A 288358-nucleotide genomic window follows, 5' to 3' on the forward strand; every position below is an offset into this window, starting at 1 on the left:
CCTATTGATGAGGAACCGAGAATGTACTGTGGCAACAGCTACAGATCCACCTCTCATGTTTTGGGACCCAACGTCAGGACAGGCAGCACAATTTTCTTATAACAGCAGAAACAAAGAAATCTCTCTCCCACCCTAAATGATGTCAATGGAATGACAGGACGGGCATACCCAAAATCGGATTTTCTCTCTTTTTTGATAGACCAACTGTGAGTTGCATACAATTCTAGTTCTTGGTTCTAGATTTCTTTCATTCCATGCCTGTGGCTCTCCTTTTAGTGGTTTTGAGGGTTTAGGCATAACCCCTACCATAATGAAAAACAACAAACCAAAGCAACCCCCCAAATGATGAGTGGTTGAAGTTTCTGGCTGAAGAGCCAGACGTTGGGAGTTCGATTCCCCCACTGGGCCTCCTCAACAGGGGCTGGACTGGATGATCCATAGGGTCCCTTCCAGCTCTGTAGTTCTAAGATGACTATGCTATTGGTTTCAAATATTTTAATCCTCTCTCCTGACTTGCATAAAAGAATGAAATCAGAAATGGGCAAAACGAGTATGGAAGCAGGCGGGGGAGATGACTTACATGGAACAACAATATTTTGGAAAAAAAAATTCCAAACTTTTTTTTTGGGGGGGGGGGAGGAAATAACTTGAACTTTTCTTTCCTCTTATGTCCTTTTTCTTTCTGCAGGAGGATGTAGAAAAGAACATTCTTAGCCAGGGATGTTCTAGTCAAATATCTCCACGCAGTCTCTTCATGGATCTTGGCTTTCTACTTTTCAATGCTATGTTTTTAGAAATATAAAGACCTTTTTTTATCTTTTTTTAAAATTTTCTTCCTTTTTTTTTAAAGAAAAGAATACTTTTGGTACATTGTGTTCAATTGCCTTCGACGCCCTAAAACATGAATGTCATCACTATGCCCAGTCTATCCTGTTGCCTCTTTCATTCCTTTGGTTCATTTGACTTAGACGTAGGACCATCCCATGGAGGGGGGGGGGGTGAGGAAGGAAGACTGACCTACCCCCTGGACAGCTTGAACAAATGGCTCCTCCATACTGAGGAGAAAAAGAAAAAGAAAACCCACCTTCTTTGTCAATCTGTTCCAATCCCTCCCTGACACACAAATATCGACTTCCTTTTGGAGGTCCCAACACAACTGAAGGCATCAAGGTGTGGCTGCTCGGTGGTAAAACCAAGAACCCAAGCTACGCTTTGTCTTTCAGCTTCTCCATGTAGTTTCTGATCTCTTTGGACTCCCCGAGGTCCATATCTTGGCAAACCCACTTAATGTCATCCTCCTGGCAGTTGAGGATCGAGTTGACGGTGGGGCAACCGTCATCGGGAGGAATGGTCGTGAACGTCGTAAACTTCACCCTCTTCCGCTTGGAAGTGGGCGAATGGGACGGGGCCTCGGGCTTTGGCTCTTTCCCCGGTTTGCTTCCCGAGTCCGCCGACCGGTGGATTTGGCTCTGGATGCTTTTCAGGGCGCTGCCGTTGAGAAGCTGGTGGCTTTCCTCCGTGCCGACCCCACGATCCACGTTCGTGGTGCGCTCCTCCTGCTGCGGGGAGAGGTCCGCGTGGTTTTCCAGGAGCTCCGTTTCGTTCCCGAGCCACACCCAGTCATGGGAGTGGCTCATGGAAGCTTGACCTTCCGCCGGGACTTGTTTGTGCCGGTATTTTAAGGTGAAGGTAGCGCAGTTGATCAGGAAGACGAGAATGGCGAGGCAGAAGACCCCGAGCAGGGCGTACATCCCAATCTCTAAGTCGCTGAGCCCCCTAGGTGCCTGCAGGAGGTCGTTCTCCTCCAGACCACCGTTGCTTTTGGGGAGATCGATTTGAGCCGGGAAGTTTGTGAAGTCAATCGGAATGTTTTGGAGTTGGCCATCGTCTGAGAGCTTTTCCCCATCCAGGCTGCTTCTGAAGACCTTGCTTTTGATCATCGACTTGGCCGTGGTGCCCGCCTTCCTTCCGGCACCTTCCTCTCTTTCTGCGGAAGCGCTCCCGTAATACCGTCCCTCTTGGCCGTACCGTTCTTGGTCCAGCGCCTTCTGCCTCCGGTCACTCGCGTGATTCTCGATCTCGTCCGCATCGTAGTCCCCAGCGCCGTGGGAGTCTGCGTCGTTCTGGCCGAATTTCACCTTAATGCTGCCGTTGCCGACCACCAGGATGCTCTTCCGCTTAGACTTCTGGCAGGCTTCAGAGATCATCATGTCCACCTTGACCAAAGCTCCTTGACCTTCACCTTCCGCGGCAACCACAGGCCATCTCAAAGCAGAGCTTTGGCGAGCCGAAACGATGGACTCGTCCAGAGAAGAAGCCGAGAGGGCAAAGTCTTTAGCATCATAAATGTCCAGTGGCGTCACAGAGCCATCACTGAACTGGATCCAGGAGCTGACCACAGCTTCCTAAACAAACAAACAAACAAAATAAGGACAAGATTCTACACAAAACTCCTAATCTTCCTCCCACACATTTCTATATTGCACTATATGTATATAAAAAAGGAAGTGCAGCCAGGAAGGAATACATTGCTCACTAGAGGTGGGATTTTCAGATATCCTGGACTACAAATCTCATAATTCCCCATGCTGGGAGTTCTACCTGTCTTACACACACCTAAATGTGGCTCGCCTGGGAGAAAAGGCCTAGTCTGGAAGGCTCTGATGCTTAGCTAGGCCTAGCTCCTCCCACCTCCCAGTGCTTTCTGGGAGCTTCCTTTCTGGACAGGAAGCTAGAGGGAGCTAGGCCTAGCCTCAGAGCCTTCCAGGTGAGGCCTTTCTCCCAGGCGAGCTACATTTATGTGTATGTAAGGCATCTGTCTGTCAGGTAAGACTTCCAGAATGGGGAATTATGGGATCTGTAGTCCAAAAAAATCAGAAAATCGCATTCGTATTGCTCACAAGGCCATATAAATCAGAAAGGGAGACTACTCAGGCCTGCCCTTTCCTCAGATGCTTTTGATGGCCCTCTTCCTTGGCCCCCTCTGTGCCTCTTTAAGAGTCTTTGCTCTCCAGCCTGTCCCTTCCTCCCTTCTCCTCCTCCCCCCCAGTTCTGCTGCTCTTTGTAAACAAACTGCAAGTTCAGCTGATTGCTGCCAACCTTCCTGAAAATAGAGGATGATTTATTTGATGGCAGCAATCATGCGAAGCCAGTCAGATCCGGCATGGTGCGTCATTTAAATGACAGCATTGCCTGTGGATGAAGGGAATAAAAAAAATTGTGATGTTCCTGTTTCAGCTGTTCATTTCTCATGCTCTTCCTCCTCTTCCCTCCGTCTTTTACTCCGATGGAACAAATTCTTTGGTGACCCGTGCAAACTTACGAGCCGGCTAGAATGTTCAGGGCAAATGGCTAAGAAGACCCAAATCCTGCCTATTGATATTTGGAACAAGGTTGCCTCTGGATTCATACAGGTTTAGCAAAGCACAAAACATTCAATTCTGAAAAGAATTCTTTCTGTTAATACATCTCAGCAGCCAGGTTGTCCTTATCATTATCCTCACTCTTGATTGCAGAGGTAAGTCATCCTATGCATTATTAGCAGATTACAGTGTCATTGACAACAAGCTGGAAAAAATTAGGAAATATGATTCAGTTCCCCCTAGTGGCCAACTCTGATATTTCACCTAAGAAACATGTATAAAAATTTAAAAAAATCTATAAATATTCCCACCCACCCCATGCCAGTTATGGATGGATCCAAAGAATGACATAAAACTTGACACACCCTGGTAAAATTTCTTCTAAAAAAGCTTAAAACATCCTTTAGGCCAGAGCTTCCCACCCTTGTCTCTGCAGATGACCTTGGACAACAACTTCCACTGTAGCTAGTGGGGAAAACTTCTGGGAGTTGTAGTCCAAGAACATCTGGAGATCCAAAGTTGGGAACTATTGATTTATATGTAACATTTGTGACAGGATGCATCTGTTTTGAAAATAAAACATTATTTTTTAACTAGGAGTTGCACTCTTTGTTAGCCAACAGTATCTAAGGTACCTACATTACTTATAACTAGTTACTCCTTAGCTTTTCAGCTATGGTGTTTAACACATTCCTTCATTCCTTCTATCTACTACAGTGGACCCTTGACTTACAGACGGCTTGACTTACAAACTTTTTGAGTTACAGACTTCTCTGGCCGCAAAATTTATGTAGGTTTGACTTGCAGACTGAGATTTGAGTTACAGACCAGAAAAAAACCAAAATGAAACAAAAACGGCCTGTTATGGGATTAATCGGTTTTCAATGCACTGTAGGTCAATGGAGACTTGACTTACAGACTTTTTGACTTGAGAACTGCCTTCCAATATGGATTAAGTTCTCAAGTCAAGACCCCACTGTATCAGTTCCTTCCTTCCTCCCTCCCTCCCTCCCTCTCTCCCCCCTTCCTTCCTTCCTTCCTATCCCTCCCTCTTATCCATAATCAGCTCCTTCGTTCCTTCCTTCCTTATCCATAATCAGCTCCTTCGTTCCTTCCTTCCTTCCTTCCTTCCTCTTACCCATAATCAGCTCCTTCCTTCCTTCCTTCCTTCCTTCCTTCCTTCCTTCCTTCCTTCCTTCCTTCCTTCCTTCCTTCCTTCCTTCCTTCCTTCCTTCCTTCCTTCCTTCCTTCCTTCCCGTTTCAGAACAGAAAAAGAGAAGACATGTCATGGAAAAAACAGGGAGGAGGGGAAGTAGAGAGAGAGAGAGCTAAAGATAATAAGGTAAGAAATACCTTGCAGACTGAGCAAAGCATGAAGAACAGGCAAGAGTTATTAAACTTGAGGACATTCCTGAATGCTTCCCCATTAGAAGCTCAAGATAAAAAGAACCGAGTATAAGCAGCCCTTAACATTCCCCTGCCTTCCTCCTTGCAGAACTGGTTTCTAGCTCATTGGGCACCCAGATGAAAAGGAGAGGGAGAGTTGGAAGGCATGGAGGAACCAAAGTACTTTGCAGCATTTGTTGTGTGTGTGTGAGGGAGAGAGAGAGAGAGAGAGAGAAGGGGGAGAGATATCGCAGTTTTCAGACTCACAGTTCTACATCTGTAAACTGCTGCTTCCTTCTAGATCTCGACTCATAGATTACAAGAGAGCAAGCCATGTTTCTAGGAGCATCCTAATTTCCGAACAGGTGTATTGCTCTACCCTCCCCTTCTCTCTAAGGCAGTGGTCCCCAACCTTAGGGCTCCAGATGTTCTTGGACTTCAACTCCCAGAAATTCTGGCCAGCAGAGGTGGTGGCGAAGGCATCTGAAAGTTGTAGTCCAAGAACATCTGGAGACCCATGGTTGGGGACCACTGCTCTAAGGCATTGTCACAGAGAGGAAAAGTGAGCAGGAGGGAGAGATTCCTTCAAGGATGTCCTGAAATAATCTCCACATTCCACTCTAATATAAATTAGAGATCTGGGTTGTGCTCTATGGCAGTGGTTCCCAACTCCCAGAAATCCTGGCCAGCAGAGATAGCGGTGAAGGCTTCTGGGAGTTATAGTCCAAGAACATCTGGGGAACCAAGGTTGGGAACCAGTTATCTATGCTCTCGTTTCCCAAGCATTGACTAAAACGTATTTATTTGATTGAGCCCTCGAGGAATAAACAACTTTCCATGTATCTTCTAGGGTTGTATTCTCTCTATCATGTTTTGTCAAAGCACTACCAGTCATTTCGGGTTGTTCTTTGTCATTTTTGTTGGGTTTTTATGCAAAACTGCTGGCCTACCTCAACTTCTATGAGAAATTCTAAACCAGATCAAACGAAGAAGCAATAATCACGAACAGGAGACTTAAAAGCCAGGTCAACCTCAACCTTCCTCTATGGCGGATGAAGTTTCAAGGTGTTAGCTTAATCCTTTGCTTCTGGTTGTGTTGAACAAAATGATGGACAGTCAACTGCGTTTCAGATCTATTCTACATTTGCTTGACAATGAAGCGGTACAGTCCTGCACTAGCAGAGCAGACTGTACCACTTCGCTGTTGGATGCATCTGTTTTGTAAACAAAAATATCCCATTGTGCTAATAATTTGGGGCCGGTAGGTAAAGAACAGGGCTGAGATCTCTATCCGCCATGTGCTTATACACCACCCCATAGCACTTTTCAGTTTGCAGGTACTATGGGGTGGTGTATAAGCACATGGCGGATAGAGATCTCAGCCCTGTTCTTTACCCCGGATGCAGGGATTTGCTTATTTTTAAACATGGAGCCTCATGGCACGGTGGTTCAACTGCAGTACTGCAGCCCAAACCCTGCTCACAACCTGGGTTCAATCCCAGTTAGCCGGCTCAAGGTTCACTCAGCCTTCCGTCCTTCTGAGGTTGGTAAATTGAGCACCGAACTTGTAAACCGCCCAGGGAGTGCTTGAAGTGCTATGGGATGGTGTATAAGCAGTCTACAAAGCCTGTGGCCATTCAGAAGTGGTATCTTATTCACCTTGAATCAGAAATTGTGCAGTCCAATCTACTCTCTTACTCTGATGTGCATTTTAACCCAAGCCAAGTATTCTTGGCAAGTGAGGGGAACGGATGGCTGGGCTGAGATTTCCTTCATCACCAGCCTCATTTGGCCTTCTAATCCAATTAACTTTGTCACAGAGACTTCTATACCGTCTTCGTCTCCATAGGAGCTGTGACCTCAACCAGGCTGCCTTGGCTAAGCTGGAGCCTTATAGCCTGTGAATTAAGTAGGATCAACCTATCAGTGCCCTAATGAGCCCTGGAGCAAACTTGCCTTGTCAGCCAATTCTACGAATAATAGGATGCTGAATATGAGTTACTTTGCCCTCCAATTGGGAGAAATGACTGGATTGTCATGTTCATAGGTTCCCTCTTTCTCCTTGATCATGAATGATGGGAAAGGGGGCTTTGACAACTTGAACTCCTTTTCCAAAAAGCATTTACTTCAATACAAGGAACACCCCCACCCCAGGGGTGTAGTGGAGCCAGGGCTCACCGGGTCTACACTCCACAATCAGTTTCAGGGACGATGTGTGTGTGGTTTTTTTTTTTTAAAAAATATTTTTATCCTGCTTTTCTCTGCTATCAGCCAAGATCCCTCCAAACCTAACTCCAATCCTCACCCTAGCTGGGAACGATTGTTTTTCCCCTGGAAGCATTGTCTGGTTGCAAGCTCTTCCTGCTGAACGTTCTCTGGTTTTGAACAGACAACCAAAAGGCCTGATCTTTACAAAAGAATGGCTCCTCGTTTGTTCATGGGGATCAATCCAGTTGCCTGTATTCTCTTTATGGGCTGGTTGGGCATCATGAGCAATCGAGCATCTAAACTTACTTCTGCACAACTGTCCATGTTGCTTAAGAACTGGATACTGGATTGTGGTTTCACGTGCCTCGAACTATGCTCACATCCACCACCGATAACACACCCTCTCTCCCTCTCTCCTCTCTCTGTTGGAAGAGAAGAGACCAGAGACCACCCATCTTCTCTGCTGGTTTGGTACTGGACTCAGTTGAGTTGAGTCTTGGACACTGATTCCTTTTTGCACAACTGTGTTATATCATGAGTCATGGAACTCCAATCAGGACAATGGACCAGAAACGGATGATTCCCACAAGATTCCTTATACTGTACCTGTTTGGGGGTGTGGAGTAACTCTTGGGCGACGGTGGTAACCACAACAGCTTGGTGACTCGCTGGACTGGGTTGTAGAAAAAGCGACAGTCCTGCAACCAGCTGCACCCCCATGTCTGTGATGGTCACCTTGTCGTCCAACACCGTCACAGTCTTCTCTGCCAGGATAGAGTCTGACAATGGAGACAGGACCTTGGAGAGAAGCCATCAAAAGACTCATTGAAGGAGGGATTACAAGAGGGGCAGGAGGGATTACAAGAGGGGCAGATTCTCCCTTTCTCAAACTCTTATGATGTTGGGGATGGTCTTACCCGGTATGTCAAGGTCAACCAGGTGTCACCTAAATATCAAGAGTAGCCAGGTGGGTGGCAGCTTCATGAAATTTTCAAGGATTGGTTGATCATTGCCAACTCCCAATGAGTTTCCGTGACCAAGGGAGGATTTAAACCAAGATCTCTTGAGGTTTAGCCCAACACTCTATGAATGACACCATTCACCAAGGGAATGTTGCAATTCAGCTTCTTGAACAGGGAAAGCATGGAATTAGAGGGTGTGGGACATTCTCATCCTTAGGGGTAACTATGGAAGCTGAGGAAGGTGGCCTAACATGGTGGACTGACCTGGATCATGGTCATGCCAACTTCTCGCCCAACCAGAATTTTGCCTCTCTGCAACTGGGCCACGTGGGGTTCCTCCAGCTTCATGAAGTCCGCTACCAAGTCTGTGATGTCAAACTGCCACTCGGAGCCCAGCAGGTAGGTGAGCTGGCCCCACGGGGTGGCGTCCTCAGCCACGAACTGGGTGAGAACGCGCACCATGGCGTGTTGGTACTGGAGGGTGCAACCTCTTCCTTTCCGCTCCTCGTCATCCTCGTCGTCACTGTCCCGGGTGGGTCTGAAAAGAGGATTATTATTATTTTTTGGTCATGAAATTCAATCTCAACAACATGGGTCTCCAGTAGGCAAGTTCCAAAGTCTGATTCCATGCAGAAGTCCCATTGACCATTCACAAAGGGAGCCTTCCTTGGAGGTACAAGATGGAAGTTCAGGAGATGTTAGCTAGGTGAGACAGAACTTCAGCCACCTCCTCCCTCCCAGCTTGCTTGGCTATCAAGAAGCAGAAGTCTTCTTCAAGATACTTAGGAAGCAGAGGCAGATTGGTTACAAGCAACTCTGCAGGGTCCAGGAGCCAATTTTTCTCTCCTGGACCCCCCCCCCCCCATGGACTGCACCAGCCCCACAATTTCAAAAACCTCAATAAAGAGCAAACTTTCAAAAATGTTGTTAAGTCTAGTAGCTAAGAACCTGTGGCTAAGAGTTCAGTGCAAACTGGCCATCTCTGGAGGTTTCCAGAAATAGGAAATGATTTTCCTCCTGAATTTTTAAATGGGGATATTAGAGCCCTCAAACAGCCTTGACATATGCTCTGACACCCCCTCTATAAAAAACGGCCTGGACTTTGAGAACATCAGAAGCAAAGGAACCCACCTCTTGTTGCCAACAATGGGAACTCGCCAGCCCTTTATCTGGCTGAGCTCCGTGTCCGAAACATCAATTTGAAGAGGCAGCCGGGGCACCCACACCGTAACCTGCAGAGGTGCACTCAGATACTGATAGGTGAAGTTTACTAGCGCATTCACTTTTCCTTTCATTTCCTTGCCATTGACAAAAACGTAGTCACACCTGTCTGAAACCTAGGAGAGAAATGAAACAAAGGGGAGGCATCTGAGGGCGACGCTGACGTGTGTTTGTTGTGGAATGGTTACGCTATCAAGTGATATCTCATTCACGTGACCACCCCCCCCCAACAACACACAGATCACTGCAGATCAAGAGGAGAGTCCTGGCTTTCTGCACTCCTCTGTACTAGACAATAGACCAAATGCAACACAAAATAGGGTCTTCTCTGTGGTGGCACCCTCCGTGGGCAGTAAGAATGGCAGTTCCAAGTATACCATATGTTCCATAAGCTGTAATCCGTACATCAACCAGGGGAAGCTGGTTATCCCAAAATTGGGAAGCGGCGAATCCACTCCAGTTCTTACCCTGAACTTTACAAGAGCTATCCGAGGTACCAAATCCAATCCCCCAACAGGTTCAGCACCTTGGTCAGCTCCTGTAAAGTCCAGGGTTTCTGAAAGTTTAGACTTTCTCCCAAAGTGGCTTTATTGTCCATGAGAAACCGAGACCCCAGCTTCCAATGGACAACGACCCTGTCAGGTCAGCCAGCACCATCATTTCCCCATTGTGCTGGAGGAATTGAGGTGGAGAGAGGTAAGAATCAGATGGGTCAACTTCCTGATTCATTCCTCTCATCCTTTAGCAAGAGAAGCGACACCAGTTCTCCTCATCCTTTGGAGACTAGACAACCACATGAAAAATAATTCCTTCCACAACAAACTATTATCTGTTTATATGACTTTACAATTCATTTAAAGCAATCAAGCTGTTTCCCCTCCCCTGCCCCTTTTCATCCCCTCCCCCAATGCTACGGTGGGTTTATCATTAGCATGTAAATACTGTCCTGAAATACAAGCACATATTAGCATAGTCAATTTAAGAGTTATATCAGTAATCACTCTTGTAATCAATGTTGTAATTTACAGACCATTGAGTTTTCTCATTTATTACCGTACTGAGTACAAGTGGGAGTTTGAAAAAAAAAAAGACAGAGCGATCTTCTCCCGAAGATATAAATCATTAAGAAAGATGTGGCTAGGATGAAGTGGCTCGGAGTGATAAAGTCGTTGTCATAGCGATTCCTAAAGGTATCATAAACATCATCAGAGGGCAATCGTGCAATGAGTTAATCATGTCTAAAGTGGCTTGGAATGTGGGAGAAGCTTCTCTGTCGCTGAGGACCAACGATGACCAAACAACTGGGGAAGTCCACAGGGAAACACAAACGGCAGCCCCCGGTTCCATTTTGTTTTGGTGGAATCCTGTCTAAAAAGGGTGCCAGCTTTAGCTGCTAGAAGGACATTCTTCTAATGAAGTGATTCTCATCCTTGGGCCCCCTAGTGGCCAATTTTGATAATGCACCTTGGAAATGTGTATAAAAATGCAAAAAAAAAGAAAAAAGAAAAAGAAAAAGAAAAGAAAAGAAAACAAATAACTAGAAATACCCTCCATGCCAGTTACTATGGTTGGATTCAAAGAATGCGATAAACCATGCAGAATGATGCATTGAATCAACGGGGAACAATATAAAATAAAGACAGAAGACAAAGAATTTGAAGACAAAAATATATAAGAAGGCAAAGACAAAAATGAAGAAGACAGATTCAATGAAGGTGATCATGGGAAGAGAGGAAAACCAAAAGAAGTTGAAGAAGACAAAGATGATGGAGGAAGAAAAGAAAGAAGAACGAAGCACAGATCAGACACAGAAGTGAGAAACAGGATTTTTGAAAATGTAGATTTAGGCTTCTATCAGTGTTTGAAATGATTATGTGAATTTGGTCCTACAGTTCCCCACCACCATAAATCAGTCTCTTTCCGGCTCTTTATTAGGAATAAATAGGTGTCATAACGCCACATGTAATCAAATTGGCCCTTCTTCACTCCTCAGCCAGCTTTGGCTGATTCATCTGCGAAAGGATGCTGACGCAACCAGCAACCTGAAACCATGAAAGAATTTGCATCTCGCCGGCGCCCAACGATCTAGCGCTATTAAGCACTTGGAAGTGATTCACCGTTCCAGGTTGGCAGCACTCAAGAAACAGCTGAACACGTCTTTTACAAATTATAGCCCTTCAAGATTCCCCCACCCACCCCCTTTCTTTCTTCCTGGTTGGGTCTTGAGATGCAGCCTCGTTAAAAAGCTGGCTCACGCTAAACGAAGGGATCACATCCCTCAACCTTATAGTACAACAATTATTTGCTGATCTGCTTAGAGACATTCTTCTCTGTCAGCTTTCTTTTTCTGCTTCTGAGTTAGAAGGGAGAGGATGCTTGCTCCACTTTAATTTGAACAGACAGACAAATAAATAGAGCTCATTTAGCTATGGAGAAAAAAATGTTTATTTCAGGCTTGGGCAATTTGTTCTGGGTCCTGAGAGGGAATTTCTTTTTAAAAGTTTCTCAGCGCCGGCCTGGGATTGATTGAGCGGCTGATTTCATGCATTTATTTTTAAAGTGCAGCAATTGTCGTACGACTGAGAGTTTTTTGTTGCTACGTGCCGCCTAAGTCCTCTCTGACTTATGGCAACTCTCGATTTCTAAAATGCCCCATCCTCAGCCACGCTGCTTAGCCCTTGCAGACTCAAGCCTGTGGTTTCCTTTAAGGAGTCTGTCTATCTTGTAGTTCATTCTCCTCTTCTCCTGCTGCCTACAGCTTTTAGGCTAAGATAGAGCAGCAACCGCTAGAGGACAGAACCCAACTGTGTTTTATTTTTGTATGTGTAAGATTTTTGGAACCTACTGCAACTCATTGGAGCTAATGGATGAGGTGCAGGAATGCGCCTGGCTTTCACAGTTGAGCGTATGAGCAAGACATGCCCCGGACCTTCATCAACGAGCCATAATAAGCCAGCAAGGTACACGAGCACAGATCAGCAGGCTTCTGCCCAGTAAAATCCAAAGCCAAAACAATTGGCTAAAAACTGTGAAGGCTAAGTCAGGAATCACAGGGATGTCTTGAAAAAGAAAACAATGAAACCTATTGTTAGATTTGTTGAAGTCCATGGGACTCAGGCAGGTGGTGACTAAGCTATTTGAAGGATCGTATCGCCCCACATGTGAATTATGGTGCTGGAGGAGGCTCTTGAGAGTCCCCTGGACTGCAAAGAGAACAAACCTATCCATTTTGAAGGAAATCAACCCTGAGTGCTCACTGGAAGGACAGATCCTGAAGCTGAGGCTCGAATACTTTGGCCATCTCATGAAAAGACTCCCTGGAAAAGACCCTAATGTTGGGAAAGTGTGAAAGCAAGAGGAGAAGGGGGACGACAGAGGACAAGATGGTTGGACAAGGTCATTGAAGCAACCAACATGAAATTGACCCAACTCTGGGAGGCAGTGGAAGACAGGAGGGCCTGGTGTGCTCTGGTCCATGGGGTCATGAAGAGTCAGACACAACTAAATGACTAAGCAACAACATCACCCCACATGAGTCTTCTTGGCTTTCAAGATCTTCTGGGGAGGCCCGTCTCTTGGTTCCACCACCTTCCCAAGCTCGTTAGGTGACGGCGTGGGAGAGGGCCTTCTCAGTGGCTGCCCCCCAGGCTTAGGAACAACACTGCCCCCCAAAAACTAGGTTGGTCCCTTCTCTCTTGCCCTTCCATCATCAACCAAAGACCTTCCTCTTCAGTCAGGCTTTTAAGCAGTAAGTTATCTCAGGAATGTTGGTTTGCAACTTACATATTTTAAACTTTACAATTATTTTTATATTTTTAATTTAAAGAAATCTTAGTGTATAATGAATAGTGATGGGGGTATTCGTCTACGTAGGTAGCCTCTACCTGGAAACCCCTGAAAACGGTCACCCTAAGTTGGAATCGACTTGACAGCACATGATTCTTATTGAAACCTGGCATGTCCTTTGTCGATTTCTAGGAAGTAGAGAGACTTCTAAAGCCAGGAACAAGTCAACCCATTATTCATAGATGGGGAGGGGGGCAAGCACTCCTCTTGGTGAAACCGAGCTTAGCCAGCGAGATTTGGACGTTAGTCATGTTTTAGTGCCACGGTAAATATATTTTGGTCCACTTTTAAAAGGTTAGAACCATCATTCGGAAGCCTAGCACTTTTTATAGCTCATGAAGACGAGTGTAAATCCAGGCGCAAAGGAGCAATGGGGCTGTCAAAAAAGAATGTGGATGGGAAGGGGGGCAGAGCAGGCAGAAGGAGGAGGAACATCAGTTACATGCTGAACTGCATAACTTATATCACCGGGGAAAACTGTTGCCCACCTATTGATCAAATACATACTTTATGCATCTCGCTTTGCTAGGACAGCCATTTTGGAGCAGGTCTACCTTTCCCATCCCGCTTTTCTTACTGCCCAAGTCAGTTGGCCAACCTGGTTGACGGTTGGGTATGGATCCTTCAAGTACCGTTGATTCGCATTATTAGTGATACAATTTTCTAAGAGCGATGTTATATGGATGAGTTTGTTTTAACAAAGAGTGAGCTGGTCCCAGCTTGGATGAGCCATGCCGGTCAAGTGGTATTCGTCCTTGCTTACCTTGACGACATCTTCGGCCGAAGACTTGCACTCCACGGACTCGGAGATGTCCGTCACGGCGCTGTTCTCCTCGATGGACACCACCTTGACGGGAATGGCGACGGTCTTCCCCGTTAGGATCGCCGTGTTGAGAATCTCGGTGTCCTGCAGGCCAATGGAAAGCAAAAGGGCAGTGAGGAACAGGATCGAACCATCTGAAAATAGCCCAGTTGAGAGGATGAGCAGTTCTGTAGCGGAAAGTGCTTTAGACAATTTCTATAGAACAAGGGCAGCGTTGTACAGTGGTTAGATTGGGGGAATTGGATGTCACAGGATATAGGTTCGAGCCCCCAATGAGATTTTGGCTCTAATATCTCTCCCGGGGGTGGATTTGTTTTCAAGGATTTAATTTATCTTAAATTTCTAGTCTTCCATTTTGCCGAGAAATGGCAATTACAATGCCTAAAGACAACAGACTTCAAACAAACATTGTTAAAACCAGGTTAAAAAGAAATAGAAACAACATGGTTTGTTGTTGTTGTTTAGTCATCAAGTTGTGCCCGACTCTTCGTGACCCCATGGACCAGACTGCCTCCCGGAGTTGGGTCAGATTCATGTCGGTCGCTTTGATCACCCTGTCCAACCATCTCGTCCTCTGTCGTCCCCTTCTCCTCTTGCCCTCACACTTTCCCAACATCTACCTCAATTAAAATCCAAAGTTATGGAAGAGGACAAGCAACACATGATAGACAGTATATATAGACAGAGTTTTCCAGATGGTGAAATCCCAGTGTCCCAGTGATGCAATACTTGGAGAACTTTGTGATTCAGCAACCATACGTGAATGAAAATGAAGCCCATGCTTACCTCTTGCCAACCAATGGCAATGCGAAGGAAATTAATTTGCAAGCTATGGGAGGTGTGCAAAGCTCCTGTTTTGACTGTAGGATGTTTTCAGCCTTAAGGAATTTTCTTTGGTGACTGCTGGATAGCTCAGTGGTTTAAGCATCTGGATGTGGAGCCAGAGTTTGGGAGTTCACTTCCTGACTGTACTCCTTGGTAGAGGCTAGACTCAATGGTCCTTGGTAGGGGCTAGACTCAATGATGCCTTCCAGCTCTGCAGGTCTAAGATTATTATTATTGTTGTTGTTAACCTACTATGTGTATTGTGTTAGGTGGTCTGTTACAGCTTGGATCGTTGTAAAGCTCATAGGATTAAGGTACTTCTTATCATGGGCAAACTGATTCAAGTACAAGCGAGAAAGGGGTGTCTCAAAAAGAGGACACGGTGGAAGAGAGGCCTCAGTAACAAACGCTTGCAGTGATCTTCCTTAGAAACCAGAAATACTAGTCTTAGCATCTTTCAACATAGCTCTGATCTAAATGAAGAGCAGAGAACTTAGTTCTGCTGTGTTTCTCCCACCCGCCCAACGTACTGGTTCGTTTTCTCCCTGAACTTCAAAGTTTTCTGGAAGTATCTTTCAACTGATGAAAAATGAGGAGAACGTTCAGTGAAAGCACCTATGGAGGTCAAAGCGAGGTGCGCTCTCATTTTTTTCCTGTGTGCTTGTGGTCGTGGACTTCAAGAGGAATCAAAGGATGTCTGATGGTTTCCGTTGCTTCTTTACCAATTGTTTGAAAGTCATGCTTCTCCCCCTCCCACCCCACCCACATCTGTGACCCCAGATCTTAAGATGGTTTGCTTTCATCCCCCCCTACTGGGAAACAAAAGGAAGAAGAATAGGTTATTTGGGGAAATCGTGTCTCTATTGAAGTACGTGGGCCCCTCATTGAGTGAAGGCTAGAACATTTTAAATGGAAAGCCATTTTAGATTCTGAAGTTTCAACAAAACTCTTATGCTCTTTTCTTCTAGCACAATGGTTCCCAAACCTTGGGTTCCCCAGATGTTTTTGGTCTACTGCTCCCAGAAATCCTGTCCAGACCAATTCACTGTGAAGGATTGTGGGAATTTGAGTTCAGGAGCATCTGGTGACCCAAGGTTGGGGACCATTGTTCTAGAACAGTGGTTCCCAACCTTAGGTCTCCAGATGTTCTTGGGCTAAAACTCCCAGAAAATTGGGCCAGCACAGCTAGTGGTGAAGGATTCTGGGAGTTGTAGTCCAATAACATCTGGGGACCCAAGGTTGGGAGTAGAGACGGGGGTATTCGTATACAAATACGAATATTGCCGCACAGGTGGTGTTAATGAAGGTCCACTCAGTGATCTGACATGGACAGCGTGAGTCTACCAATGGCTCCGCAGTGTATGATCTGCTCACCACTCCTGGCAGGAGGCAGGAGGACAATGCCCGCTGCAAGGTCGAAGAGTGGCGAGCAGATTGCATGCTGCAAAGCCATTGGTAGAATCGGACTGTCCATATCTGTGGCTGATGGGTGAGTGGACCGTCTGGCCCCATGGGGCTGGAGCCTCATTAATGCCACCTGTGTGGGGATATTCATATGAATACCCCCATCTCTAGTTGGGAGCCATTGCTCTGGCATTTCTGTATGTGTGTACAAGATCCATGTTTTGGTACTCTAGATTTTGATGTTGATGGTTGGGATAGAATGATTTCTACTAATTTTCACAACCCATGTGAAAATCTCAAGTAAATTCAGTAGGCAGAAGTCCAGCATTACAGGTATCGCTATCAACCCATGGGAATGATGCAACATCTATAACGTCATTGGGTTGGTTTTTCACTAGGGAAAGTAAAACTGGAAAAGTTATGAGCTAACTTGTAGGCGATGCTTTTCCTACTACAAGGATGTGCTTTTCCCAAGAGAGATGGAGGGAGGAGGGAAAGAGAGAGAGTTGACTTGTCTTTTATCGTATCTGTAATTAAGATGTTCCAATTCCTCTGCCTCTTGGCTAATACTTGCGTTAGAGGAACTTGCAAATGGATGGATTTATTTTGATTAATTACATTGGGAGGAAGGGGATCAAAAGCATGGTTTGTTGTGTTAATGGGTTGCTGGATTTTCAGAATTTTTTCTCCCCCAAAATGTTTCCCTTCCACATGAAAAACAAAAAACAAATGACATTGAAAACTTCAAAAGGAGCTGGTATTGGGAGGTTTCATTAGAATGGGTACCATTAGCATCATTAGAGTTGATTGACATCTGTTAGGGCTGGGCAACTATTATGAAGGTTTTGCCAGAATACAATGGGAAGCTAATACTTCAGTGCTGTCACAATCAATTGAAATTCATTAGCCTAGGACCTGTCCGAGCACATAAAGCACAGAAATGTGATTTCGGGATTCAGAGGAACATGCTTCTCCTTGCCCTGTTTTGGCTGACAAAGCCGACTTCATGAGGGCAGTGAATCCGCTCCAGGAAGCTGCTCCTCTTCAGTCCAAACATTACAGGTACTGCCCATGGTGCTGAACACAAAATATGTTCAGTATCTTGAATGGCTACTGTAAAGTTCAGACAAAAAATCAAATATAGACAGTGGAGAATTGAACTCCCAACTTCTGGCTCCGCGGCTAGGTACTTAAATCACTGAGCTATCCAGCAGTTTGTTCTGAGTCTTGACTGAGCCCAATATTCTACACTACAAACGGGCTAAACTTCCTTCCTTCATCACCTCCTTCCATCCATCATCAGTTCCTTCCTTCCTTCCTTCCTTCCTTCCTTCCTTCCTTCCTTCCTTCCTTCCTTCCTTCCTTCCTTCCTTCCTTCCTTCCTTCCATCCATCCATCCATCCATCCATCCATCCATCCATCCATCCATCCATCCATTATCACCTCCTTCCTTCCTTCATCAGTTCCTTCCATCCATCCATCCATCCATCCATCCATCCATCCATCCATCCATCCATCCATCCATCCATCCATCCATCCATCCATCCATCCATCCATCCTTCCTTCCTTCCTTCCATCCATCCATCCATCCATCCATCCATCCATCCATCCATCCATCCATCCATCCATCCATCCTTCCTTCCTTCCTTCCTTCCTTCCTTCCTTCCTTCCTTCCTTCCTTCCTTCCTTCCTTCCTTCCTTCCTTCCTTCCTTCCTTCCTTCCTTCCTTCCTTCCTTCCTCCCTCCCTCCCTCCCTAGTGAAGAAATCACTAGGTCCAAAGGCCAGCTTGAGTGTTCCACTCACAAACCTCCTCACACAGGTAAGAAACTTTCCTTCCGTGCTGCCAGCAGACATAAGTTAATGAATTCCCCAATACTCCCAATGTACAAAGGGGAGCATAATTATTTTCGTGTAAATAGATAATTAACAGCCCAAAACACGAGGAAACATTTGCTTGCTCGCTTCCCTAATGGCTTCACGGGCTCGGTCTATTTACAGGAATAAGCGAGGGGGAGAAAACCAACCCACTTCCTTCAATTTATTCCTACACATAAGAGAGAAAAAACTTTTAAAAGTGATGGATGAGTTGAGTTTCCAACTGCATTCCCTCAAGACCCACCCGTTTCCCTGCAGATCCTAGCACAGTTAACAACCTCTATCTACCTCCAAAACAAATGAGTCATTAATATGCAATTCCTGATGAAAGACCTCGGCTGCTGGATAGCCCTAAACTTAGTTTCCCAGCGGGTGTTAGCTTTCAAATGGCTAAGACTTGTGGCATAGCCTTCTGCTTCAGCCAGATCATCTTCTCCTGCCTATATGCAGTAAAGTGACTGTATAAACAAATTACTATCATCTTTACTCCTCTGCTTAAGAAGGTGAAGAGGTTTGACTGTGCCAGAGAACTGCCTGAAAGATGAACAAGTGTGTCCAAGATTAAGTCAAGACTGAACTTCCTCTGGAAGCAAAAAATGATGAAACTGAGGCTGTCCTACTTTGGGCACAGCAAGACAAGACTTTCTGGAGAAGACAATAATGCTAGGAGAAGTTGAAGGCAGCAGGAAAGGAGGAAGCCCATACATGAGACAGACTGACTCCCTAAAGGACCCCACTGGCTTGAGTTTGCAAGAACTGAGCAGAACTGTTGAGGACAGCGCATTTTGGAGGTCACTCATTCATGCGGTCACCATAGGTCAGAGACGACACGGTGGCACATAAAAAAACATAAGCTATACTGCTCAAGCTTGTAGTCCCCATGGTGATGAGATGGCAGTGATGGTTTCTCCTAGCTGCCATTGCTAATGTCTCCTGCCATGCCAGACAGGGGCAGATCCCGTATTTCAATAGGATATGCAATCCAAAGTGGATCATGTGAAATGCGCACAGAGACACCCAACCCCCTGTGTTATCTCAGTCAACCGATCGCGTTGGAGAACAAGTCATTTCTGAATCCCCAGGTCTCTCAAAGAGCGATATTGTGGCTAAAGCATGACTAATGCCAGCATTCGTGGAACATGAAAGTGCAGCACAGCCGTGAAGCAAAATTGACGACTTTTTAATTAAACTCCAAATCCGATTAGAAGGCATCTCTCAGAGCCCCGAGGTCATGAGAACGGGCAGCTTGGCCTTGCTCCCCCACACTGCTTTTGTGACGTATAGACTACAAATGGGAAGATTTGAATGCTCTCCAATCATCATCATCCTCAAACACTTGATCCTTGCATTCACCCCTTTCCCCAGCGACCCTGTGGAAGAAGTATATTTGTCAATCAACATAAAGGTAAAGATTCCCCTTGACAATTTTTTGTCCAGTCGTGTCCGACTCTAGGGGGCGGCGCTCATCCCGCTCTTCAAGCCATAGAGCCAGCGTTTGTCCGAAGACAATCTTTCCGTGGTCACATGGCCAGTGTGATTTAGACACAGAACGCTGTTTACCTTCCCACCGAGATGGTACCTATTTATCTACTCGCATTTGCATGCTTTCGAACCGCTAGGTTGGCGGGAGCTGGGACAAGCGACGGGCGCTCACTCCGTCGCGTGGATTCGATCTTACAACTGCTTGGTCTTCTGACCCTGCAGCACAGGATGATGCTTACCAATTTAAAACACATGCCAATAGCTGCTGATGCCATTCCTGATTTTTTTTAAAAAAACGTGATATTGCAAACATCATCTCACCTCCAAATTTTGAGGACCTGGCTCCTCACTTTTTTAAAGCTTGGCCCTTCGCTCTGCTCCCATGCGCCAGCAGTGCTGAGAAATCGTAATAGAATGGGAACGCTATTTTGTTTGCTACCCAAATTTACTGTGATTAACATCTCAATTGTAAGACGTGGTCATGGGCTGTCTTTTTTCAGAGTGTTCCCGGGAAGAGTGTGCGGGAGAAACCCTCTCCTCCCGGGAGGATGATTCTAAATCTGTCTACAGTTCAGAAGTAGCCCCCATGGAGTCCAACAAGACTTACTTTCAGGAAAATGCACCCCGAATTGTAGTCTTAGTGCCACAACTATAGCTGATGTCAAACTCTTTGTGAATAAGGAGCACAAAATCAGAGAAAGTTGAAATTCTAAAGACAGGAAAGGTGGGATTCTTAGTAAGCTGAGTGGGGCGGACAAAACTATATCATGAAAGTTATTGCAGGGGGGAAAGCAAAGAAATCCAGAAGGACCACACCAGGCAAACGGTCCTGGGTGCAAGAGCATGCGGCATGCAGAATTAAACCTCCAGAAAGACACTGTCGGGAGGAAACCATCCAGCAAATGAATGAAGTGGACCTCATTGCATATTCGGAAAGGGTGCTGCTCCATTACAAGTTGGCCTGATGCAGTGGTCACAGATTAAGAGTTATTATCCACGGCGGTGATTAGCAAACAGGCGCTGCTAGGCAGTGGACTTTGTTGGTCAACATAAGCCAGCGATTAAAATTAAATGAGAATGGCTCTTTGGACAAGTTGACTCACAAACGCCCCCATGAACGGGCTCAGGACTTGGGTCAAAGGAGAGGAGAGATAATGCTAGCCCATGAGGTACTGGGGGAGGATCTTGACAGAGCGCTGAACTGTGAGTTACATGTTTTCTAGAGAGGTGTTCTTGCCACATAGCCCAGGGTTTTAGGTCTCTGGCTGCAGAGCCAGAGGTTGGGAGTTCAATTCCCCATTGTGTCTTCTTAGCAGAAGTTGGACTTGATGATCTACAGGCTCCCTTCTAACTCTGCCCTTCTAAGATTATGTGAACTGCTCGATGGCTCAGGTAGCTAGTTGGGAGTTCGATTCTCCACTGTGCCTCCTTGATGGGGGCTGGACTCAATGATCCAGAAGGTCCCTTCCCGCTCAGGAGCCCGAAGACAAGTCAGCAGGGTAAACTTAAGAAGCAGAAAACTGCGGGCAGGGGCTGATGGGCACCGGAGTACAGATGCATGGATGGAACTCAAAACTTTTCTTCTTGGACAAAAATGATTTCTCAGCACATCACAATACTGTGTCAGAAAGAAGGGGTAAACTTTGCGAGATGTTGTTTATGATCCGTGCGCGCATCTCCCAGCCCACACACCCTGCTTTCCCATAAACTGCAAGTCCGTTAAGATTTCTTGATGAACCTGACAAACTGAAATCTCCTAGACAGTGGGAGTGGGTGGGAGGTATGCTTTCTGCTTCCTGTTTCAGATGCCTCCGAGCAATCTTTAAAATCCTCATTGACTCTTGTGTGGTGCCTTTGAAGTGAAGTCACCCTGTTAACATACAGACACGTGCAAAAAGGTGGGGGGGAAATGTTCGACAGGCAGCTGCTTTTGATGTGCGACGGGAAGGCCGCCATCGCTAAAATTCAATTACGCGAGGCATCGTAAGTTTCTCCTCTTAAGCCTCCACCGTGGAGAGCGACAAGCAGCTCTTGCAAGCGAGCTGAAACTAAATTTTGGGGATGTAACGGAATAGATTCAGTTTGAGGTTTTAAGCCGAACCAGACTTGTGGGGGATCCCCCCCCTTTGGCTGTGCAGCATATCATTTCAGGGCGGCTTAGAATCCAGAAGAAACACAACATTTTTCTTACTCGAAAATGCTTGGGGCTGGCTGGATAGCTCAGTGGTTTACGTCTCTAGCTGCGGAGGCAGAATTTCGGAGTTTAATTCCCCCACTGGGCCTCCTGGGAGCAGAGCCAGCCTGTGTAGCCTTGGGCAAGCTGCACCGAGTCCCAGGGCTCCCCCTAGAGGAAGGGGATGGGAAGCCACTTCTGAGTATTCCCTAATCTGAAAAACCTGAAAAGGGCAGCTTTTAAGTCAGAATTGATTTGACGGCACAAAATTATTAGCTGGCTGGATAGTTCAGTGGTTTATGTCTTTGGCTGTGCAGCCAGAGGTTGGGTGTTCGATTCCCCACTGTGCCTCCCGGGAGAAGAGCCAGCCTGGGTAGCCTTGGGCAAGCTGCAGAGTCTCAGAGCTCCTCTAGAAGAATACTAAACCACCTCTAAGTATTCTCTTCCTACAGAACCCTGAAAAGAGTCATCATGAACCAGAATGGACTGGAGAGCACATGGTTACTATTGTTAAAATGCTTGGGGGTTTCAACGTGTTTCATAACAACTTCCCATGTGATGACCAATAGAGTTTTCTAAAAAATTCATCACACAACAAAGGTAAAAAGGACCTCTATCTGGTCATGACTGTACCAAGGTCAATGTGCTTGAAAAAGGAAAGTCTAGACTCCAAAGGATTAGAACACTTTTCTGAATTTGGAGACTGACTGCATACATTTGAAGGAAATCATGGCTGAAATCTAACTTCTACTGAGAAATGAGACCCATTGACTCACTTGTGAGATGGTGACTCAAGGAAATCCTACTAATTCAATGGGTGCTCCCTGGCTGAGACTAGCAACTGGATTTAGAATCAGGTGTCCTTCTACATCAGTGTTTTCCAACCTTGGGTCTCCAGATGTTCTCCCAGAAGCCTTCACCCCTACCTGTGCTGGCCTGGATTTCTGGGAGTTGTAGGCGAAGAACATTTGGGGACCTAAGGTTGGGAGCCACTGTGCTACGTGATGAGAAAGCAAGAGATGGTGGCTACCATATTAAGACCAATAATCTGTACAAATGATTGCTTCTCAAGAATGCACTGATTCGAAATCAGTGACAAACAGTCTCAAAACAGGACCAGTTTGTCTTCCGAGACCCCATTTCATCTCCCTGTTCCCAACCTCTCACAGAGAGATAAATCCTCACTTCTATCATCCTTACAGACTAAGGCGAGGGGCCACAAGGCTGCGAAGCTCGCATTCCCAAAGACCCATATTCTATTAAATGGCATTTCCTGATTCAACTGTTCTGACTCGGCAATTCTTATTTTCAGAAAACAGCTCACAGGATGCTGAAGCAGGCGTTTCTGCCTCTCAGATCCGATTGCCTGTATCACTGAAGTTGCCCTGAGCCGGAACTAGCATTTGCTAAAGAGAGATTAGATGTGTGGGAGTTTATTGTAAAAAAGAACACCAAAAAGCTTTCAGCTGGGCCATGCATCCGGACATGGCGTATTTCTGGAACCATATTATGAAAGTAGACGATACCTACAAAAATAGTTTCCCAGCTGAGCGAAAGCTCAAAAGCTGGAGGGTGGAAAAAAATACATCCGTAGCTGCCTTATGCCATGTCAGTTTATATGTTCATTCTGTCCCAGCTCCATCTCCTGCTATGTGCAGTGGTTCTCCAGAACCTCCAGAGGAGAACAAGGCTGTAAATCCTCTTGTGCAGTGGTCCCAAACCGTGGGCCTCCAGATGTTCTTGGACTACAACTCCCAGAAGCCTTCACCACCACTTCTGCTGGCTAGGATTTCTGGGAGTTGAAATCCAAGAACATCTGGAGGCCCAAGGTTGGGGACCACTGCTCTTGTGGACACAGGACTGCAAAATGTTTCTCCCCAGGGAGGCTGCAAAACAATAATCGTAATTCTGTCACAGTGTCCACAGAGGTTGTGAGAATGAGGGGCTGAACAAAATCTGTGCAAAACTGCTTGTTCTTTGTACAAAAAAAGGAGTCAAGCCATTTGCACAATTGCACACATTGTCCCAAACCGGCATGGCTGCTGCTTTAGAAACAGAATGAGAAGCACTGGATGGGTTAATTGTTTCTCTCTTAACTATCAGATAGCCCTTTTGTACTCGCTACGTGCATGAGACGCTTCTCAAAGGGAAAGAAGCATTTTGTGCAAATTACAGAGATCTTGGTGAAAAGATTGGGAGAAGAATTGCTCAATAGCTCAGTGGTTTAGGGATCGGTTGGGAGTTTGATTCCCCGCTATGCTTCCTCGACAGGGACTAGACTCAATGATTCTGCATTTCTAAGATTAAGCTTACATTCGTGATGTAACTTAGTTATGTATGCCTTCGTTACCCAGGAAAAGGAATTAATTGCAAGCAATTTTACTTCCACACACTATCCTGATGCAGTAAATCCTACTTTTGCCTTTTGAAACAGCCCCGGAAGGGAAAGCTCCATTGTCTTCAAAAACTCTAAAACTTCTTAATTTTTTTTTCAAAAGGGATGATGCTTCCCGTCTTATTATTATTCATCTCCCATCCCGTTGGTGGGCCAAAATTAAAAATGCAGCGCGACGTCTTTGGCCTGATGGCTACAATAACTTATTTATTTGGCAATTTACTTAGCGGAGGCGGAATAATAGCTGGGATCAGCGGAGAGCCACTGAGTAGCAACACCATGAATATTTAATCTAGAAATATACATTTCCAGAAATGGTTCAGGGTAAAGGGGCGGGGAGACGGTGCAGCAATAATAATCAACACATCTCAAACAATGCAGGAAGGGAAGTTTTGTACCAGAACGGGAGCCCTTTCCAAAGATCAGTAACTCCCAATCCCAGCCATCATCATTTAGAGTGTGGTTTAGGTCTATGTCTGCAGAGCCAGAGTTTGGGAGTTCGATTCCCCCACTGAGCCTCCCTTACATGGGCTGGACTTGATGATCTATAGGATCCCTTCTATGTCTGCCATTCTAATATGATGATGAATTTCTGTTCCAAAAGGTTGATTGTGATAACAATGAGATGTATTTTGCACCCTTTCTTCTACAAACAGATATAGACAGAGCTATTAAAATTGTTTGATAGTATAGCTTCAGATTAAGATGGGGGAGGGGTTGATTACATAGACATATAGAAAGCTGCCCTTTACTGTGATAGGCTGTTAATCTATTTGACTCAGTATTCCCAGTTCAGACTGGCAGCATTAGTTCTCCAGCATTTTAGGGAGGATACTGTCCCTCACCCTACATGATGTTGTTGGTCTCTGGCAGCCTCCACTCTAAAGCTTAACCAGGTTTAGTTAAACCAAGTTTGGCTAAAGTTCAGTCAACTTGCTTAGCTTCCAAAGGGGGCGGAAGCCCAACTCATTATGTTCAAACTGGTTAAGTAATAACTCGGAATTGGGAGTCAGGAATCATAACAAAAAATTTTTGGTGCCCAAAGCTTTTCGAGTCCTTGTGGGTCGGAATTGGCTGGAGTGCTCTGTGAGTTAGATTCCTAAGGGTGGAGCTGGCACTTGGGAGTTTGGATTCCCTATTGAGTTAAGGAGCCAGCCTGTGTAGCCTTGGGCAAGCTGCACAGTCCCAGGGCATTCGGCGCGGAGGGAATTGTAAACCAGTTCTGAGAAAGAGGTTTTAGTAAATCGTATTAATTAATTAATTAATTAATTAATTAATTAATTAATTAATTAATTAATTAATTAATTAATTAATTAATTAATTAATTAATAAATAAATTTATTTATTTATTTATTTATTTATTTATTTATTTATTTATTTATTTATTTATTTATTTATTTATTTATTGGACTTATGTACCGCCCCATAGCGCTACAAGCACTCTCCGGGCGGTTTACAATTTTAATTATGCAGGCTACCCATTGCCCCCCCAGCGAGCTGGGTACTCATTTTACCGACCTCGGAAGGATGGAAGGCTGAGTCAACCTTGAGCCGGCTACCTGGGATTTGAACCCCAGGTTGTGAGCACAGTATGGGTCACTGAGCCCAGCCCCCATCAAGGAGGCACAGAGGGGAATTGAACTCCCAACCCAGGCTCCATAGCCAAAGGCTCAAACCACTCAGCTATCCCGCATTTCTATTTCACTCCTTCTGCTTCCCCCCCTTTTTTTGGTACTGTTTTTTTTCTAGGTGCCATTTATGGACTCCCAACTCCCAAGCAAGAGTGTTGTTAAATAAATATTTTAAGCCGAAGCTGCCCCACAGATACGTTATTTTTCATGACTGCCTCTGAAGTTTTCAGGCTGGGTTTTCTTGGGCAGATACACAGAACATTTTATTTATTATATATTATTAACCACATGTCTTCTCTTAACGGATGTAATCCGTCGTCCGGAGGTTTTCTAGGGCTCTTCAATTTTTTTTTCTTAAGCCATGGTAGGAAATACCCTTTGGGCATTCGGGCCTCTATTTAGGGAATTTATTTCCAGAAATCCCATCTCAAAAGAGGGCGGAAGGAAAAGGAAGTGGTGTAAAAGCTCTATTGCCTCACTTTTTGCCCCAAAACAAACCCAAATAAGAGCTGTTTAATCCAGTACATTTTGCAGCTCTTTGTGGAGAACTTACTGTTGGGTCCAAAAAATAAATAAATAAATTGATGATTTTTTAAAATTTTATTTGGGAGATCTGTCTTTAATTTTTGATAGGCGCAAGTATTGACCCAGGCTCAGAGTGAAGGGAAAGATGATGACAAAGCAGTCTGAAAAATGTCTCATGGATGTTTTATGGATTAAGCTGCATAGGATATTTCCTGTCCAGAACACCCTAGTGTGTGGTCCACAGCAGCGGCTTTCTAAGAACCTCCCAAGTTCACAACAGACTTCTAAATAAGCAAGCAGGTGCCCACGGAAAAACTTCAAGGTTTTGTAGTGATGCGCATGGCCCAGTTTTGGCTGTATTGAACAAAGGTGCCCTGTGGTTCATCCTCATAGATCACAGAAGTTAGGGGCAGGCAAAGCATGATCTCTGAACCTTCCGGGTGGCCTCACACCCCCTCCACAACCCTTTTTTCAAGTTAAAAAGTGCCCCAGAAACTCAAAGCTATGTGTGCTGGGTACATTAGGTCAACAGCACAGCAGGACATCTGTAAGACACCTTTGCCTGGTGATGTCATGGGGGTTGGGACAGTGCTGAGTTTTAATCCAAACTGTACAGAAGCTATCCACCCCTCCAATGTGTTCATCACCTTGGACAGATCCTATGACTTTATTACTTATTTGAAATATTTCTATACTGCCTTTAAAAGGACCCAAATGGCCCCTATCAGATTTGAATCAAACCAATTACATCTTTCCCTCCCACTGTCTCACTCAGTAGTGGCCAACAAGTTTGCACCATAGCAGAGAAGTGTCTGGGAGAACACAATACCCCTGTGATTGATTAAGAAAAGGCACCCCAATGAGTATTCTCACTCTCATTCTACACACGTAACAGAGATTTGACCCCTACCTTTTCTCCCATTTACCCCAGTGGTCACTTTTGAGCATTCTTTATTCTAGTTTTCTTGAAAATGCCCTTCAAATAGACATATCGCAGGAAAAGGCATAGATGGGGACTCTTTCCTTGAGGAGCTAGTTTTCCATCTGCAAGGATTTTTTTAAAGAAGGGTGATCTTTCAAACAAGCTTCTGTCTGTTCTTCCAACCACTGCATTTTGCTCCATATCGAGATCCCAGCTTCACTGATTGGAGGAGGTTTGTTTGCCTGCACCCAGCGATGCCATGACACAGAATGCGACCCTGCTTTGTTACAATTAGGAAAACTGAGAGTATCTTTAAAAATGGCAATATGGACATTCGGTATTCCATAGATGTCAGCGCGTATAAACTGCAGTGTAACCATTTTTTCACTAATAGGGGATTTCAGGAAACTTACAAGTATAATAAATTGCAATGTAAGAGCATTTATTATTGTTTGGGGAGGCCACAAATCCTGCCGAAGGACAATCAACGGTGATCAAGCAGGGAAGGAAAAGAGGAGGGAAGCCAGCCTTGGCGCGCTCAGATTAAAATTAATGCTGCCAATCCATTCATTTCCGCAAGTTGCAGTGCTCCCCAGCGTACCATTACAGGCGCTGACAGTCGGAGCATGACAGCACTCACAATAGGCAGCCTGCTTTATTTTCCAAGGCACTCTGCAACACACACCCAACATAAAGTGGTGCCCCGCTAGACGATGACCCCACAAAACAATGAATCCGCATGACAATGAGTTTTTGCGATCGCCATTGCGCTTCACAAAACAGTGTTTCCTATGGGTGATTTTCAGTTCGTGCTTCGTAAGACGGGTTTTTCCCCCCGGGCCCGATGCTTTGCAAGATGATGATTTTTACGGCTGATCGGCGGCTTTGCAAAATGGGTTCCCTATGGGCGATCTTCGCAAAACAGGTGTTTTCGGGACCAATGCTTCGCAAGACAGCAATTTTTACAGCTGATTGGCGCTTCACAAAATGGGTTCCATATGGGTGATCTTCGCAAAACGACAACTATTTTCCCCATTGGAACGCATTAAACGGATTTCAATGCATTCCAATGGGGAAACACTTTTCTCAAGACAATGTTTTCGCTAAACAGCGATTTCAATGGAACGGATTAACATCGTCTTGCGGGGTACCACTGTAATCCCATCTGGGTGACCATAGGCTTTAAAAGTCCAGGAGAGGCTGAAGAAGTTGACATGGGCAGAGCAGGGGGTCTGTTTCAGTTCAAACTGTATCATAACTATCCAAGGTGCTGAAGCAGTTTGAAGGTTAGTTTCAGGACCTTGGACAGAGACAGTAAGGTTTGGGGGCTTAACACCAAAAGTCATGACTCCTAGGACAGGTTCCTAAACCTGGGTCCCCAGGAATGATCCGCACAAGACTGGACGGTTGAGAGGTCCCTTCAGTTTTTGCCAGGGCGTTATTAATGAGATTCTAAGGTGTTTAAGGAATAAAACAGAAAAGTCAACCCCATAAAGGCCCCAACTCGCTAATGAGGAAAACACTTTCTCATGATGGAAAACAACAAGTGACGAGGGTGAGGGAATGATAAATGTACTAAGATTTCTAAGCGCCTTCATGAGGTAATCAATTACCTCTGAGGATTAACCAACGTATATGGAGATGCACTTTTTGAAAAAGTAAAATAAGCTTTTCACTTTCAATTTTTCATCTGACATTTGTTGTGCCTTGTTCGGTCTGCGATTCGTTCATCAGACTAATGCTGAAGATACTTGTCTGACATCATGTCATTATTAAAATTCACTCACTGCGTTCAGCATCAGGAAGGACCAAGGGATGAAAGATGTTTGTAGTTGACACAGAACGGGGAGATAGGATAAAAAGGGAAAGGGAAAAATAGCCCTACCAGATGGCCATTTTTCTACCATTGGCAATGATGCTAAAAGCCTGGAGCTTTCAGGTCAATATTTCTCCCTGATGTTTTGTGGCTTGTTTTTTTAATTGCACGGACAAGTCCTGCTGGAAGAAGCGTTCACAAAGCTTGGTGTGGCACTGTTCACTATAGTAGTGTAGGATGCTAGTTAGGCTAAACAAGCCAATATTAGTACACTCATCTGGGTTTTGGGCAGAAATCCCCAGGAGAGATCCAGCCCCCAAACAGGTTCAGCAAACACCTTGGTCAGGGTTTGGAATGGGTCACTGGGGAGGTGAACACAGACCTCCTTTTTAAGTCTGATTACTTGGTCATGGAGCTTTGAAAGAATGGCGTGCCTGAAGGGAAAGTGTTATGCATCATGGGGAAATAGGCATTTCCTGGAATGTGTGATTTGACCTTCATTCTACGACGGTTGTAAACTAGGCTGGCCAGAGCATTTTCCGGTGGGTCAGAGCAGCTGAAGATGTTTTATGAAAAGGCGTTCTTGATGCAAAGTATGGGCCCCTAGTTTTCATGTATCACTGGCAGTGCTTAACCTCCCTGAATGTGAGGAATAATTCCGATAATTCTGAGGTTTTAGCAGATGACACCGCCAATATTTTCCCTAGGATTCTCATTCTTTCTCTCTCTTTCAATCTCTGTGATTTTGAACAAGCAAATTGCCAAGTAATCAACTCCTCGGGAGATTAACGTTCAAATGAAGGAGGCCGGAGAGTTTAAAAGGGAACCTGGCTAGATCGCAGGACGAGCAGAGAAAAGGCATTCGATGTTTCTCTTTATCGTGTCCTGCTAGCAAAGCATCACTTGTCTCTCTCTCTCCCAATTTGGCATCGTCTTCGCTTTTATTATTAGCGGGATGCATCCTGCTCTGTGCCAAGTCCTACCACTCAGCACAGCAGGGGCAAAGACATACTCAGCAGTAAGGAGACACTTCAAAGCGTATTTTTAGGTGTCCTGGAAACAGGGTGAGTCTGGTTTTATTTTTAATGCCTCGGCCAAGTATTTCAAAACGTGTTGACTTTCAACAGCTGAAGGTCCCTGGGCTTACAATTAGTACTAAATAGATGGTAGAGTTTTCATTCATTAATTTGTTCATTTATCCTTATTAGGGCTGTTCCAAAATTAATTGTTTGTTTGCAAATATTCTTTGGCTATGAAGCAAACCGGCTTCTGGCTTCCCCCAATGGTTTTCTCCCCCCCCCGATCTCTGCCCCCCCTATTTGTCCCCATTTGCCTTCACTTGCCCTCACTCTCAACTGGCTTCTCCTGTACCTTTCCATAGAAGACATCTTTTAAAAGAGGAGTGTCCCCCGGCAGCTCTTTGAGTAAAGGACTGTCCCTTGCAGAAGAAGATAATGTGGCAGCCCTAATTTATCTCTTGAGTTCCTTTAAGGTTTAGAGAAATGCAAAAGAAAGAAAGAAAGAAAGAAAGAAAGAAAGAAAGAAAGAAAGAAAGAAAGAAAGAAAGAAAGAAAGAAAGGAAGGAAGGAAGGAAGGAAGGAAGGAAGGAAGGAAGGAAGGAAGGAAGGAAGGAAGGAAGGAAGGAAGGACCTTCTGCTTATTTTTCTACATTGCCATCACTTGCTGTCACTCGGACTTGGCTTTTCCTGTACATTCTGAGTGAGGGCACTTTCCAGATAGATCAATCAGCAGAAAGGGTGACACCAAAGAAAATTGTCAATACAATATAGAAAAAACTGAAGACAGGATTAAAAGCCCACTGAGAATATCAGTGTTAACTGTCTTACCATTGCCAACGGAACGATGCCCACCAGGTCCTTCTGACAGATGAAGATTTCAGAGAGGGCCGTGTCCGTTGTCCTTTTCCGGGGATACTCCACCTGCCACGTGATGGGCTGTGTCCCCGAAAGGCTGCTGAAGCTGGCGATTTCAAAGTTCAGCCTCACCACCTCACTGAACATGTTGTTATTACTTCTGGATGGAAAACAGGGGGAAGGAAGGAGAAAATAAGAAAGAATCAGACTCGGACAGACTAGCCAACAAGACATCCTAAGTCAGGCTGTGCTGGGAGTTCCAGAATGTTGAATCTAGAGCTCACGTTAACTTTGGGGGGGGGGGGTCGAACATAGGTTGTTTCAACGAAGGAGTGGATGTAGTAAAATGACCTTGAAAATTCCATGGTGTTTAATATGGGAGGAAGGTTTCGCTTTGCTTGCTTATTTCAAGGGTTGCCAACCTTGAGTCCCCCAGATGTTCTGGGACTACAACTCCCAGAAATCCTGGCCAGCACAGCTGGCATTGAAGGCTTCTGGGAGTTTTACTCCAAAAATACCTGGAGACCCCAGGTTGGGGAACCACTGGGTTTCTTGTTTGCTAATCTTAGGGGTCCTGAAGGTATTTGGAGGAGCTGGGGCTCATCAGCAGCACAGAACACTTTGCTTCTTTCCTGCTTGCTGACCTACGATCTGTATTTTTCACAGTACAGTGGTGCCTTGCTAGACGATGATAATCCGTTCCACTGAAATCGCTGTTTAGCGAAATCATTGTCTAGCGAAAAGCATTTCCCCATTGGAATGCATTGAAACCTGTTTAATGCGTTCCAATGGGGAAGAATCGTTGTTGTCTAGCGAAGATCGGCCATAAGAAAGCCGCTTTGCGAACTGCTGATCAGCTGTTTAAATCGCTGTCTTGCGAAGCTTAGGTCCCAAAAACACCTGTTTGTGAGCGCGGAGGGAGCTGTCAAAATTGTCGTCTAGCGAAAATTCGTTTGCGAAGCAGGGACCAAACATTATCCAGCAAAATTCCCCCATAGGAATCACTGTTTTGCGAATCGTGTCGGTTTCTTTAAAAAAAGAACTAAGTCCCTCAAACCACACAACGAAGGTCTCTGACCATCTCTATGTGTCTTTGGGAACTCCATGTGATGTTCAGTATTCAGCAAAGAGGGAATTTCCTTTCCAAAAGACCCCCAACGTAAAAAGGAGTGTTGCCTCCTCCACCACTGACAGCCAACGGTTTTAAGAACTGAGATGTTTCTGAAGGAGGCCACCATTAATCATCCTCATCATGCAGAACTGGAAAGGACTCTATATCATTGAGTCCGTCCCTTGTCAAGGAGGCATAGTGGGGAATCGAACTTCCAACCTCTGGCTCAAACATCAGGCCCTTTGCCCAATCATCTTCAGCATATGGAAACTCGGCAATGTTCTCCCTTTTTATTAGTGGTCAAAGCTCTTCAATGTTTTAGTAGCCCATCTGCATTTCTTGCTGATCTTGCTTTCCGCCAGCTGCTGTTTACGTCTTACTGTTTTAAACTGACTCGATTCCCAAAAAGGATGATCTCCTTGGAGAAATTATCTCTGAGGGATGCCTTTTCCTGCAAACCGGGATCTGTCTTGGGCAGGGGGGATTCTGGAGGGAACTGTAATAATGCTAGGCCTGAACTGACTTTTTGGAGAGAAAAAAATAGCAATAGCCTGGAAAGCCTGCCGAGAGGAAATCAGCAGAACGGCAACGAGGTGTCAATGGAGATGAAACAGAAGGTCAATGATACTGTTTTGTTCCCATTGAGTTTTTAAAGCTGAAGGGGGATTTGAAGCCAAGCTTTCTGAGTCCATGTCCACCTCTCTCACTACCTCAACCGACTGGTTTCTAGTCATGTTATTTTGTTGGCCAAAGCCAAAAGCCTTCCAGAACACCAACAATAGTTCTAACAATGGAAAAAAGTAACACGTTGTAAGACAACAGACAGTTTTCTGTCATTTTCATCACAGACAAAATCCAATGCCTTAAGCAGCTTGCCTTCATCTATCCAACGGTCGGGCCGGTCCTGTCCACCCAAATCCATCAAGAGACTTCACCGTTTACTGCCGGTAAAACTGGACTAAACTAAGCAGCGATGAAATATATAACCTGCACAAGGAGCTCGGCCCATTTCAAAGCACTCAATAGGCCCGCAGGGAGGGAGAGAAGCCGTTCCTGCAAATTTCATTTCTCAAGCAGAGAAAATAACATTACTAAGCCGGGATATTTTAAGAAGAAAGCACTAGGGCAAAAAAAAATAAGAAGACGAAGGAACACCTTATTGCCAAACCAGTTTTTCCTCTGAAAAGCAATTTCCGTGTCGCTCTCATCTGCCCTTGGAAATACCATTTTTAAACTCAAAAGCTGTTGAAGAGAAACAGATGTACCTCAATCTGCACATTCCAGGAAAATAAGGTACAATTGAGTTAGAACTCTATAATCTAGTCCCCATTGACATCGCCCCCTCGATGCACCCTGAACTGGGAAGGCAATATTCAAAGCATAATGTGTCTTGAGGCAGCCTTCTTCTTGAAATTCAAAAAGAAAAAGGAAGATAAATCAAATGTTTTCCAGTTGCCAAACAATTACATTGGTGTATCTATATATTGGCTGATCCTTAAAGGTCAGGTCGGTAACGGGTGCTCTCAAATGTCAGCCGGGATGTGCACGCCTTTTTAAAATGTCTGATCTACTTTCCAGAACGTTCTTCTGTAAAAAGAGGTTATATTGAGTACCGCTGGAGCTTTTCAAAGGAAGACGCCCCGCCATGTTCGCAGTTAGCAAATATGCTGACACTTTATCACTCGTGTACATGATTGGACAGTTGAACTTGTCAATAGAAAGGGAAGGGCTAATCAGAAGTTGATTTGTTTGTTTTTCCCTGCTCAGAAGTAGAACTTTCAGAGGAAGTTGTATCACTTTTTAAAAAATTCTCAAATACATATATTTACTCAGAAGATCCCAAAGTGAGGGCAAGTCACTGTGCCATCACTCTGTGTTGGCTTCTCAAGGAGACAATGTAGCCAATGAGATTTGGCTGTCAAAGGACATCAGAAGCTAAAGAAGAGTGAGGGCAATACTTGCCACTTTCTCGCTGGCTGTTTGTCTTGCTAAAACACAAAGCTGAATAAACACTGAGGGCCCAGAAGAAACAAGGTGTACTAAAACGACTATCGAACTGCTCGTGGAAGCTGGGAAGCCCCACCTTCTTATCACTTGCCAACAGGGTGGCAAAACAACTGGAGCCGAACTAGAAATAGAAAAAGAGGGGAAAAGATTAGTGAACTGCTAGGAAGCAACCTAAATTAGCTGGATAGCTCAGTGGTTTAGGCTGGAACTTTTATGTGCCTCCTGCAAGTAGAGCCAGCCTGGGTAGCCTTGGGCAAGCTGCACAGTCCCTGGATGTCCTCCAGAAGAAGGGAAGGGAAAAACGACTTCCGAGTACTCTGTACTGCAAAAGCTCAGAAAAAGGTCAGTCAGAATTGACTTGGCACATGATGACGACGACGACGAAGAAGACGAAGAAGACGAAGAAGACGAAGAAGACGACGAAGACGAAGACGAAGACGAAGAAGAAGAAGAAGAAGAAGACGAAGACGAAGACGAAGAAGAAGAAGAAGAAGAAGAAGAAGAAGAAGAAGAAGAAGAAGAAGAAGAAGAAGAAGAAGAAGAAGAAGAAGAAGAAGAAGAAGAAGAAGAAGAAGAAGAAGAAGAAGAAGAAGAAGAAGAAGCTAATTGCTTCACCTATGGCTTCAGGAATGCCTACGCTGTGCTACGGAAAATTAAACACGCCAATTTCATTTTTCTCCAAATCGGAACAAGGCCAGAAGGAAAGACACAAGAGCTTGCAGAAGGCTGAAAACATTGAAAACTCAGCAGTCAGTCCCTGGATTAACAACCTCTTTTATTATCTCTCTCTCTCTCTCTCTCTCTCTCTCTCTCTCTCGTATTCTCTGTTTCTCACTCATCTTTCATCCTGACTTGGAGGGGCGTGGGGGTAGCAGCCGTCTCAAACTTCTGCAATTATTGATGGAGTCTACTGAGAAGTGCAAAGATATTTGTGACAAGCCAAAGAACTGAGAATATCGGAGGTGCAAATGGAACGGCCTTTTTCTATAAGGTCGGCCAAAAACAGGAATCAGAAGATACGCTGATAATATGCTGGAAAAGATAGGGTGTTTAGGTAAATTTACTTCCATCTTTCTCCTTTCAGTCCTCATCTATTACATATATCTCTTTAGGAACTCCTTCATATAGTTCAGACATCTGGCTGTGGAGCCAGAGGCTGGGAGTTTGATTCTCCACTGTGCTTCCTTGATGGGGAGAGGACTTGATGATCTATAAGGTCCCTTCTAGCTGTGCAATCCTACAATCAAAGATTATTATAAATGCACCACAAAGCCTGGTGAGCACTATGGGAACTTTGGATGACAACAACCCAAATCCCCTGGTCATTGGCCAAGCTGGTTGATGGATCCTGAATCTTGTAGTCCAAAAATGTTAGTTTCCCAGACTCTGATCTTGCATACAGGTCTTGTTTCCATGCTTCACTTTGAGCGTGAAGCATTTGATGATGACAATTAGGGAAGACTCGGCTGGTCTCCAACCACTTCTCCCAGGATCCAGCCTCGAATTTGGATACTTTAAGGCAGGGTTTGGGAGGAATTTCTTGACTCAGGGGCCAGATTCTAATTCTAAGGCTCTTAAAGGTCACCTTCCATCTGTGGTCCAAGCAAGGGCATGAGATGGGGCGGATGAAGTTCTTAGCAAGTTGACCATTTCCCCAGCGTACATACAAAGGGCAGCAGAATCCTATGCAGGTCTACTCAGCAGTAATCCAAAATGTGACAGCTTCCAGAGCTGCAAACCCAAATTCAGTCCTAATTGGGCAGTGTCTGGAGCTGCAAACCAGAGTTCAATTCCAATTCCCGGGCTCCAAACCCAGACTTCAGATGCCTGCAAATGAATCCTGGAACAGCCATCTAAAAGTCAGTGGAATTGAACAGCAAAGTAGAATTCAGTTTGACTGAACATCTTTGTGGACTGTAAACAAGAATTCAGTCTGATGGAACAACGTCCTGGTCTCCAAGCCAGAGTTCAGTCTCACCCTACTGGTTTCGAGGTTGCAAACCAGGATTTGCTCCCATGTTCAAGCTTCTGGAGCTGCAAACCAGGACTCCGTTTGACTGAACCTCTTCTTGGACTGCAAACTAGGATTTGGTCTGATGGAACAACTTCCTGGCCTCAAGGACAGAGTACAGCCTCACCCCACGGCTTCCTGGGCTGCAAACCAGAATTTGGTTCCGTGCTAACATTTCCTGAGCTGCAAATCAGGCTTCGGTGTAATGGAACAGCAAATGAGAATTGAGTTTGACTGAAAAACGTCCTGCTCTGCAAAAAGCAGAATTCCAACTGATGGAACAGCTTCCTGGGTTGCAAACCAGGGTTCATCCTGCCTGAATTGCTTCCTGATCTGCAAACCAGAGTTTGGATCCATGCCGCTAGTTCACAGTCTACAAATCAGAATTCAATTCAAAGCCCTTTTTAAAGAAATATTTGAAATAGTTGTTCCCATCTTTCCCCCATCAAGTGTCAAAGCTGGTGCACAGAGAGAAATCGGCGGGGTTGTTGGATACACAGGGAGAGTAGGAATGGAAATAGTTTGAAAGATTGGATCTCTCTCTCTCTCTCTCTCTTTTTAAAAATTGCGACTCCATGCTGATGTCTATCAATGCGCTCCTTGATGTGCTGCACCCAAGCACTGCATTGAGAAGTTCCTTGACATTTATGTCAAAACCAAATTCCATAGAAGGTCAGCAAAAGGGCTTAAGGAGGATAGTTGTACAAACAAAAACAGGAACAACATGAACCGACACACTCCCTGCTACCAATACAAATTGAACCGAAAGACGGATGAACTTTGCCTGCCAAAAGGCAAGTCATCTCCTCGTCTATGAAGTGTACAGAGAGTCTCCTTCTTTCCTTTCCTTAGCCCCTTCATTGTGGGGATGGTGGAGGGGCTAAGGAAAGAAAATGAGATGGCTTTGACTACAACTCCCATCATCCAACGCATTCAAGAGGGTCGACGATACCTCCCATGCTAGCAGAACCATACTTTTCTCTACTGTATCTGAGACAGCACGCTAGCTTGGTGCCATTCCAAGACAAGTGAAGGATTTGCCAGCTTCGTGATGTCTCAACAAGGGGTGCCTGAATGTAGAATCATAGACTAATGGAGTTGGAAGGCGCCTACAAGGCCATCGAGTCCAACCCCCTGTTCAAGGCAGGAATCCAAATCAAATTATATCTGACAGATGATTGTCCATTTTTCTCTGGAGTGCCTACAGTGTTTCTATGTTTCCTGTAGGCTAGTTTAGAACATACGTTTTTTTTCAGTGTATAATCCAAAAATAAGAAAAATAAGTAGGGCTTTGCAAGTCTAGGGGGAAAGGGATCAAAGTGCTGCAGGATCGCTTTGATCCCTTCTTTCCTCTCCATTTGTTTTTGTACTCGCCTCAGCTTACTTCCGTGTATATGACAAGCCTCAATTTTTAGCCTAAAGATTTTAGACAAAAGTATAGTCTTATACATGGAAAATACGGTATATCATGTGCAGCACATCTTTCTTTGTTTTTGAACACCGAGGAACGCCTGAAGGCTCAGGAGGAACAACTTCCCTCCAACGTTTCCTGCTGGAGGTGGTTTCCTCAATTTATCAACTGGCAGAGCCGGCTCAGAGCACAGCAGTGTCTGAACAGATAAATCCTGTCCCCAATCACTCCATGGTTCTTGGTAGACTTTCATAACTCATGGAAAGCTCCAGATAACATCTGGATTTGATCACCTTGCTCTCCAACTTGCTGACATGCATACATACAAAACCACGCATTGTGTTCTGTGTCTACTTCTGAACACATCTCCAGATCTCGATGTGCGGCAGGCTTATTATTTGCCACACGACAAATCCTGGAGAGTTTGGGGACCCAACGGCGTGCGCATGGAGGGGAATTTATGGTCTCCAGACGTCGCAATATGGAGATGTGCTTAATAACCACTTCTCCATCCAACTTTTACAACCTGGCAGGGGATGAGGAACAGGGAAGGTTCTACGCACGGCAGCTGTGTAAGCCGTTTGTGTTTCATGGGAGGACAATGAAAAATTAATCTCCACCGAATGTAACTAAGTTTTTCAGAGAAAGCAGCAAAACTACTCAGATATTATCGTCGGCGACAGATGTTGGCTGACGGCCTTCGTTTGCAAAATTACCTGTCATGTTCTTGCTGCTTCCTCCAGCAAATACACAACCAAAACAAAGATAAAAATAAAGAACACATTCAAAAAAAAAAAAAAAAGAATCGGATACCAAAAAAAGCTAGCAAGCCCAGATGTCTGCCAAAAGTAGTAAAATGTTCCCCATATAAATGGGATATTAAAAGAGTTTTCAACATGCGGCTATAACAGTTATCAGGAATGATTGAAGAACGATAGATGAGAGATACTATCCCTCCTCTCAATAGGAATTCGGAACACTTAAGTACAGAGAGGAGGTTCATAAGAGTCATGAGATGTCAAAAGACTTTTATTTTCTTCTTCTGTGTCTTTTTTTCACCCCTTCTGAACATCTGTTCCTGTTATGGGAGGAAGTGAGGTGGCATTTGTTATGTCTGAAAAGTCATTTTCCTAAGGGAAAGGAAGGGAAGGGACGAGAAGAGAAGGGAAAGGAAGGGAGGACAGGAGAAGGATCAGAAAATATCTTTAAAAGCTGGTGGCACATGGGTAGTTGAATAGGAACAAGCAGCCACAACCAGTACTGAGAAAGTTGGCCGGACTTCAGAGGTTCCGCGCTTACTCTCAAGAGAATTTGCTTCAAGCCAGGAATGTTAAGATGAGATTGAAGGATAATAAATCAGCTTTCCTCACTTCCATTCTGTTTTTGCCGCTGCATTCCAACACCTCTTCCATTTTCGTTCTGTTTCAGTTCCAGAACGCTGGAAAAAAGATTTTGCTCATATAAAAAAAAAATAAGAAAAGTTTGCACCATTGCATAACGGTGACATTCGAGGCCCCATAAAATGCTTTCGCAATTCAAATAGCCATTTCCAGTCTCCTTGCGTGTTTATTAAACACAGCTGCTACATGGAGGCAGGGCAAGATCATAGGGTGGTAATCGCCAGAATTCCTTATCTAGTCTAGCAGGATGTAGCAACCTGATGACATCATGGAGCTCCAGAGACAGTCAGGTTTGGCGATTTGATAGTGGCATTGTGGGCAAATCAAGTCAGTTACGAGTGAGGGCATTAAAAATGCCCTTGATTCCGTTGCTTATTTTGAAACTTCTATCAGCCATGGCTCTTCGCCATGTCCAGCTCTCAACTGCTATGAAGCCATGGCTCTTCATCATGTTCAGCTCTAAACTTCGGTGTAACGACAGCCCTTCACCATGGTCAGCTCTAAACTTTCTTTCATAAGAAAAAGAATTCAAGGTTTAGTTTGGGAAACCCTTGTCAGGATGGTGCAGCTGATTCATGCCAAAGGATTAAGCCCCGTGTAAGAATAGTAACTTTTTATTCTGACCGTCTTTCATAATGCAGAGAACCTTCATGCTATGCCCACCATCGGTTTGTGTATGTGTTTCATTAGGTGTCCTACACTCAAAACACACACACACACACACACACACACACACACACACACACACGGCATTCCAATTTCAGTGCATGGTGCAGGGACATCAAGATGGCCTCCTGAAACCGGTGTTGAGACAACGAGATAGACTACTCCTTTCCTCCTTGTCTAGAAATTAAAGTTTTGATGGATGGGCTGCCTATGCCGTTTCCTTGCCCTGGGTTTGTAATCCAGCAGCGCAAACAATATTGAGCTTGGGCTGAAATTTCTCCAAAGCACACAGAAGATCGCCGGGAAGCGTCGCTGTCGCATGGTGGAGAACACCCTGATTATGAAATTGCACCAGTGATGGATGGAGGCTTGCAGTGAAACTGATGTGTCGGCTTGCTTTCCGTTGCCTACCTCCACCCCGTAAAGCCTGGAGAGAGGGAACGCCTCTCACAAGCTTATTTACAGTTATGAGAATGTGAATTTCTCAGGTTCATTGCAAAACCTTACAGCTGGGCTAGATTTCCTCCTCCCACCACATAAAGTAGCTCCATGCAGTTTCCAACAATTATATTTTACAAGTTATGCTGTTCTCTTTCATCAGTTACTGTGGGAGAACAAGAGTTACATTGCCAAAATGAAAGAAGAAGCAAAGATCAAGTTTCTTTAATGCTTTCTGGTGAAGCTGACTGGATAGCTCAGTGGTTTAGGTACCTGGTTATGGAGCCAGAGGTTGGATGTTCGATTCCCCCACTGGGCCTCCTGGGAGAAGAGCCAGCCTAGAGGAAGGGAAGGGCAAACCGTTTCTGAGTGTTCTCTATCTGGGAAAATTTGAAAAGGTGCTGCCATAAGACAGAACTGACTTGATCCCACATTTATTATTATTATTATTATTATTATTATTATTATTATTATTATTATTATTATTATTATTATTATTATTATTATTATTATTATTATTATTATTATTATTATTATTATTATTATTATTATTAATCATAATCGTCATCGTCGTGGTCCTCGTGGTCCTCGTCGTCCTCATCGTCCTCGTCGCCGTCGTCGTCGTCGTCATCGTCATCATCATCATCATCATCATCATCATCATCATCATCATCATCATCATCATCATCATCTTATATTTGGTCTTCCTCTTCTCCTGCTGCCTTCCGCCTTTATCCAGTCTTATCTCAATAATGGCAGGAAAGAGTCAATTCAGAGAAAATAAATGTTTGATGCAATGCCCATAAGATACTCTAGAGGGCACCCTAACAACCTCCAACTGCTTGAAACCGACTGAGTGGATGGATTACGAATCAAATCCATTTCCTCCCAGAAAATTAATTTGGAAAACAAGGAGTAAATTGAGCGTCATTGGGATTGATAAATCAGAAGATCCAGCTGACAAACCACTGCTTTTAACGTGCATTGCACAAGACAGGACTATATGATCGGAGGCTTGGCCAATGATTGGGTTAAGAAAGAGAAGACAGAGATTTTTGAGAATTAGGCATGGAAGCCAAAGCTCAGGGTGAAGGCAAGGGGCGTGGCAGACGGCTTCTCCTACGCTTGTGCATGCAAAAAAAAAGTGTGCAACCCACCCTTTCACTAGTCTTTTGCAACTCTCACTTAGCATCCTGGGAAAAAGTGAGAAAACAAACAAGTCTCCAAAAATGGTCATCCCCAACTTTTCTCCTCTTCCTCTTATTGGGCAGGTCCGGCCCTACCGTTGGCCAGAGTGAGGCAGCTGTCCCAGGCAGAAGGTCCTGAATGCTATGAAACAGCAAGGAGCAGCCAACCCTTTCCACCAGTACTGTTGTGGTGGTAGCTTTACTGCCAGGCCAGGAGGAGTCTGTGTTTTTTTGGAGCGAATTTCGACCTCGTCTGCTAAAAAAGGAGAAGGCTCTGGATCTGGGCCTGCTGCACTGGAATTGGTGGAAAGCAGATCCCATTTTCTCTTCAACCTCAGGCACCAAAATACAGTGGTGCCTCACTTAACGAGTGCCTCGCTTAACGATGAATTTGCATAACGATGGCCTTTGCTGGAAATTTTGCCGCCTCACCTAACGATGTTTCCTATGGGGTATTTTCGCATAATGATGTTTGGGACCTTGCTTCACTTAACGATGACAGTTTTAGGTCCCCTGTTTTGCTTAACGTTTTTTTTGACAGCCCTGTTTTCACTATTTTAAAAATATTCTAAAATGTTTAAAAATGTTTTAAATGCTTGGAATCATTAGTGCACCTAATAAAACCTTCGTTAAAGTAATTTGGCTTCGTTCTGAGCCTTTTTGAATTTTTGGTAATTTTTTTTCACTATTGAAATGTATTGAATAGGCTCCTATTGGTACGGATTAACCGGTTTTCAATGCATTCCTATGGGAAATGGTGTTTCGCTTAACGATGTTTTCACATAATGATGTTTTTAATGGAACCAATTAATATCGTTATGCGAGGCACCACTGTACCTTGAGCTTGTGGGCTTGGGACAGTGGTTACTGAAAAGTCTCAGAAGTGGTTAGACCTCCATTCCTAGAATTCCCAACCTAAAAGACCAAGGCTCGGGTATTTATGGTTCAGCAACCTCCGAGCACCCAAGACGGGTGTTTATTACAAGTATTGGTTTAGAACAGTGGCTCCCCATCTTGAGTCCTCAGATGTCCACTATGTTCCTAAGGCTTGCTGCGTCACACCAAATGAATCTGGGGCAGGTATGTACGTAGGTGTAAATCATCCTTGAAATTGATGCCGGGGGGGTGGTGGAATAACTTTGACGATTCTCATCGACTTCAAAACAGAAACATTTGTGGGTTGGGCACCAACCACAGAGGGAGGTCTAGTGTCAAGATAGACTTCTTCTGCCATCTTGAAGCTCCAGTAGGTCACTGGAACGAAGTTGGTGGAGAGGTTTCACTAAGGATTGACAACGATGGAGGGTTTGATCAGCAACATCTTGGGAACGGCTGCTTTGAGAGCGCTGACAGGGATTTTATTGGCTTTGCTTTTAAGATGGCGGTCTGCGATTTTTCTCTTTCTCTGTCCTCTTTCCCTGAACCCACACTCTTTTCATGCTTTATTGCCCAGTTGATTTATCTCTCCTCACCCAACCTGGGAAGCCAGATTGGTTACGAGTGTGATGTTCAACTGCTGATCTCAGCTGTTTATGAGCTCCAACAGATGTTCATGTTTCTAAGATCCTTGGGTTGTTAGTAGGAGGGAGGGAGGGAGGAAAGACGCCTACTTTGTCTTGGCTATGCATCATTTTTCCCTTCCATATCTCTTAACTCCGAAGGTGAACGTTTCACCTTGGAAGCTGGTTGGCGATGCCAACGGAGATGGAGGAAAGGGGAGAAAAGCCGATCTTTTTGAGTCCCCCCCCCCAAAAAATATTAAAGCTTATGTTGCTAAGGTTTGAAAAGCACCAAGCCCTGACAAGGTGAGTTTCCATCTGAAAAATCCTTTCTCTCCAGGATGGTCTGAATGGATAACCTAGTTACTCCTGGCAGCTCATTAAAGGGAAAGGTTGGGGAACGAACATCGTGCCAAGGAGAGTAACAAATTGGCCTTGAAGCCAAGAAGCGGTGCCAAGCTCCTGTGGCTGTTGATCAAGGCATGCTGGAATCAAGGACGTCACCATGGGCTTTGTCAGGAACGGTTTCTTGATACACCTCTCCCTTCAACAACACTGGGGGTAGGGGGCGCCAGTCCCCTGTGTAGTTCAAAATCAGTGCCTAACTCTTACGCTGTCCCCCAATGTAAGTAGAAAGCACAATCAGTTGATTCACACACACACACACACACACACACACACACACACATACAGGCCTCCCTCGACCATCATCAGCCTCCTGACATTGCCCAGCACCTTCGCCGGGCACCATATGGAGTCGCCAACTTCCCAAAACCTAAGTATCTGTTAAATAGTGTTGTTGTGGTTGTAATTAAAATAAAAGACACAAGTTTTGATTGTTAGTCTATAACAGATACAGGTTTTAACTACCACCATCACCCTTCTCCCCACTGTTGTTGTCTGGAACAAATTACATTGCTCCCCTCTTCTGGGGGAGAAAGATGGTGCTGTGACAGAAAGACACAGAGATCCCATTAAGAGATGGCCGTCCATTGCCAAATCACATTAGTTTAATCAAACACCCCTGTTCTGCAGAGGCAGCGCCACAAGCAACACACCAGAATGTCCTGAAGGCTTGCCAGGTGGGACATTTCTCAAAGAGAATGGGAGCCACAAAAGGATACCCTGGAGCGGATCCAGAAAAGGCTGACCAGAACAGTGAAAGGACATGGCCAAGTCCTCCAAGGAAGAGTTTGTTGGGCACGTAACACCATGAATCGCACGCGTTCTGGGGGATCTCAGCCGGCCCCTCTACCAGGAAGCACCGTGAGGATTCAAACTCCCTCTCTCCTGGCTTTGCAGTCAGTTGCACCAACCCACTGAGCCCTAGCAGCTCAACGACTTCCTTAGACCGGGGCCAGGCAAAACACAGACATAGGTGACCTCCTGGAACATCTCCCTAGCCTCCAACGGATGGCTTCACGGGCACAGAAATGCCCCCGGGAAGAGACACAAGCTTCATTTTCACAACTGACAGCCTTACAGAGAAAGAAGAGCCTTCACCGATCGCATCACTGTCTTCCTCTAGCTGATGGGGCCAACAAGACCCAAACAGAGATGGCAGTTTTGAGGAGTCAGAACAGGTTAACGTTCAGGAGCAAGGCAGCTTTGCCCGTCTCAGCCCCATACTTCCCAAACCCTGATATGGTCCCATCAAAGATATGTCTGCTCCATGCTTCATGCACCATTGATGAGGCTGTTCGCACAATCCCCACGCAAAGAGCATCATGCGCAGCAGGTCAGGTGCACCAACGGCCCTGATGCACAGCTGACAAGGCAGCATAACTCCAAATGACATACAGATTCCACCCTGAACCTTGCCATTTGGGAGGGTGGGGGAAGGAAGCTGTTTCCCGGAACACTTTTGCTAGTCATGGAGAAGAGGTGCAAGGTGGCTTTCCAGTCTTCGGAACCACCAGGTCTAGAAACTTGGAAAAGCAAACTTTCAGTGCAAGTGGAATTCCACGTGCCTGAAGAAGAGACCAAGGCCTCTTACCAAACAAAAAGGATGAGGAGACCCCAAAGATTTGTTTATTTCTTAAATGTATATACCAGCCCAGTAGTATGACGCACTGCTCTGGGTGGTTTACCATTGGCTAAAAACCCAGTGAAAATAAAGCAAGCAAAAAACAGCATAAATTGAAAATACAGCAATACCAAGAAGCAGAAAATGTGGCACGGGGCATGTGCTGTGAACAAGCATAGCAACAGAGGAGCACATTAAACAGGGCTGCCAAAAGCGGCCTCACTATAAAGCTGTGTTTTCAAGCATCTTTTGAATGTCTGGTGGGAGGGCGCCAGGCGCAGCTTCACCAGCAGCTAATTGCATGGAGTTGGTGCCACAGCAAAGAAGGCCCTGCTTCTAGTGGATGGTTTCCTGGCCTCCCATGGAGTAGCATCCCGGAGGATCATGGCCTGGGAGGACCTCATGGAGGAAGCAAAGGACCTTGGGAAAAGACAGAATGGTAGATCTGCGGTATGTACAGATTTCATCAGGGGTGGTTGGGGAGTGGAAACAGCTTGGCAGCTTAGCAAATTCTACTTGATTACACAATTAAAGTGATATAGGTGTACACTGATGTTCATTGTGCAACCCCTAGCTTCCTATTCAAGAATGTTGCTCCTCATTTTTATTTGCAGCTGCTGCTGCTCTTGAAAGAGCCACGGCTTCTTTCCTCTTTTTACATTGCAAGCTTTCCGCTGCCAATTCCACTGTTCAGAACGCTGCCGGTTACAGATGGATTTAAAACTCTAAGCCGCTGGTGGATGACAGATGTTCTCTCTGCTTCAGAAACACGGGGCGGTCGTCTCCACCCACGCTCCCCCTCCTTAACCGGACACAAGATCAGGAGAAGTGGATTATTCCAATTTTCCAGGGGTGACGGTTAGCGAATCCGCTGCAGGTCCGGGGTGGAACTTCACATGAGCTATCCGAGGTGCTGAACCAACAGGAGGCACAGCATCTAGCGCTCTGGATAGCTCTCGTAAAGTTCGGATTCACTGCTCCTGCAAAATTAGAAGCATGGACCTATTTGGGGCCATAATGTGTCGAGAAGGAGACAGAACCAATGACACACCCTTCCAATATTGTCAACTATAAAGGACAGGTGTCACTGTGGAACAGAAAATCTGTCCGCTACAGAGACTTCTCGGGTGGGGTGATACTATGTCTTGCTCTGTGGGCAGAGACTTATTGTATCTTCCCTTGGACTGATGTTGTCAATGTGCCAAGGAAAAGAAGGAGGACGAAGAAGAAGAGGATGAAGAAGAGTAGGGGAAGGAAGAGGGCCCACCATTATAGAATAAAGTCAAGGGTCCTAAAGCATTCTAAACACTTTTCGGAAGGTATCAGAACATATGCTAGATCAGACCAAATTCCCAATTAGTCTGGCATTTTGGTTCTTGTTGTAGTGATGCTATGACCAAATGCTATCAAGAAGGGCCCCACAGCTACTTTTGAGTTCACACAGTTTTGAGTTCCTACCAAAAAGGCCACAAAGGTCCTGTGAGATCAAAACATAGATCCATGTTGTGAGAACTCAGCTTCTCCAAGCAACTGGTCGGACGGGTGTTAGAAGTTCCCCACGCCAACCCTTTCAAAGCTTTTGCTACGACTTGGTAGACTCCGCATCAAAGCCATTCCGCACATGGCCACTGTCATCACAGAAGAGGCCCTGCCAAAACCACCTTTTCCGACCCACTCACCTGCTCCTTGGACTCTGGCTTATTCTCTGGCACATCACAGTGGTTGTTGAATGTTTCCCGCCATTGCCAATTTCTTGGGTCACGTCCCACTGTCTTGGGTTGCTCGCCTTTGCGCTGAGGATATTGACCCCTTTCTTCACTTTTGCTCTGTTGGAAAGGAGAGCGACAGGACAGGACATTACACTGTTGTCCTTGCTGGACTTCTGTCTACCTTCTCTTCATGCAGGAAAAGCCCAGCTTTGCCCGATCAAAGAATCTAAAACAACTGTGGATCCAAAGCCATGCAATATGAAAACAAAAAACCTTTTCTAAGCAGGCTAGAAAATGTTTTTCCCCACTGGAGGAGAAGGAAAGAAGAAGAAGAAGAAGAAGAAGAAGAAGAAGAAGAAGAAGAAGAAGAAGAAGAAGAAGAAGAAGAAGAAGAAGAAGAAGAAGAAGAAGAAGAAGAAGAAGAAGAAGAAGAAGAAGAAGAAGAAGAAGAGGAGGAGGAGGAGGAGGAGGAGGAGGAGGAAGAAGAAGAGGAAGAAGAAGAAGAAGAAGAAGAAGAAGAAGAAGAAGAAGAAGAAGAAGAAGAAGAAGAAGAAGAAGAGGAAGAAGAAGAAGAGGAAGAACTAGTGAAATGACACCACCACCACCACCACCACCACCAACAACAACAACAACAACAACAACAATGCAATAAGGTAGCCATCCTGAATGTATCATCTCCATTCAGTGGTTCCCAACCTTGGATCTCCAGATGTTCTTGGACTCCAACTCCCAGAAATCCTGGCCAGCACAGCCAGTGGGGATGGGTTCTGGGAGTTTTAGTCCAAGAACTCCTTGGAAGCTTGAGATCCACTGCTCTAGATGCTCTAGAACACAATACGAAAATGTGCATTTTTTTGCAAACCATGTTTGAGCTGAGAATTGGGGTGCAAATACAGCAAAGCCAAGAAACTGAGAGGCATGTGTTAGATTAGTTCATTGAAGATATGTGGCTTCCCTCCTTCCCAGCTTTTGAGAGGAAATAATAGACTTATCTCTTATTCTCTTCCCATTCAATGCAATCTGTAGTTTTACTCAGGATTAGATATAAGGGACAAGCTGTGGCTTGTGTTGGATCAGCTTGGCCAAATGACGATTTCCCAAATGACGAATCTTTTCCCAAATATTTTGGATGATGTGCAATTGTTCTTTTTCTAAACCAAATCCAACCCAATGTCTCCAGGAGAGGGTTTGACTCTGTTATTTCATATATTGTTATTTCTTTTATTGCATTTCTCTCTCACCTCTCCATCAAGCATTAAAAACAAGCTCAAAACAAGTTTCGAAACAAAGTAGACAACAAAACCATTAACATCACCAGAGTCCTCTTGGAAATCACCAGAACAGCCACCATGCATTTCACATCCGATGGGCTCTCTGTTGCTCATTCAAGTGGGGAGCTGATTCCAGACAAGGATATGAGTAAGGGCGAGATGGACAGCCCACGAAACAATACACACTGGTTGTGTGATGGGCCCTTCCTTACGCAATGATTCCAACAGGATTCTGGCCCAAGAAAAACAGCTCAACGTTGGTGGATCTACCTTAGTGGCCCATCACATAGATTGAAATCTCTATTCGGTTTCAAAGTCTACTGAAAATGATTCTTTCTGCAGGTGTCCCCAAGCCAATAACAATCCCTCTGTTTTGTCTGTTATTGCCAGAGGGTTTTTTAAGTACTTATGAAAACACGAGTACTTATGATTTAGGCAATTGGCTGCAAAGTCAGAGGTTGGGAATTCGAATCACCACTAGCCCTTCTTGACCGGGGCAGGACTGGATGATCCGTAAGGGTCCCTTCCAGCTTTGCAGTTCTAAGATAATTATTGTCAACAGCTTAGAAAAGCTGTTCTTCTGACCTAGCAAGGTACTTCCTTAATTTCTTCGATGAGTTGGGCAATTTTAAGAGGGGAGGAAGGAAGACATTCCAAAGGAACTGAAGGCTAAAAAGGCCAGAGAGAAAAGAACTCTGCTTGAATCTTTCTCTGCCATCCGAAATCGCTCAATATTTTTGGCCCAGTGATGCCCCTGTGCTTTGCCTGGGAGAGGTTCATTGTCACTTATGATCAGGTTCATGACAACCGGCGCTAGATGGTGGGTTGCATTTTCCTCCCAAACTGGAGATTGTTCTCTGCACCATGAAACACACTACCGAGGCGAGCCAGTTTCTGGTTTATTAGGGATGACATTTTCTCTGGACAGGATTAGGAGCACAATCCGGGACCAGAGGACGGTGGGTGGGTTGGTGGGTCAGTGGGGGGTGGAATCAAAGGGAGAAAGGGGGGGAAAGCCCCATAACTCTAGTGATTGAGCCGTTTTTGCTAATTAGTCCACAGCATTGAATATTAGAACAGATATACATCCAAAGAACGCATAATGCAATGGTGAGTTAAAGGAAGGGAGGACTAAGTGGGTAACCCATTAGGAAGGAAATCAATGCCATGATGCCACTTAGTGCTGGAATGGGCTGTTCAATGGCCCCCAACGTGGGCTCTGAAACACATATGGAAAGCTTAATTTGACATATCTCCTCCCAACTCTCCCTCCCCCCCTCTGCTGTATATAATGAGGTCAACATATGAGGTAGAATTAGGTCGTGAAGGGGGAGAGATTAATGTATCTGTGTTTGTTTGTTTGTTAAATAAGCCCCTACATTAACCTTTACATCATCAAGAGGACCCCTTTGCAATTAGCATGATTCCGTTATTGATGACGGTATTGACTTCGATTGGTCGAACGTCATGCTATTAGGAGGCTTTCCCTGTTCGACTGGTTTGTTGTTCTTCCCGTTATGCACCATCAAGTCAGCACGGGCTTGTAGCAACCCTCATAGGCTTGTCAAGGTATACTGTAGGCATCCTTCAGTCTCAAGAGACTATGGTAACATGCTCTGAATAGCATGTTAACGTCAAGGTAAGGGAGGCATTTAGGGAGCGGTTTTACCACTTCCACAACCTGACAGAGCCAGGGGGTCAAACCCAGCTTTTTAAAAACAGCTAGCCACAGAAAAGGGGACAATTGTTTTGAAAAAGACACAAATAACCCATACAGTGCTTCCAGTTCGTAAGTACCCACACACCAATATGTGAATGACTGAATTCGGAGTAATTTGCACATAATGCACTTGTAATTTGTGCAAAACGCATACGTTTTATCTGTATCTCAGAAAAGATCTTGCCTCCTGCCAGGTGAGGAGAAAACTTTTCCAATTCCTCCCCAAAATGACAGGAGCGAGGATTTACATACCTCAAGGAATGGGAGGGTTATTACAGTGGTGCCTCACCTTACGTATGTCCCTACTTACAACCATTTTGAGTTACGACCAGCTCCGGCCACAAAATTTTGCTTCGACTTGTGGCTGGAGCTTCCAGTTACGAACAGAAAAAGGCAGGGGGAAAAGGCAGGGAATTCAAATTTCTAACTATAGGTGGCGACGAGGCTGCTTCTTTGTAGCTCTTTCGCCCCCAGTGTGCGTCATAGTCAGAGGAGGCTTGGGACTGCCTCGCTTCTGCTTAGGGTTTTTTTAATTTTTTTTTGTTTGCTTGTTTCCCCCAATTCTGATGGGTCTTGGGGGGTTTGGTTGCCTTTTGGAGTGTTTTTCCCCATTTCTAACGGGTCTTGGGGGGGTTGTTTGTTTTTTGGTCCCCCCCCCATTTCTGATGGGTCTTGGGGGATTTGGTTGCTTTTTTGTTTTTTTCCCCATTTCCGATGGGTCTTGCATGCTTTCCTTGGTTTTTCTTTGGTTCTCTGTGCATTTCCGAACTGCTCCCTTTGTTCTCTGTGCATTTCTGAACTGCTCCATTTGTTTTCTGTGCATTTCTGAACTGCTCCATTTGTTCTCTGTGCATTTCCGATGGGTCTTGCATGCTTGATTGCTTTTCTCCCTACCCTCTTCGGCCGGAAGGGATTAATCATGCTTCCAGTGAATCTTGCAGTGATTTTTTTCTGATTTTTTTCTTCGGCCAGAACGGATTATTTGCATTTCAATGGGAAATAGTGCTTCGACTTACGACCATTTCAACTTACACCCATCTTCCCAATCCAATTAAGTTCATAAGTCGAGGCACCACTGTACTATGATCTCCACCTACACAACCTTTAACGTATTCTTCTTTTCATTCCCCAACACATCCTGACTCAATATCTATATTGTGGGTCTTTTTGAGGGTAGCAGCATAACTCTCAAATTGGTTTAAGGCAGACAAAAAGGCAGGCAGACAAAAGACCAAGTCAGCCGAAGCATTCGACTCTTTGTAAGACTCTACACAAGAAATCGCACACATCCTGTTGAATAATTTTGTCTTCAACTTATGAAACAGTGCCCCCTCTTGGCTCGTCTTTGCCAGTGCATCTATGTGTTTTAATCCCCGCTCCCACTTCCTTCTCTTGCCTGTATACTTTCAAGGCTTCAAGGTCCTGTCTCAGCTTCAGAAGATCAATTAACACTAACTTCCTGCCTTTGAAAGGTCGCACAGAGGAAAATGAATTTGGCTGGAGTCCGGCCAGCCTCCACCGTGCTCGGTTTTCACTCCGTTCTCCTGATACTGCGCCAAGAATTTCAATTATATGGCTCACCATTCTCTTCCCATTTTTTAAAAAAGAAAGTTTTGGCAGGGCTAGAAAAAAAACATATAAATTGCCTCCCACTTTCCAAAGATTTTTCAGCATGTCGAAAATAAAAAAGTTCACTTCTGCATTGAGTCCTCACTTGCTCTCATGGACCACACAGCCCAACCCGATTGGCTCCCGAGCCTTGTGACACCATCCTTGCTCACTGCGTAAGGACCAAGGTAGGAAGACGACTCACACGCCCAACCCAGGAAAGGAGAGACGGATGACAGCTGAGGGCAAGAAAAGCAATGGGAAAGACAACGTTCAAACCATCTGTTCGATTTCAGTGAGAGCAGATGCTGCCTGAAAGAGCTGGGCATGTTTAGACTTGAGACAAGTGGTGAGGGCGAATCCCCCCTGGGTTCAGTCTAAGCCATTTGGAGCTATCCAAGGTCCTGAAACAGAGGTCCAGCACTTTGGTTCACTCCTTTAGAGCAGTGGTCCCCAACCTTGGGCCTCCAGATGTTCTTGGACTACAACTCCCAGAAGCTTTCATCACCAACTCTGTTGGCCAGGATTTCTGGGAGTTGAAGTCCAAGAACATCTGGAGGCCCAAGGTTGGGGACCACTGCTTTAGAGATTAAAACCCAGAGTGGAGTCACTGATCCTCAGGATGTATCCTTAGTACCTTTGGTCTGTCACTGTAAGTCCTTACAGCTGCGGGATAGCTCAGTGGCTGAGGTCTCTGGCTGTGAAGCCACATGCTGGGGGTCAGATTCCCCACTGTGCCTCTTTGAGAGGGGCTGGACTCAATGATCCATAGAGTCCTTCCCTGCTCTACAGTTCAAAGTTGTCTTTCTCTAATGTCGGATGAACCACGCAACCCTTCGTCCCCTACCGATGCAGATTCTCACGGCTGTACCCCACTTGCTTTCAGTTGGAGCATCTGTTTTGCCCAAAGACCCTCCTAGGCTCAGCTCTGACATCTGAGGTTCTGAGTTCCACTGGGAAAGTGTCTTTCCAGACCTTTAAACCTTATTCCCTTTTTGAGAATAACAAAAACAGCAATACAAGCTTTGGGGAAAATATGACTGGGGTTTCAGAGATCCAAAACTGCATCAAGAAAGAATGTCAGGCCAATCACTGGCACCACGAACAAGCAATTAAAGATCTCTAGAGTTCTGCTATCCAATGGCATGTATGTACTTAAAATGGAAAAAGAAGACGAGATGTACCGACTCCCAATTTTCGTGTAGCGGACATGCCATCAGGAACTCTCCTCGTACTCCTGCATTAGCTGTCTCTCCCTATTAGATCTTGTGTCTCCTCTATGAGGTTTGTGCTGTTCCTTAAATACTCTTACGAGAGCGGATGAACAGGAGAGGAAACCCACATTCCAGAGTAGAAACTAGAAAGCCAGAATTTGCAGCATCTTTTGAAAGTTCCTGAGCTCCATGAGGGTTCTCCAGACTTATGGTGCAACACATTTTCTTTCTGAATTAGAGTCAAATCCACATTTTGGCGTAACATCCCCGAAGACACATACATATATTTATTTTCCACTGGAGTCTAGATCAATAAAAGCCATCACTATGTTCGGACGACTGCCATTATCAATAACTTTTGTTCAGTGAACCTTGACTTGTAGACATACAGAGCTACCTGGAGTGACACCGTGGTCCGTGTTGACCGGGCAGCTCTTAGCGCAACTGTCCCCAAGCAGCAGCCAAAAAATCCAAGCAGATGTGTAGATCCAGATTAGGCGTCCACACTGTCTTAAGCTAAATGGGCAAGAATGGGCTTGTATCAGGGGGATTTGTGCCATCCCGGGGCGACTATAGGGCAGAGCAAGGGGCTCCTCTTACCTCTGGGTTAAAGCAATGCCAGAATGAATCTTTCCATCAGTATTTGTGGGATCAAAAAAAAGGCGGTCAGCAATTGGAATGGAAGATAGGAGAAATGGAAAGGAAAATGGTGGATTGAGTTGGCAGCTCTGAAGAAGAAGGAACATCGTTGCTAAACCACCCAATAAAGCCCAAGATCTCCCTTGGAATAGGGGCCTGCTAAGAACGACTCAGATGGAGATGAATGTGTAGTATATATATATATATCTCCAAAACTCGTAACACTCTTTAGACAGTTTTTTTGCATCCTGTAATAGTTCTTTTTCTTTCTTCCCTCTGCGCATCTTGAGGCAAATCTCCTCCTTTCTGCATTTGGTGATGCGAGACGCGTCTGTCATTTTAGCAACAGACGGGAGAAAGCAGAATAAGTGTCTCCTGTTGAAACACACGGACAACCCTGAACATTCAGCCTCTGAAAGGACCTGCAAGATTACCAGGGGACAGCTGGTTTAGGTCTATGGTTGTAGAGCCAGAGGTTGGGGGTTCGATTCCCCCATTGAGGCTCCTTGACAGGGGCTGGACTTGATGACCCATAGGGTCCCTTTCAGCTCGGCAGTTCTAACATGATGATGATGATGATGACTTGGCTCTTATGCTTCCCACCACACACACTTTATGTTTACCCTTTTGCTGTTACTAACAGCCCTCAGCGATGGACCTCCTACCGCTGTTTGACTACATTTCCCATACTCTTTATCTTTGGACCACTAGTCAGGGATGATGGATGATGTAGTCTAACATCTGCACGCTCCACTAAGACAGAGGGACGCTCTGCCTTTCTAAAAGAGAGAGGAAAAGAGAGAAATTGATTTTTTAAAAGAAAGTTAAGTATCTTTTTGTTAACTTTCCCTTTGCTTGAAAAATGATTTTCGATTCCTCCAAGATCAGATCAGCTTTCTTCACTGCAGGGATAGAAACCATTTCACTTCTGGGCGATGTCACAAAAAAATGAAATAGCATGTGGCAGGATCTCGGCATAAACGAGCACCTGGCTTCCAGATCCACAGGCTGTTACCACCGGAAGAGAATTTTTGCTTTGGAAGAAAAATCCAAGAAACGAACGACAAGACTTTGGAAATGGAGATGAATGTGTTTCAGTGCGCCACACGCCACTCCATGCTCTAGGGGAGACGAGAGCATGATGTGCAGGGACGGTGGAGCAATCCGAGCCCTACATTTGGCCATCAGAAGAAATTATGCAAATTCCAAGCTTCTATGCAAAATGACATCGTCTATTTTTAGCCCCGAATGTGAGTTTTCTTGGCCTGGATTTTCCTTTTCGTACGGAGCGATGTACACGCCCGATCTTGGGCTGGACGCGCATGGTTTCAAATTGAGCTTTGAAGATGGAGATAATGGGTTGCATTTCTACATTCCCCCCCCCCCCACAAAAAAAGCTTGGGGCATTGTATTTAGTTCCTTCGCAGGAACCAACAGAAGCCCTAAGCACCTGAAGGAGGCTAGGATGAAAGAAAGAGAGGAAAGTTAGAGAAGAAGGAAGTGGTCCGAAGGCATCTACTGAACTTCACAGCTGAGCATGAATGTCAGTCTAGATCTACCTAGTTCTTATCTCTAGCATGAGGAATTCCACTGGTCATGAGAGGGGGGAAAATCTGAAAAATAATCAGATTGTATGTAACTCTACTGGCAAGGGGACTGGCTGTTTCTTCTCTCTGATGTAGTAGTCACTAGGTACATCATCATATTAGCTAAGGAAGCTGAACTGGTATAGCTCAGTCAGTTGGAGTGCCTGATTGTCTCCTGGTCATGCCGATGTGTGACCAAACGTTGAGAACTTTCCATATCATTGGTCTTCTTCAGAGAAGTTAAAGTCCGTAGCCCAGTTGATCATCCTGGCATCTCATACATTTGTGTGTGCCTTCAAGGACCGTGCCATAAAGCCCATGACAATCTTAACGGCTCGCAAACCAGACAGTCCAAAAACCCGTCATGGTGCGCTGATGAGCCAGAAGGCTGGAATTGCTGGATAGCTCAGTGGTTTAGATCTCTGGCTGCTGAGCTAGAAGTTGGGAGTTTGATTCCCCCACTGGGCCTCTTTGACAGGGGCTGGACTGGATAATCCATAGGGGTCCCTTCCACCTCTGCAGTTCTCAGCGGATGATGATGAAGCCGCACAGCTTGACAGCCCCCAAATCAGCTCTCCTGCTCCTTGCAATGGTCTTTGATCACACCTACCTGGAATTATAGGGCCGCCTAGCAGGGACGGAGATATAGCAATGACAAGCTTGAAAAAGGAAGACATGAATAATATAGGGGGGAGGCCATTATTTACCGGGCTACAGGAAAACGTTTCTCCTCCTTAGAAAAGAAGGAATTTATCTTTCTTTGATCAGAGGCACAAAGCTGGAATACTAATGCGATCAAATGAAACCGAGCTGGGGAAATAGGAAAAACACCTGGTATTTGGGTAGATCATCCATTGTCCAGGGAAGGGATTGTATTGAGCTTTGGACACTTTCGGTTGCCTCCTCTCGAAGGGAGGGGAGAGAGGATTAAGGGAGAAAAGAAAAGTTTGGGCTGCCGGCTTACAGTGAATGGGCCAATTACCAGGCCACTAAATGGAAGTCAAGGGCTTGACAAGAGAATATTAATGTTCCTCTCTCCCCTGTCTTTGAAAAGTGACGTTCTTGAGCGGTTGGGGAGGGCAGAGAGGGTTTGTAATTTTGGACAGGGAAGGCTGAGCACCTGCTAACTCAAGGGATGTCAGGGGCTAAGCAACAGAATTCTGACTTTTCTTTTCTTTCTTTCTTTCTTTCTTTCTTTCCTTCTTTCTTTCTTTCTTTTTCTTTCTTTTCTTCTTCTTCTTTTTTTTTTTGGAGGAAATGGCTCTCGCCAGCCATTGGAAAGTTCCTTGCACTCACAGAAGCTGTACAGGCAACAGTGGGCACAAAAATATGCTCAGAGCATTGGTGATCTGCCCATCTCTCCTACCGAGCAAAACCAGCAAGACTGGTCTCCCAGTTGGTCCCATCCTGGCCTCCTCTGTGGAGGCCTTTCCATGTTCAGGAAGTCATGAAGATGCATCTGTGACACATAGTTAATGCATGAAATAAATTGCAGGGTTCTGAAATTTTTGGTTCGATTCCTCTAGCTGAGCAGCAGAAGTGTAGGGATCCACAGAGTAGCTTCAAGTTCCCCAGAACAGTCCACCTCTTTTTCTCATCAACTGGCACTCACAGTCTCAGTAACTCACTGTGACACTTTGGTGGGAGAAAGGAGAAAAGGTTTCATTACTCACCATTGGAGAGATTAAACAGCAACACTGCAAACGTGGCTGCTTTCAACAACAGGCTAAAGAGAATGGGAAAGCCCTGGTCGGAGAGGCAGGGCTCTCTTTGAATTCAGAGGCAGGAGGGAATGATCCATTGATAGAGAGACTGACAGTCACAACATGCGAGAAAGGTCCCTCCCAGCCAAACCGACGAAAGGAAGCCTGCGAGGTTGCGAACAGTCCAACAAAATAACCCTGAAAAGCAAAGGCTTTCGCAAGGGCCCACAACCCTCTGGATCTCATCTGTCAACGATGGGAAGGAGGTAGCCCGCCAACCCCCCATCATCCCAACAACTAAGCTCTGTTCGAGGGCCTCGCCTTCCTCTCCTTTTCTCCAGGGTTGGATTAAGACAAATGAACGCCTTGAGTTATATCTTGATTGGGTGTCTCTAGGGCAGTGGTCCCCAACCTTGGGCCTCCAGATGTTCTTGGACTTCAACTCCCAGAAATCCTGGCCAGCAGAGGTGGTAGTGAAGGCTTCTGGGAGTTGTAGTCCAAGACCATCTGGAGGCCCAAGATTGGGGACCACTGCTCTAGGGCATCCGTATCCATATAAACAAGGCAAGGGGGGGTGTCCAATTGTGCTTTAGAACTACCAAAAATGGAGAATTCTGGAAGTGATCCTATCAGATCTCCAATATAAATTTATGAGGTTTCCTGGAACCATATATGCCCATATGGGTTGATGCGCTGAACCTTTAATAATCCGAGACCCTAAACTGTAGCTGACTTAGAGTAAGACGGCCACCAACCTGTGTGGCAGTGAAAGAGGCTAGACAGACTCCCTATCCCCGTTAAATCCAGACTCCCAATGAGCCAGCCTAATAAAAGATATTGTATTTTTGCTATCAACAACAGAAATCTTTTAACAGCCTCATAAGAGCCCTCGGATCACTTACCGGAGGAGCGATTACATTGGCCGGACATAAATTCTGCCCAATTGTTTTTTATGGCCACTCTAAACGGAGGAAAAGGAGCATATACTTCCAAGTTCCTCGGGGTCTCTCGCCCTCTCTAGCTTGACGTCACCTGGGATCACTAATGGGAGATAGGCAGGTTTATGAGACAAGAACCAGGCCTCCTTGCCTTCAGCATTCCAGATCTGACTCTCAAGACAGAGGGTCACAGATCCTGAGAGCAAGACAGAAGCCAGTTGGGCAGCAAGACTTAGCCTTCCCCATTGTCTGAACCTACGTTCCTTTGTTCGTTAGTTCCTTCCTTCCTCTTATCCATCATCAGCTCCTTCCTTCCTTTTATCCATCATCAGCTCCTTCCTTCCTTCCTTCCTTCCTTCCTTCCTTCCTTCCTCCCTCCCTTCCTCCCTCCCTCCCTCCCTCCCTTCCTTCCTTCCTTCCTTCCTTCCTTCCTTCCTTCCTTCCTTCCTTCCTTCCTTCCTTCCTTCCTTCCTTCCTTCCTTCCTTCCTTCCTTCCTCTTATCCATCATCAGCTCCTTCCTCCCTTCCTTCCCTCCATTCCCCCTTACTTCCTCTTATCCATCATCAGCTCATTCCTTCCTTACTTCCTCTTATCCATCATCAGCTCCTTCCTTCCTTCCTCTTATCCATCATCAGCTCCTTCCTCCCTTCCTTCTCTCCATCCCTCCCTCCTTCCTTCCTCTTATCCATCATCAGCTCCTTCCTCCCTTCCTTTCCTCCATCCCTCCCTCCTTCCTTCCTTCCTCTTATCCATCATCAGCTCCTTCCTCCCTTCCTTCCCTCCATCCCTCCTTCCTTCCTTCTTTCCTCTTATCCATCATCAGCTCCCTCCTTCCTTAGCACTTTCCCTGTGGTCCTCCACACATCACCACACTGCCTTGCCATGATCTTTGCTTGACCAATCTACCGCCCAACCAAGTGGGTGGCCCGGAGCACAGAAGACAGGCCACAATAAGGTGGGAAATGTGCACACAACCAAACAAACATCCTGGGTTACCTCCCCCAACAGGATCTCAACTACACGTGATTACGTGTGCAGTCACAGCCACCAAAGTCGGTTCCGCTAATGGACCCACAGCCTGCCACGCAGCAAATCCACGCCCACCGAGGTAGCACATCCACTTCCACAGTGGCTATTGGACAGGCTGACAAAATCCTGGTATATAACAGATTTTATTTTGCCTAAACCTTCATAGATCGCATCAGAAGAGTGGCCTCTGACTCATGGCAACCCTATAAATGAGGAATCTCCAAAATGCCCTTCTTAGCTCTTGCAAAGGCAAGCCTGTGGCTTCTTTTAGGGAATCAAACCATCTCATATGTGATCTTCCTCTTCTCCTGCTGCCCTTCCGCCTTTCCCAGCTTAATGGTCTTTTCCAGAGCATCCTGCCTTCTTATGATGTGCCCAAATTGTGACAGCCTCAATGTCATCATCATGTTTGCCTTCAGAGAGAGTTCAGGCTTGATTTGATCTAGGAGCCACACGTTTGTCTTTCTGGAAGTACAGGGTATCTGCAAAGCTTAAGGAACAGTTGCTGAAAGAAGACGAAACCAAAAGATCGCCTTTATTTCCCCTGGGTTAATTTCTCAATCATGTTATTTTTCTAAAAGCATTCAGGGTAGTAAGTGTATTAGAGGAGGGCATTTCCCCCCCCCCCTTCAATAGCACCATCCTTTTCAGTATTTAATATCTTCTCCATCCTCTTGATTTTGCCCATTTAATCCTATTTCGCACAATCGCCCATTTCACTTCCGACAAATATCGCCTCGTCTCTCCAGCCCGTTCGCAATAACGGCCATGCCATTACCCGATTCCTGCACACGCTGTTGAAAACGTGAAGTATAAAATTGGATTCATTACGCAGGTTCTCAGAGATTTGGGGGGGGCACCTTAAGCCGACGAGATCGCATTACGAGTTCAAGTCTCATTTCTTGTCGGCTCCTTGTTCTAATTAGTTGATTATATCTGTGCCTATGTCAGACACCAAACGAAGTCTTTGTATCTGCAGCTTCTGTCATGTTAGACGGGATTTTACGCAAAAGGAACACACTTCTTTTGAGCCCAAGATTTTTAGCAGGTGGAAATCTTACAAATCTGATCTTCTCTCTCCCTTCGCTATTCCTGAATGAACAAGCCAAAGTTAGGGGTGGCTTGAAGACCAGAGCAGGGGGGCCTCACCCCCAAAACCTTAGTTACAGCCACACCCTCTTAATCCCAATCAAGACCTACTCTCATCTAGTTCCAAATAACCACGGTAATTCATGTTGCGGTGAGTTCCAAAGGTGCTGGCTCATCTTTAGCCCTATTTCAAATCAGAATGTTTATTTGTTTTCGTACATATTTGTCCTGAACTAAGTGGAACAAGGTCCAACTCATTGTAAGGCAGACGTCTGTAGACTTCATCCAGTTATTTATGCCAACCATGACAGACCTCAGGAATCAACGTCTTGTTGGTATGTTCTATCAAGTTGCTGTTGACTTACGGTGATCCTACAAATGAGTGACCTTCAAAATGCCCTGTCTTGAACAGCCCCTATTAGCTCTTATAAACTCAAAGACATGGCTTCTGTTAGGGTGTCAGCCCATCTCATATTCAGTCTTCCTCTTTTCCTGCTTCCATCAACTCTTCCCCGCATTATAGTCTTTTCCATCAAGTCTTGTATTCTCAAAAAGGACAGCCCCAGCCGATCAACTACTGAACGTAAAGTCTTCTACACATCCCATGGATTCGATGGGTCTCCTCTAAAAGAAGTAGAGTCTCCAAATCATGTGACAAATTAATCCCTCTCTATTCTGCACTCGTTAGGCCTCACCTACTGCGGCCAGTTGTGGACACCACATTTTAAGAAGGATGCTGCTGAACTGGACAAGTTCAGAGGAGGGTAACAAGGATGATCAGGGGATTGGAAACCAAGCCCTAGGAGGAAAGACAGAAAGAACTGGGCATGTTTAGTCTTGAGAAAAGAAGATGGAGGGGAGATAGGACAGCACTTTTCAAAGACTTCATCCTACAGAGGAGGGGCAGGATCTGTTCTCAATCATCCCAGAGACCAGGACACGCAATAATGGTCTCAAGCTCCAGGAAGCCAGATTTCCGCTGAATGTCAGGAAAATTTTCTTGACTGTTAGAGCAGTACGACGATGGAACCAATGATGAGCACTCCAACACATTCAAGAGAAAATCAGACAACCCTCTGCCAGATCTGCCTTGATTTGGATTCCTGCCTCGAGCAGGCGGTCAGACTCGATGCCCCCTTCCACCTCCATGATTCTATGACGTGATGATAACTGGGACCAGCAACGACAGTCAGGTCCGGCCTCCCAAACACCTCACCTTAACTACAGCATCAGCTTTGCTGCCCCCAAGCCGTTCTCTTCTTAGCAAGTTGTTTACCCAGTGCAGGATCCCTTGCATATGTTATTCGTTGACTTCATCTGTTCTGTATTACTGCCCTGCAGTTGCACATTTGGGAAATGTACTCAAGTTAATTTTTTCCCCTTTTCCTTTTTCACCATTTGGGAGCTTAAAAAAATTAGAGAGCGAGAGGGAGAGAGGAGAGGGAGGAAGGGCTGCCTCGGAGTTCTGTTGATCTCTTAAGGAGGAACCAACTCTGCAGGCCGGAGGAGATAGGCTGGGATTCGTAATGCGGCTCTAAGTGGTTTTCTATTACACTAGACTTCTCGTTACAGGGCTCTCTTGCTCTTGAACGTCGTAGGGAGTCCCAAACCTCTCCATACTTAGTTTTTCAATCAGTGACTCGGAGACCGGGAAGCGGAGAAATTGCAGCCTGCTCTCACGGATCCCAGCCACGTCGCCATGTCCAAATCGGAAACAAGGCCAGTGAAAACTGGACTGTCCAGACGTGCTTGTCTTCAGCAGCTGGACACATGGGTGATGAGATGGAAGGAGAAACATCTGTGCCCTCCTGGACATCATTCTGTTTCCCACCTCTGAATCAGGCTGACTCTTTAGATACTGAACCAAAGTTTTCCGCATCCTCCTTATTCTTGATGGGAGATGCAGGCCACCAAGAACTAAAAGCTAAACTTTGCCCACTCTTCCTTTAAATCTATAGGTCTGTTTATATAGAGCCTATGAAGGGTCATCAAAGATGAGCAGACTGAGATTTGACTAATGTATTCTTCTCCTAGTCCCGTGTCCCATTCTCAATAAAATTTGTCACTACTCTTTCATCAATTAGAATTTTTGTTAACATTCTATTTAGGTACTATTTAGGAAACTGCTGGATAGTTCAGTGGTTTAGGCATCTGGCCGCAGAGCCTGAAGCTGGGGGTTTGATTCCCCTCTTTGCCTCTTTGACAAAGTTGTGGATGGGCCATACGGTCTCATCCAGCTCTGCACGTTTAAGATGATGAGGCTGGCTTTCACTTCTCGCTCTTCTGGGGAGGCCGGCTCACACTCCAGCATTGGAGAGGTGATGGCAAAGAAGCACGACGAGTTAGAAAACATCACACACACATGGCCGATGAGGGCCGGCAGCTTGAAAAATGAAAGATCGTACAAAGCGTGTCATGTCGATAGGGGGATATGAGAAATGGGGGGGGGGATCAAACTCCTTTAACCGATGAAGAGCCAAGAGACACACAGTTTGACAATTGTAAGGACGTTTGCAAAACTCCGCTGTGAGGTCAAGACATTGTCTGGATGAATCATTCTTTTGTCTGTTTCTGAAACGAAATCAAGCCATCAGCCATCTTTCAAATGAGAACCTATTTGTGCATCCTGATAAAAGCCTTCTTTTCTTTTTTCACGCAGCCAGCCTTCTCCTGATCAAACCCCTAAAAGCGCCTGGAAAGCAATACACAGGCACACACAGACACACACACACACACACAGAGAGAGAGAGAGAGAGAGCATGTCCTTTGATATGTTTTATGGACTGAGCAAATCAGCCCCTCCGGGTTTGGTGGGATTTGGACTACAAGCCCCATCAGCCCCCAGCCAAATTGGGCAACAATATTGTGAATGAAGTCAAACCAAGAAAAGGAGTGTGATCAGCCTTCACAGAGATGAATCCCATTTAAAATGCCTTTACGTTGAATAGGCCTGCCTAAAAATACATGATCCCAAATGGTTTTAAGACTGAAAGATTTAAAAAGGAGAGATCATTCTTCATTATAACAAAACAACAGGTGAAATGAAAGAGAGTTCTACTTAACTGTGTTGCATTGTAGCGCTCAATCCTCTGATCTCCATCATCCAGATACAAAGTACTGTATATTTCTGTGTATAAGACGCCCCCATGTATAAGACGCCCCCCACTTTTCTAACTCAAAATTAAGAAACCTAAGTGGGGCTTAGCAAGTGGAGGGGAAAGCAGGGATCAAAGCCCTCCAGGATCACTTTGATCCCTGCTTTCCCCTCCACTTATTTTTGTTCTCTCCTCAGCTTACATCCCTATATAAGACGACCCTCCATTTTTAGTCTAAAGATTTTAGAAAAAAGTATAGTCTTATACACAGAAAAATGTGGTAATTCTCTCAAGTTCTAGTCCACTTTTCTATCCAGCCGCCCTCCTCAAGATCCCATTTAACTTTCTCTCTCCTCTGCAGGCTCTTCTGGATTGGTTCTCCTCCTGCATTCTTCCAGCCAATCGCCTTACTGCTGTTGCTCGGTAAACCTGGTGAGGGTTCTATCACAGGGAGCAGGCAGCGAAAGAATGAGATGATGCAGTCCCCCATCAACTCATTCCTTTAGCAGCTATAGTTATCTTTTCAAAGAAGCTCCTTGGCAGACGTTCTCATCCCTTTACAGATATGGAGGCCCCTCCAAATCCAGGCCCTGGAGAGGAAATCTGAGCAGGCCCTGAAAGGTTGACATCGAATTCCAAACATTGCTTTGATCAAGCTCTCCAACAGGGGAGAACACAGGTGCTGCTAAGTCTTTGGAGGAGCAAGCCATCATCTCCAGTTTTAATGATAATGGCCAGTTCATAGCAGTGTAGGTCTCAGTTGATTTGGAAAAACATTAGATTACATTTGAAGAAGCTGGCTAATCAGCCCTTGATTGTCAAGAGCTGGAAAGCTGGTGTCATGTAGCCTTCAACAACCTTATCATTAGGGAGATAAGTGTGGATGTCTTTCTTGCTACATTAGATCATTGTGGGGTTTCCATTGTTCTAGGTGAGGAGGGAAGTGTCAAAGTATTTTGAGGAGTAGAGATCAGAGCACTTTTCTGTGGGTGGAGAAGGGGATCATAACAGAAGCGCCATTCCTATTCGTTGAAAGTACTCTCGGTGTGTGTGTGTGTGTGTGTGTGTGTGTGTGTGTGTGTCTTCAATAGACAACAACCTCATCTTAAAATGCAGGCAGGGGGATAGTGGGATGCTTTCTTCTCTTCATATACAGTGGTGCCTCGCTAGACGATGTTAATTTGTTCCACGAAAATCGCTGTCTTGTGAAAACATTGTTTAGCAAAGCACGATTCCCAACTGGAATGCACTGAAATTTATTTAATGCGTTCCAATGGGGGAAAAATCATCGTCTAGCGAAAATCGTCCATAGGAAAACTGTTTTGCGAAGCACAGACCTAGCTGTCAAAATCGTCGTCTAGCAAAAAACCATCCCAAAAAAACTGTCTTGCGAAGCACGGACCAAAATGTTGTCTAGCGAAAATCGCCCACAGGGAAAATCATTTTGCGAAGCACTATAGCGTTTGCAAAAACCCATCGTTTTGCAGATTAAACTATTTGCAAGGTAATTGTCTAGCGAGGCACCGGTGCCTTGCTAGACGATTTTGTAAGGCTCAACCCATTTTTGTGAGGCTCAACTACATTTTGTGAGGCTCAACCCATTTTTGTGAGGCTCAGCTTTGTGGGGACCAGCGCAAGGGAAAGAATTCCCCATAGGATGGTCATGAACCCCCTATAGATGCCAACAGCACAGTCCTGCCTCGAAAAACCCTCCCCTTGTCATGGCCTGCTATAGGCCCTGTGGGATAAGCAGCATAGCAAGAATGATAGCAAGCATGGCAACAACTGGGTGAACTTCACCATACGGATGGTGACTGATTGGTTTCATAGACATATACAGTGGTGCCTCACACAACGAGGTTAATCCGTTCCGGATTAACCCTCGCTGTGTGAAACATCGCTGAGCGGGACGGGAAAGCCCATTGGAACGCATTAAACATCGTTTAATGCGTTCCAAATCGGCTGAAAACTCACCGTTCAGCGATGCTTCTGGGGTCCGGCAGCCATTTTCGCGCCCTCCCCTCGCTGAACGAGGGCACGAAAATGGCTGCGATCAGCTGTTCCGTGGCTTCAAAATGGCCGCCGGAACAGCCGAAAGGGCGGGGCGCAGCGTTTTCGCGCCCTTGGTAAGCAAGGGGAGAGCACGAAAACGCTGCGCGCAGCCATTTCGGCTGTTCCGGCAGCGTTTTCGCGCCCTCCCCTTGCTTACCAAGGGCACGAAAATGCTGCACCCGGCCCTTTCGGCTGTTCCGGCGGCCATTTTGAAGCTGCGGAACAGCTGATCGGCGGGTCGCAAAGCGAAGGTTGGTAAGCGAACCGCTTACCGACCTTCGCTCTGCGATTTTCACCCATTGGGGCCATCGCTTTTGCGATCGCAGTAGCGATCGCAAAAGCATCCTCGTAGAGCGAATTCCTCGTAGAGCGAGGCACCACTGTACTGCTGACAGTGAATGCAGTAGTCAAAGCAGTTTACAACATAATTATGAAGCACTGCCTTACACCCAATAAATCTTCTTAGTCTTTAAGGCAGTGGTTCCTAACCTTGGGTCCCCAGATGTTCTTGGACTTCAACTCCTAGAAATCCTGGCCAGCACAGCTACTGGTGAAGGCTTCTGGGAGTTTTACTCAGTGTTGGGAACCACTGTTTTAATGAATGGGATGATGATGATGGCCTGCCAGTCCTGCCATTTGTGCCTCTGTGCGGGCAAACAGGATAGGTGAAGAAACTCTTCACTTCCCAGTGTTTCCATACAAAGGTTTTCTGTCCCACACGGACAGCCGTCCTGAGAAATCTTACACACGTTTCCAGCCTTGACAAAGCATGCTAACCTTTTCAGGCGGAAATAATCAAGCCATCGTAGGGGCGGGCAATTAAAAACGCCAATAAAAAGTAACACGTATAAAACCTAGGTCAAGTTTATTCATTAGACAAGGAAGAGCGCCAGCGCAAAAGCAGTGACAGCACCGACAACAGCAAAACACACACATACACACAGAGAGAGACAAACCAACCTTGACTAGGTTTTATCAGGTGTTGATTAAATCATTGCCACTCATTTGATTTCACCCCGGGCTGTAATGAAGCGACGCCGCTTAATGAGAAGGAATTTTGCCTTGATTAAACAGAATGATGGCGGACGGTTTGATGGCAATGAAATGTACAATGTTTGTGTGTGTGTGTGTTGCGTTCTTTTCTGCCTGCCAAATCAACTGCCCCCACTATCTTATCAGTCGCTGTTTCAGCACATCCTGACCTTTGTAAGATAGGAACCGCATTATGTTAGTAAAATACAGTTTTCTTTCAAAGCCGAGATCTTTATTCAGGTGATGCCTCCACAGACAGATTCACTTGGGATGGAAATTTTGGATTGCCTGGATGACCAATCCCATAATTCTCCATTCTGAGAGCTCTGACTGACATACGCCTGCATGTGGCTCACCTCGAAGAAAGGCCTCAACAGGAAGGCGTTGAGGCTTAGCTAGGCCTAGCATCCCTTTCCTGCCCCAGTGCTACCTGGGAGCTTTAACAGGAAGCTAAGCAGAGCTAGGCCTAGCTCAGCCACAAAGCCTTCCAAATTGAGGCCTTTCTCTCACCGAGCCACATTCAGCTGTCTATAAGGTGCCTCCCTGTCAAGTGGAACTCCAGAATGGAGAATTATGGCATTTGTAGTCCAAGAAACCTGGAAATCTCATCCCTAGGACCCGCCCTGCCTGTGATCACCTTCAACATACAGTGGTGCCTCGCTTGACGAGGATAATCCGTGCCATTGAAAACATTGTTTAGTGAAAAATTGGTTCCCGAAGCAGGGAACCGATCATCGCTAAGCAGAAAAAAAAATTCAAACATCGTTTTGCGATCGCTTTTGCAATTGCAAAAACATCATCGTGAAGCGGATTCATCATTAAATGGGGTAATTGTCAAGCAGGGCACGACTGTAATTGGTGCATCTGGAGAGGAGACGATCTGGTTGTCCATAAGCCAACTGCACACATCTCCTATGTAGGGAACTGCTGTACAGCTCAGTGGTTAAGTCTGGTTGAGAGTTCGATTCCCCACTGGGCCTCCTTGATAGGGGCTGGACTCAATGATCCATAGGGGCCCTTTCAGCTCTGCAGGTCTAAGCCAATGATGAAGACAATGATGATGTATTTCTACTTTATTTGCAAACACAGATGTAGCTGCATAATACATAGCCCCTTCACCCTTTTCTTCCATCTTTTGTACACCTTGTTTTCTTTTCCATCTGGAGCCCATTTTGTGACTCTACGTAAGATGATCCCTTTGCACATGTGGGTTCCGCCGTGCGCATACCATTTCTTCAACGGGCATGAAGGCTGTAAAATTCCTCGTAAAAGAAAGAATGCAAATACAATGAGGGGGAGCTCAGTGTTGTGAGCTCTGGAGGTGATGAGGTGTTCATTCCAGCGTTTGAGTGGTTCATGAGAGCCCTCCTTGAGGCCAATACTCTAAGTAGTTCCTCGAGCTTCCTTCGACCCTCAACCCCTGGAGATGCTTGGCCATCGTTGGTCGCTTCCATGCACTGAGGTCTTTTAGGCAGCCTTGACCTCAATCCAATTGGGCTCCACAATTTGGGTTTCTTGACCCAAGAGGACCATGGCACAACACCACCATGATCCCTGCCTCGTCCTTTGGCTGCCTGCTTATCACTTTGGACTCCAACCAGAAGATAAGAACTTTAGATGTTGATCAGTATGCACCACCCACCTCCGGGTTCTCCTGACAAGCTTATTTTTTTTTCCCCCACAAGAACATTGCTTCATGTTCTTTGCTGAGCACTCAGCGAAGCTAACTTTTTAAAAAGTGCAGTAAAAGCTTTTGGCTGGCCTCACCTGACACGTTGGAGAAGGGGGTGATGGATAGCAGAGGGAAGACACATAAAAGCAAGCCTGCTCTTTTTTTCCTTCCCCCTTCTCCCTTCACATTGGTCGGCGTCAGACCCCTGAAAACCATCTGTTTCTAATCTGCCCAGACGTACTTGGCAGAGCGCATTTTTATGAAGGCTCATTTTGAGGTCTCCGAAGACCCCATAAATATTTCCCTTACACAAGGAAGGTCTTGCTGCATTAATGGTAATAGGATCGCCGTCGCGGAGGCAAACGGGAAGCCTGCCAAGCTTGAACATTGTGGCATGTCTCCCTTTAATATTCCTTGTCATCCTCTTCCACACACGTAAGAGTTAGGCAGGAGCAGAAGAACCTGGATCCAGATCAGAAACGCTCTTTGTGGATTGTCAAGGCGTCCGGAGGCTGCGGCACTTAGACAATCAGGAGTTATGAAGTTGAACTTCACCTCCGTCAAGTGGTCCCCTGGGTGTGGGGAGGGAACCTGGGGGGCCTTTACAGGTGGGCCCCCAAAAACCTCTGTCCAGGTTTAGAAAGAGGACAATATTGAGCCGGTGGTTCCTCGAACACATGCTGAAGACACAAGCCTCCTCTTTAGAGATGTCCAGGCATCTCTCAAACGGGGGCTCGGTTCACCTCCCGATTGTCTCGGCTTTCAACAATCCGAGCCGTTGAATAAATCTCTCTTCCCAGAACAAACACTAGCCAAGAAAAAAAAAAGATGCCACACAAAGGGGGTGATTACAATTTTTATAAAGCCGAGCTCTTCCCTGTAATCGTTCCTCGGCTTCGTTGCTAACCGCGAACGGCAGTGCACTGTTGACCTCTTCGTCAAAAAACGAGGCCTCGGAGTCTTGCCACAGCCTGCGAGCCCGTAACCCGAGGGGGAAAAATGCTCCTTTTAATCACCCTGTCCTAGTTTTACATCCAGAAAACGAGTTCTAATCAGCATCGCAATCCCTCGCATGCATCCTCCCCCCCCCCCGGTCACCTTTACCAGTGCTGGCTTAAATCGAAGAAAGAGACAAGAAAACAATCGCGAGAAGAGGAACTCAACATGGCCCGTGTGCCGTTTGCAACGCTATTTTTATGACCCGATGGAGGCTCCTGTTTACCTCCAAACGGCAAGAGTTCCATCTGCTAAGTTCCCTGGGACATCTTTAAAAGGATCAAAAGCAAATGTTGGGTTTTAAAATAAAGCTGACCTACATATTAGGATGAGTCACACACTCACGCACGTGTATGCACAACACTTTGACCCGTACATTTCTCTTCTAAAGCCTCGGACCGTTTTTTTGATGAAGCTTCCGCGGACGGCAAAAACTTTAATTCCCCCGTCCGGCCATTCTCAACCATCCAAATCCCCTACGGTTCAGAATGGACGGCTCTCCGTGGTTCCGTTCGATCCATGCATGCACATTTTCCAAACTAATTTCTCTTCCATTCCTGTAGCAGAGATGGTGAGGGACACTCCAGAAATGCTCCATTACACAGAAGTCGTCATTAAGGGGGCAAAGATTTTTTTACAACCCCATCATCTGCATGTTTCAAAAGTCATAAATTTTCATCTTCTCATGCTTCCGGAAATCATCCTTCAAACTCATTTACTGCTTCCTCCTTACATCTTTTCTCGGAATCAGCTTTAATGCTCTTGAATACCAGCTCTAACGTCTTATGATTTGATGAACCATGTTTGGGCCTTGATTCACGGATTCGGGGCCCATGGGTGAAAAGTTCATCTCGCCTTCAAGACACTCTGAGACGAGTTACGAGGATATGTTTGACCAGCCGACTCGTCCCTGTCATTCTTGCAGCAACAGGCTACTTTTTTTAAAAAATGGATGTATTGCAAAAGAAAGTATCCTTTCTTTTTCCCAGGAGTAATCTTGTTCAGGAGGTATGCCCTCCTCTAGGAAACTCCATATCACAATCCTGCCTCTTCTCTTTTCAATTTGATATCTGTCCTGTCACTGGCTGGATAGCTCAGAGGTTTCGGCATCTGGCTGTGGAGTCAGAGGGTTGGGAGTTCGATTCCTCATTGTGCCTCTTTGACATGGGCTGGACTTGACGATCGACAGGGTCACCTCCATCTTTGCAGGTCTGAGGGTTCAATTCCCCGTGGGGCCTCCTTGACAAGGGCTAGACTTGATGATCTACAGGGTCCCTTCCAGCTCTGCAGGTCTAGGATGATAATAACTGCTGCAAACTGAATGGAAGCTTTTCTACATTAACATGAAGTGGTTTGGGTCTCTCGCTGTGGAGCCAGAAGTTGGGGGTTCGATTCTCCCTCTGTGCCTCCTTGACAGGGGCTAGACTTGATGATCTACAGGGTCCCTTCCAGCTCTGCAGGTCTAAGATGATAATAACTGCTGCAAACTGAATGGAAGCTTTTCTACATTAACATGAAGTGGTTTGGGTCTCTCGCTGTGGAGCCAGAGATTGGGGGTTCGATTCCCTACAGAGCCTCCTTGACGGGGCTGGACTTGATGATCTATGGGATCCCTTCCAGCTCTGCAGGTCTAAGATGATTATTCCACTTCTCTCCTAGATGAAGCAAACACGTGACCCTGAACTGGCAGCCTTTTGACAAAAAAATTCCTGCGCTTGGAGGGGTTTCAAATTCCAGATCCAACCGGTAGGCTCATAGGCTGTCTGTTTGCGGCAAACCTGCCTTCCAACAAGTTGTCAGAGAATCACAGTGTCCTTTCCCAGAGGGAAACTCCTTTAATGCATCAGAGCACAGAATGTATTTTGCATTTAAAAAAAAAACCTGAGAGCAAAATGGTCCAAAGATAACATTCCTCGCAATGAACATTTTCCAAGGCTGCTCTTAACGAGCAATAGGCCTAGACAGAAGTGGTTCAGGGTGATTTCTGCCCATCACCACAATGGCTTAATTAGTCTAGCAAACTGGGGCACTTAATTAACACCACTTGCCAGAACTTTGGATGTGACAAAAAGACCCTGGAGTCTATTTTCTCGTGTTTCCTTTGGGCAGGCCTGGCGTGCGAGTATTATCTTGGTTGGAGGAAAGATCAGAAAGAGCAGACGCTAACAAGGAGGGGGCGGGATGTCCCTTAAAGCCATGCTTTCGCCTGCTCACCAGAGGTGAGAGGGGAAACCAGGGGTCTCCAATGTTCACTGAATGCATGTTAGAAAGCTTCCTTCATGGAAATCTGGAGGAACGGGAAAAAGGCAGAGTTGTTCAAGCTTTGATTCCATCCAAGCTAGGCAACTGTAATACACTTTGCATGGGGCTGCCCATGGAGACTGTTCAGGAACATATCTATGACGACCAAAGCTGCCACCAGACATTTGTTATTCTAGGGTTTATTACTAGGCCCATGCTCTCTGCCTAGTTCTGGATCCGGAGGGATCGGCGTGAGATCCTGATCGAAGCAGAGTGACCGGATTCATCCCCGGAGTGAAATGAAATGATTTTGGAATCCAGTGACTTCCCGATTCCTTATTTATTTATGTCATTTGAGGCCCCCTTTCTCCTGAGAGAGGGGACACCGTTTATGCCTGGAGCAATAAATTAGGTTGGATAAGGCATGGATTGTGTTGTTGCTGTTGTTATGATGCTATCAAGTCGCCTCTAGCTTTTGGCAACAACATTCTGAGCAAGCGAGCACCAAAATCTATCCTCAACTGCCTTGTGCAGCTCTTGTAAACTCAAGCCCATGGCTTCCTTTAGGGTGTGTGTCTATCTCATATTTGGTCTTCCTCTCTTCCTGCATCCTTCCACCTTTCCCAAAATGATGGTCTTTTCCTGAGAATCCTGCCTTCTCAGGATGTGCCCAAAGGATGACGGCCTCATGGCGGCTCATGTTAGCCTAGTATTTTTGGCTTCATGAAGCGTGGCTCCTTTCGTCCGTTGTGTAGCTTCAGGTATTATAGGAAAATGTGCATCTGTGCTTCTGTTTACTGTGTCTTGATTCACACTGTCCCTCTTCTGGTTTCATTTATTCCCCACGCAGAGCTTTGAAAACACAATGGAAAGTGATGTAAAACCATAAGCACAGATCTGCAGGGACACCTCCTGAAATTTCCAGCTGCGCTAAGAAGACTCTAAGAAGAAGGGGAAGAGTTTACTCACCCGGTTGGGTTGTGTGCAGAGCACTGTAAATGCAGAGTAAACTTGATTTTTTTAAAGCGTATTAGGAAAGCTTTTTTGTCTGTAACAGGCAAAACTGGGGAACAGATTATTTTTAAAGTCAAGATCTTTTCCTCCCTTTCCCCTTGCTGAAAATGGAACATAAAATAATAAGAACATGGTGGTCCAGAGGCGGCTGCAGCTGACTTTGATTTCCTGAACGCCGCGCACAAACGGTTGGGTATTTTGATATCTCCTAACAATAGTTTGACCGACTTTGAACTCAGGCGCTCTTCAGAGCTGCTCCGGGGGAGGAAAAAAATGGGGGGGGGGGAAGATTCAATGCCATTCACATCTGAAGACCCATGTGTACACAAGGACGGTCGGCGGGAAATCGATGACAGACGCCCAACCCTAGGCTTGCGAGGACTCTGCGGGAGACGTTGCATTTGAAGTTTGGGGCACCGAGATTAAAAAAAATGCAGCGAATGGAAGTAACTTGGCCAACTTTGGCCCACAACGACGGCAGGTTTGGGTTCGTGCATTTCCCCCTCCCCAGTTTTGGTGATAGAAACTTAATCCCTTTCTAAGCAGTATCGCATTTCCAAGTACACCGTTTCAAACCCAAGACTCCTGAATATATTAAATCAGTCTGTTTGAACTGAGCAGCTCTTCCAATATGAGGAAATTTGAGCTCCAGGAGAGTCAGGATGGCATTTTTTTCTTTCCTGGACTACAAAAACCATCATTCCCCAAATCCCAAGAACAGCTGGGGACCTCAGTGGTCCCCAACCTTGGGCCTCCGGACATTCCTGGACTTCAACTCCCAGAAATCCTGGCCAGCAGAGGTGGTGGTGAAGGCTTCTGGGAGTTGTAGTCCAAGAACATCTGGAGGCTCAAGGTTGGGGCCACTGGTCTACACTGTCATTGAGCTGTCTTCAGTGGCTGGTTGAATACTTGGGAAGTCTTGTTCTTCCAGCATTTATAAACGGCTCTATAGAAGGGGCGCCTTCCTGTGAATGATTTTGGGAGTTCCTTCTGCTTTACAGGCGCCTTACAACCACCTTAATCTGATGCGCTGTGGGTAAAGGCCTAGATCGGACGGCTTTGAAGCTTAGCTCGGCCTAACTCGGCCGAGCTTCCTCTTCCTGCCCCAGTGCTAGCTGGGAGTTTTCTTTCTGAGCAGGAAGTTCAAAAGGTTGGACTCTATGGCCAACTGAATGATTCTGTGATGGCATGATTCTCATACAGCCACGGCTCCATCAATGCTCATTAGGATCCCTCCATTCCAAGCTGCCTCAGCTGATCTGTCTAATCTCTTTCCATGCTACATTTAACCTCTCTCTCTCTCTTTCTCTCTCTCTGTGCAATGTGATGGTTTATCATCCTTGCTAATTAGTCATTGCCTCACAGTCAACTTGTCAGCTAACAATGGGCAGTTCAAGAACCCTCTCTTTTGAACCTGAACATTTCGGGATCCTCACTCCGCGGGGAGAAAGAGACAAAACTCCATGGTGACAGAGAATAATCCCAGTTTCCTCATCAGGGAAGAGCGCATAACGGTTGGACTCTTCCTGCTTATCCTTCTCAGTGCCACCTGCAATCTGGTCCTTCAACTCCCGTCTGCATCAGGTTGACAGCTTTTAATGGCTCAGTCACGCCATCCTGACACTCTCGGCGTTCAGCGTCTTGGCTTGTTCTTTGCAATCCCGCGCCAGATCCGAGGCAGCAGGCTGCCCGGTGAGGAACGCTAGAGGCGTGCGATCATGGGACGGAAAACCACCGGTCTTTGGGACTAGAGTCAAACAGTTGAGTGTCTTCCAACAGAGAACTGCCAATAGTTAACAGGTGGCCCCTTCTATTCCGTGTCATGCAATATATCATGCAACTGGCATGCAATGATGGCAACTCATATCATTGCGTAACTTCTCTAGGCTGATGCCCTTGCACTTCATGTCACAATCGCCACTCACGGATGTAAAAGCCGGACCGTTGAGAAAATTGTCAGAAAAATATTGATCCATCGGAAAGATGGAGGAGAACTTTGTGGGCTGCCAGAAAGACAAACAAGAGCGTCCTATTGCATCTCAAGCCTGAATGATTAAAAAAAATATGAAGTTGAGGCTGTCCTACTTTGGGTCCATCATGAGAAGGCAGGATGCTCCGGAAAAAGACAGTAATGTTGGGAAAGGTTGAAAGAAGCAGGAAAAGAGGAAAACCCAACACAAGATGGACTGACTCCCTCAAGGAAGCCACAAGTCTTAAGTTTGCAAAAGCCAAGCAAGGCTGTTGAGGACAGGAGATTTTGGAGGTGGCTCATTCGTAGGGTCGCTGTGAGTCGGAGGTGACTTGACAGCACATAAGAAGAAGTTAACACCAGGGTAAGTGACCTTATAGGATTCTGGCCATTGACTCTTCCTCCATGGTCCACTCTTCTTTTCTCTTCCTTTCAAAAGAGTGGCAACTCGACAGATTATTATTTTTTCACATCCACATCTAATAAGATAAATACATTAGCCCTTCTGCCTTCGGAATTCAGATCTTCGCCGCAGACATTTGCATATTTAAATTGAAATATTCGGAGTGGTTGCTTTCTCGAGAGGCGTTTTTACCGTCAAGCCTGAACTTGTGCCTCGGCTGGAACATTCCATGAAATATTTTTTCCACCCCATGTGTTGTTGTTTTTTCCTCCAAAAAGAGAGAGAAAGGTTTGAATAATGAAGACGTCGCTGAATGCAGGAAGATTTCCATCCGTTCTTCTCCGGCTTGGGTAATCACACCCCAGATATATGAGATTCCTGGGTAATAAATGACCGTAAGGGCATTACATAAATCTCCTTGTGTTTGAAAAGGATAAATGTAAAGCAAACATCCCATAACTTAGACCTATCATTAGCTATAAGCAAGAAGAGAGAGAGAGATTGAGCATGCAGGATGCTGGTTTCCTCGACCTTTACAAAACAGAGCAAAGCGAAACAGGATCTGTGGCTTTTCAACCATGGGCCAAGCAAGCTCTTGGTAAAATTCAGGTCCTCGTGTCAGCTTCGACTGAGCTGCTTCAAAGAGTCTGGACCCATCAGGATTCGAATTGGGTGCCTCTGCATCTTTGTAATAGTTGTGCATCTCTCAAGAGTCATGGGTCAAGCATGGTCTTGAATGAGCAATTAAGAGCTGTAAGCTTTCCAGAAGACCTGCTCCTGGCACAGAGGAAAAGTCCTCCTATGGGTTCGTTGACATGACTTTTAAGAATGGAAAGCATACTTTCTGAGCTCCTGAATCACAGAATCATGGACCTATGAGGCCATCAAGTCCAACCCCCTGTTCGAGGCAGGAACCCAAATCAAAGCAGATCTGACAGGGGATTGTCCAATTTTCTCTTGAACTCCTCCAGTGCAGGAGAGTTCATCACCTCCCACTGTCATTGGTTCTGTTGTCATACTGCTTTAACAGTTAAGAAGTTTTTTCCCAATATTCATCCTAAATCTGGCTTCCTGGAGCTTGAGCCCATTCTTATGTGCCCTGTACTCTGGAATGACTGAGACCAGATTCTGCCCCTTCTCTGTATACATTTCAGATATATTCCCATCTTTTGAGACTACTTCAATATGACAAAACTCCTCCAAGCCTTCCAAAATCCATGTGAGATCCCACACTTCCATCCAAAAAAAGTAAAAGGGAGAGCAGTCCCTTGTGCCACCATCTCTCTATAATTTCCACAACACATTTTTGGAGTCCTTTCCTTTGGAAGAGGAAAGCAACCATACACAGCAAGCACAGAAGCCCTGGCCAATTGTTCACAAAGAAACAAATAACCCATCCGGTGCTTCAAAATGGCAATTGGTGCCAATTATGCAACAGTGCCAATTGTGCGTTTTTAAACAAAATTCAGCTCTTTTCCCAGAAATCTTCCATCTTACTAGTGAGGATCCGGCCAGTGAGGAGAAAATTGGAACAAGTCCCGGTCCTCACTCACAAGAATAGTGATTGAAGTCTTCTAATACGGACTAATTCCCAGTGTGGTGTAGTGATGGATTATGGCTCTGGAGATCAGGGTTCGAATTCCCGCTCAGCCATGGAGACTGACTGGGGGAGCGGAAGTGGTACAACCACTCCTTAAATATCTCAATTACCTTGAAAACCCTATAAAGGTCACTATAGGTGGGGTCCAACTTGACAGCACAGAACACACACAACACTCCTGCTTGCATTTTCCGATTCCACTTGGGGGCCTCAGGAGGAAAATGGTCATTATCGGATTCCTGCATTCAAAAAGTTACTTTTCTATCCCTTTCAAGATGACGCTTGAAAGAACTGCGCAGACTTTATAGAGCGCAGCCCGTGCAGTTCTGAGCATATCTACTCAGAAAAACTCCCCATTAAGTTCAAAAGAAGAAGCAACCACTTTCCGTCTAAATGAGCCCTACCTCCCATCGTACATCGCCAACGGCTGTACGACACCTGGCTATATATCACAGCAATTTCCTCCGTAATATGTCCCCCTGTGACTGATTTCAAAGCCTAAAAAGAGTGTTTGATCTTTTGGTTCAATGATAAGCTGAGGAAGCAAGACCCATCCCGCCATCTTTCATGGTTGGGGATTCTTAGGACGAGCCCGTCTCAATTTGGTCCCGCCCTGAACCACTAGATAGCAGCGTTCTCCATCCCCAGCCAGCGTTTGTTCCATCTGATGGGCGTTGCTCTTGAGCACTATGCTGGGTTAGCAGGAACTGTTGTGTTTCCTTTGGTCCATAGATAGAAGGAATCACAGAATGATTAACTTGGAAGGAGCCTATTTTTTAAAAAACCAACCAGGTTGGCCTATTTTTAGTGCAAGCCAGCTTTTTGACGAAATACTGAATCGTGGTCAACCCTTCCTGTTCATGGCAGCTACATGAATGTACGACGTTAATTTGTTCCAGCGAAATCACTGTAGAGAAAAAATGTTGTAAAGCGAAATTTAAAAACCTGCTGAAATGCATTAAAACCAGGTTAATGTGTTCCAATGGGCTAAAAACTCACCGTCCACTGAAGATCCTCCATACGGCGGCCATTTTCGGTGCCTGTATAGCGAGGAATCCATCCCTAAGCACAGCGGGGAGCCATTTTGAGCACCCGGTGGCCATTTTGAAAACCCGACGATCAGCTATTTTGATCGTCGTAATGCGAAGAATCGGTTCCCAAGGCAGGGAACCGATCATCGCAAAGCAAAAAAATCCCATTTAGACCATCTTTTTGCGATCGCAATTGTGATCACAAAAACATCGTTGTGAAGCGGATTCGTAGTAATGCGGGGTAATCATTAAGCGGGTCATGACTGTATGTTGGAAACAGGATGGAATTTGTTCTGTGGAATGGATAAACAGATGGAAGGTGTTTTGAAGAACACCGGGTATGGGATCAACAGCATTTTAGAGTAGTGCTTCCCAACCTGGATCCCCAGAAATTCTTGGACTACAAATTCCAGAAATCCTGGCCAGCACAGCAAGTTCTGAAGGCTTCTGGGAGTTTAAGAATATCTGGGGACCCAAGGTTGGGAAACCACTGTTTGAAAGCATCACTGGCTTTCTGTTTTCATCAAGACTCAAGAAACAGAAGCTCCCTCTGGTCCCACATGGTCCATAAACCTCCCAATAAACAGAAGCTAAGAGTTTGGAATCAGCTTCTAAGACCACCATAGATGAAATGGAAGAGTGTTATCTACACACCATTGTTGAAGGGGACTGATCCCACCTTAACTATCACAAATCCATCCCATGGAGCCCTGGAAGTTAAAGTTTTTGGAGGTACTAAAGATTCTTTGCTAGGGGGCGTCAGTGCTTTCCCTTGAATTACAGTAGAGACATCTAAGGAATTATCCAAACTAGAAGTCCCAGAATTCCACAAGGTAGAACAATTGCACTTAAATGTGGCATCAACGAGCTATAATTATAGCGTAGACCAGTGGTTCCCAACCTTGGGTCCCCAGATGTTCTGGGACTAAAACTCCCAGAAGCCTTCTCCACTAGCTGTGCTGGCCAGGATTTCTGGGAGTTGTAGTTAACAAACATAGTAAATATTGCTGTGTCAAGCAGATTTCCTGTGCTGAATGCTCAACAGCACAACTGCATCATGTAGAAAGGTTTCAGCAGCCATGATTACGACTAGCCGCTCCACAAACAGGTGCCACGCAGATTATCTCATCAACTAATCCAAAGCTGCTTCTAGGATGATTGCTTTTGTTCTCCTTTCTATCCCACATAATTTCGAGCGGCTGGAGAGAAACCATAGCACTGTTCCCTAGTGCTGGACATGATACGACAGGAATCTCACTGAGCAGGATTAAGGACATCCTCCCCTTTCATGGGGCAACCATCTTGGCAAGGCTCCCCAAGTACATGAGCAAACATCTCTTTTCTCTTTGAACACCCATGACAGTGGGGCAAAGAAATCTGTGTATAGTGGTGCCTCGCTAGACAGTTACCCTGCATGATAGTTTTTTCGCTAGACATTGACTTTTTGCGATCGCTATAGCGATTCGCAAAACAGTGATTCCTATGGGGGAATTTCGCTGGACAATGTTGGGTCCCTGCTTCACAAACTGATTTTCGCTAGACGACAATTTGCTTTTCGCTAGACAATGATTTCGCTAGACAGCGATTTCAGTGGAACGGATTATCATCGTCTAGCAAGGCACCACTGTATATCAGAAACTGCCTGTGAACACGCTGGGTTCAGGGTTATTGCAGATCTTGACAAAGAGTTCCTTGACCTATGCCTTTCTACCCTGATGGGCTATGTAGTTCACCCTTGATCATACCATAAATAGCCCCTAGCTATTAAAAAAAAAAACTAGGAATGCGAGAAAAGTGACTATGTCTAGTATGTTTTTCAACATAAACTCTGAGCTGCGGGGTAGAGAATTTGATTTCCCCCCAATATACGACAGCCATCACAAAAGTAGTTTAGGTAAACCATCCACTGGTGGATGTTGATGATTCCTATTTTGTGAGCTCAAAGCATACTTCCGTCTGGGTTTTAGACTGAACTTTACAGAGCAATGCATGGTGATGGAGCAGTTTTCAGTTCAGCCCCCACCCCCCCGGGTAGTTTCTGTAAAGTTCTGACTACAACCTGGAGCAAATTCACGAAAATGAAGACGGCTTGATCTGCATGAATCATCAGCCAGTTATGTTGCTCAACACTCCACCACCAAGGACAAGAGAGAAAAAAAACATGCAAAATAATTGTACCTTAGGATGAACTGATCCACTGTGACGTTGTTAGTGACTGTCACTGAAGCGGTCACCACGTCTCCTTGTTTGACGGGCTTCGACGGCAGCCAGATGACCACGTTGCTGTCCAACCATAACTCTGTAAGTTGAGAGGTCTCTGGGGTCCGGTGGAGACTAATGGAACCGATCCTTTGTAAGGGGGACATGGTTTCCCCCGCCCCTTCTTTCCCAGGACGAATGGCATTCCCCTTCCGTATATCTTCAGTGCTACACTCCCCTTTCTCATCTCCAGCCTGGATGGTGTAGTAAAGTTCTACAGAACTTCCTTCGGATTGATTGGCGGCTTTCTTACGGCCGGTGACCACGGATGGTGGGTTGAACCAGGTCGGTTGAAGGTCCAAGTCAGCCACGCACAACCCAAGATCGCCCTTCAGTCTACAGCTGCCCCGAACCTCACGCGTTTCCCGAAAAGCAAAAACCCTCATGCACGGCAACTGTTCCGTTGTGCTGTAGTCATCCCAGTCTCTTCCCACGATGTAAAAAAGGACCTGGACTTTGGGTCGTGTCAAGTAGACTTTCTCGCTCATGATGTAGGCTTTCAACTTCCAGTTGAATGTAAACTTACTGGTCGGGCCAAAGATGTTTGAGGTCAAGAGGTGGTCCTGGGGCACAGTTTGTTCCACCGAGAAGGGCCCATAGCTAGCGTTGATGATAGGTGCCTTCCTGGCTTTGTAGGTAAAGAAGGTCTCTATCCGAGACTGCAAACTCGAGTTCCTCATGAATTCCTGGTTGGCTTCTTTGAGGAAAAAGGAAGTCTCGGCGCTGGAGATCTGATACCTTACAGGTAGATATGTCGGCAGAGACGAAAACTTGGGTAGGTTCTCCAGAGCGCCACGGCCCATGGTCCCTGTTAGCAAGGGAGAAGAAGAGGCAAAATTTAAAAAGGTGGACCAGGACAGCAATAATGTCTGGTGAGCAATCATCAATACAGTGGTGCCCCGCATAGCGACAATAAACCGTTCCGGATAAATCGTCACTATTCGGAATCATCGCTATACGGGGCAAAAAAAATGCAATGCGGATTCGTCGTTAAATGGGCCGCTCGTTATGCGAGGCACCACTGTATCATCATAGAACTGCAGAGTTGGAAGGGACCCTATGGGTCATCCAGTCCAGCCCCAGTCAAGAAGGCCCAGCCGGGAATCAAACTCCCAACCTTTAGCTCCACGGTCAGAGACCTAAACTACTGAGCTATTACAGTCCAAAAAATCAGTTTTCATAGCTACAAAGCTACGTTTCTAGCTGTGATGCTCAACCCCAAGATGGAGGCAGATTATTATTTTGTAAAAATGAAGGTTTAGATGCCTCAACCACTCAGCTATCCGGCAGTTTGCAATTCCACTTTATCGCTTCTTTGTTTTAAAGTCAATCCGTGTCATCGACTTTGTGTATATTGAAGCATCGCACATTTTCAGAAATTAACGAAAAGCACCTGTTTTTTTTAGCTCGAGGGTAAAAGACTATTTTATTCTGTAAAATAAAGCGCCACCATTTTGATTGACTGTTTTTCTCATGATTCATAGCACGGAAGATGACTAACCTAGCGGAGTGTTCTTTATTTATTTTAAATATTTATGCATCACCTTAAAGAGCTCTCAAGCTCTTCCACAACAGCCCGCGCTTTTACAATTCACTCTAAAAACCCACAAATAGATAAGCATTAAAATAAGACAAAATTATAACAAACCATTCCAAAATGCTGTCATCGAAACGAACAATAAGATAATAACCACAGAAATGATATTCAGTTTGGATTATTTTTCCCCCCAGATCCGTTGTAAAAAGCCTGAATCAATTTCAAATTGATCAGAAGTAGATATAAACAAGCAAATCGCTGCTCAGGGACGCCTTACAGATTTCAAAAACCCTACTAGAAATGTCTTAAATTGGAAGCCAATTTCATAATTCACAACTCTCTCTCGCTCTCTCTCGCTCTCTCACACACACACACACAAACACACACACACACTTTTTATTTTCTTCCTGTCCCAACGTCTTCCTGTTTGAGGGAACCCAATGTGGCTTACAAAATAATTGGAGGGACTACAAATTTGTCAATTAAAACTTTTCCAGTCCTACAAAACGTATAGCATTAAAAGACCATTCCGCTGAAACGAATCTAAAAATCGAAACACCGAGAAGAAAAGACGCTCATATTTTATTGAAAAAACAACAAAAGCCAGTATCTATGCATTTAAAAAAAACTCGGCATGCCAATTTGGTCATCTAACTAGCTGTGATCCACAGTCTGGTTGCAGCATTTTGAACCAGAGGAATGAGCCAAACAGTCTTCAAGGGTAGCTCCATGTAGAATATGTTGCAGTAGTCTAAACAGACTTTAACTGAGGCATCATAGACAGATCAAACATCTCATCAAATAGGTACAGCTGGTGCATTTAGATTTAACCACGCAAACACCCTCCTGGTTAATACCAAATCCTGGGCAGTAGGTTCAGGGATGAAGCTGGGAAAACACGCAAGGAAATGTGAGATTTTAGGGGAGTGTGTTTGTAGCTTAATGGGGTACCCAGTGAGGTGTAGTGGATAAAGACTACAGCTCAGGAAACCTGGGTTCGATTCCCTGGCTCTGCCATGCAAATGTTCTGGGGTTTGGAGACTGGGAAAACCACTCCTTAAATATCTCACGTCTTGAAAGCCCTATTAAGGTTGTTATCAGTCAATGCGGATTTGATGACAGTCAACGACAGCATTTCTAGTCTGACCCTTAGCTTTTCTTAGGCATCCTTCAGTCTCGAAAGACCATAGTAACGCGCTCTGTATGAGTGTCCTCTCCAGAGCATGATGCCTGGGTAGAATAATATGGAGGATAGGCTGTTACCCAAGCAACAAATCCCCCCTCTCCACATCACTGAAATAGTCCAATGGAAAGGCAAGAGCCTATACAACTGATTCCAGATAACGTAAAATGTCTCCTGGTCACTGGGGTTCAAACTTGGACCAGCTGTTCACTCCTGGGAGGTGCAGGTTTGAGAAACTGAAAGGAACAGCAGCTCAGTGGTTGAGGCTTCTAAGCCAGAGGTTGTGAGTTCGATTCCCCACTGCGTCTCCTTGATAGGGGCAGAATTGGATGAGCGATAGCTTCCCTCCCAGCTCTGCGGTTCTAAGGGGATCTGGTCAACCGTACGTACAAGGTTGGCAGATCAGAAGGATTTAACACCTCCAGTGACACAACCGCTATCAACAAAACGTTGGTGCCATCCAACGACCCACCAGCTGCCTTTCTGGGAGCAGGGGACCGGCTGGGATCCTTGCATGCGGAAAGCAATAAAGAGGGAGCTCTCCTCCTCCTTCCCCCCCCCCTTTCCTGATGATGCATGTCGGTGGGAAGGAAAGCGCAACCAGAACCGCAGCATCGGAACAGTAAATTAAGATGATGCACCTTCATATTTAATTCAGATACGAGCGTCGGAGGGCGGAATTGGCTTCCTCCCGAATGAGCAAAACTGCCATTAAAAGCGAGCTAATGTAAGGGAGAGAAAAGCCATAATAACATAAAAAGAAAAGAAAACACACAGAGTGCAAGTAGCCGGCAATAAAAATCCTATTGAGAATTAAATGATCGGGATGTGTTCTTTTCTTCACTGCAACCCCTAGCTTCGCCATCCCGGGCTCAGATCAGCCAGCGCTGTGCTCTGAACAGAACGCTGGTTTAGGATTTGAGATACGGAGCCGACACAGCTCGACTGCAGAACGAGTATCTTTCATGCTGGAAATTCTGGTTTCGGGAGTAGAACAGGCAGCTTGGGGGAGCTTGCTGAAATTTTTCAGCAAGTTGCGTGGCCCACGGAGAATGACCCCAAACCCATCTCAATCCCCTAAATCTCAAGGACCTGCTCAGTTGTTAAGATCCTCAGGAGAGGCCTTTCTCTCAGTCCCACCACTTCCACAGGTGGAGACATAGGTCAGAGCCTTCTCTGTGGCTGCTCCTTTAGACTCTGGAACTCCCTCCCACTGGAGGCCAGCCTGGCCTCATCTTTGCTGTCCTTCCACAAGCAAGCAAAGACCTTCCTCTTGGAGCTAACAGCCTGCCAGAGGAGGTGAGGCTGGCAACCCCCAAACGCCAAGAAACAAAGGGGCAGGAACCACTGCTTTGGAGGTCCATGTTCATCTCTACTCACTGTTATTAAATGGGCAATATTTAATATTGTCTTTTAAGGATGCAAGCCACCTTAGGTCATTTATAGGAGAAAGGCGGGATAAGATAATTTAAATAAATGAGTAAACTTTGCTGTTTAGTGTCTGGATCTCCAGTCTGGACAGAGAGATCCTGAAGAGCCATCGCCAACCAGGGGCCATATTTCTTTGGCCTCCTGGAAAAAACAAACAAACAAAAAACACTTATGACTTTTTAAACAGTTTGCAGGATGAATTCTGTGAGCCAAAAATGTTTTTGCAAAAAGGTGTAAAAACACAAAGGAAGGAAGGAAGGGAGGGAGGGAGGGAGGGGGAGGGAGGGAGGGGAGGGATGAGGAGAAGGAAGGAGGGAGGAAGGAAGGAAGGAGGGAGGAAGGAAGGAAGGGAGGGAGGGGGGGAGGGAGGGAGGGAGGGGAGGGATGAGGAGAAGGAAAGAAGGGGAGGGATGAGGAGAAGGAAGGGAGGGAGGGAGGGAGGGAGGAAGGAAGGAAGGGGAGGGATGAGGAGAAGGAAGGAAGGAAGGGGAGGGATGAGGAGAAGGAAGGGAGGGAGGGAGGGAGGGAGGGAGGGAGGGAGGAAGGGCACTGCTAAGCACGAAAATAACAAGCCAGGAGGAAACGACTTTGGAAATGTTTCTACCTCACCTGCAGCAACAGAAATATGACCGAGTAGATGCTGTCTAGGGGGGCAGGGTATAAATAGAATGAATAAAAATAAATAAATAAATAAAATAAGTGAAAGAATTTCATCCTTGCCGAAAGCCAGCCAGGATCCATCGGATCCTTGGAATAGCCTCGGCTGCCCCAGGGGACACTCCAAAACCACCGGGCAGCTTCATTGAGAGTCCCAAATCCCGATATTGGTCGTGGCAGCTAATCCGACCCGTTTCACCAAAGGGCTTGGGCACGGACCCTCCAGAGGTCAGAGAGGAGGCATCAAAGGAGAGGCCGGCCAGAGTCGGGAAGTCTGGGCTTCCCGGAGACCTTTTCTTTTTCTAATGAAAAACCCTCCTGGACCAGAAGTCTTGCAACCGACTTGACCGCTCGGCCCCTGTGGAGTGAAAGTGACAACTCGAGTCAGAAGAGGGCCCATCCCATTCATCTCAGGGGTCCCTTCTCCTCGGCAGGGAAGCGCTTCCATTCATAGCCGAAACAATGAGAAGAGGGATCGGCGGTCACCGATCTGAAGATGCTTTAGCGCCAAGCCGTGGGTGTTCTTTTTGCTAGAAGAGACGGGAAAACTCTACCCCGAGGAAGCACGAATCAACAATCGAAACGCATCAGGGCTGGGTAGGAAATGGGGTCCTCTTAAAGAAGCTGAGAAAAAGATCCAGAAAAGGCCAAGTGGTCCTTAAAGTTACACAAATGCAAGAGCAGGAGATACTTTTATTAATAATAATCGTGTGCCATTCAAGTCTGGCTCGGACTTAGAGTGATGGGTGACCCTTTGCAGGGTTTTCCAGGTATAGAATATTCAGACCTGGTTTTCCCACTCCCTTCCTCTAGGGGGCACCCTGGGACTGTGCAGCTGGCCCAAGGCTACACAGGCTGGCTCGACTTATAGAAGGCCCGGTGGGGAATCGAACTTCCAATCTCTGACTTTGCAGCCCAAATATCTAAGCCATTCAGACCACTAAAAAATCAAACACAGAGCAAGCTTTTGTGGGTCCGGTCCACTTCTTCAGGCTATGCTCAAATATTTGGTGGGTAGTGCAGAAAAACTATAAAGGAGAGTCCCAAAAATTCATGGCAGGTGTTGGTGGCAGGTCTGGTTCTGTGAGGCGAGTTCAAATGCTGGCTGGAACTGGCTTTTGAAGAGTGTGGTTTCATGCTTCGCCTCTGATAGCATTTGGTTGGAATTTTCCACCCATGTCTTAAAAAAAAGAGATTGATAATTAATGTGCATGTGTAACTCCGGGGTGATCCCAAACTTCAGAGTTTCATGCTTCAGAGATTGAGCCCGAACCCACACCCCTCAAAGTGTAGGTTCCCAATGTCTACCCTTCCAAGAAAGCAGAAGGTAGACGGAAACATATCCACCAGAGATCCTGGAAAGCTGATTAACCTCAGATTAGGCTAATGATGGCAGAAGGTAAATTTGAATCTACTGCAGAGGTAGGAAACCTAGGGTCAGATCTGGGCCTCCAGAGTTCCCAATATGGCCCTCCAGCCTTCCCCAGGTGGCCACATCCTCTTGGTCTCAACGCCATCCTTTGGTGGATTCCCAATTGTTCATACCCCTTTCAATGAATCAATGAATGAAAGTTTTTGCTCTGTCCTAGCAAAGACAGAATTATTTTAAGTGAAGACAGATGTCGGATGTTTTTTGGGGGGGCTTTATCCAAAGGGGGGGGTCTAAACTAAACATTATATATATCCATTTTTAGAGAGTCATCACACTTCAGAAGAAGGCATACGAGGGGAGAATACTTGCTAAAATTTTCATTCCCCTTGACTTGCAGTTGTCTCAATATGAGAGATCTGGAATGCGTTAGAATGAAACAGGTAGGGTCGTTTTTCTCACTTAATTTTTTTTTTACAATGTTTCTTCTCAAAAAGTCATCATCGTTCTCCATGTCTTGATACAGGGAAGGAAAATAATTTTGTAATTGCTCGTCCATGCCTATGCAGAAGACAGCTGAGGATCTAGATTCCTGCTTTGGATTCATTTCAATGCCTCTGGTACTTCCCAGGTAGTCAAGAAGCAAAGCAACGTTGTGTTCCGGTTGCTGGTTTTTATGTTTAAATATAGCCTTTACTGACCTTTGCCAGCCATCCTCCATGAGGAGGTTGCCTCCGTGAAGCCATCGACCACTGCAAGAAAACAGTTTGCAGGTTTAAGTCATGAGCCTCACGCAACGGTCTTCAGCAAAGCCTGTACATCGTTGAGAGAGTTAGCTGGGAGGCGAACAGAAAGACAGGCTCATAAGACAAAAGGGCACAGCGAACATTTCCCAGAGTTTAAACAAAGGCCAGGGAAAATCAGAAAAAGGCCACGTGCTCGTGGAAACAATACAGGCGGAGGAGAGGTGATACCTTTAATCAACCCTTAAGAATATAAAACATTAAACCAAAAAGCAAACAGCCAGAAGAGGCTCATGGGAACACATAAATCAGTGCAAGCAGAAGGACATTAAATCAATCCGTGGCACTTACTTTTTCTAAGACTGAGTCCAGTTCCTCCTCTTTCTCCCTTACACCTTGTCTTAGACCTTAAAACCATTCAGGAAGAACGAGGAACAGCAGGGAACAGCCCTGCGTTCCTAAAACACACCTCCCTATTTCCATCATCACAACAGCCTCAACTGTTGGGTGGTTGAAAGTTGACTTGTGATGGGGTCTCGACACAAGAGAACATGCCCATCAACAGGGACTAGCCTGGTCCTCATCTATTAGGACCGGTATCAGAGGCAATGTTGCTCTGAATGTCCAGCACTAGAGAGCATGAGCTGGAAAATGTGGTTGGATCGTGTCCTTCTTGTGGGCTCCTCAGAGGTAGTGATGGATGAGCCTTGATGGGACCAGAAATGGTCTATGTAGACCTTTGGTTCGAACCAATGTTTTTCTTCTTAAGATCTTGTTCGCTTGAATCATAACGTCCTGTTCAGTGGAGGAATTACTGCCAACCACAGCAGGAATCGAAAGGAGAGTAGCAGAGTACATGATATATACATAGAGAATCCTGTGTTCAGTCTTAAAAGTTTCCTGGTAACCAAAGTAGTATCATTAGTTCATCCAGCCCAGTATTCTTCAAGGTACTCAGCACAGATTCTTCTCTACTCTTTCCCAGCAACCCGAGATCTGTCTAACTTGAGATGTGGGACCAAGTTCAGGGGTTCTTGACTCATCTGCCCATTTGGTCTAGTATTGTCTACTCAGTTGGAAGCAGTCCTTCAGGGAACCCCCATCTTTCCCATCAGGGTTCTGTCAGTGTTCTGTTAGATATATAATCAGTTGGTAATAAAGCCAATTAAGCAGTTAGGATCAGTGATGTAACCAATCAACTTTTTTACATAATACGTTTAGGGTTTTTTTTATCTATGAAGAACTGTGAGTAAACAGAACCATTTTATTCTTTCTCATTACCAGAGTCTCTGAGTGAATGACTGAGACAATAAGTGCCAGCTGAAGCAAAGTAACAAATAAGGAGTGGTCTACTGAGGGAAACTTGAAGCCAATCTGCTCTGTAGGTCCCCCTGCCTGAAGCATTTTGACCTGCTGCATAATTGGGGGAAGTTTAATTTTAAAGCCACGCAAGAATTCCTCACACCCTCTGCCTTAATAAGTGTCACTCCAAAGGAAGTGTTAAAATGTTCCTCTCAGCATCCAGTTTGCATATCTGAGATAAAGATAATTGTCATTAAGAAACCCAGCTGTTGCTAGGCATGGAAGGTCATGGAAGTTTCTTTGGAATTACATGCAAACTGATGGTTGCTTCTTTCTCCTGCCACTTTCTACACTCCAACAAGGGAACTCTGATAAAATAGGTCAGGCTTTTTCAGTAGAAGGGGAAAAAAATTAAAGTGTGTGCTTTCTAGCTAGATCTGCTGTTGTTCTGCTGTTTCTGTTGTCAGATTGCTCATTTAATGCATTCTTTCCTTGTATTAGGCTGGCTAATTAAAGAGCAAGAGCCACAAAAGAGCATTCTGGCGCTGGATTTGCTCCCCAGACTTCCTCTTTTTCCTTAATGGCAAAGCATGTTTTCCCCCCTCCCCCCTTTCAATTAGGGACCCAGCCATTAATAGATTACTCAGCCGAATTAATAGCTCAAAGTCAGCTTAAAAATAGAACTTGTTTTAATCAGAAGCAGGGACGGCGACCCTGTCTTTGCCGTCACAGAAACACTCTTGAAGGTGGCTCTAATGAAGCTGTCGGCGTTCTCTATGGAGCCTAGTAGATCAGACCTTTGGGCCTCATTTTCCCTGCCCTTCCGGCATTCTGCCACTAGAGGGAGCCACGATCTACTCCGGGGTGGTGGGGACCTCATGCTGATGAAGAACCCACTCTAGATTCAGAGAATTTTTCAGGGACCACCTCGAAGGGGTGGGTGGGACCAAACCTCTTCCCATAATCTAGTCTGACATTCTTTCTGTACATAAGCGAGGTCTCCTGGAGATGTAGTCAAACTTTTTGGGCAGGGGAGAAGCTTCCGCAAAACCTGGGAAGCCACCCAACAGTGGTATCATGAAGGAAAAGTCATCTGGGAAACCCTGGAGAATCAGATTGGGAAGCGAAAAGGACCAGCTTTGACTCCCGGCTAAGAGTCTAAGAAGCTCTTGCTTGAAAAGTATGTCTACATCTACCCTGTTCCCCCCCAAAATAAGACCTAACCTGAAAATAAGCCCTAGTAGGATTTTTCAGGATGCTCGTCATATAAGCCCTACTCCAAAAATAAGCCCTAGTTAAGCGAAACCCCACCCTCCACCATTGTGCAGCAACTAGAAGATGTAAAGGTAAAAGGTTCCCCTTGACAATTTTTGTCCAATCGTGTCCGACCCTAGGGAGCGGCGCTCATCCCGCTCTTCAAGCCATAGAGCCAGCGTTTTGTCCGAAGACAATCTTTCTGTGGTCACATGGCCAGTGTGATTTAGACACGGAACGCTGTTTACCTTCCCACCGAGATGGTACCTATTTATCTACTCGCATTTGCATGCTTTCGAACCGCTAGGTTGGCGGGAGCTGGGACAAGCAACGGGCGCTCACTCCATCGCGTGGATTCGATCTTACGACGGCTTGGTCTTCTGATCCTGCAGCACAGGCTTCTGCGGTTTAGCCCACAGCGCCACCACATCCCTAGAAGATGACATGACTGTAAAATAAAGTATCCCCTGAAAATAAGCCCTAATGCATTTTTGGAGCAAAAATTAATACAAGACCCTGTCTTATTTTCGGGGAAACACAGTATAGCTATGTAGGGTCATCCGGTTACAATCCCCTCCAACTTGACCATTGGTCCATCAAGGTCCTTATTGTCTACAAAGGTGGTAATCTTTCATAGCTCTTCTCTCTGAGGTCATTCAACTCGTCTTCACTGTTCTGCCCTTAAAGCACAGGATCGTACCACCGAGATACCATGATGCATCGTTCCCCAAGTTGGAAGTTCATGTTGGGTTATTAATTCAAGGTCCTACAGGAAGACCAAGTGCCAGAACTAAACCACTGGGGGCTGGAGGTTGACCACCATGAAACTATTTCCGCAGGAGTTGCCAGAACTCAAGACGCTATTCACGTGGAAATCGGTGTACCAAAACACTCTCGAGACATGCCATATTTCAGGCAAGGAGCTTTCTTGGAACAACTCATGTGCAATCATGTTCCAATGGATGGACATGGCAACAGGTGGCAAGGGTGGCAGAAGAAGTCATATTTAGACTCCATCAGAACAGCATATGCGCCCAACTAACCCATAGACAGTTTCCTCCCACGGGCATTGCCTTCGTGGCAGAACTTCAAAGCTACAAGTCAAACAAACTTTAACTGTTGGGGCCAAGAATTTTTGGGATGCTGTTCAAAGGCCAGTTCTTCCCAAAGGTGGTGATCGCTGCCAACTCTTCCTTTAATCCTTTTATTTACTGGCCAATCTGTCACTTTCTTCGGGGCAGATTTATTTATTTATTTGGAGGTCCTGCTCTACAGGAGAAGCCCCACCAAGGCCGCACAACGGAACGGATCCTAACGAGAAACAATTAGCAGGCTCCTCGCCCTGCCTTCACCCACTGCTCCCCAAGTTCTACTCTGAACAGCCCGCCTCGGCAACATGATCCCGACAGGGCCTGAACTCCGACCTCCCGTTTGGCAAGGAACCCAACTAAATCCACATCTTCGGGCTGGTTTCCATTACCGGCTCCTTATTAACATACAGAAAAAGTCAGGGTCCCCCCCCTCCTCCCCACAAGCGTCCAGCCGCACGGCAGAACTTCAGAAGATGGGGGGCCCCCTCCCTCCATTGAAGTCTGCCTTTGGAACTGAGCTCATAAAAAAAGGGGAGACTAATTAGAACCAGGTTATCAAGTGGGGAGGGACGGCGGGGGATGCCTCTGACTTCGACCGCCCTCTTCCCATGCCGCTAAAACGGCACTCTAATGCAGTATGAGAAAAGGAAGGATTTCTGAGTCCTCTGCATTAAACCAAATTGTCTATCAGTCGAGAAAACGAGGAAAGCTAAGGTTCAATTCCTGAACATATGTCACTTTTCCTTGTTGCTGTTATGTGCCTTCAAGCCGCCTCCGACTTACGGCGACCCCACGAAAGAGCGATCTCCAACTTGTCCCATCCTTACAACAGCCATGCTCACCTCCTGTAGACTCAAGCCTGTGGCTTCCTTTAGGAAGCCAGTCCATCTCATATTTGCTCTTCCTCTTCTCCTGCTGCCTTCAACCTTTGCTAGCATTATTGTCTTTTCCAGAGAATCCTGCCTTCTCATATTGTGCCAAGGTAGATGACTTCATTTCCCCCCCCCCCCAGCATGTAATAATACACTGCTGATTCTTCAGGGGTAGTGTGGGTGATAATTTTGCTTATAAGAATGTCCAAAAACTGAACTGTTTCTTTTTATTCAGGATGAAAGGAATGTTAGAACAACAGTTTTTAAAATTACGTAACTGGGTGTTTGGAATGAGGAAGGATGGGTTAGTCACTTTTTATCAACCTCTAGACATTGTCACTAGAATCTCTTTACTGACCCAACCAAACCAAGCAGGTTCTGATCTACTAAGCAATTAAAACCTTGGCCCTTCCCACTGAGCTGATGGTGACACAGATGTTCACTTCCTTTAGAGACAGGGCGTGGGGTCAAATTACAAGAAAGAGGTCATGAACATGTGGGGTCAAATTACAAGAAAGAGGACGTGAACATGTGGGGTCAAATTACAAGAAAGAGGACGTGAACATGTGGGGTCAAGTTACAAGAAAGAGGATCAGGAAGAACTTCTCAGGTATTGGACAGGCTGCCTTGTTGGGCAACAGTTTCCAGAATTCCCCAGAAAATACAGATCTTGTTGGATGAGGTATTCTAGGTATTCTAGAGACATCTAATGAAGACATGGTGGATCCCCTTTTCATGAGATGTTTCAAAGCAGAGTTTGGACAGTGATACAGCAGATGATCCATTGCTTTCACAGACGATGGGGTGGGTGAGGTTGGAGAACCTTCCAACAGAGCAGTTTTCCTGTTTGTCACATTGTGGAGCCCTCCAAAGTCATCGCATAGGGGACCAACACCCTAGCAGGAGGCTGGCTGGGAGTCTCAAAAAAGATCGGATGCAGATGAAAATCTAGCCCTGATTTCAATGCAACGAGACAGTGAACAACGCATGATCTGGAAACACTTTACATTCTTGTCTGCTTGGAACTCATCAAACAAAAGGAGGGGGGAAAAACGAGAGATGGAGGTTTAGGGGTTATCCCCTTTCTTTAATTTGCAGAACAGAAGGTAGTCATTTACGTTGTGTTTCCAAATGTGTCATGCTTTATAGAACTATTCCCCTCCACGCAGCCATCTCCTCCCCTCCCGCTGGTGATCTCATTTCATAGCTAGCCCGCTCAGATTGAATTAAAAGCAGAGACGCTCGGAGCCAAAAAGCGGCTGTTCCCATTTTACTGCAGCTGCGACGGTGCAGGTAGGGGGAAATGGCGTTGTAAGCATACATTCCGTTTACTGTTTTAACCTCCGGTGATTCCACTAAGAGGCATGGCCACCCACACAGCTAGCCAGGTAGCCTGATGGCCTACGAAAGTTCTTTGATGATTTTTTGTGAGATAACTCTCAGAACATTTCTTTCCCCAAAAGGGAAGAAGTCTATTTCAGTACAGAACATTTACTTTACATACAGAAAGTCCCAGATTCAATACCCATCGTCTCTAGGTAAGGATGGATGAACTCCTGCCCGAAATCCCAGAGAACTATTGCTAGGATAAAGATTTGGTATAGCTTTGGCATTAGTTGGCTGGATAGCTTAGTGGTTTAGGTGGAGGTTGGGAGTTCGATTCCCCCACTGTGCCTCCAGGGAGGAGAGCCAGCCTGGGTAGCCTTGGGCCAGTTGCACCGTCCCAAGGCTGCCCCCTAGAGGAAGGGAGTGGCAAACCACTCCTTAATATTCAGTACCTGAGAAACCCTGAAAAGGTCACACCATAAGGTCACACCATAAGTCAGAATTTAGTTAATGGTAGATGATGATTATTTAGAGTTAGGGTCAAGGTTAGAGTTAACAATGCTGTTGTTGTTTAGTTGTTAAGTCGGGTCCAACTCTTCATGACCCCATGGACCAGAGCACGCCAGGCCCTCCTGTCTTCCACTGCCTCCCGGAGTTGGGTTAAATTCATGTTGGTCGCTTCGGTGACCCTGTCCAGCCATCTCGTCCTCTGTCGTCCCCTTCTCCTCTTGCCTTCACACTTTCCCAACATCAGGGTCTTTTCCAGGGAGTCTTCTCTTCTCATGAGATGGCCAAAGTCTTGGAGCCTCAGCTTCAGGATCTGTCCTTCCAGGGAGCACTCAGGGTTAACAATACCCAGCTAGATAGACCGATGGCTGGAGCTTCATATGTTTCTATCAGCTCACCAATGGATAGAAAATGTCCTCTGGTTGTGTGGATGGATCTATTAAGATCTCAAAGTACTGGCAGAAAGGGGTGGAGCTTAATCTGCTTTGATTTGGATTCCTCCAATGAGGAGGGGGTGAGATTTGATGGCCTTGTAGGTCCCTTCCAACGCCATGATTCTACGATTCATGGTGGAGCATACAATGTACAGGTTAAAATCTTGGCATCTCCAGGTAGGGATGGGAAGAGTCCACAGCTAAGTGGGTTTCCTTTTAGTTAGGACCTTTAAGACATAGAAAATAGTCTAGGTCAAGTCCCGCATGAGAGACTATTTCTAGCTTCTTGGCAAGACACCTTAAAGAAAGCCCACCTCCCCTTTCTTCCTAAAACCTCTTCAAATCTTTGAAACAAAGGACCCTATAGTTGAATTCCCAGCCATTTCAGACGGCTCCGACGCAAGCATCTTGAAACACTTAAACGCACACACACAAATAACCCCCTCCTAATCAATATAAAGATTAAACCAATATACCTCCAAGTTTCGTTTAAGATCTGGCAAGGGCTTTGCGTAATTAAGAAGAGAATGAAACGATTTTACCCACATGTGTGGAGCAGAAAAGGGGAAGAAAGAGATGAAAGTTCAAAGAGGAGAAGCAAAAAAAAAAGGAAAAGTAGAAGTTTTATTTTCAATCACATATGGAAGGAAATCATCAGAAGAGGAATTACGGAGAAGGCCACCTTTAAAATGTGTGTGGCAGTTCTTTGATTTATTAATTTATTAAATCCCACCCACCAGGGGAAAAAATATGGCTTGGTCAAGGGTCGGAAGGCCAAAGGCCTTCTTATAAGAACAGGGAAAAGTTACTTTTTTTGGAGCACGACTGCCCCAATCCACCAATCAGCGTGGTGGATTTTGAGAAGCATTTTGATGAAGATATTTCACAGTCAACAACACTGATCGGGAAACAATGAGCATTTTTAACTCCTGAAGACAGTCATTCAGGGAGAGAAACTTTGCTTTTCCTTGGTAACGGAAGGTCAAGAAAGAAAAGGTGGAAATGTCCCAGCTAGAAAACATCTGAAACAGATAAACTACACTCGAGCAGAAATGTTATCAACAATCCCGCTCGCTAATGAAGAAAGCAAAACCAAACCAGAACAAAGGAAAACCTTATGGTTTCCAAACATGCTTTTAATGTATTCTTCTCCCATAGGATCATATTCGAGAAGAAGGAAACTGAATTTCCCTATTACTTCCCTCCTTTGAGTTGTTGGGATCTGAAACTAAACCTACAGTGATTGTTCCTGGCAGCTAAGCATGGTGTCATGGCTCCTACACCATTCCTTCCTAGTTCTCACTCAAATTTGGCTCCTGACCCAACTGTCCCCGTCACTGAATTTTTGAGTTGGAAGGGGCCTGTAAGACCATCAAGTCCAACCCCCTGATCAATGAAGGAATCCAAATCAAAGAAGATCCAACAGATGGTTGTCCCCTTTTCTCTTGAATGTCTCTAGCCTCTAGCATTGGAGTGCTCACTACCGTTGTCATACTGCTCTAACAGTTAAGATGTTTTTTTCCTGATATTCAGCCTAAATCCGGCTTCCTGTACACTTCCTGTACAGAGACCTGGCAACCACTGCAAGTTGGTGACTCCAGTTTGACCAATGTGGTGGATCCTATCTGGGGTTTAGTCTCAGTGATTCAACAGGATGAACTTATTTTGGAGACGGGCTGAATGGTACAGGAGCTGTCCAAGGTGTTGAAGCTTGTCTCCAAAATAGATTCAGCACTTTGACTCACTTCTTTCAAGTTCCAACGAAACTCCGGAACGGATCCACCATACCTGTGAAATTGGAGTCCATTGGGTTGCTGACCTCCTTCATCTGCATTCTGAGAGAGATTCTCCCCATTTGGGAGATGATTTTACTTGTAAAGAAATAGATCATGGAATTATAGAACCACAGAATTGGAAGGAGCCCTATAAGGCCATCGTGTCCAACCCCCTGCTCAAGGCAGGCATCCAAATCAAAGCAGGTCTGACAGATGCTTGTCCAATTTTCTATTGAATGCCTCCAGCGCTGGAGCGCTCACCACCTCCCAAACTCATGGGTTCCATCATCGTACTGCTCTAACAGCTACGAGGCTTTTATTGATCTTCAGCCGAAAGCTGGCTTCCCATAGCTTGAGCCCATTATTACATGCCCTCCACTCTGGAATGACCAAGAACAGATCCTGCCCCTCCTCTATATGATATCTTATCTCCGTCTTCTTTTCTCCATGCTCAACGCGCCCAGTTCTTTCAATCTTTCCTCATAGGGCTTGGTTTCCAGTCCCATTGATCATCATTCTTGCCCTCTAGATGCTTAAGGGAGAGGGGGAGGGAAGGGAAGGGAAAGGTGGCTCCTTGCAGTGAACTTCTGAAGCAAGCTCAATGGTGTACCAAGGAACCAGAGATCATTCACTCCAGATTGAAAGAAGAAAAACAGTCTGCTCAATACCAGACAAGGGTCAGCACGTACAGAGAAATAATTAGAGGAAGCTACTGTTGTAGCTCTCCAGGTATATTTCCGTCGAGAAGTCTCTGAATAATGATCCCAAATACTTCACTAGCAATTACAATTCCCCAATGATTAATCAGTCACCTTTCTCATGCCTCATTGCACCCTTCCTTTCTATCTTTTTCTTTCTTTCTCCCCCAAAAAATGTCTGCTTGTTTCTTAAACCATTGAGTTATCCCATTATCTTAGAACTGCCAATCTGGAAAGGACCCTACAGAGATCATCAAGTCGAGCCCCTGCCAAGGAAGCATGATGGGGTCATGAACTCCCAGCCGTTGGCTCCACAGCCAGAGATCTAAACTACATAACCTTAGAACTGCAGAGCTGGAAGGGACCCTATGGATCATCATGTCCAGCCCCTGTTAAGGTAGCCCAGTGGGAAATCGAACTCCCAACCTGTAGCCAGAAATTTAAACCACTGAGCTGTCCCTCCTCCTTCTCCTAGTTAGAATGTATAATTGTGCAACCCAGCATGGGTATGTATGACATATAAGTATGATTGAGATGTGATATTTTCATAACAGAACATTTTAACCAATCAGATTCTCTGGTGTTTGCCAATGGCTGTTTAAAGGGGTTTAACTACCCAATAGAAGCAGACGTGACAATCGGGTGGAGGCTTATACTGCTTGTTGTGTTTGTGTGTTAGTCCAAGTCTTTTCTGTTGAGAAGTAGTGCTTTTCAGTTACGCTGTCTGCTATTAAGGTAAAGGTTCCCCTTGACATTTAGTCCAGTCGTGTCCAACTCTAGGGTGCGGTGCTCATCCTCGTCTCCAAGACATAGAGCCAGCATTTGTCCATAGACAATTTCTGTGGTCACATGGCCAGCGCGACTAGACATGGAACACCGTTACCTTCCCACCGAGGTGGTACCTATTTATCTACTCGCATTTTTACATGCTTTCGAATGGCTAGGTTGGCAGGAGCTGGGACAAGCGACGGGAGCTCAATCCGTCGCCTGGATTCGATCTTACGATGGCTGGTCTTCTGACCTTGCAGCACAGAGGCTTCTGTAGTTTAACCCGCTTCACCACCACGTCCTCACTTGTCTGCTATTAACATGTTATTAAAGAAGATATTATGACATAGTCATAAGTCCATCAAGGACAAATCTCTACCAAGTAAAACGTCCAAGTACGGTTAGTTTACGCATGTTATGCGGTAAACATTCTGGAAGGGTCTCCATGACTAAATAAATATGGTTTCAACTGCTGACACACACCAGTTCATACAATATATGTACACCAAGGGAGAATCTATTCATGATCTCTGTGTTTTTATATACTCATGCTTGGTCCACTGGGTGCTTAAACTCTCCAAAATTGCAACATTCCCACCCCTGGCCCATACTATATGTGTGGAATATATAGTATGAGAAATTGAGAGGGCCCATATGTTGCTGGCGACACAGTTAAGTACTCCAGCTCCTTCCCACGCACTAATTCTCCCCTGTAAACACTTCCTCCACCCCCACCAGCTCCAAGTTCGGCCACAAACAAGGGGTTTGCTCCACATTTCCTAAGCCCTTGTAAATAACCCTCACGAAAACAAAGCCGCCCCAGCTGTTCTAAATGGCCACAGTAAATACGGCCCCGGTGAGGAATTAGCGTTGCCATGATGTTCACCCAGGCTTCCGGCTAATGCCTTGATGAGACAACAGAACCCCGGATTTTCTGCACATTTGTAAACCGGCTTTACTGGTTAGATTGCTGAGTGCAGTAATAGCTAGATTCTTTCTCTCTCTCTCTATCCCCCTCCACCCACCCATCCGCTGATGCTGTCCCAAATTCCTTTCCATCTGGGGAGGGTTATGATGACAACAATAAAGGGACTACCAGGGTCATCCATGAAAACCAGGGGTGGCTGGAGAACTAGAAGGGAAAACGACGTACTCTAAAAATTAAAAAAAAATTAGAAACAAATAACACAATGGCAAGTGGAGGTGGGGGCAAGGAAGAGGGTTAACTTTCCAAAAACAGGAAAAGAAATAAAGCCATATTTGCGGATGTTCACAAAAAATACCCAACAACTCAACAACAACTCTCTGTCACACACACAATTGTGCAATGCCCAGTTCAGCAGCTTAACGGAAGCCTTAGCCCACTAGATCATGGCCGGAGCCCACTCCTTCTGGGGCTAAACGGTCTCAAAGTGGAGGTTGTTGTTGTAATAACGGATGAGTGTGTTCATTCGCCATTTCACACAAGGTGGGGTATTTGTGACAGGCCTGGGGAGGAACGACACCAACACCAAAGCCCGACACCGTCACCAAAGCCCGACGCCAATGCCGACACGTTTCCTAGTCTAGCAAAAAAGCTCGTCTCACCAAAAGGAGGTGACTAATTTGGAAGAATGACAGAACCTTTTTGTGTCCATGCTGAAAGGGATGGGAAACTGGCATTTTCCCGTCATACACACAGACAGACGCACAAAACCATCTACTATTTATCCAGTTTTGTGAATCATGGGGGGGGGCTTGCAACTCCAACTTTCTATTTCCCTATATAAGCTGGTCATTTAACTTGAACCGAGTCAAGCGAAGGGAAATTAGAAGGGTCAGCTTTGCCCCTCACCACCACCACCTACGTTGCTCTACTGGACGTCAATGGGAACCAAGAGGGCTTGCTGACATTCAGTTAAGTTCACCCTTCACAGAAAATGAACTGATGCTCATCCTCTTGTTACGAAAACTCCCAGAAGCCTTCACCACTGGCTGTGCGGGCCAGGATTTCTGGGAGTTGCAGTCCAAGAACATCTGGGGGAACAAGGTTGGGAACCACTGGTTTCGATCATAGTTGTGAGGTGTCCATGTGCTAGCAGGAGAGGAGGAGGAGGAAGGGAATAGATAAAGAGGAGAGGGAAAGGAGGGAGAAGAAGAAACTCCGATCCAGATGTTTCAGATTTACTAATTCAGGGAACCAGAATTCTAAACATCTAGGTGGCCATCTATTCTCCAAACCACTGGTTCTTAACCTTGGGTTACTCAGGAGTTTTGGACTGCAACTCCCAGAAGCCTTCACCGCCAGCTGTCCTGACTGGGGTTTCTGGGAGTTGCAGTTCAAAAGCATCCGAATAACAAAGGTTAAGAATCACTGCTCCAAACCCTGGAATGGAGAAATGGAGGGACCTTTGTCCAAAGCTGGAAAACCAACATTATCCTTGACTGCAAAGATCTTTTAATAATAATAATAATAATATTAGAACTACAGAGCTGGAAGGGACCCTAGGGGTCATCAATGCCGGCCCCTGTCAAAGAGACCCAGAGGGGAATCGAACTCACAGCTTCTGGTGCCACAGTTAGGGACCTACACTGCTGAGCTATTACAGTCCAAGAATCCGTTTTCAGGGCTACAAAGCTAAGCTTCTAGCTGTGATGCTCACCAATTCCCAACAGCCCCAAGGAGGGGAGACAGCCAGAGACTTCAACCCATGAGCTATCCAGTTTTTGCATCGTTTAATAACTGGAATCCTTCAGGGCCCCCACCTCCAGCAAAGCCTTCCTCGTCCCTCTGTGCCACCAAGGATGGTGTGTGTGTGTGTGTGTGTGTGTGTAACACACACATGGGTTTCAAAGGATGGATTCAGAAGCATGATCTTGGCAACAAAGAGCGCAATGTGCCCCCATCTCTCGGGCTGGAGGCTCCGGGGGACTTTATGACGGTGGGTGGCTTTCTAGGCTCCTATTTGATCAGAGCGGATAACAGTCCCCCTTTCAAGCCGGTGACAAGGGAGCTGATATAAATCATAGCCCCCCCAGCGGGAGGGCTGCCCTAGACAATCTACCAAACCTGACAGTGCCCATTGTTTGAACAAAATATATAGAAGGGCAGAAGGAGGAGGAAGAAATTTGTTGTGGGAGTAGGAAGGACAGGGAAGAGAAAACACAGTCTAGGGTGGAGGAAATCTGGTCTTTTCCTTCAGCACCTTAAAACAAAACAAGAAACAAGCCGTTGAGAGTTTAATCGCAGCCATGAGGCAAGTGCGGGAGGAGAAATGATGAGGTCATTCCCATGTCAGCAGACAATTGCCATTTTATTTTAATAATAATGGCTTGAATGCATTTTAGACTTGAGGAACCCCAAGCTATGAGCGCTCATTAAGAGTATTTTGGTTTAAACATCCAGTTAGCCCTGTTCATGTCCATGGAACCGAGACAGTTAGCCATTTATTTAATGCATTTACACCTTGCATTTCCTCCGAAGAGGTTAAGGTGGCATACGGGACTCCCCACCTTCCCTTGATTCTCTCCCCCCCCCATTAATAACCCTATGAGGTAGGCCATGGAAAAAGAGGGAGCGACAATGCAAGGTCATCCAGGGAGCTTCACGGATCCGCGTCAGATTTAGAATCTGGATCTCCCGTGTCCTGTTCTAACACCTTCTCTATTGCACCGTTCTGGATCTCAATACCAGCTTGGGGTTTCCACCATCGCTACTAGCATTTCGCCTGCCACAAAGATTGTCTTGCTCAAGTTGCTTCCTTCACAAAAATCCCCAGCCATCCCCTTCCCCCAAAAAGCCAAAAGCCAAACCACCCGATAAAACCAAAGATATTTTCCAAACTCTGTTTAATCCAGATTAAACTTTATCACTTCTTTGTTAGCACTTCCTTAGATGCCACCACGGCTTCATGTGATAGGATTCTGAGATCTGGAGTTCGTTGGGGTCTTTAGACTTCCATGCCAGAGACCTCTGGAAGGATCATCTGAATTGCAAGGCTGGGGGTGTCAAAGGAAGACTGGTTATTGTCTTCACCAGGTTGCAATCCAGCTCCTTTTGAAGAACACCAATGGGGAAGGAATGACAACCTTCAAACTTCTAGATCAGTGATTCCCAACCCTGGGTTTCCAGATGTTCTTGGACCAAAACTCCCACAAACCTTCACCAGTACCTGTCATGGCCATGATTTCTGGACTTTGGGTAGCCCAACAACATCTGGGCACCGCTCTTCGAGATCAATGGTTCTCCAGCCAAAACATTACGGTCAAATTGTGTTGGAGCACTCACCACCTCCCAAGATCACTAGTTCCATTATCATACTGCTCTAACAGTTAACGTGTTTTCCTGATATTCAGCCTAAATCTGGTTTCCTGTAGCTTCAGCCCATTCTTACATGTCCTGAACTCGAGGATGATGGAGAACAGATCGTGCCTCTTTTCTGCAGGACTACCTTTCAAGTCTTTGGAGAGTGCTATCCTATCTTCCCTCAGTCTTCTTTTCTCAAGGCTGTGTAGTTTAAGTAAACTGCATACAACAAAGTGTACTGTAAGAATTTGGAACCTTTGGCCTTCCAGATGTTTTGAATCTAATGCCCACAATCCTGTACCATTATTTATAACTGCTGAGAATATTCTCCATCCTTGTTCTGCCAGATGGTTCGTGATAAATGCAGTCAGGAAATTCAATAATATCCACCGTGTATTCCTGCTGTTGAATCCCGTGTATTCCTGCTGTTGAAACCGAGACAAGGCAAAGCAAGGAAATGTGGGGATGAACGCCTGCTCCTCGCACATGAAAAGCGTGCCTACTGAGGTGTGCATGGAGAGGCACTTAAGAGCTTCCCCCTCGGGGTATCTGTGTCCCTGATCAAAAGGTCAAGAATGGATGCAATGCTGGTCGTTGATCAGGCCCACACACATAAAGAGGAAAGCCCAGAGCTGCAGATCCCTTTAGAAGGAGAGCAACAATGGGCATGCTTCCTGTGCGTGAGAGAGAGGGGGAGAGAGACAGAGTGCGCGATGGAAGCTTTGTGCCTTTTCTTTTGTTCAACAGATAACCGAGAGCTGGAACGAAGGCGCCGCTAGATGAATGGGTGTTTTCAGAATGGATTCGTCCTTAAAAAAAAAAAATGGCCTCCCACCATGGATGGACCACACCATCAGTTCATGTTAGTGCACTTGCTCTACATCTTATAGCACTTGTGTTCTGTATCCTCAGCATCTCCAGGGTTTGTTGGATGGATGGTTTTCTAGGAACAGGGAACAATAAATCACGGCATGCTGACAAGTTGATTCTGGACTCTGCTGAGAGTTGTCTAGGTATAAAAGTACTCAGAAGTCCCTTCCTGGTCCTTTCTTCTGAAGGTGCTTTGGGACCAGGTAGCATACATCCTAGCTGTTCTCCCAGGAAGCACAGTGAGGAATCAAATTCTCAGGATCTGGCTCTATAGGATATGCAAGCTATAGCTCAGTAAACTATGCAGCCAATCAGGAAAAGAAAATAAGTCATATAGGTGATGTTCCTGTAGCTTGAGCCCATCATGTGTCCTGGAGTCTGGAATGATTGAGACCTGATCCTGATCCTCCTCTATAGGACTACCTTTCAAGTATTTGAAAAGTGCTATCAAGACTGAGGGGAGATATGATAGCCCCTTTCAAATACTTGAATGGTATTGGGGGGCAGGATCTGGTCTCAATCCTTGCAGAATGCAGGACTCATAAGAATGGGCTCAAGCGACAGGAAGCCAGATTTAGGCTGGATATCAAGAAAAACGTCTCAACTGTTAGAGTGGCATGACAACGGAACCCATGACCTCAAGATGTGATGAACGCGGGAGGCGATCGAGAGAAAATGGTACACCCCTGTGTCAGATCTGCTTTGATTTGGATTCCTGCATTGACTAGGGGGTTGGACTCAGTGGCCATAGAGGCACCTTCCAGCTCAAATATTCTTTGATTCTATAAAAAAACCCATCTCTTTCCAAGATCTTAGGGTTGGTTTCTCCAACTCGGTGCCTTCCAAGATGTTTTGGACCAGAAGTGCCATCACCTTTAACCAACAGATGATGGTGATGACCACCATCATCCAAAACATGAATGATATCAGCCTGGAATTCATTTGCTCCATGGACATTAGACACTAGAAGCTTTAGAGGGGATGTCGTCATCATTTTTAATTGCCATTGCAAAAAGAGAACCTTGCCATCTTTCAGATACATCGCCAACCAATGTATCTGTTTTTCCAGAGGTCCTTGAATTGCAGCTGCTCATTCAGACACGCATGTCACCACTTCATCTTGCAGGTGGGAAAAGTCCTCAATGGAAGTCAGATTTCCACCAAAGGAATTGAAGCATCAGGTGGCACTTAGGTCTCAATCCGTCAGGGTTAGAGTAGACCCATCGGCAAGTGTGTTACGGCTTGTCTCTCAATTGGCCCATTGAAACCACAACTGAATGGTGCCAACATTCACACAATCCCACTGATTCAGTGGGTCTGGTCTAGTTTATTTAATGATTTAATTGTATTTATTTAAAATATTTTACCCTGCCTTTCTCCTTAAAACAACCCAAAGTGGCTGGCTGACACCATTAACAGACAATATTAAAGCCAACAACGGCCAGTATAGAAATACTAAAAGGGGTCAAACAAGTGCCATACGAAAAAACATAAGCAACACCAAAACACATTCAAAGCAGTATGGTGAAACCATCCATTTAAAACCCCCACTTCAGCACCCAGTCACTCAAAGAAAGCTTGCATGATGAGAAAGGTCTTTGCCTGCTTGGCAAATATGGGGCAGCAAAGATGGGACCAACCTGGCTTCCTGTGGGAGGGAGTTCCAAAGTCTGGGAGCAACCACAGAGAAGGCCCTCTCCTGTGTCCACATCAGACGCACCCGCGAGGGTGGTGGGACTGAGAGAAAGGCCTCTCCTGATGATCTGAACACTTAAGCAGGCTGATAATGGGAGATATACCATAGCTTCGACCCAAGCTATTGGGTGAGCGCTCCAACACTGGAGGCTTTCAAGAGAAACCTAGATCATCACCTGGCAGAGATGCTCTGATGGTCTTCCTGCCTTGAGCAGGGGGTTGGACTTGATGGCCTTGGAGGCCCCTTCCAACTTCACTTTTCAATGATTCTATTGAACCCAACTGAGATTTCCAGTTGGATTCAGGCCACAGCCTTTACAACCCGTTGAAAAACAAGAGCAACAACCCATCACACAGACACACCCCTCTTTCCTCTCCTCCTCCTTTGTTGTCTTTGTCATCGTCTTCTTTGGGTCTCCCCCTCCCTCCTTCCCCCCCGCCTCCCTCCCCTCCAACAGCAAGTAAATCTCTCTCTGAGATGAGTGTCATAGTCCCGAGGACATTGTCTCCCCTTTGGGAAGCACTGACCCATAGCTATGCCCCAAATGCTTTGACAAGCTCCGGAGCGGCCTTGGCAGGAGAGGGAGTCGGGTGAAAAGCCGAAGTTGTGAAACCCTTTTCATCCGGGGAGCTCAGCTCCTTCTCCAAGTAATTAATTCTTTGACTGCTGTGGTGGGGGAGAACCCGCTGAATGAAAACATACTCAGAGGAGTAACACTTATGCTAATGAGCCCAGAGTGGAGCGGGCAAAGAATACGGGCGCCCCGACGGGAACAGGTTGGCGTCGTGATGCGTGCATACAAGCAGGCAGGGGTTCGCCTGCTGACTTGCCAAGTAGAGGAGCAACGTTGTGGGCGAGGGGTTGCCCCGAGCCATTGGCCTTCATTGAGGCATCGCCATCATTTTAGAACTGCAGAGCTAGAAGGGAGCCTAAAGATCATCCGGTCCAAACCCTGTTAAGGAAGTCCAGTGGGGAACCAAACTCCCAATCTTGACCTAAACCACTGAGCCATCCAGAAGTTCCTCCTGAACCTTAATGTTCCCGTAGAGGTTACCCTTGGAGCATGATGAGATGAATTCCATGCCTTGGTAGAGCTCGGTGACATATGCTCGTTGAAGGATCCAGATTCTGTTTCCATCATCCCACTAGAAACGCAAGCAGCTCTTGTGGGAAGATGAAGGAGATGGAGCCAGACCTTTCTCGGATTTCAGACCAAAAATCTTCTCTAAAGGTATTCCCCCTATGGGGGAATTTCACTGGACAATGTTTGGTCCCTGCTTCGCAAACCGATTTTTGCTAGACAACGATTCTGACAGCTCCCTCCGCGCTCGCAAAACGGGTGTTTTCAGGATCTAAGCTTCGCAAGACAACGATTTAAACAGCTGATTGGCGGTTCGCAAAACGGCTTTCCTATGGCCGATCTTCGCTAGACAACAACGATTCTTCCCCATTGGAATGCATTAAACAGGTTTCAATGCATTCCAATGGGGAAATGCTTTTCGCTAGACAATTATTTCGCTAAACAGCGATTTCAGTGGAACGGATTATCATCATCTAGTGAGGCACCACTGTACTATAGGATGGTATATAAACAGACAACTTGAAAAAAAAGATTTAGGATGTTGAACTGAGGAACCTGAAGCTGAAACATTTGTATTTGTTAACCACCCTCCATATTTTTCTGTCTGAGTAGCAACCAAAATATGAGGAAGAAGCTTTTGAGAGTAACCATTTTGAGAGTAACCCCAGATAAAAGGAAGAAGCAAAAAACGTAGATAAGGAATTATCCATCTATGGTGACTTCATGTGGAGAAATGCATGTAAAGATGTAAAAGAGATATAATATTGGTGATAAAAGCTCATTTATTGCTCCTCGCAGGTGCTGGTGTCATATTAAACTGCTTTCTCCCTTTCAAGACAGCAGTAATATCTTCCATTCCAAAAGATGCATTAAAATATGTCTAATTAGTCACACTTAGTGTAAAATCAAATTCTAATTAATTGAGGGAAGACTGGAAATGGGGAAAGAGCTAGACAGAAGCTGTGGGACTAAAGCGGAAGTATGAGAGATAACACCACTATAGTGAGTGGAGACTTCTAATTCTTTGCCGCAGAGGTCAAGTGGAGTGGAGAGCTTCAGAGCTTCTGAAGAGTTTTGTCTTCATATCTCAAGGCATTTCTTTCATGCCATTTTTAGTGGATAGGATTAAGGTACAGGTATAAGAATGCTTAACTTCAGAACAAAAGTCTATCTCTTTAAGACGCATCATTCCTCAGAAGCAGGTGGAGACAAGGATGGTTAACCAAGAGCTAAGCAATACATAAGGGCTAACTAAGTTAAACTGTAGAAGTACTGTAGGCCATTACTTACTTGGAGCTGTCCCGGGTACTGAAATTCTGAATACCAACCTGGCTATTCACCCCTTAGAACATCCTTCATGCCCTATGGGCAACTTTTCATGATCATGTGGGTATATCAAGGATAGAATCAGAGGGTGGGACTGTAAACAAGGATGGTGCAACCATAACAAACAGAACTGGAACAAGCTTTAACATCATACTTCTCAGTAGATCTGAAACAATCCTGAATCCTTACGGTGTCCCATTGACGCCACTAGAATAAGGGCCAATATCCCAAACATGGATCCCCAGATTTCCTTGGACTACAACTCCCAAAAGCCTTCCCCACGATAACTGTGCTGGCCAGGATTTCTGGGAGTCGTAGTCCAAGAACATCTGAGGACCCAAAGTTGGGAAGCACCAATCAAGAAGGTTGAAAGCCATGGTTATTTCCTCATTGGTGGTCTTAAGAAGGAACGGTGAACCACCGGTCCAATCCATCTAGCTTCTACAGTATGTATGATGTAAAGCAGAAGTCAACATAAATTGTTTGCTTTCCCACCGTTGATCCTATGTAACTCCTAATTCTTGGCCTCAAAGGTCAAGAAATAAGGCATGGTTTCCATACAGCTGAGCCTTTTCCCCCCAATAAAAATACACAGTTTGCAGTACAGTTTTAGAATATCCTTTGTCACATTCATGCAAATATGGTCGTTTAGACAGACCATGAACCTTTGTGATTCTAAGCCATCCATTGCCAGAGTTTCCTCATCTCTTTTGCATCCATGTTTTGAGATTTTTTTAAAATGATGATAATAATAATAATAAAAAGAAATACAGCAACATGTGACTATCATTTCGGTATTTTTCATGCAATGATAACTTGCTCATGATATTTTATGAGCAGGATCTATCTCTTTGCCACCCCATAAGCCACGACTGTTATGGTGAGTTACTGCAGCGAATCAGACAGTGCCGTGTGATCAATCATGGAAGATTTCCTATCGTTGCCGTTTAATGGCTAATTCTTCAAAGTGACTTTTAAAAAAACGTGAGCTCATGCAATTAGTCTCTTTCTAAATGAAAGCAATGAAACAGCAGTGGAAGTAGGGCACCCCAGTGGTGCAATTAAAAGGAAGACACAGAGAGATCTTTATATCATCGGAATGAAAGCTGAGCTGGAATTTCATCATCCACAGTTCTCTGCCATTGTGTGGAGAGGAGGGTGGGAACTCCCATCAATTTTCCATTCAAAATAGCTTACAGTAAAACAGTGGAATAGCAAGCTTCCCTGATGGTATCTAATCCCTCAAAATTTCAGGATCAAACCCTCAGATCAAGAGGAGGGACATTGTGATGGCACAGGGGAAGATCCTATGATGTCATAGGGTGGATCCTTGTGATGTCACTGAAATTGGAAGCGTTTATGGGTATAATAGCAAGAAAACATAAACAAATAGGTCTAAACCAGATTAGCTGGAAGTCACAAGGCTCCATGAAATGAGTAGTTTCAATGTCCATGAGGTTCTTTAGTGGTCCCCAACCGTAGGCCTTCAGATGTTTGTGGACTACAACTCCCAGAAGCCTTCACCACCACCTCTGCTGGCCAGGATTTCTGGGAGCTGAAGTCGAAGAACATCTGGAGGCCCAAGGTTGGCAATCACTGCTTTAGAGTAGTGGTCTCCAACCTTGGGCCTCCAGATGTTCTTGGACTTCAACTCCCAGAAATCCTGGCCAGCAGAGGTGGTGGTGAAGACTTCTGGGAGTTGTAGTCCAAGAACATCTGGAGGCCCAAGGTTGGAGACCACTGCTTTAGAGGACACCCCCTGTAGAACTACCCATCCAGTGAAAGGTAGTTTCAACTCCCAGGTAGCTTTATGACTCCCAAAGAGCACCAGGGCAGCTTCCTCATTTTTCGAACAAGAAGACGAAGGATGGGAGCAACCATGTCACCTCTTGGTGTTAGGCTCCATCCCTTAGGATTCTGCCCGAGGCATTCTGGATGAATTCTAGAACTGGGAATCCAGAAAATAATAATCTGATATTCTCATTCCTATGGCCTAATTTCATCTTCCTTTTCTATGAAAACAGCTGGCTTATTTCATAAATGGAAGCTGCACGGCCACAGAGCTTCCCTCTACCATATGTACCCCTTCCCAGCTGGCTCAGCCTGAGAGTTGTCTTACTCTCCGGAGACACAAAGGCAATGAATCGTTCTCTGACAAGTCAACCCCAGCTCCAGCACCACCTTCCTCACCCCTTCATTTCCCTCCCTGACAGGATCAGGGCTGCTAATAATTATTAACAGCAATGATGAGGATGATAATGCTTCCAATGACATCACATGGAAACAGGAGATGTTCTAGCTGTTATCTAGCCACTCCAACAAGTGTTCAGATTAAAAAGATATTAATCCAGAATGCTGCTCTTCATTTGCTTACTTCAAATGGCCAACAGGCACTTCTTCTTACAACACTGAAGATGGGGCAGAGACAGCTTGGGTCCACACCCTTGGATTCCTCCTTATGTGCCATCCAGTGCTCTTCAAGTCCTAAACAAATGCCTCTCAAGATCAATGAACTGACTAACTCGGATCAGGACACCAGCCAAGTGCTATTCTAACAAGCGCTATTCTCATTATCATTCTTTGTAAAGAAATGCCGAAGTAGCGCTGTTCCGCTAGAGCAAATGGCAGGATGGGATTTTGATTTTGACAAGTTCATTGCTAATGAACGGAGAAGAAGAAAATGAGAGAAATCCTTATGGGATCTAGTCTTTGCAACAGGGCCAGAACTAGTAATTGTCGGCTTTGTTGACGCTGCTGAAGTCTAGTCATGGGAGACTGACCTACAGTTGGAAAGAATATAGGGATGGGAACGAGCACCTGGATTTGAAAGCACAAAGTTCAATGACTTCCGTGATGAGTCCATCTGCTCTGTTTCCTTCTCTCCAGAGAGAACTGACTAGACGTTCTACACACACTCAAGATGGGTGGCCTCCTGGCCATCCAACAGGAAATAGGGTTGGGTTTGTGCCCTAATAGGAGCAAATCTGGGGGGAGGTCCTTTTTCAGCACCCGAGTGCCTGGCTTATGGCCCTGCTTTGGGTGAACCTCCTTCCGATGAACCTCAGGAGAGGACAGGACAACCCACCATGTCTACTACCAAAGATGCAGTGAGTTCCCTCTGCGAAGTGGCACCGCAGGATACTCAGTACTGTGAACCATATATAAAGAGTTAGACTCAATATATGGCATTGCCTTATCATATGTCAACATTCTGGGAAATTTATTTGGATAGGGGAGTGGGTGAGGTCTGATCCAGATCAATGGATTCTCTGGGCCAATATCATTTTGCTGAAAGCGTAACTTTCCAGAGTCTCAAGCTGAACCTTATATTTAAGGGAAGTATTTTTTTTTCTGGGGAGAGGATTACAACTATGAGAATGCCTCTGGAAATAAACAAGTTGATTAGAGGATTCTGGGATATGTAGTCCAAACAAGGCCTCCTGCCCAAGCTCTGAGGTAGATCAATGATTTATCCAGCCCTGTATCATCATCTCAAAAAGAGAGAGGAAATTTCTAGAGCCTCATTTTCAGCTGTTCCCACCATCAGCTGCTACCTAAACTAAGTCATGATGTCAAGACTTGAACCCGATACTGTCCTGGATACAGATGGCATGTCTACTCCTGAACTGTGCCCTCAAAGTAAGCCAACCCCATTTGCAAGAAAAGAGAGGGCTTCTGTTCCTTTAAGAGGCCCACAGGGCAAATTAAGGCAGGTTCCTGTTTCCCTGGGTTGCTACGACAACCCCAGGGATGCCCACAGAATGTTGCCCTGCTTTGGAGCTCTTAAAGGGGCAAACACCCCCTGCCCATTTCTTTTGAAATGCAGCCAACCTAGATGGTACTTGGTGAAAACAAGGTCATTGTAGATTAAAACCACCGCTCATCTTCGGCTCAGAATGGCCGACGGTCTTCCAGAAAAGAGAAATAGCGCTGAGCTTTGCAGGACTTAATTTAGCGAAACTTCAATCTGGAGGGAGCTTACTCAGAAGGGTTCCTACCACATCCGGCGTAATTCACACCCCTCGAATGCTTGCAACATAAAAGCGCTCACATGCCTGAGGCCGTTGCACATTCTTTGGCCTTCCCCATTTACCAAGCCACCCCGATTTGATAAGAGGACGAAGCCAGGGTTGGTCAGAAAGGTGGCCGAAACAAAAAATCCATCCGTCGGAGGCCTTTTGAACGTGACCTTCCCCAACCTTGGAGATGGGAGCATCCTGTGGAACGAGGGAGAGGAAGTCAAGAATTTATCTCTTGAGCGATCAAACGCAACAGCGTTAAGGTGGCGGCAACCGATAATGCTTCCCCGGCTCAGCCAGGCCAGACAGAATGTACCAACTGTGTTATCCAGTCATGCTCTCCGAATGACAAGGCAGCTTGACTAATACCTTCATGCGGTGGAGTCCTCCTGCCCCCCACGGCAGGAAAACGGTATTTAGAAGTGTATCAAAGCACCACCCCCATGAAGCCTGAGTTTCCATCACAGGAGGGGGAAAGTTGCCGAGAGGGAATAAGTCGGCTTGGCTCAGCACATCCACCTGAGAGCGATGAAAAGTGACATTTGCCAGAGATACCCTTGGGAGGGAGAAGAAGAAACGAATAGGTCACCGGAGATTCAGATCTGCTCAAGTTCAGTAGTTAACACCAAGCGGAGCCAGGAATAAGTACCTGTCAGAGACATTGAGCTTGATGCTTGCCACAGTTGAGTGAACTAGAGCGGAAGATCTTCAAAGTTCACCACTGTAAACCCGCAGAAGTCATTTTTTGAGAAGGAACCAAAAAAAAGAGGAAGTCAACACTGCGATAAGAAATGAGAAGGCTTGAAATCTACCGCAATGGCTAGATAACTCAGGGAGCCAGAGTATGGGAGTTCAGTCTCCCCACTGGGTCTCCTGTGAGTAGAGCCAGCCTGTGTAGCCTTGGGCAAACTGCACAGTCCCACGATGCCCCCAGAAAAAGGGTAAACCTCTTCTGAATATGGTCTACCTAGAAAGCCCTGAAAAAGAGGGTCACCGTAAGTCGGAGTTGATTTGACAGCACATGATTATTATATCTTAGTCCTGGAAAACTTCTGTCTACATCTAACGGTGGGTTGTCTTCTACAGCTCTGCTACGAAAGGTGACCCCACAAACCGGCTGGGGAACATACTCACGTCTGTTGCCAGATCCACCATAGTAGCAGAAGTTGACACTTCTCTTCCCATAGAAACAAAAATAGGCACTATGTTTCTAGTGAAATCATTACTTCTGGAAGTGTCTTGTTTTCACGGATGGAAACTACAACTTAGGGACTTCTAGGAATGCTAGGTTTCCACTGAAACAAGTTTCCAGTGAAAACAGAGCTTCCAGGAGTACTTTGTTTGTGCCACACAAAAAAAGAGAGAGAATTTCCAGACAACTTCCAGGAATGCCTTGTTTCCAGTTAAACTAGCACTTCTGGGAGATGTCCAAGAGTACCTTTTTTTCCTGTGAAATGAGCACCTCTGGGAGTCACTTGCTACCAGTTAAAAAGTAGTTCTAGAAGGCATCTAGGAGTGCTTTCACCATTGGTGAAAGTGAATCCAGTGAATCCTATTTTCAAGGGGGATCAAAAGACACACATACCCCTATACAGTGCTGCCTCGCTTGACAGTTACCTCGCATGACAGTTTTTTCACTAGACATTGATTTTTTGCAATCGCTATAGCAATTCACAAAACAGTGATTCCTATGGGGGAATTTCGCTGGACAATGCTTGGTCCCTGCTTCGCAAATGAATTTTCGCTAGATGACGATTTTGACAGCTCCCTCCGTGCTCGCAAAATGGGTGTTTTCGGGACCTAAGCTTTGTAAGACAGCTGTTTAAACAGCTGACTGGCGGTTCGCAAAGCGGCTTTCCTATGGCCGATCTTTGCTAGACAACAACGATTCTTCCCCATTGGAAGGTTTCAATGCATTCCAATGGGGAAATGCTTTTCGCTAGACGATGATTTCGCTAAACAGCGATTTCAGTGGAACGGATTATCATCGTCTAGCAAGGCACCACTGTACTGTATATCAATGCCTGTGTGGTAATTTCAACTGCAGGGGTAGCTGTGACCTAGGGAAGGGTCCCAAAAAAAAGTATCAGGAGAATCTGAACATTCCCCACCCATGATTAGCAGTTACACGTGTCCAATTTAAACAAAAATGAAGCAAATTCAGAAAACCTTTGGCCAGCCTAGTCTTGTCCATTGTGACTAATATTTGCTTCCCAAAATCTCAGGATCAAACGAGACCATACAGTTCACACATCATTAGTAGCAGGACTCCTTGAAAAGGGAAAAGACATTCTAGCATCAGCTTTCCTCACCTCCACATGTTGTAAATGTACTTGCTGCTGTTGTGTGATTGGCTTTGAGGATGTCGACTGGGGCTTCATTTGCAAGTCGGATTACTCACACATGCAGTCTTGAAAGAATGACATCCCTGGAAGGAAAAAGTCATCTCATCTGGTTTCCCTCAGCTATGAGATCCCAGCCAAACTACATGTTACACTTGATTTGGAGTGTGTGTTTTCTGGAATTTTCTTGACGTGATTACAAGTGTGAGGATGATGGTAAGGAGAAGGAAGGCCTTTGAATCTTTTATGTTCATGATATTATCCCGCTGTGTTTTTAATTAGCCTTAAACGTGATGTTTTTAGGTAGCTTTTGGCAGCCTCTTTCAGCCTTTGCTGCTGTCCATTGATTGTGGCTTTTAATTGATTGTTTTATTAGGACACAGTTACTTTTATGTAGATTTGGGATCGTGTTTTGCACGCCACTTTGAGAGGTATAATCTACAGGACAACCAATCCATTTTGGAAATGATTTTGAGGGGGGTGCAGTCCGTGTTTTCAGCTCATGTGGAGGTACGCTGAAGGAATGAGGGGACAGAGAGAGAGAGAGAAAACGGAAGAACAAACAAATAATGGAAGAAAATGAACGAACTAACGAATGAACGAACAAAAAGCAAGCAAGAAAGAAAGAGAAAAATCATGATTTAATGGGTGAACTTGTTCCCAACTTTTCCAGGAACTAACATTGAACACTGGATGTCCCCTTGACTTGAAGCGCCTTTTGTTCAACACATCCCTAAATCTTACTCCACACCCAGTCTGATTCTTGGGGTCTTTTCCCACCCTTCCTGAATAAATCACCCTTTCCCCTCCCCTTCCAAATACCTGGCAAGTTTCCACAGACACACACACACACACCATCCCGGCTTAATCCTGCCCAGCGCCAAAGAGGGAAAATTCCAAGTCGGTGTGATCTGAAAGGGCCCCGGGTGGGAGACAACTGAAGAGAGAGAGAGATAAAGCTCAGACAAAGATAGAAATCGCTTCTTGTGAAAAAGCCAGCCCTAAAGTAAGAAGCTTGGAAAGGGGGAGAGAAGGGCAGAGGGGTGTCCTCCCCTTAAATACTGAAGTTCTCTAATGCTCTGAAGCTAATCATTTAAGCCGACTCCAAATCTTATTTTATTTTGGGCAGAAAAATTCATATGAATTAAGAGAGAGTCCTTTCTCCGTCCTCCCCCATTCCCACCCACCTCAGATCTAAGACTACAATCTCCTTTCCATGCTCACCTCCTTCCCCCCTCCTCTTGCCAGCCCGTCTCATGGAAAGCGACTCAGGGAGCACTTAATAAATCTTAAGCCCTTGTGATGGTTTTCATCTTCCACAGAGGGAGGGAGGCGCACGGGGTGGTGGTGGGGGCGATGGGGAGAGAGACACAGAGAGAGAGAGAGCCAGGAAAGAGAAAAGGCAGACAGACGGAGAAGAGGGGAGGGAGGAGGGAATGTCAGAGGCGGCTATTCACTCGTCAGAGCACAGAATTTGGCTGCCAAGAAGCAGCTGGGCAAAGGATTCTGGGCCCATCGCTCACGGACCGGCGCTGAACTTTTATCACTGCACATACACAAAGCCGCTTCCTGTATGTTCAAAGTTCTAGTTTCCCTCTCAGAAGCAGCTGGGTTTCCCAGAGCTTCGTCTGGGCTCCTGTAAACTTTGCCCCCATCCCATGCTGGAGGACCCACCTCATTGGTCATCTTCAAGCTGATCTTCCAAAGGGTCTCTCCCATCCATCCATCCATCCATCCATCCATCCATCCATCCATCCATCCATCCATCCATCCATCCATCCATCCATCCATCCATCCATCCATCCATCCATCCATTCAACCATCCATCCATCCATCCATCCATCCATCCATCCATCCATCCATCCATCCATCCATCCATCCATCCATCCATCCATCCATCCATCCATCCATCCATCCATCCATCCAACCCTCCCCCCCTCCATCCATCCACTGTGTCTTGTTTTAATTATCAAGGAGTAAATGCAGGTGTATTAGGAGCAATAGGGTACCAACAACATTTCAGGAATTTGCTGTGCTTATCTGGGTCTCCAACAAGGAGGCAAATCTCAAGGACAGAGGCTCTGGAGAAAGGAGACGTGTGCATCAAATATGTTTAAGGAGAGTGAATGAAGTTCTCCAGATGCTTTCCAGATGGTCCCATCAGCTCTAACCAGCAGTATCAATCCTGAGTAATGCAAGGGTTAGCAGTTCACCATCTTCTGGAGGATAGCTTTTTACCAACCCACCCACCCACCTCCCAGTTTCGAAGGACTGAGCACCGATGGCCACATATTGTCAGCTGGTGTGTTCCAATTCCTTCCATCCTCATCTTTGCCTGTCCTGCCTCCGTGACAGCACAAGAATACCACTCCAGCTCTCAGAACTGGTGTTGACATCTTGGAGACCATGCATGTGTGAAGTCCCTTGATCCCAGACCATGAATCCTGGTGGCTAAGGTTTGATGGGAGCTAACATCTAGCATCTAGAAGGACAGATCCTGAAGCTGAGGCTCCAAGACTTTGGCCAACTCATGAGAAGACTCCCTAGAAAAGACCCTGATGTTGGGAAAGAGTGAAGGCAAGAGGAGAAGGAGACGACAGAGGACGAGGTGGTTGGACAGTGTCATCAAAGCAACCAACATGAATTTGACCCAACTCCGGGAGGCAGTGGAAGACAGGAGGCCTGGCATGCTCTGGTCCATGGGGGTCACGAAGGGTTGGACATGACTTAACGACTAAACAACAACAACAACAAAATGTCTAGCAGCCTCTGAAGTCCACCCATGGTCTTGAGATACACCCAGGAGTTGGCCAACGCTTAAATCAGGACTGTGCAACCACAGAAGATCTTGGGCTGATATCCCAACCCATTTTTGACCTGGAAGATCAGTGCAACCCCAAACTCAGACATTTTCACCAGAACAGAAGGCAACCAGTACATCGAATTTTACTACTTGGCCATTTTGAGATCCACACGAGCCACAAATACATTATCTCAAATCCTAGATTCCCTTGAAGGCGTGAATCTCCAGCAACAACAAATACAGGGAAAGGGTTCCATGCACAGCAACACCCCTAAGGCCGCATGGAACCCACAGACTGCCAAATTTCCAAGCCAGCTTGAGAAGGATGGATAGAAAAGAGTGAAGGACCGTCGGAACCAGCCTTGAAGTCTTCTCCTGCCAGACTGAAGACCCTGAACCATCTGCCTCCTACTTTCCCACCAGAACCCAGCCGGATTCTTTTGGAAAAAACTCACTTGTAGCTCTCCAAACAAATGGACGACTGGAGGTCAAAAATGTTCCCACTGCTTTCTCAGGGGGATGAAACAGGGCCGGTTCAAATCATGGGGATTTCTCTCTCTTTTTCCCCCCTATCCTGTTTGCATCAGGCTTATTGTCAGGAGGGGGTTAAACCGCTAAGAAGTTCACTGTGGGGCCGCAAGCTTGGCACTGAATACAGATGAAGCAATCACATTATTAAAAAGGGCTCCATTCCACCCTCCTCTCCTCTCCTCCCCTCCCCCTTCATAATAAATTTAGGCTCAAGCCCTAAGAACACTCACATGAATCGGTTTAGGGAAACCGAGGAGACAAATCTGGCATTTACAGCTGGGGAAAGGCTCATAAACCATGCTAAGTGTGGGGGGCAGGGAAAGCTCTCCTTCTCTCTCCAACACACACACACACAGAGAGAGAGAGAGAGAGAGAGAGAGAGAGAGAGAGAGAGAGAGAGAGAGAGAGAGACTACGTTCTACATGGGGAAATCTCATATGCTTAAGATGTAGTCTTTTGATGGCTACTTGATGACCCCCAGAAGAGGACCCTAGAAGAAAAAGGACAAGAAGTGCCTCTAACATGGGAACATCTGAAGACACCCCACTTCAGAAATCATGAGCTGACGGACAAGCTTGCCCAACTCCTGTGGAAAGACAGCTCAGCGGCAAAAAAAAAACAGTCCAGCAGAGGCTTCCATCTACTAATTCTTTTCAGCCCATTTTGCTCTTTCTGGCGTTTGTCTAACAGTCTTTGTGTTTTGCTTGGCCAAGGCGGGGGTCGTGGCGAGACCTCTGGACGAAGAGGACCTAGGGCGACCGTGTTCAAATTCCTATGAACGGGAAGGTCACAGGGCGATTAGACCCAGGGATATTGGCGAGTCCTTAGGTCTGAGTCCAAGTCTGTGGTCCCAAGTCCCAAGTCTGAGCCTTTAGAACCAAGTCCCAAGTCCCAAATTCAAGTCCCTATTAAAAACAAGCTCTTTCCCCAGAAAAAAAGAGAAGGTGGTTGGGTGAGTTCTGAGTCATTAGTCGAGTCCAAGTTGAGTCACTGGTACCCTTAAGTCCAACTTGACAGTGAGTCCCACAACTTGAGTTCCCAACTGTGTTCAGACCCGTTTCCTTACTCTCTCACATGTACAGTCTCACTACCTCGCAGGGTTGTTGCGAAGTGAAAGAGAGGAGGAGGAAAACTGAGACTGTCACGTTGAGCTCATCGGAGGAAAGACGAGGTCAAAGTGGAGGAATTGAATAAATATCGGGGCGATGGATCGGCGCAATGACACAGCAATCCAGGACGGAAACAGTGCTCCTGACCCATCTTTACAGGATGGTCAAGAATTAGCTTTTACAAAAAAAAATACAACGTCCGTTTACCTGCGAGCACGGACTTCATTTGCTGAAGGCAAATACACCAGGAAGAAATCCCCACACATATCTATTTGGGAAACAAAAAAATAAACTCTGGGAAACAGATGCAAAGCAAAGGGGTGTGAGGAAAGCCAATGGAATTCAGGGAAAGAGCACAGGACCTCAAAATGGAGAGTGTTTCCCGCCTCTTTGCCTTTCAGCCGCACAAAATGGAGGGGCGACGCGGGCTTCGGCTGCTCTTTGGTGAGAGTGCTCTCCAAAAAAGGACGGAACCAGGATACAAGAAGAGCCTTATTTCCGTCAGTGAAATATTGGACGGTGCGCCATGTCCGACATTCATTTTGTCTGTGCGGAGCCGTGAAAGAACAGAGGCTTAGAAAACCCCGGCTAAGGGTGGACAGCTGCTGAGAGGGACAATGTAGGGTTTGTGACGCATCTGCCTCTTCGCAGGCCCGGCACCGCCAGGCAGAAGTTCTCTTCGTTGTGCTTCGTGCAGGCCTTCCTTGGCTCATCGGCGCCCGCACGCTAGAGCTTACAAGAGCTGAACAGGACCACTGAGGACAGGGCCGTTTGGAGATCACTCAACTTACGGGGTTGCCGTAAGTCAACGTTGACTTGACAGCCCAGAATCATAGTCCCGTTTCAATACCAACTGGCCTACATTCAAACAGGGTTGTATGTGAGGAGGGCAGAGAAGTTCATACTAAAACCCACAGCGGATTCAAGAACCAGAAAATGCGAAAACATATTGACTAAGCTGGTTTAGGTCTCTGGCTGTGGAGCCAGAGGTTGGGAGTTCGATTCCCTGCTACACCTCTTGTCAGGGGCTGGACTTGATGATCTATGAGGTCCCTTCCAGCACTGCAGTTCTAAGGTTAATATTATTAAGCAGTCAAAGCACTCTTAGATCACCTGCTTAAAGTGAGTTCACTTACAGCCCACAAAGGCACCCGGCCGGAGAGCCAAAAAGATGTAAAGGGGAGGGAATGCAATAAAGAACAGCCCCCCCCAATCACTCCCCCCACAATGGTTTCTTTATTTATTTTCTCAATGTATGCATTTAAGAAACACAGTTCTCAGGACCTTTATGTAATGACATCTCTGGGGAGCAGCTGATCCTGAAGAAGGAAAGGAAAGAAATATAATTCTGGAGCAAAACGTTATTATGGAATGGAGGGAGTCTGTTGGCGTTTAGCGGCTGCATGTCAAAAGCACAAAGCTGCCCCCCCCTCCAAAAAAAGCAGCCAGAGAGAACTAGTCGGGAAGAGGGCTGGAATGCAAAAAGCATCCAGGCAGGAAGGGATTGGCGGGCCAAAGCCGAGGCGGCTGCTTCTTTCATCTCCATTCTGACCCTCGGGTTCCCCCCTCTGTGCTTTTGTCCACTCGGGGGTCTTAACCGTGAAGGATTTCTCCACCACCTGCACTCGGCCCGCGTTTGTTGGAGGCAAGAGAGCAAAAACTCACAACCCTCGGCTTAGGGGATCCGGGGGCGGGGGAGGCGGCGGGATTCAACCTCCGACACATTATTATTTCCCCTGTGCCGGTTTGATTTCTAGAAATCTAGAAATCTCGTCCTCTGGCCAAGCAGGGTCTCTGCAAACTAAAGATGGACGTGTTGTTTTATGGAAGGGCTGGGTCATCCATGATCAGCGTGAGAGATGGCAAAGGGCCAGCATCTTCACGAAAACCATCTTCTTTAGAAAGGGGGAAAAAAGAGAAAGCATTACCGTATTTTTCGCACCATAAGACGCACTTTTTCCCCATAAAACAGGGGGGTGGAAAGTCTGTGCGTCTTATGGAGCAAAGAAAACAGATTATATTTTCCTGTTTTCTTCTCCTATAAAATTGGTGCGTCTTATGGAAAGGTGCGTCTTATGGAGCGAAAAATACGGTAGGTGTTGCCTGCTTGCTTGCTTGGGTAAGTTGGGATTGGTCATGGCTTCCCAAGTCCCGTGTATCTTTCCCAAAGCTTCAAATATCTGGGCTTCTTCATTTTTAAAAAAATATTGTTGCTCTTAAATGCCCTCAAGTCACCTTCGACATATGGCAGCCCCATATGTGACCTCCAGAATGTCCTTGTCCTCAATGGCTTTGCTCGCCTCTTGCAAACCCACGTTTATTTATGACTTCTTTTAGCAAGTCACTCCATCTCATCTTGAGTCGTCCTCTTTTCCTGTTTGCCTTCAACCTTTCTTAATATTCTTGTCTTTCCCAGAGCATCCTGCCTTCTCAGGATGGGTCCCAAATAGGACAGCCTCCGTCGCAACCATTTGCCTTTAAAGATAGTTCCGGCTTAGAAATGGGCCTGAACCACCAAAGAGGAGAGAGGGCCAGGAAGCACCAGACACCTGTTCTGCTGAAAAATCGAAGCCATCTTCAAAATCTTAAATCCCAGGGGCATAACAGCAAAATCAAAAAAAAGTTACGGGCATGTTGATGTCCTAAGACAAGTCGGTGGGACGCTGGCAATCCAAATTTAAATCCCGATTTTGATCCAGAGTGTAAATCAAAGTGGAACGAGATATCCATTCTTCCTGACTCAATTGAAACAACTTTCTGATGTCCTCAGATGGCCTCTGAATAGGACTCGAGGAAACCATCCCCAGGCTTTACCTAAATGCTCTTTCCCCCCTTTCTACAGAAGATGATTTTTCTACCACATGAAGCGCAATCTTTTTGAAGGTATCTCCTCACCTTTCTTGTCCATGGGCCAGGTGGGCTGAGGCTGGTGGAACCTGTTGGATTCCAGCCAACAGCCAGAGAGCCAAAAATCCCCTGCGTCTCGATGGATAGCATCAACTCTGGAAGCATTTGCCCGTGTGTGTGTGTGTATTTGTGCATGCATGCACCACCTACCTTCCGCACTGCCTCAGCCCAACATTACCTTTGGAAAGCCTTAATTACTCTGCAAAACACAATCCATTTCCCGGTGATTATTTCAGGATCCTCAGCCCGCCAGCTTAGCCCCTAATTATATTTCTCTTGTCAATTAATTTAAACCACCCCGACTAAAATATTAGGGTGTGTGCGCATATGTGTGTGTCTTCTTCTGTGTTTTTTAAAACAAAACTTCATTACTTAAAGTTTAGCCAGAAAGTGAAGAGAAAATACATTGTGGGCTACGATCAGATGTTAGCAGACGGTCGGTCTCCGCAGGGTTTCAATTACCCTTTCCATAATAGATTCCTAATTCAATGCAGAGCTGTAATTAAGAATATAATTAAACTTCCCAAGTTCTGCTGATGTCATCATGCCAAAGGACTACCTGGCGTGATATATTAATATAAAAGCAGAGTTCATACCTAGACTCTTGTCTGTTGATTGAGCGGGGGGAAAGTCTAAATCTTATCATCCAGGAATCTGATCATTCAGGATTCTTTTGGGTTTAGAAGTGAAATCACAGAAATGGGGGGTGGACCGGTCATGTGGCCCCCATGGACACACTGGGGCACCTGGAGGGATACCCACTAGAAGTTTCCCATTCAAGTTTTTTTTTCCAGATTTCAAATCCCTGATTTTCCCCAGAATTCTCCCAGAAATGCTCTCTATAGCAATGGTCCCCAACTTTGGGCTTCCAGATGTTCTTGAACTACAACTCCCAGAAGCCTTCACTGCTGCCTCTGCTGGCCAGGATTTCTGGGAGTTGAAGGCCAAGAACATCTGGAAGCCCAAGGTTGGGACCACTGCTCTATAGCAGAGGTCCACAACCTTGGGCCTCCAGATGTTCTTGGACTACAACTCCCAGAAGCCTACACCACCACCTCCTCTGGCCAGGATTTCTGGGAGTTGAAGTCCAAGAACATCTGGAGGCCCAAGGTTGAAGACCACTGCTCTATAGAGTTAAAGACCAACAAGGCTACTGGAAGCACTGAGGAGGCTTCCTCTCCAGATATATTGCAGCAAGAAACAAAGGCTTAGCTGGCTGGCTCAATCAGTCATGGAAGCATCTGGCTGTGGAGCCAGAGGTTGGGAGTTCGATTCCCCACTGTGCCTCCAGGGAGAAAAGCCAGCCTGGGTAGCCTTGGGCCAGCTGCACAGTCCCAGGATGCCCCCTAGAGGAAGGGAATGTGAAAGTACTTCTGTGTATTCTCTACCTGGAAAACTCTGAAAGAGAGTCAACATAGCAGAAGCGGTTTGTGGGAGAGGAGCTTCTAAATCAATGACATGCAATAGATCCATAAGCCTTGCAAACGCATTTTCCTGCCTCAAAAATTCAGCAGAAGCTCTTCCCACTCTCTCTGTAAGTAATTTCAGGCCTTGACTTAATCAAAAGGAACCTTTCTCCCTTCTAATCTTCTCCTAAGGGTTGCGCAACAGCCGTCAGATTCCTTTATTCTAAACAGAACTGATTGAATGAAGCCACTTCCCTTCAGCAATCACATCAGGTAAGGGAGAGGGGCCTTTTGCGAACCTGAAATCTCTCTGCACTGTTGCCCAGCAGTGAGCATCTTTGAAATTGGGAGAGTTGAGCCCTTCCCCAAGCAACAAAACCTTAACTTACGGTGGCTTGCCCTCTCTCCACCGAGAAGAACTACAGCAAGCCCTTGAAATCGGCCCTCAAAAGGATGTCACCATTGAGAAGGCCAAAGGTTCAATAAGCTGGGATGGTACATCGCCAGACAGAGACCCACTAGTGATATGGTCATGGATAGCAAACCTTAAAGCCAACTGCGTTTCTCTAGGCCTTATGACTCTATCTTTAATTATGGGGCCCTACTGTGTTTATCCCGCCATGACGTTGCCCCATGAGACCTACTTCATTTCATGCAACCAGAATGACAGAGAACTAGAACTGGTAGGGGAGTTATTCGTTCTTCCTTCCTCTGTCTGTTCAGAACTGGGCCTCTTGAACTCGGCCTCAATGCACACAAGACACTAGTCTTCTTTTAAAAAAGGGAGGGGACTATGAATACTTTTGTGACATTCTCAATAGCGCTACAGTGGAGATGTGCAATAGGATATATAAATCCTGTCCTGTCTCAGTCCGGCTTGTGAAGGTGACGAACGGCACAAATTTCACCACGCCTGTGAGAGGGTCTTGTCTCAAGAGATCTTGGGTTTTCAAGCACCGTTTTTGTTCCGAACTGTGATCATCGCAATCTCCCTGCAAAATCTTTTTAAAATGAGAAGCAGGGAGCTGTGTTTCTGCTCCTTTTTCAACATACGGATACTCCACCCACGTTGGCTGTGGGCCTTGGTTCACAAAGAAAAAGGATGCAAAAATTTGTGCATACTGCTCGAGACTCATTTTGCACAAAATGCAGAAAAGCTGGGGGGTTGGGGAGGACCCTTTCCCTTAATCTTGCCTTAAAATCAGGAAGTCTTGAGTTTAGACATTCCTCACTGAGGTCTCTTGATCTGTTCACAGCTGCAAATAATGAAACTTTTTTATTCTTTCTCCCACGAATGTCTCAGAGTGAGTTCTTGAGACCAGAGTGAGTTCTTCAGACCTGAATGAGAAAGGGGTGGATTGTCTGGGGGACTTGAAGCTGTTCTCTTCTGTGAGTCTCTATACTTCTATTGTGTTGCAAAAAAAAAAGAGTTTAACCACAAAATTCAAAACTTTGCAGCACCATGCAACTGTCTGCTGTGGGATTCAGGACTTCTCAAGACAACAGATTTTAGAAAACAATTTTAAGTCGTGAGGTTCAGCAACCCTCAATGATCATCTCATCAACAACAACCAAGGAGACCAATCTTGACCTCCACCCTGAAACAACAGCCAAGCAAAAGAGGGGAGAAAATAATTAAAGACAAGTTACTCTTCTGATAGGACTTTTCCATAATTGTGATGTTCCTGCGTGGATAATCCCTAAGGGTGTGGATCTTTCCTCTTAGCTGAGGACTGTGGCATTATCACTTAGGACGACCACATTTAAATGTCAGGCGAGCCTTCTTATTAGAGCGTTGTGGTTTCATCACTACGGCTGATTTGATTGTAAATGAATTTCCAAGCACTGACCTCAAGAAAGTTCAACGGGAGCCTACAGCTCGGAGGCTTCACGAGGAGCCTTGAAATAGATGGACGTTGGGATTTCACCCACCAAAATCGCCATTACTCTGCAGTTTCCAGAGAGTAGACCAGTCTGTGATGCACCGTAGTCCAGATGGAAGGGAGGCTGTAAGTCACTCTTGGTGGTAAGAGGTTCTCAAAAGTAAGGGTTAGATCAAAGCATTACAAAAAGTGATTTAAAGTCATCATCATCATCTGAGAACTGCTGAGCTGGAAGGGACCCTCTGGATCATCAAATCCAGCCCCTTTCAGGAATGGCACAGATGTTCAGCACCTTGGAGAGTGCCTTTAAATTTCAGGCTAAGATTCATTGGCCCTGCGTGATCAGAGCCCGGAGCAGAGAAGGCAAAGAATACTACAGCCACTCCAACAGGAACCATTGGCATCGTGATGCATGCAAACAGGCAGGGGTAGCAGAGTTGCCAGACAAGGAAGCAATGTTGTGGGTGAGGTGTTGCCCCAAGCCATTGCTTTTTCTGCATCATCATCATCATTAAATTATGGAGCTGGAAATGGAGCTGGAAAGGACCCTTCAGATGATCAAGTCTAGCTCCTGTCAAGAAGGCACAGTGGAGAATTGAACTCCTAATCTTTGATCTACAAGCCAGAGACTTAAGCCACTGATCTAAGCCCCTCTTAAACAACCAATCACTAAGGGAAAGTCCACCTGAAGAGAAAGGTCTTTGCCTGCTTAGGAAGGACAGAAGAGATGGAGCCAGTCTGACCTCCAGTGGGAGGGAGTTCCAAAGACTGGGAACAGCCACAGAGAAGGCCCTCTCCTGGGTCCCTACCAAATGCACCTGTGGGTGGGACCAAAAGATGATGATCTTCACACTCGAGCAGGCTCATGGAGATGCAGTCTTTGAGATAGCTTGGACTCAAGCTGTTTAGGGCTTTATAGGTTATAACCAGCCCAGTGATGGGTCGAATATGGGACTGTTTTGAAGCTGCATGCAAACTATATGCCATAATCCTGAATTTCCTTAAATGTAGGGGACTATCTTAAAACAAGTCAAATTGCTTCTCCCATCTCACTTCCTGATGCTAATGCAATCAATACATTTTGCTCAGGTCTCAGACAGAAATCTTCTCCGTTACTGGCTGTGCAGAACTAGCCGCCAGCAAGTCCTAAGCCCTCTGAATGGAAAATATGTGTTCCAGGGTGGAGCTATGGTTGCCCTCCCTGTTGCTACCGAAAAAGATACCTGAAGGAGGATCAGAAAAAGGATTAAATCCTGCTGTACACCATAATTCCTTGTTCCTACCCTGGTATTACCATCACTGAAGAAAACAACCATTTGAGAAACATCTGTTTGCAAAATGCTTAAGTGGTCCAGCGCTAAAGCACAACGTAAATGCCAAACATTACCCCATGATTACCCGTACCAAGTGATTGGGTTGTTTCTTAGCAGCAACCGCTGAAAGCTTTTATGCATTCATGTGTGCCCACTTCTGAAAATATCTATTATTTCAGTGTTTAGGAAAGAGGGTTTTCCTTGGAGGATGTAGAAATATCAACAAATTAAGCTTCACCGCTCTCCTGGGAGTTGTGGGGGAAAGCATTACTATGATACTAATTATATCTACACACACAGATGGAAGCATGGGCATGAAGATTTTTCAGTATTCAGTAGCAAACCAGCAGTGGAATGACTAGTGGTCTTAGGTGTGAAACACTGCTCTAACCAATGGTGAGGATGGCCCATAGCATTAAGTAGGCTGCATGTAGATGCCTTCAGTGGGAGAGGTAGCAACTGACTCCCAATCCGGTGGGGCGATGAATCCACTCCAGGTTTTAGTCCACCTGTTCAGCACCTTGGAGAGTACCTTTAAAGTTCATGCTGATATCCACTGGCCCTGCCTGCTCGGAGTCTCCTGCCACCACTGTGGGAGGCAGAAGGAAGGCTCTGGAGATGAGAACTGAGCACCACATGGTCCTTCCATGTGCCCCCAAGCTCTTCCATGGTCCACTGTGGCCATGGGTCAATTCACCATCAGAATCTGGGTGACAATCTTTTAGGCGTTGCTTTTCAAAAGCCCAGAAGAGGCCCTCAATGACTAAAAATTCTTTTCACATATAGGATTGAAAATATGTATTGGAAACACCCTGAAGCTACAGCATTTGTCCAAGCATATTGGCTAGCTTGGATAAAGAGAGTGTCGCTTTACCTTGCTTCTGGAGATCTTTTTTTGCTGTGGGCGCCATCTTGAATTTTTTTTTTTACATTGGTGGTCTTTTTTTTTTTAATGTTCAAGTTCTTTATGTATATTTCTGAGATGGGGTGGAATTTGGGTTTCCGTTGTGGTTATTTTGGTGGTGGCAAAGTCACTACGTAGATAATGCCACAGACAGACAGACAGACAGACAGACAGACAGACAGACAGACAGACAGACAGACAAAATAAATAAATAAATAAATAAATAAATAAATAAATAAACAAGCAAGCAAGCAAGCAAGCAAGCAAGCAAGCAAGCAAGCAAGCAAGCAAGCAAGCAGTAAACTTGTAACTCGTTTCACACAAGCGTGCAAGTGCTCAGAAGCCCACTATAAATCCATTAAATCAACGGAAGGGCCTTCAGAGAGAGGATCGGTGGCCGTGACACAGGATACTTTCTCTTGAATGAAAATCAGGTGCTCCGAGGGGGGGGGGGAGAGATGATAATAAAGAGGAGGAAAATAAAAACTAGAGGAAGCCAAGAGTCATTGACTCTCTTTCAGCCAATGTCAATTGGCCCTTGATCGCAATTCATCCAAAGCTAGAGTGAACTCAAGGGTCGTTATGTCGCAAATCGCCAACCTTGTAAAGAGGCAAAACAACCTCCCCATCTACCTGTAAACATCACAGGAACACCAGTCGCAAAGCCTCCCTTGACTGTTAACAGCACCAATTTTCGTGGCCAACGAACAGAGGTTGATTACCGGCATGCGAGGCTGTGCGTTTGATCCACAACAAGCAGGCGTTCCTCGGGGACAGGGGGTATTTTTGAGCTCACAAAAAGAGAGAGAGAAGCTCTTAGCTTTGCACAGTGCCGTTAACGAAGAAGAAAAGAATCCTTTCAGAACCCAAACAAGCCTTCTGCAGCCGGTCAGGTGGAAGAAAAGGTCAAACGCTGTCTCTGGAAATGCGGAGGAGAGGATGTAAAATGGGTTGAAGGCTTAGGAGCCGTCATCCTGCAGGCATTCAGCACTAGGAAAAACAGCAATGAGCACCTTCCCCATGACAAAATAAGAGGGAGGGAAAATCCCACTAAGATACAGCAAGAAAATTATTGGTGGTTGAATCAAAGGTCTTTGTTCTAGCTTCTCGTGGTTCTTTCTCTGGGGTCAGATGGCCCGTCAACAAATAGAGAACTTCCCCCCCTACAAAGGAAGACCCATGGCCACCCTGGCAAGGCCAACCAGATGTGAATGTGAAGGAATGTTCTACTTCTGCAGGAAAAACATCTGGGATAAATCACACTGGCAAGCTGGTGCTCTGGACGTCGTTTGCTCCGAAATGAATCCAAGGGAACTCCGATGGGTTGGTTTGTTGTTTTAAGCCGTGGAAAATGGATTTGTTAATGGTTTTCATCCTGAATTGCTCAAGGAGCTTCCACGTCAAGAGGCAACACTTCTCCAAAAGGGTGGGGAGGAAATGAACCAACAAGGGAAGGCCACCACATCTAGGCTTGGTGGAGGGCTTCTAAACCAGGCTGCGGCAGGACATAGAAGGGTAGATGCCACTGGACTTGGTCTGATGCAACAAGACCTTCCATGGTCCTGTTAAATTTCACACTCGTGAGAAATAGCAGGCTAGTTTGCATATGGAGATGATGGACAGGAAAGGATTAAGCACCGTGTGCAATAGCAAGCAGATGGGCAGGGGTCCTGGACGGGTGTGGTGTTTAGTGAAATAGTAACGTACAGAATTATAGAATTGGAAGGGGCCTCTAAGGGCATCTAGCCCAACCCTCTGCTCAGTGCAGGAGTGCAAATAAAATTAGATCTGAGAGGTCCAATGGTCTCTTCAATGCCTCCAGTGTTGGACATAAGTTCCGTTGTCAGACTGCTCTAACAGTTAGGAAGTTTTTCATGATATTCAGCCTGAATTTGGCTTCCTGTAGCTTAAGCCCATTCTTACATGTCCCGCACTCTGGGATAATCAGGAACAGATCCTGCCCCTCTGTATGACCACCTTTCAAATATTTCAGAACTGCGCTCTCTCTCTCTCCCCTCACTCTTCTTTTCTCAAGGCTTAACATGTCCAGTTCTTTCGGTCTTTCCTCATAGAGCTTGGTCTCCAGCCCTCTGATCATCCTTGTTGCACTCTTCTGAACTTCTCCAGTCTACTTGGCATTCTTCTTAAAGTGTTAAATAAGTAGTCAGGGATCCTGGATGGGTGACACCGTGCTGCTATGTGCAATAGCGGTCCTGTAAGCATCTGGGTGGAAATCACGGTCAGCCTTAACTATGTGAAACAACAACCGACTCCACATACAAGCAAAACAGATACACTTGCAACAGCCCAGGCCTATATACGATGCTAGTCAGTGTGTGGGTGGAAATGAAAGTTCCTTTCCATCCAAAAGCACATGGGGGAGGATCATACCCAAACAACCATCTGGCCCCATGTGTCAGTCACCAACAGTTTTGGAATGATAGATGAGCACTTGCTCAGCCTTATGTGCGGTGGTCATTTAGCCAGCGTGTCGGTGGAGATGACAACCCACCTCTGTGTGCAATAGTGAGGCAAGTAAGTGGAGATCAGAGCTAAGCACCAGCCTGGCATCTGTGTGTATGCAAGACCCTCAGCACATTAGGAAGGAAGAGCCCCATGCTAGGATAAGGGCTCACGTAAGAAATCTGGTGGCACCATGTGCCCAACCTCAACCAAACACTAGAGTCAACACAGCTGGTGACCCTTGGAGGAAGAACCTCTACCTTAGAGTCTTCCTTGATTTCCAACATGTTTTGATCAACGTAATAGAAAATTATCCCCTGGCAAATATATATACGCACACCATGTGTGCTCTTGCAGAGAAGTGTCAGAAATAATGGCAGCCCACTTTTCAGCGAAGTGCAACGATATTTAGAAATCATGGAGCACGCCCTCTGATCCTGACCTGTTTTTCTATAAATAATCTCCAGGGATTGCAAGCAAATGATGTCTGTAAACACTGGTCTCCTGTCGGCAGGTGGCAAATGGCTCCCACCTCTCCGTTTGAAGCCCCGCTGGGATGGGTGAAAATTAGTGGCTGCGGAGACATCAATACCGTATTATCTTCTCCACGGTGTCGACTCATTGTCTGCTACTCTTTATTCCAGGCCAGTAGAGAGATAAGCCTTTTGTTTCCAGCAGACGCTAAAGGAAAACACTCTGATTATATGGAAGAGTGGAAATTGAAATTAAAGAAAAGAAAGAAAAGAAAGAAAGAAAAGAAAGCAAAGAAAAGAAAGAAAGAAATCAAGAAAGAAAGCAAGAAAGCGAGAAAGCAAGAAATCAAGAAAGAAATCAAGGAAGGAAGGAAGGAAGGAAGGAAGGAAGGAAGGAAGGAAGGAAGGAAGGAAGGAAGGAAGGAAGGAAGGAGCTGATGATGGATAAGAGGAAGGAAGGAAGGAAGGAAGGAAGGAAGGAAGGAAGGAAGGAAGGAAGGAAGGAAGGAAGGAAGGAAGGAAGGAACTCCTTCTAAACTAAAAGCACTGAACATTTTTAGCTGTAGTAAACACCCAATCCTGACTATGTTTACATGGAAATGAGCTCTGTTGAGCTCAATGGGAGCTACTCACAATCATGCTGTTCTTGTACTGTTTTCTATAGTCCTCACGACACTAAACAGATATTCGTGTACTAATCTCTACGAATCTCTGGTGAGTGCCTTAATAGAAACCAACACTGCCCCATTTCTAGTCCAGAGCTTTATGGCACAGTCAGTAACACGGATTTTGAGAAAACTTGATAGGCTTTGGATGGAAATTCTAGACAGCTTTGGTCTAACTTCCTGTCTTTTCAAGTTAAGGGTCTGGGGGAAATTAGAATGAGGTTTGTTCTTAGTGTTGGTCAAGTTTCTGCAAAACAACCAGGCAATTTTGATCCCTTCTGTAAGAAGAGAACAAACTCCGTATATTAAATCTCAACTTCCATTACACCCGGCCCAAGAGACTTTCACTACTTTCCATTTATTTTATGCTCATTTTTAGTGTGCTAAAAAATAGCCAGCTTTTTTGGGTGTGCTCGGGAGACCTCAACAGCCCCACGGATTCCAACCTGGCACTCAGTCCATTTGCAAAATCTTTTCATTCTTCACCCCGCTCTCTTTCTCTCCCTCTTTTAAAATTCTCTTCTGCATCAGTAAACTCGCATATCAGCGTTTTTTTTCCCCCAACCAATTTTTTTTTCTTACATGTGATTTGCTTTGTAGTTTTACAAAGCTGGTTTACATCAAGGCTCACAAATCAAGATATTTATCTATTGTGCTGCTCTCTGGCTCTTTCTTTGCAAATCTCAGAGTGGCTGATGTTAACATCCTGGCGAAACCCACCCACCCTGACCGACCCGCAATGGTTTGAGACATTCCCACTTAGCTCCGCTCGTTTCCTAGCCTTGGGTACTCATCCATTTATCTGGAAATCTAAATGTACCCTTGTAGCCATTCCTTTTGTTGAAATGAAATCTAGAAACATGTTGGCAATGTCATGCCCAGAGCCAAATCTAATGCACAGAGTTTGGAATTAAAACACACACACACACACAAACCAGCTTCTTGATTCATTCATTATTTTTGTAACCATCTGGTTGTTGTTATTGTTATCACTGCTCTTTATTAACTTTATTTATTAGCCAGCATTGTGTATTAGTAACATGCCAGAAAGGGGGGGGGAAGCCTCAGTGGTCCCCCCTAGTGGTCAGTTCTGATATTGCTCCCTCAGACAACTTAAAGAGGAAACAGTGGCACTTCCTTGTTTAATTTGTGAGATTTCACTCCATGCTTTGTTACTAAATGGCTTCTCTCCTTTTCTGGCCCCATTAGGAAAGGCCAAAGACTTCTTAAGGAAACAGAGAGCGTACTTTATATGCAAAAATTCCCAAACAGATCCTGGGGAGGGGGAGAGAAATGTAATGGGGCCCGTGTATTTATAGAGGTTCATCTAACTAACAACTCCTAGAAACAATTACAGACCAGGAAGCAATTGGTGATTTGAAATCCACAGAAGATGAATACCAACCATGTGTTGGATCATTATTTCCCAACCTTGGTCCCCCAGATGTTATTGGACTACAGCTCCCAGGAACCTTGGCCAACACAGCTAGGGTTGAAGGCTTCTGGGAATTTTAGTCCAAGGACATCTGGGGCCCAAGATTATGAACCATGGTGTGAGATAAAGGTGTACATTTTTCACGTAGACCTCAAAAATTAAATATTGATTTTTTAAAAAAAAAATTGCATGCATTCCTCGAGCAATAATAACAATCGTCACCATCATCTTAAAACTGCAGAGCTAGAAGGGACCCTATGGATCATCAACCTGCCAAGGAGGAACAGTAAGGAATTCAACTCCCATCTTCTTGCTCTGTAGCCAGAAATCTAATCCATTGAGTTACCCAGCATACCTCTTCTTAGAGGGATGAGCCCAGAAGCAACGGACTGTTCCCCAATACAATCTGAAATTCCGTATCTCTTGAGACAGAAAGCAGCTGATGGTTTTGTTGACCATCTCTTTCAGCTATCCAAGACGCTGCTGCAACAGCCTGGATAGACAGATGGTAGGGGAGGCAATGGCCAATCCCCCGAACTAGTGACCCAAAACGACGAAGGGGTGCCAGGCAACCTCACTGTGCACGTCTTAAGTGACTTTGTCGGCGTCACATTGAGCCCAGCGCCTGCTCGGAGAGCCGTGTTCCTCGAACTGACTGATAGGGCAAGCCTAGCAAGGGGAATGGAACGGCATTGGGCCAGGCGTGGGCTCAAGGAAATTAGTATCCTTCGCTAGAGAGAGAAAAGAGGGAATGAAAGAGAGGCAATAAATAGGGGGAAAGAAAGAAGTTGACATCCCTAGGTTAATTCACTCGCTAGGGTTGAAAAAGACAGGCGCTGGGAAACCCGAGGCAGTGAATTGACCCAAAATAGAATGAGCGCACATACAGAGAGAGAAAGAGCTTTTCCAGTTACTAACTCAACCAGACACTGGAAGCGTAAGAGCAAAATTATCTAAAGCCAAACACTTCCTCCGCGGGCTTTTAGCGCCGTTTTACCACTCGAGAACAGATTCCGGGGAATTAACAGCCGTGAACTTTTAAGTGTGGAACACAAATCTCTCTCTCTTTCAAGGAAGCCGTTATCTAGATACAAAGGAAGGGGGGTTTCTGACCCAACATGTGGGTGTTTTCAAAATGTCTAAGGAGTTTGGAGATGTTGATCCTCTCCTTGTGACCCCGTGTTGCTCTGTAAGATATGACAGCTCTTTTCAAAGACTTGAAAGGCACCCATACAAAGGAGGGGCTGGATCTGCTCTCCATCACCCCAAAGGGCAGGACACGTAATAATGGGCTCAAGCAACAGGAAGCCAGATTTCAGCTGAATATCAGGAAAAAAAACTTCTTAACTGTTAGAGCAGTACAATAATGGAACCCATAAACTTGGAAGGTGGTGAACACTCCAGCACTGGAGGCATTGAAGAGAAATCTGGACAATCACCTATCAGATCTGCTTTGATTTGGATGCCTGCCTTGAGCAGGGGGTTTGACTTGATGGTCTTAGAGATCCCTTCCAAGTCAATAATTCTATGATTCTAAAATCCCTGCCAGAGCAAGCCAATGGCCCGTCTCGGAGATGGGAAATGTATGGCCCTCCAGAAGATGGTGGAGTTCAAATCCCATCCTCGTCCTTCGTTGGCTATGCTGGGTAAGACTGATGGAAGTTGTAGTCTAACATCTGGAGGGACAGATGTTTGTCAACACCGAACCATCCAGTTGAGCATCTAGGTTCCCCACAACCAGATGTTTTTGTTGGGGAAGCCAAAATTGGGCATGCACCCCCTGTTCCTGCAGGGTTGGGCAACATGGGGACTGTACTTTCTCTTCATCATCCTCTCCCATTTCAGCCCATGCTACCAAGAACAGGTTTTGGCTTAACTCTTTCATCACCACTGCTCAAAGAGACCAGGTTTGGAGGACGTCCTATCCACCAGGTGGCTAAAGCACGCAGGCTACGACTTCGCCTTGACCTCAACCTCGGCTGATTGTGGAAGCTAAGCAGGGTCGAGGCAGGTGGATGTTTGGATGGGAGACGACAATGAAATTCTAGGAATCTCCTTAGAGGACTTGGAAAAATCCTAGAGAGGTGTAGCTAGATGGCCAATGGTTTGATGAAGTACAAACGTTCCCCATGTTTCTTAGTTGTCCACCATAGAACATCATAACTGTATTTGCCTGTATTGATTCCTTAGTATTCCTTAACTTATTAATTGATGAATTAAGGCATTTATTAGTTAAATGCATGCTGGCATGCCAATTCTGATTTATAGCAACTTATCCCTGGGTTTTCTAGGTATATCATACCCAGAAGTAATTTACCAGTGGTGCTTTGGGACCATACAGGCAAACCAAGTCTGCCTTCTAGGACTCACAGGGCAAATCTCTGGCTCCTTAGCTAGGTGCCCCTACCCACTGAACCATGCAGCCAGCTGGGGTCCCCTAGTTGCTGTCAAGAAGCTTCCAAGTTGTGACAGCTACATGAATGAAATGCTGGCTGGATAGCTTTTCAATGGTTGGGATCTCTGGCTATGGAGCCCGAGGTTAGGAGCTTGAGTCCCTGCTATGCCTCCTGGGAGAAAAAGCCAGCCTGGGGAGCCTTGGGCCAGCTGCACAGTCCCAGGGCTCCCCCTAGAGGAAAGGAATGGCATACCACTTCTCTACCTGGAAAAACCCTGAAAAGAGTCACCGTAAGTCAGAATTGACTTGACACACGTTATAATTATTATGAACGAAGGACCACCAAACTGGTTTGTCCATAGAAGCCCTGTTCAGATCTTGTCCCCCTGCCATTCACCCTCACTCCCCCAATCTGACCGTGAACTCATTGCCGAATAGATGTCCTGTGTCACCCAGGGAAGCTTTACATCCCCCCGTTGATGAAATGCAGTGAAATCTTCTCTGCCCAAAGACCGCTCGTGTTTCTCTTGCCTTGTGTGCGGCCCTTCATCTCATCTCTTCCTGCTATATTTAGAGCATATGTATAAATATATATTTGGCCAAGTCCTGAGAGATTACCTACTGCAATCTGTTGTCAAGCTTGGCTCCTGTACCTCGGAGCCATAAGTCAGCCCCGTGCTGCTGTCAGAACACAATACAACGCACATCATATAACTTGCTAGGCGACACATGGGATACTGCCAGATCCATGATCAATGGGACTGTCATCCTTAGCAGGTCCACAGTGCTAATGTGCTGAATCAAGATCATGACCCGGGCAGTATTCTGCTAAGACCTGGTAGGATGTTTTTGAGAACCACCAGTCTCCTTACAAGGACTCTTGAGTTCAAGAGTCCAAACTATCATTACCCCTGCTTGATTCTCCAAGATGGGGACCCCCATGCATAACTCTATCTGTACAAGTACTAATCCTTGCATGTTGGAAAACTAGCCTCTCAGGAATCTTCCAGGCAAACTTCTCCCTCTCTTTACCAGCCAGCTTTCTACCTGCGGAATGAGATGCAAACTCAGCAATGCTAAAGGATGATTTGGCAAGGTTTCAAACGGAGGACGGCACTCCATAAAACAAGCCACTTGGTCCCATTGCTATCTTTTTTCAGCCCTCCTCTGCTCTCTCCCTTGCATCCGTTTTTGAAAGTGTAAGGGATCTGGGGCCTCCCCCTACGTCGCACCATACCATCCACCACCATTGCTCTAGACCCATGGTTCTCAACCTTTTCTGGAGCCGCAACCCCCTTTTATAGTCGCCAAGTCACCTCTGCCACCCCCACATGTTTGCATAAAAATACATTTTTAATGGGGCAACGACATCCCTTCTCAGAAAACAGTGGCTTCTTTCTTCCCCCAAGGGGCCTGTTGCTCATACATACACATACACCCTAACTTTAAAATCCCGCTCCAAAAGGTCAAGGAAGACATGATTTAACAAGGGCTATAATGTAAGAGAACAAACCTATCCATTTTGAAGGAAATCAACTCCGAGTGCTCCCTGGAAGGACAGATTCTGAAGTTGAGGCTCCAAGACTTTGGCCATCTCATGAGAAGAGAAGACTCGCTGGAAAAGACCCTGATATTGGGAAAGGGTGAAGGCAAGAGGAGAAGGGGACGATGGAGGATGAGATGGATGGACAGGGTCATCAAAACGACCAACATGAATTTGACCCAACTCCGGGAGGCAGTGGAAGACAGGAGGGTCTGGCGTGCTCTGGTCCATGGGGTCACAAAGAGTTGGACATGACTTAAGGACCAAACAACAACAAATACTGTAATGCATATAAGGTGACCTGCCAGAAAGCAGTCTGCAACCCCCTTGGGGGTCATGATTCCCAGGTTGGGAAACAGTGCTCTATAGCCATATAACTGTTCTTATTTTCTCCTTCAATGCTCTCACACGACATTATTCCCTCTGCCGTTCCACCCAGATCTCTCTTATAAGCAAAGGCACAGAGATAAAACACTGATTAATTTCATGCAGGTTGTGTCTCTCTGATGAGATATACCCATGGACTTCTGGACTGTACTCTCAAAGCATAGAGGAGGAGAGGAAACCAAGGAATCTCCGAAGATGGCTTACAAAAGCTGTGTCTTTTCTTAGTAAGCTCCTTACGTCACCCCGAAGAGAACGGATGATACCCCCCAGATAAGACGAGAAATAAATTTGTTTACGGGTCAAGGGGAATCCAGCAGCGACGAACCAATAACCAAGGGGCTGATGGTCTACATCCCTCGCGCATCGTAGCATCTCATCGTCAGCCAGATGTGCCTCTCAGCACCGTGACCCTTCAGAAACCACAACCCCCCCCGTAGACCGGTTTAAAGACCACGGACAGCCCAAAATGAGAACTGAAGCATCAGCTTTTAAACCACAACGTCAACAATCTGATAGCATCTTGGGGGGGGGGCATTAGGAATTTAGATTAGGCCTTCAAAATGAGATGGGGAAATATTTTTAAAAGCAAAGCTTACTGTAGCAGCTACCAAAAATAATAATTTAAAAAAACCCTCTCCCAGATTCCTAATGTCAAAATATTTTTATTAATTTCCCCCAAAAGTCTCATCTGTTAGACACTTTTTAGTGGTTATAAAAGTGCGATCTCAGTATGGAGTTTTTATAAAGGCATCCAAAAAATTATTTTGCTGAGGAATTCTGTATTATTATAATAATGGAGAAGGCCCTTTATATGTTCTTTCCCTCCCATAGATCAAGAAACACAGATACATCTGAGAGGGACAGCACAATAAATTAAGTTCTAATAAACTTCCACCTCCTCTAGGAAGGTGAAACTTGGTACATTTATGTTTTTCGCCCTTAAAACAACGTTCACGTTAAATTTTGATTTTCTGTTCCAAAGACTGGCAAAATATTGCAAAACCACACACACACACACACACACACACACACACACATCAATCACAGTGACAGGTAATCTCTCCTCCTTATCACAACAATACACCCACAACAAGACACATTTATCACCCATCTCCTGAAAAGGACAAAAGCTGATCTCACAGCCATAAATACTCCACTCCCAAGCCAACTACACCAGAGCAGAGTGTGCTGTCCTCTGAAGATGCCCGCCACAGAGACTGGCGAAACGTTAGGAAGAACAACCTTCAGAACATGGCCAAAGAGCCCGAAAAACCCACAACAATCATTAGATCCCAGCCGGGAAAGCCTTCGCGAAAACCCTTCGAAACATGGCAGGCTTTTTCCTGGCAACTTGTCTCAGAACGGTCACCCTCAAGCTTGTTCCTTTCCGGAAAGATTATATCCTGCTTACAAAAGTTGTTCTCCGTGGCTCCATCCGGAACATACCCAGCCGTGGCATTCTGGGATTTGCTGGTATTTGCAACTAGCCTAGATGGTTCATGACTCGGGCAGCCGTTTTTCAAAACAATGGAGACAAGAGGCTCCTCCATTCCGGTCCAAGAACCATCCCTAAAAATATCTATATTTTTATCCCATATTTCCTGCATCACATTTCCCCACCTTCCTTCTTATTCTCACTACAATCATGCAAGATAAGTCAAGTTACAGAGATGTGATTGGCCTCAGTGGCTAATTGAACCCACACCTCTCAAGACACTAAGCACCTTGTTCTATCAATTATACACTTACTAATTCAGGGGCATCTAATACCACCAGTTACTAGTCCATAAGAGGACTACGGAAGTCTTCTGGATTCCTGGACATCAACGGACTACACCTCCCATTATCCCTCCCCTTTAGCCAGTACAGCTTATTGTTATGGTCCTTAGACCAATCACACACACAGAGAGAGAAAATAGACATTTACAGCTTCCAAAATTCCAAATACCTTTTAAAAACATTTGACATTAAAAGACCATTTAAAATCTAGTATCTAGCTACCGTAACATTTCAAAATTTCAAGTACTTTGTAAAAAAAAAAAAAAGATTGGCATTTAAAAGACAATTTAAAATTGAGGATCTAGTTACCATGGAATTTCCAAGGCCTGAAATATCGGCGTACAAAATCTGGCCTCCCCTTTAGCCAGGCGGGCTGGGGCGAAGGGGAATGGGAACCCATCAATACCTGAGGGGGGGGGGGTCACAGATTCTCCAGCCTAGCTATGTGCAGTTTCTCTTCCGTCTCACAACCAACCAACCACCGCTCCCCACAACACACAGAGTTCACAGCATATCACAACGGAGCAATGGGCGCAGATAAGGCTCACCGTTTCCTCGATCCGAGGACAGAGAGGGGAGAGAAGCATTCAAAGTTTCCGAGCATCCGCGCTCGGCTGATCGTTACCCTGCAAATACAGCCTCGGTGGAAGAAGCAAGAAGATTGAGGGACTTGCAGCCACTATCTGTGGGACCCCCTCCCTGTACCAGAAAAAAATGAACCCTGTTGCCCCCCCCCCCCCATGTGCTGGGGATGTGGAGGGGTGAGAGAAATAAAAGGAGATAGAAGTAGAAGCAAGGAGACCTTTCTGAAGTCAAAGAAGATGTCTTTCTTCCCTCTCTGGTGCATGACATGCCACAACAGGCTCGGAGGGATTATTGTATGGCGCGATGTACGATTCCCAGGAAAACGGCATTGAGGGATGTTGTGCTGGACGAGGTTCCCCCATGCTTAGGGTCACTTTGAGCAGGATACATACGTTTTTAGAATATTCATAGGAAGGGGAGAGAAGGAAATGTCCCTTGGAAAATGCACAATGCTGCTCTGCTCCACGCATGGGAGGATCTTGGCTCTTCTCGCTCCCGACGTAGCTTACGCAATCAAGTGGTCAACAAGTTTGCTAAAGTCCCTAGCCCATAACGACGACATCAGCAGCAACAAAGACGCAAGAGTAGCCATCTGGCTCTCTTGTTAGGCATTGCTAACAGACGGATGTACTGGAGGGGAGTGAGAAGCATCGATTCCTCTAACCAAGACTTGCCCAGATAGTCACCAACCAGTTGACGGCCACTCGCCATAGGCGAATATTGCTGGGGCCCCGAGGCCTGGATGGAGTGGCACAGATCGGGGCTCCCGATTTCACATCAGGAGTGGATTCACTCAGAGTTTCACTGTCTAACATGTGTGGCCCTAACATTCAAGCGGATTTGACATCTTGGACCAGTCCTATATAGTTCAGGGTCAAATCCAGAGCGGATTCACGTAAACACACACACAATCAGAGTCACCAGAATGGAGTAACAGATGGGGGATTGTGTGATCCCAGGCAGCCGGTCCTGTCTGTATGTGTATGTGTGTACATACATGCACATTTATTTGTTCTCTGAGATGGCTTCTCAAACCCACAGGGCACTCTCTACTTACAGAATAGCTTCCACATCTCACCCAATGTGCCCTTTCCAATGAAGTTGCCAGCTGGGGCTTTCCTTTTGAGAAGCCCTTTGCATCCCATAGGGAGCATCTCCATCCCACCAAAAGCCTCACACCTCACCCCATTTCCCCCATAAAGCGTCTGTTTAAAAAAAAATACAGGCGTCTATGGGATTTCTTTCGCTGTCGGTTCGGTCGACAAATGCATTAAACCTTGGTCAATAACAGGCAACCCTTGTCAATAACATCTGAAGCCTTTGTCAATAACCACTGGAGAGAAGGAGAACTTTGCAACTGACTCACCCTCTAGCAAAGCCCTTTGCACCCCATAGGGGGTATCTTCGTCCTACCAGAAGCCTCCCCCAATTCCCCCTATAAAGCTTATGTTTTAAAATACAGGGGGAGGGCATCATCCAGGTTCAGTTGACAAATGCATTAACCCTTGGTCAATAACCGCGACTCTTGTCAATAGCACCTGAAGCCTTTGTCAATAACCACCGGAGACAAGGAGAACTTTGCAACTTACTCACCCCTGCAGAGTAGAGCCCCGCACAGCAAGCTGAAGGCTAAGGGGGCGGTCGGTAGAGGACCCATCCTGAAGCCCATGCCAACAAGGGTAGCAGAACATATGGTGTGTGTGTGTGTGTGTGTGTGTCGGAATTCCTTCTACTTCTCCTTCCAAGACACCAGCCGCTGCGTTGAGATCCTTCTGCTTCCCTTCCCAGCCGGTCCCAGATTCTGCTCCATCATTCCCAGTTAAATCGGGGTGGCTTTTTTAAAATGTCCAGTTTCTTCCCAGGTGAGAGGAGAAGATACACACCGCAATCCTTTTAAAAAAAAACAACAACCCACAACCACTTTAATCAGGCAAAGATCCGCTGGCGAAGGTGTTCGGGTCGGTGGAAAAGCAGAACCATCCGTCGGGGCTTGCCTAGGGCGAGATCCACGCCACCCACCGTCTCGAATCCCTCGGCAAACTTTTTTTTTCCTCTCTTCCAGTCAGGTCGCCCTTTTACTCCCCGTCGATGCGTCCCAGGTTCGAGTCCCGGCGCCGCGTAAAAGTTGGGAACGGACGAGAAGCAAAAGAACAGGGTTTAAAAAAAAAAAAGGATCCTACTGTTGATCGCGGCGTCTCTCGCTTTGCCTGTCTGGAAGCAATTCCAGGAACATCCGAGGGGGCGAAAAAGAACAGAAAATAAGAGATAATATATATATATATTTTTATTTATTCAAGGGGTTGGCTCTTCTCATCGCGGATCTCGAAGGGGTTGCTTGGATGCTCTCCAAAAACTTCTAGTGATGGGCAATAGATATATATAGATATATATAATTTTAAAAACCCAGAAGGAAACATCCAGACTTTACAGGAGGAAAACCTCCATCGTACTGAGACCAAGTCGCACAGAGAGAAAGAGGGAGGGAGGGAAGGGGGCGGTAATCTTTGAGGTTTCCACCAATCGGAGGCAAGGATTTTCTTTCTCTCTCCCCCCCCCTCCTCCGAGCCTGGAGTGGAAACCTCCGAGGCTTCGAAGAGGCGGATGCTTCCCTTACTCAAGAGTAACCCCACCGAAAGGCTTCCCCTCTCCAGCAGGAGCCCGGCTTTCCTGCCTGGGGGGGGGAGAGAGGCTGCAAAACGCTCCCAATAAATTGAAAAGGCACCCCCCCTTTTTCAAGGGACTTACTCCCGAGTAAGCGCGAAGGGATCGCAGCCGCATCCTAGCCACGGTTGTTGACTCTGCGAGATCCCCGTTGGCTGAGCCGACTCCAGGCGTCAGAGCGAAGAGATGCGCGCTCTAGTGATCCGGACCAGTTTTGCTCCGGAGTAAATCTCAGTGAATCGATGGGTCTTCGGTCAGCGTGAAAAGATAAGACGGCCCAATCCTTCGGAGTCGTTTCCCCCCTGGTTTCGACGCTTAAAAACCTAAAGGGAGAAGACCAGCCGTGTTATTCCATTGCAGTAAAGCCAACCAAGAGTTTTGTGTTACCCTAAAGCTGCCTCTCTTTTTTGGCTCATCTTCTGCCTCTAGTCGGACGTCATTCCGGCTCTCTCTCGACTCTGATGCCGCAGCTTTTAAAACAATGCTGTGGAGTTGCATACAAACCAGTCTCCGAGGTTCTTTCTCCTGTTTCTTCCACCGGTTTTATCTAGAATGATCGGCTGTAACAATCTGCACTTTGAGTTTCTCCTTCCTTTTGCAGGCTTTATGATTTCCCAGGGTTTTTAACCTTCCCCTTGGTACTGCTTCACTTGGCATGCCTTAAGACTTACACTCTTAAAGATCAACAGCTTGTTGAGGGTCCCAGTCTAGAGAGACTTAACTGTACGTTGAATTTATTTATTTATTTATTTGATTTATACCCCGCTCATCTGGTCAAATCGACCACTAAGGTGCCCAAACGCTCTCTGTCAGCCGGATCCTTTCCCCAGGACTCACTTTCAAATTGGACGGAAGAAGGTGACAGCCTCATGATCCTCCTGGAGCTGCTTTCTTGGAAGTTATGCTCAGCAGAGTTTTTCTTTTCTTTTTTCCCTCTTTCTTTAAGCATACAGTTGCAGGGACAAATGTGCAGTTAGAAAAAAAAGATGCAGCTGGAAGTGAACAGATGTGCAGCTGGATATCTGCTAGGGTACCCATATCTGCTTATTTAAGAACTTAAACAGGGTTTATTAAAGAATTTAAACAGAGTTTATTTAAGAACTTAAAATAGGTTATGCATATCTGTTTATTTAAGAATTTACAGGGTTTATTTAAGAACTTAAACAGGGTTTATTTACGAACTTAAACAGGTTTATTTAAGAGCTTAAACAAGCACAACACAATCGCCAACTGCATGCTAAGACAGTGAAAATGGAGCAGGTGCTCAAGGGTGGCCCAAGGATTTTTGCCACCTGAGGTAAGAGCAAGAGGGGGCCATCATCTCCCAGATGGGAGCTGGAGGACGATCCCTTCAACTGCCCTGCAACACACCTGAAGCATAAAATAGATCCACATGCATGTTCTTTAACCAGCTTAGATCTACAGATATTGAGCCCGGCCAAGGAGACCAAGAAGCTGGTCCCACTGTTGGCCCCTTGAAGTGACTGCCAAGGGGTGTCAGATGGTAGGGTCGGCCTTGGTGGGACCAACCCCATTCCTGGATATTTTTGCAATGGGTTAAGGCAGTGGTCCCCAACCTTGGGCCTCCAGATGTTCATGGACTGCAACTCCCAGAAGCCTTCAACACCACCTCTGCTGGCCAGGATTTCTGGGAGTTGAAGTCCAAGAACATCTGGTGGCCCAAGGCTGGAGACCACTGGGTTAAGGTAATGTCCCAAGGGTTCACGGGAGAGACCGAGGGAGATGACAGAACACCCCTAATTGCATGATGGAGATACCGTAGATAAAGGGGGGGGTGGCTTTCTTTCCTTTTCTGTACACCCTGCATGTAGATTTCTTGAAGGCATCTGCCCAAGCATTCTGGATGGTCAGTCTCTTCCAGCAAGACTCTCCTGTTCTTACCGTAGGGACTTGGCTTTCTGTTTTGGCCATGATCATCCTCATACCCCAAAATGTAGCCGATGATGCTTCTCAGGTTTTTGCGAACCAAAGGACATACATGCGAGATTCCCAGGAATCTAGCTCGCCGATTCCTCTTGAGATTCTTTAGTTTAATAAGCAGCAAATGAAGAACAGACGTTGCACTTAAACTTCTTGTTTCTTTCAAAAGTTGGCTTCTTCCAGTTGAGATTGCATACAGTAAGCTTTTTTTTTGAGGAGTCCCGTTGGACTGAGAATTCAGCCCAGAAATGTGACAAGAAAGAATGAAACACAATTCACTCTTTCCAGAGATCTATTTGTCACTTCAGTGGCTACTGGTGATCCAATATGCGGTGTTTCTTGGGGGGCATCCTTATGAAATCATTTCACTGGGAGGAATTTCGAACCATAGCAAAGACCTCTCTGTTCTCCTTAGCAGAAAAAAAAATCTCAATCACAGCCTGTTTTATTCTACAAAGCCCCCTTGAGTATTAATGAGACAATAGCTAATATAGACCACATTGTCAAGGATATGACAGCATGTTGTAGTTTTAAAAACCATCAGCTTTTGATGAGGTGACAATTTAGGTATGATGCATTCTTTGAACGGTCCCGTTTTAAAAAATGTATTTGCTAAATCAGGAAATTTGCATATCCGTTCCTCTGCCGGGGAGATGGTGTTCGGAATGGCAGAGAATAATAAATAGGGCAAAACAAGCAACACAATAGAATTGTGAAGAAGAACATGGGGGGGGGAATGCAGTGGGGAAAAACACACAAAAACAAGGTATGTAGAGAGAGAGAGAACCTCAGGACCAGCTACTTATGTGATTCGTTGTGTTATTTATCAGGTTTTAAAGGCTTGCCTTACAGGAGGCTCTAAATCATCTTTTTAATGTGTGGCAAGGGAAAAGGTAAGACAGTTTTAAAAAGTTCATCATCATCTTAGAACTGGAAGGGACTTTGGATCAAACGTTCCAGGCCCTGTCAAGGAGCATAGCGGGGAATCGAACTCCCAACTTAGGCTCTGCATCCAGAGACCTAAGCCACAAAGTCCTCTAATTGAAGAAGCTACTTGGATGAGTAGCGAAATGTTTCAGCCTAATAAGAAACAAGTCCAGCGGCTATGACTCAACGTCCAGATAACGTAAGATGAAATGTAACTCTTTAAATAACATGCTTAGAAATTGATTCGACCGGATGCATGAAATTAAGAAGACCAGAAGTCGCTTGCTTTTTGGAGTTATATAGTTGGAAGAGATTTGGGTAAGTCACGTCCCCGTTGAGGTTCTCCATAAACGGAGGCCTCCTGTCCAAACAAAGCGACGACTCAGTTGGACGAATCAATTAAAGCCCGTTACAAGCCATCCATAATTAATTGGCCCACAAATTACTTTAAAAACATGCTAATGGCTTTGAGACAGAAGGGCCAGTGGGCGGAGACCATTTGAGAAAGAGGCCCTCCATCATTACACGGATAGAAAGAATCGTGCGCTCTAAGATGATGGCTATTCCAACTTAAGAACAACTGGAAGCAGAAAATTCCCATATGCCGAGTGAGACCATAGCTCTCTCTAGTTCAGTCTTGTCAATTTTGGCTGACAATGACCGTCCAGGGATTCTTCTCAACCCCTACCTGGAGATCGCAGGTATTTCCAGGTGGTCTCCCATCCATTATACAAACCCAGCCTGGCCCTGCTTAGCTTCCAAAATCAGAAGTGGTTTCCCATTCCCTTCCTCTAGGGGGAGCCCTGGGACTGTGCAGCTGGCCCAAGGCTACCCAGGCTGGCTCTTCTCCCAGGATGCTCAGTGGGGAATTGAACTCCCAACCTTTGACTCTGCAGCCAGATACCTTAATCACTTAGCTCTCCAGCCAGCTACTGGATGGGTGCATGGATCATCCAAAATATGCTTTCCCCAATCCATGTGTCTCCAACAGGAGAAAGTCCAACCTTTTCCATCTGGGCATCACCACCACCAGAGGTGGCTGCACAGACCATGGATAGAACAGAGGACCTTCTGATAGTCAATCAGCTGCTCTGCTATCAAGTAGAAGCCCATCCTTGGCCTTAACCTCTATCTATACAAGTCCGTAGACCTAACGACCATTATTATGTTATTCCAGCTTATGATTCCAACTTACGTCAAGCCATTCTGTGGCTCCCTAGGTACTCAGAAGTGGCTTCCCATTCCCTTCTTCTTGGGGTGCCCCAGGACTCTGCAGCTTGCCCAAGGCTACATAGCCTGGCTTTTCATCCAGGAGGCACAATGAGGATTCGAATTCCCAACCCCTGGCTCTCCAACTAGGTTGCCCAACTCCTGGAGCTATCCAGCTGGCTTCTCTAGAACCTTGTCCTGGGTTCCATCGGTGGACCAGATAAATGAATATTCATATCCGTGTTCCATCTTCATTACTTGCAGCTCTCTTGACACTGTCTAATGAGGTGTTAAGACAAACATCTTTCGGCATGTTCCCAGAATGCTTCACTCAACTGGGGAGTTGCATCAAAACACAGAGCAAATGAACGTTGACCAATATAGAGAGAGATTTATAGAAACGGTCATGAGCGAATGCAATATGGTTGATGTCTTTGATTTCGGAGTTTACCTAGACATTTCTCTCCAAAACAAATCCAGAGCTTGGCGAGTCTTATCGTTGCAAACAGCGCCCCCTGCTGTATGTATTGCGTTATTTTAAGTTAACGCGCAGCTGATATTTCAGATGCAAAAGCAATTCTTTTCCTTTTTTAAAAAATGAAAGCAGAGTAGTTGGGTTGGCGGAAAGCCAATTTCAAAATCTGTACAGAGGGGATGTTGATAAAATGTCGACTAGAGGGGGGAAAAAGCACCACAAGATGTGCGGAAGCGCAAAAACTGCACAAAGTTTCAAAAACACGCATCCCTTAACGGGACAAGGTGTTGAAAAAGAAGGATGAACGGGGAAACGGAGGGGGAAGTGCTGAATATAGTGACTCGTCTATATGTTTCGGGGCTGGCTCAGAGAGATAGGTATCTGGGTGTGGAGCTAAAGGTTGGGAGTTCGATTCCCCCACTGGGCCTCCTGGGAGAAGAACCAGCCTGGGGAGCCTTGGGCCAGCTGCACCATACCAGGTTGCCCCCTAGAGGAAATGAAAGGTATACCACTTCTGTGTATTCTCTATCTGGAAAACTCCGGAAAGGGTTGCCATACTGTACCAAGGAGCTGGACTTGATGATCTGAAGGGCCCCTTCTAGCTTTGCAGTTCTAAGATCATTGTTATTATTCAGAACAATTCTTACATATTTCAGGAGGTAACGCAGGAAGCATAAGGTAGATAAAGAAGTGGTCTCTTTAGGTGATATGATGGTGATAGATTTCACCAAGGTTAGTCTCACTGAGTTCTATGCAGGGCATTTTGGAACCTCCGTTTTAGATCAAGTAGGTTGGTCTCAAAGCTGCATCGGCATACAGGTTCCTCGGCTGGCGGAAAACAGAAGCCATTCAAACACTTTTTCATTGTCAGTGAAGTGAAATCCTCTTTGTTTTAATTCAGATATAAGCAAAGAATCAGAAAGGATCTCAAAGACCACCTGGCCCAACCGCGGAAATGGCTTCGGAGGCCACATACAGCCCATGGTGTGAACTTTGCTAAACCTTGCCCTAAGTGGATCCAATAATGTTCAGACGTTTTTGGTTAAAGTTTTGATAATAACTATAATGTGTCATCAAGTCAATTCTGACTTACAATGAGAACACTTGGAAGTGGATGACCATTCTCTTCCTCTAGGGGGCACTCTTGGGAACACTGTGCAGCTGGCCCAAGGCTACCCAGGCTGGCTTTTCTCCCCGGAAGTACAGTGGTGGCAACCAACTACCAACCGCAGCCAGAGACCTAACTCACTGGTACGTTTCGATACTTGGGCCAACTTTCCTCATACGACATTCCGCAAAGACCTCCACCATCTTGCTTATTTTTCCTTTGAGTAGTTAATGCACCAGAGTAAGGGCCAACCTCACCTCCAAACTTCATTGTGGCCCCTCCTTGATCTACCACAAGCGGCCCTCGCACTTCACGTAGCGCTTGCATTAAGCTGCTCGCTTCTTAGTTGCTGAAGTAAAACGTGGAGCGCCACAAAGCTCGCCTTGCGTTGCTCACAACACCCCTCAGCCGACACAGCACCTGTCATTTGTGAAGCAAAATAAACCATATGCTGCATCGTTTGTTAAAATTCCCCTGCGATGGGTGCAGCGCGCAACAGAGCCGCAGAATGCCATGTTGAAACAAACCCTAACCAGCAGAAGATTTGTCGTTGTGCCCTTTAGGGGAGGAAAAAGGGAGCCCCGTGGGTATTCTGACAATCACACAGACTCCTCTGAGGGGAAGAGCCGTGTTTTAGATGTGTCCTGACAGTTGCCATCTGCCTGGTTTGAAAGAACGCCGTGGCCCTGTTCTTATAACGAGAGTAAATGAGTAGCGGAGTTATATCCCTTCAGATGACTGCCGGTGTTGTTTGTATGACTGGCTGTCCTCTAGGGAAGCGATCTGTAATCATCATCATCATCATCTTAAAATGGCAGAGCTGGAAGGGACCCTACAGGATGGCGTTGTGATGCATGCATGGGGGTTGCCTGCAAAGTTGACCCTTGTGGGTGAGGGCTGGACCCAAGCAATGGCCTTCCCTGCATCATTTTCATCATCATCTTAGAACTGCAGAGCTGGAAGGGGCCCCATGGATCATCAAGACCAGCCCCTCTCAAATAGGCATAGCAGGGAATCGATCTCACAATCTCCAGCTCCGCAGTCAGAGACCTAAACCACTGCGCTATGCAGCAGTTCATGATACTATGCAAAGCTGGTTATCCGGGCTTGATGGGCCTCTTCTAGGTTTTTCTCCAGAACAAGGATAAGAACCCACTTTCCCCCGAATTTGTTGTTGTTGTTGTTGTTGTTGTTGTTGTTGTTGTTGTTGTTGTTGTTGTTGTTGTTGTTGTTGTTGTTGTTGTTTGCAGATTGTGTGAGATATAATTTGGGCAAACCCCTGTTTCCGTACGGAACCAGACTCCCATCTCTGAGTTCAGTGGCTCTGAACCTTTGGTATTCTGGCAATGTTGGACGCAAGACAGTACAGCCTGAGAGGGAGACATTCTGTGAGCTGACTCCTGAGAAAGCTGGAGGACCAAATAGTTCAGAGCGCTGAGCAGGAGAAGCGAATTCTTCAGAAAAACATGTATAACCCATCCAGGGCTTCTACTTTTGCTGGTTCAAGCCACAGTGAAAGCAATCACTTGACTCAGTCATCCACATTTTACAGAAATGTTGTTGCTCGGCCCCTCAGGAATCTTGTGGTACAGTGGTTGAACTGCAGTACTGCAATGAAGACTCTGCTCACAGCCTGCGTTTGATCCTGGGCTCAGGTAGTCAGCTTGAGGTTTCCATCCTTTCAAAGTTTCACTCAGCCTTCCATCCTTTCAAAGTTTCACTCAGCCGTCCATCCTTTCAAAGTTTCACTCAGCCTTCCATCCTTTCAAAGTTTCACTCAGCCTTCCATCCTTTCAAAGTTTCACTCAGCCTTCCATCCTTTCAAAGTTTCACTCAGCCTTCCATCCTTTCAAAGTTTCACTCAGCCTTCCATCCTTTCAAAGTTTCACTCAGCCTTCCATCCTTTCAGAGTTTCACTCAGCCTTCCATCCTTTCAAAGTTTCACTCAGCCTTCCATCCTTTCAAAGTTTCACTCAGCCTTCCATCCTTTCAAAGTTTCACTCAGCCTTCCATCCTTTCAAAGTTTCACTCAGCCTTCCATCCTTTCAAAGTTTCACTCAGCCTTCCATCCTTTCAAAGTTTCACTCAGCCGTCCATCCTTTCAAAGTTTCACTCAGCCTTCCATCCTTTCAGAGTTTCACTCAGCCTTCCATCCTTTCAAAGTTTCACTCAGCCTTCCATCCTTTCAAAGTTGGTAAAATGAGTCCCCAGCTCACTGGTGGATGGGAGGCAATGGGGAGCCTGCATCATTAAATGGTCAACTGCCCAGGGAGAGCTTAGATTGCACTATGGAGCAATCTATAAGCAGCACACTTTAACTGCATTGAACAGGACTTCAGCAGCTGCCTCTAATAAAGCATCTGTGTTGGATCTGCAAAGGAAAAGACACAAAGAACCATGGATTGTTGTAAAAGCTAAGCGGTAGACCATGGATACAGACCTTTGGAAGGACCTTCAAGATGTGACAGTGTTCTTTGCTGATTCTGTAAACAGCCAGGCTTTGTTCAACGATTAGCTTCTGTGCTGCACAGCAGGGGGCTCTGTGGTACAACAAGAGATGCCAATAAGAGCTCCATCATCCTCCAACCACTTGTGGGTGGTAACTTGTGTCAGGACCGAACAGAGACACCATGTTGGCCGGCTTCAGGCAGCATGATGGGACAGCCTGATCAGAAGTGGTCTTCATACTTCAGGATTGCCAGGTATGCAAACAGTGGCCGATGTCTCTGGGAATCTCAATGCTTCCTGGAGACTCCATGTGAGGAAATACATTTCAAAGGGCTGGGAGAGCCTTGGTGGGATGGAGACGAGCCTTGAAGAAGTCCCACCATGGTTTGCCCGATGGATGGATGGATGGATGGATGGATGGATGGATGGATGGATGGATGGATGGATGGATGGATGGATGGATGGAAAAGCCAGATTTAGGCTGAATATCAGGAAAAAGAAACACTTCTAAACTGTTAGAGTAGTACAACAATGGATCCAATGACCTCAGCAGGTGGTGAGCACTCCAACGCTGGAGGGACTCAAGAAAATTGGACAACCCACTGTCAGATCTCTGTTGATTTGGATTCCTGTCTTGAGCAGGGGGTTGGACTCAATGGCCTGAATATTCTTAGCCACTGGGCTAACCCAGGGTTCTCTGTCCCTGGAGTGAGACAGACCCAATGTGTCCCATCATTCACGTGACAACCCTTCACACACTGTATGTCAAGAACTCTGCCTTACTCCCTAGCCACCATCTCCTTGGAGCTAAGGTTGGCTGTACCAGGCGTTCTTCCGAAAAGTCCTCCTGCCAAACACGCGCACCCATCTTCTGCTCCTTTTTTCTCTCTCTTACCGCCGGCAGCTTTTCCTGACACTTTTATGAAGGTTTAAGTACTAAACTATCAGCTGTCAGCCACAACCGGGTGCTGATAAACAGGACTGGAGGTGGAAATTTCATATTCAGGCAAGCAGAAGTGCACAAAAATAATGACGGCAGTGTGTGGGAACAGCAGAGAGAGACAGAGAGAGACAGAGAGAGAGCCTTCTGCTTTCAGATGCACAATGGCTTTGTCAGCATCCTTCCCCATCCTCTGCCTGCCAGGAAATCAGCGAATCCCAAGAGGAGGCTCTTCCGAAATGTAGGTCCTTTCCTTCTGCACTCTTTGAAGCCTGGGTCCGACACTCATCATCCACCCCACCGAGGGTGTGCCATCTATGTATGGAGAGCAGTGCGATAGAAGTAGCCATTCTCCGGGGCTGTGGGGGACCCATAAATATGGAAGAGCTGGTTGCTGCAGGCAGGGGGTGCCTCATGTATTTGAATTATTCCAGGTGCGCAAACCCTCCCCAGAAGCTGGAATGTGGATGGAATATAATCGCGATGAATTTGTCAGATTTCTCATCTCTTTCTAGGTAGCGGGGAGTGAACCCTAATGCTTTTGTTGAGTTTGGTGCCTATCTCTGTCTAAGAAACACCTGCACTCATTCAGGAATAGACCCATGTTTTTTCCTCAACTAGAATGGATTCAATGAATGAATAGAAGAGGTGACTTAACCCAAGTCAAATTTAATGGATTTGCGAAGGCTTTCACAGCCAGGATCTAATGGCTGTTGTGGGTTTTTCAGGCTCTTTGGCCGTGTTCTGAAGGTTGTTCTTCCTGATGTTTCACCAGTCTCTGTGGCCGGCATCTTCAGAGGACAGCCCTCTGTGCTCTGGTGTAGTTGGCTTGGGAGTGCAGTATTTATGGCAGTGAGATAGGCTTTTGTCTTTTTCTGTAGATGGGTGATTAGTGTGTCTTGTTTTGGGTGTATTGTTGTGCAAAGGACACAGAGACTGGCGAAATGTTAGGAAGAACAACCAAGTCAAATTCATTGGACATCTGTCCTCTAAATGGCTCTGTTTAAACCTAAAATCTGACACCCTTAAATACTGGGTTCCATTATTAAATTGCTCTTATTGTCATCTTGTTTTTTCCTAATAATTAACTCAGCTCTGCCCTCCTGGAAAGTCAGCTCAGGAGATCTAATTCTTTGGCCGTTTTCGGTGTGACTGCACTTCCATTTCACATGTGATCTTGTACATCCGTGCGGTGTCTCTGTGAGGATAGATAGAAGAAAAATGGTAGCATCCAAGGGACGAAAACTCAGTCCTTTTCACAGGTGGTGGGAGGAACTGAACCTCTCGCATGGAAAGGAGGTGTTCTAACCTGATCCAGAATCTCATTCCTGCTTCGAAACTCACACACCTCAAGCATGCAAAATCATACCTCACCATTTTGGCAAGGAGGATTTCGCTGCCATGTAGGTTCAACTTGGTTCGCCTGGGATTAGAATCCTAGAATTAGAATAATGATTTTGGAGGGGGCCAATAAGGCCATCAAGCCGAACTCCCTGCTTGGTGCAGAAATCCAAATCAAAGCAGATCTGACGGGTTGTTGTCCCGTTGTCTCTTGGCAAAGAGAGATAATTGCTTCCGTTGTTGTACTACTCTAACAGTTAGGAAGTTTTTCCTGCTATTCAGCAGAAATTGAGGTACCTGTAACTTGATCTCATTCCTACATGTCCTACACTCTGGGATGAATGAGAACAGATCCTGCCCCTTTCAACCTTCCTAGTATTTCAAGGGTGCTATCCTATCTCCCCCTCAGCCTTCTTTATTTTCAAGGCTAAACATGCCAAGTTCTCTCAAGCTTTCTCACAGGTTTAGTCCCCTGGTCATCCTTGTTCCCCTCCTCTGAACATGCTCTAATTTGTTGGCCTCTTTCTTAAAGTGTGGTGCCCACAACTGAACACAATACACCAGAGGAGACCTAACCAGCCTCTGGAGAGGAGGATGAAGGAACCGGGAGAAACACAGCATTCTGAGGTCGTGGCAGCCTTTTTCGCTACTTTGATGAGTTTGCCAGCGCTTGATCGTCTTGCCTTCTCTGGTTGGGTACGCCTGTACCCATCTAGCAGCATGTGCCAATGGGCAGATCTGCACCCTCCCAGTAGATGATTCCAGCCCCCCCAGGACGCAGCCCCAATGGCCTGACCCCCATTAACGGCTCTGCCGGTGTTTTGCCTTCCAAGAGTCTTCCGGAGCAACTTCATTGAGTTTTCCAGACCTGACTGCTGAACTGCGCGGAGCAGCTTAACTTATGTACATCTGGGACCCGCTGGGAGTCATTTCTGCCACTGAATAGGCTTTGCGTTATGTAAATATGAACAGTGAGATGTACATCTTCGCAGATGGGGAAGAGAGAGAGCAAACTCGTGGCTATTATTGTTAAACCCTCTTCCCCCCCTCTCCACCCCAGCTTGCTTCATTTCTACTATTCTGCTTTTCTCTGGAAACACAGCTGTGGAGTAGCCAGAAGAAGCTCAGCAATCAGATGAGACAAGCAGAGTAATTTATGAGCAGCCCTTGCCTGGCCTCCTCTATCCTCCTCTTTTTAAAAAAAAAAATCAGTTGTTCTTGTTTACATTTTTTTAAAAATTCTGCTGAGCTTGTGTTTTGATCGGTACAAAGGCTCAAAGCAGGACGGCTCAAAAAGACAGCCTTGCCAAGACATTGGAAGACCAACGAGAATGGGTAAATCCAACACCGTCTTGCCATCTCAAAGGAAAACACTTCCAAAGTTGCTTGTCCTCAGTGAGGCAAGGGACCATGAGTGACAGCTTGTTGAAAAATTGCTAGCCCTCATGAAAAGGCTCTGGAAAAAAGTGGTGTGTTTCTTTTTAGTATAGTAGTTTCATGCACAACATTGGCGTCTCCCTTTTGTCAAGCAAATGATAGGTGCGCACACGAAAATACAGAAAGCATTGGCCGATTGCTGTAAAGGAGAAAAATAATCAGTCTAATGTTTCCAGCTTCAAATGCCTGAAAGAAGAAGAGAAGATGGAGAGGCGATATGGTAGCCATCTTCAAATATGCAAAAAAAGGAAGAAAAGATTCAAATATCTGAAAAACTCAATGGAACAAGCTTTCCTTTATCCTGCTCCAGAGAGCAGGACCCAAACCGATGACAAGGACAGAGATTGTGACTAAAGCTTAGGAAGAATTTACTGATGGCAGGTCTGCTTTTAAACAGAGGTTGGATGGTTGTGTTTCAAGGAGGCGCCAGTTATGGATTTCCCGTATGAAGGCAACGATGCTTCCAACTTTACAATTCTAGGAAACTATTAGACATAACAGGAGACAAAAGACATTGCAAGCGTCTGTTTTTCAATGGGGTGATGATCCATTTCACCCTAGGGACTGCCGGAAATGTCAGACGAATACTTGAAGACAGGTTACGGGAGACAAGGAATGGATGCAGGGCAGGACATGCGGAGAAGTAAAGCAGGAGAATGGCTGTTCTGAAACATTAAACAAAATTCTAGTTACGCTTTATGTGGAGCTGAATAAAGACCCCTCCATTATTTATTAAAGGGCTATCACTGAAGCTATAACCCGTATTGGATGAGGATGGATTTATTGTTGTTCTCCGTAAAGTACAGAAAGGTTAGCATGTCACTGGGTTTCATACTAATATAACCTTTCAGCTAATGGCGGTGCTTCGCATTTGATGAAAACCAGGGAGAAATGGCTCGTGATATTTGTCGGCAGCAATAGCAGGGATTTCTGAAAAGGTAAGAAAAAGACAAGAGGATGAAGCATATTTCAGCAGGGAAGATGGAATTTGGGGATTTCCCTGCAATTAGCGCAAATAACTGGACCATAAAGAAGCTGGACCATCCGAAGAATGGGTGTTTTTGAATTGTGGTGCTGGAGGAGGCTCTTGAGAGTCCCCTGGACTGCCAAGAAAACAAACCTATCCATTCTGAAGGAAATCAACCCTGAGTACTCACTGGAAGGACAGATCCTAAAGCTGAGGCTCCAATCCTTTGGCCATCTCATGAGAAGAGAAGAATCCTTGGAAAAGACCCTGATGTTGGGAAAGGGTGAAGGCAAGAGGAGAAGGGGACGGCAGAGGATGAGATGGTTGGACAGGGTCATCGAAGCGACCAACATAAATTTGACCCAACTCCAGGAGGCTGTGGAAGACAGGAGGGCCTGGCTTGTTCTGGTCCATGGGGACACAAAAAGTCAGACACGACTTAATGACTAAACAACAAAAGCTCAAATAAATAATTTTATAGCAACTGAGATAATGGATTGAGAGACAGGAGAGACAGGCTTCCAACTCACAGTGAGCTATGAAAGTGTAGGGGGGTCATTTTTCCCAGCCTGGTCTACATCACAGGGGTGTTGTGAGGGGAAAGGAGGAACAGGAGGAGAGCCATGTAGACCTTCTTGAGGTCATTAGGGGAAAAGGTAGAAAATAAATATTACGTAAAACAATAGTATAACATTCTCTATAACAATTGTAGTGCCAAAAACACACAGAGATGTAATCAACGTATGGAATAGATTGCTTAACTGGTGTGGGGGGGGGAGCTTTAAAAATCCGGTAGTGGGTTTCAAAATTGCTCTTGTATTGACTCAGTGCCAACTCATGCAGCAACACAACAGGCAACCTCCCCCAAGAACGGCTTCTTTTGTTTCAGAAAGTTCATCTGGGTTTGGACAGGGAAAAATGTGGCGAATGAATCCGATTGAGAAATCCTGGTGAAATTGCAAACCCCGCCAGAAAGTGGCGAGGGGAGAAAAAAAATTAAAACCAGAACAGGGACTCACGCAGAGATATGGAGAGCATTATCTGAGGTGGTTGACTTGCTCTAGGATCCTACCATCCACCCAAAAGGCTCTTATTTCAATCCCTCAATTATTTTTAGGGGGATACTGGCTTGAAAAACGTGAGTGTGTGAGTTTTAGTGCTGGATCCGATCCACAGGCTTACTTGTGGTTTAAAAAATTTAAAAAAGAGGAAAATACAGAGTTTTCCTCTTGATAGAGGAATGACAGAGTTTCAATGCTACCCTGAATTCCTGGCCTCTTAGTTAATCTATTCTCACACGTTCACCGTTTTAAAGAAATAATTACCTTTCTACTTTTTAGGATACTTGGTGTTGTTGTTTGGTGTAAATTAAAGTGCTTGGAACTATATTTTTTAAAAAAACACTTGAAATTGTGATCTTAAATGTGCTGTTTCTCATGTTTGTAATTTACTTGCAGGTGTCTGCCGAGGAACTTGTTCGTCACTGGAAATTAGAATCTCAAGTGGTGTCGCTTTGCCCCCTTGCGCACTTACAACGCTTCCCGGTAAATTACAAAGGCATGCTTTTTTCCACAGGCTGTAATCATGCCTGTTAGGAACACAAAAATTTGTACATAAATAAAGATAAATGGGGGTCGGCGTTGGGCTAGAACCTGCTATTAAGAGACGCTACGGATGAGGTAGTATCTCTTGGAAGAGAGCATTGGGGAATGGATGAGAAATCAACACCAAAGATATTCGTTTGTGCTGATTTTTATCCCCTTCCCCCAACTTTTCTGAACAGTGAAGCAGGTTAAGTTGCGAGATGATGATGAACCCAGGTCAGATAAATGAGCCTTAGAGGTGGGTGGGGATTTAGAGCATCTTCTCACCGGTCCTGTCAGGAACAGACCTCGAGGAAAGCCATTTAGACTTCCTCCTTTTCCCTCTCCTCAGATGTATTCTTATGAGATTTTAGTTGGGATGGTGACTCCAGTCTTAAGGGTCTCAAGATAAGGATGCTTGGCTCCTAATTCCCAGATTAGCTGGCTGGATAGCTCAGTGGTTTAGATATCCGGCTATGGAGCCTGAGGTTGTGAGTTCAATTCCCCACCGTATCTCCTACAAGCAGAGCCAGCCTGCGTAGCTCTGGGCAAGCTGCACAATCCTAATACACCCCCTGAAGAAGGAGATGGGAAACAATTTCTGAGTACTCTTTACCTGGAAAACCCAGAATTGATGGCACATGAGGAGGAAGGATTAATTCCTAGATTATCCCGCTCACTCCACACCAAGTCATTGGGGGAGACAAGGACACCGGTTCCCAAGAACACATTTTCGAAATTGGCCCCCGACTCCAGCCATTTTGTTTTTCCTCATTTGCCGGTCTGGTAAGGTGGCGTTGAAAGGAATTTAAAATAACAGCCACCAGACTTGAACCGTATAACTCTACCGTACACATTGCCAGCGGGAGTAGGTTCCTCACACAACTTTGACCAGAACGCCACCACAACGGGTAGGAACCCAGCGGAGAGGCCCGGGAAGCTGTGAGGTTTATTTATGGAAAGAGTATTTGTGCGAATTTGCGGGGCTGGTTTGCAAAAGGCGACGGAGCCCGTTTTGCAACTGTTGTGTGCTTAATTTAAAGTTCAAGTGTTTCTCTCTTGATCGGCTTTGGAATGCTGATGGTTTTCCGTTCCCCGAGACAATTAAGTACATTTGTTTTCCGAACAGAGATTGAGAGAGAGAGAGAGAGAGAGAGAGAGAGGAGGAAAAGACTGTCTTCCTCTCGCTACTCTGTCCCAAAGGGATAAATGTGCTTCATCTCTGTCACCTCGCCCAGTGAACGTCTTGAATGTTGAACCCCACTGCTGTCCAATTTCCACACAGCCCTTGCATGACTAATAGCTTCAAATCCGCCGAGGGGAGAAAGCAGTTGTCGGCGCTAAGATGGGGCGATAAACTCCTACCGCCACTCAGAGACAGAGCGAAAACTAAATTAGCGGCATCAAAAAGCCATTTTCATCATGATTAGCCACTGTGGCGATGGTGCTAATTTCACATGTGCTCCGATCTCGGACCAAGCTTAATGTACTATACAGTAGAAAACATGCTCTTTAAGTGGGATGTTGGCAAGTCTTTGGGTCCAAGTCTCAGGCTTTGGTACCAACTTCCAAGTCCAAGTCTTTGGTAACAAGTCCCAAGTCCAAGTCTTTGGTTACAAGTCCTAAGTCCAAGTCTTTAGTAACAAGTCCCAAGTCCAAGTCTTTGGTAGCAAGTCTCAAGTCCAAGTCTTTAGTAACAAGTCCCAAGTCCAAGTCTTTGGTAACAAGTCCCAAGTCCAAGTCTTTGGTAGCAAGTCTCAAGTCCAAGTCCTTAGAAAAAAGTCCCAAGTCCAAGTCTTTGGTAACAACAAAAATTCTTAACTGTTAGAGTAGTACAACAATGGAACCGATGATCTCAGGAGGTGGTGAGTGCTCCAACACGGGAGGCATTGAAGAGAAGAAGGAACAACCATCTGTCAGATCTGCTTTGACTTGGATTCCTGCATTGAGCGGGGGGTTTGGACTTGATGGCTTTAGAGTCCCATTCCAACTCAATCATTCTATGATTATATTATTTTATAACTTCTAGTGTATCTGACTGTTACCCTAGCTGACTTCTGTCCTCCTTCTGATGTTTCGGCTTTTCTCCTTGCTGTCTCCTTTCCCTTATCACCCCGTTCATTATTTTCCTCAATTCTTCTAACAACACATCCCTTTCCTTATGTCAGCAAAAGTTTAGGGCTTGGCATTTACAAGTTTCTTAATATCTACTGTGGCAAGCGAATAAAAAAGGGTACTACGTGTGATGGGCATAAGCTTGATTGAAAATAAATTTCTTAACAAGTCTGTGTGTGCAAAAAAGTGATGGCAGAAGAGGCAGGATGAGGCCAGAAGGCGGTCACTACACAGTGCGCTATAACGCAAAAGCAGGGTCATACTGATAGCCCCATGTGCTCTCATGTGCCGGCAGAGTGCTGTTTGACAGGGACGCTGACGTGACTGCACATGCAATGTTTTAGCAAGGCGCAGATGTGTTCTGGCACATTGTTCTCGCACAGCAAGAATTTTGATGCCACTTCTGGGTGCAATCTCACCGAGACTGTTTCTTTACGATGTCTTCTCAACTCTGGGTCCCAGATCTGTACGGAATTGGAGACCTCACTTCCGCGAATGCTTTCCTTCTGATTTATAGAATAACCCATCATCCTGGATTGCCCCAGAGACAGAGCTGTGTGTTAGCCTGACTGCAAATATATAGCCAGTTCCGGTTGTCTCTAATATTACCTATGTCAGAGAAATAGGTTTATAAAATTGCAATCCTCATCCAGCAGCCTTTAGGTGTGGAAGGTTTTGAGCCGCGTGTCCTTGTTATTGTCATTATGTGCTGTCAAGTCACTTCCAACTTATGGCAACTCTATCAATGAGCGAACTCCAAAATGTCCTGTCCTCAGCAGCCCTGCTCAGCTATTGTAGATTCAAGCCTGTGGCTTCCTTTAGTGAGTCACACCATCTCCTATTTGGTCTTCCTCTTTTCCTGCTGCCATCCACCTTTCCTAGCATGACGGTCTTTTCCAGAGAATCCTGCCTTCTCATGACGTGCCCAAAGTAAGACAGCCTCACCTTCAACATTTTTGCCTCCGATGATAGTTCAGGTTGCTCTAGCACCCACTTGTTCGTCTTCCTGGCAGTCCAGGGTATCCGGAAAGCTCTCCTCCAGCACCACATTTCAAACCCATGTCTTGAATCACCCCATGTCTAGATTAGTCAAAATAATTATGCTTGAAATGCCTACAGACCTCCTGATTACTATTAATTTTGATTAATCAGGATCTAGGAAAAAAGGTTACAAATTTCTAGTGATTACAATAATTAGGAAAATAAATGGGTTCATTGAAGACACTGACATTCAATTGACATGAAAGAGATTTTTTTAAAAAATTACTGTAGTTTTCAGTAAATCCTATCTTCTCCTGTTCATTTTATCATTATATCCTTTGTTGGTCCTATGATCTTTTGTTCATGCTTCTAAAGCAGTGGTTCTCAACCATAGTTCCCCAGATCAGTGGTACCCAACCTTGGACCTCCAGATGTTCTTGAACTACAATTCCCAGAAGCCTTCATCACCACCTCTGCTGGCCAGGATTTCTGGGAGTTGAAGTCCAAGAACACCTGGAGGCCCAAGGTTGGGGACCACTGCCCCAGATGTTCTAAGACTCCCAGAAGCCTTCATCACTAGCTGTGCTGGCCAAGATTTCTGGGAGATGTAATCCAAGAACATCTGGGGACGCAAGGCTTGGAACCCCTCCTCTAAGGATATCTGTCATGGTGAAGATCAGGTGGTATGAGATAATGTAACCACAGATCCGAGGGACATGGTGGCGCTGTGGGCTAAACCGCAGAAGCCTGTGCTGCAGGGTCAGAAGACCAAGCAGTCGTAAGATCGATTCCACGCGACGGAGTGAGCACCCGTTGCTTGTCCCAGCTCCCGCCAACCTAGCGGTTCGAAAGCATGCAAATGCGAGTAGATAAATAGGTACCATCTCGGTGGGAAGGTAAACAGCGTTCCGTGTCTAAATCACACTGGCCATGTGACCACGGAAAGATTGTCTTTGGACAAACGCTGGCTCTATGGCTTGAAGAGCGGGATGAGCGCCGCCCCCTAGAGTCGGACACAACTGGACAAAAATTGTCAAGGGGAACCTTTACCTTTACCTAACCACAGATCCAAGAACAGCCAATAAAATTGGAAGACAAATCTTCTACATTTGGGAAAGGAGAACACAGCATTGATATATTTTCGAGTTGGGTACAGATTTAGTAATGCTTGGAATACACACATTCCAACCTGCTCATGGAGGGCTAACCATGAAAATGTCTTCCACCTTTGGAAGGGTGTCCATCACATAATCAGTCATGCAGGTAATTGTACAGCAGATCATACAATCACTTGGCATCTGGTTAACAATCACTTGACACCAAAGAGTGATTTTTTAAAAAAACCAAGGGGTAGGAATGCTTTTGCTAAGCAATTCCTTCAAGCAGAATCCCAGAATCAATGAGATTTAAGTTTATCATGACTCATGTTCCCCTGAGTTTTCAATGGGTCTATTCCAATCATGATCAAACTTGGACCCAACCCTTTGTTTTGATGCACCTCAGTCATGGAACATCTACTTGATAAGCAGAAAATCCCAAATTCAGCTCCTGGTTTCTCAATGGTCTGACTCTGGAGAAGCTTCTCAGTAGAATCATCTTCCTCTGTTTTTTCCCTTCTCTCTTTCATTCTTAGGATAGACCTTTGACAAGATAGCTTCATGGCATGGTAGCTGAGTGTTTCTCTCAATATACCTTGCCCATGGCCATGATCTTTATTCCAAAGGTCTACTTGACAACAAACCTCACTGTATATTCCTTGGGATCCCACCATTTACTTGCCAGATCATGGAAACAGATTCTTTTTAGGCTATATGGCTTCCAGACAACCACTTCTACATCATCTCTGTTCTGATTATTGCAAAAGAGTCCACCAATTGTAACTTCCAGGAAATCAGCTAATCACTCAAATCAGGTAACTAGGACTCCTCGTTCACTTTTAAAATTACATTTCTTCCACTTGCTTCAAATGCCCTGGTCTTCAAAGATGTATGCCTCTTCTTTCTTAAGAAAAATCCGGCCCACTTTTTTCATTATCCAATAATAAAACAAGCACTTTTCTCCCTTGTATCTCATTGTCTTCCTTGGCATGGAGCGTTCAGGTAACCTTCTCGGGTCGTCCTGATTTACGATTTAATTTCATTTGCTCTTGTCTTCGGTTTTTTATCGTGGCATTGAAAATGGAGCATGGAGTCTGGATTGCTTACCATAAAATCATATTTTCACTCTCTGGCAAGGGTATCCAAAAAAGGAAAGAAATCAGAACCATCCCAGGGCTATGAGCAATAAAAGTGCCATGAAGTCTTGAGTTAGGACTCAAGTCAATGTCAAGAAGGTCAATGCAGAGAAAAGAGTCACTCTGCGTGCAACACCTTAGTGACAGCTGGTGCAAGAAGCACTACAAACAAGGAATATTATATGAAGGATACTGACAACTTGGAACATGTCCAGAGGATACCTAGGGGTCTGGAAACCAAAGGCAATGAGGAATTGTTGAAAACACAACATGCACAGAAAAACTGGAGGAGGTCATGAAAAAAAGACACAGACAACCCATCCAGTGCTTTTGATCTGTCTCAGCTGATGAAACAAAGAATTGGCAATTGCAATTTTGCACGATTTGTGTGATTCGTGGGATTTAAACTTGACATACCGAGGACATCACATTTGAAAACGACTGCCAAGCAGTTTAATGGAAAGAAGCCATACGATAAAAGGCCAATATGTGATAATTGTTCAGATTAGAGATGGAGACAAATAAACAATGAGTCATGATATTCATGAAATTCGTGGGATATTCATTCCTTTGTATGCATCAGATCCAAAGACCCCAAGAAATACAAAGGGACTAATGTTTATCCATTTTTATTCATCCCTTCATTCAGGTTGGCTGAGGGAAGAGAGATGGGGTTTGCTTTCCGGCAGCCAGCCTGCTTGTCAATGTCCCGACCATCAGCTGATTGGTGGGACATTGACAAGCAGACTGGTTGCCAGAAGAGAACCCGGGGGTTTCCCTTCCTGCAGCCTGCTTGTCAGTGTCCTGCCAATCAGCTGTTTGGCTGAACCATTGTGTATAAATGACAAATTGACAAATATTTGTCTATTAGTCTCCAAAATTTGGCATTTCATCTATTCATCCATTCGTCAACTTTGACAAATGACAAAATCACAACGAAGCACCGTTTTTCCCTCCGATTTGTCCCCATCTCTATTTCGGATACCTCTTCGTGCCATTAATGAGACAGCCCTTTGAAGTGAGGAGACAATATTTTACATGAGTAGGCCAGATGTTTTCCAGCATGTTGTTTTTTTATATAAGGGGGAAATGACTCATCCGGAGCTGTCATTGTTCAGCTTCTAAAAGGCAATTGTTTTCCAGGTGGAATAAGAAACCTCCAGTTGAAATCATCATTGTCGTCATCATCCTAGAACCACAGAGCTGCAAGGGACCATATGGGTCATTGAGTTCAGTCCCATGAAGGAGACACAGTGGGGAATTGAACTCCAAACCTCTTCCTCCACATCTGGATACTTAAACCACTGAGCTATCCAGCAGTTCCACTGGATGATTATGCATTATCCTCCTTGTAGGCTTTTTGTTGATGTCAGCCCGAGAGACAAAGATCTAACACAAGAGGTGAAGCAACTCCCATAAATCTGAAGGCCACATACAGCCAAGGCTAGACCTCTGAGGACCACATCCACTCCTACAGCCCATTCAACCTAATAACATATATTTTAAAGTTTCTTTTTCGCTGAAAAAGCTCTCTAGTATCTTCTAGTCAGATTTTTTTAAGAAAATAAATTCAACTACTCACCCCATTCCTAACCTAATCTAATCCATCTAAATATGACGATATTGGGGTGGGGTGGGGAGTCAAAATATCAATACATTTTGGAAGGGGAAAATAGGAGTGTAATAATGACCTTTCCACGAACAAAAAAAAAATGCTATTTTCTGGTTATATCAGGTCGAGGCTATGGCTGGACTAATATGTTCTGAAATAGATATAAATTTTTTTTAGAAAAAAAGTCAGATCATTTAATTTTACCTCATCTCCTCGGTTGGAAGGAGTTTTTTTATTATGGAAAGGGGGGATTTCTTGGATGTCAAATTAGTTTCAAACTGGGGGAGGTTGTGTGTGTGTGTGTGTTTTCCTTGTACATGAATCAATTTATTAATTTATTGCCTTGCTCTTCAGGCTGGTTCACCATTTAATTTGAGAAAAAACGTTTTATCCCCCTCCCCGCCTTTATGCAACTCATACTTTTGAAATAGTCCTACACAGAGAAGCAATTTCCAGATAACATACAAGTGGTTTCCTTGCTGTATCTGGTGCCAAACACATGTAACGGATGGAGTGAGAGAGAAAAAAAACACCCATAAGCTATTTTAATAAAAGCTCGTCAACGCAGCAATAACGTTGCCGAGCGCAGAATGGAGCCCACGAACAATTATTCTGCCCCATGCATTTTGCCCTGGAGAATCTATTTCAGCTTGTGAAAGATTTCAATTCCAGCGTTATTAAAAATACATCTTTTCATTGGATTACAGGTGACGTCTACTTATGGGCAAAAGGTTTATATTCCTCTTTAACAGGTTATTAGTCAATTCAAGGTGAGCCATTTCTGAAGGGTGCTTCATAATGGTGAGAAGATTGGTTTAGTGCTTTTAGTGGAAAGTCTCCAGCACTGATGGTTGCTGAAAAAAACAACATATGCAGCTCAGATAGGGCCTGGGGATTAGCACTGGTAGCCCCCTGCCAAGGTCCACAGCTCAACGGTAGCCTGGTATCTGTCCCTCTATAAGCCAGTGACTCCCATTCCATGGGGGAGAGGAATCCGTGTCAGGTTTCCTTGTGAATTTAAAGGAGGTGTTCAAGGTGCTGGACCTATTTTGGGAGACAGGGTTCAAGAAAGTGAATAAGGCTCAGAGTAAATAGTGGAGTGGATTTTCACAACCCTGCCTTGAAAAACTTGAGTCTACTAGCCTCTACTGCCTGTCTCTCCAGCTGTTTGTTGATGTCAAAGTCAAGAAATCTCAAGGGGTTAACAAGCAACTGGCAGGCTGAGAGCCCGTCCCTTGTCAATGAATAAGTTGGTGAGAATTTTTCACATCCATAGTCAAAAGGAATCAGTTTGAAGGAGAGTGTGGAGGCTAGGTTTGCTTTTCAAGGGATAGGGAGTGACTCTGTGCATATTGCACTTAATTCTGCCTGCAACATTTCTTTCAGTCTTAGTTGATGCCACCTCAGGGACTAACAGTTTCCAAACTTTCTCCTCCAAGCTATCTTCCCTCTTGTGCTTTGGTGTGTGTGTGTGTGTGTTTTGAAGCATGCAAACACTTTACTTCCACTTTCGCCAACATCTGCTCTCGCTTTACCCAAACATCTGGCCATAATCCAAAGATACTTTCTGATGGGCTAGTCTTGTTGAAGTCAGTGGGGTGTTCCTTCTGAGTGAACAAGCATGGTGTAGCACAGCGCACTCAGCCGTAGAGAAGAAGAATTCGATGGCTGATGTACCAAAGTGGGAGAATAGAGACTCTACCTTTCTTTCGCACCTGCAACCATTCTGCCATGTGAAAGGTGATTCCAGCAGCAAAGAAGGGGACATCCTAGAAGAATTAAAGTTTCTGCAACTTTTTCTCTAAAGTACTACAAATGACTCTGTCCCCCTTACAACTTTGGAGGATAAAACTATAGTGATGCCTCGCTTGACGACATTAATTCCTTCCAGCGAAATCGCTGTAGAGAGAAAATGTCGTCAAGTGAAATAAAAAAGCTCATTGAAATGCATTGAAAACCGTTCAATGCGTTCCAATGGGCTGAATACCTGCTCGTCCAGTGAAGATCCTCCATATGGCGGCCATTTTCGGGTGCCTGTGAAGCGAAAAATGCCTCCTAAAAACAGCTGGGAGCCATTTTGTGCAGCCGGTGGCCATTTTGAAAACCCAACGATCAGCTGTTTTCATCATCGTAATGCAAAGAATCGGTTCCTGAAGCAGGGAGCCGATCGTCGCAAAGCGAAAAAAACCCGTTAAAACATCATTTTGCAATCACAAAAACATTGTTGTGAAGCTGATTCGTCGTTATATGGGGTAATCGTTAAGCAGGGCACGACTGTATAAGAAGGGCCATAAGGGGTGAGACGAAGATCTGATCTAGACTGCACTTCTGTCTTGGGTTTTCTAACCACTCATATTGAGGAGTCCTGGCTCTGATACTGCTGGTGATATACCAACTTCATGCTTGGAGACCATGAGTACCCTGATCCTTCATGAACTTGTCAATTTGCTCTTCAGAGTCATCTACATCGATGGCTATCATGACATCTTGCGGAGGTGGATCCCAAAGTTTAATTTTCGGTAAAGCAGCCCGTCCCGACCTGAGTTTGGTTCCTTGTGCTATGCTTAAATCATTTTTGCATCTGCATAGATCAGCCAAGTCTACTGATTCTCTCAAATGCACATGTTCGTCTCGCAAAGGCCCTTTGTTGTTCCTTGCCTAGCCTTTGATGAAGTCTTTTAAGCCAGTGGTCCCCAACCTTGGGCCTCCAGATGTTCTTGGACTACAACTCCCAGAAGCCTTCACCACCACCTCTGCTGGCCAGGATTTCTGGGAGTTGAAGTCCAAGAATATCTGGAGGCCCAAGGCTGAGGACCACTGTTTTAAGCCATGTAGCTCTCCATGTTTGAGTAATATTTAAAAACAAAACAAAACACATAGGCGCAGTGCATATGCATCAACATCAGGGTGCATAATGTCCAGCATGTTCCTTCTCAAGGTTCTGCCCCTGTGCCTCCAGACTCCCTTCAACACCTGCTCCTCAGGGAGAAAATGGCAAATCACATCCATGGACTACTCGAGAGGGAGACCATTATTTCTCTCTCAGCCTTTGGCCCTCCAAAAATTTGGTCCATTGACTGGCAGGATGCTTCACTTTGGCTACTCCAGAGGTTGACGTCCAAGACCCAAGGCAACTGGAAGACCAACATATGAGGACCAGCGATGTGTCTTCTACCAGTACTGAAAGACCACAAAAGTCAAAGATCATTTGAGCTGTAATGGAGTGACTTTGAGGATGTGTTTGGGGGAAAAAATAACCTTCTGAAGGCGCTGTACACCTTCTGGAACTATTATTATGCCTTCCCTGTCTGATAAAGACTTGAAGGAAAAAGGAAAAGCTCGTTATGACATGACTTTCTTATCAGTCAGTCCTAGCAGTGTAATCCTCGGGGCAAATGACTCCAGGGAAAGACAGGAGTTCCTTATATAAGAGGGGAAAAAATACGTTGGAGAATTTCTCTCTTGAGTCCTTTGTGGCTCTGCTTTGCTGCTCTGCTAGGGATTGTCACAGAGGGCTTTGTTAAAAAAAAAGTTAACTTAGGAGTATGGCAGGTGAAGAGGGAGCAGAAGGATGACGAATCAAAAAGGCTGTCAGCATCTCACTCGTTAGAACTCATCTTCAGAAGATCACCTCCCTGCCATCTTGTCATCCTGACCTTCTTAAGATTTTAAATGACAAAAGTGTTTTAACTTGACCTATGTGGATTTTCTCGGAGTTGGAAAGCTTTCATTATATGGCCTGTATGCTAAGGCTTAATTACGGTTATTTCCCTTTATTCCTCCCTCTCCACTTCATAATTACAGCACTTGAACCAACAGCATCGTATAATTACCGGATGGGGTTCAGCTCTTATTTCAGTAAGTTATGATGACCATACTTATAATAACACATTGGCGCATTTTAAAAAAGCAAACATACACACATACATGAACAACAGAACTGAAACACAACATCTGGATGATTTTACAGTCAGCATGGTGGCCCTCGGTCATTGTGCTCAAGTTCACAACTCAAGGGGTTCTCCACCCCTTTTCGAAGTTCGTTAAGGTAAATCAGTAACATGAATGTAGAGTAGCATGTTAGGATGAAGAACAAAAATACGTTAACTTCATAGGATCTTTGCTAGTTTGCACCATGCCTATCTAGTACTGCATGCATGCATGCATGCATGCAAAATATTATTACCCCATCTTTTCCCTTTAAAGCAGTGGTCCCCAACCTTGGGCCTCCAGATGTTTTTGGACTACAACTCCCAGAAGCCTTCAGCAACACCTCTACTTGTCAGGATTTCTGGGAGTTGAAGTCCAAGAACATCTGGAGGCCTAAGGTTGAGGACCACTGCTTTAAAGGACCCATTTCTCACTGTGATGAACCAGATACCTCCAAGAAGCATGCAAGAAGAACATGAAGGCAAAATAGAATATGTCAACTTTATGGTTAGGGACCGTGGATAACGATCTTCTTCATGCCTGTGTTGGCAAATATGGAGATGGTCTCAGACACTGCATGGAATAGGAAAAAGTCCATAAGCTAAATTGGGTAGTATTCCCCAATGATCAAAGTCTCAGCACCCAAGGAACATAGACCACTTCTTCAACTGCCATCATTGGATGGCTAGCTTTCCCATCTTTTCAGCAATGGGGAAAGCCAACCTGGCCAGGTTGACCCATAAATCCCAAATCCAAACTCATTTGGGTTTAACAGGCCAACGGTGCCGATGTGTCTGGACAACTTGTCTCTTTGGAAAGGAGTCATTTAGTAAGCTTCATTTGAGATCCTAATGCTGCTTTCCCCAAGGTCTGTTTTGTCTCATTGGGTGGCTCTGAGCTCCTGGATTACAAGGTATTACCTTCCTTGCTCTTTCCTTTCTATGCACCAAGTGTGGTCTTGGAACCTTGTCCTTCACCATATCTACATATACTTTAAAAAGAAATCTACCCGTCCATGACAGCTGACATTGCCTTAGTCTCCTTACATGACTTTTTCCTCCCTCCAGTTCTCCTTAATTAATAAAGGAATTATGATCCAGGTGTCAACCTTCACTGTGAATTTACTGACTTCTGTCATCTTGTCACCACCAGTGTGATTCGAAAGCTGGGTTCCTTTGAATTTCGTCTTGTTCATTTCACCTGCTTTGAGATACTGATGGGCAGTGAGGCAGGTTCAGACAGAGTGGAAATGGCGATCACAAAGATATTCTGCCGCACATTGGTTTCACGGATATATCAAGCTGAAGGAACAGGAAGGTGTGGCCTAGAGCTGCCAAGAATATTTATTCACGGCCATGAACGTTGCTATATCTTATTGAGCAATCATGGAAACATTGAGTTGGAAGGGACTTTGAGCATCATCTACCTCAACCTCATGCCCTCGCAGAAATCAACAGCTAAAGCATCCTTGATAGATGACAGGCTGGGTAAGAACCTCAAGAGATATAGAATCTACGACTTTCTAAGATGATCCACACCACCGCTGTATAGGTTTGTGGACCTCGGGATGTTAAGCAGAAGCTCTTTTCTTGTAACCTGCATCTCTTGGTTCTGGTCCACAGATAACATGCTCTATCTCACCCCACTGATCAACGAAAAAAATTAGACTTTTCTTGATATAGACCCCAAGATCACTTATCAAATAGGCAGATTGTGTACAGCGATATTCAGGTCTCGGAAATTCCATGGTAACTAGATACAAGATTTTAAATTGTGTTCTAAGTGCCAAATGTTTTTTTTTAATGCAGTACCTGAAATTTTGAAATGTTGTGGTAGCTAGATACTCTATTTTAAGTGGTCTTTTTATGTCAAATGTTTTTAAAAGGTATTTGGAAGTTTGGAAACTATAAATGTCTGTGTTTTTCCCCCCTGTGTGATTGGTCCAAGGACTGTAATGAGAAACTGTAGTGTAATGTGCTCCATCTTACCTTTGATGCCCCCTCAGATCTCTGCTGACAGCTTCCATATTGTCTCTCAAGGCTTAACTTCAGAATATCGCCAAAGAGCCCGAAAAACCCACAATAACCTTAACATATCTCTTATCTGTTCCTCATAGGGCTCAGTCTCCCGATCCTTTATCATCTTTGCCCTCTTTCTTTGTTCCACACTGTGTCAGTCATCGCCCTACATTTTTTGGTCCAGGATTCATCTTTCTCCTCATCTTTTGAGATCTACGGGGGAAGCTTTGCTAAGAGGCTGAGGTAAAAATGTTGGGAATTCCTGGACGGAGCCTCGAAAAGACATTGTGGAATTTCACCTTCATCCCTGTGACCATTTCATTTGACTTTCTCCATCCCTGAATTTTGGGGGTTTATTTAAGTGTTGGTTGTCATTTCCATGTTTACAATGTGACTTAAATATGTGGATGGTTTTGTTTAAAAAAATGAGATTCTCAATTCTTGTTGAATTGTTGTGTGCTGATTTTCTGCTTTAGCCTATAGGCTGATCTGGGGGGGGGGGCTTTCTACTGAAGAACTCCCCATTTCTGTATGTAGCCAGTTTGCAATTTGAGCTGTTTGCAGGGCCTAACTCTCTTTCTTGTTTATGGGGTTCATGTCAAGAAGGAAGAACGCTCCCATTCCTTAACCAGAAGGTCAGGCTGGTTTTTAAGGGTCAGTAGACTTAGGTGGTGAATGAGGTTTCACAGCATGGTGAATCTCCCTCAAGCAGGTAAGATGTCCTCTGAGGTCAGGAATCCATTTTGGACATAGAGTGCAACAAGATGGACACTTCATTCAGAGTTTGCACTAAAAGCTGAAGCAAATTCATCACCCCAGAAATTTGCATCAGCAGCCTCCATCGCCAAACTACCGTGTGTTTATGAAAGACAGGGTGACTTAAATCATAGCATGGGTGGGTGGCAGGATTAAACCCTCCCCTTTCTCTACTTCTTGGCCCAATCCACTCATTTCAACCATTTTTCAGTCAGGAGGGTTTCTTCCAGTCAGCAAGCCCTGCCAGAAGGGTAAAAAAAATGGCTTTAATAAAGCTGTTTATTTATTAGTTTTATTTATTTATAGCATTCTTATCCAGCTTCTTAGCAGCTTGTAAGCAATTAATTAATAAAGACAGCCCCTCTGTGCCAGCATACATTCTGAACTAATGTTTCCCAACCTTTTTTAAAAAAAAACAATGCTTCTTCCTGATAAACATAGAAATCTTATGACCCCTTTATATCCTGCTTCTCCAAATAACTTTATTTCAAATCCATGGTATTATAATTAAAGACGAAATGAAGCATTTGGAAATGAGACAGACAGACAGACAGATAGGCCATTCTTCAAGGCTTTACATTCGAATCACAGAATCATAAAATAATGGGGTTGGAAGGAGACTAAATGGCCATCAAAACAAAATGGCGCTCAAGGGAGGACTCCAAAGCAAAGCAGATCTGACAGAGGGTTGTCCAATATTCTCTTGAATGACTCCAATGTTGGAGCGCTCACCACCTTCCAAGATTATGGGTTCGATTATCATACTGCTCTAACAGTTGAGCAGTTTTTCCAGATATTCAGCCAAAATCTGACTTCCTGTAACTCGAGCCCATTGTTGTGTGTCCTGCACTTTGGGATAGCTGAGAACAGATCCTGCCCCTCCTCTGTACCTTTCCTTCAGCCTCAGAACCACAACAACAGAAAGAAAGGTCCCCTTTCTCAGAATTCCCCAGAAAGAAGAGAAAAGTGGGTTGAAATCCTTGCATGTGAAAAAAAAATTGAAGAGTGCCTCTTAAAAACCGAAACACAAAGTAATACTTGATATCAAAGCTGTAGGTATGGAGACTGACTGGAATGAAAGAGATGGCAGAACTGATTGTGACAGAAATGTGGACACAACATGCTTGACAGGGAGTAATTTTGGGCAAGTGGAGAAGACACTGTCTGTTCATGTGAAGTCGAACATGTCACATTTTCTCATGATTTCTGTGTGGGACGATGGGGAAAATGAAGCAAAATAATCCACCAAGCTATCAAGAGTGGCAATTCATACCCAGGAAAAAAATCACACCATCATTCAGCCATCACAAAGAATAAGCCTTTTCTCTGTGTGATTCGTCCATTGTGTTTTGATCTTGGCCATCTTACTTTCCCTCATCATCTTTTATTTTTGTCTTCCTTCGTTTCTAATTTGTAATGTGTGAATGCTTGATCTGACATGAAAACTCCATGGGGATGCCGCCCCATCCTCTCAATCTCTCTGGGGCTTTTGCTCCACCCTTTCGTCACCCCAGAAATGCACAAATACTTGTGATTCAGTTCATTTTTCCACATTTCCCCCCAGCTCCCTTTCTCACCCTTGATTTCTTTCCTCCATACATTTGGAGGGGTCCAATATAGGGGCTCCAATGTGTCTCATTAGGAAACAAAGCAATCACATAAAAGATCTAGCATGCTGATTTCAGGAAACCATTTGATTTATGACTCCCAAAGAGGATAAGGTACACTGAGGTCAATATACTTTGGAGTCTGACAGCTGAATAGATAAGACGTAGACCACTGAAGATTCGTGAAATTAAGAGGTGTGCTGCTTTGTCCCTGTGAAAAGGAAGGAAAATTACATTTCTCTTTGAGGTGCTGAACTATCCCTGTCTATCCATTTATGTGCATGAACCAAGCTATTGGGAGAAACAATTCCATATGAGTATGTGCTTTGTTGATGTCACTAAGACGTCAAAAGCTTTATCTGAAGTACTCAACTTCTCAGTTGACCACTGAGTATATGATCAAGAAGGTCATTTTCGTTTTCCTCTAAGGCTTAAGGGACTTTGTCCCCACCAAACAGCCCTAGCCTGTAAACTCTTATGAATGCTTATAGCTGCCATGTGCCTTAGGGAGATAAGCATGACATATCTCAAGAAGGCACACTGAAGTGGTGAGTGTCATTTCACCTTGTTGCTTACCCTGAAATGCTCCCTAGGCATCATAAAACAGCAAAAATTTCTTTGTCCCAAATTATGAAGTTGGGGTGTGCTTGCTGATGATCACATGCCCCTTCTCAGACCATAGGAAGCACTACAAAAATGAAGGTGTTTTCCACTGTAAAGACAGGGAAAGAGGGGTGTACATCATGGCATTGGGGGCTAGTGAGTCCCACTTCAGGCGGGGTGCCAAATCCACTCCAGGTTTTGCATGGGCTACCAAGATACTAAACACTAGCTCCAGTATAGGTTCAGCACCATGGAGAGCTCTTTTAAGCTTTAGAGCAGTGATTCCCAATCTTGGATCCCCAGATGTTCCTGGGCTAAAATTCCCAGTAGCCTTCATCACTAGCTATGCTGGCCAGGATTTCTGGGAGTTGTAGTCCAGGGACATTTGGGGGAACCCCAGGCTGGGAACCACTGCTTTAGAGAAACACCCCTAGGAGATCCACTCTCCCTGTGAACTTGGGGTCACCGTGACTTTGCTACACAATAGGGGTATGCTGGCAAACCCTTAATGACTCACCCAGTCTTTGGTCAAACATTGAGTACACCTCACTGACATTGTCAGATAATGCATTCACGTGGTGGAGCCATTCAGATCCAGCCGGAAAAGTTATTTAAAGTCACAATGATCACTTCAAGGTGTTGTTTGTTGTCTGCCTGCCAATCTCCCCCTTTCTCCAAAAAATGTTTTCTAAGCTTGTGTATTTAGATAGGTTGGAAACTTTGTCCATTAAGCATGACTTCCTGCTAATGTGCAGTTAATTACATAAGGGGAAAAGCTTTTAAACCACTCCAAGGGTTACATGGCTGTTTAATTGCCTGACTTCCTAATGGGCAGAGCGATGGATTTAATATTCTGCTTTTTTAAAAAAAAGTTACTGTCATCTGCTAGAAGAAAAAAAGAGATGTCTAATAGCTTGTACTAAAAATGGCAATAGATCAACTTGAAGTCCATTGATTTCTTCATATATATTATTAACATTGGTTAATAAAAAGCATAACATTGACACCAGCAAGGCTGTTATATAGCTAAAGTGGGGTGGAGAGACCTAAATTAAAGCAGAAAGGGAAAGTATCTTTTGGGCAAAATCATGGTTTCAGACTCTTCCTCAAAGTCAGTAGGGCAGTGGCTTTTAAAAAAGTAATACGATGTGGTGATAACATTTTTCTGACCGTTTTCTTCTTCCTTGGCTGTTCGCACTGAGTTTTTCTACAAAAAAAGTTCCTTTTTGAAAGGATTCTAAAGAAGGAGACCTCTCTGATGACATTTTCATAGGTCAGGCTCAGATTTGAGCCGCCTTGTAATTCTGAGAGGGCCAGTCTTGACCCCCAGAGTGCAGTGCTGAAACAGGGGTCGAGCAGTAGTTGATTGCACTGTTTCACACACACACACCATCCCACCTCAGAGCCTCATGGCAGAGTGGTTAAACTGCAGGACTCCAATCAAGCCTCTACTCGTGAGCCAAGTTCAATCCCGATGGGTTCAGGTAGCTGGCTCGAGGTTGACTGAGCCTTCTGTCCTTCCAAGGTTGGTAAATTGAGTGCCCAACTCACTGGAGGGGCAAAGTGTTGTTATGTTGTCAACTGCTCAGAGAGTGGTGTATCAGTCAAACAACAGCAAAAACAAAAACCTTGACAACCGAAAGCTTGTTTCACAACCCTAGTCAGAAGATTGGTCCTTTTATGCTGGATCATCCTGCTGGCACTCTGCCTCCCTCTCTGCTTCAAATTGCCATGGAATAGAAAGGATAATGAGAATGAGAATGAGTTAAAAGGCAAATTTTTGAGAGAATTAACAGATATATATATATACACACACGTTAAGATTAGGCTGAGCTTGGCTGTCAGGGAGATTAAGCAGAGTCCTTCCGGTTTTGTCTTTTTGATGTCCCTCTTGGAGGCCAGTGATGGGAAAGATTATGGCAGTTCTGAAAGGAGCTTGGGTCCTGCATTATTTACTTGGGGGGGGGGGACAATATTTATAATATCAATACAGTTGTGCCCCGCTTAACGATTACCCCGCATTATGACAAATCCGCTTCATGAGGATCGCAAAACAATGTTTTAAATAGGTTTTTTTCACTTTGCGATGATTAGTTCCCTGCTTCGGGAACTGATTCTTCACAAATGATGTTTTTTGAACAGCTGATCAGTGGCTTCAAAATGGCCACTGGCTTCAAAATGATCCCCCACTGTTTTCTAGGGACGGATTCCTTACTATACAGGCACCGAAAATGGCTGCTGTATGGAGGATCTTCGCTGGACGGTGAGTTTTTAGCCCACTGGAATGCATTGAAAGGTTTTCAATGCAATTCTGTGGGCTTTTTAATTTCACTTTATGACGTTTTCGTTCTACAGCGATTTCGCTGGAACGAATTAACGTCGTTAAGTGAGGCACCACTGTAATCTTAGAATGGCAGAGCTGGAAGAGACCCTATGGTTCATCAGGTCCAGCATCTGTCAAGGAGGTACATTGGGGAAGTGAACTCTTGACCTCTGGCTCCACAGTCAGAGACCTAAACCACTGTGCTATCCAGCAGTTGAGTTGGCTTACCTTGGGAAGAAGGAGAGCCCTGGTCCAAAGAAAAGACATCGCTAGCATCAAATAGTGCCTGACTCAGGAAGGGAGAAAGAAGACACCGTTGATGGAAGTAATTGTTTTCTGCTTGGCTTAAGCAGGGAGTGAGAAGGTAGTCTTTAGAAGAGTGTCTGGCCACATGCCATGGAGCTGTCAGCCAAAATAAAATCCAACACATTTCTTCATAGGCAGAAGGTTTTGGCTTTGTCGAACTTCTGCTTATTTATTTCATTTCTATTAAGCCTCCCCTCAAACACTGTTGGATAATGAAACTCAATCCAAACTGGGGCCTGGAAGTAACTAGGTGCATGTAATTGATTCCTTTTTGTAACCCTCTCTCTCTCTCTCTCTCTCTCTCTCTCTCTCTCTCTCTCTCTCTCTCTGTGTGTGTGTGTGTGTGTGTGTGTGTGTGTGTGTGTGTGTACTAATTGTATCTACCTATAATTGATTCTTTTTCTGCTATAGGCTGTATGTTAATTATAGTCATAATGGATTCCTTTCTGCAGCAAGTGCTAATTAGAGGTAGCTATGATTCATCTGTTATGGTAACAAACATCAGAACTGTAGTTCAGCGAGGTATAACTTCACTCCTTTTCGTGTAATTGTAACTGTATCTGTAACTTTCAAAATTACTTTTATATTTGGATGGGGAGCTAATATAACCTGAATACAGGGGCTGAAGTGATGACAAGATGGAGAGTGTTGTGAATCCAATTTGTAGTCCCAACCAGAGTTGAATCAAAAGGATTGACAAGAGGGTTGGATCACCATTCAGCAGCTGTGCCAATAGGTCTACTATAGCTGAGACTAAAAACTGGGATCTAGGCCTGCCCATGCATCCATGCATCCATGCATCCATGCATCCATGCATCCATCCATCCATCCATCCATTCATGCATCCATGCATCCATGCATGCAGCCATCCACCCACACATCCAATCATGCATCCATGCATCCATCCACACATCCAATCATGCATCCATGCATCCATCCATGCATCCATGCATCCATGCATCCATGCATCCATGCATCCATCCATCCATCCATCCATCCATCCAATCATGCATCCATGCATCCATCCATGCATCCATCCATGCATCCATGCATCCATGCATCCATGCATCCATGCATCCATGCATCCATCCATCCATCCATCCATCCATCCATCCATCCATCCATCCATCCATCCATCCATCCATCCATCCATCCATCCATCCATCCATCCATCCATCCATCCAAAGTAATGCCAATTAACACATAACAAACATGGCCCCCCTGAAGATTGACAGGGTGAGCCTATCACTTGTAGAGCCAGTTGGCATCGACAGCACCAAGCATCCAGTGAGATCTTACATATTCCTAATATTTATTTGGCATCTACTTTTATGGAGGGCAGCCCATTTCTTCAAAGTGTGTGACAGCCCACAAAATGTATGCCCAATAAAACCCGCTTGCCATTGAGGTGCCACAAAACCCTTAAGGATTTTGGCTGCCAGAGACCCTCAGAGTTACCCTCTCCAAGAAGAATTAGTGTCATAGACGCTCATACGTTTGGCAAGACTGTACATTGCTTTTTCAGCCCACATAATCACACTGAAATCTCTGCCATCTTCTAAGAGTTGCAAGCCAGCTGGCTGGGAATCCAAAGCAGTGGAGGAAAACATTGCCCATTTTATGACTTTAGGCTGATATTGTCTTAAACAGGAGTCTCTCTCTAATTAATAATAACTGCCAAGTCAGTTCTGACTTATGTTGACCGTTTTCAAGGGTTTCCAGGTAGAGAATACTCAGAGGTGGTTGACCGTTCCCTTCTTTTGAGGGCATCTTGGGACTGTGCAGCTGGCCCAAGGCTGCACAGGCTGGCTCTACTCACAGGAGACCCTATGGGGAACTCCCAAACTCTGGCTCCACAGCCAGGTACCTAAGCCACTTGAGCTACCCAGCTAATAATAACTGCATGTCCTCAAGCCATTCATGAAAATAAGAAGTGGTTTTTTATTCCCTTCTTCTGGGATGCTCTGGGGCTTGCCCAAGGCTACACAGGCTGGCTCTTCTCCTAGAAGGCACAGTGTGGAATTGAACTCTCAACCTCTACAAGCCAGAGACTTAAACCACTGAGCTATCCAGTCAGTTTCTTTCTAATTAGTCCCCTACATTTCTCTGAAGACATCAAAGAATTTTCTCGGTGCCTCCTTCTTACTTACATTCATTTGTGGTCAACTCTGGAAGCCTTGTAGCTTCTCAGAACACGACATGGATAATACCAATCTGTTCCCAGAGTTGTGTGTTGCGTGCACACAGGCGTGTGATAGACGACAAGCATGATCACAGATACAGCCTGCTGAAAAACCGCCCCTGAGTCACTAGCCCATGTCATTGTGAGAACGGGAAGACTAGTGTGAAACTGAACAGATCTCATCAGGTTTTCGAGTGTAAGAAGCCTGTTTTGAAACCAAGGTTCTGTTTAAACGAGGCACGAGTTTGCATTCTCTTTGAAAATGCACAATAATAAAGAATGCCTCGCCCCTACCCCCTGAATCAAGGATTATTGAAGGATTAAAAACAAATTTTCTCACACCTGCAGCTGCTCTGCTGGTCGTCCTGACCCACCCCATTGTGCCGTGCGAACACATCAGAAAAACACTGTAGATAAATTACTCTTTTATTCTGACTAAAAGCACAGGAGAGGTATGCCATGGAAACAATTTGGAAACAGCCTTATATGAGTTGGACTTGATTAGCTTGGAGGCACCTTTCAATTTAATGGGTTGGACTTAGATTTAATCATACCTAGAGGAGGCCAGTTGAAATCAATAAGCCTTATACCAAAAGCAATGGAAGCCCCACTCATTTCTATGTATTAAAATGTGGATCCAATCCTATGTTTTTATTCAGTGACAGTACTGATTAGCAAGAGCCCATCACGCAACCATTTGAAGGCATTTCTGTTACCATTATTTAAATGTATCTTTGAAAAATTACTTTTGGGGGATGATAACTCCTCCAGTCCTCAGCTAGGATTCTACAATTTGTGGTCCAAATAAGTAACTTTTTCAGGCACGGGGGGATAGCTTAATAAGTGGCCTTGTCACAAGAGGCTTTCAAACAGATTGCTTTCTAGGACTTCCATGTTTTGGCTTGTCTGAAGGCTGAGCTTCTTCTGTTCTTCTTGTTTTGGGGTCTACAAAAAAGATAAATCAAACCTATAGAACTTGTAGGCCAGTTTCCTACCAACAGCCGAAGAAATATTAGTCTTTATGGAGCCCAGAGTGCTTGATCTCATGGCGTCCTAAGAAACTGGCATTCTAAAACCATTGGTTGGTTGGTTGGTTGGTTGGTTGGTTGGTTGGTTGGTTGGTTGGTTGGTTGGTTGGTTGGTTGGTTGGTTGGTTGGTTGGTTGGTTGGTTGGTTGGTTGGTTGGTTGAGCCTTTGCTCAACAGTTTCAGAAAGATGTGAATGGCTCTTCTCTTCTCCATTTTGGTGCTTTCACATTTGATTCTACTTAATTCATCTCCACCTTTTCATGACAAATCACATTCAAGATACCTTCCATGTCAAATACCTCTTAATCAAATTTTATTTCATTTATGTTAGTTCTTGGTAACCCACCTTACCTCTGCTGAGTTCAAGACAGTGCACATGGCACTATTCTCTGCTTTATCTTCATAACACCACTGTGAGGTAGGAGAGAAAGTGAGAGAAAGTGATTCGCTTGAGATCCCCAAGGAGTTTCATGATTCCACTGGCATCAAAACCAGGATCTTCTGGCTCTCAGCTCTGCTGAGACTGCTGTCCACAGCAGAGACCTCGAAGGAAGTCCATCTGACCTGACATTCATTATGGCACTAATATGCTGGAAACACTTTCCAAGAATACCTTGTTACATTTGAGTTACAGATGAAATTTGGGCAAGTAGTGGTGTTGATAGTAGCCCTACTACCTTCCCTTCCAACATAACATTTTCCTCCCCAGGAACGAGATTTGGGAATATAACATGTGGGTAAAGTTTGCTCCAGAAAGCAATTGGTGACAGCACCGATTGGCCTGCGCCTGGGCCGTCACAAATCGAGGCTGGGGATCGCTGATCAAAAAGTTCCCAGTTCTTGCCAGTATACAGGCATGCAAGACTCTTGTAAGCAGCACATCCTATTTTACAGCTGTCTGATTAAAAAATATGAGATTGTAAGGAACACCTGTGTTTTCCTTTCTATATTGTACAGCCTGTCACACCGAGGATCAAATCAGTCATTTACGGATACAGCGGCTCATCTTTTATGAACCGTTGCCTGCTTATAATATCCAATATGATACTTATCTGCGAGAAAGAACTTGAGGGGGTGGGAACCTTTTTTATATTCCCCCCCCCAAGCTTCCTTTAATCTTTGCAAAACAGAAAAGGGGGGGAGAAAAAACCACATAAAAATGAGTAAACTCTTTCCCAGCTGCCAGTCCCAATATTTATCTCACTTCTTCTTGTTGATATTTCTTGCCCAATATCCTCTGTAGCACAAAGGCTTAATTGTCTAGATTTAAATGAGTCTGATTTGGGAAGAGGGGGGCGATACCAATGAGATGCACAGCGAAACAATTGTTATGAATATGACTGTGGTTTTCTCCTGCAAAATTCGTGCTCATCTCTCTCTCTGTCTGTCTCTGTCTGTCTGTCTGTCTGTCTGTCTCTCTCTCTCTCTATCTCTCTCTCTCTCTGACAAACAAGGAGATGAACATCGAACAGGGAAGAAGCTTTACTAAAACTTTATCAGGCCAATCCTAATTCTAAGATGTGCCAGTTTTAAGGAGGCACATCTTAGAGGGAGGATCAAATCTCTTCCAGCAACTGAATTTCCCAGTAATACTGTCAACAGTGTTGCAGGATTTTGAATGCTGGTTGAAAACCGCTAGCCGCACAGAACAGAATTAGCTTCAAGTCTCTCCATCTCCAGAGTAGATCACCCCCTTTCTCTCATCAACTGTCACTTACAGTTTCAATAACTCACTCACAGAGATTGGTAAGAGAAAGAATTTTAAAAGTTCATTTACTCATGGTTGAACGTATCAAAAGCAACATATTGAACAAGCAAGATGCTCAGAGCAAGAGGCCTCAATAGACTACTTTTCTGTTTCCAGCAGACTTCCACATAACTGCACTAAATGTAAAACTGCCAGCAGGCTGAAGGAGAGTGGAAAAGACACAGAGCAAAAAGATGTGGTTCCCTTTGGAATCATAGGTTACTGCAGGATTGATTGACAGACACGCCAATCTAGAAAGGTCCCTCCCACCAAACCTACGAAAAGCAGCATGCGAGGTTGAAATAACTCCAATAAACATAACCCTCTTCTGCTTGCTAATCTGAAAGATCCACTTAACACTGCCCTGCTGGCTAAAATCTGCCACCAATGGAGGCAGACCAAAGGACGGGTGGAGGAAGAGTTGAGTTCTGCCCCATGGAAACCTCCCCCAACCTAGAGACCTAGCCAGAAGACCTACCCACAGTTGGATGAGATGCGCACAGTTCTCTGAGTAATTTCAACCCTAGACTAGAAGTATAACTTCAGCTGGCTGCATGTTGGCTATGTCAGACCATCTTCAAATTGCACTCTTTGAGATTTGGAGACAGGAGGAATATTCAGGTTCTTATGTGCTCTGGAATCAACCTACTGCTTTCTTATGAATGAATGACCTGCATGCTCAGCTCTTGCCATGGTTTCCTTATGGAATCAATCCATCTCATACTTGGTCTTCCTCTTTGCCCGCTGCCTTCAACTTTTTCTAGCCCTATTGTCCTTTCCGGTGAATCCCGTCTTCCCGGGATGTCACCAAAGCCTGGCAGCCTCCGTTTCACCATTTTGCCAGCAGTTTCTGCTAAAGAGCTGGAAATGTTAACTGTTAGATTAAACTGATCTTTATCTGATTCATCAGGCAAGGTCCATTTAAAATTTCTGAAGCTGAGAGTTAAGGAGATGCTTGATGATCCTTTAAGGCTGTGTTGGTCCTTTGTTGCTCTAGGGAAAGAAAAGGAACTCTAAAACGTGACCCTTATCTCCAGCAACGACTATATCTTTTTACACCCTAAGGTTTCAAATTTTGTTCAGTGGGCGCCATCCAGTGTTGCGCAAGAATTGTTTCCACCAAGTGATTTTCCTGAATTCCCTGAGTCTCAGTCTTCTTCTGGTTTCTTTGCTACAGTTTCCATTTGGATTGATGACTGAACCAAGTCCACAGTTGGTAGTTGAACCAGGGCCCTAAATTCCCAGAAAAGAATACAGTGGTGCCCCGCTTGACAATGACCCCGCTTGACGATGAAATCGCTTGACGATGAGTTTTTTGCGATCGCTAGCGATTGCAAAACAATGGTTCCTATGGGTTTTTTTCACTTTACTTCGATTAGGTGCCTGCTTCGCGAACCATTTGTTCGCAAAAAATGATGTTTTTTACGGCTCCGCAAAATGGCTTCCCTTCACAAAATGGCTTCCCTCCCTTTGCAAAATGGCTGTTTTCCGGAACCCTGCTTCGGAAGACAGCAATTTTAAACAGCTGACCGGCGGTTCTCTATGGGTGATTTTCACTGGACGATGAGGTATTTCCCTATTGGAACGCATTAACCAGTTTCCAATTTATTTATTTATTTATTTATTTATTTATTTATTTATTTATTTATTTGATTTGTATCCCGCCCATCTGGTAAGTCGGTACCACTCTGAGCGGCTAATGCATTCCAATGGGGTTTTTTTTGCTTGATGATGATTTTGCTTAACAGCAATTTTCCTGGAATGAATTATCGTCGTCAAGCGGGGCACCACTGTACATAGGAGGGTTTGTGGAGGGCTTCAGAAGGTCCATATGAGCTTCCATGCCACCTTCTCAATTCTCCCATCATTCTGAGATTCACGGCGTTCTAAACACTTCAGTGTGTGTTTCTTGCAACAATCTTTTATGCTCCCCTTAAACAACTTCATTGCCAAGAAGTGCTGATTGTGACAATTTACTATTCTTTTAGGGTAAAGTGGGTATAGGGAACTGACACCTTGCTTGTCAGCAAAAGTTTGATGCAAACATTAATTGGTTTCACCCACACAGAGGCTGGCATTTTTTCGCTTTCCTTGAAAAGGGGATGCGTTTTGTCCGTTAAAGCGCTTTGAATATTTATCCAGGAGGGAAAGCCCCTCCTGCTTGCTGTTTATTGTGCTAATGTGGCGTGTTAATGATGGTGACAAGCGATTGTCTCTTCCCCACGCTTGGTGTTCAGAAGAAACGAACCCTTTCTGTTGGGCTCTCCCTTTATTGACTTCTTTTGTGAGAGCGGCTACAATAGCAGCTGTTGAAGTTACCTTCATTCATTGCATGACAAAGGAAATTACTGATGCCTCAAAAGAGATGCGGAGCATCCTGCCTTCTTAGTGATATGTGCGGAATAGATCTCAGGATCCGGAGCGAACCTCCCCAATACCTGGCGGAGGGGGTGGACTGGCAACTGACCTGCAAAAGAGCAGCAGAAGTGTCAAAGAGGCTTACACAAAATGGACAAGCAGGATGGATCCCACACTAGGCGAATGTCTGGCCAGTCCCGTTCTCTCACCCTGATTTATCTACTTGGGCTGGGCATGGATAAAGCAAGAGCCATCTGGCCCACCATAAGAGGGAAGATGGGATGTAAACATGGTTAGCTAACAAAAAAAAGCTGTTGGGGCTTCTGGAGGTGGAAGTCCAAAACATCTGGAGGACCAAATAGTCACCATCCTTTGTCCAACCTTTTTTTTAGGACAGGCAAATACAACTGGGCCTTTGACCTGAGTAGATAGACAGATGTTCTGGTTGATCTTTCAAGGAAGCAGTGTTACATCTGTTCTTTGGTTGTAGATTCTGACACTCTAGATGAGGATTGTAGACCATCACTTCTGGTCCTTAGTTGTTCCAGTTGGCACCAGTCAATTCCCACTAGTAATCCCACTGATACAGCAATCAGGTTCCTGTGCTATGTCATCATCACCCATGACAATGAGTAAGCAGTGAGAACATATTGACTTCCCAGTCATTTTGACCTTAAATTCTACAGTGCAAACACATTGCCATACCTGGCCCTCCAAAGGGGTTACAGGTATGCTTCTTTATTTAAAGGTGATGCTTTTCCAGACCATAAACATACTATGATATACCCTATGGAATCATATCATGTAAGGCTTCAAGAATACAGCAGTCATGAAAATAAACTACAAAGAGAATCATGTTAGAGTGGTTGCAACCAGAATAGATCTATTGAACCAACTGTTGAATGGAAAGTCAATGTTTACCTAAACCCCATTGATTCAATAAGTCTTCGCTGGTTAGGAGCACCAATAGGATTCCGGCTTATAATGCTCTCTCTCAAACAAGAACAGAGCAGAAGGAAGAACTCTTGACTCCGCCCAGTTGAGAATTAAGTCTAGTGCCCACTAGTGGCTAGATGGCCTAATGACATTATCCTTGCAGTGCTTTGATTTTTGAACTCTGCAGCTCTAAGCCAGTTTCGTATCCTAACCACATCCATGCTCCTCCTCTGTGTCCCTTGCGTACTGTTTATTGCTGTGGTTTCATAGCAGCCTTACATGTATAAGTATGCATGCAGCCCTCTAGTTTTGTCTTCCAAAAGGGATGTGCAACAACAGTGTGGATTTTTATGCTGTTTTCTGCCTCTGCAGTGCTCCGCATGTCCTGCTGACTAGTGCAGGATCTTGCCACTTATATTTACGTACTTACAGCATTGCTCCTTGTGAAGCAGCAGGGGGAGCTCTTGGGTCACAGAGCTGCATCGAAGTTTGTTTTAAAGCCCTCAACTCTGGGAATTTAAGTACAGCGTGTCTGTGTTCTTCTTCCTTGATCTTGATTTAGAGACAAGGGAAAACACTTTACCAAAAAAATAAAAAATCTCCAGGCATTTCAGCTTCAACAGGGAAGCCTGCTTTGATTGTGCTTTCACTTTTTGGTACATATATTTTAATTAAAACGCTTAATATGTATTCAATGTTAAAATGGTTTTCGTTGCTTGTGGAGCTGGGGAACATGTTTGCGCAAAGGCAATATAGAAATAGGCTCATAGATTAATTTAAAAAGAGGTAAGTTTGGGTATCTGAGAGCCACAATCAGCTCAGGCTGGGAGCTTTCAAGCAAGACATAAAGGCAACAGAGGCTCCCTTACTGTTCACTTTGTAGAAACCGGTGTTCTGAGACACAAGGTCATGTATGCGACCTATGGCAATGTAGAAAGGTAGGTGTGAATACTTTCAGAGTCCCAGGGAAACACTTTAGGGTCCTTGGGAAATAGTCTAAGCCAGTGGCCCCCAAACTCCAGACTCCAGACATTCATGGACTTCAACTCACATACACCTTCACCACTAGCTGTGCTGGCAAGCGATTCTGGGAATTACGGGTCTTCTGACCTTCGTAGCTAACCAGGGTTGGACTTCATGAGTCCTTGAATGGGTGGCCACTAGGAAACAGCAGAGAAACCACAGAAAGCCATTCCTGGATGTCAGAGCTGACAACAGATGGAACAACTGCCTTGCTCTGTGCAAGACAGTGTCATCTGAGCCTGTGTTCCCAGAGAGCAGAGTATCAAATTATGAAGAGCTCGGTGAAATGAAGTCAACCATTCTCCATCAGTTGTCCATCCGGTCCAACATCTGTAATGTTGAGGCCAATTCAGGTGGGAGAAGATGTCTGGAAAAAGGATGGAGCTTCATGCTTTTAGTTGAATCTGAACCCAGGTGTCCAGACAGACCCTGCCTTTTTATCTAAGATTCTACTAGTATTCCAACCTCCCTCTACCTTGCACCTAGCATATGTGTTTGTTTGTGATGCACAGAATCCTCAACTGGTATGGCCAGTTGGTGAGGCATGATGGGAGTTATAATCCAGTACATGTGGAGTGGGCTATAGAAGACCTTCCACTCTCATGGGCCAACGTCCCTGCCCAGCCTTTGAAAAGATGGAACGGCAACCGCCTCTACTGATAGAAAACTCAGTCGTTGTAACTTTTCCCCACTCGTCTTCATTTGTATTCATTCGATATGCATCGAGAGTGTCCCTTTCCTGCCTTCGGAATGAAGAAAAATAATGGACGCTGAGTAAATTTGGATCGGCTGGGGGTCCCTTTTTTCCGCCTGGTTGGGTTTAGCCTCCGGTAAGGCTGGCTTTTTTGCATCGAGGAGGGAGGTAATGGGTTTTTCATTCCTCAAAATGTCCCCCCACTGAAAAGAAGATGGAAAGCAGCGTGAGAAAATAAAACATAACAAAGGTTATTTTTTATTCCGCTCCTTGGGAACAGGGGAGGGCTCTCATTACACACTGAGCATCTTTCTCATGTTACTACCCAAATAGTACACACAGACAGGGAAATACAGTGAGGTTCTTCTGACTGTTGAACCGCTGAAGACAAGCAGAATCTGCTCATTGAGGCAGAATGGGAGAGCCAGATTTAATTCTCACATTTCTCCGGGATGCTGCTGTCAGTCCGTCTTCCCTTCCGTTCCGTACTGCAGCTGACATACCGCCGGCTAATTTTCACAGGCTGCTATTTTAAGGTGATTGTTGTCAATGTGTGCCTGAATGGTGATGGATTCTCTGGCAATCCGAGGACACACCAGACCTTTCTAGGGACCTTTCCTGACAGGCGAATCCCAACTGTGTTGATCTAAAGGAGAGTGGTGTGTAAGCAGCCCTCTGCTCCAATGGAACTTTATATTAGGGTCCATACGGTGCCAGAGGAGAGATGGAAAGGAAGTGGCAGATATGTCAAAGAAGCAGATCCAAATCAACTTCAGGGGAAACATGCTGATAGTAAACTTATTGGGTCAATGACCATACAATAAAGATGGATGGATGGATGGATGGATGGATGGATGGATGGATGGATGGATGGATGGATGGATGGATGGATGGATGGATGGATGGATGGATGGATGGATGGATGGATGGATGGATGATGTTCTTCAACTGTCTCTTAAACTGTTGAGCTTGTAGAGGTGTAAAGAGATACTGGCTACAAGCTCAGTGAGTTAGATATCTGGCTGCAAAGCCAAAGGTTGGGAGTTCTATTCTCCACTGTGTCTCCTTTAAGTAGAGCCAGCCTGTGTGGCCTTGGGCAAGCTGCATAGTCCCAGGACACTCCCAGAAGAAGAAAATGGGAAACCACTTCCGTCAGAAGAAGAAAATGGGAAACCACTTCTGTGTATTCTCTACCTGGAAAGGGTCGCTGTAAGAAAGAGGACATGGTTTTAGGATAAATAAGAGTCTTCCCTCCAGTTCCCATCCTGGATTGAAGAGGTATAGGATTCTACATGGAGGCTTATCCATTTGTTCACCTACAGGGATTCGATCAAGTCATACCATTGACCCCATTCTCTGCCTCTTGAGAACTTCAACATGGAGGTCTCTTCCATCTTGAGGTCCTATAACTTGAGAATTTCTGGTGGAGATCTCTTCCATCTGGGCCTGGAGATTCCAAGGGCTAGATCTCAGACCTTCTTCATTCAAAGCAAGTGCTCTATGATAGAGTCCTCCCTAAGCTTCACAAACCACATTTATTTCTCAACTTGGAACTCCAGTTTCTCTTGAAGAATAGCTATCGGAAAGCCTAACTTTGACCCTTTCTGCCAATTCTTGAATGGGGGGGGGGTTGTCTCCTAGCTTGATTGTCAAGCTCACTGTCCATAGAAGGATGCCTTAATTTCTAGGTGCCCTTCTTGTACTGCAAGAATGAAAATCATCTTCATGCAATATACATGTTTTATCAAAGGTGGGCAGCAGAAGCTGCTGCCGATGGATATAAAGTAAATTAGATTCTGGAGAGGTAAATGGCATTTACCCACCGGACCCAAATTTGATTAAAATAGGGCGGGAGAAATACATCCCCAAATGTCGCCAGTTATTATCGTGCATGGTGTGGTCAGTTTTGAACCGTGATAAAAATGGAAACATGACTTCTGGGTTATTTTGAAATGTCAATGGATGGAAAGCTAGTTGTGACACAATCCTTCTCCTTCACCTTCTCACGATCCCTTGCCTGCAACTGTAAAGAGTCACAGTATTTGAGACTACAGCTCTACTCCTGTGCTACACGTGGTTATTGTTCTTGTTTTTTATCTTCTTATGGTTCTCCTTTTTTACAAGGGTGTAGAGCTGGAGCAACTGCTGCTCTTGAGCCTGTTGGATTTTAGTCTGAACTTTACCGGAGCTATCCAAGGTTCTTAACAATGTTCCCAAAATGGCTCTTTTAAAGTTCAGGGTAAAACTCAGAGGGGAATCCATTGAAACTGTGAAGCCAGAATTGCTAGCCTTTACTGTTCTGACATTCACTCTAGAAGTATCTAAATGACCGGCTGAGATTTTTCACTTAGCGATAGTAAAAAACAGATCACTATGTGGATTCGTCGTTAAACGGTGCGCTCGTTATGCGAGGCACCACTGTATTATAATGTTTCATTCTCAAAATGTAAGACTGGAGCTCATGAGTGCAGAGACACGGAAGGAATATGATGTTGAGGAAGGCTTATGCATGTTAATCATGAATGCACTGGAGACCAGAGACCCAAGAGACAGTTATGGCACTCAGAGTTGGACTCTGAATTTTGGCCTGGCTATCTTTAGTCCCTTCAATCAGTCATGGAAAGTTTGGACTGAAACCCGGAGCGCATTCTCTGTTTCCGCATGAAATCACTCACCTGCCTTCATTGAATGAAGGCCATCGTTGCTCCCCAACTTGGAAAGTGCACTTCTACACTTGACAAGGGAAGGGAAGGAAAGGAAAGAGAGACTGGTTGACCTCTGCCTTTATTAAACCCAGTTGTTGACAATGTTCCTCAAGGGTTTTCTCACTTTGCCTTCATTTTTAATTTCTCATTTCTTTCTTACTTAGCTTCCTTCCTGAGTGAAACGTGACCCTTTGCATTCTGTTTGTCAGCCATTTTGGCCCACAAGAAACAAACCGTGTCCAGCTCTGACAGGAATGGCAAATGTGAAGGCCAAAATCATAAAGGAATCATTCTGCACCTTAAAGAACTTTTAATTCCGAGCGCTCGGCTCAAGACTAGCAATCCGAGACCAGCAACTGAATACGAAGCAGAAAATATAATACAAATTAATTTTCTACTATTTTTTTATCATTCTGGCTAAGTAAAATGCTTCATTTATAGGTTGAGCTCGAATGCTGTTTGAAGATTAGCTCTCAAAAAAAAAAGTAAATCTCCCGCACGTTAAATCTGTAGACGCTAGAAAACAAATCACGATCTAGACATTTTAGTTTTACAGCCTGCTCTTTCCCTTATTCTTTCCTCATCATTTTCTCCAAGGAAGGTTTCAGAAGAAGAAGAAGAAAAAGAAGGAGGAGGAGGAGCAGAAGGAGATAGAAAATGTGTTCCCTCATCATGAAGGACAAATAATTGCTGCTGACAATGTACATAAATTTCACCAGCTGGAAACAAATCATTACTTGCTATGTTATTAAGAAATCTAGCCTGGTTTCCTACGCAGGGGAAAGAGGTGGTTGCATCTGGAAGTGATAGAACAGAGCATGTAAATTCAGGAGGCAGGAATATTCTTCAATGCTTCAGTGTTTAAAAACTAACTATACACCAAAAATTAGTGTGCCCATACAAAAAAGGGCATATCTTTTACTTGATCTGCTAGATTTCAACTTGTGGGGTGTAAACAACTGCTGGGATCTCTAGTCTCTCAGAAATCTAAGCATTTTGGCTTGTCCTCTTGTTCTCACGTGATCATGTTTGAGGGCCGCAGCCAAGAACTATCTGCTTCCTGGGAACAACAGGAATCTACCAAGTGCTATGAAACAAAAGAGGTGCTCCTTCAGTAGTGAAAACTGTTTGTTTGTCACAGCACATGATTTTCCTTATCTATGTATCTTGCACCTAGCGTGTTTTGTGATTAATCATTGGAAAGCATACATGGGCTGAGACAATGTCGCCATAGGAAATAAAATTGATTAATCAGAGAAAACATGCTTTTCCATTAAGATCTTATATGATTCCCCCCCCCCATAGACCTTCCAACTTGTATTTGTGCAAGACTCCTGAGCTTTTCATAAAAAGGCTGATTGTTTGCTCCTGCGACAGATAAGATTTAAACCGTTGCTTAGGGATACGTCACCCATAAATACTTCTGAGTGGAAAGTATTTATCAGCAGGCGATGTTGACGCTCCCAAATTGAGCTTGGGAGGTGAAAAACACACTGATCTTACAACCTGATTCCCTGGGGACAATTTATTGTTTGGGGAACATTTGCCTGTTGAGTGCCAAAGAAGATTACATCGACAATAGGTAGGGTGTTAAGGCGGCTTGAACGGAGAAATTATTGGTTTCACAGTAAGACTCATTCTTATCTGTTAGTCAAACATGTTTTTGCACTTAAGGATGTTGAGCCAAAATGTGTTTTTTAGACACACTTTGTCTCCTTCCTGTTTCATTCATTCATTTTTTAAAAAATGTCAATTTGTAATTTTGGAGAGATTTTACCCCGGTGCCATTTACCCTGGGTTTCTGCTCTTGAGTGTTAGATTTGGAAGTATGACCATGTATGGGTATGTATGGGTCTTTTGTTAGGGGAGTAGTGATTTGTTGAAGGGTGGGAGACACTCCTGGGGATCAGGAAGGGTACATGTGGTTGCTAAGAAAGCTAAAAGGTTTCCTCAGCTACATCAAATGAGGAGAAGTCAAGAAGGTTCACCCTCATGTCCAGCATTGTGTCTGGTTCTGGAAAGACTGAAAGAACTGGCCATGTTTAGCCTTAAGAAAAGAAGACTGAGGGGAAATAGGATAGCAGTCTTGACATATTTGACAGGATGTCATACAGAGGAGGTGCAGGATCTCTTCTTGGTCATCCCAGAGTTCAGAACATGCAACAATGGGGTCAAGCTAGAGGAAGCCTGGTTTAGGCTAAATGTCAGGAAAAACTTCTTAACTGTTAGAGCAGTACGACAATAGAACCAATGACTTTGGGAGTCATTGGGAGGTCTTGGCCTTGGTTTTGTGCTAGGAGTGAAAGTGAAGGTGAGGGTTATATTGGGAATGAAAATGGAGTGTGGCTTGGGATTTGTGTTAGGGTTTGGTTAGGATGGAGATCAGGGCTGAGGTGTCATCAAGGGTTCTGATCTGGAATGCATCAGCTGATAGCACACCCTGGGGCACAGAATCATTTGGATCCTTTAAAATATAGCAGTGCCTTGTGAACAAAAATATCTGTGTGTGTGTGTGTGTGTGTGTGTGTGTGTGTGTGTGTGTGTGTGTGTGTGTGTGTGTGTATCACAGAGAGAGAGAGAGAGAGAGAGAGAGAGAGAGAGAGAGAGGAGCAGCTGCATCGTTGATAACGCCATCGCAACCCCAGAACATCATTTCTTGCATGGCCCTATGCTCTGAATTAATACCTTGTTCTTTGGCCAAGGTAGCATTTCCATTACAGGCGCCTGCCACTTCCTTTTAGCAGAGCCATTAAACAAGCTATTTGCATCAATTACTTGCCCAGCCATCGCTACAGCCTTCTGATTCATTTTTCCAGTGTTTATGATATGTCGGGACGTGTAATGAGCAATGTGAATCGGAGGAGCAAAAACCGAGATAGACCAACAGGGGAATCATTGCCCCTCAGCTTTCTGGCAGTCATTGTACCTTTCAGTATTCTGGTCAGTTTTCCTGGTTCAGAGTCATCCAGCTTTGAGAGGCACTCATTCAAGTCCAGTTGTCCTGATTCAGCAGCTTTGGATGAAACCAGACCTTTTGCTATTTTTTCATCTGAACCCTACAGCAGCTGTCCAAGGTGCTGAAGCGCAACCCCAAAACAGATTCAGAACCTCGGAGAGCTCCTTGAAATGCAAAGTAATGCCCAAAGTTCATTCACATCGATTCACATTAAAGTTCTCCTTCCCTACTCACCATAGGACTATAAATCATAATTCACCAGGATCTCTTTGCTGTTATCGTCTCGTGATCTCTCGGAGCTCAGAAAACATCTCCCAAGTTTCTCTCATTTGCATCATACCCTACAGTAGCCCGAGCAGACTAGATACACTTGCAGTGACCTCTTGTTTACTGCCTTTCTCTGTATACCAAATGTCAGTTTAATTTAGCTGCCTGCCAAGTAGCAGGAAAGAGAGAAGCAAACGGCAAGATTGCTGACAGATTCCCTTACTGTAGAGAAAACCCCTCGTTGGTCTCAACCCTGCTCTAACCAAGGTTGGTAAGATGACATCTTAGGGGGCAAAAGCAATCTTAGTTTCTTTCTCCTTGCTGATGGAGTGCTTGAAAGTGTTAATGTGGAAACTTTCAATGCAGCAGTCCCTATAGGAACATACCCCATAACTAGGAATAGAGGCTGGTGGCTCAGGTTTCACGGAGGCACCAAATCCACTGAGGTTTTAAGTCTGAATTTGAAGGAGCTATCCAAGATGCTCAACTTGTTTTTGGAATAAAACGTTGTTTCATTTTAGTACATATGAGTTGGAGTGTGTGGATATGCCAGTCCGTTGCTATGACCTACTTCTACAATTTTCATCACCGCCAGGGTCGGATCTTCCATTAAGCCAAAGATCCCCTTCATGAGCTTTGCCATCCCAAAGAAAGCGAGGTATAATTTCGAGTGCTGTTTTGGGGAATCAAATCCATTACACGATTCATTAGAGAGGAGTAGCAGAATGTATTCCTCCACTTCTGCAACCCAGCAGTGTATGATCTTATTCATACAAATGAATCCACGTTAATGGAAGAAATTAGTGCATTATATTTTGTGCCACTATTATTAAGGTGGGAAAAGGCTGAGCGACATCCACCGTCAAGACCCACAGGAACAAATGTCTGATTGCTGAGACAACGAGGAATCATCTATTATTCCAGAGCTTTTAGAAATCTCTTTCGAAGCACCTTGATGATCCATTGGAATAAAATGCGCTCTTCCCATTGGAGAAATTTTTATTGTCTGCTCCAACATTGCCAATAAATCATCTTCTAAAAGGAGAAAGGAGAAAAAGCTCCCCCAGAAAAGGCAGTCTTCCTCTCCCCTATTGTGAACGCAGCAAAACTTTGAAATAACTATCAAATTAGTCTCCATCCAAAATATCACCATGGTTGAGTAGCTTTCTGCTTGGGGCAGAGCTAATGAGTTCTCCAAAAGCTAAGGACAAGATTTCCTCGAAACTGGAGGAAACAGAGATTATCACTGCCACCGCTGCACACTTCTCACCAGAAGTAAAATTATTCACCGTCGCGTGGGCAATCATGGCAGCACCTTGGTTAATTATTTTTTTCATCATTTTGTTATTAGGCTGTTAATAATGCATCGGAGACATGCCTCCTTCTGCTCTGTACACGTTTTTGTTCAAAATGATTTCCCTCTACGTCTCTATTCCATTATTGATGGAATTAGGGGGAGAAAACCACAATGTTTTCATTAGAATGCTTAGAGAAAAAAGAAGCAGCAATTTGAATGCATGTAGGGGCAGTAATAACAGCGATGAAATTATGTTTCTGCAAAACACCGACTGACGAAGTTGTCCTCAGACATTTTCATTACTTTCATCCATGGTAACAAACATAAGATATTCACTAAACATTGAAGTGAACTCTTTTGGATAACAGTGTGTGTGTTTCTTTGCATTGACAGTTCCACCAAAAACCAAAAGTTAGAAGTAGGGAGATAATACATTTTAATTTTTATTTTGCTATCTCCTGCACTGTGCATCGATTACCCTGCTTAATAGCAGGCTAGAAAGATAGCTTATCATGTGATAACATGGTTCTTAGACTGTAGTGCTTTCTCCTTTAAGTGTGTGGAGGGGGAAGGAATGACAGAAGTACAGAGAGGAGGCAAAAAGAGATGGGGAAAGCAGCAGTGTTGGAAATGTCAAAGACCCTGCTTGAAGTGTAGGAACAGGTGAGGATGAACTGCTAGGAGCAGTAGAAGCTGGTAGCCCCGAATCTGCTCCAGATTTTCAATATGAGCTGTCAAAAGTGCTGAAACTGCTTGGGCCTAAGATTCAGTACCCTGGATAGCTCCACCAGCATTCAGACTAAAAGCCAAAGACCTCATCAACCCTCTGCTGTCAATCTGCCCATTCATCAAACTTACCAGGCTGCAAGGGTGGGCCAAGGTGGTGGGCAGAGTAGAGGTCTAGCAAGGGACAAAGGTCCAGTATGCTTTTTTGCGGCTTCTCTCCAACGAAAGGCTTTGATAATATTGAGGGCTATGATCACAGAGTAGATCAAAGTAAATCTGCTTTCTCCCTAAAGCAGAGCAGAAACCTGTGTCAGAATACACAGAGCTAAACCCAAGTAGAGCTAAGACCAAATAGTAGAACCAACCTGTTAAATCAATGTGCCCTTTCAAAGAAAGGCACATTGTCTCTATGGGTCTAGTTCAGTTGGAACTAAGAAATTATTCAGGTCAGAAGTGAGTGATCTTGGTGGAGCTGAGCCCCATTTTTCAAATTTCCCAACCATGTCATAGGGCATGTGGTTTGGTACTCACCTTATCTTAAATCCAGCTGTCAATCTCGCTAGATTAGACCTTTGGAATGAATGAGAATTTAGTACATGCACACTTATGTACATCCCACTCATTCGATGGGCCTATCATTCCACTCATTCTGAGGATCCCTTATAGTTCAGATCAACCATGGGATTTAGACTGTTGGAGGTTCTAGTCTGATCCATCCACAAGCTTCAGCACCTTGGAGGCCCTCTATAAAGTTCAGACTGAAAGCCGGACCAGATTCACCACCACCCTTTGAAATCCAAACCACTGACCTCCACTGACATTGTAGGTGTTTGTGTCTCCAAAACACCCTGTGAGCATCACAAATGTGTGAATGCTTAATGCAAGGGGTGCTTTTTCCATTAATGAGTCTTGCAGGTGCCAAACGTTGAGCTGCATCAATACCATTGAAAATAGTGGAATTACTCTCTGTCTCTAGAGGAACGTGCTATCCCAGCTTGACAATGATACAAAGGATGGAATGCATCTTTCCTTGGGGTTTTATGGCTTTAGATCTTTTACCAGCATTTGCTGAATGTGGAAAGAACAATATCAATCTCTGAGAGGTTTTTTTCCCCGTTTGGTTTGGTTTTCCATTTGATTTGGAAACACCGTCTAGCAGGGTTCGTAGCACACAGCCAAACAAGGCGGGAGCTTGGCTCCCCACGTTGACGAAGAGACCAAACCGCCTTTAATTAGCAGGCGAGGAAAAACGAGGGCTGTCTTTCCCCTCTCCCAAGGCAACGAAGGAAGCCTACCAACCCTCGCCTCCCCAAGGTTCATTCATTTGTCATCACAGGGGCCTGTCGTGCTCCTAGGGCAAAGAACATTAGCTGCAGACTCGAAACTAGAGGTGATATGCTGTAGGTCTCCTCTCTTCTCCTTTGCATGAGCTACTCAAAGCAACGATGTTGCTCTCGCCATTGCCTCCAGAGGGGACAAAGTTGGAAATTCAGGAGTAAGGATGTAAGGAATACTCACATGTTTTCTCACCCACAATGAAAATAGATCTCTTCTCAACCAGTTGAGACACACCATTAGGGGGAAAAATGGACAACGTCAGGGTGACCTTTTTGCACCTCCAAGAAAGTGGGCATGCCGGTGTTTTTTTGGGTCAGAAACCCCACACAGACCACAACTTGGTTGAAACTTGCAAAGTAATCATCCTCATCCTTTTAGCAGAGCAGGGAGGGACCCTTTGGATTATCAAGTCTAGCCCCTGTCAACGAGGCACTGTGGGGAGTCAAATTCCCAGACAGAGACCTAAAATAGTGAACTACCCAGATTCTTTTATTTTGCGGGGGGGGGGGAACTCTCCTTTTTTTGCAAAAAAAGATGTAAGTGCTTGAATGATGTTGGAACTCTATGACAAAGGGGACCGGCTAAAGCGTTCAGAAGGAAGTCGCAGCTGGCCACCTGCCACTGTTGCTCCCAGCATCTGTTGTCTGAGGCTTTGCCCTCGTCCTGACTAGCGGTAGAAAGACGGATCTAATAATTCCTTACAGCTCAGCCAAAATTGGGAAGTGGGGGTGGGCAAGCCTTTTGAGTTGCACTGTATGAGCTCAGTGTTCAAGAGGGAGGCTTTTCCATTCTTCATACATCATATGGGAAAAAAATTCAAGCTGAAACCGACTAGCTAAATAAATCTTCTTTAGTGGTGGTTTCCTCTGCCCTGAGATGCCAATTAAAAGAAAATTGATCTCTTTCCCAGCTTGTAGGAAAGAAAGATTGATTTTCTGGAAAAGGGGGGGGGCTTGGAATTGGCTACCAACCAACAAGAACCCTGTGATTGTGTTCATCCTTTTGGACACAGGCTGAAGCTACAGTATCATGAGGATGTTTTCATAACATGGAGGGAAGCGCAGTCGGTGAATTGTTCCCGAGTCAGATCACTTAAAAAAGAAGGGTAGCGTGAAATCCCACATCGCTACAGAAATCAACATGGCAACATGTAAAGTAATGCTAGAGTAGCAGTTCCTTGGGAAAACCAGTTGTTTTTAAATTCCCAGAAGTCCAGACCAGCACAGCTCATAGTGAAAGCTCCTGAGCATTGCAGTCAAAGAACACTTGGGTTACTCCAGGTTGAGAACTATTGTGCTAGAGGAATTGTGAATGTGAGATGTAGGAGAAAAGCAGACTGTGGAAGCAACTAATAATTAGTAACTAGTTATCTCCAGTGAAGTTTCTTTTTTTAAGAATGGCAGAGCTGTTACTCTGGCCAAAATCCTACTCTCAGCTTAGGCTTTTAAGACATAAGAGATTTAAAACAATTTAAAATCAAACAGTAAAACACTCAGACATTAAAATCATTGCATTAAAACCTCCATGGGTGATGGTCTTCAACCCCCAAACATTCTAATAAATGTCTCTTGATTTGGCAGTGAAATGATGCTAATGTTGATACCAATCGGGGCTCCATGGAGACCCACAGTCGGTTCCGTGGCAGAAAAAGTCTCCACGTAATGAACTGATCTCAATGGTGGGACACGGAGGAGGGTCTCCCTAGAAGATCTTATTGATCAGGGACTCCTTCAAATATCCAGGTTCCAAACCATTTAGGGCTTTATAAGTCATGCTCATCACCTTGAGTTCAGACGGGAAACATATTGGCCGCCAGAGCAAATCCTTCAGAAGTGGTGCCATATGGGTTCTGAAGGATGTTCCTGCTAGCAGCCTCTCTGCTGCCTACTGCACTTCCTGAGGCATCCGTGGCGTCTTTAAGGGTAGCCCCATGTAGAGTGCATTGCAGTAGTCTAATTACGGCCAAGGGGATAGAAACAGAATGCTAGAAGGAGAGAGGATGGATCAGAATGTGCATAATTCTGTGCACGGAACACTCCATGCTGCCACTTTCTACGACAGTCCTTCTCTGGCTTGTAAGGTCTGAAACATCCTTAGCCATCTGATGCAGTTGATTTCTATTGTTGTCTGCAACTTGGTAAACCGATGAAATTGCTTTGGATGTAAACCTGAAATGGTGGATCTTTACATCCCTGATAACTTGCAAGCCCAGGATTTTTTTTCAGATAGAGACTGATGTATATATAGATATACAGTATATCAGGTATAGAAAAATGGAAAAAATAAATAGCTAATTCTGCTGCCATCTCTGTTCAAATACACCAACGGATTCCATCAAAAGGCAGGGGTGATACATTTAGAAATGCAAGCTATTGGGGGAGAAAATACATTTAGCAGTACATGTTTTTTCAGAAAATACCCTTCAAATATGTAAATGCAATTTCCCCTGTGGATGTTTTATCTTATTTTTACTCCTAATGCCGTAATCACGGTGGCAATCATTACATTCTGAAGTTCAGGCACTTGACATGACAGCCACCATCATCACGTCTCTAAGAGGAGTCCATAAATTCAGGCACTTATGTCAGAGCGTGTGTGTGTGTGTTTGCATGTGAGTATGTGTGTGTGTGTGTGCTCCTGTTGGCTCACAACAGGAATAGATCACAATCATATATTGGCCCACTCAGCTGAGTAGGAACAGGGAAGTCTGAAGATGATGACAAATGGCATGATGGTTATCTCGCAAATCAAAACATTGTGCTACTTTATTCCTGTCAGCTCTGGCTCTGATTTCATGAGGACACGGGGACTCCACTTTGGGTTTAAGCTGACCTTGGAGGCAGCTGTCCAAGTGCTGAACACCTTGAGTAGCTGTCTGTGGTGCTGAGGAAGGCACCAATGTTTCAGCACCTTGGATAGCTTCTGTAAAGTTTGGACTAGTACCCAGAGCAGATCCATCACTTCCACAAAACCGAAGCCACTGGTCTTCATTGCCTGGAATTATGACAGCACTCATAGGAATGGAATGGCTCAGGCGTAGATACATGGAAAAGGCAGAGAGGGGTCATCCATTCTTTTATACAAACAGAAGAGAACTTTGGGGTGCGTATCTTAACATTGGTCTTCATTATGAGTTGCCTGCATTTTCTATTTTTCATTTTTATTATTTGTGTTCTTAATAATAATACTAATCTTAGAACGACAGAGCTGGAAGGAAGCCAATGAATCATCAAGTCTAGCTCATGTCACAGTGGGGAACTGAACTCAAAATCTTTGGCTCTGCAGCCAGAGACCTAAACCGTTGAGCTATCCGGCAGTGATGTAATAAAGGTATCACACACCACTTGCCTTTGGATCTTGTTTCTCAAAAGCTGGCAATGGGCTTCTGAGGAAAGTACGAGGGTCCCAGATGATAACCCAAAAGCCACCACCTTAGAAAATCCTAATGGGAAGACAAACACTTCAAAAGATCTCCTACTTATTTATGAAACTTGACACTCATACCTCCTTCACAACTAACTAATGCCATCCAGTGGCAATGCGAGGGTGTACATTGCTTTTGTGAAGGAGTCCAAATTGAGATGTTTAAATTCTAGTCACCTCCGAGATTTAGCCAAAAACTGGCATTCAAAGCCAATCTGGTTCCTTTGCCTTTCAACAAAACACTTTGAGATTGTAGCAATCACACATCAAAGATCGCTTGGGGGAAGTTTGAGACAAGCACCCCCCAAAAATGGAGAGTGCTGTCGAAAGAATAAAATGGGGTGAGTTGGGATCATCCTACGCAGATATTATAGCCGCAGGACTTTGGACAAAAGCTAAGGAGAACTGAAGAATGAGAATACATTTTCTGGAGCAGAGGAAACCTCACAGTGTTGAGAAAATATCGTTCTATTAGCTTTTACGGATGGAATGGGAGGGAATGCCAAGCTGGAATATTGTTTCCTTCAGATAACAAAAAACTGTTGTCTTATCATCTCCATGTCAGTGATGGCTGCTGGAGAAGAAATGAGAAGACATCTGGACTGTTCCATCTTTTGGAAGCTCCAGTGCAATGCTACTGATAGCTCAGTGGTTGAGGTCTCTGGCAGCAGAATGAGAGGTTGGGAGTTTGATTCCCCACTGGGCCTCCAGGAGCCAGACTCAATGACCCATAGAGTCCCTTCCAACTCTGGAGTTCTAAGGTTCTAAGGTTACATTGGAACCATGAGAATGAAACATGGGCCTCCAAAATCCCAGTGCTCTACACCAGTGGTCCTCAACCTTGGGCCTCCAGATGTTCTTGGACTTCAACTCCCAGAAATCCTGGCCAGAGGAGGTGGTGGTGTAGGCTTCTGGGAGTTGTAGTCCAAGAACATCTGGAGGCCCAAGGTTGTGGACCTCTGCTCTACACCACACACCCTGGTTATGCTGGCCAGGGCTTATGGGAACTGTAGTCCATCCACATCTGGAAGAATTCCCCAACGCTAAGAATTTGAAAGGTGCCACAGTCTTCAATGTGAACGAGCACTCTCTTGCAAGCAGAACCCATGGCTTTAATGATGGGGTGGTTTAAACCCCGCTATATATCCCCACCTTCCTTCTGTGAGATTGTAAGCCCCTCTTGGTTAATCCAGGATGTACGGATAGATGATGGAGTGAAACCACTTGTTCATTGACTATATCTTCCCTTAGGAACGGTACCTGAAAGGTCACCAGTGCGTGGTGATCTACAGATATGTCTCCTTGCTATTTGCATCCCTGTTGAAACCAGAGCTGCTGTCAACTGGCACACTGAATAAGGTTTCTTGAATGGGCTCTTCTCGCGCTTCCTTGTTGAGTCTTTACTGGTCTTTAACAAAGCTTAGAAACCATCCTTTGTGAAATAACAGCCCTCCAAAGCCTCCCCCCAATCACGACCTTCCCAAGGTGATGTTTCATCGTCCAGTTTCATCCTCCCAGAGTTGATTCCAAGAGGTTTGTCATATGCAAGAGCTTTGGAGCCCAGACAGGGCCAAATCTGATCATGGGAGGCTTCCTCAGCACCAGGGTGGGGAACGTTGAGCCCTACAGGTTTGGGGAAATATCCCCAACCATTTGCATTCCTGCATGGGCTTGGCGGGAGTTGCAGTCTTTAAAAAATCTGAAGGGTTCATGTTTCACATCCCGGATCAAGAAATCACCCCCTGCTCCAACCCCCAAAAATGTTTGAGTAAAGTGGCATGATTGAAGGACACATTTATAAGTTCAGGGCAAACTTAGGCTTTCCATTTTTTCCAGTTTCTGGGAAAAACACCCTTATCGCTCTGTATAATCTCTATTTACAGCCGCTCCGCGTCCCCTGGAAAGACAGTCCCCTTAAGACACTGCTAAATAAGCAGCCATATACACTATAGATCTTCTTGGTTCCCACTTATAAAAATTAAAACATGCAGAAAGCTGCCGTTTTAAGCTCTTTTTTTTCATCATGCTTCCATTATTTGTCAGTCTCGGCTCAGAAGCCTTCCACAGGCGTCTGCTGTTATTCCCTCCCTACTTGCTGAAAACTGGATTGCCTTCACATCGATTTGACAACCTGAGTCGTAATGAAGGCGATTTTCGCCCCCTCCCTTCCTTTCTTTTCAAGTCTCTCTTGCTTTCTTGGAGAAACCTCCTCGGAGGAATCGGTAAACATTTTAACTTCTTGAAAAGGCACTTAATTACCCACGGGGTGGGCTGCTCTCAAAGAAGAAAAGCACCTCAGCGGATGTGTCTTTTCTGTCAGATCGTGGCTGCACTGGAAACAAAAAAAAATTTCCGTGTCTGCGCCATCTATGTTAATTGCTAGTCACACGCCAGCCATGTTGCCTGGAGACTTCCTCTGTTGGTTCGATTCATTTGTCACCCATGAACGGGCCTTCGGATTATTGAGGTGTTTAGCAAAGCGGAAAGCAAGGTGTGCTGCTTATATACCCCACCAGGACACTTAAAGCACCCTCTGGATGGTTTGTCATTTTTAATTATTCAAGCTACACATTGCCGCCACCCCCAGCAAGCTGAGGACTACTTTTACTGACCGCTAAAAGATGGAGAGCTGAGCCAACCTTGAGCCCTCTTCCTGAGCCCATTGAGTTTGAACTCTGTACAGTAGATTCACTAAAGTCCCTCCAGGACTTTTAATGTTTCTCTGCTAGGTAAAGGTAAAGGTTGCCCTTGACATTTAGTCCAGTCGTGTCCAACTCTAGGGTGCGGTGCTCATCCCTGTTTCCAAGCCATAGAGCCAGCATTTTGTCCGAAGACAGTTTCTGTGGTCACGTGGCCAGCGTGACTAGACATGGAACGCCGTCACCTTCCCACCGAGGTGGTACCTGTTTATCTACACACATTTTTATGGGAAGGCAGCCCATCTAGGAGAAGGAAAACTCCGATTTCAAACCTCCACTGCCTTGTGGCTATATCCACTTATGGAAAAGGCTTTGGGAGTTAACCTCGAGGCAAAATCTGGAGCTGGAGTCCCGGATGCAGTTCATGTCGTTCTGGCAACTCCTGCGACGTCGCTGGAACCAGTTGTGTTGGCTCTTGCCTTTCCATTGACTATTTCAGTGATGTGGAGAGGGGGGATTTGCTGGTTGGGTAACAGCCTATCCTCCATATTATTTTACCCAGGCTTCGTGCGCTGGAGAGGACACTCTAGCTTTGCATACAGCGTTGAAGTCCTCCATACAGAGTGCATTACCATAGTCTCTCGAGAGTGAAGGATGCCTATGATGATTTTTACATGCTTTCGAACTGCTTGGTTGGAAGGAGTCCTCTTCTAGACCTCATACCAACTCCAGACCTCGGAAAAGTATTTTTCAGAAAGATCTATGAGCTCCTCCTTCTTTACTTTGTAAAAAAGAGTGCAACACCTTGGCCATCTTTCATCCACTGCTGCCTCTCCAGCTGCCCACACATTTTGGATAGCTTTGGCTTCTTGCTGATTTACAGGAAGTGCGGGCAGCTTGAGATTCTGCTTGCAGAACACCAACAGCAGTGCATTTTGGGTTCCGATTAAAAGGAGACACTTCTGACCACCAACAGCAGAGCGTTTCTCAAGACTGCTTTGCATGCAGCACCCTTGACTGCCCGCAATCCTCCCATTGGCCTACCATAGACAGTTGCTTTTCTAGGAAACAAATTGTTTACTCTGTGGGTTTGATCGGTCTTCCATAGATCCATGTGTCTGCTGTCTGCCTCTGTCTCATTTGGCATAAATTGACATGGTCTTTACTTCTCCAACATTTTCCTTTTCTGTGGCCATCAGGATCTGGGAACATTTGTGTCGTTACAGTCACCTTGAATAAATTTTGTAGATAAATGGTGTCTGTGTGAAAACAATGAAGCACAGGTGTGCATGCAAACTTATCACCCAAACAAGTAATTAAAAATACATTTCTTTGATCATTTACAAGTGCAAGGCATCTGGAAAGGAAGTTGAAACCACCTTTTTTTCATTCTTGTCTTAAATAAAAATGAGACACCCATGTCCAGCACTCAATTTGACGGTGGAAGAATGTTCGTAATGTTGTTCATTTGCTGTCTTGAAGCAAAGCATTTTGTGTGTGTGTGTGTGTGTTTTGTCTCTTTCAAAAAGCACATCCGTGAGTTTTCCCCAGTCATTTCATTATAAATGTATCTTTATTGCTTACATTAAACACAGCTGTCCTTTCAACAACCGAGTTCTAAACCTCACAATCATTTTTGTCCTGTGCCAGCAGGTTTCTTTCATTTTTTCCAGCTTCACACTCATTTAATATAAAGTTGAGTTTTTTTATTAAAAAAAACAACTCATATTCAAATGCTAATTATTTTAGATGAATCACTTGGCAATTTACAACAACACTCTCGCTCAAACAAAACGCGTCTGTCTCGGCAACAGAACTGCTCGATGCTCTTAATAACAATCTGGTAAGAATCGGAAAGGAAAAAGAATAATACTAAGATGAACACCTTGAAGCTCCATGCTTGTGTAGGAGCATCCATGGATACACAAAGCTCTTATGCATCCCAAGGACTGGACCCGTGGTTTAGAATGCTTCTCAGTATATAGGGTGGTGGTTCCCAGCCTTCGGTCCCCAGATGTTCTGGCACTACAACTCCTAGAAATCCTGGCCAGCACAGCTAGTAGGGAAGATGTCTGGGAGTTGTAATCCAAGAACATCTGGAGATCCAAGCTTGGGAACCACTGGTCTAGGGCCTCGGTATATTCCTGTTCTGTTGTCTCATCAGGTCATGGAGCTGAACCTTAAGAGCTCCACCAGATGGTCACAGATCTTGGTAGGCTCTACCAAGCTGGTATGGCATTGCATAGGTCCATGTATCCTGTTGAGATAACGTCAAAGTCAAGGAGCTTCTAATCTCTGAGGACGGAGAGGCATTTTCTGTCATTCTCAATTGAATGCTCACATTGGAAAGAACATCTCCCATCCCTCCAAACTAGGGTTGTGCCAGGATCCATTTATCACTATCCAACTGTACATTTGAACTGAGATCCAGTGGCAAGCCACGTCTAGACTATGTCCATTGAATCAATGGAGATTGGATGAGTCAACTGTGAGTTCCATTGATTCAATGGGTCCTCTCTAGTCATGACTTACTAATATGTTTCAATCAATGTGGGGCAGGAATTGGACTAGTAGTTGAATCTGATGTCAACTCTCTTCTCTGGATTTCAGCCCTTGTGTCTGATCCTATGGGGAAAAAAATATACTGATCAAACCAGGTCTGTGAGAATTATGTTGCATCTTATGTTGAATAAGAATTTACCCAACTGTATGGACCTCTTCATATTCCGGAACAAAAAGATTTTCAATTAACAAAAACTCATAGGCAAGAAGTTTTTTAAAAAATGATTAATTTCTCTGTCACAACCAAAGGACAATACTAGGCAAGAGGGATATATATATTCTGATCTGATACAAGGCCACTTCCAGTGTTCCTTAATAGCTCCTTTCTTTTTAATTAACAAAAACAGTATGTATCATCCACCAGCCCTACAGGAAATATATAGATGGCCTACATACATATTTCTGCCCAGTAGGAGTTTGGTCGTGTGTGCTGAAATGGGTTAGAAGCATGCACCCACCTCGGAGACAAAATATGTGTTTCCAGATCACCTTTCAATGACCTCTTCTAAATATATTATATTAAGAACTTGTGACTGTGCTTCTCATAAATGCATCACTCTTACAAGGCGATGTCCAAGCACATTCTTTGCTCACACCCAGAGGATCGGTGGAAGGTGAATTGACTCAATGTCAAAGGTGCGTCTTTAATGTAGGTTTTTTGCCACTAATACTCTGTTAAATATTTGAGCAGGTTGAACGGCTGGGTGTGCTCGGCATCCACCGCTCGTCTGCCTCCGATTGCCATCACACTAGCTTTGCCAGATGTCCCCCGCTTTCAAAGGATGCTCCGAAAGCATCATCTCCTTGGCGGATTGCATAAATGCCTCTTATTTCAAAGCGTAAGAGTTTGCAGCTGAAATAAATCTGACTCTCAGGAATTCTTCTCTCTATGAATGTTGATGTAGACCCGTCTCTTGACATTTGCTGAAACGTCGGCAAAACCTGCATCTGGCAACTTATGATATTTAACTACCTTCAGTATTTGATAGTCAGAACAAGATAGGTACAAGAATACCTTCAAAGCTTCCCCCCTTCACATTACCAGTTTCTCCATGGAACTGGAAGTGCGAGTTACTGGGATTCCTTTCAGAAGGGGCGTCAAACATGTGGCTCTCTGCCTAGATTCCATCCTTTATTTCTGAACATCAGAAATGCTGCAACAACATATGGAGGCGGACATGTTTTTATCCATTCAGATCCACCATCTATGGCCTCATTCCTATGTGTCATTCCCAGCTAGAGTAGACTCCTTGATCCAATATGATTTCCATGAATGCTGGCTTAGTATTCACCCATTGGATAGCTGGATAGTTCAGGGGCTGAGGTCTCTGGCTGCAGAGCCAGAAGTTGGGAGTTTGATTCCCCCACTGTGCCTCCTTAACAGGGTTTGGATTCAATTATCCATTGGGTCCCTTCTAGCTCTGCAGTTCCAAGAGTACAATGGTGCCTCGCTAGACAGTTACCCCGCATGACAGTTTTTTCGCTAGACATTGGCTTTTCATGATCGCTATAGCGATTCACAAAACAGTGATTCCTATGGGGGAATTTCGCTGGACAATGTTTGGTCCCTGCTTCGCAAACCAATTTTCGCTAGATGACGATTTTGACAGCTCCCTCCGTGCTCACAAACAGGTGTTTTCGGGGCCTAAGCTTCGCAAAACAGCAATTTAAACAGCTGATCGGCGGTTCGCAAAGCGGCTTTCCTATGGCCGATCTTCACTAGACAATGATGATTCTTCCCCATTGGAACTCATTAAACAGGTTTCAATGCATTCCAATGGGGAAATGCTTTTTGCTAGACAATGATTTCGCTAAACAGCGATTTCAGTGGAACGGAATATCATCGTCTAGCGAGGCACCACTGTATCCATATTTGTATTCGTATTTGCATTCACATTCGTATTATTAGCCTTAGCTTTAGTCTCAGAACGGATGACACAACCCTTGAGATAGCTTGGGCCCAAGCCGTTTAGGGCTTTAGAAGTTCAAACCAGCCCTTTTTCAATCTGTTCTCTATGCGATACCCTACAATGGAGACGGAGTAGAAAGACGAAGAAAAATCTTTTAAAACTCTCTCACACACACACGTATGCAGAGAGACACACGTTCTTGTTTTCGAAACGGAAAATTGTTTCATGCTGGTTTCATCAAAACATCACTAAAAGACAATTGAGATGGTGAGGAGAGTCTTAGAAACTCCCCACTGGGGGTGATTTTCTCGGGCTAATTGCTGACTGCTCCCCGATGTAACCTCTGTTGTTGTTTTAGCCTAACTTAGAGAAGAAAACCAACAACAAACATTGTGTGGAGCGAAAGTACTGTCTCCTCTCTAATAATCTCGTTACAGTACTTATTTGCTTTCCTCGCGGCCATACGAACGGATGCAAGAGGGCGGGGGAAGAGTCTGTCCTACATTTCCTGGCATGACTTTCTTCGTATCTCCCTTTCTTTCCTCCCGTTTTCAGATAATGAGAGTGACAACTAAGTACACAAACGCGTCTCATTTCGTCCCTTCCCAGTTTTTGCTTTCTTCCCATAAAAAGGCTTTTTCGTAGACATCGCGGCTTTTATCTGGTGCCGTCAGAGCAATGATGGAGTTCTCCGCACAAAGAAAAAGAAAGAAACAGATGTGACAAACTTATCCAAATAGATATAAATAACACAGCCGGGGAGAAGCCGCTTCACACACACGCACCCCTCCGCAAGCTTTGCTTGGATGTGCATTCTTGCTCTTGTGTTGTGAGTTTCCAAACAGCAGGATTCCTGAAATACTTTGCTCCCTGAGGATTTGGGGCAGTCACGGTTACCTTGAGATCCATGTGGAAACAAGTTGGAAGCCAACCACGTCTGTCCCGATCCACATAAGGCAGAGATGAAAAAGAAGCTCAGGGAGTCCACATTCTCAGCTTTGCTTCTCCTCGGTCTTTCCGGGCAAATGACAAAGGCACAAATAAACCATTCCAAGGTAACTTCTTTGATATCATTGTTCCATGAGCCATTGTTGTGGTTTCCAATAATGTGTGGGGTACAAAGCACGCAAAACACACATATGGAAATGCGCAAATTTTATCCAAAGCAGGTAAAAAAAAAACCAAAAAGCCAGCTGATTCTCACAGCTTAGGAAAGCACACGATGTGGTGGAAAATGGAAGGAAAGCTGGCATTTTGGTCTTGTGCTCCCTTGAGATCTCTCAAAAGGACTGCAAAATCTTTCGGGACCTGACAGCTGGGTTTCAAGGAGAATCTCCGCAACAACTACACCCCCCATGTTCCTGCGTGTAAGTGGCGCGACGTACAACGATTCCAACCAGAACCTTCTATAATATTTGGACCATCCAGAGAGGAACACTGAGTTAATCAGGCTTTCTTGTGATATGGATGAGAAATCTCTCCCCACCCCCCCACCCCCATAATTCCACCATGCAATCTAATCGCTGGTATGGTGGAAACTGATCTGCAGCAGGGGAAAAATTCTTTTAATGATAGAACACTCAAAGCTTCCACCGAAAAAAGAACAAAGGCAAAGGGCTAGGTTACTCTGTGAACTATTTTCTCCTCTTCTGCCTTTCTTCTTTTTTGGTTGCACGGTGTAACTCTGTATTCTCTTGATTCACATTTTGCCACTTCTTTTCCAAACTTTACTTTCGGTCTTCGTGTTCCAGATGCCGTTTTTGTCTGGGGGAAGGGAGCTTTGGAGAAACAGAATTAAAACACCTCATTTCTGGCTGGTGGTAAAATAGAAGGCATTCGGAACAAGGATGAACTTCCTTTGCGTCATGGATATCCCAGCATCTTTTGCAGATGTACCCTATCTATGTGTTTTTAAATTGTTTTTAAATCTCTGGAGGCAAAAAATGTTGAACCTGAGTCTGTCCTGCTTTGGGCACATTGGGAGAAGATGGGATTCTCTGAAAAAGACAATAATGTTGGGAAAAGTGGAAGGCAGCAGGCAAAGAGGAAGACCAAATACGAGACAGACTGATTCCCTAAAGGAAGCCACAGGCTTGAGTTCACAAGAGCTGAGCAGGGCTGTTGAGAAGAACATCTCCAGTTTCATCAATTTTTGCCTCCAGAAATATTCCAGGCTTGATTTGATCTAGGACCCCCCCCCCCTTGTTTTGCTTTTCTGGACGTCTTTCTATCCACAAAGCTCTCCTCCAGCACCACATTGCAAACGCAGCCAATTTTTTTTCCATCAGCCCGCTTTACCGTCCAGCTCTCACACCTGCAACTAGTGATCAAGAATACAAGCATGTGGATTGTCTGGGTCTCCAGTGACACATCCTTAAACATGGTGATGAAGGACCTCTGTCAAAGGAGATATCAAGTGGGGACAGAAGAATATTTCTCAGTGGGATCATGTTTGAACAGGATGCGTCCATGAAAAAAGCAGACCACCTCTTTCTTCTGACATTGGAACAGTAAGCTCTGAGAATCACAAAAAACGATGCGTGTCATTTCCCCAATGTTCAGTCGGGCAGTGGAGGGGACAAGAAAACCCTCCGGCAGAGTGGTTCAGTAATTTTATAGCCTGCAGGAAGAAATGGATCTCCTATATAATGTTGTTGAGTTTAACATTCTAAGAGCCGCAGCGGGAGACCTCGGGAGATTAAAGTGTCATACCTGTCTGACAGGGAAGAACGGGACTCATTTTCCAACTGATAAGTCATTCATTATTACCCTAGACAAACAACTCAGGAAGACGTTCATGTCAGACAGCTCGGCACGGGAACTATAAGGAAGTTCCCGCCGGGGCTGGCCTATAAAAAGATCTCTACCTAAGCATTTAGCCCCAGAGTTGGAGAAAATGAACTTACCTTGACCTCCATCACTCTCCCGATTTTTCATTCTCTGTAATATCCTTTTCCAGGAGCAATCTCTGTTTGGTCACTCGTCCGATGCAGTCCTGCCGCGTCTCTCAAAAAGAAACATATTGACTTCAGTGGCCAGAATCCTGCTGCTGTTCACATATGGCTTCTGTAACTCGGTGCAGCTGACTGCAGCTGATTGATGAAGTATTGGAGAGTGTCTTAGTCGGGTGCCTGATGACACCGCCAACTGCACAGTGAAAGTGTGCCCCACCACCTCATCCATATGTTGTTGTTGTTATATGATATCAGATCATCCTCAATTGACGGCAACCCTGCATAGGCATCCTTCAGTCTCGAGAGACTATGGTAACATGCTCTGAATCGAGGAGTGTCCTCTCCAGAGCATGAAGCCCGGGTAAGGTAATATGGAGGATAGACTGTTACCCAAGCAGCAGATTCCCCCTCTCCACATTGCTGAAATGGTCCAATGGAAAGGCAAGAGCCAATACAACTGGTTCCAGCAACGTCGTAGGAGTTGGCAGAACGACAAGAACTGCCTTCGGGACTCCAGCTCCGGATTTTGCCTCGAGGTTAACTCCTGAAGCCTTTTCCATGAGTGGATATAGCCACAAGGCAGTGGAGGTTTGAAATTGGAGTTTTCCTTCTCCTAGATGGGCTGCCTTCCATGGCTGACGAGCCCCACCTGCCCGGCAACCCTATGAATGAGCAATCTCCAACATGTCCTGTTCTCAACAGTCCTGCTCAGTTCCTGCAGACTCAATTCTATGGCTTCATTTAGGGAGTCCGTCCATCTCGTATTTGGTCTTCCTCTTTTTCCTGCTGCCTTCCACCTTCTTCAGAGGGTCCTCATGATGTGCCCAAAATAGGGCAGCCTCGGTTTCAACATTTTAGCCTCCAGAGATAGTTCAGGCTTGATGGGATCTAAGACCCACTTGTTCATCTTTCTGTCAGTCTTTCTATCCTAAAAGCTCTCCTCCAGCACCACATTTCAAGCAAATCATCATCATTTTTCCCGTCAAGTTTCTTTACTGTCCAGTTTTCACACCTACGTATACATAGTGACAGGAAATACATATATAACATCCCTATATATTAATTAAAACTAAAACTAGCCACACTCTTAATGAGAACATCAGCTGTGTTAGTGGACAAGGTCCTGATGCTGTCAATCAGAGTGTGGTTAGCTTTAGTCTTAATTAGTTTACTGACATGCTTAATGGGGGAAGAAGGAAGGGAAAGAAGGAAGGGAAAGAGGAATAATAATAACCCATCTCCTATTAGCTCCATAAACTCTTCAATGCCCTTTGATGATAAGCTCTGGACATTAATATTAACCCTCCTCTCCATTACATCGACGGTGTGTCTCTCTGTGTGTGTATAATAACTGGCACTTAAAGAAATTGCTCTGATGTCAGCAAAGGCTGCTTCAGCCAGGACAGCCTTCCTGCAAATGGGTGGCCAGACAGAAAGCAGAATCCAGTAAGGATGGAAGTCAGGGAAGACACTTTGGCTGCAAAGACACAAACACACACACACACACACACACACACACCTGGTTGATTCCAGTGATGGAGGCTGCACTCTTGGGAAGACAGTGGGGGACCAGTTAGACTGGACAGAGGCTGATGGCTTAAATTCCATCAGAAGAAGGTCAGTCTTAACAAGATGTAACAGAGTGCTATCCATGGTGCTGAACCCTAACCCCAGCATAGATTCAGCACCCTGAACAGCTCCTTTAAAGTACATACTGAAACTGAGAGTGGAGATGCTGGCGTTTACACCAACGCCACCAATATTTACATCCTGGAATAGCTCACTTTCTTATCCTATTGGGACCAAATGCAGTTAAAGATTCTGGACATATCTCTTCATGTTCCCATCTCGGTGGCCCTTTCACTCCTTAGTTTCTAGGTCAGATTAACATGTGGCAGAGTGGCTTTCTCAAAGGCAAAAATAAGATAGATTCAGCTATACAGATGTGAGAACCAGGGTGGCATAGTGGATAGAGTGCCGGAGGTGGACTCAGGTGATCTGGCTTCAAATCCTTACTGGGGGAGAGAAATGCTAAACCATTCTTTGAAAGTCCCACATACCTCAAAAACCCTGTTAAGGCTGCTGTGAATCAGAACTAACCTGGTAACTACCGATACAAACATGTTCCTCCTCTCCTGTGAAAGCTCATTGTCTGTGCTTTTCTGAATGTAGCAACATTTTTATTCATTTTGCAATGAATCCCTAGAGTTTCCCATTTAATTAAAAAAAATCAGAGTAAAACCCCCCAAACTGCCCCCAACTAATATATATAAATTCCCGCTGTTGCGCTATATCTCTTGGATTTTTAAAAGCATACCTTTGTACTTGAAAAGAATGCCCTTTCCTCATGTACTCCTTTGGAGAGAAAAAAATCATAACTTCTCATTACATTTACCAGTATATTGTTTCAAGACTATCATGCATCAGGGACCTCACCCAGGCAGGCAATAACATTTTTCGTCTTTTATTTTACTCACATAACTGCAGCTGTGGGGAAACACTAGCCAAACTCATGCACCACTACAAAATTTAAGGTACTTACTGTGTTTCTGTTGCACCTACCTTTTATTTGATTAGATTTTTTTCCTTTGGTGAGATGCACATATTCTGAAGTGCTCTCAACTTGGGTAATGTTCAAGCCGCTAATATTTTCAAATGGCAGGAGATCATCAGCTCAGACAGCCATAATCTAAGGCCAGTATTCAAGATACAGATGGATACACATGAAAGCTCAATAAAAGTTCAGATTTCCTTGACTCAGTCTTGTTGAAAGCTGAAGTTTTGGATACCAAGCTTGGTACAGTGGATAGAGTGACAAACTAGGACTCATTGGGGGCCTGAGTTCGAATCCCCGCTTACTGGAAGCATACTGGGAATGTGGAACTGGTAAAACCATTCCTTAAATATTTCACTTACATTGAAAGCCCTCTTATAGTTGCTATAAGTCGCTTCTGACTTGACGGCGCATATCAACACAACAACGAGCATGAACTTTGGCACCAAAATGCCACTAATTAAGAAGTCGCTGCTTGTATCCCTCTTTGCACCCCCAGGCACACAAGCTGGCACAAGATGCAGAACGCCGACAGTGACTCATCAACTAGTGCCGATTCGCCACTGTAGTGCTGATTCGCCGTTACACTTGACATAAATAAACCATAGGATTCTGGCCAATAACAAATACTGGTCATAACAAAAAGAATAACAATAACAGTAATGACACCCACTTAATTTCCCAGCGGAGAAGGCGTTATGTTAGATAAGGAAACCCTGAAGTTCTGAACCCATCATTCTGTCCCGCGGATCTTGTTTTTGTTTTCCTTTCCATAATTAAGTTCTGTATGCATCTGATGCGTTGGCTATTATTATTGCTTTTTCTCCCCCCCCACACACACACACATCCTGTGCAATCGGAATGAAAGATGAGAGGTCCTTTGATGTCTTACCCAAATATTTGAAAACCAACAGCATTGTGATTTCAAGAAATTCTTCGCCAAAGTGACAGCCCCAAGCAAACATCAAGGGAGGAGAATTATAATGTGTTGCTGCAAAATAATTGGTGCTGTAAGCCTTTCTTTGTCTCTGCAGGGAGAATTTAAAGGTCCCTTTCTGCTCTAACTGGCTCCTTGAGCCTTCCTCCCAAACCCGCTGGCTGAAACCCTGTTGTTTGTCGTACGAAAATGGGTAATTTTCAGTCCATTCCTACAAAGCCCCCACCACAATTCTTGGAGGTGCACACAGAGACACCAAAGCAGAGCATGTATGTGTGCTTCCAAGAATCACAGTATGGAGTGCATTTGTTGGCTACGAATGGCCTGATATGTATGGATTTACTTACAATAAGCAACAGGATTTTAGCCAGGATTTTGGAACATTGAGAGAAGCAGGCATGCAACCTTGGCATTGGCCAGGGTGGAGCAAAGTACAGCTGGACCCATGTGTCCTGCCTCCTTCTGTCGATGCTGCCCTTGTGCCACTTTGAGGTCGCTGATGACGGTGGTGGTGTCGTTTGTCATTTGCTGTTGTCGTTTGTCGTCAAGTCAGAACTGGCTCACAGCAACCCTAACAGGATTTTCAAGGAAGTGATGTGTTCAAGGAGCAGTTTTACCAGTTCCACGCCCACCCGCCCATGGCAGAGCTTTTTGCTGAAGCCAGGACTTATGAGTTGTCCTCATGACACCACACTGGGTACCACTTCTACATTTCTAATGGGAAGACCTCTTCGTCTTGTTTTCATCTCCAGATCGGGCCAGGGGTTTCTTCCAGTTTGTGTTTCCTACCACGAGACTTTATGCCAGTTTTTACCCCATGGAATCCTGCCCACATTTAAAAGAAGTTAGCCCTATTCGGGCATTACTTTCCATGGGAAGAAGACAGCAATCTTGCTTCTGCCTAGTCTGTTTCTGGTTTCGTTCCCCTTCTTCGTCCAGATGGGTGACAGATCCAAAGAGTGACAGCTTTGACACTCCTTAGGGCTCTCCATGTGAGTCAAAACCCTGGTAAAACCAACATCCCCCACACACATGGGGAGCCTCCAGTTATGAGGGTGTCTTCTTCCGACTTGCTAAACTCAATGCATAGGAAGTTGAAACAGGAAACAGCGCGAATGAGGTACTGCTCTCCCCTCTCCCCTTGGTAATTATACACAGTTTAGTAATGACCAAACAGGGCCTTTGTAAGGCTTTTTCTAGATGGCTGCCTCGACACCCTTTTGACATATTTTCCTGTTACGCTCCAGTTCACTCAATTTATCTATGTTTTCCATTAAGCAACTTTTGTTTAATGGAAAAAAACTCTTCCCACCCCCTTCTCTCTCTAGTATCATGTGCACCCAGTTCTGTAGTTGCACACAAATGGCACCTTCGTGCTTCAAACCTTTGCTGTTTGGCAGCTTGTTTTAAACAAATAATTGGCCACTAGAGGGTGACAGAGAGCTTTGTATTAAAAAAAATCTTTTAATAAGAAAAATATTTTGGAGGTGAGTGGGTGGGGCATGGGAGTAAGAGACAGCTCTTTAAGGCCTACGGCGATTGCCCACCCCAATTCATATGTCCAAAAAAAATTATTAAATTAGCGGGACCAGCTTTTTCCAATACCACCAGATAGAAAGCAGCAGCTCTTTGAATTTTTGCATGGTCCTTTGCTATCCCAAGTGTTTTACAGCCTCTTGAATGTGGCATCTAAAGATGGCAAGTATGGCTGAGGATGCTCTCCCGAAGCTGAATTGACAATATTTGTTTACCCCCATTTGATTTTGGTTGAACTTTGCAGCAGCAGCCACAAAAAGAAATAAGTTTTGCACTGTTTAAATGCCTCAGATGATCTCTCCAGTTTATTATTCCTATAGAAGCAATTCATTTCCCTGTTATGTGTTCATAAAAGACCATTAGTGTTTAATTATCAGGAGAAACATCCAGGCATGTGCATTAGCTGAGGAGAAGGAGGGGGAGGATTCAAAGCACGGTTTTTTTCAACGCGGCTTCATTTCCACTCACCGACAGTAAAGATGGGAGAGTCTCCTGGTTTTACTTTGCCACACAACTCAAATGCCTTTAATGTCAAAATCATTCCAGAGAAATAGGACAATGGTGTCGGACCATTATGAAAATGGGACAAACCCAATGAAACACTCACTCATCTGAACTAGCGAAACAAGGATGGCTGCCCTTGGTCATCCCCTCGCACTGCCTGATGTGTGGCTGCCCTAGATGAGGGGTCTTTGGGAAGGGGGAATTCGAGAAAGAACCACAAATTAGATGATGCCAAATTCAGCTCCACAAATAAAATGGAATCTTTAGACATTCATACTATGGAGACCGGTACATTCCATTTCATAAAAGGATGTTTGCCCAAACTCTGCAAGAACTCTCCAAGGTGCTGAAACCATAAAGTTCCTTCCTCCAAAGCCTGGAGCAAAGTTTGGAAAAGTTACATTTTCAGATCACATTTCCTGGGACTGGAGACATGGACAGCATAAACAAAACCAAAGGAGTAAAAAGTTTGATTTTTGACCTATGAAATGACATTGTTTATGTTTTTATTTGATTTATTTGTAGACTGCCTTTCTCCAGGTGAGAGGACATTAAAGCCTGAACCCTCCTCTCCACCCTCTCTCAATGGACCACGAGGCTCAAAGGCTTGGTTTAATTGTATCCATGTAAGTCATTTTTTTATCATCAAAAAGTCAAAATTCAGGAATGAAAGGAGAGGGTAGCAGGGAGATAGGATGGGTACCTCCATCGAGACAGGCAGAGCAAGAGAAAGGGTAGAGCATCGCCATTATGACTCATTATTTTTGTTGTTGCACAAGCACACACAATTTCATGATCGGCACAAACATCGGTTTGGAGATTCGTGCCAGTTCGTAAGCTTGGCACCACCAGTGCTCCTCCTCCTTCTCTTGGCTGTTCGGCCAGCCCTCAACAGGAGCTCAGGCTCGCCTGTCCCGCCTCCTTATCTGATTGGGCGATCGGCCAAGGAGGCGGGGCAGGGAAGCCCACGCTCCTGCCCAGGACTGGCCAAACAACGGAAGAGATAAAGGAGAGGAGCGCATGCCAGCAGGTGAGTGGGGGATCCAGCCAGGGAGATGTGGGAAGGGAATGTGTGGTAAGTGGTGCCAATCTTACAAACTGGCACGAATCTCCAAACCGAAGTTTGTGCCAAACAAAAAATTGTGTGTGCTTGTACAACGCTTACAAACCAGCACGAACGTCTGAACTGAGGTTCATGCCCATGTCTACACTAGAGACATTCCCATGACATCACAAATCCTGCTTCAGTTTTTGAGCCTACAGTCCCAGAGTGTGGAATGATGCTGGTATAGCACAACCATCACAAAAAACCAAAACAAATTTTTTTTCCATGTCATTGACCCGGTTTCTCGAAAAGCCCTGATCCTTCCACCCGCAGCCCTTCCTTCCACTACAACACAGCACTGATATAATACTATACATCGTAATGTTGGTTATAGCCCATGCCTTGGTTCCTTCCATCGAGGAAGGAGGCGGGCAGTCCCACAGCAGGACCTTTGGAGAAAGTCCGGCTTGCCCTTGCGCTTTCGTGTTTCCCGTGCAATCTGTAATAAAACAAAATCCTGCCATCCGCTGAGCCGCAACTTTCATTTTCCATCACAAGGCCCATTCCGATGAGTCCGTGACTGTCCTTTTGCATGCTCAGCACCATTATTTGCTGTGCAATTGAAGGCTATAATATATATTGATTTTAGTTTGGTTCCCGTGGTGAGAAATTTAAGGTCGCCTTTCAAGCGATGAATTTGTAGACATATTGGCTTTCTCCTGAGCTGATGCAGACGTGCACAACCAGGGACGCACAGACACATAGGCACACACACACCCCATCCACATCTAGGAAAGGCAAGGAACAAGAAGTGAGCCAAGGATGTGGTGATGATTAATTGTTGCATTAGCATTCTGCCATGATGCGTGTTTTGTCATGCTCGATGCTTGTTGCTAAGGCTGCAATCGCAGCTCTGGAATTGCCTTATTAACAAATATTCATTCCCAGTATTGATACCTAATTTAACAGGGATTATGCTGTGCGAGCGAGGGGAGATCAAAGCTCTGCAGTTAAATTTGAGAAGTTAAATTCCAGCATAATTTAAGAAGCAAAGACACTCTTTCCAGTTCAAGATGTTTGGCTCGTGCTGCGTTGCTGGTTGACTGTAACAGCAAGCTTGTCCTCTTTCTGACCACCTGGAAGTAACGTGCTACAAAGAATGCTCCTACTTGCCTGTAACTAGTTACAAGTTCCTTGTGAGTAACTTGCTAGAAGTAATGCAATAACTTGAGTTCTTCAAGAGGGGTAAAAAGGGTTCCATGAAGTTGTGCCGAACAGCATCAGAACAAAGCCTATGAATGCAACGCCTATTGTTTTCTATTTACATTGTAAAGTTGTTGTTAAAAGTTGCTTCAAGGCCTCCTGGTAAGAATTTTCCCACCTTTATGTCATCCTCTGATAAATCGTGAACTTTTGCGCTGGGACAGTAGTGGTTGATGACTCCCATATTACAGGAATTTAAGACCCACTCCAGATTTCAGTCCGACCAGTATATGTGCTGTCCATGGTACTGAACCTAAGATTCAGACCGAAATACAGAATGGACTCAACAGAAAATCGGAGTCCCCAGCCTCCCCGGGGGGACAGGAGTCTCAAAAAGTTATGAGACACGAAGACTCTGTGCAAAGCACAAAGCAAGAGGTTGCTTTTTTGACATTGCAAAGAGTTATAATAATGGATTCTTTTTTTAAAAAAACACTAACATGAATATGGTCCATAATTTAGGAGCTGCCCTCAGCTGTGCCTCCTGCTTCTGCTTTGCCTTCTGATGTACGGGTGGAGGTAGGGAGGTAGATGGGATAAGAGTGCATTTTGTAAGACAAGCTAACAGGGTTGTAACACTGAACGTTATACAACATTTTTTACCCTACTAGGACCCACTGAATTTCATGATATAAGGGTTTTCCTGATTGCCACACCTCCTCTTTCATCGTTGCATCTTTGACTTTCAAACTGATTGGCCTTTCATCCGCGTACATGCATGCACCACTTCCCTTTGTGTTTGAAAAGACAAAAGGTATAACACAGACACAGGATCCGCAATACAATGAATTTTCCACCACTACTTCACTTGGTCACAGAGAACACCCCTTCCCCTGCTGCTCTGCCTGAGAAAGAACCCAAGTTCCTTTCCGCTGGTTGATGTTGTGATCATCATAATCTTAGATCTGCAGACCTGGAAGGAACCCTGTAGATCATCAAGTTCAGTCCCTGGTCAAGGAGGCCCCATGGGGAATCAAACTCCCAACCTCTGGCTCTGCAGCCAGAGATATAAGCCACTGAACCTTCTCCTTTCCTTAACGCATGGAAAGCCATCACTTCCTCATAGAATCTAACAGATACTGTGTCAGGATAAGGTATTAATTGCATTGCTCTTTTGCTGGTCTCTGGTCTACTTTTGAAAAATCATACGAATCAGGCTCCAAAATCAGCATAACCAGAGTGCTCCATTCAATCATTTATAATAATCTTAGATCTGCAGAGCTAGAAGGGACCCTGTAGATCATCTAGTCCAGCCCCTTTCCAGGAGGCCCAGTGGGGGAATCGAACTCCCAACCTCCGGCTTCGCAGCCAGAGACCTCAACCACTGAGCTCTCCAGAAAGTCTGAGTTAAAGGGGATGACGGGACTCAAAACGGTATCTTCTGCTCTTGGCAGACGGTTGAGAGATCCCTTCATGAACCAGCTTTAATGCAGTGTAAATTACCTTCTCTCTTATTTTTATGAAATTTAATGAGGTTTCCTGGCATGGAGTTGGCAACTTCATCTCCAGCTCGACTTTTTTCCAAATGCTTTCAACACATAAAAGGTCTTTTAGTTCAAAGAGGGTGAAAAGGTGGGTAAAGAATGATCGGGTCTCCTTTGTTTCTGGGAAACGCGAGATATGAATAGAATGGGGTATTTTTTTAAAAAAAATTATTAAAGAGAGGAAACCCTTCAGACTCGAGACGGCTTTGAAGAACAATCAGAAGCCAAACGTCGTATCAAAGTCACCGGCAGTAGTCAAATGTTGTCATTTAATTCTCGTGCAGCTTTTTATTCCTAAACAAAGCATCATCTTTATTTATTCGAAATGGTTGGTGCCGACCTTCCCTTCTCTTCAGAAGAAATGGCTAAGAGCCTTCAGGGAGATCAAGTACAAGAAATCTCTGGATACAATCCAGGAAACCAGTCACGATCTGCCCGGCTGCCCACTCTCAGAGCATGCTGTAACAAGAGAAAGAGGGGAAATAGAGTATCTATGGGATCAGTATCCACTGACTCGCTTATTCACAGTCTGAAAATATTAAAAGAAAAATCCTGGAAATATATATTTCTAACTATGAAGTTACCAGAACTGGCCACCAGAGGAAGCCAGAGTCCATGCTATGTATAATGCTTCTAAAAAATATATTATTTCTACCATGTCATTACCACAACTAGCCACTAAAGGGAGTCAGAGGCAATGCTATGTATAGCATTCATTATTAAAACAGTGTTTGCTATAATCTGCGTTTTTCAGCATCCGCTGAGTGGGGGGTCTTTGAAACGATCCCCCGTAGATAAGGGGATCCTACTGTACATTAAAAAAAATAATGGATGGGAAATAGAAATCTGGCATTTCAGTGTGTGAGGCTCTCTCTGGCCTGATGAGCTAAACTGAGCTGGCCAACTTTTTCTGAGGGGATGGGGTGGGGGTCCTTGCCTTGGAGAGTTCATGTAAAGTTCAGGCTGAAACCCTGAGCACGTCTGCAGCCTCAATGAGACCAGACCCCCCCCCCAGTCTCCTCTGAGGTGGATTGACCAGAGTTGGCCAAGACAGATGGCTGAGAAAGTCTGTTTGCTTTTGAGAAGAACACACTGCCAAAAGTGCATGTTTCCCTGTAAATTAAGGGAAAGGAATTAGGAATGTAAAGGAAAAAAAGTGTGTGAGTATAAGAGAAACCAGAATGGACAGTTTCAACCACCCCATCTGACTTGGCAAAGAATGTGGAGGAGGTCCAAAACTCTCAATGTTCTTCTCTCATCATCATCATCATCATCATCATCATCATCATCATCATCATCATCATCATCATCATCATCATCATCATCTCAGAACTGCAGAGCTGGCAGAGACCCTATGGATCCTCAAGTCCAGAGGGAGAACTTTATACTGAGTCAGACCACTGTCCAGTCTATTCCATTATTGTTGATCCTGAAGTGCAGTGATCCCCAACCCTGGGGCCTCCAGATGTTCTTGGACTTCAGTTCCCAGAAATCCTGGCCAGCAGAGGTGGTGGCGAAGGCTTCTGGGAGTTGTAGTTCAACAACATCTGGAGGCCCAACGTTGAGGACCACTGCTGAAGTGGATACCAGCAGTGATCTTCTGAAGTTTCAGACAGATGTTTCTTCACCCCTTCCTGGAGATGCTGGGCATGGAAATTTGGACCTTCTCCTTGAAAACCATGACCTCTCCCACTGAGCTATGCTCTGTCCTCCATCCTTGTTCACGAGAACTGAGTCCTGTTGCTCATCCTTCCATCTAGAATCCTCCACCATTTCCTTGGGAAGTTCTTCCCGAGTTTTACCCCCACAAAGTTCTTCCATTCGCATCTTGTCAAACTCCGCCTAAAATTTACATCTCTTTCCCCACCCATTGACTATCAATCTAAATTATATGTCTCGTGCAAATCCATCAAGCACTTCAATGTGCCTCGTGCAGATACAAACGCTCAGTAGAAAATGAAATTCCAGGAAAAGAATGGTAAGACCAGGAGGTCTCCAGATGGAATGCATTGTTCGGCAAGCTGAGCCGATCTTTGCAAATTGCAAATATAAGAAGTCTCCCCAAAGACGGCTTATTATTTTCTAATCGTAGGGGGAAGAGACTGGCTATTATTTTCTAATGATAGAGGGAAAAGCCAGTCCTGATTCATCTTACTTCCTAAATAGCTTATCACAATGTAGCAGCTTGGAGAAGAAGAAGAAAAAACCAATTATAATAATAAAAAAAGAGGGGAAAACACTTTTTGGAAAGACTAGGATCACTGATGTACAAAATTCATTGGGTTAATTCCAACTTCTGCTGCTGTGGACTTGTTCAACTTTTCACAAAAGTGGACAGGGACGAGATCGACATTTGGGTGGATGTATCTGAATCAATTACGGAAACGATCTCCTACCAAACACACTCCCACTTACCTGTCCCTATTAGGCCATTGAGTCTAACCCCCTTCTCAATGCAGGAATCCAAATCAAAGTATATTTGACAGATGGTTGTCTAATTTTCTCTTGAATGCTTCCAGTGTTGGAGCGCTCACCTTCTCTCAAGGTCATGGGTTCCACTGTTGTACTGCTCTAACGGTTAAGAAGTTTTTCCTGATAGTCAACCTAAATCTAGCGTTGTCCCATAGATCCTCATTCATCATGGATGGCGTGGCAGCTACATCAGTGGCACTGATGTGACAAATCAGAGAATAGTGCCACTGGAATGCTGTGGCCCAATATTATTTGCACCCATGTGGCTGCGCCAGAGGGGCACCCTCACCCTGTGCCCAAGCTTATGCTCTGTGCAGTTATGGTCCAGCTGGACCTCTTGTTCCACCAGCTGGGAACAAAACAGGGAGAAGCACCCATTCCGACAATCTCTCTTGACAAACAATTAGCCATGTCTCGGTCTGCTTGACAGCCTTGACAGCATCTTAAAAAGCAGAGACATCACCTTGCCAACAAAAGTCCGCATAGTCAAAGCTATGATTTTTCCAGTAGTGATGTACGGAAGTGAGAGCTGGCCCATAAAGAAAGCTGACCGCCAAAGAATTGATGCTTTTGAATTGTGGTGCTGGAGGAGACTCTTGAGAGTCCCTAGGACTGCAAGGAAAACAAACCTATCAATTCTGAGGGAAATCAACCCTGAGTGCTCACTGGAAGGACAGATCCTGAAGCTAAGGCTCCAATACTTTGGCCATCTGATGAGAAGAGAAGACTCCCTGGAAAAGACCCTGATGTTGGGAAAGAATGAAGGCAAGAGGAGAAGGGGATGACAGAGGATGAGATGGTTGGACAGGGTCATTGAAGCAACCAACATGACTTTGACCCAACTCCAGGAGGCAGTGGAAGATAGGTGGACCTGGTGTGCTCTGGTCCATGGGGTCACCAAGAGTCAGACACAACTAAATGTCTATACAACAAAGCCACAGCCTCACCGCGCCTGTGATACCAACAGTAAAAGCGGTCAAAAGTCACCCATCATGGAACAGCGGGGAGATCAACAGAGAGACAGCAGAGAGATACATTTGACCATGGGGAATTTCATTTGGTTCATTACGTGGCACCATTGGAGGAACCCTCTCTTCCATAATTACACGACTCTTCCTGACACTCCAAAATACGAGCATCGTTGAAGCGGTCTGCAGAGCTGCGGCAAACTCCTCGGCTATAATTAGCCTGTTATTCAAAGTCCTTGTTTTTCCATTATCGTAAGAGTCTGAATTGCTCGAAAGGTTCTCGGAGCAGACCTACTCTACACATAACACACGGGTCGACACCACTAACCTCCAGCTGCTGCACGCGGGCACGCTCCATGTTTGTTGATTGCCAGGTTGAGTGATGGATTGAGCAACAGGGAAGGGTGTCGCTCAGCAATCAAGAGACATCACATTGGACGCCCAAGGTCCCAAGGTCAAAGGTTCTTTCCCATCACCTGTTCTAATGAGACCTGACAGCTCCATGGAAAGAGGTCTCAGGTTTGGCTCCAGCCCTGACATCTCCATACCAGCCTGGGAAGGATTCCTGCCTAAGTCGCCTCTTGCTAATGTAAACAGTACAAAGACAGGTCAGCCAATGGCCCAGCTCGGTCTAAAGAAAATTAGTATTTATTTCTATGAATAAACTATGGTTTCTGGTGGACCTGTAGATGGCATGCATGGCACCAGCTCATCCTGGAGAAAAGCAGCCTCACACAGTCTCGAAAGAAAAACAGAAATGGGTTTCATAGAATCACAGAACCATAGAATCGTGAAGTTGGAAGGGGCCTCTAAGGCCATCAAGTCCAACCCTCTGCTTGAGGTAGGAATCCGAGTCAAAGGAGATCTGCCAAGTGGTTGTCTAAGTTTCTCTTAGATGCCTCCAGTTGGATCATCTCACGAGTTAGTTGGTTCTGTTATTTATTTGATTTATGTACTACTATTATTATTCGAACCCAACCCAACCCACTGAAGTTACCCCTCCCTCCACTAGAGTGTAGAGCAACAAAGGAACTGTTGCTTTAGTGATGATGCAGCTCAGCTGATCCAGAAAGGAATCCACCACTTCCTGCTCCTTAGCCCTGCTGATTTGGGGCAGGGTTGTAGAATGGGCTTCTTCATCTCTTCAGCAGAAGCCTTGAAATTCCTCTCCAGCTTCCCAGTTCTTTTGTTCCTCTAGTCCTAGGAGCAATACACAACAGTACTATGTGTAAGTGTGTGTGCTTCTGACAACATACCAATAACCCAGGCAATCCCCTGATCCTCTCTTGGTCCATGGAACATATCCTTCTAGGGCTCCCTTCTCATCCTACTCATCACTGGAGAAGATCCAAAGTTTGACACCTCATTTCATTTCTAGGATTCCGCAGAGGAAGGAATCTCCAGATTCTTGCAGCTGAAATGCTGTGCCCTTCCTCTGCTACCTTTGCTTCATCTCTGTTGTCTGTCATTGACATAAGCAAGGTTTTTAGTCCATCATTTCCCTCCTCCTGACTGCTCATCCATAGTGAAGACCACTCCCCAAATGATGCGAGCATTAATGCAAACTTCTCCACCGGAGGTGTATGAAGGAACACCATCCTCTTAAAATGCATTAAATTGGGCATCCTCTGTCTCTCTCACACACATTCAAACACACAGGTGGACGTCTAACCACTACCAAACGCTGTCAGACCTGCTTCCTTATGCTCCAGGTGGCTGAGAGGGAAAACAACACAGAGGAACACCAAGAAAGGGAGCTACGGTGAGGAGCAACAGTATAATTTCTTTACAACAGCTGTACAGTGGTGCCTCGCTAGACAGTTACCCCACATGACAGTTTTTTCGCTAGACATTGACTTTTTGTGATCGTTATAGCGATTCGCAAAGCAGTGATTCCTATGGGGGAATTTCGCTGGACAATGTTTGATCCCTGCTTCGCAAACCGATTTTCACTAGATGACGATTTGCTTTTCGCTAGACAATGATTTCGCTAAACAGCGATTTCAGTGGAACGGATTATCATCGTCTAGCGAGGCACCACTGTACTCGGTTCAAGGCAGACCCATTACAGAGCTCATGATGAGATGGTGGCTTTGCCCAATCCTCATTAGCACTTCAGTGCTTTCTTTTTCTCTCAACATCTCTCTTAAGAATCAAGTCACTCAAGTGAAGAAGTTCATGAGCAAAGGTTTTAAAAAAGAAGAAAGAACAAGACGCTTCCATGCAGGGCAATTAACTGGGAACATGGTGGGAGTTGTGTTTTATCTGGAGGATGGCCATAGGCTGTATTTTGCAGTCAACAGACCTCCTTTAGAAGACCTAGTCATTACGTGTCTACTGTAAAGAAGGATGTCATGGATTGATCCGTGTGCTCAACGTAATACCTTTTCGGTCTTCCTTCTGGGTTGTTATGGGTCTCATTTATTGGATAAACTCATTAAGGAAGTCCAGCAGATAACCCTCAAATCTTCAGCCGCCTTGTTCCTCATGGGGCATCTGAGAAATGTGCCAGCTTCTCCATAACTTCAATAGATAGAGCACCTTCTTGACCCATGCTTCTCCCCACTCCTTGAGGATTATACAATATACAGTTCTAGTGGACAAATTATCTTTGCAGCAGGGTGCAACTAGCATTTGATTCTGACAAGCTGTGAAGGCCAGGTCATGAACAGAAGCTTGGAGCTGGAAATGAAGACCAATGAGACCTATCGAGAGGTCTCTTGAAGAGGAAGTCAGAACCAGGTGGCGTAGGAGAAGGCAGAGATCAAACTCAATGTTGAGACTGAAGAATAACAAAGCATACACTACACAACCAAAGCAGAGCTCGGAAAGGCCACTGTGCTCAACCAAGATCCAACTGGAACAAGACTGCTGGATAGTTCAGAGATTTAGATATCAGCCAAGCCAGACGTTGTGAGTTCTTTGCCTGCTTCCTTCTTTGCCTATTCAATTGGTGCTGAAAACATTTAGTGGGGCTTACTGGGAGTTGCATCCAAACCATTGTCTACTAATGGTTGTTGTGGGTTTTTTGGGCTTCTTGGCCGTGTTCTGAAAGTGGTTCTTCCTAACATTTCGCCAGTCTCTGTGGCTGGCATCTTCAGAGGACAGCAAATTGTGCTCTGGGTAGGCTTGAGAGTGGGTGGAGTATTTGTGGCTGTGAGAAGGCTAGTTTGTGAGGTAGGCTATTGTCCTAATCAGGAGATGGTTGATTAATGTGTTTTGTTGTGGATGTATTGTTTTGATAAGGAGGGGAGATTATCTGTCCCTGTGGTTGATGGGTGTCATTAGCTGGTCTTTTGTGTGCAGTAATCCCCTGACCTTGTGGCTGGGTAGAGTTCATTGACCTTTTGCACTCTGTGTTTTTGAGAGCTGGGAGCCAGGTTTTGTTGAGTTTCAGACATTCCTCCTTCCGGTTGAAGTTTTGTTGATGCTTGTGGATTTCAATGGCTTCCCTGTGCAGTCTGACGTAATGATTGCTGGTGCTGTCCAGTATTTCAGTATTTTGAAATAGAATTTCATGTCCAGTTTGTTTTATGGCATGTTCAGCTACTGCAGATTTTTCTGGTTGTTTTAGTCTGCAGTGTCTCTCATGTTCTTTGATTCTGGTGTGGATGCTACTATTGTCTACTAAGTTGGATGTGCTATAATGCTACTTTACCATCTAGAAAGCCTTCCTCATTCAGTTGCTACCCACCTGGAGTGCTGCCTTAATACCATCCATTCCCTGCCGGCATCGTTGCCAATGGTAATCAAACATTGAAAGCTTCCGATCCAGGAATTTGAAGACTCTGAACGGGAGACTCTGATGAAAATGGAGAGTGCCACAGCACTAAACTCAACCCTCAAGACAAAATGATGCAAAAAAAATATACCAAGGGTTCTGAGAGAGTCAAAAAACAGTCTGGGAACCGCTGGGCAAAAAAAAGAGCAATATATAATGATATAAGAGGTGCATTTCTTGAGTAAAGGAAGAATTCTGATGAGTGCTTGATGGAGAACTTAAAGGGGCATAAGTACTGTACGGGAGTGGTCCCCAACCTCGGGCCTCCAGATGTTCTTGGACTTCAAGTCCCAGCAATCCTGGCCAGCAGAGGTGGTGGTGAAGGCTTCTGGGAGTTGTAGTCTAAGAACATCTGGAGGCCCAAGGTTGGGGACCACTGCTGTATGGTGAAGAGCCCTTTGTAGGATGGAGAGAATTCAATTCTAAAATGCTGTAGAACTATTGTAGACTATTGGCTCTACATGGGTGGGCAACCAGTAGCTCTTGGGCTCCAAGTCCCATCATTCTTTACCAGCATCGGCAATGTTAACGGATGCTGGGAGTTGCAATCCACCAACGTTTCCAAGGCCTCCAGTCACCACCTCTGGCATGAGCGCCAGCAGATGCCAGCTAAGGGGCTTTTCCATGTCCCGCGATGATTCCGTCAATCAGAATTTGTCAACGTTGATTTCGGATTTGTACTCACACACCGCAAGACCACCCTCCCACCCGCCTCGCTGCGTCTCCTGCTGCAAGACGGTTCGGAGCAGTGTTCTTTTTTTATTTTAAGCAACCTCGCCAGAAATCGTCACCAAGAAGGCAAATGGTAACTGTGATTATGTTAGAGTAATGGTGTTGTGGGTTGACTCTGTTTGCAAAACATAATCCCCTTTATGCAAAATGCATGCGATTAATAAAAGATGAGGGTTTTTAATTCCACTGTCCTTGGCCTTCTAAATCCTGCTTATCTTTTTTTTTCTTCTTCTTTCCAGACCACCCATTAGGATGACACTCGCATTCATAAATCTGCTTGTCGGATCAGTGCGTCAAATCCGTATGCCCGCCCCCGCCCATCCGGACAGTTTTCAAATCCCCATCTCTTTTCTGAATGGCAGAGAAGTTTGGCCGGTTCTGTTAATTAAGCCTGTGTGTATACATGCGTGTGTATGTGTGTTCCCGTTGCCTTCTTGTTACGGCTTTGTCTTTGTTGATGGGGAAGAAAAAGCTCTACTGTTTGGAAACATGGCGCATTCTTGCGACAACCTCTGAAAATGAAGAAATACAACCCGGAGTCACCTCGTCAACCTGCAATGCGAACGGACTTCCTTCCCTCAAGCTTTCAAGGGAAGCGATTTGAAAACTCGCCGGAGTCAACTGAAGGTCTCTCTGCATGCTGAGACTTAAGCTGCAATTTCCAGGCTGGGGATGACAGCAAGCGAGAAGGGAAAACCAGGTAAAATAAATTAAATCAAAACCAAGAAGTCACCACCATTCGGAGAAGGCAAACGTGAACAAAAGCTGCAACGCTGCAGTGAGCGCAATCAACGGATCATGATCTGGCTTCCATTGATTCAGATTGGCGATTTGGAAGGAACATGTTCTAAACTCAGTTCTTTAATTCATATTACAAAGTACCATCTATTTATTAAGGAAGGATGATGTTGTTTCAACCTCATCATAAGCATGAGGAAAGACCTCAACCTGTCATCGGGGGGGTGTGCCTTCCTCACATGGGCCATAATCCACCAGTGATCTTGTGCGCATGGTGGAGATGCAACCATTAGACATCATTAGTCCAGGAGACCATTAATTTCAACAAGTCTCACTTCCTCAAAAGCATGCTTCAAATTGTAGCCATGATCACCCCATGGTGTTGTCACCAGCTTCTATCTTGGTGCAACCAGGAGGACAATACTGAAGGTGATTATGACCAATAATGGATACAATTCAGTGAACATCTGGTTCACTTTGTTGAGTGTTCTACTTTTTCTGAGCTCCGATGTGATTAAGAGAACACCTCAAATCAATGTACAAGATTTGATCTCACAAGATACCATGGTGGCCCTCCATTCCAGATGCCATTGACAAGTTCCCATTTGACTTATGGAGACCCTACGAATGAGCAATCTCCAAAACTGTTCTGTCCTAAACAGCCCTGCTCAGCATTTGCAAATTCAAGCCTGTGGCTTCCTTTACAGAGTCAAACTATCTCATATCTGGTCTTCCTCTTTTCCTACTGCCTTCCAGTTTTGCCAGCATTATTGTCTTCTCCAAAGAATCCTGCCTTCTCATGATGTACCCAAAGTAGGACAGCTCTGTTTTAGGTTTTTTGCCTCCAGAAACCAGGCTTGATTTGCTCTAGGACCCACTTGCTCATCTTTCTGGCAGACCCGGCATCTGGCGGTCCATGGTAGATCAGTAGAACGTTATGGCTGGGAGAGTTTACCCAGCCCTGTCTCAGGACTTATGGCCATCAGGAAGAAAGCAATGAGATTGTTCCATTATATTACATCTCCTCCATGCCTAGATAAGCACGATGTATAGGGAACCACAGTGAAAGGGACCTCATGGGCGTTTAGGTGCACAGGCAAAAAGCTCATCCATTGAAGGGAATCCTGGAACAATCAGAATTCCCCAGCCATTATATATAGGACCATGATCCCTGTGCTTATTTTATGCCTGGAAGGAAGAGCTAAGAGCAGTGGTCCCCAACCTTGGGCCTCCAGATGTTCTTGGACTTCAACTCCCAGAAATCCTGGCCAGCAGAGATGTTGGTGAAGGCTTCGGGGAGTTGTAGTCCAAGAACATCTGGAGGCCCAAGGTTGGGGGCCACTGGCTTAGGGCATGTGAAATATGACCTTCTTCGCTTCCCATTTTGATACAAAAACAGGGTCCATTTGAAGAAGGTGACAAAAACAGAGGTGTTGCACAAGAGAATCCTGATGTAGGGGAAGTTACTTCTTGAGACAAGTCCCAGGTCTTTTGTCCACCATGGTCAAAGTCACTGATGGATTCTGGGAGATGTGGTTCCCCATTTTCCCGGGAAGCTTATCATTGCTCTCGAGAAGACCAGTGGCAAAGGACACTCCGTGTCTTTTTCTTATGGGTTTCATGGCACCGTGGTTGAACTGCAGTACTGCAGTCAAGCCTCTGCTCAGGACCTGAGTTTGATCATCATCGGCTCAGGTAGCTGGCTCAAGGTTGACTCATCCTTCCAAGGTTGGTAAATTAAGTACCCAGATCATGGGGGGGTGGGGGCAATGTGTGGCCTGAATCGTTACATGGCTACCTGCCCAGAGAGTGCTTAAATGGGGCACTCTATAATCTTTGCACTCTACTTTTTCACTCCCATGTACAATTTGACCACCATTCAAGGCGAGCATGTTGGCATCCCCATATGTTGCCGTTGCATCTTCTTATTGTTAAACCATTAAAACCGCCGGCTCTTCAGCTGATTTCCAAGCCACCACCGCACCCCTGCTAGCTTCCTCGCTCCGCGCAGCATGCCTCTTCTGCGGTCCAATAATAATGAGGAAAGTAATTAATTACCAGCGGAGCTAACAGACAACACGAGTGTTTTAGCAATCAGAACAAATTACTGTGGGGGCAAGTAGCAAGGGTAATGAATCCTGACAAGCTCTCCGCATTTGCATGTCTACCACAAAACAACAATAACAACAAAAGACGCAGTCGTCGTTCTCTGCTAAGGGCTCGCCTCTTAAAACAACAAGCTGGTGTGCCGAGAGGGAAGCGATTGCCATCATCCTAACCTTGTGTAATGCAGTGGGTTGTTTTTTTCTCTGCCTGGTTTTTCAGCCCCACCTTTTATTCCCAGAAGAATAAATTTTTCCACATGACCAGGTGTGTAACAAAGCATATTTTGTGAGGAGAATGGCAGAGGAATAGTGTGGGGGCAAGGGTTCACAACCTTGGGTCCCCAGATGTTCATGGACTACAACTCCCAGTAACCCCAGCTGGTATGGGTAGCGGTGAAGGCTCCTGGGAGTTTGAGTCTTTTCCCATCCATCTTTTCCCATCCCAGAGATGCAGCTGTTTTCATGCTTCTTTTTCTGAACGAGGAACGCAACTGCAGGAAGGGGAAAAACTGTCTCGGTTAGCGTAGATCCGGTGAAATGCACCGGAGAACACCAGCAAACTGACAGAGGTGATGCTTCTTTTAAATATATTGTGGAAAATGTTGGTCACATGAGGTGGGCCCTGTAGCCTCCCCATCGGTTCTTCAAAATACCCATCCTTGAGGAGAGAATGTGAGAAGTGAAACAGGAGGTGTAGAAACTCTTGCCTATTGTCCCAGGAAGAATTACTGTATTTTTCGCACCATAAGACACACTTTTTCCCCACAAAACAGGGGGTGTGGAAAGTCTGTGCGTCTTATGGAGCGAAGAAAACAGATTATATTTTCCTGTTTTCTTCTCCTAAAAAATTGGTGCGTCTTATGGAAAGGTGCATCTTACGGAGCAAAAAATACGGTAATTGATGCCCGTTTGCTTTTAAAACAACGGCATGAAACCATTGTCCCTCATTACTCTGGATTCGAGGCTGGGTATTTTATGAGCCCTGTAGCCTTTGCTTGCTTCCTTGCTTGCTGGTGACGAATCATCTGGAGGTCCACCACGAAAGACCAAGAAAAGCCAAACAGAACAAAACAAGAACAATTTGCGATGCTTCATTCTTTTTTAAAAACGAAAACAGCTTTACCGACCTCGGATTACGTTCCCAAAAGAGATTTGTTGATATTCCGAGGATGGCTTCGTGACTGATCCAGGACCCGCTTGCTCGTCTTTCTCAATGTACAGACACGACACGGCTGAGACGTGGCACAAATTTGGTGTCAGGTATCTTGAAAATTCCTCCGAGTGAATTCTCAAAGGAGAAGAACGAACAACAGTGCACTGGAACGAAAATATACCTTTAGGCATATATTCATTTATAGCTTGTTTCATCGGCCACCTTTCTCCCAAGAAGGAGACCCAGGGTAGCTCACAACATTAAAAGGAATAGAGTTAAAAGCATGGTAAGTTCAACATTAAAAAAAATTAAACTATATACTAATTGAAATATAGTTGAACAAATAAAAGCAGGTGAACATTAAATGCTAGTTACGTTGAGGGTTGGACTCAATGGCCTTATAGGCCCCTTCCAACTCAATGATTCTTTGATTCTATGATTACCCTGGGGTGCAGTGTAATGAACATAACAACAATCACCTTATACAGTGGTGCCTCGCTAGACAGTTACCCCGCATGACAGTTTTTTTCGCTAGACATTGACTTTTTGCGATCGCTATAGCGATTCGCAAAACAGTGATTCCTATGGGGGAATTTCGCTGGGCAATGTTTGGTCCCTGCTTCGCAAACCAATTTTCGCTAGACGACGATTTTGACAGCTCCCTCCGCGCTCGCAAACAGGTGTTTTCGGGACCTAAGTTTCGCAAGACAGCGATTTAAACAGCTGATCGGTGGTTTGCCAAGTGGCTTTCCTATGGCCGATCTTCGCTAGACAACGACGATTCTTCCCATTGGAACGCATTAAACAGGTTTCAATGCATTCCAATGGGTGAAATGCTTTTCGCTAGACAATGATTTTGCTAAACAGCAATTTCAGTGGAACGGATTATCATTGTCTAGCGAGGCACCACTGTACTATGCATGGACAGCTGTATTTGGTGCCACCACTGCCAAGGTTGTCTGCCAGTTCCATGTCACACCTTACTCTGAATTGGTGGGCATCGCATGTCCCATCACACACCATTAATCTTGCCACAGGCTGGCGCCAAGAATACCAACAAGGTTCATCCTTAAGTTTTTCTCTCTCTCATAATGAATGGAAATTGAATTGCACTCTTTAGGGATTTCCTCCAAGCTGAGATGTTAAAGCAGAGTATTTAGTTACTTGTGTGATCGAAACCACACATACTCAATGACTGCCAGCTGCCAGCGCTGGTACGTCTGTTGTTAAAGACTCGAACTTTCTCCCTGCTCGCTTTTCAATACGAAAACTCATTAGCTGTCGAAACGTGTGGCTTGTCCGTGAACAATGACAGCCAAACTTTTTCGGGTTGAGCTATCAAGTCCAAATACAGGCATCCCGCAAGCCAATAGCTTCTGCTGGCCGCTATCAGTCAACTTCATGGTTTTAATTATAGCTCTGTTGCCATTTAAGGATTGTGTTGTCAAAGTGGTGGCGCCAAGCTGTTTGGCTTGAAGACGGAGAACTCTCCTGCATTTAGCCTGATTGAAAAGTTCTTATTTAGGGAAAGTGTTTCAAAGCTGGAAGTCGCTTTTGGTTTAAGGAAAACTCTTCTCCAGGCCCCAAGGAGTTCTGGGGGGCACAACAGAAGGGTGTGAGAGGCCCACTCCTGCCTGATTTAAGGACAAAGTTCACTGGATTAGTCCACCTTGTTACAGAACCAGGGTTTGGTGTTTGAATGTCCAAGGTGCCCTCAGGAACAAAGGAAAGCAGAGATCATAGGGATGTGTGCCTTTACACATGTGGAGCCTTGGACAATCTACAGTGGTGCCTTGCTAGTCGATCACCTTGCAAAACGGTTAATCCGCAAGATGATGGGTTTTTGCGATCGCTATAGCGCTTCACAAAATGGTTTTCCCTATGGGCTATTTTGGCTAGACGATGTTTCAGTCCGTGCTTCGCAAGATGGTGTTTTTTTTCCAGGACCGTTTTTCGCAAGATGACAATTTTGACAGCTGGGACCGCGTTTCGCAAAACAGTTTTTTGCAAGACAGTGATTATGACAGCTGGGTCTGTGCTTCGCAAAATAGTTTCTCTATGGGCGATTTTTGCAAGACAATTTTTCCTCATTGGAACACATAAAATGGATTTTGATGCATTCCAATGGGGAACCGCATTTCACAATACAATGTTTTCACAAGACAGCGATTTTTGCGGAATGAATTAACATCGTCTTGCGAGGCACCACTGTACATGAGATCAGAACGTGATACTGGTAGATCACTTTTGAGCCCTTTATACTTAGAAACTCCTTAGAGGGTTGCTGTCAGTTGATGTCAACTTGACAGCACATAAATACTCTTAAGTCAATGTATTCTTGAAGGCTTTCATGGCCGGGATCTGGTGGTTGTTTTGGGTTTTTCGGGCTCTTTGGCCGTGTTCTGAAGTTTGTTCTTCCTGACGTTTCACCAGTGTCTGTGGCCGGCATCTTCAGAGGACTGGAGTAGGAACTCTGTCCATGCTCTGTTGCTGTTTGTTGGATAGTTGAACTTCAGCTTTCACAATCCTTGGCCACTGTCCACGTAATTTGGACCTTCCACAAGTCAAATGTAGACCCAAATACCTGGAAGGCATCAGGTTGTCTACTGTGCACTAAGATAGGGCAGAAACAATGCAAGGCAGGACCTTCTAAACCGTGATGATACCTAGATAGTGGACTTCACTCTGCTGTGAAGGGAGCCTGCTTTCCTCTTTCTCTGCTCTTCTATGATTAAGCCAGTGCCATTGTTTTAATTTCCCACAGAGACTGTTAATAATTCTCCATTCAGGAAGATTGATGTACCTTACCAACACCTAATCAACATCTAAATGAGATGCACCTTGGAGAAAGGCCTAAACTGAGAACTCTGAGGCTCAGCTAAGCCTAGCTTTATGCAAGCTTCCTGCCCAGAAAGGAAGTTCCCATCTAGCACTGGGACAAGAACAGGAAGCTTACAGTAGGTTGAGCTAGGCCTAGTTCAGCCTGAAAGCCTCCCAATTTAGGTCCCTAACATTAGGTGTCTATAAGACATGTATAAGGTAGATAGCGCTCCTAGAATGGACAATTTTGTTATTTGTGGTGCAGAAAATCTAAAACTCCCATCTCAGAAAATGCCAATTTTGCTCTAGTATTCACTTGTTGATCTGCTGCTAGATTAAACATGAAGAGTATTTTACTAGAATAATTTCCTCAATATTCGTCAGCAAGCTTGAAGGTCTCATTTGGAATAGCAAAATGGAGGGGAAGAAAGCAAGCATACACACATGTACACATGGAGTGTGTCTAATTCAGGAGCTTCTCTCGAATAAGAGCTGGCCTGGATATCCACAGGATTGTGGTGCTAGCCAGAATCTCATATTTAGTGCCCAACCTAGCATGACGGGCCCCATCTTGGTTCTTAGGTTACCTGTGGAGATTCTGATTGAATGATGCGCCAAGCCACCCATCTCTGCCAATGAAATGAGAAAGAAAAATGCATGCAGAATATTGGCGTACTAGTAGAAAAGGAGGGTCTTCGCCTTTTCCGACTGAAATGGCAAGGTGTTCCCTACTTCAGGATGACAGGAAGAAGGCAAAAGATAACTGAGGATTAGCAAGCCAAGCCAGGTGGCTAGCCATCTGTACCTGTCTATACCAACATTTCCACCAACTCTTTACTGCTGATGCATCAGAATCCAGCTGTGACTGAATTTATAAGTGGTAACGGCTTCAAGGAAGCCATTAGAACAACCACAGTAAACAGGGATCCATTTCTAACAAGCAAAAGCGATAAATAATGTGAATGTAGCTTTCTCTGGCAGGACGGAAGCAGGAGTGGCTAAGAAATTGGTTGGGCTTATCTGTAGATATAGAATCATGGAATCAGAGAATACTGTAACGGAGTTGGAAGGAGACAATAAGGCCATTGAATCTAACCCCCCGAACAATGCAGGAATCTAAATCCAAGCAGATCTGACAGATGGATGCCCACTTTTCTCTTGAATGTCTCCAGTGTTAAGAGCACTGACCACCTCTCAAGATCATGGATTCCATTGTTATACTGCTCTAACAGTTAAGATGTTTTTCCTGATATTCAGTTTAAATCTGCCTTGCTGTAGTTTGAGCCCATTATTATCCATTCTGAAGGAAATCAACCCTGAGTGCTCCCTGGAAGGACAGATCCTGAAGCTGAGGCTCCAATACTTTTGCCATCTCATGAGAAGAGAAGACTCCCTGGAAAAGACCCTGATGTTGGGAAAGTGTGAAGGCAGCAGGAGGAGAAGGGGACGACAGAGGACGAAGATGGTTGGATAGTGTCTGTGAAGCGGCCAACACGAATTTGACCCAACTCTGGGAGGCCGTGGAAGACAGGAGGGCCTGGCGTGCTCTGGTCCATGGGGTCACGAAGAGTCGGACATGACTTAACAGCTAAACAACAACACCTCGGGATGATCGAGAACAGATCCTGCCTCTCCTCTGTATGGCTATTTTTATTTTATTTTGTTGATTTCTATACCACCCATCTGGCAGCCAAAGCCACTCTGGGCGGTTTGCAACAACTAAACAATAAAAATAACATAGATGCAAAAAAAAAAAAAAACCTCAACAATATCTATAAAAATGTAAAGGTGGATGACTACCCCTATTGCATTTCCCCTGCAAATGCCAGGATGATGGAATATATCTTGTTCTGGGAGGCTAAGTAGTTAAGGAGCTGGTGTGTAGTTCAGAAGGTATAAAAGGGGGGGAATGTGCCCATTGGGGGGAGATGTGTAAAGAATAATTGCTAGATTCTTTGTGTTCTGTAGGGGAAAAAAAATTCTGACAAACTTTCCCAAGGAAATACAAAGTCTTTTGAGGAATATCCAATACTCGACTTTTTTAACCGAGCCGGACAAGAATATCTGGGACGTAACATTACCGGGCCAAGATTCTGCAAGTCAGAACCAGCCTTTTTGCTATTATGAAATATCATTTCCAAGGCTATGTATTGTGTTTTCTTACATCTCATGCCCCTTTCACAGTAATCTAGCTTCCATTGCTTACATCTGAAGGGCCATTCTCTGTATTTTAATTGTGTCTCGCTGGAATGGGGTTGCGTTGGCTAGCCAATCTTCCGGTGCTGAATGGAATTTATTTTCTACCTAAGAGTGAGATAATGGCACTCAAGAGAATGAGGAAAAAAACACCTCAGGACTTAGAAACCTTTGTAACAAACAAGTGAGTGCACATGCACACAAACACACATCCCAAGGATTATCTCCTATTGCATATTTTCATTTTAAACCCCTCCTTCTTCCCTTTCCTCCAAAAAAAATTAGTTTTTTCAAAGTCTCAAATGTCAACAACATGAAGGAGGAAGAAGATACGCAACGCGCCCAGCTCTTAAGAAACACATCATCTTTTATACAAACACACCTGTTTACAAACCAAAGGTTGGGAGTTCGATTCCCTTCTGAGGCTCCTTGACTCAATAATCCATAGGATCCATTCCAGCGATGCAGTTCCAAGATGATAATCATGATGATGATGATGATTAACAACTCAAGTAGCCAGCTATCAATGTCTGCTGGGGAAAAGGGGGAATTGTCACATAAAGTCGGATGTTGAACAGTCCTTTTTAATATTCTCACCCTTACCTCAGAAAACCAAGTTTGTTTGGCTTGAGATGGGGAAGGAGTGAAAGAACTGGGCATGTTTGGCCTTGAGAAAAGAAGACTGAGGGGAGGAAAAGATAGTTCTTTTCAAATACATAATAATGGGCTCAATCTACAGGAAGCCAAATTTAGACTGAATATCAGGAAACATTTCTTAATTGTTAGACCAGTATGACAATGGAACCAATTACCTCAGGAGGTCCTGAGCACTCCAAGGCCAGAGGCCTTCAAGAGAAAACTGAACAACTGTCACATCTACTTTAATTTAGAGTCCTGTATTAAGCAGGGGGTTGAACTCAATGGCCTCATAGGCCCCTTCCAACTCCATGATTCTGTGATTCTGTAGCGGCTGCGGTCACTTTATTCCTTTGGTTCTATTTGTTGTTTAGTCGTTCAGTCATGTCTGACTCTTTGTGATCCCATGGACCAGAGCACACCAGGTCCTCCTGTCTTCCACTGCCTCCCAGAGTTCGGTCAAGGTCATGTTGGTCGCTCTGATGACCCTGTCCAACCATCTCGTCCTCGGTCATCCCCTTCTCCTCTTGCCCTCACATTTTCCCCAGCATCAGGGTCTTTTCCAGGGTGTCTTCTCCTCTCATGAGATGGCCAAAATATTGGAGTCTCAGCTTCAGGGTCTGTCCTTCCAGTGAGCACTCAGGGTTGATGTCCTTCAAAATGGATAGGTTTGTTCTCCTTGCAGTCCAGGGGACTCTCAAGAGTTCTATTTACCTTCTGCCTTTTCTCTAAGGAGGTCTATCCATGCTCATCTCATGCTCAGAAGCAAGAATAAGAAACTGCAACATTCTTCACCAGGCAGGCAAGATTGAAGAGAAATTTTACAACACTCTCAATAACTGCCTTACATCAATGTTTGGTGCAATGTTCGATTGCTAGTTCATGCAACATACTACCATTATTGCATTTTCACCGAAATATTGAATATTTTTACAGAAGTGTGCCATGTTCTCCAGGAAGATTCTTCATCCTCTCCGTAATCTTGGTGTTCTCATGATGGAGGTACTACCATACCACTGCTTCCCCCCCCCCTCACTTCACTGTCTCCAATCTGCTAAGCATTGTTTTGCTACAATCCATGTCTCATTGCCTAGATGGTTGTTGAGTTACCTTCAGTTTCAAAATATTTAGCTGCCATTTGGGGATAATTGTGGGTCGAGGAGAACGCAATTAGCTACCTTTCAAAGGCAGGCTTTTTTTTTTTTACTGAACAATCTTTCTATGTCCTCCTTTATTATCTTCAGTGATTAGGCAGTGCCGTTTTAAGAAATCTGGCCCCCGAAAAAAAGCATCACCTTTCCAAAGACTCCCTAATCTTTGAATATTTAAAAAAAATCCTTGTCTAGAGTACTTTGAACTGCTGTGGGTGGGCAACACAACGTTATGAACAGTTCTTCGCAGCTGGATGGAACATTTGCTTCACCCACCTTCCCTGTTTTAAAAAAAGAAAAATCATGCACTTAACCAATATTAAAATATGCTTCAGTTATAATATTGGCAAATGGCTTGATGATGGCGGCTGGCAAGAAGTGTAATATTAGCTGATGGGCTGTACATTGACTATAGATACAAAAAAACCCAACCAACCTCGGGAATGAATGAGCCCCGGTCTACATCCCACATATATTAAGAATAAGGAGCAACTTTGCAAAGATTATGTAAGAATGGAAATCCTCTGTGGGAGCAAATCTTAAGAATCCTCTTATCCAGCAGCCGACCTCCCCCACTGGCCGAGAAAACTTGCTTGGTTTTTTCACAGAGAAGCTGCCTTATCAGAAATCACAATTTAGTCATCTGTTTGGGACGGTCAAAATTAGTGAACTTGGGAGCGAAGTTCTCATCCTTAGATCCCTCTGTGAGCACTTTTGAACCCAGAAAAGGAGATTTTAGAAGGTAATGATCCCTTCCTGTTTCTGAGTGAAACTGATTGTGAGTCTCGAGTTCCTCAAAATGCAGTGTCTTGCATGGTTACTTCCCATTACACTTGAGGTGGGGTGGCAAATATCTCTGCCATCAGAGAAGGGATGAGCATAGGGGTGCAGTGAATGAGTTAGATAGCTAACTCAGTTGTCTACCCCAGAAGTTAATTGTAAAGAGAGGCCTTCAAACATCATTTCAAAGTATGTTTCATATCTCAAAAAGCTTGGAAGGCCTGGCTACACCCTTGGGGAGGCTGGTGACCCAGTCGCTGGCTGACTCCATTCCGGATTTTGCTCCAGTCTTTACAGAAGCTATCCTTATCACCCAGATGGGTTCGGCAACTTTTGACTGTGAAGGCTAAAACTCAGAACGGATTCACTACCCCTCTGACATTGGAGCCGACAGCCTCAACAGCCTATCTCTTCGCCCCGTCTGTTTTTCCCCGGTATTATTAACGCTGTTGTCTGGGTATTGCCTAGTTGTGACGCGCCGAGATCTGACAGCTCCGCGATTCCCCAATCCTATTTCGTGAACAAACAAACGGGAGGGGAATCAATATACAAAGTGACAGCTATCTTAGCGGAGGCTGTAATCCATTCATAGTGGGAGAGCAATAAAGTAGCGCAGTTTGATGACCTTTGTTAAGGAGGAAGGCTGGGGGGAAAATACTGTATGTTTCTTTTCTTAAGGATATGAACTAAGCAGAGTGCTATTTTCAAAAGTGATAAAGATCAGGCAGACGCAACACGAGAAAGATGAAATCTGACTCCTTGATTTGTTCACACTAGAGTACACTATTGATCCCCTCTTTCAAAGCAGACAGCCCATCCACGTTGCTTTATGTTTCCATCTGGGAGAAATCTAAGGATCCTCATCCTTCACACAAGGTGTCTGGCTTGGGCAAAACGTCTGCCCACAATCCTCTTTTTCTTGAGATGAGCAAGAGGAGTGAATAGAACCTAGATCTCCTCCACGTTGACAATGCCCAGCAGTCAGGTGACTACTTGAAACTGTAGGTACCACCATGCCATGGGAACACACGGATCATGTCCAGTTTCAGGTGCTAAGCAGGAACAAGTCTGGTTTGCCCTGGAATGGGAGACCATGAAGACATATCAGCCATCTCAAAGCAGGACTAGGTGAGAGTTTTGCCTCATATCCTGGACAACTTGCACCAGCCAGCATTGACATTGATGATCTAGATCAGTGGTTCTCAACCTTGGTTCCCCAAATGTTCCTGAACTAAAACTCCCAGAGTTTCACCATTAGCTGTGCTGGCCAAGATTTCTGGGAGTTATGGTCCAAGAACAGCTGAGGTCCCAAGGTCGGGAACCACTGATCTAGATGCTCTGGGAGTTGCCACTCAAACGAGCCATTTCTCCACCTTGAATCTAGAACAGGTCCTCAGAGTATGCCTTTTATAGCCCACCTTGGTCAAGAGACCCAGCCCAAAATTAGCAGCTTCTCCCTTGTTTCCCTTTGCCTTGTTCACATGATGTGCATGTGCAGGAGTGTGCACATACAGTTGTGTCCTGCTTAATGACAACCCCGCTTGACAACGAAATCGCTTGATGACGTGTTTTTTGAGATTCCTATAGTGATCGCAAAATAATGGTTCCTATGGGTTTTTTCCACTTTATGATGAATAGGTCCCCGTTTCGTGAACCAATTGTTTGCAAGACGACGATTAACAGTGATTTTCTTGGAACAGATTATCGTCGTCAACCGGGGCACCACTGTACTATTTTTAAAATCCTACCTAGACAACTGAGGTAAGACCTAGAAGATCGGGACGTGTTTTTGACTTCACTGAGCCTCATTATGAAGAGAAAGTTAGAATTATCAATCTGACAGGTACATTAAATAAAATCAGAACCATTTCAGGATGTTCCACTATAGGTTTTACAATGGTGAGCCTAGATCCTTTTTTCTTATTAAAATGACTTCTTTTGTTATGAAATCTAAAGCCGTGTGCTTCAGTGTCTCCTCAACCTTTTCGCTTTATACTTACTAGTATGGGGAAGACACACCTACTGATATAAGGAAGACATATTTCTTAAAATAGCTTCAGGCTCACTGGAGTGAAAGGGAAACATTTAGAAGTCCCACTGATTTTGACAGGAAAGAGTTAAGCACGCTCTTAATTTCTAAGTTGAAAGCACTGGGACTGAAAGATGCTTCCTGTGCAGATTCTTGTTTTCCCTTTGTGGTAAATATATCATTCTTTAAAAAGAGAGTAAAGCCAGGTTCATTGTCTAATATATATGTGCACCAGGTAGCCTTTGAGGCTGATAGCCTATCTCAAAAATGTGTAGGAAAAAAGCATTTTAATTGTAATAATTTACAATCCCTCCAAGTCCTTTCATGTTTAGTTTTTTTATTACCAATTACTAGAAGAACAACTCTAGAGGATTCTCAGAACCGCAGGCCTAGGCCCCTCCAGGCCATTGAAGTGAGAAAATATGAATTAATCCTGAATGATTTCTTTTCTTAACCATGTTTGCCGATGAATTATATGAACTCACGTCTCGCAAGCAGAGAAACACATTTACTGTATACGTATCGAACCTCAACGGATTCGGAGATCCGTGGCTGGGAACAGGGTTCTAGCTAAGGCAATTCAGAGGAAAATGCAGAGAAGACCGGCGACTCCAGTTTGTCAGCAAATCCAGTTCGGGTTTTAGTTTTGACCTCCCAGGAGCTATCCGGGGTCCTGAACTGTAGATCCCAATTGGTTCAGCACCTCTGACAGCTCCCTGTGGAGCTAAGATGTGGAACAGGTGCACTGCAAAAATTAGAGTTACCAGCCTCCAAAGGGGAGGCCATATTGATTTCAATGGGATGTATTCTTGGAGAGGAATGGCTTTCATTAGACTACAGCCTGGGGCAACGTAGGAAAGTTTGACTACGCCAGGTGATGAGATACTATTTCTTGTGTTGATGAAATGGGTAGAGAAAAGAGCTCTGAGTTTACTGGAGGAACAGTAAGATGTAAATGCCCCAAATTGTCAGGATCTTGACGAGGATTTCGCTTAACAGCGATTTCAACGGAACAAATTATCCTAGTCAAGCAAAGCACCACTGTACCTTCATCTCTAACCGCCAGCCATGGAAGCTGCTGCATATGTAAAAGAGTCCTGTGGTGCAGTGGTTAACCTGCAATACTGCAGTCAAGCTTCTCACAACCTGAGTTCAATCCCAACAGGTTTGGGTAGCTGGATTGAGGCTGACTTGGCCTTCCATCCTTCTGAGATCAATAAAATGAGTATCTAGAAAGTTGCCAATTGCAGAATTATGTTGTAACTTGCCCAGAGTTTGCTTTAGCATTATGGCACAGAATATAAGTCAAAGCCACAGCAACAATAAAACCAACATATTTAGACATATCACCTGTACATGGGGGGGGGGGGTGTCTTTTTGGAATTCTCTGGAATTCTTTCCAAAAAAGGAACTAATTACTGTACCATAAACTAAAGCAGAGGGCAATATTATAAATGCATTTGTCTTAAAGCATAAAACAGTGCTAGGTGTTTCCAGTCCAGCAGAAGGAAGCTTGGCTGTTTGAATTGCTTTGTTACTTAAGTTCACCTCCTCACCTGAAAGCCTTCTGTGGCTTCCACACCTCAGCCTCTTTGATGATGACAAGATCCACGTTGATTAAGTTCATCGATCCCTTGCTGATCTTTTGAGCCTTATTGTTTGAAATGCATGTCCTGCTAGGGGCAGCTTGGCAAGTTCCACGTCAGACAGCTTTGCCATATTTATGATACATAAACTCAGCTGGTTCTGTTTTTTTTTCTGGACAGCTTTTAGGGTGCAGCCCCCAAAGCCCTGCCTTGGTTTGTGGGGGTGGGGGAGATGTGGACAAATATGGCTTGGTTTGTGTTGGTAGGGTTGTAAGATGGGCAGATTTTGGGCAGCCCCTTGTGGCATGAATGCCAAGGAAGGTGCCTGGCATGCTTCCAAATGCAAAGACAGAATTCCCCCCAGAGAGATGTCACATCCATTATCTCAGTAGCAACTCACTCACATTATCATCATCACCATTATCCCTGCCACAACCACTGTTAACACTACTGCAGGTCCAAGTCCCAAGTCCGAGTCTTTGGTACCAAGTCCCAAGTCTGAGTCTTTGAGACCAAGTCCCAAGTCTGTGTCTTTGGTACCAAGTCCCAAGTCCAAGTCTTTGGTACCAAGTCCCAAGTCTGAGTCTTTGGTACCAAATCCCAAGTCCGAGTCTTTGGTACCAAGTCCCAAGCCTGAGTCTTTGGTACCAAGTCCCAAGTCCAAGTTTTTGGTACCAAGTCCCAAGTCCAAGTCTTTGGTACCAAGTCCCAAGTCTGAGTCTTTGGTACCAAGTCCCAAGTCCAAGTTTTTGGTACCAAGTCCCAAGTCCAAGTCTTTGGTACCAAGTCCCAAGTCTGAGTCTTTGAGACCAAGTCCCAAGTCCATGTCTTTCGTAACAAGTCCCAAGTCCCTATTTAAAAAACAAGTTTTTCTCCCTAGCAAAAATGGAGAATTAGGTGGGTTTTGAGTCACAAGTCACCGGTGTGACTTAAGTCTGACTTGACAGTTAGTCCTGAGACTTGAGTGCCCCATCGTTGCTGTAGAGGTAGGGGCCACTGCAGGATGTGTGCCAATTCCTATCAGAAATGGGCTGAAATCTAGCAGTAAGCCACAACTAAAGTAGGACCACTGAATCCGTGGCTCTTTGGTGAGTCATCTCCTCTGTAGATTCCATTGATTCAATAGCTAAGATTTACTATTGGATTTCCATCACTAAGTAGACGGCTCTGAATTTTGAGTGTCGCTGCCGTGCCAAATCCTTCTCCGAAACATTGTAATTCATAAAGCCATACTGTTGTTCTTCCAGGTCCCTGCTGGCATTGAGCCTTCATACTCTATGTAAAAGGCATCACTGGGGGAGAAAACGAAGAAATCACAGGTTGCACATTCCACAATTTTCTCTCTTGAACCCTTTGGGAAATTCTAAATTGCTCGCAAAGACCAGACAAGGTTCACTAATGAAGATAAGAGGTGTTTGGAAAATTATCCAAAGTCTCTTGCGAATTGTGAAATGAGGATCAATGAGGCTTGTACGCCAAAAGGCTAATGGTGATAAAGGAGTCTGTAAGGTGGGTAGAAGTAGCCTAGGAAGGTGAAGTAGATAGAGACAGGGTCTAGGAAACTCCAGCCCTTGCTTTTATCCTACCAAGGTGCCCTGTTTACTTTCATGAGAGCCCTATAAAATAGATTAAGTTGAGACGGAGGTCCTGCTCACTCGTTCTCAAAGTGTATTCTCAAGAGGAGGCCCATCCATCCTCTGTTGTTTTTGTTGTTAACATGTGTAGATGGCCATCTGAAGAGAGGAAGGATGAACTATAGGGGTAGTCATTCCTGATTAGTCAGAACTCAGAAGAACACGTAGAATCCAGGGTAAAAAGAAATGACTAAGAATAAATAACCAAGATCAAGGACTTTGATGCTGACGCTATCAGAAATATAATAACTGAAGCTTGTACTAAGGTGGGTTTATTTACAAGGGACAATAGGATACGTGAAATAGAAAAGTACTCAGAATGAAAACAGAGGAATTGAAAACAAAACAAGAAATCTAAGTATACTTTTGACAGGTATGTATATTTGCTGTCAACTCCTTTCTAAAACATGGCGACTGTGGTAGGGTCATCAAGTTTGTGAGAGGTTCTACTATTGGTTTACCATAGCCATCCTTCAGTGAGTTTCTGTGGCCAAGCAGGGATTTGAATCCAGGTCTCCTGGACCCTGTCCAGATACTAGATCCACCAGACTGGCTTTCAAATGTCATAGAACAATGGAGTTGGAAGGAGTCTACAATACATACAAAGTAACACAAAAAAATAAGCATTCGGGACCCACACAAGCAGATCCCTCCATGAAAGTGTAAAGCAAGCACACTCCACAGAGCATGTGGCCAAAAGCACTAATCCAGAAGAGAAGCATGGAATTGAGCAGGATGCATCAGTTGGTGGCCATCACCCAAGCGTGAACCACGTTGCATGGCCACAGGTCAACATAAGGCAGCTGAGAAGCTGTCATGAGGCCAGGTCTACCTTCAAAGCCAGAAGTCCTGTAACAGCCCAGGTGGACCCCATTAGCCAGACACTTCTAGCTGCTGTTAGCTGCTTGGCATGTTGGCCAGCTATCTAGAGACCAGCTGAAATTGACTAAGCGACTCCTTCTTAATTGGCTGATTGGATAGCTCAGTGGCTTAGGTACCTGGCTGTAGAGCCAGAGGTTGGGTGTTCAATTCCCTACTGTGCCTCTAGGGTGGGTAGAGCCAGCCTGGGTGGCCTTGGGCAAACTGCACAGTCCCAGGGCAACCCCCCAGAAGAATGGGAAACCACTTCTGAGAATTTTCTACCTGGAAAACCCTGAAAACAGTGGCCATAAGTCAGAACTGACCTGACGGCCGGTGATTATGGTGATGATGATGTTGATTTTTTAACTGGAGAAGATTCCGTCTAAGCTAGCGGGAGATGGCACTTGTGATCTAACCTCCAGTTATTTGGTTCCCATTATGGAAGGATATGTCTAAAAACAGGGAAAATGGAAATAATGAAAAGGAGGCAGAATCAATGAAAGACGGAACTTTTGAACCAGCTGAAATATCAACTACGGATGTCCAAAATCCATTCACACAATCCATAGCACTTCTTTCACTCCAACATCATCATCTTGATTCTCTGCAAGCAAACAGCACTGACATTTCTGCTCATCTCCACCGGGTCCAGAAGATCCTAAGTCTGACCACAATTTTTTATCACAGCTGTCATATCACTCTAATGTTCACTGATACCCCATTTTTTTGCTGAACTGCAGTGACCCCTTTCGTTTTTTTAAAAAACTTTTCAGTTTCAGCACAACCCCAAGGCATCTCATCTTTTCATCTTCCATTTAATCAACAGCTCCCTGTTGACTAACATTCTCCCTCTCAAGGTCTTGTTGTTCTTCTGTGATTCCATTGTTGTGTTTATAAAGCCAGCCCTATTGACATAGCTCGCGTTAGCAATTTCCTCCTGCATGATAATGCACTGCAATTACCAACAAGCGGGTCTTGAAATGGTTTTTTTTTTTGCTGCTGATGCTTCTCTGACCTTTTTCATGCATGGGCGGAGCAGATCAGATGAGGCTGCTATGATGGCTCACTGTGCTGTGACTTGTGGGTCTTTTCTACAGAAGCACTTATACCTTAAATTCCCTGTGAGGCACTGATTGTAAGAATATTTCTCTGACATCCGGTCCTGGCATTGATTTCTTTTTATCCCTTTCCTCCATGAATAAAATTTAGCGCTATGGCACTTCCATTTGTATTATGTGGTCATGGTGGGAGTCTCCCAGTTGGAAGCTGTCAATTCCCCAATCTAAACTAATACTCTAATAATCTTAGAACTATAGGGGAAGGGACCCTATGGATCATTGAGTCCAACCCCTGTCAAGGAGGCCCAGTGGGGAATTGAACTGCCAACCTCTGGCACCACACCCAGAGACCTAAACCACTGAGCTACCCAGCAGTTCTCAGAAGCCTTCAAGTCTCAATGATCGTTTAGCACAGAAAATGCACTCGTGTTGCATGGGGCCAGTAGAAGTACGAGAGCTTTCCCAGCAGGCAGAACCGTCCAGGGTCTGTCTCATGACATGGCGCTGATGGCCACCCTAGGCTCACTTTGCCGGAGACGGGACTTTTAAGCCCATTAACCATCACAAAAGCAGTGCCATGGGAGTGCAAGGGAGGCAAAAACAGGGGCTGGCTCGGTGTCACCAGCCGATCGTTATTAATAGGCATGAATGAATAGGTTTATGCTCAGAATCTCGACAGAGGTTGAGCGGAGGCTCTCTCCTCGCTTATGAAAAATGAAGGTGGAAAAACAGCGAAGGGTACAAAGGAAACCCGGCTCTACGGTCCGCCTCTGCTCAAAGGTCTCCTGTGTTGTCAGAATTGTATTCTTTGACTTCCGGCTTTTACGTCTCATTAGCTGTGCGAAATCCCCTCTGTTTGTCGTTCCACGGCTGGAGTTGTCTCTACCTATTCGGGTATTTCTTGCGGCAGGCGCCGAAACTGCACCCTATCCAGTCGTTTCCCGTTCCACCAGACATCATCTTGTTTCCCTCTATTGTGAGATGTCTTTGCAGAATTAAAAAAAATACTTAACAAATCTAGGGATAAGTTTGCTTTTGTAAAAGCTAACAAGAACCCTCCCTCCCCTCCTTCCTCAGCTCCTTCCTTCCTCTCGTATGACTTTTCCTGACAAGAGCTATATAAACCCATGATATTTCTGATGTTATTTATTTATTTAATTACAGTGGTGCCTTGCTTGATGAGGATAATCCATTCCAGCGAAATCGCTGTAGAGCGAAATCCTCATTGAGCGAAATAAAAAAAGCCCATTGAAATGCATTGAAAACCGGTTCAATGCGTTCCAATGGGCGAAATACCTCAGCGTCCAGTGAAGATCCTCCATAGGGCAGCCATTTTCCGATGCCTGTGCAGCGAAAAATCTGTCCTGAACACAACGGGGAGCCATTTTGAACAGCCGGCGGCCGTTTTGAAAAATTGACGATCAGCTGTTTTGATCGTCGTAATGCGAAGAATCGGTTCCCAAGGCAGGGAACCGATCATCGTAAAGCGGATTTTGCCCATTAAAACATCATTTTGCAATCGCAATAGCGATCGCAAAAACATTGCCATGAAGCAGATTCGTCATCAGGCGGGGTAATAGTTAAGCGGGACACCACTGTATTTAACTTCTATGCTGCCCACACTACCCCAAAGGTCTCTGGGCAGCTTACAACAATTTAACTACAGTAAAAAAAAAAGATACATAGCCCTCCTGGTCACCTTTTGCACAAAAATGTCATTCTCATCAATGTAAATGTTCTATCAAAAGACCGAGACCAAGATGGCCCTCAGTATCTTTGCTGGTGAGAAGATAATGGTTGTAATTCATTAAGCTTTCCCCTGAGGACCAGATAATCGAGGATTTATATCCCTATCCCTAATTTTACAGGATTGCAACTGCCATCACCTACCACCATCTGCTCCATTGGCTGGGGTGATGGGAGTTGTAGTCAAGCAACATCAGGAGTGCCACACTTGCCCTTTATTGCAGTAAGGCTCTTTCTCTTCCCTCTGTCTGTCTCTCTCTCTCACACAGTCCATATTGTTGTGGACCTAACAGAGATCACCAAACATGTCATGATTGAAAGTACAAAGCAGCTATCTATCAATATAGCATGGGGTCATCTGAACAGATCCAACGGCAACTTCCTTTTTGAAGAAGCGTAATTTACTGCTAGAACATGAGCCTATTGCTCTTCCTCTAATTTGGGTGAGGGTGTTCTCTTGTTCCATTACCAAGTGCTATGGCAGTATTCTGCCAACCTAGCGCTGTTGCTCTGTATTCTTCTTTGTTGTAGCAAGTGTGATATTCTCAGCCGCATGAACGTTGTATTTCCATACCCGTTAGTTACAAAGGGCATGCAAACTCCTTACACTTCTTCCAGCAATTTGCAAAGGGAGGAAGCTTTTTCATTTACCAGAACTCATTTCTCTGTGCTGTTTCTTAAATTAGATTCCCTATTGCTGTACAATATTCTCTCTCTCTCTCTCTCTCTCTCTCTCTCTTTCTCTCTCTTCATGCATCACCTTTAATCCAGGTCATGAGGAATAGTATATTCTACAGCCACCCAGCTCATTGTATTCCTGTTGCATCTTCTAATTTATGAATTTCAGTCATTGGGACAAATCTTCCATGCCGTAACCTCAAAACATGATTGATGAGAGGCTCAGCACATGCAAAAAGCGACTTATCAGCTGGTGTCAGACTTACTCTGGCTTGCTATTTTTCTTATTTTCTTTGCCCTGACCTTGAACGCTTTCTACAAGGCTCAATTGGGTGCAGAAACAGAGGGCCCTTTCTCAGTGAGAAGAGGGAAGTGGTGGGGAGAGGCTGCAAAGAGGCAAGGTGGAGGAAAGAGGGATGGCGCAGCCTAGATTCTTTTATCAAAATGCTGGCATTTGCAATCCAGTTTGGTCACAGGTCCCTTGACACCATACTGAGGAAGGAGAAAAGGTGTGGTTCGGTGATGCCAACAAGGATGGATTTTTGACAACCCCTAGTGGAGGGTGGTCCCTCTAATGATCCAGGGAAGCAGTTCCTAGAATCTAAAGGCTCTAATAATGCATGCCTGAACATTAGAAGGGACAGAGACTTTGGGAGCTAGTGACTCTGATTTCATGGCAGCAGTGAATCCACTCCGGGTTTCAGTTTGACCTTGACCTGTCCTACACAGGGTGCTGAAACTATTTGAAGGACCTGCTCAGGACCTTGGAGAGCTCCTCTGAAGCTTACAAAAGAGACTGGACACCTTAATAAAGGAGGAAAGAGATTTAAGGATTCAAAAGATGGCACCACATCTCTCTCTCCCTCCATCCCTCCCTCCCTCCGCACACATAGACATTCCCTCCCTCCATCTCTCTTCCCCTACTTGAACACATTTCCAATGTTTGCTTTGAGTTGGCTTCAGGATTTTCAGCACGTGTGTTTGTTTTTAATAACGTAAAATGATAGACCTCTCCAGCATCTCGGAACGGCATTGTAAACCAGTGGCTTCTGTTTATCTAGCCAGTTGCATTTAACCTTGCCACCTAAGGTCAGAAATCTTACTTTCCTTTATGGACCACGTGGCACTCAAGAGAGCTATCTCAGTAGGCTGTTCCTACACAGATGGGGATGAGTCATTGTTCCAGCGGCATGGTGGTCCAAAAAGAAAAAGTGGTCCGAAAAGAAAATATTGTGTGGGTTTTTCATTATTGTTATTCAATTGTCACATGGTGGCCAGAAGCATCTTTCCTTGGTGGTCCTCAAGTGTCTCACCTGGTTGCCTGTAGTCTTCTGAAGAAAGGTGAGGTCAACAGCTGGATAACTCAGTGGTTTGGGGATCTGGCTGTGGAGCCAGAAGTTGGGAGTTCAATTCCCCCAGAGTGCCTCCTTGACAGGGGCTGGACTTGATGATTCATAGGGTCCCTTCCACTCTGCAGTTCTAAGATTATGATGATGGTGGTTAGATCAAATTTACAGATAGCAAATGAGCTGTTCCATAGTGTAAAAAAGTATCTCAGAAGGTTGATGGACTCTTCTTTTGAAGAGTTTGGATGGCTATCTAGTCAAATATGCTTTACTAATGGTTCTTCCTGACATTGGCTTCAGACCCCATCCATCACTTCCATTCCTCCCTCACCAGATGAATCCTGAGGAATTTTGGTCCTCAAGATGAGAACATGTTCTCCTTACAACCACATTTAAGGAGTCCACAGACTTATTTCCCACCCTCCTCTGTGGCCACATGAAGGCCTCCCTGGGGGAAAAATCTGAAAAAGTGAAAAATAGAAGTAGTTCACCAATATTTTTGGTGGCAAAACATGACTTCCTCAGCTTTCTACAAGGGGTCAGGCTGCCACTCATTGTCAAGAGTGGCCATTAACCTTTCTTTTTTTTTCCCCCAAGTGTCAAAGCACCTTCAGGGAGATGCTGTTGAATTCACCACATCATGCTTACTTTGTAGGTTGAGATTGACTCTGTTGTTTTGGAGGCCATCTACGGCTCTCACACCACTCAATTCCCACCATCACCTTAGAACAGTCATTCCCAACCTTGGTACCCCAGGAGCTCCTGGACTAATACTCCCAGAAGCTTTTGCCACTAGCTGAGCTGGCCAGGATTTCTGGGAGTTGCAGTCCAAGAATATTTGGAAACCCAAGGTTAGGAACCACTACCTTAGAAAGACATGATGGATGAAAAAGAAACAGAGAGAGAGAAAACCAAACAGTTCTGACCTCACTTTCCATGTAGCTTGGTTACCCTTGAAATACAAAGGATTTTTGTCCTTTACTACAGTACTCGTAATTTCATTCTGCACTACAGTGAAAGACCTAAACTTCAATAGTACAGTTATTTCTATTATGCATCCATTTTTTAAAAAAATCTTAGCTATTGTGGCTGATCATTAAGTTGATTAATTTATCTCCTCGAGGAACCGTTACCTGGCCCAGCTTTCATGTCAGTTCCCTGACTTTCAAACAGTAGAGAAAGAAATGAAATTAATTAGTGGCATTCATTCTCTTCCCCCCTCCTCTCTTGCATACATATTCCTTTAATATTGTGTTTTTGATTTTGATTGGATTATATGTTTGGGGGCTGTTGAGGAAGCCTCAGAGCAGAAGTGGTAGAAGTCAACTTTTGGCTTTCCTCTTATTGTTCTCCTTCATTCTTTGAACATAACGAAGCTCAACAGAATGGACAAAGATTGAAACTATTAGTCATTCTAAAATATACAAGGTCCGGAATCCCCCAGCCAATTTAATCCGAGTTCAATGAGGAAAGAGTAAAAGGGAAGAGGAATAAATGGCCAAGCAGAGATGAGGATGATGAGCATTTCATTCCAGCTTCTTTACATAAGAATTTAGGTGGCTGGATAGCTCCATGGATTACGTCTCTGGCTGTGGAGCCAAAGGTTGGGAGTTTGATTCCCTGCTGTGTCTCCTGTGAGTAGAGCCAACCTGTGTAGCCTTGGGCAAGCTGCACAGTCTCAAGGTGCTCCCAGAAGAAGGGAACCATAAACCTCTTATGTATATTTTATATCCCATAATACCCTGGAAAGAGTCACCATAAGTCAGAATTGACATCAGATAATTATCATTATCATAGAGCTGGTGTGGAGAACATTATAGCATAAATTGAATTTTTAATCCCAAACAGAGGAGACCCACTCATTCAATAGGAACATTCTAACTTATAGCCTTCCAGCAAAGGTTGATGATTCCAGTATCAGTTGGACAGTGAATCCACTCCAGATTTTATTCTGAGCTTTTCACATGAGCTATCCAGGGTCCTGGAATCTAGTACCAAAACTAAGCTCAGCACTTCAAAGACCTACTTCCAAGTTTGTCTGGAACAAGAAGCAAATTCATCCTTCCACTGATACCGGTGTCACCATCTTCCATTGGTTCAGCTGTTGCACATTAAGATGGACATTAAAATCCAACTCAGTTGGATTTAGGCCCAGAGAACTAGAAAGGGAAAAATCTACTTTCTGGGCCTTTCTGCCATGATGAAGACATTGGTCTAGAAGAGAAAATGTCCAGATCATCAATATGTTGCCTATAGATTGTTTTGTTCTTCACATTTCATTTTCGAGAAAGGCTGAAAGCATGCAAAAAGTGTCTCTGGATAATATTGGACTGTGATTGCAGCTAGCATAAGAATGGGTTATTTCAGTATGGATGGGCCGCTAATTCGTCTTCCCTGCCTCACGACATCCAAGGGAATTATGCTATATTAGTCTTCAATACAACAGTTGTTTTCTTTCCCCTGTTAGCTTGGCTGGCAGATAAGATAGTGGGAGGACAGAGCCTTCCAAAACCCACAGGTGCTATGAATTCTCCAGGGCTGAAGCTCCTTTTTGCTTTTATCTTGTTTTCTCATTTTGCTTCAGTGCTCAAGAAAAAAAATGAACAGTTCTTCCACTTCACTAATACCTGGTTTACTTACTTATGCAGCTAGAGTCTCCTCTCAAGAAAACCACCCCTCCCTCTTTATCATCTGCAGCAGTGATTCCCAACCTTGGGTCCCTAGATATTCTTGGATGATCATTCCCAGAAGTCCTGGCCAGCACAGCTAGTGGTGAAGGCTTCTGGGAGTTGCAGTCCAAGAACATCTAGGGAACCAAGATTGGGAACTCAAGATCCATAGGACTCTACTCTCGTACACCAGCCCAAGTTTGTTTGCTAACCTAATCAGTTCTACGTCTTTCTTTTTTCCCGCCTCCTGTGAAGGAAACTGCAGACCATATGATGTGGATTGGGAAAATGTTGCTTCAATATACAACTGCTGGATAGCTCAGTGGTTTAGGCCTCTGGATGTGGAGCCAGAGGCTGGGAGTTCGATTCCCCATCATGCCTCTTTGACAGGGGGTGGACTTGATGATCTAAAAGCTCCCTTCCAGCTCTGCTAGAAGAGATACATCTAAAAACCTCATGGACAGGGGCTGGACTTGATGATCCATAGGCCCCTCCCAGCTTTGCAGTTCTATGATGATGATGATGATGATGATGATGATGATGATGATGATGATGATGGTGATGATGATGATGGTGATGATGATATAAGTATTTCTCCATAGGTCATTGTTCAGGGATTTCATCCGAGCAGTGAGCTCATACCAAAGTAAAAACGAGCCTAGATATCCCTTATCTCTCTCCTTTTCTGTCATCACTCTCTCCATGCTATCTCCTTTTTCTCTCTTGGTCCTCTCTATCCTTCTCTTCTCATCCATTTCCCTGGTTTGTTGAGTCACACTGGAAAGCTATTCACCCTGCCTGACTTTGACTAATTCTCTCTCTCTCAGACTCCGGTAGCATTCCACTTTTCACTCCTTGATCCTTCTGACAATCTTGCTCTCCATGCCTAGTTCTGAGGAAAAAACTAATGTTTTTAGTGAGTCAAATTACACCAATTTGTGTATTTGTGTGTGTGTGTGTGTGTGTGTGAGAGAGAGAGAGAGAGAGAGAGAGATCACAGTGGTGTACAAAGTAATTTGGAAACACAAGAGGAAAACTATGGAAAAGAATCCCACATCATCCCAAAATGTACAGAGAACAAATGGGGAGAAATCACAGCTTCTCTGCTTAAGAAATATATCCTTTTCTAGCTGTTTGAACAGTTTTGTACTTGAAAATCAATACATCTAGACTGAAGGCTGAGACGGCAGAGGCAAGACCTCAAGCAGGCCTGAACAAAGGAAAATAATTTTAGAACTCAGATATAGGTTTTCAGGGGGAAAGGGTCTTATTTTGGTTCTGTGCTGTTTTAGATGATCTGAAAGTGGATTTTTTTCAAGACAGAAACCATCTTCTGTCAAGCAATTTATTTTGAGTACTTTTAATGATGTATATTTGTAGTTGTTTTAATGATCAGGATGGTAATTTGGCCTTTGCAAAGAATGAAAATAGCAGAACTCAGAAAATACTCCTGTTTGGGAACATAATTCCCAGAATCCGCTTGTCAGATAAGCTGAGAGGTTCTAAAGATGATGCTCTGAAAAAAGTATCTTTCTAAGCCCTTAAAAAGTTTGACCTGGGGTAGTCTACTCACCCACCCACCCAAGTCATTACCCAAAATCCTGTTGGGTAGTTACACCAGCAAATGAGCAATGGTAGAACCAGCGATGGCAGATTGCTGCCAATTAATGAGTCGCCACCTTGCCTGGTCACATGTCAATCCACTCGACCAGTACACAGTGTAGTACTTAACCAATGACTCATTTTGTGGAAATGTGCCAATGTGAGCTATTCTGTTGACCTTCTGCCAATGTAACTACACAACAGCATTTCGGCTATTGAGTCTTATCTCACAGAGCTTAGGAAAAATGGCTGTAGGGGACATTATCTCTGAGAATTCCCCAGACGGTGCTAGAGAAGCTAAAGTCAAAAACATTATGGAGAGCTATAGTCAAAAAAGGAAATTTCCAAACGTTGGTATTACACCCATGAACTGCTTCTGTGAATGTGTTCCTGGTGGAGGATTCACACCTTGTCTCAAGCTTATCAAAAATAGCTCCTTAGGCTGTCAGCGGCCATGATGTAGCTGTAGGTCATTTCTCCTTCCAACCCTCGGAGCTGCAAATGGGCTCCCACTTGACTACCCACCTGTCAATCCATGAAGCCTGAAAGCTGAAGCATTAGTCAGTCCTGAGATGAAGCAAACATAAAATACAAGGATGGGGGGAAGAATCTAGATACCTGATTGCTCTCCTCTGTCCACTGTAAAACTGATGGTGAGGGACCCTGATTCATCTCGGCTGGTGAAAATTGGATCATAAATGCTCTTGAAGCAGAAAGGAAATGTTGAAAGGAAAACACGTCCTCTTTCTTTGGCTGAGTAATCAGCTGAGGGATTTTTAATTGTATATAAGTCAGTTTCTGGAATGGAAGAGCACTTTCGAGATTGAACTTCTGAAGTCAACTCCTCAAGGGGCAGGCCAATGGTTCACCTCACTCATTACTGTCTTTGATGACTGGCAAGAATTCCACAAGGACTCAGATAGATGTATCTCCTGGATCTGCCTGTCTCAAATCCTTAAAAAAAAAAAAAAACACCTATGCATATAATAAAAATGGTTCTGGAATATCTATTTCATCCAGTATTCGATTCCCAAGTTGACCAAAGAAAAACCCATGGAAAGCCCACGGGCAGGACAGGAGAACAATGGTGCTGTCTCTGAAGAAGGTAAATCTTGACCTGCTTCACCCCTCTGTGGAAAATGGGAACATGGAAAAAGAAAAAAAAAGACTTCCTTTTTCTAAATCATTACATTATTGAATTCCCCCCTATACCGCTTCAGCGCATGACCCTGTTTCCTGGTGATATAAGAGAAGAGAGGGAGAGAAACCAGTAGAAATTGGTGACCTCAATAGTAGCAGAAGCGCAGTGAATCCACCTCAGTTTTTCATCTCAAACCTTGCAAGATTCTGAGTACAGTTTCAGTCTGAAATGTGACTGAGCTATCCAAGGTTCTGAACATAGTTTTGGGACACGGTTCCATGTCTTAGAAAGCTCTTGTAAAGTCTCCATTAAAAACAGAGTAGAGAATATTCACTACCTTATGAAATCTTCTTCCATTGAAGCACCTTACCATTTTTCAGGTGACCCCAATTTCTAGTATTATATGAGACGGAGAGGGGGGAAAAAACCTTACTATCTGCTTTCTCTATACTAAGCAAAATTTTATACTCCCTTTCCACACCCCCTTTATAAACCTTGTTTCTGAGCATAAAGGTCCCAGTACTGTAGACCTTCTTGCAGGGATTTCTCCTAAACGTCAGATGGAAGATCTTGATGGCAAGAGATATTCAGGTCTGTTGCATTGGAGGTTTCTAAACAGAGGTTTTATACCTCTGGGTCAAGGCTACTCTTCCTAGGATCTGCCTCTTCTCACCAAAGGGACAGACCGTTGGCATGGACTCTAGCATTCATCTTTCCTGGAGCCCATCTTAGGCATGCTCTTGGCATGGCAGACCACGTCCAAGGAATATGGAAATCTTACAAGAAATACAACTGGGCACATTGGTTGCCAGTCTGGGACCACAGAACTTAGACATAGAGGAATCTGAGGCTCAGGACCATCAGGATCATACTCCTGAGCCGCATTGCTTGCCCCTGCTGTCTCCTCTTCTTCCATGAGAAGGCAGCATGGTTCAGAGAATGCTAATTGTTTGGGCACTAATTAAAGAAAATTGTACAATATTTTACCACCAATGAACCAGAACAGAAACTGATGATGATTTAAGTGTGCCTTTTTCACAATTAGAAGCAGCAGATGGGTTGTTTGAGTCTTTTTTTGAATCATCTGTTAGTCTCCTGTGATGGCTATGTACATATCCTTTCCTTCTTAACAGCAGAGAATGCTGGCTTTGTGCAGAGATAGCTTGTACCGATTATGGAGACATCAAGGGAGAAGATTTTTCCTGTCATGGTTGCTACACTGGGCAGGACTCTGTCTCATGGGACCTCTGCCCTTCCCCACCTGTCCTCCCAGGAAGTTATTATTTCTATATCACCTATTTCCAGGCTGCCTGAATCACTTCCCACACAATACTTTGATGGCTTCACATACCATCCTCAACAAACAAAAAAGAAAACAAAATAAAAACAACCCACGTTTGATTTGCTGCCTCTGCCGCTCACCGAGGCAACCTGATTAAAGAGGGCTCCAACTTTGTGAGGCAACAACAAAGCTGTTAATTAATTCTGAAGCCCCAACCCTTCACTCTCTTCCCTCTAATCGGCAATCGGACGGCTGAGGGCTTGATAAAAGGGAAAAGGGGGGAAATCAAGGTTTTAATTATTGTCAGGAAGATGTGAAGATGGCACTGAAAAAGCTCACTCTGTTTGTGTATGTGTGTGTGTGTAAAAATAGAGAGAGTGTGTGTGTCTGTGCTCAAGTGCTTAAGCACAGTGAATCATAATTTACCACTGCTCTTTTGCTGGTAATACAAGATAGATTGCATCCATTCATCTTCAATCTACATTCAAATTAATAATTAGAACAGTCTTCATCTGGAGTGGATGGAAGCCTGAGGAAAGAAGGGAAAGGCTGCAGCTGTTGAGTCCTCTGGCCTTTTCCAATTCAAAAGCCAATGTGTGATGACCCAGCTGGTTCTCTTTGGACATGTGGCGTCATATCCATTCTTCTTCCACAGAACCCATCTCATTGTGTTCTTGGGGAAATGGTGCATAACATGAACACATAGCCTACCCAGTACACGTCACTTCCAAGTTCCACAAGCCCTCCATGATACTTGAAGGAGTGCTTCTTCCGCTCGGCATCCTGGGATATAAATCCCGGTTTATTTTGTTGCCCTGTGCAAGAGTGTGAGGCATGTTCTGCTACTCTCAGGAAGACTTTTCACATTGGAGAGAATGGCTTTCGCGTGACTAATGCGAACGGAGCGAAATAACAAGAGCCGCTGGTTTGGTTCATAAATCTTTAAAAACAGAGAAGCAATGGATGGGTTGTTTGAGTGTTTTTCATATACTACATATATATGTATATGTATGTGTTTTTGAAAATAATCTAAAAGTATATAAATCAGGCACATAATGTCAAGCAGACAAGCGAGATGCTAATTGACATGGTTGCAGGTTAGATATGTTAAAATAAATAAAGATCCTTCTAGTTCAACTCTGTCCATTAGAATTATGGTTTTTTTATCTCGCTCTCTCTTTCTCTCTCCCTCTCTCTGTCTTTCTCTTTCACATAGATCTTTCAGCCTTCTACTGTTTATGTCATTTCATTCATGGCCTGGGTTTGTGGCTCAGTTTCAGAAGGAAACAGGAGATAGCCATGCTTCCTGCCAGAAAAAGTCATCCCTATTTTGTAATCACTGCATTAGACCGACCAAAAGGGCCCAAGAATTGCCACAAGCTTTCTGAGATCACAAATCTTCTCATCAGGCATCTCGTAAGAAGGAAGTGAATGGCTTAATTTTAAAGCCATGTAGTTTGCGTGCTGTTTTAAGATGGGAGGGTCTGTAGATCGTCACACTGGGCTCATCATGTATCCGGTTTCACTTTGATCTGCCCTTAGGGTCGCTTAGACCAGGAAAAACAAGGAAAGGCAAAACTCTTTGATTCAACGTTTTGAAAATACAGGCACATCCACACAAAAGTCAGCTCAAAACTCAAGCTAAGCAGCATTTTTTTCCCATCAGATCCGACTCCTCCCCCGAAAAGCGGCAGTCTTTCTCCAGGAATAATTGGGACTTTTCAGATGTGTGTGTGTGGCACGTGTCTCCCACAGAATCATTTCATCTGACAAACAGCACAGATCTTACACTGTGGTCCGATTTTGCATCGCTTGATCCACGCCTGTTCCCCTTGTGTCTACATATTAACAAATTTGTTCTCACTAAAGCCTTTAATCTTGATCATCCATTGTGCTTCGAGGAATCCAGTGGGCCTTATTGATTTGGCTCCACATGAGCAAAAAAAGAGAGCGATTTCAGCCTTCATACTCTCACTGAAGTTGTATTTATGTTGCAAAAGAAAGACATGCTTTGAAAGGAGCGCAATATTGACTTGTCATAAAGAGCTTTTTCTCATGGACCCAAAGTGCTCACAACATCAAATCCATAGTTCCAGAGTTTTAACATCTACGTGAAACTGAAGGAGGTCATTTGGAGGTTTTCTAGAAAGTGCCCTCGATATAAAGATTGACAACTAGCAAAGTGCAAAATCTGAGTGAATGTTACAACAACCTGAATGATGGATGTATTAGTAAGGGGTGTTCTCCTTGATGTGTAAGTGATGCTCATCCCGTTCTAGAAAAGTTTGATCTTCCCCTAGAGCTGGTCTGAGATTACCGGATTTACAGCTGCCACCAGTCCTCACCACTGAACATGCCAGGTGGAGCTGGTGAAATGCAAGAACTTCTGCAGAACTGGATCCCAGCTCTGCCCTAAAATATCAGGAATTCTTTACTCTGAGGATGCTCCGTGATCCATCTTTCTTGCCACCAATGGTCCAGAACATCTCTCACTAGCTTGATATTGTACACAATCTATAACCCAATTGACTTAACACCCTGGATAATCACTGGCTCTCAGACTTGATTATACTGGGATAGCTGGACCAAAATTTGATCCGGTACAAGGTCGCTTCTCATATGCCTATGTTCCTGTGTACATGGACAGGGTATGCCTTCTGTTCTCCACCACCAAGGAACCTCTCTTGAGAAGTACAGCAATATATTACATGGGGGTTCTTTTGGAAATGACCTGCCAGCTAAGAGATGTAGGAAATCACCTTACACTGAGCCACATCTTTCATCCATCAAACTTTTCATCCCTCTATTCTTAACACGGACCAGTATCATGTCTTCAGGGATCCACAGAGAAGTCCTTCCAAGTTCCATCCAGAGATGCTTAGGTGTAAAACAGATGCCACCTCTATGTAAAACATGTGCTCTGACATTAAGTCACAACTCAAATGAAACAATGTTCTCTATACCAGTGGTTCCTAACCTGGGGTCCCCATACATTCATGAACTACGTAAAATTCCCAGAAGCTCTCACCAGTAGCTGTGATAGCAAAGGCTCCTGGGAGTTGCAGTCCATCTGGGGACCCAAGATTGAGAACTACTGCTTACGCTAGTTCTCCTTCACTGAGAAGCTTCAGGAAGTGGCTGGACAGTCATCCAACTGGGGAAGTTCAACCTTGGGCACATTGCACCATTCAAGGGTCTGGGCTTGATGCTCCTCCAGTTCCATGCGCACCTTCAGCCGAAACGTTCACACCTTGATTCACAAGCAATCGAAAGCACATTCCCGGTCTGTTCTGCCAGGACCGACGCCATCTGCAAAGCCACACAAAATCCAGGAGGGCAGTTGCCAAGAAATGAGAGTAGCTGTCTAATTAAGGGATTTGCAGACTTCAGTGGGAGCTGGAAAAGATGAAAAATAAATATGAAATATCTGTGGGAAAATCAATGCGAGATATGCCACATAGCTTAAAAAGGCTTATGAAGAGGATTTTTAGGGCTTAAGGTTCCTTTCAAAGACATAGTTCTCTACCTTTATCCGAGGCTTTGATTTATTTATTAGAAGGAGGGGGAAGGGGAAGGACAAGGGGAGGGGAGGGGGAGGAGGAGAGACCTTTTTTATGGGCCCCATTTTCTAGGATGTGATGGGTGATTAAAAGAGAGAAGACCTTCTCTTTGATAACACCTGAGATATGGAATTCCCTCTCGTCACGCCTTTACATTAAACTCCTTAAACTCCTCTTGGACTTTAAGGTTTCCCCATTCTCAAATGGCTTTTGAGGCTTACAATGTGCACCATAAAGGAATGCTTTAGTGTCAATACTCCAAGTGGTACAAAATAATGCAACTCGATTGTATGGCCTTCTAAAAATGAGACACATCGGAAATGAAACTCATGCCTCTTTTAACAATGAGCCATGGTTCTGTAACTATTTGACCTGATGCCAGATTTTGGAAATGCTTCATCTTCATAGTTTGTTGGAATCTGCCAAGATGGGTCCTCCACCGTCAGGTTAGACCAGTTGGGTTGGGTAGCAGCCACAGCTCAATCCTATAATGGAGGTGGAATCATCATCATCATCCTAGAACTACAGCATTGGAAAGGACCCTATGGATCATCAAGTCCATCGCATGTCATGGAGGCAGAGTGGGGAATCATGCTCCCACCTCTGGCTCTTCAACTAGATACCTACATTATTGAACTATCCAACCAGGGGTTCAGAACAAATGGCCAAGACATTCCACCCCACTACTGTCATCATCTCAGGTGATGTCTCACTCTATATCATGGAAAAGCCAGCCCATGATAGTTCTTCACCGGATTTAATCTCATCATCACCTTTCTCACTGTCTTCTGGACAGAATCCACTTTTCTAATATTCTTCTTAAGAAGTAGATTCTAAGAGTCAGCTCCGAAACCCATCCATTAATTTTTCTCTCTCTCTCTCGTTCCCTCTTTTTGGAAATCTAACTTCTGCTGATTGGGCTTCTCCACCTTGGCATCACAATTCATTAGGGTAACATTTTGTGAAGAGGCATTTTTCTCGTCAACTTTCCAAAACTTCTGAAGGTCAACCTAATTGCAAAGACTTATTCACAAATGGCATTCTTGGCCAAACAATGCTACTCTCCATAGATTAAACCTGGGGGGGGGACTACCTTTGTCAGTTCCCCCCTCTACTTCTTAATTATCTTTGCTTTTACTTGAAAGATGAATAAGCATCTTATTCCCTGCAGAGCATTTTATGAATGTGTCATTAGGTGACCAAGAAGGCTGGCTTCATTTTAAGACTCAGCCATGAACATTAAGGAGTCAACACCCAATGATTTTGCTATCAGTAGAATTTCATGCCAGCCAAATGTGAAATTAAAGTGACACCCTTTGTGATGAATACCTATGGAATTTTGAGACCAGATCTCAGACACACACACACACAGAGAGAGAGAGAGAGAGAGAGAGAGACCGTTAAATTAAACTCAGTGGATTTTTAAAAACAAAATTTATTTCTGATGAAAGGTCTGCTTCTTCTTAAGTGAGTATTTCCACTCGTGTGCAGATTTATCCCATCCTTGATTATAAATTATACTTAGAGCCATGACAAATATTTTCTAGACTATATCTGTGTGCCATCAAGTCGGTCCTGACTTTCGAAAGTTTTCTAGGTAGAGAATACGCATAGGTGGTTTACCATCCCCTCCTTCCGAGGGAACTCTTGAGACTCTGCAGCTTGCCCAAGGCTACCCAGGCTGGCTTTTCTCCCTGGAGGCACAGTGGGGGAATTGAACTCCCAACTTCTGACTCCACAGCCAGAGACCTAAACCACTGAGCTCTCTAGCCAGCTTTCTAGACTCTCTGGTGGTTATGCAAACTTTATGATGGCTTCATCTGACATACTCCACCCTGAATTGATCATAGGAATAGGCATCCTTCAGTCTCGAGAGACTATGGTATCGTGCTCTGCATGGAGGACTTGGAAGAGCATCTAGTGTGGCTGAGAAGGCCAATTCGAGAGGGACCATCCCTTCCACACTGAGGACAAATCCAATCTGTCCTCTGTCCAGTTCCCTGATTTTGCTGCTTTTGTGACTGCCTCTTTGCCTTGGCCTGCTGGACAAGGGTCTCTTCAAATTGGGAGAGGCCGTGATGCACCGCTCAGATGTCAGGGTTTCCCATCTGTTGAGATCCATTTCCAAGGCCTTTCGATCCCGCTTGCAGATATCATGGGGGCATTTCTATCTGCTTCAAGGTCACATCACAAGCAGGATGATTCTACACATCTGGGATAAGAATGTCAGTGAATAAAACCACATTGGCTGGATGCATCCTATTGGTTTGAGTGCCACCCTTGTATCACACAGGGCAACTAATGGCAAGTGGGAGCTAGGAAATGAGTGAGCTTGGTTGCAAAAAAGGCTTAATATTCTCTGACACAGAGCTATGCTTGTTTTCACCCTTGATGTAAGTGCTCAGGCAAAGCTGAGTCATCTTAGCTCACTGGTTCCCAACCTTGGGTCTCCAGATGTTCTTGGACGGCAACTCCCAGAAGCCTTCACCACTAGTTGTGCTGGCCAGGATTTCTGGGAGTTATGGTCCACAAACATCTGGAGACCCAAGGTTGGGCACCACTGTTTGAGCAGAGCCCCCATTAGGCTTCTTCTCACAAGAAGAGGTGGATGCAGTTTGTTCTACATGTAGATCCGTCACCACAAGCCAACCGTTAAAAGCTTTGCCTTTATGAACATGCAAAAAAGGATCAACAAGCCATCACTGCTTCCCCTCCTGTCTCTCCCTTGAACTCTCGTCAGCGCTTGCCTACACACACACATTTCAATAATTTATCTCCCCATAACTTTTGTGACACTTTATTACACTTTTCATCCTTGCTGTAAATATGCAAAACCTCGTGTCAATCAACCCGTTGTTCCTGAGTCTTTGATTAATAGCTAGCAGACGCAACTTGCCTCTGTGTGTACAATGTTAAATGTAATGTACCAATGCACAATTCATTATTCTAATAACATGTTGAGATAATAAATCAAGGAAACGCTCCGAAAGACAGAGCGGTAGGTTGGAGGAAACCATTTATGCCCTGTCATTTTAAGGTAGGATGGCAAAACCAAAAGGGGTTCAGAACTGAGATGCAAACTAGAGATGAGCTGAATGGGGAATTCCGGGTGTCTTCAGTTTTTAAAAAAAACTTCCCAGTGTTCTGGCTGTCTTGAGCATACAGGTATATTGGAATTTTATTTTTAAACATTATTTGAATACATATCACAACGAGGCATAAATGTGGTTTTGGACTGGAGCTTGGTGAATCTAATTTGACAAGGTCCTGAATCCTCTCCGGGTTTTATCCCGAACTAGACATGTTCTATTCAAAGTGGCAGACCTACTTGGGAAATAACATTCAGCACTTCAAATCCCTGTGATAAATTCTGAACTAAAAACCAGATCGGTTTCACAGGACCCCACCACATGTAAATCACAGTCACTAGCCTCAGAGGACTTGGAAACAAGAGGAAATATTTACTAGATTGGTTTTTATCAATGTAAGGACTTGCCTCTCTACAGAGCCTCAAAACTGGGGAGAAGACTTTTTGGAATTGTAGCCACCAAAATCCCTAGCCAGCAAAGCCACGAGACATAGTAGCTAGAGATTCTGGTGCTTGTAAAAATTTCCAAGGTCTGTCTTAAGCTTTGTTTTAGGAAGGAATACAGGCTCATACAAACACCCACCTGCAAGGAAAGCTTCCAGTATATGCTATAAATGCTGGGTTGTGGGGGTTTTTGGAATGTTATTCATCGAACCACCAGCACCAAAATAAAAAGCATTGCCCAAACTAGCAGGCGCTGGCATGCCCGCAGCATGATTATCCATTGCACGAGTCCTATCATAAACATTCACAGAGAGAGAATGCAATTTCTCCTATTGTTCAGCAACGTGTTTCCCCAAAACGCTATGTTTCATGTGACCTTGGCTCCCCAAACCTCGTTCTGCAGCTGAGCTCCTGGATTCCACAAAGGGATTTATCAGATTGGATAGGCTTCGTGCATTTAATGCCGCGCTTTGTTCTGGAAAGCTCAACCGCCTGCATTGATTTCCATGGGCAATTAAGAAGTCACGTCGGCAGCACCTTTCTGTTCCCTTTGGGAGGACGTGAGAGCCTGGCTTGTTTGGGTGTGTTGCGTGCCTGTGTGTGTGTGTGTGTGTTTGTTTTCAATTATTGCCTCGGCTTTCAAAAGCATCTGGAAAGGAGAGCCACTGGAGGAGAAATTCACCAATGATGATGGTGGGAGTACAATATCGGAAAGTGGAAGGACTGTCTTCCCACATAGCCCATTTTCTTCTGAGTGGAAAGAAAAGGAGCATCACTGGAAGCAAAATCAGGGGAAATGTGTGTTTTCTCAATATCTGAAAAGGCTCTCTCCCCTACCCACAATTGGGTTCCAAAAAATCCTCTGCCTCCTCTTCAAGGCACTTCGGAATTTATTTCTGTGCTTGTTTTTTAGCTCACCTTCTCCCTAGCAGGTGGATGCAAGCACTGCTTGAGTGTTTGTGCACATGAGTACACATGTGTGCAGGCGTACATGTGCACATGCACTTAAGACTGCAGAAATTTTCTTCCTCTTTGAAATAGGTTTGGAAAGACAAGTGAAACTGGACTAGATGGGGGGAGAAACAACATGGAAGGACATTCTGTGGTTTTATGGAGACACCGACACTTCTTCCAAATGACGATAAAAACACTGTCCTGCTGATGCGGCTATTGTAGGAATGGGGGGGGATGAACTCTGAGGCAGAAAACTTCCCCTTTAATCCTCTGCGTTGTTCAGCAGGGGGCGGAGCTTAAGAGGGATCAACCAGGTGAGGTGGAATATAAAAGGACTCCAATGGAGACTGAACACTTGTCAGAGCAACTTCTCTGCTTCTTGGACTCTGTCCAAGGTGCTGAAAGATCCTCTTGTGTAATACAACCCCAGTCTTCCCACTCCTTGTCGAACAGAATACTGCTTCTCTTTGCCTCTCACCTGTCTGTTCTCTCACAATTACAGAACATGTGAAGGATATGCATGTTCCACCCAACACATACAAATAATATTAAAGAATCAAAACTAAAAAAGAAATATATCCACCTTGCAAGAGTTAGTACCTTTCAGGCTCCAAGGAACTAAATGGCTGGCTTCTGCCCTGCAGGCATGAGTACAGCCTGCTGAAAACATTTGTGGAATACCAAGGCTAGTTATCTGAGTCCAGTTCCTCAGGCTAGTGTTCAACAGCTTCAGATCAAGCTGCAGTTAAACGTCAGGTCAACCTCTGCCTTTTCGAGAGAAGCATCTAAAGAGGTTGGTCCTTTGAGATCAAGAGAAGACCATGGCTTTGTGAATGGGAAGATCTTTACTGAGGTTCAGGAAATGACTTGACCTTTGGCCCAGGAGACTCTTTCATTTCTTTTTTTATTATTATTACTATAAGACTTCTACATAGACTCTCAGTTTCTCTTTCAGTTTCCCACTAGCTTTGGGATGAGTAGGATTAGAATTTACCACGTTGCTTTTCACAGATGCTTTCCATGCCAACCCCATTTAACGTCAGCTTTTCGCTCCTTTTCAACCAACCAGTCATTCAATCAAACCATTCCAGAATATTTTCCTGAAGACCAGCCTCCACTCGGCTACACCCCGGTTCGATTCCATTTGGGGAAAAAACCTGAATTTGAGAAATAAGGCAGAGAAATGCCCCTCCAGGGTCATTTCCCAAACTTTCTGGAAAAACAGCCTCGCCCTTCTGGCTAAATCCAGGAAGAGGCCAAGATGGGGAAGGAATTCATACCATTGTGCCTTGCTTTTGAAATCCCTGTCAACAATTTTTGTTGAAGATAGGTTGGAGTAGCTCTGAAATTTGAGTTGCAGAAATCACCCAGGCGCTTCCTGCAAGCTCTCATATATTGTCTTAAAAATGGCAGCCCCAAATATACCTTTTCCAGCCACCGCCATTCATTTTGCATTTAGCGAGCAGGCCTGAGAATGGTTTATAAGCTCCATTTTTCTTTGCTTTTTGAATCTTTCTTCATTAGGAGACTCCAGCTCCTGACAGGTCATTTGCTTGCCTCTCGCTTCTTCCATTAACATTACCCTTAGACGGAGTGAGGATGAGGAAATGGATAATGGATAGTTTGCCGTTTAATGGAGTCCCCATCTCTCATCTGCTTTCCTCCGGCTACGCGTTTCCACCCCCTTGCCATGCTCTGCCCTCCCGGAAGGTGCCCGAGGGAGGAATCTCACAGATTCCTTTTGTCCTTGATTGTTCGGCACAGCTCAGCAGCAGCCCAGGATCATAACCCATCCTGTAGGGTCCAAAAGACAGAGCTGTGATGGGCTTGGCTCGTGGAAACTGGAGGTACTATCATCAGTAGAGCGGTGAATGAAGGCGCAGGGCACATAATAATGGGCTCAAGCTGCAGAAAGTCAGATTTAGGTTGAATGTCAGGAAAAACTTCTTAACTGTTAGAGCAGTAGGAGAATGGCAACAATGATCTCGGGAGGTGTGAGGGCTTCAATGATAGAGGCATTCAAGAGAAAATAGGACAACCGTCTGTCAGATCTGCTTTGATTTGGATTCCTACATTGAGCAGGGCATTGGACGTGATGGTCTTAGACGCCCCTTCCAAATCCATTCTATGATTGTATGAATGTAAGCTTGTTTTGGGTCTCACCTCTGCAAGTACATTTCGAGGTGCTGAATGCCATTCCCCAAATCATTTCAGCAGACCGCATACCTGTTTTGAAGTTCAGACTCGGGCCCAGAATGGATCCACCACACCATTGACATCAGAACCACCAACCTCTGCTGGGCCCAAGCAGAGCAGTGGCTCCTGAACCCTGGTTTCTTGGAGCTTCAACTTCCAGAAGCCCCAGCCAACATGGTCAACTCTTGGGGAAGCTGACGGCACTGTCAGAACACCCACATACCAGGATGGAGAACCCCTGAAGCAGAGAATCAAGCCCAACCACCTGAATGTCCACATTGCTCAACAGAAGAAGCCACCATCTCATTATCTACAGAAAGAAGCCCTACAGGTTACTTTCCAACAATGATCTGGAGAAGGGAACAACTCCTGGTGGTTCTTAGGACCTGCAAGGGCTTATGGAACGGTAGTCTCACTGCATGTTAGTTTCTATCAAGGAAATCTGTCCAAGAATTAGGTGTCGCATGAGTATATTGCTGTGAAGCCTTCCACTCCAAGACACCTCCATCAGCAGTTTCCTCCTTCTTCAAAGGCCAGTAGCCATGGTGGCCCACCTGGAGGTGAGAAAAGCTACAGGTCCCAGAGAGCATGCCCAGTTTGACTCAAGCTATTGGTCCCTCTGGTTTGGTTACGGCCATGCGCCCTTGCTGACCATGCCTCCAAACACAACCCAGCACATAATGTCCTTTTCCAACTGGGGAAGACATTATGGAGGGCCAGCAGAACAAGGAAAGCACCCCTCAGCGGACCACCCATCCCAAGTCGACCTCTGCAAACGGAAGAGGCGGCGAAGACCCCGACGGCACCCCCCGGCTCGTTTCCACCAGACGAAGCCCGATCCACAGGTGGGGGCAGGGAGGAAGAGAAGCCATCTCCTCTCATCCACAGGCCTCAGGACCCAAAGGCCAAGAGGGACTCTTTAGGTAGTTGTGCAAGGCTAAACTGTACTGCTCAGGGATGAGTGAACAAAATGACATCCTAATCAAAGCCGACAGCAGCATTGCATCGTAATTATAGACTGCTGCAGGCGCCTTAGAGACTCTGAGTGCTTTTGGGGTAGTTTGCATCTAAATTAAAATTGAACTTCAAAGTCGTTAGATAGGGATGCATTTCCAATGACTTTTTTCCCCCCTTGGTTTTCTTCTCCTCCCCTTTTTTTCATGAAAAGTGAGAGAGGAAAGGGGGAGGCTATGAATGAAAAACACTAACTGATTAGTATTATGAAGCATGCCAGCTGCTTGCTTGCCTTCAGAAGCGGCCCTAATGTTGATAATCTGAAGCTCATCTCTTGAATCTTATTAATTTCGCTTCTGAATTATGTATGTGGGTTTGGTTTTGTGTTTGGGGTTTTTTTGTGTGTGTGCGTGTGTCTTGTTTTGTCTTGTGTTGTTTTTTGTTTCTGTCGTTCTGTTCGTAGTGCTCGTTCGAAACGTTTCTTTAGGCTGTCCAAGATGCAAAAAAAAGAAAGTTGCTTTTTTTTGAGCTGGAGCATATCGAAATCGTTTTCAGTGAAGGAACAGCCAGAATTTGGCCCCCTCTCCTCCTCTCTCTTGATTTGACATTGGTTGAGCTTGTCAATATTGAGGTCAAGTTTATCAAATACATCTTGTTTGCCTTGGGAGCCTTGTGGCACAGTGGTTAAACCGCAGTACAGCAGTGAAGACTCTGCTCATCACCTGAGTTCAATCCCAGGGGACTCAGGTAGCCAGCTCAAGGTTAGCTCAACCTGCCGTCCTTCCCAGGTGACTAAACTGAGAACCCGGCTTGCTTTCAGGTGAGGCAATGTGTAGCCTGCATAATTAAACTGTAAAGTGCCCAGAGAGTGCTCTAAAAGCACTATGGGGTGGTATGTAAACAGCACACTTTGCATTTGCTCTTTGCTTTCCTCCAACAGAAAAACCAAAGGCTCAAAGGGTGTCACTGCTCCTTTCTTTTCATCCTTCCCCCTCTTTTCTTTCCTAACAGATTGAAGGGATCATTTAGTTCTGCCGAAATCAAATACATTCAGCCGTGATGCTGTCAATAATGAGTTGCTGATGTCAGGCGTCAGAGAAATGCCTAGCCAAGGCTCATCAACATCTGTTGACCTGCTTTACAGATGTTCTGCCACAGTTCTGTCTTTAACTGTGATTAAATGTTGAGACAACCACCAGGAAAAGGAAAGGCTGCTTTGAATAAGGTGTCCGTCTCTTTGCTGGCATTTGACAGCTTTCCGAATTGGACTCAACAGAGGACCACTACAGGGCAGTGTTCAACACATGATGGGTGAGCAACCTACCATTAGGGTCAGCAGGGTAAGCCCTTCGGCAGAACCACAACCCACCCCTTCCTCAAGTCATGGTTCATCATTCTGGCAGGTCAGGTTGACGTACCAAAAACAATCCGTTGCCCTCCTTGATCATAAAAACCCAACAGGAGTAGATTTGCAAAAATCCGGTTGGGGTTAGTGTATGATTTGCATCAATCATTGTGGCTTATTTATTTATTTCTAATTTCTTAGATTTATAGACTGCCCCTTGGTGCCATGCACTACTCTGCGTGGTTTGCAGTTGGCTAAAACACCATGGAAGTAAATCAAGGGGAAATGACACGGAACAAGACATAAACAACACTGCCGAGGGCAAAATTACAGAAATAAAATGCAGCATGGGGGCATATAAACAAGCCTAGTAGTGAAGGAATGCATTAAGCAGGGTTGCCAAAAAAAAAGACCCCTCTATAAAGCAGTGTTTTCAAGAGTCATCTGAAAGTTGGGAGAGAAGGAGCCAGATGGAGATCCACCAACAGCTGATTCCAAAGAATGGGTGCCACTGTAAAGATGGCCCTGCTTCTGGTGGATGATTTCCTGGCCTCCTTTGGAGTAGCAACCCAGAGGATCATGGCCTGGGAGGACCTAGTGGAGTTGGTAGATGACTTTGGGGAAAGACTCCAACAGGTAATGGACTAGGTGTTGCTACTAATGGGCGAGGTCCTATCTTGGTCTTGTCCTCCAACACATCCAGAAGATGGCCAGCTCCTTAAGCCACAGTGAGTTACCCCAAACTTGACATGAACACCAGGAAGATTCTGGCTATTCAACAAGTCATCATTCACCACCTTTCAGGAATGTCCAGATGAACTGTCAGAGATGATCACCTCACTTTAGATTATGGTGGGGTCAGCCCTGTGGGGGGTTTTGTTTGAAATCAGAGAAGTCAATTGCCCCTTGTCGCAACCTACTTGTGTATCATGAAGGTCAGTCATCATCATCATCACCATCATCCTACTCCAACTTAGGGATCTTGGGAAAAACTCAATAGATCCAATACCAGTCCACAATGCTATCTGGCCCAGGTCCCACAGAACCCAAGCCAAGACTGTGCCTTCTTTTATTGAGTCAGTCCATCTCATGTTTCACTTTCCTCTTTTCCTGTTGCTGTCCACTTTTGCTAGCATAATTGTCTCCTCCAGCAAGTGGTGTCTCCTTATGGCACGCCAAAGTACGACAGCTTCGGCTTCATCATTTTTGCTTCTAGAGAGAGTTCAATCTTGACTTGGGCTAGAACCTTCTGATTGGTCTTTCACCCATTGCATTACGGTGGTGTAAACATGTAATAGGCTTTCGGACCTTGATATTATAGAAAGTTATTCTGGCTGGCCACCTTTGGAGCTTATTCAGTTTGGCACTTTTCTCTGTTCCCATTTATGCTACGATATGTCAACCAGGTACCAAACACCATACATTAACATCATAAACGATTGCAATGATGTCCTTTAGCAAATTGGTAGATGGGGCTTCGCAATTGGATCCACTCCAGAACTCGCTTGGCGCTTGGAGAGTTGCGAATACATAGGGTGATGCATAGCACCTCTGCGGAGATGATCTGGAACTTCTTGCTTTCATCAGCCAATAATGGATTTCCCAAAACATTTATACAAGACTTGTCATTGCATTTCCATGCTTTCCAGGTTGAGCTTCCTTTACCAGTTTTTCCAGTGGACAGTTCCTGTGTTTTATCTTGAAGACCGTGCCTGCATTTTGACCTGTTGATGGCCAGCATCCATCACGCAAAGCGGCCTTTTCTTCCTTGTTACTCTCTTTCATTGATTTTTCTACCAGGATGAAGAAGAAAGATACACTTCATAAACAACACCAAGAGGCCTTTGAAAAATAACTCAAATGTGAGACCTCATAAACAGTAATGGGAGATTTTGGTAGGAGACCAAGTTCGGCTTGCCAGGGATAATTCACTGAACAATATGCAAAGATGTGGATTCTGGCAGTGAGGATGTTCCAGTCTATTGAACTAATAATGTGTCTGAGACAGTTCTGCTCCAAGTCTTTGAACCTTTGAACTGCATTCCAGAGCTCGAAAAGAAAAAGTGTTTGGCCATAATATGCTTTTCTTGGCAGAGTTTCCATGCATAAAGCATTCAGCGTCATCATATAAGCATCGCACTTCCTTCTCACCTAAGGAGTTGATGCTGTGTGATGTTTAACACAGCTGAGTTGAGACGACTCAGAATAATTTGAGGATAATTTATGTGATAAGGAAAATTTATCCTATGGAGATTGGTACTGCTCCCCATCCTCTGCTCTTTTTGATCTGAACCAGTGGTTCCCAGCCTTGGGTCCCCAGATATTCTTGGACTGCAACTCCCAGAAATCCTGGCCAGCACAGCTAGAGGTGAAGGCTACTTGGAGTTTTAGTCCAGGAACATCTGGGGACTCATGGTTGAGAACCATTGTTCTAGAGCTCTGCTGGCCAGGATTTCTGGGAGTTGAAGTCCAAGAACATCTGGAGGCCCAAGGTTGGAGAACCAGTGAACTAAATCAGGAGTTTTGGACTGCAACTCCCAGAAGCCTTCACCACCAGCTGTGCTGGCTGGGGTTTCTGGGAGTTGCAGTTCAAAAGCATCTGAGTAACAAAGGTTAAGAACCACTGAACTAGATGACCTGTAATCCAAAATATCTGGAAGACACCAGGTTGCCTACACCTTCTTGGAGAAGGACGAAGAAATGTGAACCAATAGTCTCAATAGTTTCATTCTCTTTCACACACCAGTGTCCTGCCAGGGGTCTACCCATCTGAGATGTGAATTCTTCATGGTGAGGCTTTACCAGCCTCCCAGAAAGGGTTCATTCGATAGTGTGAGCAGCAGGAAAGTCTAGCCCCACTTCCTTCTCATCCCTGTCTTCATCAGAGTAGGGATGGCCTTTCAAAGGGATTTTGTAGTCTTTCAAAGGGATTTGCACCTCATGAAAAACCAGGGTTCAGGATCATCTGGGAAAGCTACAGATAGAACAGGCTGGCTCTCCTTCTTCGTGTGGAGGCAACCACAAGCAGGAGGGCAGGGTTAGAAGTCTCTTCCTGTTCATGCTTTCAGATTACCCTTCTCTGGAATGTCTATTGAGCCCTGTCCAAAGGTCCATGTAATATAAATAGCAGGTTATGGAGCTGAGTCAGACATTCAAAGCGGCCGACGTCCTCTGAAGAGGGCAACCAAGCAATGGCATTGTCTAATCAACCAAGATCAGGATCCATTTCTCTCTTTCTCTCTCTCTCTCTTTTAATCATGTGAAGCCCTTCTGTTGGTTGAATGCCCTTTGCTCCAGAGACATGACAGAAGAATCGGACCGCAGGACAAGGGAGCAGAGCTTTCCTTTGAAGGCTAGCGCGGCTTTTTGAAATGGCTTTCACGACAGCTGGCGCCGCGCACGCTCAACCTGAGCCGGTTTGCAAGTTAAGCAAAAATTAGCATAAACAGCAGCTGTTGCCTTACCCTACCCAAATAAAAAAAAGTGTGACAATAAAGGCAAACTCCCTCCATCCTTTGCCTTCAGAAGACGGAGGAAGGTAGAAAGCCGTCTTTCAAATAATGAGTTTGTTAACCACCTGTTAAAAAGTTCTGCGTACCATTGCCATCAAAGCAACGGCTTACAAACCGGCACATGGGTTTCCTTGCCTCTCCTTCCTTGCTTTCCCCCTTCAGAGAGGCAGGTTTCCTAATTAAAGTCAAAGCGACCCTTATGATTAAAAAAGAAGTAATTGCATTGCAGTCTAACAAACATTTTCATGCTGATAAGAAAAGGCAGCCTTCCTATTCTCACGGGAATTTGCTTTGTGTGTGTGTCTTTTCCCTCACTGCACCTTGGTATGGTGCTATCAGTTGGTGGTTTTCTCGCCCCATGTTCAGGTTTGTTTATTTTTCTTATTTAGGTAAAAGGGTACAGATGTTAGTGAGTTAGTAAACTACTAACTGCTGGATAACTCAGTGCTTAGGTCTCGGTCGGGAGTTCGATTCCCCCACTGTGCTTCCTTTGATTGGGGCTGGGCTCCATTATCCATAGGGTCCCTTCCAGATCTGCAGTTCTAAGATGATGATTGTTGTATAAATTCTTTCTTTTTTAAAAAAAAATTGAAATTTTCTTTCTTATTCCTCCACCTCTCCCATCTTGTTTCCCTATGTGTGCATTTTTTAAAAAAAAAAAGCCACAGATGGCACCAAGCCGCATTATTTTACAATTAAATTTTAACAGAGAACACATCTAAGACATTTCCCCCAAAAAAACACGCATATATTGTTTGCATATTTTATCCTCAAATGTGTTATTTCTACATGAATTATGGATCACGTTTTTTGTGTCGAGCCGTGTTTTGGTTTGCTTAAAATAAAGACCGACTGCAATACCCTAACCAGCTCTTGTCTACAACCCACCATTTCTGAGACCACACTCTTGAATCTTTCTCTCTCCAGCCCCGATTTACAATAAATCAAGTCCTATTTTATTATTCTGCAGTAATACACCACAAACTCAGGTATTGGGGAGAGGGTCCCCAGTTCCTTTATGTGGCTTCTAATTTTAATCTCAGCTGGTTCTTTTTTTTTTCCTGGCAAAACCAATTTTATGTGCACGCCTTTAAGCCTCCCAATTCATGAAAGCATTCTGCAAGTTAGCACACGCTGGAGACGTACGTCACAGGGACCTCGCCGATTTCTCCTTTGGAGCGCCATCACGTTGTTCCCAAAGTCTTACGGCTGCTCACCAAACCACAGTCACCATGACGGGGATAGTCTGTGAAGCCTCTGCATTATGCATCATCTTTCCTTTTCGATGTGTTTCTGGAGGAACACAGAGAAATGATGGATGACCCCGACGGCGGCTTGTTTGCTACCGATGGAGAAAAATGCTTAGAGATTCGAGAACTTTTTGAAGGCAGAGATCAAGCAGTGGGTGACTGTCAAACCTTGGAAAACGAAATCTATGCAACGGGGGGAAAGTTGACGGTTACTAACACTGGCATTTAATTTTTCTGCAAGTTTTAATTGCCCTGTTGCAACCAAGAAGCCTTTCTGCATCCAGCAGTATTACAAAGGCTTCGTTTCACATATTTACCAGAAAATGACCCTATATCAACACAGATGGTTTGACAGTTTATTTCAATAGTGTGTGTTTTAGCTACCCGTGGTGCTCCAGAGGATGATAGGGGAGGTTTTCCAAGGGATGACGGTAGGAGATCAGAATATAATTAACTGCCAGATTTTTACATTTCTCCAAATTGTGTGATTACATGTTCAACCATTCAAACCGATCACAATCTGCAATTAAACCCGATACTCTTAAGAAAATACTAATTGAAAGACAAAAGTCGAATAGGTCTCGGTATTTTGTGACATATTTTGACAGGATTTTCCCCCAAATAGTAGTTTATTCAGGATTAATGAGTAAAAACACACAAAAAATGCATGAACTGGAAATAACTGTCTACCCTTCTTATCTACAGTAGACCAAGGTATGCAAGCTGAAGTTCATATAAATGGTGGGAGCAGCTGAACGAAAACCATTTTCTTTGTCTTTAAGGAAGACTGCTAAAAGGATATTTGATCCATTTTCTTCTGGGGGATAAAATGTTTCCAAGGAGTTTGTTTTTTCTGCTTGCATTTTTTTATTTTTAGCTTCCACTCCCACCCTCCACTCATTGTTTTTATGTGTCAAGTTGCCCCTTACCTTACGGCAACCCCGTGAATCAGTGATCTCCAATATTTCCTATCCTTAACAGCCCTCTTCAGCTCTTGTAAACTCAAGCCTGTGGTTTCCTTAACGAAAGTCCATCCCGTATTTGGTTTTCCTCTTTTCCTGCTTCCTTCAACTTTTCCTCGCATTATTGTCTTTTCCAGAGAATCCTGCCTTCTCATGATGGGCCCAAAGTGGGACAGCATCAGCTTCAATATTTTTGCCTCTGGATATAGTTCAGTCTTGATTTGGTCTAGCACCCACTTGTTCGTCTTTCTGGCAGTCCATCGTATCTGTGACGCTCTCCTCCAGCACTATATTTCAAACAAATTGATTATTTCTCCTGTCAGTTTTCTTCAGTGTCCATCTTTCACACATTCCATTAGATCTCTGCTTTTCTTCTCCAGGTTGAGCCTGCTTCCACATCCGAACTTTTAATACCATCTTATTTTATTTCCTTTTCTTCTTTTTCTTTTTTTTCTTGGAACCGCAGACCTACTGCAAAGTTTTAAAGATAATTGATCTTCAAAACCCATTAAGCTCGCTCTGTCTTTTCCTCTCAATAAGTCCCTCTTAATATCTCCTCATTTTTCCCCTCCTCCAAGAATTGGGCAATTAAGCTTCATCATATTTAAGCACGGAAGACAACTCTGGTGAGAAAATAAAAACAGACCCAGCTCATGGCGGGCGACCGTTCTTCGCCTTTAATGTTCTGTTTTTATGTCTTATTGCCGGGCCGATTGTGCTAATAAGCTTTTAATGACTTCTCCCACTGCTGCGGTCATACGAGATCCTTTGCATGCAAGCTTCATTTTCTGGAAGGTGGAGGGAAAAAAATCAATTAAGCTGTATGACTCCCTGACCTCTACTTGTATCAAGGCTTAGCCCAACAATTAGGATCTCATTAGAACACTCCGCCCTTAAACTAAAATAAAAGGAACGGGCTTTGCAGTTATTCCTGCCCCCGAGGTGCTCCTGGAAAGATTAATGTCACATCAACAGGGCTTCATATTTTAGCACTCAATGGGAGTAGATCTGTTTATTGGCCTAAGGTACACATGATTCAATATTAAAATCTCTACCAGATGCTTTCCCGCGCGCTCCTTCCCACTGTCTTTGTCTTTCCATCTTTCACATATTATTTGCAAATAAAAATTGTAGATAGCTCGGCAGTGAGAAGTTCTTCATACAACATCTCTTATTGCCTCCCATTTACATTTCTCAGTTCCTGATGGACACATTTGTTCATTTTAATAAGGCCTCGGTGGCTCTGGTGCGGTTAGGTAATTTTAGACTCAGGGCTTGGCAGTCCTCTGATGGAGAGATGGGAGGTGCTCTTTAAATGTGTAAGCTGCATCGTGGAGTTCAAAATGCATTAGGAGCCCACCCACATCTGGAGGAGCCACCGTGTTGTCCTGCTACATGCGGACCTGGATGTCAGCTTTCCTATTTTGATGACAAAAACTACTTGGTAGGCCCCATTGACATATGTTGCGACTGGGAGCGATCTGATCAGTATCTTTCCTCCATCAAAACTGAACCTGGATAGCTTGGTGGTTTAGATATCTGGTACCCCACAAGGGGTAGTGGGATGTGGTGGCGCTGTGGGTTAAAACCGCAGAAGCCTCTGTGCTGCAAGGTCAGAAGACCAGCCATCGTAAGATCGAATCCGCGCGACGGAGTGAGCTCCCGTCGCTTGTCCCAGCTCCTGCCAACCTAGGAGTTCGAAAACATGTCAATGCGAGCAGATAAATAGGTACGACCACGGTGGGAAGGTAACGGCGTTCCATGCCTAGTCATGCTGGCCACGTGACCACAGAAACGGTCTACAGACAAATGCTGGCTCTACGGCTTGGAGACGGGGATGAGCACCGCGCCCTGGACTCAGACACAACTGGACTAAATGTCAAGGAGGACCTTACCCCACAAAAAAACCCAAAATGAAAACAACCCCAAACCCTGTTCATCCAGAGGAACAATATTCTTAGAGTTTGCAACTATATGCTTGGCCAAGAGCATGAAGCTATTACTTACTGCCGGAGGGATTAAAGGGGATGCCTTCTTCAATAGACCCTATTCCCGAAGAGAGATTAAAAGGGATTTAATACATCTTCCTGGCAGAAGAATTACGAGGCAAGCAAGAGGAAGCAATCATGATCCCTATCCTCTGTTCCACAAAATTGAGGAACAAAGCACTAAAGCTGGCATTTCTAAGAATCATAGGGTTGTTTCCGTCATGTAGGAACACACCCCTTTCTTTCTCTCTCCCCCGAACAGCTCTCTCCCTCACTCTCCAGTTTCTTCCACTCTCGAGGGCGTGTAGCTAAATCTGTGCATGGGCCTTGCAAGCGACGAGATGGCAAAGTCAATGCGGTGTAATGGTTAGAGAGCTGGGATAGACCAAAGGACAGTTGGGTTTGATTCCTTGTTCAACCCAACTCTTGCTATGCTGGAAGAAGTCATCAAACTGGGATCTATTCACTTCTTGGAGGGATTTGCAATAGATCACCGCAGGATTGTTTGCTCCCTGTCCCTTAACACCAGCGGTCTCAAACAGGATTTATTTCATGGGGAACAGAAAGGGGGCCTAAATTAAACTTCTTGAAAAGTGAGGGCTTGTGAGAGGGAACCAGGGTGAGATATGGCCACCTTAGAAGCAAATAATTACCACCCCAGGCTGGCTCCTGAAAAGATCAGTAACACTCCAGATGTTCATTAACATTTGAGAGCAGGATTCCGGGAACAGTGGTCCAAAGTGAACTTTTCCAAGGTGCAGAGACAGATAAAATAGTTATAGACAAGAGATGGGCATGGACCTGGAAGATGGTGGTTCATGATGGTTCATGGTTATCCTCAAACCATGAATCACTTCAAACCAACTGGAAGACCAAGCCAACAGTGACCGGCTTCCCTTCCATGGGGTCCCTTTGAGCTTCTTAGATGATGATGTTGTTGATGATGATTGATTAATTAGTTTTTCTCATTGATTCGACATTGTCATTAACAACATGTTTTCCTAAGAGACAAGTTAGTAAGCTTTTAAAAAAAACCTAGAGAAGTAAAACTGTAGAATTTGTAGAATGGCCATGTTTTGGCTTCTGCATCAGTTTGGACCTGGGGAAATTAGGTAAATGTGCACGGCTGCTCAGCGTAGTAAAGTGGATAGAGTGGGGGACTAGGCTGCTGAAGAAAAGGGTTTGAATCCCCGTTTGGCCATGGAAGCTCACTGGGGGAGTAGAACTGGGAAAACCACTCCTTAAATATCTCAATTACTTGGAAAGCCGGGTTAAGGTTGCTACAATTTGGTTCTGACTTGACAGCACAGAGGGGACGTGGTGGTGCTACGGGCTAAACCGCAGAAGCCTGTGCTGCAGGGTCAGAAGACCAAGCAGTCGTAAGATCAAATCCACGCGACGGAGTGAGCTCCTGTCACTTGTCCCAGCTCCCGTCAACCTAGCAGTTCAAAAGCATGTAAATGCAAGTAGATAAATAGGGACCACCTCGGTGGGAAGGTAACAGCGTTCCGTGTCTATGTTGCACTGGCCATGTGACCACGGAGGATTGTCTTCGGACAAACGCTGGCTCTATGGCTTGGAAACGGGGATGAGCACTGCCCCCTAGAGTCGGACACGACTGGACAAAAATTGTCAAGGGGAACCTTTACCTTTTTACCTGACAGCACAGAACACACACATACACATACATACATACATACATACATACACACACACACACACACACACACACACACACACACGAGAACCACATGATTTCTCACCTCTCATCACAGGAAATAAGAAATTAAAGAAATGACTGCAAAGTCCATGTGTTTGGAGCTGCTGCTCACACACACACAAAAATAGGACTTCCTTCTTCAGATGCATCTCATCCACTTCCTTCTCTTCTTTTTTAGAGCTGTTGGTATAATCTATACACACTGGGCTTTGCAACATTTCCAAGCTTGTGCACGGAAAACCTCGAACAAGACAGCCTTTGTTCCCTTCACAGCAAGGTCACCTTGCTTTAAAATATTTAGACACCTTTTTTTTCCTTAAGGTTTCCCTCACCCTTAATGTTAAGTGACATCCCATAATCAATCAAAATTCAGTCATGGTGTATCATTTCCCCAAAGAACACCGAAAACCAATTTCAGATTCATTTGGAAGCGTCCACCTGGAGGAGTTCTCAGTGTAGCTTCTGCAAATTTAAGAGCCGGCCAATTTTTTTCTTCTTCTTCCTGTAATAGATGGCCCTGATCCTGAATTTCATTGGGTGTAATGGGATGATCTCCCTAGAACATTACTAGACAAGATGAGTGCAGTGAAGGCTGGTGACTGTGATTTTCCAGGGGCAGTAAGCTGACTCTGGGTTTTAGTCCGAACTTTGAAGTGCTGGCCAAGGTCCTGAATCTGCATTAAGGACAGCACCTTGGATAACTGTCATAAAGTTCAGACTACAATCCCAAGCAAATTGACTGTCCCAACCATCACCAAGTAAATGGAGACTTTATGGCTGCAGATTAGGGATCAGATTTTCTGAAACCTCCCTCAATGTCCAAGGCTCTCACCAAAGAACGTTGGGTTTTGGGGACCCACCAGGAGGAGGCATTAATGTAATACCTGGGACAGAAATCCGAATGTGGGTTGAAGCAAAATGGGAAAATTCTCCTGGCCCGACACCCCTGGGGTCCAGCAGTGAATGCAAGTTCCAGTGACCGCCAAAGTCTGATCCCATTAACTGATATACCTAGGAGACCTCAAGCTAGCTCTTGAATGTTGCTTTAGAAGCATACAATCCAAAGCTCTTGCATTAAAGCTGGTTACAGATTAAGACCTCCACAAACAAATCTGAGAAAAGAAGAAAAGACGCTGAGATGAACCCCACACACACATACTCCTGGTGGGCTTTGGTTTATATTTAATCCATTTCACAAGGGTTCTTCCCCCCCCCTTGCTGGCTTTTGTGAGCTTTGCTAACCCTTAATATTATCTTAATGAAGTTCCCTTGTGCATGTTTTCCTTCTTCTTTTCTTCTTGTCGCTATTCAAGAGAAGAAGAAGAATTTGCTCCGGATTATCGCTGCTTGAAGTATTTACTGTAATTCTACCAAAGAGAACAATTACGAGTGATAGCATCAATCTGATTTCTCTCCGTGGGAGCAAGGAGGTCCTTCTGGCGACTTACGACAACTTCAGAAAAAAGGCAGAGCAAGAGGAAGGGTGAGATGCAGATCCAAACAACAGGAGGAGGTCTGAGCTCCTTGCTGGTTTTAGCCTGATGGCGCTCAGCAGCAGTAAAGGAAATGATGGACAAAGGAATATTGTAATAAATGTAGAATCGTTGTGAAGCAGTGCTCAGCTCCTAGAGGCAGTGAACCGACTGAGATGTGAGGTGAAGCGAATGTGCAGCGGAGGCTGGTGGCTTGAGAGTCAGCTGGGGCAGTGGGTCCCCTCTGGATTGGGGTCTGGACCACCCAAGGTGCTGCTCATCCATCGTTGGCAAAGAGTTCGGGCAAAAACCCAGAGCGGAACCCAGCCCCACTGAGTTTAGTCATTTCACAGGGCTGGGACATTCCTCCTCAAGACATCTCATTGAGTCAAGACCGCCCAAATGTATAAGACAAGGATTTGGCCTCTCTTCAGTGGGAGTTAGCTATCTGAGGGTTAGTTCCAAGGTGAGATGGTCAGTCTTTGCTTTGGTACTACAAGTACTTCAGAGGCTGGCCACTTTTCAAACCAACCGTGCTTCTCCTCCTCCTTCAGCAGAACAATGATCTTCTGCTGAAGGAGGAGGAGACACACAACACCATGTCATCTGAGATGATGGATAGCTGGGCCAGTCTCTTTACCAATCTGGAAGAAGGAACAATCCTGTGTTCCCTATGAGATGTCCACCACCATTCAGAATACTAGAATGTAGGCTTGGTCATAACGGAGGGATTTCTTGAAATGGTTTGGCTGTAGGAACATTACAGTTGACCGTGGTAGCCACAAGTTTCCCAATGTTGGGACTGGACGTGTTTAGGGGAATATCAATTTTTTAAAAAACTAATTTAGATAGGAACAAAAGAACTGTAATAGAGAGGGATGTTCCCACAAATGCACAATGCAATCGTTATGATTTTTTAATCACAAAAGACCGTACGGACTTGGTCAATGTCACTCAGTAGGACTGATTCAAACCATGAATGTGTCGGCTGGATCTATTAACAACATTCTCATCTTCTTTTCATTGTGTTTTCCTTCCTAATCACTCCCTCGTTCAGATATTTATTGACTTTGGTAGGGGAGTGATTTATTTTGATTTGTTTTTAATTTCCCCCTGCCCGGGCATTGCAAACGGCACGAGGAGTTATGAATGGGTTGGTACTAAATTATGCGGAGGTGCCCATACTGCTGGTAAATGCCTTCTTCTCGACGAGGTTATTATGAGGGTGACAATACAAATTACCATAGCAACTCACACATAAATCTAGGGTCAGCTCCTGTATTGAAGAGAAGGGAGGGAAATGGAAGCAAAAGAAAAAAGAAGGATGCTGTCAAGAGTAGATGGAAGGTGCACAGAAGAGACAACATATTGGCGCTCGGTTAACCAACCAGCAGCAGTCAAATGGTGGATTGGTCGTTTTCCTTCAAGGTTCACGCCGAACATAGACAAGGCTTACCATTCTGCAGAGTTCTGGGGTGTGTGCAGCTGGAGGGGAAAAATGCAGCTGGAAACTGATCAATAACTGCTGATGTATCCCTCAAATTAAGAAGAATCAGAACTTCAGAGCTAGAATCATAGAGTAATTGATTTGAAAGGGGCTATTGAGTCCACCTCCCCGCTCAATGCAGGCATCGAAATCAAAGCAGATCTGACAGATGGTTGACCAATTTTCTCTTGAATCCCTCCAGCGTTTGAGCACTTGCCATTGGTTCCATTGTCGTACTGCTCTAACAGTTAAGACGTTTTTTTTTCCTGACATTCATCCGACATCTGGCTCCTTGCAGCACGAGTCCATTATTATGTATCCTGTACTCTGGAATGATCAAGAACAGATCCTTCCCCTCCTCTGTAGGACTACCTTTCAAATCTTTGAAAAGTATTATCATATATCCTCTCCGTTTTCTTTTCTCAAGGCTCAATAGGCCCACTCCTTTCTGTCTTTCCTCATAAGGCTTGGTTTCCAGTCCCTTGATCATCTTTGTCGCCCTCATCTGAAGTTGCTCCAGTTTGTTGACATCCTTCATAGAAGGGGCCCTATAAAACATCAAGTCCAGCTCCTGTCAAGGCAGTGCAGTGGGGAATCAAACTCCCAACCTCCGGCTCTTTAGCCAGAGATCTAAACCACTGAAGAAGACTCCTGTACCACTACCTTCATTATTTTCTGATTGGCCCAACGCCGTTGTGTTTTAGACCAACGGAGCTTTCCCTTAGAGAAGAAAATGTGAGCACGGCTTTTCGGAATGATGTGATTGTCTTGAAAAAAATGCAGTACGATTCTTTAAAAAAATCCAAAGAAAGACAGAATGTGTTGAAACAATGGTGATTATTACTTAGCAGCAAAGAACAAACAAGGTTTGGAAATGAGGAGCCATGACCGAAGCAATCAAGAGCTGTTATAGTCAAGAGCCTTGTTATGCCGGGAACTTCATGCGCTGGATTCCGATTGCTAATAACCCAGAAAGAAAGGGTGAAGGAGAACCCTTTGGAAGACTATTATGATGTTGCTACTCCTCAAAGTTCTACAATTACTATTAAGGTCTGCTTCAATGAGAGCTGGGGTGAATTTGAAAGATCAAGAGGAGCTGGTGGTTTCGGTCTCTGGCTGTGGAGACAGAAGTCAAGAGTTCGATGCCCAGTTTCATCCAAATACTGACCAGGATCAACTCTTCTTAGCTTCCAAATTCAGACAAGCCCCATGTGTTCGGAGTACTAATACACTGCTTAATATTCGAAAGATTAGCTTTTCCACCATCTTCTCTCTAGCACCATGGCATTTGTAGAGAGAACAGTAAGTGAGAAAGAGAACTCACATCTTGATGCCTTGGCGCATCAAAGTAATTACAGTGTTGTACGCATCTGTTTTCCATTAGAAACCCTCCGAAACGCAGTCATGTCAAAAAGACCAGGTTAGTTGTCCTCCTGAAAATACCCAAACATCAACATGAACCCTATCAACAAAACAACCTTTATTGTCACCCAGTCAACACAAATACAGAAATGATGAAGTCCTTTATGCAGCTTTTACTGGAAGCCAACAAGGGGCTCCCGGGGGCAAGAGAAACCCATCATTGCATGTCATCTCTATGACCTCACTTCACCTCTTTAATAAATGGAATTCCAAGTTCTCTAAGTGTATGCAACTTCAGCAGCTTATCTCAGAGGAGGGTCAAATAATGAACTATTTTCACATGCAACGGTCCAGTTGGCGTTGCAGAGTTGGACGTTGATGACTCTTGCTGTTTTGTTACAGGAGAATCCCATGTAGCCAATTGGATTTTCAAGGCTGACATCCCATAGTTCACCCTGGCTGGAGCAGACCAATTGATTCAGTTGGGGGATTCACTATGTTGACTTAACAACACTCATTGGCTCAACGGGTCTGCTCTAACTGGGCGGAATAATTGGATATTTTTATTAAAGTGGCCGATGGTCCATAAATAGAATCTACTGACAGCCTCAGACAGCAGAGTGTAGCAAACCTACCACTGTCACCCATTCAGTGCCACATGAGTCAACCAACGCTAAGGACGGACAAGCCTCCATAGGGTGTGCAGTTCTTTGAATAATTTCTGGCTTCTAGGTATGTCCTTTAAAAAAACCACCTCCAAATCCCAGAATTCTCCATTCTGGGAATTCCACACATAAATTGTGCTCAATTGGAGAAAGGCCAAGCTGGGTCATCCTAGGAGAGGCTGAGCTCCTGTTAGAAAAGGAAGTTGGCATATCCCTATGGAACTATGAAAGGCTCCTTGTGGCCAAGGTATGGTTGGAGAGATGGACCAAAAAAGGTTGCCAAAGTGATGGGATAGCACCATTTCCACCGTTCATCTCTAACGAGAAGAAAATATGGAAATCCATCATCCATCATAGTGGTTCAATGGCAAGGACAATGGCTATCTGATCAGGTCTATCTTGTGGAGACAAGCAAGCATGACAAAAAATCTGAGTAGATCTCCCACCTAGGAGTTTAGAACTCCTAGGAAAATTTGAAGTAAACTTTCAAATTTGTCTTTCTCACTGATGCCCCATTGGCTGATGGGTCAACTCTTGACACATCAGCATGACATTTAGAAAAGTTACACGGCATGCAGAACTTTCTTTCTGGATCTCCTTGCCATCACAAAAATCACACTAGTTGGATGATGGAAACCGTCATCTCCTACTCCAGTCCAAGGCTGGCTTCCGTTTAAAATGTTCTTATAGAATAATAAGGCAAATGGGTAATGAAACCAGGCTCCTCATTCCCCAAAATAAGATTTCCATTTTCTTGTCTGGTCTGTTTACATTTAGTCTGTCAGCTTCCCCTCCGCGCATCAACACTTGATGTCCAGAAGTTGTGGTACCTTTCGCTTCCCAGAAGTTCTGCATTCTGGAAGGTCATTTAAGAACTAATAAATATGCCATTTCCCGGTGGAAGGTTTGAGAGACAGCTTTCCAAAAAGCTAGGTTGCGCACGTTGTTCAGTTGATGGGAGCCACTTATATTGGGTGTGACAATCTGTTTGTCAGTTGGTGCTGATGCGGGGCGGTGACATCCAGGACCGGGCTGCATAAGTTAAGCATCCTTCCATTCTCCGAACAATGTGCAAGAATAACACTCTCCATTTCAGCCTGTCCCTCAAAATCTGTACAAAGTTCATTGGCCTTATTCAAGGATTATTGTTCCAAACTTTTGAATGCTCGTTAGTGGCAGGGAGAAAAGTTGAGATGAACTGGGGGGAAAAATGCAACCACTGCCATTAGCTCTTCTCAAAATGTTTCTCCCATTCTTTATTTCCAACAAAATGTGATTGGAAAGGTGTGTTGGTATGCGTGGACCCACCTAGGCTTCTATAGCGAGTGCAGGAATTTTGTTAAGTACACCTCATAACTGTGGGTAAACAGTCAGATCAGGTGGCAATGAAATTCTGAGCTGCACATCTCCCTGAATAAATACTGTTCAGGGCACTGTTGTGCTGTATTTGGAATCGCAAGCGGGACTGCATTAAATGAATTCCAAAATGTAGGTCATTGCTAGAAGGACTGACATGTTTTGGAGCCCTGTTTTGGAATTCAGATGAGAATGAAACATTGGTAGGCACATGGGTTCTTCTGCTGAAGGTCACAGGTGAGGTGCAATCGGTGCTGATTCGAGCTAATGCCCATTTCCATCTGGATCTGTCTCTGACTGGAAGGGAAGAGAAAAGTTACCCGTCTACTCATTTCTGATAAGGGCCATCAAAGTCTTTTTACATGGAATGGAAAGACCTGAGATTTCAATAAAATGAAACGTCATCTCCAAAGTCTGGGGTTCGAGCCTGATGTCTTCAGCTAAGTTAGTGCCAGGTTATAGCTGCCATCTAGACGATTCTCATCTTTCATAGAATCTCTGAAATTAGAGATGCAACAATCTTCTAGTCCACCTGAGGGTCATTGAATCCATCTTCTTGCTGATGCAAGAAATCCATCCTATAAAGCACTGGTCTCCAACCTTGGGCCTCCAGATGTTCTTGGACTTCAACTCCCAGGAATCCTGGCCAGCAGAAGTGGCAGTGAAGGCTTCTGGGAGTTGTAGTCCAAGAACATCTGGAGGCCCAAGGTTGGGGACCACTGCTATAAAGCATCCATAACAGCCAGCATCTTGTTTAAAATCCTCCAGTGAAGGGAAGCCCACCATCTTCCAAGATAGACAATTCCACCACATCTAGTACCCTTAGGAAGTTCTTTCTAATGTTTAGTCAGCATCTCCTTTCTTTTAATTTGCATCCACTGGTTCAGACCCAGGCACAGGAAACAAACTTTCCCCAACTTCCACGTTACAGCCTCTCAGTCATCTCTTCTCTAGCCTATGCCCAGCTTACTCAACTGGTCTTCACTGAGTTTGATCTCAAGTTTGATCTACCATCTTGGTCACACTTCTCTGGACACATTCCACCTTGTCAGTATCCTGAAACTGTGGTGCCCAGAACTGGAGACAATTCTTCAGGTGAGCTATTATCTGAAACTCCCTATAAGTTCAGGAGGTACAACATGGTCTTCCTGATGATATAAATATCTACTCCCATCAGCTCTTAGCTAGCCCAACCAATAATGAGGATCATGAGAGATGTAGACAAACAAGATCATTGAATCATAGAATCATCGTAGGGTTGGAAGGGACCTTGGAGGTCTTCTAGAACACCATATGGCTGTCCAATCTTTTCTTGAAAACCTCCAGCAATGCTGGATCCGCCCCCACCCACAGATCCTGAAAAATACAAACACTTATACATAGCATGGTCTCAGACTCCCTCTAGTGACCAGTTCTGGTTGTGACATTGTTAAAAATATATATATTTAGCATTTTTCTTTTAATGTTTTTAATATTTTCAAACTGTGGTTAAGTGAATCAGTGGATACAGATCCTGCAGATAAGGGGGTCTTACTGTATGGTGAAAGGAGGAAAGCATGTAACTTTCTTCAGCACTAGATGTACCCCCATTGGCAGAAAAGTCCGTAAGTGATAGATTACCAGCAGAAGCCCTGAAAAGTGTCCTGTTTTCTGATGTCTGGCATCAAAAGGGGTTTAGTATCTTCAGACATCTTGGCCCTAGTGACAGGATTCTCCTCCATGGCCGCCTTCCTTCCCTCGAGAACATTTCCATTTTTGAGCAGCCAAGGAAGAGATAAGATAAAATAGCTGGCTACGCACGCTGCATTTTTTATTAACACGACGGTAATGCAGGTCACCTTCCAAAGGGGGAGGAAAAAAGCACATGTTTTCTATATAAATGAGAAAAGGTTGCCGCTGCGTTTCCAAGAAGCAAATAATTGACTTCAGCACTGAGAAGGAGGTGTTTTTAAAATAATGCTCTCAGATGCATTCAATTCAGTGGTTTATTTTGGGGGAAAGGATGTATCCATAGGGAACAGAACTAACTTCTTTAAACTGCTTTGTCAAGAGCAGGAGAGAGCAAAAAATTGCCAGGATTTACAGCTCTAGCATATGTTTCGACTTCCTTCTTTTGGCCTTTTGCTTTCTCCTTTTGTGCCACAGTTTTCAGGATGCAATCTTGTGGAGCAGGAACAGGCTGGCTTTTTGTGGCTCCTACACTGGCTGTGCTGGGCTCGAAATATCTTCGGGGAACACAATCGGTGTCATTTGAAGTGTGACGGTAAGGGAACCCCCTTCACTCACCTATAAAACCTTGCATTGGAATAAGCCCAAGGCTCGGATCTCAGTCGGAGCCCGGCAGAAAGCAGAAGCAGCGGTAAGTGTTTTAATTGGCTCCAGGAATTGTTTTCTGTGGCCTGTCCAATCAACTGCTTTTGGGGAGCAAGATTCCTGGAGAAGGTGATGGACAGGATGTGCCCTCTCTTCAGTCTCCGAATGAAGCATGAAGGTCTTTCCCAAGCTTGTTCTTTGGCTTCTTTTGGCCCATGATTTTCACACACACATCCTCTATAACAGTGGTCCCCAACTTTGGGCCTCCAGATGTTCTTGGACTACAACTCCCAGAAACCTTCACCACCACCTCTGCTGGCCAGGATTTCTGGGAGTTGAAGTCCAAGAATATCTGGAGGCCCAAGGTTGGGGAACCACTGCTCTATAATTTTGTGCTCCGTTCTTTCAAGGTTTCTGCACCGCAAAACAGTGATTCCTATGGGGGAATTTCGCTGGACGAGGTTTGGTCCCTACTTCGCAAACCAATTTTCGCTAGACGACGATTTTGACAGCTCCCTCTGCGCTCGCAAAACGGGTGTTTTCGGGACCAAGACAGCTATTTAAACAGCTGATCGGCGGTTCGCAAAGCGGCTTTCCTATGGCCGATCTTCGCTAGACAACGACGATTCTTCCCCACTGGAACACATTAAACAGGTTTCATTGCATTTCAGTGGGGAAATGCTTTTCGCTAGACAATGATTTCGCTAAACAGCGATTTCAGTGGAACAGATTATCATCGTCTAGCGAGGCACCACAGTATTTCACTTTTGGGTCAAAAGAGATGAGCTCCCAAGGAGTTTGTGAAAAGTTTAAAAATCACTGACACTTTTTTCTGTGGGTTCTGGTAAGGGTTTTTTAATGCAGGAAAATATGAACAGGGTGTTTGAGGCAATTAAGAGAAAAATCCTAAAGGAATCTGCCTTTGATTAAACACAAAAATTACCCCAGTGAATAGTTTGGCTGCATATTTAGGAACGCCATTTCCCATCACTTGGCAATCTGTGCTGATTGTCTTGTGCTCAGCTCCTATAGAAGATGGAGTTTCTTTTGACATTTAAAAACAGAAGACATCAACGGCACCAGCCCGCTTTCCCTTCCCTCCCGCCCTCTTTTTTTGGGCATTTCTTTTATTACTCCATTCCTTCTGCAGCTGCTGCAAACTCTATTTACATTTTGCATATCTCAGCTGCGCTCCGAACAACCTTTGCCAACAAACTCCCTAGAATGCAGGCAAAAAAAGAGAGATGAATCTCTGGATATGAAGATGGGGTAAAGTTGCAGACTTTGGATTTCAGAACTACAGTCCCTACCAGGGAGACAAGATGGAGGTACAGTGGTGACTCTCGAGACGAATTTAATTCATTCCACGGTTAATGTTGGCTTGCGAGAAATTTGTCTTGCGAAACGCGTTTTCCCATAGGAATGCATTGAAATCTAATTAATGCATTCCTATGGGCAAAAAAAGTCAGAACAAAATCAAATTTGGTTTACAGAGGGTTTATTAAGTGCTCTTTAAAGCCATACATATAGTGCAGATGATTTCAAAAACTTCAATCCAAAAACTTTAACTTTTTCAACATCATAGAAAAACATTTAAAAATCAGCAAACATGAGGCAGGAACAAAAAACGGAAAACCTTCTTCTTGCAAAGCACGGCCATAGGAACATTTGTCTTGCAAGTCTTTGTCCTGCAAAGCATTTGTCTTGCGAGGCACCACTGTACTAGACATGGAGATGAGACCAGAGACTGGCCAGCATGGAAATGCGGCAGTGCATGGTGGACATGAAGTCCAAATCTAGAGGAATATGGAAGGATCTGGTAGATATCTGTGAAGATTCTCAGTCATCCAGGTGAGGTTATCTGCAAGTTGGGTCATGGCAACTGGACTTCTTTCTTATTGGGCTGGAACGTTGCGCTGGTCATCCAGCCACTGGAAAAGCTACTTGGATGAGTAGCAAAAAGTTTCAACCTAATAAGGAAGAAGTCCAGTTGCCATGACTCAACTTCCAGATGTGGTAGATAATGAACAAACCCTGGCACGATAATGAGTTTCTCGGCAGTCAGCTAAAACAGAGGGAAGGATAGATTCGTACAACTGTTGCAGAGAACAGCTGAAATCTAGTAGCAAGGAGCAACTAGAAGAGGCCATTGAATCAGTGAGTATTTGGAGAGTCAACACTTCATAAGTTCCACCAATTCAATGGATCTATTCTAGTTACAACGTACAACTGGATGTCAGTTTTCATCCTTATCCTGCTAGAGGTTGTCCATTGTGAGAACAGAAGGATGGGCTAGATAGAGCATTGAGCTGATCCAACAGGAATCATAAAGTGAGGGGCGATATCCATGCTGGTGATACCTATGAACTCATTATGAGCATTTCCTGATTGGCCTTGGAATCTGGACTTAGCACGTTAATGAGTTCAGTAAAGGAACTTCATGATTTTGCTGTTATGATCCACTCACTCCTGGTTCCAAATGTCAACCTCCTCATTAAAACCACAGAGGGATTAATGACTATACAAAATAATTTGCAAAGAAGTACCCCACTTGAATATTTTTACTTTTCCCCATCTTGAACTATATTACTATTGTTATTTTTATTTTATTATTTTTTATCAATTTTTTATTGTTAGGTGCCCAGAGTAGACTTTGGTCTAGATGGGCGGGTATAAATGTAATAAATAAGTAATAATAATAAAAATAATAAAATTCAATCAATGCCCACCACCATAACTGTAATTCAGTATAGCCCAAATCCTATTGTGCAGTTGCTCTGGCATAACTCAATCAGCATAAATCTCAGCCCTGTTGCACACAAATGATAGCTGTGTGATCACACATGCCTACACAGATTGTAGAGGTTCTTAACTTGTAGAGGTTCGCCACAGAGCTTTATGTCAATTACGTTACACTGAGGGGAACAACTAATAGGATTCTGGCCAATGTAGATAAACCAGGGACCTCAACAGCACAAGAAATCAACTATAGCTGAAATAAATCTGTTAGCCTACAACGGTGACTCAACTCAAACTCAACTTGGATTTCTGTGTTTTCTTTTAATGACTTGGACTCAAGTTGCGACTTGGAACCCACCCACCCACCCCTTCCCTTCTTTCTTTGTTTTTAATAGGGATTCAGACTTAGACTTGAGACTCAGGACTTGATACCAAAGACTCAGACTTGGGACTTGGTATCAAAGATTCAGACTTGGGACTCAGATCCAAGGACTTGCGAACATCCCTGCCATGATGTGGCTAGAGTTGAACACCCCCCCCTACCAGATAGGAGGAAAATCTTCATGGTTAATACCAGCCAGGCATGAACTAAGAATAAAGAGAGTGGTGGGAAGTGGAAACAATTAAGATAAAAGCTCTTTGGGTTTTTTCGGGATAGAAAGAGCGAGGCTGGTAAAGGCACCCCAATTTCTCCCGAATAAAGGAAGCATTTCACATGCTAAAAGCACAAAGGAGAAAATGGTCCTATATTGTAAAGTCATAAAGAACATTATGCGGTGTTGCCAAGAAACACAGTAATGGGTAGTGTAGGATGCTTTTGCCCACCTTGTCCTCCTCCCACACATGACAGAGCTGCATTTGGTTTTACTGACGATGGTGGTTAGAGGTAGGAGGGCTACTGAAACCTGAGCAAGGGAACAATGCTTTCCTCCATCCACGATTCGGCTCTCCATGGTTATTTGTTTCTTGAGGATGTTGTTGTTGTTTAGTCGTTAAGTCGTGTCCGACTCTTCGTGACCCCGTGGACCAGAGCACGCCAGGCCCTCCTGTCTTCCACTGCTTCCTGGAGTTGGGTCAAATTCATGTTGGTCGCTTCGATGGCCAACCATCTCGTCCATCTTGAAGATACCATGATCCTATTTCTTAAAATGGCAGGAGTCACTCTTAATCCCCCTCCCCAGAAGAATATAATCTTAGACCTGCGGATCTGGATCATCAGGTCCAGCCCCTATCAAGGAGGCACAGCGGGGGAATCAAACTCCCAACCTCCGGCTCCGTAGCCAGAGACCTCAACCACTCAGGTACCCAGCAGGATATCAGCTTTGGAGCAGTTACTGCTTTGGACTCTAGCTTCCAGAATCATCCCACCAGCATCCCTGGGGAGGCCCTGAGAGCTGCAGCCCAGTGCTCGAAACTCACGGAGGCAGAGGAGTCTTACAGCTCTAGTTTCATGTGGGTGAAGAAGCTGTTCCAGGTTTTGGACAGAGCTGGAAGGAGCTATCCAAGGTGCTGATGTTATTGAGGAGGGTGAGTTGTTTGATCTGGAAGAGCTCCTGTCGGGTTTCAACTAAAAACGGGAGCAAGTGCAGTGCCCCTATGGAATTGCAGACGCCAGGTTTTATAGCACTGAGAGTAAAATATTGTCTGTCCCTGTCTGTCCATTCATCCATCTGTCCATCTGTCTGCCTGTCTATCTCCCCAGAGCTCAGACAGACAGACAGACAGACAGACAGACAGACAGACAGACAGACAGATGATAGATATATAGGTAGGTAGGTAGGTAGGTAGGTAGGTAGGTAGGTAGGTAGGTAGGTAGATTTCCATTAATTGGAAGTCTAGAAACGGATCTCCAAACTCCTTTTCTCCAGCTCTTACCACTGCACCACACTGCCAGTCTTCATAAAACAGAACAGAGTTGAAGCTGATATTTCCTTATTTCTCCACCACCACCACCAAGAGAGCTTGTGCAGATCCCGCAGCTTAATGTTAAGTGACAACATGGAATGAAACTTTAATTCTTCACACCAAAGGACGCCAGCCATCTCTTGGAGGGGAAGCAGTGAGGAAATGCGCCTATTCTGGTTTATAGCTGTTCAGGGTACAGTGTGCCTCGCATCCTGATCAACTCTAGCGTCCCTGCTCGCTTTCAACCTGCCCCCACGAGTCACGCAGCGAGCAAATCTCGGCATTCAAACTCCATTAGACCCAACGCCTGCTTTGAAACTCAGGGCAGAAGGAGCATATGGAAATTGTGACGTCCAGGAACAGCATGGCCAAGCGTGCATAAGAAAACAGCCACAGTGCAATATTGAAATGAGGGCCATTCTAGGTTACTTTGAAATGGGACATGATATGATTGGAATTCAGTTAGCTCCTCGGCCCCCGAGGGTCAAGTGGCTTGACGAACACAATCTCGGGCTGTAAAAGAATTAAGAAAACAAAGACTCCGCCTTGGCTGTAATTTTCCAATAACGCTTTGTGGATTTGACACTTAACGGCCTGCTCCAGAAAGCTCCTTTGCCCGTGGCCCATAAATATTGTTTACGGCTTGATTCTATGGCTGCTTTGCTGCGCGTGGGTTTTCTTGGTCACTGCTGAACATCGTGCAATTGATCTTTCCGGCAGTTTGTTCCTTCCGTCGCCCAATGACAGGGAGCGATGGGCCTTGTTTACGACTCGCCTGGTCGTGCCGACTCTCCATTACAATGAAATCTAATAGAGTGGAGTATGTTCGACCGATTGCATCCTGTTTTCTTGTTTGGAGGTTTCTCGGTACAAAAGGTCTTTCCTCGTTTACAACACTCTACTGGCACAACCAGAGCAAACGCGAAATGTATAACATTTATTTGGGATGGAATTGGTCTTTCAGGCTTAACCGCTTAACCTTATGGTCCGATATAGCTATATGTGGATGAACCTGCTAGTAGCCTTTTCTTCCACATGTGCTTTTAAAAAAACACATACACAATCAAATGAAGTTCTTGACTGTATTGGAAACTAGGGATGGGATTTTGGGATTTTTTAAAAACTACAAATCCCATGATCCTTCATTCTGAGAGTTCTGCCTGACAGACACATACCTAACACATGTCTCAATAGGAGAAAGGCCTCCACTGGAGGGCTCGAAAACCTAGCTTGGCCTAGGTTCAGAAAGCTCCCAGCTAGCACTGGGGCAGGAACAGGAAGCTTGGGTGGAGCTAGGCCTAGCTAAGCCTGGAAACCTTCCAGTTGAGTAGTTCCTCTCCAGGTGAACCACACTTAGGTGTCTGTAACATGTGCATCTGTCAGACAACAGAAGACCCAGAATGGAAAATCATGAGATTGGTGGACCAACAAATTAAAAAAATTCCGTGGTTTCTGATATGGTCAAGAATTTAATTTGATTAATTTTAGTTGACAGTATTAGTCCAGACCAATATCCAGAGGAAGTCGACCAGGCTTTACTCACATGTCATACTACAGAAACTTTCAGGTTAATATATTTCGAGTTTTCCTACTTTTACGATGGTGGACGAGAGAGGTCGAGGCATCATATCTTTCCTGGAGGGTGCCATCCATGCAAGAGACTCCAGGCCTTGCATTTATGACCCATTAAAGTACTTCTCAGATGACTAATGGACCATTAGCAACCCAGCTGCATAATCTCACTCAAATATGCAAACAATGATAGCAGACGCCCCCAAAAAAAGTGATGGGAGGCAGAAGAGGAAAATGTTCATGTGTTCCATCGCTAAAGAACATAGATCTTTGTCTTTCTTCCTCAAGGAGAAGGACAACATTTGCATTTGGAAGTGGTAAGGAGCTGTTATTTCTTTATTGATGCCTTTCAGTGTGGCATTTCCGTGATGGACCCATCAAAGATCTTTGAGATGGACAAGCTTAGTCCATTAACACCCCGGCTCAAAGGAAGAGGCCATTGCCAATGTGTTCGCGCAGCCCAATTTCCATGGCTGAAGCACCACTTTAAGAGATCATTCCTGTCTCCAGCTTTGTTCACTCTCCTCCCGGCTGACACCAGCCTGCTTTTTCTGCTTTTCCATCTTTTTTTGGAACGGCGGCCTTCTCCAAAGGGAGAAGGGGGGGGAGGCACCGAGAACAGCTGCACTTTGATGAGATGGAATTTGGGAACAGCTTTCGGCTGGGTGTGACCCCCTCGGCGACCGACATAGACTAACAATTGCCCCCAGCCTGCCATTTCCAATTCTTCTACAAACAACCAAAAGTGGGGTCACATGGAGCACGCAGAAGAATGCTCTCTGCGCTGCATGCAAATGTGCCTACAAAAAAAAAGATTTGGTGACATTCTAGTGTTTTGTTGTGTGTGTGTTTTTGTTACAATAACCACACAGATACCAGGATTTAAAATAAGTATAACCCCAAACTTATCACCCCAACCCCCCTTTTGTCATTCCCCTGCTTCATTCATCTCAAGGCAACATGTACAATGGATTCAACTCAACCTTACCCATGTGAAGAGGCTTCCTTTTCTGCAAAGGGCTCCTTTGAATGGCGGTAGGGCTTTGCAAGGAATTCATGCTACGGGGGATGTTGTGCTGATTTGTTTTGATTTGATTTTGCAGGGGTGAAGGCCCAGTGAAACACCTCCTTCCTCCCCCCCCCCACAAACTTGAGAACATCCTATAGCTGACCATTTAGTGTAATGTTGATGTTTCCTGCCTGTTGCTCCTTGTTCTCCTTTCTCCATCCCATCAATTTCTCTGCCTGTGATGTGCC

The 288358-nt window shown here is 44.9% G+C and overlaps 1 protein-coding gene across 1 annotated transcript; it reads right to left on the minus strand.

The window, feature by feature from the left end:
• Positions 1-630: 630 nt before the first annotated feature.
• Positions 631-137953, minus strand: TMEM132C (transmembrane protein 132C). Its single transcript, XM_072983077.2, has 9 exons — positions 137099-137953; positions 78278-79166; positions 46167-46313; positions 30705-30891; positions 13749-13892; positions 9050-9255; positions 8183-8456; positions 7563-7754; positions 631-2405 (listed from the first exon to the last, which is right to left on the minus strand). The coding sequence occupies exons 1-9, from the start codon at positions 137172-137174 to the stop codon at positions 1206-1208; spliced, it is 3315 nt and encodes a 1104-aa protein (XP_072839178.2). The 5' UTR covers positions 137175-137953; the 3' UTR covers positions 631-1205.
• Between the last annotated feature and the right edge of the window lie 150405 nt (positions 137954-288358).

Source organism: Pogona vitticeps, chromosome 14, assembly GCF_051106095.1.
Source record: "Pogona vitticeps strain Pit_001003342236 chromosome 14, PviZW2.1, whole genome shotgun sequence".
Classification (NCBI taxonomy): domain Eukaryota; kingdom Metazoa; phylum Chordata; class Lepidosauria; order Squamata; family Agamidae; genus Pogona; species Pogona vitticeps.

Excerpts from the sequence above, each read along its gene's own strand:
- TMEM132C (XM_072983077.2), bottom strand. The coding sequence starts at position 137,174 with ATGGGCTTCAGGATGGGTCCTCTACCGACCGCCCCCTTAGCCTTCAGC. Across the intron at positions 7,755-8,182 it reads TTGGCATGACCATGATCCAG|GTCCTGTCTCCATTGTCAGA; the intron begins GTCAGTCCACCA and ends CTTCTCTCCAAG. Across the intron at positions 2,406-7,562 it reads TACTCCACACCCCCAAACAG|GAAGCTGTGGTCAGCTCCTG; the intron begins GTACAGTATAAG and ends TTGTTTGTTTAG.